A 288,358-nucleotide genomic window follows, 5' to 3' on the forward strand; every position below is an offset into this window, starting at 1 on the left:
GTCTGATTATTCAAGGACCAAACAACATAGGAAAAGGGTAAAGCTGTAAGTAAGAAAGGAGGGCTGAACAAAGCATTAGCTAAAAAGCATGACAAAAGTCTACTAGACTATTAATGATGAAAAGAAAAAAATACGTAAGAAAAGCAAATAGTATAGTAAAAAAAAGTAAGAGCTATAGAGTCATATATGTTGATATTTGAATCCCAATTCTGGTACTTCTCAGCCATGTGATCTTGGGTATGTTATTTCTAAATGCCAATTTCCTTATCTGTAAATGGGAATAAAAATACTTGTCTTATGAGGTTGGATGATGATTTTTTTAAAGATTTTATTTATTTATTCCTGAGAGACACATAGAGAAGCAGAGACACAGATAGAGGGAGAAGCAGATTCCTCACAGGGAGCCTGATGTGGGACTTGATCCCTGGACCAGGATCACGCCTTGAGCCAAAGGCAGACATGTTCAAACGCTGAGCCACCCAGGCGTCCCTGGTTGGATGATGATTAAATTATGTAATTTATCTGGAGATATTAGGGTTTTACTCATAGTTTGAATTTAGCAAATATTTATACTTATTATAAAACAGTGTGATAGAATTTCTCTGAATTATATCTAGGAATAGGTGTTTGTTTCATATGTAGCAATAATGCTTAGAGTTTTGTGCAAAAGGGAAAAACTCATGAGACCCAACTCTTCCTGCAAAAAACTTACTAGTCTTGTAAAAGGTAAATGCAGATAGATGAATGATGGATACAACTTTATTTCTTTTTTTTTTAAAAAAGATTTATCTATTTAGGATAGAGAGAGAGAGAGAGAAAGAGAGAGAGAGAGCCAGAGACACAGGAGGAGGGAGAAGCAGGCTCCATGCCAGGAGCCCGACTCAGGACTTGATCCCGGAACTCCAGGATCAAGCCCTGGGCCAAAGGCAGGCGTCAAACCGCTGAGCCACCCAGGGATCCCCTACCACTTTATTTCAAGTCAGATTGATTGTGTTCAAATTTTGGCTCTGCTAATTACTTGTAGGTGACCTTGAGCAAATTACACTTCCTCTCTGATCCTCACATTCCTCATCTGCAAAGTGAGTATAATAATAGAAATACCTATACCTCATAGCATTGTTATATGATATTAAATAAGATAATGTATGAAAAGCATTTAGTCCTCAGTTTCAGTCTGAAACATCATTACTGTCATATAATTTATTTTTTCATTCAAATTATCAGAGACTCAGTAACTTGGGTTTCTTGATTTCTTAAAAGATTATTTTATTTCAAAGATTTTATTTATTTATTTGAGAGAGAGAGAGGGAGAGAAAGAGAGCACAGGCCAGGGGGAGAGGGAGAGAAAGAAGCAGATTCTGCACTGAACAGGGAGCCCAATGTGGGGCTCCATCCCAGGACCCTAGGATCATGACCTGAGCTGAATGCAGATGCTTATCCAACTGAGCCACCCAACACCCCAAGATTTAATTATTATTATTATTTTTTTTTTTTAGAGAGAGAGAAAGCAAGGGCGGGGAAGGAGCAGAGAGAGAAGGAGAGAAGCAGACTCCCCACAGAGTGGAGTTCCATGCAGGGCTCTCTATCCCATGACCCTGAGATTATGACCTGAGATAAAATCAAGAGTCCCCATAACTCAGCAATTCCTAACTCTAGAGAAATTCTCATACATGTCTGCCCCATGAGGCACAAATGAGGATGTTCCCTGCAGAGGTGTTTGTAATAGGAAAAACTGAAAACAACCTGTTTCTCAATAGGGCATGGATAAATTGTGGTTTATTCATACAATGTAATACTTTACAGCAGCAGTTGACAATGGATAAACCTATAAATGGGCAAATAAGTATTTATATCATTTAATATATATATATTTAATATATCATTTAAAAACAGAATAGTATAATGAAAACATAATGGTATATATATAGTAAATATATATATAAAAATTTATATAGTATATATTATATATATAAATATATATATATATAAAGTATATATATAGTATATAGTATATACTATATATATAAAGTATATATATAGTATATAGTATATACTATATATAAAGTATATATATAGTATATATAGTATATATTATTATATAAATATATATAAATATAAAGTATATATAGTATATATTATATATATACTATATACTATATATATATATATATATATATATATATATAGTAAAAGTACTCAAAGAATGGTTATTTTGAGAGATGGACATGGGGCTTTTACTCTGTTAACATTTTATTTCTTTAACATAAGGGAAAAAGGGAAGGAGGGAGGGAATCGATCCATGTAAAGCAATATAATGAAAATGAAATGTCTAGTGTATAGAGTGTGTAAGTCAGGGTAGTGGTTACACAAGTCTCTTTCAGGTTACTTTCTATTTTTTGTGTATATATATATATATGTTTTCATAATTAAAAATTTAAGAATTCCCACAAACAAAACAAAATCCTATTCACTCTATGTGTCCATTCATTAAATCCACTTTAAGATTTCTTAGACATTGCCTTGCCTTTGAGGATGACACTCCTCTACTCAACACAAGGACCTGTCACTGATGCCATCTAGTGTGACTTGGCCATCTTCTTCACCTTCCTCTCTACTTTTCAAAGTCTAATGTTCACCTTAAAAAAAATCTTGTCACTTACGCTTAGAGTAGCAGTTTAATTTGCTACCTGCCGCCATTTTCTGAACATTAACCTCTTTTCAGTCTCCAACATGAAATGCATTTTCAAAGGATAGAATAGGATTATATGTATACATTTCTGCCTATGGGCTTCAGTGTTGACAATTAAGAGAAGACAGAAAAATATATACAGAAAACAACACACCTGGATATGAAAATAGAGGTAGACAGACGCCATCTTTACAATCCCAGCAATTTGCTCTACCACATGCAAACCTACCTTTAAGATAAGTTAATTCAGCAGCATTGCTGATGCTCAGTAAGTCAGCTCCTTGATTCTGACATGAAATGTAAGCTTCCTTCCAAGAAAGAGTGGCTTGAGTATTAAATTGGTAGCAACTTCCAATCTGCTCATTCTTTTCCCAATTATCTTCACAGCCATTTTCTGTTGATAAAAAGATATGTTAGGGATCATAAAGTAAGGGAATAGTGTTTTATATTACTAAGAATGCTTACCAATACTGCAATTCAATTTCCATACTCTAAGGATACACTAAAATTGAAGCTTATTGTTTGGCTAGACCATATTTTGACTCTTTGGTTACACAAAGAAATTGAAGTCATGGGAAACAAATGACTTTGGCTGATTAAAGCTTCCATTTTCCTATCCTCTACTCTCCTTTTATTCCCTGTCAATTACAATGCCATATTTTAGCCCATGCTGGTCTTCTACCTAAATGTAGGAGTCTTTGAATGTGCTCACATTGTCAAATTCCTGGGCTGATGGAAAACAAAATCACTTGAAAATGGTGGCAGACTGCAGAGGGGTTTGCCTACAGCCTGCAGTGAAACACTGTGTGTATGTACATGTGTGTGTGCAGACATGCTGCTTAAATCCCCAAGATTTAGAATCTAAGTGACTCCCTTACTTTAAAAACTCAGTCTAAACATCTTCTTAATGTTTTAACAGATTATTTAATATATGACCCAAATTAATATTATATAATATTGTAGATGTATATGTAGATATGTGTGGATATGTATACAGACATACATGTTCATTGTATAATGTGCTTATTTTCTTTAACAAATATCTAAAAAGCATGTATAGTTTCAGACAGACTTTTCAAATTATTTCTTAGATGAGTTATACAGGTCTTGACACAAGTGGTTTAAAAATACTCTCTAGAAAAAGAAATGCAATATAGACAATGTCAAGGGTGCCCAAGGCTCCACTCAGGGAGTTTTCCAAAGGGCTTCCCATAACCAGTCTTCTATCACATGCTAGACTTATGGTCTTTCAAGCTGGAAGGGTCCTCTGAGATCATCTTGTCTAATGCTCTCATTTCACAGATGGAAACAAAGATCTAGCAGTGTTTGTGACAGAGCTATAATCAGAACACTAGTCTAAATCTGGTCTTGTTGATCTTCTGAACAGCACACACTGCTTCTTCAGACACATTTGAATGTCCTAAATAGCAACTGAGTTGAATGTGATATTTGGTGAAAACAAAATGGGTGGATTTGTAAGTATATTGCCTAAAATTTCCTTATTACCACTGGGGCCTTATGTCTGTAAATCCAGGAGCTTCCAGTGGGATGGCAGTATGTTTGCTATAAAATACAATCTGCATGGTTTAACAATCCTCAGCTTTGAGAAATTCATAGTCCTGCTTCTTTCCTAAAAATAAGTCTGAGAGGTATATGAATGCTACCATTCTCACCCTCACCACCCAAAGGAAGCTAAAGACATTGAAACTCATGATAGTCAAGGAAGCATGGTAAAGTGGGATAAGTACAGTAGGGAATGAAGGTCAGGGATCCTGGAATCTCCAGGCTCCATACAAATGCAGTCTGACCCTGATAGGCCATGTTATCAATCTGCATCTGGTGCCCCTCACCTGAAAAATGAGGGTTTACACTAGATAACCTCTAAACTCCCTTTCACATTGAAAATTTCTGATCCAGACTATAGCGAGGTTTATATGAAATCAGCACTTAGTTGACCAAACACTGCCTAGTATCAATTGTAGCCGAAGCAAATACTTTTATCTTTCAGTAGGTTCTAGGATCTAAGCCTGTGCGTCTACCCAGAACAGTGATTCTTAAAGTGTGGTCCCCAGACCAGCATCATCAGCATCATCTGGGAACTCACTAAACTCCAAATCTACCAAATTATAATTTCTGGAGGTGGGCCCCAAAATTCTTTTCTTCTAATAAATTTTTCAAGTGATTCTGCTGTAGAACCACTAACTCAAAATAACCTCTTCTAGTTGCTTAGAACTCTTCATTTTGAACTCAGCTTCCTTTAAAGAGGGATCAGTATTAGTAATATCACCAGCTTGGCTACTGGAAAAGGTATGATAGTATAGTTGTTTAAGGCAAGGACTTCAAAACTGGATTTCCTAGATTTGAATCCTAGATATAAAATGTATAGCTAAGTGACCTTAGGCAAGTGTTGTAACTTCCCCCATGCCTCACTTTGCTCATCTGTAAAATGAGCGTAAATAGTGGTACCTACCTTACAGGGTTGTGTGAAGACTGAATGGATTAATATAGTTTGAGTGCTTAGGCTAGTACCTGCCACTTGGCAGGGCCCTATAAGTATTTACTATTATGTAGGTCTGGAGCTTTTCCCTTACTCTTTATTATACATTCTTCCAACCAATTGCTTATTTAAAAATATTTCTGGAGCACTTACCACATGTCAGGTACTATGACCTCATATAACTCTCATATGGCTGGTAAGAAGATATGTCTCAGTTATATACCAGATCATGATGCAAATGTTACTTTGGTCTCTCTCTCTTTCTAAAGAGCAGTGAATTCTTTAGAACGCCCTGCGTAGTTTCCTTCTAGTAAGAAGCTATTAGAAAAAATGCTCTGCCTAATATACCGAAATGGCAGGACGAACAGTGTCACTAATGCTGTCCCAGGGATATAGGTCTCTGTTGTCCCTTACTCTTTGCTTCAGGCCACAAATATACTTAAGTCTCTACCATCATAACAGTTTTTCTTCAACCTATCTACCCCCAAAACACCACCTTTGCTCCATTTCCAATCCATAAAACCTAAGAGGTTTTCTCTCCTTCTGTTCATACTCTAGTCCACTATAACCTGGCTTCCACGACCACTGGTCTTTTGAAACTGCTCTAGTAAAGGTTACTCGTAATTTCCTAACGGCTCATGCCTTTTCTACTTCCTCTTCCTACTCCTTTGTCTTCAATGGCACCATCCTGTCTTGGTTCTTGCTTTGGCCTGCTTCTGAAAGCAAATTCATAGCTACACATTATTTCTCTCTCCTTCTCTCTCCTTAAATATATACTCTTTCTCTGGGATAATATTTGTTGCAGTCATTTTTGAGTTCTCTTAGACCCTTCCTTCTCCCTTTTGCATCACATAAATGGTATCCATTTTCTTTCCATATATAAAGTCTGCTAGTCCATACATACCTGGTTTTAAGCAGATGCCCCACATTTTATCATATTCATAATTTAAGGTGGTTGCACACCATGGCCCACCGTAAGTTTCGTCAAGAATGCACTCATGATGCCAGGTCCCATTAACTAAGAATGGAAATTCACAAGGTCTTCCGTAGGAGTTCCCATCTCTGGTATATACCTCTGTGGTGTGGGGAGGAAGTAGAGGAAAGTTAAAAACTGGTGGCTGTTAAAAACAGTCACTTTCAGTTAATGAATTCCTAAATTTTCTGTAAGGGAAAGATTGCTGTTTTCACTTAAGAGAATATGGTATCTAAGTAGGCTGTAGTGTGAACATTTAGAGCATGGAGCAGACTGCTTAGGTCTGGACTTGAATGCTGGTTCCCCCACTGACCAGCTGTGCAGCTATAGGCAAGCTTTCCAACTTCTACTAGCCTCAGTTCCTATATTTGCAAATAAGGAATATTAGTATCTAACTCACAGGTTTGCTCAAGAAGATTCAATGAGATAATCTATATAAAGCTTCATTTGTTATGGTGTGATGAAGAGCTTAATGATCCCAGCTTGATCAACTGAATACCATGGGTGGCGGAGTACTTCATCAGAAGGGATGCCCTGCCTGAGACTAAATTTATTTATTTATTTATTTATTTTTAATTTTTATTTATTTATGATAGTCACAGAGAGAGAGGCGGAGACATAGGCAGAGGGAGAAGCAGGCTCCATGCACCGGGAGCCCAACGTGGGATTCGATCCCGGGTCTCCAGGATCGCGCCCTGGGCCAAAGGCAGGCGCTAAACCGCTGCGCCACCCAGGGATCCATGAGACTAAATTTATATTCTATTTTCTTTTCTTAGGAAGAGCATGGCCAAGAAAATACCTTGGAATCACTGGCAGAGGTGTGTGTGTGTGTGGACTTTGGAACAACTGTAGTTAGACAGATGGACACACAGCCCCCTTGTTCACAGACTGGTGGTTCTACAAGGAATTGGGGTTGTGGGTTTCAAGGAAGTGGGAGAAAGAACAGCTGGATCTCTGAGAAGGTTCTTGGAGAGGAGCAGAGCATGGCAATTCAGAACATAAAAGAACCAGCTTTAGCTAGGCAGTGATTGGAATAGCTGGTGGCCATCAAGGTAGCAGAACTAGTTTTTCATTTTAATAATTTCCTCTGATACATGGAGAGGAACTGAAAAATTATTCCAACCTCAAGTATGCCTACAAATACTAGCGGAAGTGCTCAATACTTATGTGGGTAACAGTTCTCTTGGAAAGGCATTTTTATACAACAGCTGTGTAATTATTTTGGTCACTTTTTCCCATATCTTTAATTTGTTTAAAACCAAGGTCATTATCAGATCAAATAATGGCTTTAGGTAAAGCATAATAGTCAGATCTTATTACCCTTTATCAGGCTATTAGAATCCATTAAAAAGTCTCACAGATTTGCTTAAAAGTGTGCTTTAAGAGAGTATTTGATTCCACATTCTTTATCATTCTCAAACATTCATTTAACTGAAGTATGAGACTTAATTTAACAGTTTAGAATATATTAAGCAGCAGTACAGCAAAAAGTGAGAATAATCTAGATGCTTTTATTTGCAAATAATCTTTTAAGGAATATTGATTTTGTTTTCCTCTGACATGTAAATGCTTTTGGACAGGATATTTGTTAAAAAATGATTTGACCTTTTATTTCATAGGGAAACTGCTTATTACTTATGTTACATTTTTAAGGATACCAAAGCTCATGACCACTTCTCTTCTTATATAACAGCACTTAAAAGGATTCTCTGAGCACAGTAACTATTACTTGTAGAACCAACAGTTTCTTCCTAAAAAATCTTGTGTTTCAGTTATATGAGGTATTTTCACATACATTTATTTCACTCCTTCTTTACCATAAACCTGTGAGAGTATTAGGGCAAGTATTACACTTTTTTTGTGAAATCCCCATTTTTGCAGTGTAGAGTAAGACATTCAGTAAACTGTAAGTGACAGGGATGAGAACTGGCTCTCTCAATATAGAGTCCTTGACACATTAAGGACAACTTGTGACTTTACTGGCTGCCTTCTCAGGTTTCAAGTTTTGTATCATAGCTCAAAGCTAGGCTTCAATTAAAAAGCTCTCCTATTCACAATATCCTTTGAAGAATGATAGGCATATAACAACAACAACCACATTAGTAGCAGCTAAATTATGCTAACTATTCAATGAAGAGTTTCATTCTCACACATTCTTCACTGCTACTACACCTCTTAAATCCCATGTGTTTCCCTAGAGAGACATGCTTTTTCTGAGAAGAATCTTGTCTGAATGTGTGAATTTATGGTAATAGCACTCTTAAAACAACAGCATATTCTACAATAGGTACAAATTTGTGATTTCAATCACTTACATGGAAAACTACATTAATTTCTTCATGAGGCAAAATAGCTTCTATGGTTAAAGGGGTTGGCAGGCTCCTAAGAGTTGTTCAAAATGTAGACAGTTCAATTTCCTCTCAATTTGCCAAAAAGTCAAAATTTGAAGAGTCAGAGTGAGCTCAAGATATCTTAATGATATAAATGCTTACCTGGATGCTAGGCAAACACAGTTCATTTGTAACATTTATACAACCAAAGTTTTCTCTAAGATAAACACGACTCACAGGACGGGGATTGGAGAGAAAGGCAACCCAGGACACAATGACAAATAATCTTTCTTATATTAGAAGTAAAAAAAAAATCTTATATAGCAAAAACCAAGGTAGATATAAAAAAGCTATATTTGGGGAATTCAGTCATGGTTGAATGGTAGCTTTGCTATAACAAGCTGGATAACCTTGGACTTCAGTCTACTGGCACTCAAGTATCTTATCTTTCTTATCTCTATACAGCTAGGAAAAAGGCAGGGCAGGAACCAATACAAGGAGTCTGAATGAACTGTCCCAGATAAAGTCCTTAACTTAAGACAGTAGTCTCTAATCTAAAAACAGGAAAGGAATGCATAAATATAAAGGAGTAAAACTGCCAGGCCTTAATATGTGATTACATTGGAATGGTGAGAGAGGAAAGCAGGACATTCTAGGGTGACTCGTAGATTTCTGACATGCACAACTGGGACGGTACCAATCACCTGGAAAGGGATGGAGAAGAGGAGGCAGGTTTGACCATGGCTTCTGTGTAAATTAAAACTTGAGATAGGTGGCGATAAGTTGGAACGTGGGTCTTTTCTCAGAAATCTCTAAATTTCTTATTTGAAAATCCAGTATTCCATATATTGGATTTGGTAAAGTCAAGAAACACCTTCTGTCTGTGGGCTCTTGCTGGTAGCACTGTTTAGCTCTCTGTGGGGTGGTAGCCTAGGTGGGTTCTTAAACTTTTTTTTGTGCTACTGATCATTTTGGCAGCTGAGTGAAATGCACAAGTCTCCTTCTCAGGAGAATATTACAAATGCATAAAATAGATTTTAGATTGAAATTCTGGAGACTAAAGGAATTTATAATTACAACTGTATCCCTCAGAAGAATTTGGGGCAGGAGACAGACCCCACCAAGAAAATTATCCTTTCTAGTGTTTGAACGGAACAAATACAATGAAATAAATCCAGTTCAAAAGGCATTTTCCAAAAAAAAAAAAAAAAAAAAAAAAAAAAGGCATTTTCCCTTTCATTCCATGCTCTCTCTTAGCTACCAAGTTAGAGAAAGGCTTTCAAAAAAAAAAAAAAAAGAAAGGCTTTCAAAGTGCAAAATTTAAACTTGCCATTAAGTGGCATCCAGAAAGCAATTGCTTCTTTTTTTTTTTTAGGTTTTATTTAAACTCAAATTAGTTAACATATAGTGTATCATTAGTTTCAGAGGTAGAATTTAGTTTCATCACTTACATATAACACCCAGTGCTCATGATAGCAAATGCCCTCTTTAATGCCCATCACCCATTTACCCCATCCCTCCACCGACCTCCCCCATCAATCCTCAGTTCTTACTCTCTTATGGTTTGCCTCCCACTGTATTTGATCTTCTTTTTCCTTCCCTTCTCCTATGTTCATCTGTTTTGTTTCTTAAATTCCACATATGAGTGAAATCATATGGTAATCTTTCTCTAACTGACTTATTTCACTTAACATAATACATAACATATTACATTCTACCTCCATCCATGTCATTGCAAGTGGCAAGATTCCATTTCTGATGGCTGGGTAATATTCCACTGCATATATAGGAGGAAGCTGGCTAGCAAAAACAGACTTGTTCAACTACTCAAGGATTGAGGATTAAAGAAAAGGAAAACCCTGTCTCTGATTCTCTAACTTAACATTTTCCCCTAAGAATAGAGCCTGACATCTCAGAAATCAGATGCATTTTCAGTAGGAAATAGAAATAGTTACTATAGGAGAGAAATTTGTGCAGGTAACTGGAAGACTAAGGTGCTAAATTTAGCTTAAATGACCTTTGAGAGAAAGGAAAAATCTCTGTAAAGCTAGGTAAATTTACAAAGAGCAAAAGTGAGATAATAGTTGACTTAAATAAGATGATGAAATATATATTTACATATCAACATTTAATGTAATTTAGAGCAACATGATGAAAAAGATTTATTTGGGTGATACCTGATTAAATTTAGAGGTTTAAAAAATAAACCTACTCATTATTTGTTTTTTTTTTTAAAGTAGGCTCCAATGCCCAGCATGGAGCCCAACTCCGGGAGCCCAAGATAGGGCTTAAACTCATGACCCTGAGATCAAGACCTAAGCTGAGATCAAGAGTCGGACACTTAACCAACTGAGCCACCCAGACACCCCAATCAATTCATTCTTTTTAAACTTGGAAATTTGTTATAACCCAGTTTCTAGACCCAGAACAAAGTTTATGATCAGCTTTCTCATATGCAATGTTCATATACAGTTGACCCTCAAATAACATGGGTTTGAACTGCAAGGGCCCACTTATATGTGTTTTCTTTATATATAAATACACTACAGCACTGTAAATGTATTTCCTATTTCTTATAGTATTTTTTTTTGAGAGAGCACACACATGTAGACACACATGTCATGTGCAAGTGGGGACAAGGTGGGCAGAGGAGAGGGAAAGAGGATCTTAAGCAAGTTCCATGTTCAGTGCAGAGCCAGACTTAGGCTTTGATGTCACCACCAAGAGATCATGACCTGAGCCGAAACCAAAAATACAATGCTTAACTGACTGAACCACTCAGGAGCTTCTCCTTTATGATTTTAATATCATTCTCTTCTCTCTAGCTAACCTTATTGTAAGAATGCAGTATGTTATATATACAGCATACAAAATACGTGTTAACCAACTGTTTACGTTGTCAGTAAGCCTTGTAGTTAACAGTAGGCTATTAGTAGTTAACTTTTGGGTGAGTACCCCTAACCTCCATATTGTTCAAGGGCCAATTGTATTTATTTTTTGAAAGCAATTGAAAGCAACTGTATTTATTTTTGAAAGCAAAGTCCACTCTTAAAATCATAAACACAAACATCAAAGTGTGACAGCCATGCCAAAAATAAAAATAAACTCACATGAGGTCTTCAAGTTTTTCCATTACATAAACATCTGTAGGCAAGGAGAGATACATTTCCTTTATTTTTTTCCTTTTTTTTTTTTTAAATTTTATTTATTTATTCATGAGAGACCGAGAGAGAGAGAGAGAGAGAGGCAGAGACAGAGACAGAGGCAGAGGGAGAAGCAGGCTCCCTTTGGGGAGCCACATGTGGGACTCGATCCCAGGTCCCCAGGATCAGGCCCTGGGCTAAAGGTGGCACCAAACTGCTGAGCCACCTGGGCTGCCCTTTTTTTTCTTTTTAACCTTAGAATAGGTTTGATTTCTTTAGGTCATTTGAATTTCATCTTGTATGAAGGATTTCCTGTTACTCTAATGTTTCCTTTCTTTTGCAGTTCAGAATGTAATCATAGGAAATACATATTCTCATGTATCATAGAGATTTCAAACCCCAGGTTTACTACAGAGTGACTGTGTGATCTCTGACAAGGCACCTAACCCCTTCTAGCCTTACCTGTAAAAGGGGAAAACTAGCACCGATCTCACACAGGTAGCTCAATGTTAATGCTCAGTGCCCGGAATTGAACGCTAGCTCCCTTACCAATGCATGACTTTATTTGTAATCAATTGTTCATGTTTAATGTCACATTTACCAAACACAACAGCAAATGACTTAAAGTCCCTCTCCAATACTCACCACGATAAGGCTGGTCACAGAGGTTTTCCTCTGTGCCTCCTTTCTTCCAGACATCAGATGAATTTGTACTTGCTATAGCATGTCCATTCTTCAGAGCCAGTCGGTACTGGGCAGCTCCATACAGAGAGTAGTGCTCACATTTCCACCACAGTGAGGCATTGGAGTTACAGCTGAACATTCTCAAGGAAATTGTGGGTTTGGTAATACCTAGCCCAAGGCACTTCTGGGATTGCAAATGAAAGAGCCGATGCTGGGACACCCACTTCCACAACATGTCCCCACTTCCATCACAGTCCATCGCTACTATCCAGTCATTCAGTGGCTTGATGCACTTGCCCGTGTTTTCACTGACGATGGTGAATGGATCATTGCCTGAGTCAAGATAGTCAAAGAAGACATTTCAGGATTCTGAACTGTGTGGTCAGTGTGCCTTGTCCCCTGCTTGCTGATGAGAGTCTGAGCACCATTGGACTATTCCCACCCTCCACACTCTATCAACTGTAGTGTACTATACAAGGTCAGAGGACAGTGGTAGCCAGGGAGACAGTATAGCATGGGTTAAGAGCATGAGCCAGTCTGCCAGGGTTCATAGTCTGCCTCTGCTACTTATTAGTCATGTCAATCAGGGCAAGTTATTTAACCACTATGCCTCAGTTTTCTCTTTTGTAAAATAGTACTTCATATGGTAGATGTGAGGTCCAAATGAGCTCATTTACGTAAAGCACTTAGAATAATATGTATATTTGTTATTGTTATTCCATGAAATATCTTCCCACACATACTTTATTTAATGATATAAAGAAGCTTTTTAGTTTTCATCTGCCTTAGACAGGTGGTCTAAGGTCAATGAAAAATATCGAGAACCTATTCAGGGCTGCAGTTCAGCTTTGCTTATACTTTAGCTACTATGACAGGGTAAATTTATTACATGGCATTAACATGTCTCAGAGGAGATGGGGAAACTTCTGAGGGGGCAGAAGTAGAATAGTGGGGTAAAGGGATGAGAGGAAATGAAGGTCTGGATTCTGAGGGTAGGAGGGACTCATGGTCAGCTCCACCATCATACTTTCAGGAACTTGATGGGAAGTCTGTGAGGAGGGGCCCAGGGGGCTGCTGACTGTGTGGATCATAAAGGGAGGCTGAGCCTAGGCTCCAGAAATCACCTGAGATACAGAATCCAACACCCAGAAGGTTTGCACAGTGGAAAACTCAGAAGCATCGAGTATAAGCTAGAGGCTAAAGGAGAGACCTTCCCATGAATTAGGGAAGACTTCAGTGACGATAGAAACTGAAGTTCTGTTAACTTGGTAGAATAGGACTTCAGAATAAAATCTAATTTGGTTTTATGAAAATAAAGCAATGCATTGTTTCTTGCACACCTGAGCTTATGGAACAAGATTCACATGTGTTACAACAAATTACAATTGAACAATTTGGCCAGTGCTTTTAGAAAGAAAAGTTTTTTGAAGTTATAGCACAAAAGTTCATGCTGGTGAGAGTAAAACTGAAATATTTTCGACAAATGTAAACAATCATTGTCAATGAACCAAAGGGTTCAGCAGAAGGACCTATAAAACTTTAGTTCCCAAACGGCACTTTCATTTTGATGCCAGCTTCACAAGCACTGATTTTACTAACGCTAAATATCTTTTCTAATAATAATTCACAGGCTTTCAGAGTTAAAAATTCTCATACCAAGGACTTGAGGGGAAATTTCACCATATAAATAGTAACTATAAAATTAAGTCAAGTTTCAGCTTGAACTTGAAATTAAAGAGAATTTTTTTTTTTTGTTTTAAACAGCAGCGGCAACAAGAGAAACAATAGGAACAACCACAAAATCCCGTAAAACATTAAATTACTTCTGCTTTCAAATCTGTATTTTAAAATATCACATAGGGCTGCAGCTAGGTGTCTTTGTCATATCAGCTTCCATCCTTCACTCTTCTTTCTTTGACATTTCTCTGCCACTCTCTACTTTGTGGACACAATTTGGGAGGACAGATAACAAAAAAGGAAAACATATTATCTTAGAAGATTATCACTCACAGTTTCTCCAATGTCCTTCTCCCACACATTTAACATCCACTTAGACCCATGAGGGTCTCTCAAAGTATTCTCTCTCTCCTAAACTATTCTCTCTCACTTCTCCAAAATAAATCTCGCGTTCCAAAGTATCAGGAATTACGCAGAAAAAAAGAAGTCAGCTTCCACAGGAAAGCAGGCATCCACCACCCTTGCTGGAACCTTCCCTTCCCTTGCCCTATGGTCTCATTGTTCTCTTTTCTGGAAACTCTGCTCTATGCCCCTTGGACCCAGATAGGTGAACTAGGCTAGCAGCAGCTTTGCTACCTTTGTGGTTTGAAGTTCTTAGACTTTTCAAATAGCCTTTGCAGAATTCAATATATTAGCTACAGTTCTTAGTATAGTAGAAGCAGTGGAATAAGGATTTAGGGGTCCTAGACTGAAGACCTATCTCAGCTACCAGTTAGCTGGGAGACCTTGGGGAAGTCACTTACTATCCCCAGGGTTTTTGTATCTTCAAATCTAAGATAAAAGCAAGAAAAAAATATATATATATTAGATAGTATATAGTAGTAACATTGTAGCCTTCCACAAGACAAGTTTTCCTAGCCTTGCAGGTTTTACTGGTCTTTGCTAAGTTCATTGTATATTGTTCTTGAACAGATGTCCACAACTTTATTATGTCATGCTAATGCTAGTAGCATTTTAGGTCATTCTAATCCTTTTAGTATCAGGCATGTGGACTTAAGGAACAGTGACACTTCATACTCTTTGGAAGGGAAAGAAAATTAACTCTTTCCCATTTACTATGTGTTTTACTTCTGGGACACCCATAGACTTAACAAGCTTGTAGAAACTCTGGAAGTGTACAGGAAAGGTGTGGAATAGCATGCATAAGCTATGTTAAAAAGGAGTTGCCAAACTTCTTACCTAATTGAAACATCTATGGTCATAAATACTTGCCTTATTCTAAATCTGTCTTTTAACCAAGTCTGTACAATGTTTGACATCTATAGTGGTCACTTAGCACAAATATTAATTATTGATATGATTTAAGGAAACTTGCTATTAGCCTTCATACATAGTGTATGTGTAAGCATTCATAAATAATACATAAGTCTTCTCATGGTGTTTCCCCATATCTTTCCTTACCCTTGGCAGAAGCTGTTCAGTCTGCCTGAGTCTTGCGACCCTATTGGGATGGTGGATTGAAGAGTGGGAAGGATTGAAAACAATTCCTTTTTAAAGAAAATGTGTTAAATAAGGGTATATAAAATATTTCAGGAATGTATTACATTTTGAAAAGGTAATTACAGAGCATGATTGCATCTTGTTCATGTTACCTTATATTGGTCCTAAATGGGAATTTTATTTTATTTTAAAAGATTTTATTTATTTATTCATGAGAGACACACACAGAGAGAAAGGCAGAGAGACAGGCAGAGGAAGAAGCAGGCTCCATGCAGGGAGCCCAACGTGGGACTCGATCCCAGGACTCCAGGATCATGCCCTGGGCTGAAGGTGGTGCTAAACCGCTGGGCCCCTAAAATGGGAATTTTAATATTTACTCCCACATACAATATTTGGGCAAATCTTAAAGGCAGAGGTTGATAAAAAGAAGCATCCCTAGTAGCAAGTTTTATACGCTACATTTTACATAAACATTCTAGTTGTGTCTGAGACGAAATAGTTAAGTAGCATTATCATATACTGAAAATGAATTTTTAGTATGCCATACCCATCAGAGGAAAACTATCTCTTATTGCCTAATCATTAGGTAACTTTTTCTTACCTAAACCAAAGAGCCTTGCACATTCCAAAGAGAAGTTGAACATCAACATTTTATAATCACAGACAAATGGAAAGGGAGATGAAGGCAAAAGGATGAAGATTGCAGCATTTTTAGTTTTAGGGGGGAACTTCTACAGCTCCCAATGTTAAGTATTTTGTGGAGTTGCCACCATGTGCGCCGACTGTACAAGTGGAGTAGAAGAGTCAGAAGTCTGGGTTTGCCAGTTCAAAAACAGGTCTGGAAGTGACCTTGGATCCATGATAGTCTACTAGGAGTCAGAAAGTTTTGGGGTTCAGATTGGGTGGTATGGGCTGGTAAGAACCTCAGGAGTCCCAGAAGGATTGGTTTACTTCAAGCTATTAGCTCCCCAAGGAAGCAAAAAAGTAAACTAAGCAATTGGCATTTCCCCAAAGACACAGAAGAGCTCCTTCAGCAACTGAGCAACCCAGACTATCCGCACAAACCTAGCTGCATACGTGTAACCGAGTACATGCCATTACCAGTATGATGAAGCTGACACACTGCCAAACAAGTTACTCAAATGGCTCGGGTTTCAAAACTCCAGCGCTTCCCTTAATGGGACCACAAGGTCTAGTCTGAGAGTACATGTAAGCTGACCAGAGCAGCTGCTGAGGGTAAGGAAGGATGCAGGAAAACAAATACCTGCCTGGACCTTGTTCAGGGATAATGGAGTTAAGCTGGTGCTCTTTGGTTTGGGTTGATGAGAAAGGCCAGGGATTGGAGAGATTGCAAAAATTAATCCTTAATCTTGAATTCTGTAGGGGAGACAAAACAGCTAAGACTAAACCGGAAGTAGGCAGAGGGAAACCAAGACTTTGGTGACTGAAAGGTTAGTGTGCTTTGACTGTAGTTAGTCGTGGCAGTGAGGTTTTTCTCCGTGGACTGTGGGGCAGGTGGAAGAGAATTCTCACAGCCAGTGAAGGGCTTTGGGGATTCGCACCCCTCAAGCAGCGTGAATCAGGACAGTATTCACTAAAACGCCCTCGATGTAGATGGGGTGATGTCACTCATACCTGGGAAGCTTCTTCCTATCACTCTCTGAGAAAAGTGTCAATCTGGCAGGAAGCCACTTTAGCTGCCAGGAGAAAATAAGAGCCACAAGGAGCCTACCGTTTTCAAAGACTTCCTTGTGCATCTTTTACTTCCTCAATACAGCAAAGTTAACAGAAGAGGTAGGTGGTGATGGCTCACTGACTGCCCACTATGCAGCGCGACTAAGAGTCCTCTGGGGCACCTTCTGCCAAGGCAAAAAGAAAGTAAAAGCAAACCCCGGTTGCTGCGGGGGGCGGGGGGGATGGTGAGGCTGGCACTACCCAGAGCATCAGCGCAGTCTATTCCTGGTCCTGCTTCCGCAGTCAGAGGCAGGAAGGAGGTCTGCGGACAAGTGACCTGCGCTCGAACTTGCAGCCCTGGGCCTCCTGGGGGTGGGGTGGGGGGTCTGGGAGCTGATAAGCCAATTAGAAGAAAGGATCGCTGCTCAAGGCTTTCGGGGAGGGCATCATAACGGAATTACGATCATGGTCACTTTGGAAGACATGGCTTAACCTGACTTCCTTCTGACGTGCACCTTTGGCGAACGCGGAGCAAAGTCGGGGAATCATTAATCATCCTTGGCGCTGTGGGTAGACAGTTCCTCTAGACACGCAGTGGCCCAGGTGACCAAGAGGCGAGGGAGGGGCGAGACGGGCTGGATGGGGTTTGGGGGGTCCTGGGGAGCCCTTTACTCCAGGGAAGCCAGCTTTTAGAGGCGAGAGGACAAGGAAGGGGGGGGACGGGCACAGAAAGGGCTGTGCGCCTTCTCTACGGTGGCCTCTTCTCCCTCAGCACGAAAAAGGCCCTGCCCTCCACGCCCCCCCCGTCCTCCACGCCCCCTCCTGCTTCCCCGCCCCCCTCCACGCTCCCCCTGCCCTCCACGCCCCCCGCCCTCCATGTCCCCCCTCCACGCCCCCTCCGCCTCCCCCCTGCTCTCCACGTACCCCCTCCACGCCCCCTGCCCTCCACGTCCTCCCCCTGCCCTCCCCGCCCCCGCCCTCCACGCTCCTCCATCCCCTCCCCGCTCCCCTGCCCTCCACGCGCCCCCCCGTCCTCCACGCCTCCCCCCTGCACCGGAGAGCCCCGGAGCGCCTTCTCCCCGGCCCTCCCCTTCGGCTCACTCGCTGGGCTCCAGCCCCCTCCCGAGGAAAGCAGAGGGGAAGAGACCCGAAGCGCAGCCCTAACCCGAACCGCGGAAAGTCGGCGGACCCGACGACGTCGAGGGCCCTAGCGGCCGGCAGGCTGGCGCGCCCGCGGTTACCTGTGCGGCCTGAGGGCTCGGCCGGCCGCAAGCACCTGAGGAGGAGCACCAGGAGCTCCGCCGCGCGACGGAGGGTCGCCCAGCGCGTCCCCATCCCGAGCGGGTCCCCAGGCGCACGCGGCACCCACCCTCTCGCGGCGCTCCGCCGGCGCTTTTGCCGCCCGCCTCCCGGGTCCGGCCCCGCCCCCTCCGCCTTCGGCCAATCAGGCGGGGCGGGGCGGGGCCTCGGGGCGGGGCCTCGGGGCGGGGCGCCCGCGAGCCGGGAGTCAGGCTCCGCTCCTGGAGGCGGGAAGCGCGCGCGGAGCGAGAGGGCCGAGTGTCGCGCAGGACCTGGCAACGCCCTGGTGGGCGGGGTGGGTGCAGTCAGGGCTGGGTCCTCCGTAGCGCACCTCCGCGTGGGAGGACGTCTTCACTGCATGACTGCGCTGCAAGGGCACCCACATCCTCTCGTGCCCCAAAGGCGGAAACCTGCGCCCGTAGCGTTGTTGCTGCGGTCAAGCCAGGGGATCCAGGTGTCCCGATTGAGGCTGTGTATCTGGATAGCGCAAAGGCGAGGTAATGGCACGCTGCAGTTTCACCTGCAGTTGTTAAAGAATTAAAAGCAAGAGCCACTCGAGGGACCCTACAATCAATAGTTCCAAAAGATTTAAGCCACATAAGCACCTGACTTTTGCAAGTAAGCTCTTTTCTTAATAACAATCCTGTAGAAATGTGGCGGTCTGCATCACAAACCAGCGGTGTGACAGTGACACTTATCCTGTCCCCGTGGGGTCTGCAACCTCTGTAGCTAGTCTGACCCTAGTTGCCTGGTCGTAGATGTCCTATGTTTTCAAACCCCATAAAGGCACATGATGTGTGCCCAGAGTCGCCTGCATTGCTGTCCCCTGAGCAGCTTCTACCACGAGGGGAGGACATCTAGGCTGCCTTTCTTTCTTTTTTTTTTTAATTTTTATTTATTTATGATAGTCACACACAGAGAGAGAGAGAGAGAGGCAGAGACACAGGCAGAGGGAGAAGCAGGCTCCATGCACCGGGAGCCCGACGTGGGATTCGATCCCGAGTCTCCAGGATCGCGCCGTGGGCCAAAGGCAGGTGCCAAACCGCTGCGCCACCCAGGGATCCCCTAGGCTGCGTTTCTGATTGCAGCCGCCAAGGCTTCACGGTGACTCCCAAATGCGCCTTGGCTCCATCCTCTCCCTGCCGGGGCCTTTCAGCTCAGTGGATACTAAGCACCTGCCACCACAGGGATGGGCACCTCCCAGGGTGAGATGGAAAGACAACATCCCTGCTTGCTCAGTGTTACTGAGGCCGCACACAGTTAACTCGGAGCAGAATGAACGGGGAGACTGGACAAAGCTTCAAGGAAAACAACACCTAAACTGGGCCTCGGGGGGTGCATAAGAATTTGACCGTGCAAAGCTACTTGGAGAAAAATAGTGACGGACCTGCAGGAAAAGTAGTGTCAGGATAGGTCAGTCCAGTAATGCCCGGCCCGCTGAGTCCTGTGTGTGCCTGTGTTGGAAGTAGTCGTGGTAGAGGCTTAAGTGGAAATGACAACAGAGAGGTGAGTTGTGGCTGTTTTGTGATGTGCCTTGAATATAATATCAGCGACATTGATTTGATTCTCTAGAACTTGCCAGTGGAAAGTTCTGAGTAAGACAATCTGCTACTGCTCTGACTCCCTCTGCATTTACACATTTACGGCTGCTTGCCTTGGTGATCCTGCCCAGCTTGGAGCTAGTTCAGGGCAGTGCTCTTATCTTCTCATTTTTACCTTCTTACACTGAGTACCAGAGTAAGCTTTCAATAAACATTAGTTTACCTACTTAATGAACTCCTAGAGCCACCCCCTTAGCATAGGACCTACAAGAGCTCCTGCTTGCATTATGTTGAAATAGTTTCTCAATTGACCTTCCTACCAGTAATTTCCCTTTTAGGCAAAGGAAACACTCTTAAACACTGTTTGGAACATGTCACCTTTCTTCTGCTCACATCCTTTCAGTGCTAACTGGGAATTCAGAGGGATTGTGAACCCCTGAAATTATATATAGATTATGAATACACTTAAAACTTTTTTTTTTTTGAGAAAGAGAAGAAGTCCAAGGTTTTTATGAGAGTCTCAAAGAAACCCATAATACAGAAAGAAAACCTATCTAGGATAAACCAAGCCCTTCTATGATCTGAACTTTTACTTTTAGTCACCTTCCTATGTCACTCCTTGGTTCAAGCCACCTGTCTGAACCTGTCTTGCCTTTTCCTATCTCTGCCCATATATCCATATGAATAAATGGATATATATATATATATATATATATATATAATATATCTAAAATGTCTCTTTTCCCCCCTCTCTTGTCTTAGTTCTACCCTTCCAGTTAAGGCTTTGCTCAAATCTCACATTTTATATAAAATTTCTCTAAGAAAAACCCTGACCCTTGGGGATTCTAAACATCTGGATAATGTTGTACATTCTAGTCACTTGCTGCTTGAGTGATCACCCCTTATTTGCAGTTTTGCTCTCTGTGGTTTCAGTTACCCTCAGTCAACTACAGTGCAGATGATTCTTTTTCTGATATGTGGTCAGAAGGTCAATAGTTAAAACTCTGTCCCTACATCATTCAGCTCATCAGGTAGGCATCTTATAATTTCCCGTCATCACTAGGAGGATGAGTATAGTATAATATTTTGAAAGAGAGAGAAAGAAAAGAGTCACATGACTTTTATTGCAGTATATTGTCATAATCTCTTACCATAACTAATTTATAAATCAAGCTTTATCATGGTTATGTATGTATGTATAGGAAAAACATAGTATATATAGGGGTTGGTCCCATCTATGGTTTCAGGCATCCACTTGGAGGCTTGGAACGTATTTCCCATGGGTAAGGAGGGACTACTCTATTTTTTCTGTAGTTACATGTGCACTGATACTCCATGTAGGTTATATGTTTTAAATAAATATTTACTGGGGATCCCTGTGTGGCTTAGCAGTTTAGCGCCTGCCTTTGGCCCAGGGCGCGGTCCTGGAGTCCTGGGATTGAGTCCCGCGTCAGGCTTCTGGCATGGAGCCTGCTTCTCCCTCCTCCTGTGTCTCTGCCTCTCTCTCTCTCTCTCTCAAGTCTATCATGAATAAATAGATAAATCTTTAAAAAAATAAATATTTATTGCCTATGATGACAATAGAAAGCAGTGTATCCTTCAAGTCTTACCTTGAATGTCACTTCCTTAAAGAAATCTTTCTTGACTCTACAGTCTAGGTCAACCTCCTCTGTGATAGGTTCTCAATGCATCTCACACTTTGTCTTGATAGCACCTAGCATAGCTGGATTAAAGAGTTATGCACTCCCTCACTGGTGGAATGTCTGGCTCCCTTTCCAGGCTGCAGGACCCATGAAGGCAGTGTCTGTTTAGGCACTTCTATGTTCCCAGGACCTGACCCATGATTTGCTGTATGAATGAGTGAATAAATACACAGTAAGTGCCTCATAAAGGATGAATGAATAAATAAATACATGGTAAGTGTCCGGTGCGGGCAACAGGAAGTTTAGGCATTTAAAAAAGGGAGAAGTCAGCTGGGGTGGATGGGTGGGAGGGTCTTCAGGCACTGTGTTGAATGTCCTTGGATGAGTAATGGTCAGTAGATAGGGGTGGTGGGGAGGACACTACATGGACTGAAGCAATGATGTGAGCAAAATAACAGACATCTGCCACTGGCCGGGCGCCAGGCCATGGGGTTGAGCATTTCCGGTGTGCTTTTGTTTTTTTTTTTTTTTTTCATTTTTTTCATTTTTTTATTTTTTAATTTTTATTTATCTATGATAGTCACACAGAGAGAGAGAGAGAGAGAGAGAGGCAGAGACATAGGCAGAGGGAGAAGCAGGCTCCATGCACCGGGAGCCTGACGTGGGATTCGATCCCGGGTCTCCAGGATCGCGCCCTGGGCCAAAGGCAGGCGCGCTAAACCACTGCGCCACCCAGGGATCCCTCCGGTGTGCTTTTGTATCTGATAATCATCCTATGAAGAAACTATTATCATCCTTATTTTACAGATGTGGAAACCGAGGCAACATAGACAAGATTGATATAACTAGGCCAAGGTTAATAGCCATAAATGAGGATACCAAAATGGAAATCTAACTATAGAATGTGAATGAATGTGTGAGAGTGTATTATTTTCTTCCCAGTCACAATTAGGAAGAGGAAACATGAGCTTTTAGATCTTCGAAGTGAAGTTTTTAATTATAAAATGTATCATATCTAAAAAATAGTAGCTAGGCTTTGGGCCTCCTCCTGACCATGTCCACCTTACTTGCACACAGAGGTAACCCCTCCTCAGAGTTGTTTATCATTCCTTCATTTATAGTTTCCCCATAGATGATTCATTCCTTAAATAGTCTATATAATGTTGCAGGTTTTTGAATTTTATGTAAGTGGAATCATTTCAAGTTTTTTTGGGTACTTTTTTGCTCAAAATCATGCCTATGACATTCATCTGTGTATTCATCTGTGTATGTAGCTATAGTTTGCTCATTTTTATGCAATGTTCCAGTATAAGAATAAAGCACACTTTATGCATTCTCTTGCTGGTGGACATTTGAGTAGGTTCCAGCTGGGTAATTTGCTATACTTAGCAATGCTTCTGTGAACGTTATTGTACATGTCTCCTGTATGTGGCTAGATTTTCCTGAGAGTGTGTTCTTAGAAATGGAATTCCTAGAGCATAGGGTATGTTCAACATCATCATCATTATTAGACAATGCCAATGTGCTTTCTAGTTCGCACTCCCAGCAGTATGTACAAACCTTCCCACTGCTGAACATCTTCCATACTTGGCATCAGGGACATCTGGGTGGCTCAGCGGTTGAGCGTCTGCCTTTGGCTAGGGGCGTGATCCTGGAGTCCTAGGATCGAGTTCCACATCGAGCTTCCTGCATGGAGCCTGCTTCTCCCTCTTCCTATGTCTCTGCCTCGCTTTCTCTGTGTCTCTTATGAATAAATAAATAAAATCTTTAAAAAAAATACTTGGCATCTTAACATTTTTGTGGGGAGCAATATGGTATCTCATTATGGTTTTAGGTTGCATTTTTCTGGTTTCTAAAGTAGTTGAATATACTTTCCTATGTTTATTAGTTATTTGTATTTCCTTTTCCAATTTGTGTTCAGGTTGTTTGCCCATTTTCTCTCAGATCCACTTTCTGCCCTCCTCTGCTTTCAATCTTAAGGGCTTGCCCTGAATTCTCAGGTTCCCTTTCGCACTGCCTTCTGGTTAGGTTCAGCCAATGAGAGTTACTGGCAGGAAATGGAGGTTTGGGAGGGGGAGAATCGAAGGTGTTTCTTTCCTCTATGCTTTGGGAGCATGCTGAGCTATGACTGTGTCTCTTCTATGGTTCCAGCTCCTGCCTGGAAGCCCCACTTTTTGTGGTCCAATTCCTACCAGGCAATGGTGCAGTGCTTCCAGCAAGTTTGGGTGGTTCCTTCTCCAAGGTTCTAGCTCCCACAGGGTAGCCTGGGCTCTTACCTGGGTAATACTAGTTCTTCTCTGTTCCTCAGGTATTGGGGGTACTAGTAACTTTTTGTAACTGGTACTTTTTAGATAACCTCACTGGCACTTATTTTTAGGTCTTTCAACATCTACATCTCTGTAACAAGTTATTTCCCTATTTTAAATTTCTTCTATTTACCTAGCATGGATTTTGTTCTCCTTACTGGACCTGGATGATATCGATTCAACATGTGAAAGAACTGTACCTGAGGACAGCATCCAAAACTGAGTGAGATGTGAACAAGAGAAACTACAAATGGAGCATATTCAACTGCATGAGGAGTTGTGGCGTAAAGAAAGCTGGTGTGGGATACATTTAAACTGCAGTTCTGATGATGCCCACAGATGGTCCCAGGTGTAGTAAGGAGGACCCAGGAGGCCCAAGCAAGAGCTTGGTCTAAGAATAAATTTTAAACAATTCCCACAGCACCATGATAATAAAGATCTGCATTTATTCCTGTTATAACTAAACTCATGAGGACTACAATCATGAACATAGACCCCAAAGGGCAAATATAAGGTTGTAATTCATCCATTTAAAAAACAAGAAACAAAATTAAACAACTTTTCTTATCAAAATAAACTGAACTTACCTCATAGACTTTAAACTGTAGAATTCTCAGATGAGGAAATGTTCCATCAGTATGTCTACAGAATATTGACAGGAGGAATTGGAAAGGAGCCAGTGTGGCTGACTCATTCATCTACTCAGCCTAACCTCATGCACAGACACCAAGGAACTATGGAATTACAGACTTCACAGTGAACTTTGGAGTCCATCATGTGCCTTCCCATTATATGGACGAGGAAACTAGAGCTCAGAGGGTTCACTGACCTTTATGGTTATAAGAAGCACAAGAGAGGTTAGATGTGGACCCTGAGACTCATAGGAAATTCTCAAAATGCCAATGAGAACACCTTAGGGCTGGTTACCTGCCTCCAATAGAAGGCGGGGGTGAAATTTAGGTGCGAAGCAATGATGCAAGGGTGGGTCATAGGTTAAGAGGAAACCGGCATTGGTAAGACTTGTATAGTTGGTGGGAGTATGTTGTAAAGATCAGTAATGTTTTTTGGTAGGACTGCAACACCTCAAGCATGATGGGAATTCCCTAGGAAACATTTTTGTTAAAGGTGCATTCTTTGGAAAATAAGAAAATAATTTTAATGGTACAGATGATTTTTCTGGAAGTGGGAAATGTGATGAAGGATTAAGTTTTGCTACTGACATACATTCACTATGTTTTGGCAAAGAGGAGAGAATTAGAGTGATAGGTTTGCTTTTTATTTATGTAATTAGGAGTTCTTTCCTCGGAATAACCAAACCCATTGCTAAAATCTGTTCTAAGAAAACAACAGTTCAAATGATAAATAACCAAAGCCCAGGAGCCCTTGCTCCTCAGGGAAACTGGTCAGGTTTATACGTGATAACAATTATTCTTCTGACTTTAGCAGAAGATAGTGAAGAAATCAGAGTGTAATGTGACTCTCCAATCAAAGCTGATTCATAACTCATGACCACCTAACTTGTTAGTTAAGGGTAAGGTTAAGATACCTTTGTTAAGATTACCTTAGTTAAGGTATTAATGCTGCCTAACCGACTTTTAGAAACACTTAAGAATTGAGAATCCTAAGAAATTTTAGTACTGAGAGGTATGACACTATTTAGTGCTGAGGGGCATTACTGTGTTTACCAATTTTACCATTATTCACCTTTTGTCAACCCATTAATATCTCCACGAAGCAAATGATCCAAATTTTTCCATTCTAGGACTCAGTTCCAACTCTTTGTAGGCTTCCTCCATGGAGCAAAATATGCCTCTTACTTTGCTCATAGGCTAGAGGCCACCTAATGTGAGTTCACCAGGTCTCTATTTTTCCTGTCTGTAACTCATCTTTATCCCAGCTTTGGAGGAAAACCCAGATCCCTTTTTTTAACTTCTGTGTTCCCAACCATATTCTTCCCTTCTCTAGTATTTTTTAGTCTCTCCCTCTCCATGAATCAGAGGAAGAGAGACTCTGAGCATGTTTTAAACTTTTTATTTTTATTTTTTCTATAGAATATAAAAACTACACCCAGAGTAGAGAACATAGTGTAATGAATTTACTGTTCCCATCACCTTCTTCAACATTTATCAATACATGATCAGTCCTGTTTCATCTCTACTCTGACCCACTCTCTACTCCTTTCAGATTATTTTGAAGCATATTTCATTTGTAAACATGTCAGTATGCATTTCTGAAAGATAAGATCTTGTAAAGACATAACCACAGTACATTATCTCACCTAAAAAACAATGACAAGATTTCCTTAATACGGTTAAGTATCTAATTAGTGTTCTCATTTCCCCTATTATCTTGTAAATGATTTTTGTTTTCTTTTTACAATTTGTTTTTGTTTACCGGAGTCTAAATAAGGTATTTACATTGACACTGGTTGAGAGATCTCTTAAGTATCTTTAAATCTCTAGGAACCCTGTCTTTCCATTCCTTATTCTCTTGTATTGTGTGAGAAAAAGCTGACTCATTTGTAGAATTTCTCAGAGTCTGGATTTGGATTACTGCATCACTATTGTGTTAACATGTTCCATTATCCCTCATAACTCTTATACATCAGTATAAAGCTTTATGAGACTCAGATTCAATTTATTTTTGACAGTGCTATTTCATATGTGCCATGCTTTCCTGTCAGGAAGCCCGTAATGTGATTTTTTTCTCATTGTTTGGTGATGTTGTCAGCCATTGATGATCATTACTGTGATCATTAAGAATTAGAAATAGGGATATTCTATCATTTTTGTCTTCATTTATTAGTTGGATGGTTCTTTAAAGAGAAATTTTCCCTTATCAACTAATTGGTTACCCAGACCTACAGATCATACAGGAAACTTAATTCTTCCCTTTATTTATCAGTTTTGAAAGTATAAGGAGGAGGTCCATAACATCCTCTAAAGGCAACCAACCAATGAGATTTTAATTTTTAATTATCATTCATTCGTATTTGATATTTTTCAATCCCTTTCATTTATTATATTTATTGATGCTCCACATGGCCATAGAGTCTTTCATAGTTTCCTCCTGATCTGGAATGAGAAGATGTTTCAGTTTCAGCCTGTACTTTTCCTGCCCCAGATCTGGTGTCAGCCACTTCTCAAAGATGTTTGCTTCCTTTTAGTAGGAAACTTGATACTACAACAACTTGATACTAGAATTACTCTTTCTTAATAGATTGGTCCTCATTTCCATCATGGGTTTTGAAATCAGGCATGTGGACGTGAGTCTTCATCCCACCACTTGCTAGCTGGGTTCATAGGCATGACACTTAATTTGAGCCTCAGTTTACTCATTGAAAAAAAGAATAAGTGGGATGCCTGGATGGCTCAATGGTTGGGCTCATCGGCTTTTGGCTCAGAACGTGATTCTGGGGTACCAGGATTGAATCCTGCATCGGGGTCCCCACAGGGAGTCTGCTTCTCCCTCTGCCTGTGTCTCTGCCTCTCTCTCTCTCTCTCATGAATAAATAAATAAGATCTTTAAAAAAAAAGGAAAAAAGAAGAGATAAAACACTGAGTCTTAAGATTATTGTAAGCCATAAATTCCCTAGCACAAAATAAGCAACCAATAGACAGTAGTTATTAATATTTAATGTTTTCATTAACATGGGTGTGCATGTTATCACATAGAGGGGTCTCAATCTGATCCAATGTTACCTGTTCAACCTTGTCATCCATTAGTTTTACATACCAACCACTAGAAATTAAGTTTTGTTAAAACAAAACAAGGAAGTTTTGTTCAGGTTTTTCCGCCAACCTGGACAGATCTTTCTCTTCTGTGCAAATTTTAACTCTTCAAAGCCTATCCTTTTTGATCTCCTATAGTAGTAGTTCTTATCTTTGGGATTTGGTCATGTGTTTTATATTGTTTCAATAATATTCCCACATATGTATGTCTTTCCTCTAGGAATACTTATTGTTGATGGTAGAGATGCCCTTTTATTTTTTTATTTTGAAATATATACGAAAAATGTGTAAAGCATAAATGTGTAGTATAATAAATTATAAAGTGAATTTCTATGAAACTACCACCTAGGCAAAAAATATATAACATTTCCACAGGCATTGTCTGTGTTCCTTTTTTGTCACACATCCCTTCATCCTCTCTAGAGGCAGCCACTATTTGCACTTTTATGGTTATGTCTTTGCTTTATGTTATGGTTGGATCTTTTACAAATAGACCTCTTAGGGTTGCCTGTTTTTGAACTACATATAGGTGGATTCATGCTCTGTGTATTCTTTTGTATCTGATTTCTTTGCTCAACACTATACTTGTAAGTTCTATTCATATTGTCGTGTGTAGCTGTGTTTTTTCATTTTCGTTGCTGTATATATCTCATAGTATGAACATACTGCAATTTGTTTATGCATTTGATAATTCCATTTTTTGACAAATACAAATAAGGCACTTTGATCATTGTACAAAGATTTTGATGTACAAATGCATGCATTTGTTTTGAGTATATTCTAAGGAGTAGAATTGCTTGGTCACAGGGTATGCATATATCAGGTTTTAACAGATAATGCTGTACTATTTTCTAAAGTTGTTTGGTAAGAAAAAGACCCAGTTGGGTTTTCTGCTTCTCTTCCTAAAGGCAGATCAATGGGAGGCTCTGAAAGAGAAAGAAGCTGAGATTTGCAGGAGTTACTTTAACCTGTGACAGTAAAAAACAGTAATCATAGGAATAAGGTTTTGGAGCTTCCTGTTCCTTGCCTCTTCTTTTGGAAATCCTATTGTTCTCTGAAATATAGTTCAAATAGGCTTTTCCTTGAAGCCAACCCTGATTCCATTAGCTAGAATGAGAATGCTTAATGCTTGATAGGTTTTCCTTTGTATTATAACTATGTGCATACTCATCATCCCCACTAGAGTTGGCACCAAGTCTTAATGGTTTTTATTCCCTACTCTCTGGTACAATTAATTTCAATGCAAAGAAAATAATCTTGTCAGGCAACAATAGATGATAATTCAAAAAACTAAAAAATAAAAACTAAAACCTTCATTTGTTTAGTAAAGAACACTGGGTGTTTTCCTCCTCCCTTTTGTGGGTAGAGCGTGGACCACTGTGTTTTGCTACGTCACCACAAAAAGGTTTGGGTAGGATAATTATGACTATTTCTATTTCCAGTGTCTTCAAAGGTGCTTTGTATGTTTTGTGACTTCATTCATTGTATTGGTGTTTTATAGTGCTACTGTTATATCGTGATGCCTGTGTGTAAGTGGTTATTGAGTTAAAGGGATTTTTAGTGTTTTATTATTCTTACAGTAAAGTAATTTAGTGTGTAAATTACCTACCAGGTTGCTGTATGCAATTTACAGAATGAAAGATAGACACCTAACAATTCAAAAATTAAAAAACAGGATACAACCATAAATAAAGGTGTATCCTTCCTACCTTGTAAATAACTGTAATCGGTCTCTGCCCCATGGGTGGTCAGACTTCCCTGTGAGTTAATAGAAAACTAAGGAAGTACTGTTAAGGTTTTTAAATGTGGTTCAACTCCACATTGCTCTTAGTGGAAAGAGTTGATTTCTGGAGCCTGTGTGTGTGTGTGTTTGTGTGCATGCATGTATATCTGCAGGTGTATTTTCCCTATTCATACTGTATTCCCAGGTTTGTTTCTTTTATCTTTGCTTTTTGTATTTTAACATGCTGCTTTATGATTGCAAATGGCATATCATCATTTCCACATTAGGTATATAAAACACTTTAAGTTCTTCAATTCGACATACACAGTTTGTAATTGTTGCCTTCACTTGTTATTGCCTTACCATATTTATGCCCAGGAGACATTACCCAGATGAATGTGAGTGTATTCTGGCCTGCGCTTCTACTTCTCACACTCAGAGAGGCTGCCATGGCCCATGGCCAAAGCCCCTGTTAAAGGGTATGCACAGGTTATGATCCTGTAACTCTGATCATAGCCGATTAGATCAAAGATAAGCTCCTGCCTCAAAGACAATCAATCTCTAAGTGACTTAGCAGGATATGAAATGGCCTTTTCTGAGTTGAGTTCTCCAGAAGCATGTTCTGGGATGATTTGTATGAAGAAAGACAGACAAGGATGGAATGTCCAGCAAAATCCCACAGAAGATAACTGTTACAATTCTGCAGAGAAGATTGGAGAGAAGTGGTCACATCATAGACAATCCCATTGTCTATGGGATTGGGGTATTTGTCTATGGGGTGAGGGAGGTGGGGTATTTATATTTCCTTACTCATCAATCATTGATTAAGGACTGAGCCTATGATTATGAATTTCCAGGCACTGTCTGCTCTCTATGCATGTGGAAAAAACTGTTTTCCTGCAACCTGAGGGCAGCCCTTTGACAGTGAGAGGGAAGCGTTGGTTGTTGAGATTGAAAGCACTCCAGGACTGAAGTACACTAACATAGCACAGCCATCAGACGGGATCTGTACAGAGCACTGCCAATGGGCCTACAGGCCTAGTGTGAGAGGTTGCTCAACAGGGACTATTATGATTTGTGGAGCTAATTAGAGCCTCTCCTGAAAGATCTGGATATGAGATATACAGAGTTAGCAAAAATTCAACAGGCAGCAGGATCCAGGAGCAAGAAGCAGGAGAGTTGAAAAGAATAGAAACAAAAGTTTACAGAAATCACACTTTTTGTGGGTGGGCCTGTCCTCTGGTTTACTTCAGCTGTACTCTCATTCCCCTGGGGAAGTAGGTGTTTCCTTATTCTATCATTGCTTTTTTTTTAATGGTGGAATACCTTAAATATAAAATAAGGGTAGACATGACTCCCTCTGAAGAAGCAGATGGCCAGATTCTTGGTTTCAGCTACCTTATTATTCTGCTTCCTCTTTTATCTCTTTTCCTCACTTGTCCTTGTTGGGTGAGGTGTGGATTCCACTTGAGACGATTAACTAGATTATTATTGAACTCATCCTTCTGTGATTTTCAATATGAGTTATGGATATCTCTGATGAATTAGTCTAGAAATTAAAGATGTGGTTATAATACTTCTCTACCTCATTGGCATCATGGTGGGCAACAGGTAGTTTTTATAAACTGTGATTTGGCATCAGTCCTTGGACTAGAAATACCTTTGCCTCTCACCTTACACCGAGTCCCAAATTCCCCCATTTCTTATACATTTGAGCTCAGCATATTGAAGTTGTTAAAATAAAAATGTTTTCTGGAAAAAACCCATATCATTTAATAATCTATCTACATTCATATGCTAAAGAATTGCAAAACTGTAGTTCCACAGAACAACTATCTCTCACGATCTAGGATAAATCTTAAGTCTGTCTTACTAATGTGACTTGCTGAAGAAAAAACTTAAACCAGATAAATATTAAATTAGCACAAGAACTACCCACTTAGTGGTATTGAGGTGGGCATTTTCCCCTCTGGCTTGGCAACTTAATTTCTGTATCTGACAGTTTAAGGAAACGTGTAAGTAATAATAGTACTAACTCTTTCTGTAGATAATGATTAGGTATAAATGAGATCAGGAAGGGGAAAATTATTTAAAAAGCCAGTATAACATGTAAAAACAAAAATAATAACTAAAACAAAGCAGTTAATCTTGAAGGTCTGTATACATCGAGTGGAAATCAGAATGGTAGGTAATCTATGTCTTCCCAAACCAAATAGCTGTACTCATGCCATTGCATATACTTTACCTGTACCAAGGCATCATCTTGTAGTTGTAACAATGTCTGGAAAGTATTAGGAGTAATGATGACATGACTACATTAATTTTTTTAAAAAGCAATAATATTCATTAATTAACATTTATTAAGCACCTACTTTTGCCTTACTTTTCTTATGGGGCCAGTAATAGTACCTACTTCATGAAGGTACAGTGAGAATTAAACGAGGGAAGCATTTAGATTAGCACCTGGAATAGTTCTAGTGTGCAATAACTGAAATTTATTATTAAAATTGTTAGGTACTGGGATCCCTGGGTGGCGCAGCAGTTTGGCGTCTGCCTTTGGCCCAGGGCGTGATCCTGGAGACCCGGGATCGAAACCCACGTCGGGCTCCCAGTGCATGGAGCCTGCTTCTCCCTCTGCCTGTGTCTCTGCCTCTCTCTCTCTCACTGTGTGCCTATCATAAATAAAAATAAAAAAAAATTTAAAATTGTTAGGTACTAAATTCACTATTGGAGATATAAAACATGGATAAGATATGGTCCTTCTCTTTAAGGAACTCCAAGCCTAATGGAAAGATGAGACATGTAAAGAAGCATTTATGATTTGGTAGGATTTAGTGCAAGACAGAGACATGTTAATGCCAGGATACTAGCTTAAAAGAGTGAGCAGTTAATTTTGCATGAGTAGGTAATGAAGATTTTCCAGAGTTAGGAGGCCATGGGGTAACATTTGCTACTGGGCACTGATAGAGGCTGTCAAATGAGAGTGGGGTAGGAGGCCCTTCTAGTGGAGAGACACAGTACATTACGTTTGGGACCTGGAGTGCATACCCAGGAATGGGGTAAGGTCTGTCTGCCCCAAAGGAAGCAGCCAAAGGTGATACTAGATGGTAAGGTAGAGCTATGGCAAAAAAGGTTCTGGGCGTAACATTGAGGAACTTGGATTTTATCCTCTCCACAATGCAGACGACTGAAAGGGTTTGATCCAAAACAAAAACATCAAAAAGATATAATCAGATTTACATTTTGGAAAGATGACAAGATGAATCTGGCAGCTGTGGACAAATGCCAAGTTGGTAAGACTGGACGAGCTGTTAGGAAAGTCCAAGCAAGAAACAGGAGGGTGTTAACGAGGACAGTAATGATGGGAACAGAGCGAAGATAAGAGCTAAAGCAGCTAATACAGGGAGACAGAATATAATAAGCTGCTATTGAAAGGGTTAGATATATCACTGTTATTTATGGCACCGTTAGGCCCTCCCAATTATTCTGAAGAAACTTCTCATTTTAATGCCTGTCAATCCATGTACAATTCAGATTCTTTGCATTTCTCTTCAAATTATGTACCGCAGCATAGGGTTTTGTAGTTTCCATCCAAACTCGTCTCCATTTAAATTGTAAATAGTAGAAGAGGAGAATAAGGTCAGCAATAAAGTGGCAATGATTATTATGGCTTAACTTGTGTTTGCTGCAGCTCCTCAACCCCAAAAAGTCTCAGAATGAAGAAGTTAGGGATATAGTCAAGGTAAAAATGGGAAATTCTGGAAGTATAAAGAAAAAAAATGGAATAATAATGGTAATATGTAAGGATTATATTGATATACATTAGTGAATTGCTCTAATACAATATTAGTACTATTTGGAAAGCTGTCAATGTCATCTCATATTTAAACTATTAGGTGCATATTTAAGCTGTGCAAATCACTTGCATTCATTTCATGGCTAATCAATCCAGTCAGAGATTGTTTGCCAAATGGTAATGGGATTTTCTCTAACAGCCAGATACTTAAGTCACTAGATACCAAATTATGGGATAAAAAAAAATCAGGTTTCACATCCCAGATAATTGTTGGCTTAAAACAATATTGTGTTGAGTCCTGGCAAATACCCTCTAACAGCAGATGTCTTTGTTTTGGGCCATTCTGATGATCTCAGTAACTCTAGCATGATAAACTAATGATGCAAATTATTTTTTTCATTTTAATTTTACATTGTTAGATGGAACTATTGGCTTTTAATGTAACGTATTTTCTGTTGCAGCCATCACCTAAATTGGAGAAAGAGAGCAGGTGACATATTTTAGAGTTATTTGGAAGTAGAAAGCAGGAGTTGAAAGAATAAATCAGGGTTCTGAAGTGGGTGACTGGCAAATGATGGTGCCATTTGCTGTGATAAGGAAGAGAGGAGGAGGGGGAAGTTTAAGGGGAAGACAAACTCTGTTTTAGATTTGATGGATTTGAGATATCCATAGCATGGATGTGGAGAAATTTACTAATCCCTTTAGTCTGGAGCTCAGGAGGAAACTGTTTAGGTGACAGAGGTTTTTTGAGAGTTATCAGTGTACAGGGAGTAAAGTTATAGGAATGGTGAACAATGAAGAATTCTACGGATACTAACATGGAAGGTAAAGGACGGGAAGAGGAGAGATGGAGGCATGAAGATTGTCAAGAAGAAGAGGTGGAAGAGGGAAACAATGAAAGAATATTACTTATCGAGACATGGTTTAAATCAGTGGTTTCCAAACCTTTTAAATTATGTATTCAGTCAGTAATTTTTTGAACAATCCCCATGTATATTTACTTATGGATTGTATACATATAATATTTTAGTCTATGTAATATATATTAATAGACCCTGAGATCATGACCTAAAGCTGAAACAAAGAGTCGGACCCTTAACCAACTGAGCTATCCAGGCATTTCAAAGACACATATTTTCTTTTGACTTTTTAAAAGACGCCTTTTGTTTTATTATTATTATTATTATTATTGGTTTTGGGGCATATGAAAATTTATTATTGTCATGTTTTCACCATCAAAACTTATGATCTTGATCTTTCCTTTCTGCCTTTGTACAAGGCCAAAAGAGAGACACTGGCTACTTTGACAATCTTAAAGTGAACTCCAGGAATGTCACCAACAGCATGATCTTTGTGACCAAATACAGCAACCAGAATCTCATAATTTTCCTCAATAGAATTCAAACAACCACTATTGGGTAGAAAGCCTGTGATTCTGGGATCCCTGGGTGGCGCAGCGGTTTGGCGCCTGCCTTTGGCCCAGGGCGCGATCCTGGAGACCCAGGATCGAATCCCACATCGGGCTCCCGGTGCATGGAGCCTGCTTCTCCCTCTGCCTTTGTTTCTGGCTCTCTCTGTCTCTCAGTCTTTCATAAATAAATAAAATCTTTAAAAAAAAAAAAAAAAAAAGAAAGCCTGTGATTCTTTTTGCCATTCTTGATCAGCTGGACCCTGACACCTTCCTAATGGCAGAATTTGGCTGTTTGGCTTCAACTACTACTTTTTCCAGCACAATTCCCTTTGAGTGGGAAGCACCTCCAAAAGGGTTGACCTTCACAGCTGTGCCCAAATGGGCTTTCTTGTACTATTCGTCATGCTACTTCTAACCTGATCCATGGCTGTGGAGCTTCCTGGCAGTACACAGACTGCAACACTTGCCCATCCTGCCTGTGCCACTGGCCTAAGAAAAGAGCTATTAATTTTTAAGTTATCTCTATACTCAATGTGGGGCTCAAACTCACAACCCCTGAATCAAGAGTTGCATGATCTTTTTTTTTTATTTTTTTATTTATTTATTATTTATTTATTTTTTATTGGAGTTCAATTTGCCAACATATAGCACAACACCCAGGGCTCATCCCATCAAGTGCCCCCCTCGGTGCCCGTCACCCAGTCACCCTCCCCCACCTCCCTTTCCACCACCCCTTGTTCGTTTCCCAGAGTTAGGAGTCTCTCATGTTCTGTCTCCCTCTCTGATATTTCCCACTAATTTTCTCTCCTTTCCCCTTTATTCCCTTTCACTATTTTTTATATTCTCCAAATGAATGAGACCATGTAATGTTTGCATGATCTACTGACTGAGCCAGCCAGTTTTGATTCTTAAAAATCTTTTTATTATGGAAAATTTTGAACATACTCAAAAGAATAGGATAATGAACCTTCACATATAAATCATCTAATTTCTACAATTATTAACATAATATTGACATTTTATTTTTGACTTTTTAAGTTTTTATTTAATTCTAATTAGTTAACATACAGTGTTATATTAGTTTTAGGTGTGCAATACAGTGATTCAACAATTCCATACATTATCTGGTGTTCATCATGACAAACACACTCCTTAATCCCCATCACCTATTTAATCCATCCTCCCCACCCACCCCCCTCTAGTAACCATCAGTTTGTTTTTGATAATTAAGAGTCTCTTTTATGATTTCTCTCTCTCTCTTTTCCCCCTTTGCTCATTTGTTTAGTTTCTTAAATTCCACATGTGAGTGAAATCATATGGTATTTATCTTTCTCTGACTGACTTATTTAGCTTAGATTATATTCTCTAGCTCCATCCATGTTGTTGTAAATGGCAAGATTTCATTCGTTTTTATGGCTGAATAATACTCCATTATATATGTGTAAATATATATATGTATATCACATAAAATACATATTTTCCCCCATTTTAATGTCTGTTGATCAGAGTTGAAATGACATCACTGTCCACAAATACATGAACTTAGTCATAACCAATCATGTTGCCATTATTTGTAAGTTTAAATAAATATTTAAGTAAATGTAAAAGTGTTCATGTAATAGATATTAACTGAACGTGTCAATGACAAGAAAGCTGTGTCATATTTAACTGGCAGTTTTCTTTCCATGCATATAGTGCATAGAAAGAAATATGATGTATTTTATAAACAATAGAAGTTGCAATGTTTTCTTCTATCACTTTAGCGAATCATCCTATGTACCCTAGTTTGGAGATTGGGTTTAAATTAAGAGAGAGGGGTCAATTATGTGGAACATTTTATTTTATTTTATTTTATTTATTTATTTTTTTTAATATTTATTTATTTATGATAGTCACAGAGAGAGAAAGAGAGAGAGGCAGAGACACAGGCAGAGGGAGAAGCAGGCTCCATGCACTGGGAGCCCGACGTGGGATTCGATCCCGGGTCTCCAGGATCGCGCCCTGGGCCAAAGGCAGGCGCCAAACCCCTGCGCCACCCAGGGATCCCATGTGGAACATTTTAAACAGATCAAATATTATCTTAAAAAATGGAAAAATTTTCATCACTTTTAACAAGTCACTGGAGACTTTGGTGGGGGTAGTATCAACAGTGGAAGAGGGGCAGCCTGACCACAGAGGTTAAAAGAGTAAGCAACAATGCTTAATGTAAGCATTAAGTTACATTTAATGCACACTCACTATATGCCAGGCATTGAACTAATTAAGTACTCCTCACACAGCCCTGAGAAGTTGTGATTATCTCCAATTTAAGAAAATAATCAGACTTGCAGAATCTAAGTGACTTGTACTAGGTCACACAGTTAAACAAGTGGTCCTAGCAAAATATGAACCCATGTTGAGCATTTTAAAAGCTAAGCTCCTAACTAATATGCTATAATGTCTTCTGGCATGAGGTTAGTTAGTGGAGACTGAATGCAGACAGCTACTCTTCCAGGTAGCCAAATATCTTGCCTCTGGATAAGAGCAGAAAGAAAGGGAAATAAATAGCCAAGTGTAGGGCAAGAATTGAGCATTTTTATACAGTGCAGGAAATGAGGCAGGAAAGAGAATTTGAGGCAATTGGACAAGAGAGATAATAAGGATAACAAAATCCCTAAGGATCTAGAGCATAGGAGGGGAGTCCAGGCTTGAGCAGCAGGAAATTCCTCCTCTACGAAAAGTGGTAAGAACTGGAATCAGGTACAGAAAAGTATGGAGGTTTTGCATAGAAAGGAGGAAGAAGAAGCATGGGAAATTCCAAGTTTACATTATTTATTTTCTCGCTCGGTGGAGTAGGAGACAAGGCCATTGCTTAGAGTGTGTGGAGGGTGGAAAGAAAACAGGTAGACCTCAAAGGACTATTATTAAGCCTTAAGCATTAGCTGTTGGAAGTGGGAGTTGGTATAGTTTTGGAGTTTTACATATAGTTTTTGGAACTTTTCAATTTTACAAAGACTGCAAGAAAGGTGGAGGTTGCTGATAGACTGGAGAAAATCAAGGTATCAGAGTCTTGGAAGTCTCGAGGTTATTCGCTCTGCAGATAGAGGGGTGTAGCAGGATGCTTTAGAAGAGAGCTGGACCCTGGCATTTGAACCTTCACAGCAGGGTCACTTCTCTCCCATCCTTCCAATGACCATCCTTCTGAATGTTCTCCTTTATGGCAGGACTGGAAATTTGAAAAGTACATTTCTCAGACTCCTTGTGGAGTTTCAGTTCAGAACCCTTCTATGAGAGGCCGTGGGTTGAGACTTGCAAAGTAGAAGAAGAGAAGCCATTTTTCTCCAGCTGCAGCTCCAGACAAGTACACGAGCATCTGCAGATGGCAGACATCCGGGCAGCCATGCCAGGATTTCCAAGCATCCTCCTGAGAACCACCTCCTTGGGTGCTGCAGAGGGCTGAGATCCTCAGTGGTGGTTTCTACGGTGTACCCATTTATAAATTTCATGAATTTTAGCAACGTCTTCTCTCTCCTTTGCTTCCCTGGACCTTCAGAGTTTTTTATAATCCTTTTTTTTTTTTTAAATCCCCTTTTACTTGTGCCTAGAGAGCATTCTGTTTTCCTGACACAACCTTGGCTGGTATGTAGCGTCCCCCGCAATTCTTCATTCAAACTGGATTATGAGATTTTCTATGATCATATCAATATTGGTCAGGATTATCATACCTGTTTGTAGGGATTCTCAGCTGCAGGCAACATAAAAAAAGACTATATAGCTAAATTAAAACAAAACAAATTTATTGAAAAGATTTCAAATTGCTAGGAGGTTGGGAGAACCAGGCTCTGGGAATTAATCTAGACAGTGGACGGGAATCATAAAATTATGCTACAGAGTCAAGTGAAGTGACAGGCATTGCAGGACTCAGAGGCAGGTTTGCCTACCTGATTAACCCATGCCCCTCTGCTCCAGATATAAAGGTGGCAGGGAAAATGAGGATCTGGACTTCCAACTAATAGAGTGACAGCTCCGCCTCACAAGATGAAGGGACCTCAAATAAGATTCAGAAGCTGGGAAGCCCCAAAATTGATAAATGTCTTCTCTAATGTCCAAATTTTTGTGTGTGCTATAGTTGAGACTCTTTTGTTTTGTCTGGAAGACCCTCAAAATACTCATTGTCCCTGCTCTGTGTATTTATCCTTTATGGGCCAGTTTCCTCCTTGAAACCTTCCCAGTTGGAAATATCTGTTTCTTGCCCAGAATTCCTATAGCAATTTGTATCCTGTTTGACCTTTTTAAATTCTAACTTGTTTTTATTGATATTTGCAATTAATATTAAAGTTAGGGACACGTGGGTGGCTCAGTGGGTGAGTGTCTGCCTTTGGCTCAGGTCGTGGTCCCGGGGTCCTGGGATCGAGTCCTGTATCAGGCTCCCCGCAGGAAGCCTGCTTCTCCCTCTGCCTGTCTCTGGCTCTCTCTGTGTGTCCCTCGTGAATAAATACATAAAATCTTAAAAAATATTAAAGTTATAGCATATTTAAGGTTGAATGAACATTAGACGTCATTTAATGTGACTAACTCATCAGCTCCTTGAGGATCATTGCTTACCTTATCAATATTGTGTGTCCACCCAGCACAATACTTGCTTAGGGTAGGCACATCATAAATGTGACTTAAAGTAAAGGAACCACACCAAGATTTGCTTGTCCCCATTTCTATTCTCTCTTCTGTCTCCTGCTGCCACCACCTGCTTATCTTTGACCCCAACCCCTCCCACATCCTCTAGGATCTTCTTTCACTTCTTTAATTTCTCTAGAATTTTCAGTCACCCTCTTTACAGGTTTTTGCCCAGTGGCCTGAAATATGCTCATATATCCCCCATTCTACAACAACCTTTCTTGGTTATCTTTCCTTCCATCTCCACGTTTAAACAACAAAAAAAGAATAGTTTATATGTAGCCTTCATGTAGTCACTTCACTCTTGTCGCTCTCTCCTTTTTCTTAAAGTCTGGCTTGTTTTCTCTTAAAGATGACTTCAGTAGCCTGATCCGGGAACTGTTTGCCCGCATCCTCTTTGGCATCCCTGATTGTTTGCCACTGGTGACCACATGACCACTGCTCTTTCTTGTCCTATGACATTATACTCCTGATTCCTCTGCTGACTTTCCTTCCTGGTTGCTCTAGTTAATATTTGCCAGTTTTTGGCTGCTTGGCATCCTGACCTCTGTGTGTTTGGGGTAATCGCTGGGGCAGGGGTGTAGAGGCAGGCAGAAGCAGCCAGTCTGTGGAAGCTCTAACTCTCTCCTTTCCCCTTCCTCCCTCCCTCGCTCCAGCTGCTAGCATGCTGGCTCATGGCCTGTGCCCTGCCAATCAGAGACTCCTGCCTGGAACAGTCAGAAATCATTTATGCAGGTGGAAGTAGCACTAAATGTCTCCTACCCAGAGAAGTGGTGCAGCCTCAGCGCTGCTGAACATGTCCTGCAGGCAGCACTGCCTTGATATTCTCACCAATTACTCTCCTGGCCTGTGTGAGCTTGTCCTGGCTAACAACTGCTGGCCTCATTTGGTTCCTTCTTATTTTCTGGGCATGGTTCCCCTTTCTTGCTGTCTGAGAGCAAACCCATATGCATTAGTAAACTCCTTTCCTGCTTGTGTGAAAGTTAGTTGGTTTCTATGGTTTGCTCTCAAGATCCCTGGCTAGTACATTTTCCTTTCTTCCTCCTCCCACCCCATAAGTGAAGTTTTTCCTCCTGGCTCTTTCCATGTCTGTCTTTTTTTTTTTTTTTTTTTTTATCATCCACACTTTATGTCAAGCTGGCAAGCTCATATACTGCCTGGGTGTCAGTTATCACCTTTATGCCAATTTCTACTAAATCTCTTTCCAGATTCCACTTCTCTCCTGAGCTTTGTTCTAAACTCATGCTTCCAAATGTAATGCATGTCCTGAAGATGCATTAAAATGAACAGGCTCATCAACTTTTACATTGTTACTAAATCCATTATCCTCCAAATTTCTCTCTTTTTTTGCTGAACACCCGAACTTTGGATTTTTCTATCTATGCTATCCCTCACATCCCCAAACAAACAGTACCAAGCTCTTTTTATTTTTTCAGGACCAGTACTTTATATTCTTCTTTTCCTTGATACTCTTTACTTTGGTGTTTCCTGAATAATTGACATATGTTCCCTACTAAGATCCTCTAGTTGTTCTCCTGAATCAACTTGACACGTGTTGTCAGATTAAATTACCTAAAACACAGTTCTGGTTATATTGCCCTCTCTCCTGCCCCTTCATGCACCTTTGTTGCTTCCAAGCTAAAGTGAAAACTCCAGAACCTGACTCTTAACCTACTCACAATCTGATCCTAACCTACATCGTCCCACCCCCTTTAAAGACTCTATTTATTTATTCATAAGAGACGGGGGTGGGGGGGCGGCGGGCAGAGACATAGGAGAGGGAGAAGCAGACTCCCTGTGGGAAGCCTGATGTGGGACTTGATCCCAGGATCCCGGGGTCATGACCTGAGCCAAAGGCAGACACTCAACCACTGAGCCACCTAGGCGTCCCCCTATTTCCCCTTTATTTATGCTCTATGTGGGATTTTTAAAAAAACATTTAATGACCTGTCATCATGTTCCATATTTTCCCACCTTGAAGCCTTGTGTTTTCTTTACATGAAATGTCTTTCTCTATAGCTCAACCCAAGCACCAACTTACGTGCCAAATCAAATGCCATCTCCTCCAGGAAGTCCTCCTCCTGGTACCCATATGAGGTGCTTCTCAACCTTTAATATGCATGTGAATCTCCTGGGCATCTTGTTAGAATGCAGATTCTGATTCATTAAGCCTGGTTAAGGTTGAGGTCTGGGATTTGATGTTTCTAACAAGTTCCTCTTTGATGCGAGAAGCTCCTAGGCCACTCTTGGAGTAACAAGGCCCTGGAGAGAAGCATGTTCTTTCACTAAACCGTAGGACATGATACCAGGGCAAGAACTATATATTATTCACTTACAATATCGTTATCTTTAAAGTACGCATTTTGCCTCCTCAAAGACAAGGCTTGACCCATCATTATTTTGATTAAATACAGTGACTCAATCAATTTATTCTAACTGAATTAAATGTGCTCCTTGTATCATCTCCTTTTCTTTTCTACTTCATAGTTATCCTCACTTCTTAGTTTAATTGGACTTTACATAGGTATATGGGAAGAAGTGAATGCCCTATATGTGACCTGCCATAGGTAAGGATAATCCAGCATGTTTAAGATAATGCCAATTTAATTGTTGGTGTAGATCCATATCTTAAATGCGGACAACTGAATCTACTCTAGCTCAAGCAGAAAAGTAATGTATGAAAGCATAAATAGCTCGCAGAATTGTTGAGAGAGTCAGACTACACAGCCAAGACAGTGCATAAATCGTACCAAAGGATTCCTCAGCCACACCTTTTGGGCATCACATTTGGTAGTTTCCTACATTCTTGAAGGTAGTCCTGGAACCTCAGAAACCACTTCTTCTGAAAGCTGTGCTTCAGCCAGTCTCTCCACAGTGGGCACCATGCAGAACCTGTTTCTTCATATTTGTATTAGTTCCTGATGTGTAACAAATTACCACAAACTGAGGAGCTTACAACAGAAGAAATTTATTCTCTCACAATTCTGGAGCCAGAAGTCTGAATTAACACCACTGGGAGAAACCAGGGAAGGTGCTGGCAGGGTGGTGCTCTGCCAGAGGCTCTAAGGGAGAATTCATTCCCTGTCTCTTGCAAGTTGTGATGACTGCTGGCTTTCCTTGGCTTGTGGCTGCAAAATTCCAGTCTTCAAGACTAGCATCTTCAAATCCCTCTCTGCTCTGTCGTCACATTGTCTTCTCCTCTTTGTGTATGTCAAATTCCTCTGTCATCCTCTTACAAGCATACATATGACTCATGTGTGGCCCTTTTGGATAATGCAGGTTAATCTCCCCATCTCAGTACCTTTAATTTAATTACATCTGCAAGGTCTTTACCATGTACAGCAGCATTTACACGTTTCAGGAACCAGGACCTGATATCTTTGGGGGTCATAATTCAGCCTACCACAATGGTGTTTGCTTCTGACTTGAAGTGTCACTCATGTGCATCTCGTTGGTGGTGTCTAGGTCACATGCCTGCTCCTGAGCTGCAAGAGAGGCTAGGGAGTGAGTCTGTCAGAAAAGGTGTTCAAAGATGGCCAAAATATATGTCAACTATCAACTAAACTAGTCTCTAAGGCTTCATAAAAATGAGCTAATCTTTAAGCTAAGAGAAGCTACTCATTGCTGAATGTTCTGGGCACCAAATTTCAAGCCTTGCATCTGTTGACAAGGAAAATAATCAATTTAGAAAACCATTTTCTTTGATTGGGGGAGGGGGATGGCAAAACAAAATACCAGGTATGGTTTTGGCGCTGTGTTCTTCTTTTGATCATAGGAAAAATCTGCCCTGGAACCCCAAAATGGACAATTCTATTAGATCCAATATTTTATTAAGAATGATATTTGAAAAAAAAAGAATGATATTTGGTTATAATATCATGGTAAATTCCATTTTTTATTGATTCTGATGTATATCACTTGTGCGATGCCGAGCATTTTCCAGTAGATTTATGGCAATAAGGACCCAGGCAATAAAAAGTAGACAACTTCTGTTTCTTCAACTCCCTGAAATTTTGTTTGCAAACAACCTAAAAGGTCCTTCTTGTTCCTCCCTCCTTTTCCCCAGTGCATGTATGTACCTCCATGTCAGCATTTAATCTCTCCAGCTTACCTGTATGCCTGTTAGAAATAATGGTGCCAACTCTTATTTTCCTTATCATTCCGTCAAAAAAAAAATCCAATAAATTATTAGGATGTGCCATGCCTTAATAGTGTTATGATGATGCCAGGCATCTTATACATTGCACAGTATCCAAATTACTGTGTCAGGAACAATAATTCCACATTTTGGGGTGTATTTGTATATAAGAAGAGGAGAGAACCATTAGAAGTTGTTAAGATTAGTGTTTATAGCAGCTTCATAGATGTCAATGTAAATACATCTTGGGCTCTTCTGTGTAAATAATCTTCTGAGAACATTGCTTTTATTGTTGACAGTTTGCTGCAGGTTTCTAAGACACACTTAAAATTCAATTTGTTCCCCTGAGTGTATTTTGTGAATCTGGAAGTATAATGAAAACTTTCTTTTGGAAGGCCCAGAATCAAAGTGATGAAAGAAATTAAAGCTGTGGGGGAAAAGTAATTTCTTTAACCTGTGAGGTTTCCTATTTCTTTGTTAACAGAGATTTTATTCGGGGAGGGAATATAGTGTTAGGATCTGATTGACAGTGATCCCAGATGCCCCAAACACTAGTGGGAAGTTTGGGGCAAATTCTTGACCCTTTCTGGTACTCCGTTTCTCATTCTGAGATGAAAATAATAACTGTGTCACCATCTTGTTTCCCGGCAACAGTTACTTTCCTCTTTCTTAGAGTATGATTGGCATTTTCAGAAAAGTGTATTTTAGTGATTGTTTTTCCCTCGGGTTCTAGAGTGGTTTTGTATATAACAAACATTCACAAAACGTCCATCTCTTATTTGTCCCCAAGCCCCCTGATATGATATGACCTTTTTTGGTGGGGGCGTGGAAGGATGAAGGAGAATTGAAGAGGTTTTGGAAGCTTCACTCTGTGAATTAATACTTCTGCTTCAGCATAATGTTGGTATTTGATCAAACATAAAAAGCTTCAAGCTTTTAATGTCCTGCTGACACCAGTATCAACAAAGCATTGAAGCGGAAGCTTTCTGGTGGCTGATTAGAGGGAGATTTTATTTCACTAGCTTTAAGACTAAGTATACCTTTTAGTAGATCTTTCTCAAGGATAAGCTACATCATGCATTATAAATCAAATTCAAGAGCTTTAATAAAGGACCCTTGATAATTTGGTAATATATTATCACTATGTTTTGGAAAGGCGATAAATGGCTGCTTTTTATAGTGTAATTTAAAATAATAATATGGATTACAGTTGTGTTCAGTCATGAAAGTATAATTTAACAGTTTGGGCTTATAATAACCCTTTTTCCCTTGACAGTGTCCACTCTTATTTTAGCCCAAGAATGGCTTACTTGGGAATGATTTACTATGCTTGCTTTTAGAATTTGGTAGGCTGAACATGTGCTTAATTGGAATTTTATGTTGTTGTCTTGGAAAAGCTTCACACAAAAATGAAATTGAAAGCTGGAGAATAAAGACTGCTAGAGTGTGGGCCACTCCAGTATCAAAAGCATGGCCCATGTTTGCAAGCTTGCTATATCAGGGCCTTCTGGAAAATGGGTGACACATGAGATGTGGAATTGAAGAGAGTTTAATGAAGGAGCTATTTATAAAGGTATGGGAAGGTTAAAGGAAGCAACAAGGAACAGTAAAGCACCCAGGAACTCCATGCAATGGGGAGCCGTTACTACCCGAGGCCTGAAGAAACAAGCTGTTTTGCTGTTCCTGGGTCTGGAAAACACTATTGCTGTGGGAGAGGAGATGAGGCAATGTGGCCTCAGTGGGGGAATGTGGCCACTGTTATGTTACATTAAGCTAAGGGAGAGCCAAAGGGATAAAGATCCAGAACTGTTGTTTTGTTTTTGTTTTTGTTTTTGTTTTTTTAATCTTTGAACTTCCTTTTGGAGTATCCCATTGAACTGGACCCAACAGAAGCTAGAGGGCAAGGAAGTCCAAGTGATACAGGCCGAGGTACATAACAGGGTGAAGACAGGTGGGTTGTGGATTTGGAGGAATATCTAGAACAAGTAGAAGATGAACAAAACTGATGCTAAGAGACTTTGCATTTATATCTGATATGGCTGTAACCTATTAGAATCTACACTCAGTGGTCTTCCAGTTCTCATTCTTTTGCTTTCCAGTAATTACTAATAAAAACGGCTTTTTCAAAGTTTTCTTTTTTTTCCCTGGGGTTATGTGACTTTCAGAGCTGTTTGTTTGATATCTTTAATCAGTTTCGAATGCAGCTTACTAGCTTTTAATAAGAATATATCAGTCTTTGGAAACATGGAACAAAACAGAAACAACCCAATCCTGCTACTATCCCAGGACTGCAGGAGGAAGTCTTGCCATTCATAAGATTCATCCAAAAAAACAAAACAAAACAAAACAAAAAACCAAAAAACAAATGGGTAACTTTGCTTTTAATCATTTGTCAGGCAACCTGTAGAGCTCCTCTGGGGTTCCTAACTCCCCCTCCTCTCCCTCCTACACTCCTTTCCTTTAGCTCTCCATTTTTATTTTATTTTATTTTATTTTATTTTATTTTATTTTATTTTTAAGATTTTATTTATTTATTCATGAGAGAGAGAGAGACAGGCAGAGGGAGAAGCAGGCTCCATGCAGGGATCCCGACCTGGGACTCGATCCCCAGTCTCCAGGATCAGGCCCTGGGCTAAACCACTGAGCCACCTGGGCTCCCCTTATCTCTCCATTTTTAGAGCTCTCCTTGGGGTTCCTTCCCTGTTCCAAAGACTTGTTTGGATTCCAAAGCAGAATTGCAACTATGTCTCACCTTCCAAGGCATCTCAGTTAGCTGAGAAACCTACTTGCCCATGTCTGATTTTATGGCCTAGTAGCATGGCCTCTTCAGTTGTCCCTGTTACCATGCCCTCAACTCCTCTAATCTGCACTTTACTTGTGCTCTGGGGTTAATCAAACCACAGGCAGCACAAACTACTGACAAGAACTGGAAACTGGAATCATGAGATCAGATTCTGAATCCAACTTTGCCACAAATTAGCCATGTATCATTCAGTGGTCATATTGAAGAATGTTTCTTTTATTTTTATTTTTATTTTTCATATTGAAGAATGTTTCTAAGCCCATTTTTGCCATCTAGAAAACAAGATGCATGACATTAATCTGTGATCCCTCAAACACTATGGTGAAATAAATAGAATGAGAAATGGTGGGAAGAGGCCTAGTTGCCATCACAGAAAATGGATGCTAAGTGGAGATGGATTGGACCTTAAATATCACAATTGCATCCCAGGACCTGGTTCTTAATTTTAAGTCACAGAAAGTCACTCTTGTTTGAGACCAGGGAATGTCATGCCTTAGCTCCCTCTAACTAAACACCCACAAAAACCAAGTTAAAGACTATAATGCCAATTTAGGATTGTTATGTCATCCAAGTAAGCACTGTGCATGTGTTCTTCCATCACTGAACCAGGACAAGTCCCTTGGGCCAAGACCCCCTTCCCAATGAGATCACCCTCACTTGAGCACCTCCACAGTGACAATCTGGAACCATCACTGCCCCTACACAATCACACAGGAGACTGAAGTTGCTATCACAATGCCAATGAATTAATTTACAATTAGACATATAGGATGAGTACTTGCAGAATGAGCACCTTCTTTCAGGTGCATGGGAATTTAATTATAACCACAAGCCATTTCTTATATCATAGACAGCCCGTTTCCTAGGACATAATGTATTTAAAATCTGGGAGATCAGACATTTTCTCCATACTAGGCAAACCTACACTGAGGACCCAAATCCTAACTAGAGATTTTGGGCATGGAAATGGAATAAAAGAGGTTATGCTTATAGCAAGGGGTAAAATGATCTTGTAATATACGTCCATCTTACCCAGGGAAGACTTTATACCCCTAAAATTCTTTGGCCATGCCCCAGGAGCCTTACCATTGGAAGTAGAAATACACATTGTCCAATACCCAAATCCCTTTCCCCCCAAAACTGCCCAGGATATCTGTGTGTGAGTCTGCTTCCACACGGGACTGATTCCTCTCCCTACCCCTTTCCTCAGCACCTTCTTGCTTTCTTTCCTCAGACATGTTTAATCAAGTTACAATCTAGACAGGTAACCTGGGAAGCTATATTCTCTCTTGCACGGACTTGCTTATTTATGGTCAGATCCATTCTGTGTGGATTTCAGAATTAAGTTCTGAGGGAAATTCTTACTTTCTGTGTTTGCTGTAAATCTCAAACACTAATCACTGAATAAGCAGCTTATGACTTTGCTGCCATGCTGGGCTAGCCAAGCCCTCTGTGAAATGCGCTGTTCAAGTGGGAGGCAAGGCGGTTGCTCCCACTGGTTCCCTCATAGGCTTAACATGAATTGGTTGTGTTTGTTTCCAAATCTATTTATCCCAAACCAGGTATTGTAATTTTATAGTTTAATTAAATTTAAAAACATAAAACATGAGTTTAAAAAGAAAATTCTTTGGGCACCTGAGTGACTCAGTGGTTGAGCGTCTGCCTTTAGCTCAGGTCGTGATCCCAGGATCCTCAGATTGAGCCCCACATCAGGCTCCCAGCTCGGTGGGGAGCCTGCTTCTCCCTCTGTCTCTGCCTCTGCCTCTGCTCCAGCTTGTGCTTGCCCTCTGTCACTCTTGCAAATAAATAAATAAAATCTTTTTTAAAAAATTGAATATTAATAAGTAAATTTAATGTTACACTTTAATATTAAAGTACATTTGTTAAGAAGTGTACTTCCATGGATGGCAGCCATCATTATTATCCTATTGTTGTTATCACTCATACTGCATACTGCATCACTCTCATCTAACTCAGTTGGGACTCAGGGAATCAAAAATATCAGTTAGAGCAAGGAATCCTAGAAATCAATAGATGCATACTTGGTACAAACATTTTCTTGTCTATTAGAATACATAAACACACATCTTCTCCAGGTCTTTTGATACAGGGACAGTATCATTCATTTTAATATGGCTTCCTGTTGGTCTCATGCATAAAGCACACCCATAGGGTTTTGTCCACAATCTCCAGTTTCCAGTGTCTTTAGTGTGGTGCAAATTCAAAGATAGCTGTAGGCCAATCTGGGTGCAAAGCCCTACATTTTTATAACCTTCTCCAATATTTGTCATTGTCTTAGTCAACAACAGAATTAACTATTCACCTGTATTGAGTCTTCTCAAAGCTTTTAGCTGAGTTTTCATAAAAGAATTTTCTTTTACTTTTTAAAAAGATTTTATTTATTTATTAATGAAAGACACAGAAAGAGAGACAGAGACATAGGCAGAGAGAGAAGCAGTCTTTCTGTGAGGATGCTTAACTGACTGAGCCACCCAGGCACCCCTTAATATGCAATTCAATTACAAATTGTCTTCTAAAGCAATGCATAAACAAGTAGGCCTTCTTGCTCAATATTTCTCTTTTCTTTCTAAACTTCCCTTGGGAAGTCTAAGTTGTAGTATCAACTCCAGGGAGTTTCTACTGTGAGTATCAAAGTCACTGTTCTCTGATCTTTCCCTGTGGCCAGGAGGTACTGCTTCATTAAGATGCAACCTTTGTTGGGCAGTATGTGAGACACTGGTTTCCTTCGCACTTTTAGGTATCATCTTGAGTAAAACAATTTCTTGCCTAATCAGATGAGCTTTTGCTTAAGGACTATGTGAACCTATTGCCTGGGTATACACTATATTCAGAGATGCTCATTCTTTTTAAAAAATTTTAATTCCAGTATAATTAACATACAGCATTGTATTAGTGTCAGGTGCACAATATAGTGATTCAACAATTCTATCCATTATTCAGTACTTATCATGATTAAGTGTACTCTTCTTAATCCCCTTCACCTCTTTCACCCGTTCTTGTACCGACCTCCCTGCTGGTATCCATCAGTTTGTGCTCTATTTAAGAGTCTGTTTTTTTTTTTGTCTGTGTCTTTTTTTCTTTGTTGCTTTGTTTTGTTTCTTAAATTCAACATATGAGTGAAATCATATGGTATTTGTCATTATCTGACGGACTTATTTCAATTAACATTATACTCTTTAGACCTGTCTATATTGTTGGAAATGGCAAGATTTCCATTCTTTTTTATGACTTCTTTATGTTCTTTTCTATGACTAAGTAATATTCCAGTGTGTGTGTGTGTGTGTGTGTGTGTGTGTGTGTACCGCATCTTCTTTATGTATTCATCTATTGGATACTTGGACTATTTCCATAATCTGGCTACTGTAAACAGTACTGCAATAAACATAGCAGTACATATATCTCTTCAATATGCTCATTGTCCTCCACAGAACTGCATTTTGAATCAGGAACTCCAAAGTCCTTGGTGACAGCGAGATAATGCTTCCTTTTCAGTTCTCACTCCTCCCAATCCTTTTTAGTAAGTTTTCCCTGGTTCTACCTTTTGGCTCTGGGTCTTACTCTCTCCTCAAAGTCTGCAGGGGCAAGAGTGCCACTGATTCCTACATCTTTGAATTGGATTTCCATCTCCTACCAACTCTGATCTCTGGGAAGGTAAAAACCAAAGTTTAAATACCTACCTGGGGACATGACCTCATAAGTTAGGGCTAAAGAAGCTCAAGTTAATTTACAAAATGCCATGTGGAAACATTAATAAACTCACAATTATAGGATTAGGGGAGGGGCACGAGATAATATTAATGTAGTCCTTTAATAATTTGCCATATTAAACTCAGAGTATATTTATTTGAAGAATGCCCGGGAAAATATACAATGCTTGAATTTAATGTAAATGAGACACTTAATTGGAGAGACTGAAAAGGGCATTTTATATTAGTTTTTAAAATCAATTTCCATTATTAAATAGAAGCATAGAAACAAACTGAAGATAGTATAGATCAGGATGTCTTTTTATTTTTTTTTGCAAAAAAAGAAGGGTATTGCTACTCATAATTACAAGAAATGGATGACAATATTTTAAATGAGTTAACTTTGGCCCACTATGCTCACTTCATGGTGTGAAGAAAACAGCACTTGAGTGATTTTTTCCTTAATTTGTTCTAAATTATAGTAAAGTGCTCTGCAAGAAGCAAGTGCTTGTGTTAATTAACTCTGAGTAAAGAAGGTCACTGGTATACATGGGACTCATTTTGTGGTTTTTAGTTATGGATTTTCTTCTGCAATTACAATTCTTCATTATGCATTATGTAGCATGTAGATTTTCAATTTTTTATCTAGCATTTCAAATTTAGGCACATTTGTTTATTTCTCTCTTCAAAATTTAAAATGCAGCAACAATAATGGAATTGACTTAAATGGAACATATGGCTTGACATATTTATAAATATACCTAAAATATTGGCCATTTATGTAAGCCTGAATATTACAGCTGAGGTTTTTTTTTTTTTGGTATTTTAAAAAGTTTTAATTCCAGCATAATTAATATACAGTGTTACATTAGTTTCAGGCATACAATATAGTGATTCAGCAATTCTATTCATTACTCAGTTCTCATCAGGATAAGTGTACTCTTGATCACATTCATCCATCCCCCACCCACCTCCCTTCTGGTAACCATTAGTTCCCTATAGTTAAGCAACTGTTTTCTTGGTTTGTTTCTTTTTTCATTGTTTATTTGTTTTGCTTCTTTAATTCCACATGAGTGAAATCACATGGTGTTTATCTTTCTCTGACTGATTTACTTCACTTAGCATTATGTTCTCTAGATCCATCCATGTAGTTGCAAATGGCAAGATTTTTATTCTTTTTTATGGCTGAGTAATATTCCATTGTGTATGTATACCACATCTTCTTTATGCATTCATCTAGTGATGGACACTTAGGTTGTTTCCATAGTTTGGTTATTGTAAATAACGTTGGAATAAACGTAGGGGTTATATAGCTTATTTTTTTTAAAACCACATGCCTTGTAACCATTGTACCTCCAAGTTTTGCAACATAAAGAATGAAAAAGTCTGTGTTTTCAGTCATTTTATATTGAATTGTAAGCATCAGATATAAAACTATCAATGCTGTAAATTCTTGCAAATAATCCAAGAGGCCCTAAGTTTTGTCAGGCTTTTAGGAATCATAAACTGCTAAATCATAGACCAATATTTCTAAAATAGATATTACTTTTAAATATTTATTTCTAATGTTCAATTATAAAAGTTTTAGTTTTTTAGTGTAAGCCATGACTTTTATGTCTATAAATTATAAAAGAGCCATAGTATATTAATTATTTTGTTCATATAACACATGATCTATAGATTTTTAAACTGAATTATTTGTAATTTTTTTTTTACTGAATAGAACTTAATATTTGAATGATTGGTATGATTGGCAATGCATACTTACTTGCCTCCTCCAATCCACTGCTGTAATAGCTTGGAATCACTATAAACAACTTGGCTTTAAATGGATTTAGCCACAGTATAAAGGCAGTAACGTGTACTATTCTTGCAACTCTTTTTTCTGAGGATTCAGAAAAATTAGCTACATCATGACAACTGGATCCACTTTTTCTTCATTGTTAGCCTCAAACTGAAAACTTTTTTCTCAGCTTAAAAAGATATTAAAGAAAGATGTTTTATTTAAAAGTTTCTATTTAATAGGCATCATTTTTCATGTTGAGCCTCCTTCTCTGACAGAATTAATTGGTGTCCTTTTATTTTTTTTCTGATTCTGTTCCTTCTGTTTTTATTTGTACCACATTATATTGAACTTATTATTTACATATTCCTCTGCCCCTGAAGCCCCATGAGAACAGAGACAATTTTATTCATATTTCCAGTACCAGAACCTAGGACTGTCTCTGTGCCATAGTAAGCTCTCAAGAAATGTTTACAGATTAGAACTGCTTATCAATATGTTGAAGTACTTCCTATATATATAATAGTGCTTACTAAGACATGTCAAAGTATGTTGGATTGCCCATTTTAGATTTTTAATTTTTTAGATCAGGGCCATCAAATTTCTCCTCTAAAGGGCCAGATGGTAAGTGGTGTGGATGTGGTGTAGACTTTGTGGGCCATTCGGTTTGTGTCACAACCACTGAGCTCTGCTGTTGCAGACAGGAAGTGGTCATACATGGTGTGAAAATGAAGGAGGATGGCTGTGTTCTGTTAACTTATTTACAAAAACAGGCACCAGATTGGATTTGGTCTTGCTCCTATTTGTCACTGTGTTAAGAAGTGGAGGAAGAGAGAATGGAGAGTCCAACCATGTATTGTAATAATCACTACAGTCCAGTGTCTTATAAATGTTGGCAAGGAGAATTATGATGGACATAACATTTTTGAAATATCTGCCATTAAGACTAAGCCATGAGGTTGTTGTGGATAAGCAGGAGTAAGAGAATGAGAGTCCTAACAAGACAGGATCAGGAAAGAGTGTGGAGAAAAGAGAGCAAAAACAAATAAATGGGGTCGACTGACAGTAAGATGTGTGTCAATCCAAACCTCTGGTAGGAGGGCTGTTAGTCAGATTGAAGAAAAGATGAATTTTGCTTGTTTTTCATTTGGGTCAGGAGAGAAAGAATGTCAAATAGTAGTGGTCCTCAAATGATTGTGTTTGCATATTTCCTAAAAGAATTTTGAAAGAAAAGATATATATCCCTTCACACATTTCCAAGTTGACATCTAAACATTTTTTTAAAGTAGGATGCAATTTTCAGCATATGATAAATAATAGCATTGGAAAAAATTGTCACATCACTCTGTTAATACATCCAATGGAATTTCATATCATAGCAGATTTTTTCACTTTTTATTTTGAATGATTTTAGATTTACAGAAAAGTTGCCAATATTATAGAGAATTGCTGTGTACCATTCAGTCAGTCAGCCTGCTGAACTGGTACATTTCATATAACCATAGTATAATCATCAAAAGTAAGAAATGAATACAAGTATGATACTATATTAATTAAACTATAAATTTCATTTTAATTCAAGTTTTTCCATTATGTCCTTTTTCTGTCCTGGGATCCAATTCAGGATGCTACCATGCATTTAGTTGTCATGTCTTCTTATTTTCCTCTAATCTATGACAGTTCTTTAATCTTTCCTTTTATGACCTGGGTACTTTGGAAGTGGCTAGTTATTTTGTAGAATGTTCCTCAATTTGGATTTGTCTGGTGTTTTTTTTATTATTAAATTAAGATTATTCCTTATTGAAAAAGATGCCAAAGAAGTCACGTGCCCTTAGGAGGACATCATACCAGGGAACACAAGATGCTGATACGGCTGATTATCATGCTTATACTCGCCTTGATCACTTGGTTAGAGTGGTTTTTTTTTTTTACTGTAAAGTTAGTACTTTCCCATTATAATTAGTGACTGTCTTGGGGGTGATACTTTAAGGCTATGCAAATTTCCTGTTTCTCTTCAAACGGTCACCCACTAATTTTAGCACCCACTGCTGGATCTTGCCTATATAAATTATTACTGTTGTGTTTGCCTAATGGTAATTTTTGTTTCTCTCATTTCTTTTACATTTATTAATTATAATTCTCCTGTAGAAAAGAACTGTTGCTTCTTTCTCCTCAGTTTATTTATTCATTCATTCAGTTGTTTATTTTTTAACAATATGGACTTATAGATATTTATTCTATGGGTTATAATACAATACTAGCAATATATATGTATATATATTTAATATATATGTATATATTTTTTTGCTCAAATTGTTCCAATGTTCCAATGTTGGCCACTGAGAGCTCCTTCAGGTTAGTTCCTTGGGCATGACCTCATATTTTCATGAGCATTTTTTAAATTTCTGGGACCACAAGATAATCTACTTTCATCTCACATTTTTCCTGGCCCGGACCTGGAATCAGCCATTTCATGGAACCCTAGTTCCTTTGATTGGAGATACCTTAACAATTTGAATTCCATCATAATCTATTTATTTATTTATTTTTTTTTTTTTTTTAAATTTTTTTTTTTTTAATTTTTTTTTAAATTTTTATTTATTTATGATAGTCACAGAGAGAGAGAGAGAGGCAGAGACATAGGCAGAGGGAGAAGCAGGCTCCATGCACCGGGAGCCTGATGTGGGATTCGATCCTGGGTCTCCAGGATCGCGCCCTGGGCCAAAGGCAGGCGCCAAACCGCTGCGCCACCCAGGGATCCCCATAATCTATTTAAAAATAGAAATACACACAAACTCTTGGCAGTCAGAGATTTTTCTTTGTTTTTCTCCTTAGTCTTGTATTTCCATTCCAATCTGCCCACAGAGTTTTATCTTAATGTAATATATTTTTAATCTTGAAAATATTTTATTCATTACCTTGTCATGTTAGCCTACAGTAAAAAAATACATATACAAATTAAAATTATTTATAAAATTCCCTGCCAACATAGGTTCTAAGTATATACATTTTCTTGTATATTGAACTGTCAGTTTAATTTTTATTAGTACACAATTGGTCAGAACAACATAAATATATTACAACAGTTAATAAATGATTAGAATATATCAAACTAAAATGTTATAGGCAGTGTATCTCTTAATGAAATGGATGGATTACAGATAAAATTAGCTAATAATAATTTAAAATTGCTAGAATGAGTCAGAATTTAGCATGAATTCTATTTTTATTATTATATCAGCTATACATGCTGAGAAACTCTGATGGAGATTGCCGGGCTCTTTGTAGTTGGTTATCCTCTCCTTCCTGAGCACACTGGGAGACCTCTCAGACTTTCTTGCAGGTAAGTTGGACCATGTGACTAGTCTGGCCAATGATATGTGAGTGAAAGTGTCACTTAAGGACCCAGAAACTTAAGATTTCTCTACTTTTTCCTGTTATAGTATCACTGAAAGCCCCATATTCCTGAGGTAGGAACATGCAGACTGGATCTATGAGTTATTGCTTGGATGTGAACTTCCCTGGAGAACCATAAACTATGGAACCATAGTAAGCTTTGCATGACCAAAAAATTTAATTTTTGAGTTTTGTTTTGAACCATTAACATTAGAAGATTTATTTGTTTTCACAGCATGCTCTAACCTATCCTGGCTAATATAAACACTTTCTTCATGTAAATAAATAGATAGGAATGAAAGGGGATTTGTTATAGGGATATAATTTCATTATTTGAATTGTTTTCTCATTTGTGCCCCAAATCACAGTGATTCTACATTTAAAAACACTTTTGTCATTTGTCAGTGGACAATTTGATTATGTCCTTTTGAGTTTTGCTTAAAGCTAAGAACTGGAAACAGTCAAGTTGCAAAAGGATTTGTTACCCAGTCATTAGAGTGATTCACATTGTCAATTTTCTAGAAGTAAAATTAACAGACTTCAGGAAGACTTTTCCAATGACTATTAATTATACCTGTTACTCTTTCACTCATAGGCACCTCTTGTTCTATCTGATATACAAATTTAGGTTGGGAAAAATGATAGATTGATAATATCATTATAGTTTTGTCAATACTATTTTTCTATTAAAATATCTTTATATTAAAAAGTGCTTTAATCATAACACTAGAGTTACCAATTTAGTTTACTCAGTTAATGAAAAATATTCATCATAAAACTTAATAGGTAAGGCCAATCTTCATTGTCAAATCCCTGAGCCAAATAAGACAAATAAATGTTCAGAAAAAAATCTGATTCCATTTTTCAGTTTATTTTTTTTTTATTAATTTTAAAAAGCTTTTATTTATTTATTCATGACAGAGAGAGAGAGAGAGGCAGAGACACAAGCAGAGGGAGAGGGAGAGAAGCAGGCTCCATGCAGGGAGCCTGATGTGGGACTTGATCCCAGGTCTCCAGGATCACGCCCCGGGCTGAAGGCGGCGCCAAACTGCTGTGCCACTGGAGCTGCCCATTTTTCAGTTTAATGAGCATGTTAATACTCAGCGTCACTTAGAAATCTAAGACAGATTAAGCACAGAGCTTTGTCATAAGCTTTTCATCAGGATAAGGTAAGATGTCAGGTTCTTAACAATATCTACACTTCTTTTGCTTTCATCAGAAATTTCTCTACAGAAAAAGCTTCTCTGACAAAAAATTAGGGGCTGCATGAGCTAGAAAGTCTTAAAATAAGAGTAGTTATCATTCTTTTTGTTCCACTGTTTAATGCATATTAACTTAGAATAGCCCAACATGGAATTTCTCACTCATCACTTCATCCTTCACAGAAAAATCTATGAACATAGGGAAAGACATCAGGCTCTACACTGGTTTTAGAATTCCTTTATTAAAAGAATCTTCATTGACATCATGACTTTGAATTTTTTCCCTTTGTTTGGTGGAGAATTTTCCCAAGATAAAGCATCATAGCAAGATTTGGAGTGAAAGCCATGGTTTGTTTTTGTTTACAGTAGTGATGGGCATTTGTACAAGAGAGGTGGAAAAGAAGAATCATCATGACACTCTGATCTCACATGTGTTCTCGCGAAGGTTACTTCTAAGAAAGAATATATATGAAGGTTAAAGTTTCTGGAAACTGAGTTCCTTAAAAATATCCATGTCTCTGTGTCCCTTGAAAATCTTTATGTATCTTCAGAGTATGTGTTCTTAGTATGATGACTCTTAACTTAAAGAATGTATTTCAATAATCAATAGTCTTAATCAAAGATAGATTTCAAGTTAACTTCTGTGAGGCAGAGGTAGGAGACCCATTGGAAGACTCCAAGGCCCTATAAGTTAGAGGTCTTACTATATAGAAGATGCCTGGACCCTTGAATGCAAAGTCCTTTTGCAAACCCATTGTCTATGAGAAATAAACCTTTGCTGTGTTAAGCCACTGAGATTTGGGGACTGTTTGCTACAGGATTTAGTACTCCCTAGTAGAGTAACTGATGGTACTAGATAGGTCTCACTATTGCAGAAGTGAAGTGGCCTTGTGTATAACTGCAGTGTTCAGGTAGAGAATTGAATGGGAGTCATAGCCAATATATTGGGGATAAGGCAGTACCAGGGAGAGCCAGAATGGAGCAAATCAAAGACAATAGACTCTCACCAACTATAGGCTTCAAGCCTATAGCCTAAGGGCCAGCAGAGTTCCCAGGAATAGGGCCAGACAACTACCCTCAGTGGACACAGATAACACACATTTACAGTCACTTATCACTTTCTCCCCCCAGTATTACAAAGACACAAGTTCTCATATATCCAACACCATTTTGAGGAGGAAAAGAAAACTCCAAAAGACTGTTTACCTAAAGAGACCATCTAATCCACCCTTGATAGGAAGAGGAACTTTCTATTGGAGAAGCATTTAAACTGAAAGAAGACTGTTGGAATTGGAAGAGCTCAAGATACTTTTAATTGTAAAATCCAAGATTTAAAAAAAATAAAATAAATAAAATCCAAGATTTTCCATTACTCAGAGTCAGGGATAATAATTGATTTTTTGGAAAGGGGCACATTAATTATGTGTGAATGAGTTTGTGACTCTGATGCCTTTTTGCTTTTCATGCTATAGCTATGGAATCTAGTTCAGATTAAAAATAGATGTGGAAAAAGCTTTTTGAAGTGCGCATATATAAATAAAACATAATATTTCAGTACTTTCTATTTCTTAAATTTAAATAATGAGAAGGAGTGCATGATCTTGTCCATGGGGACAGATTCCCCAGAGATATAGTTCAATACTAAATAGCAAAGTACAGAGCATTGACAAACAGTGCAGTTTCTTTCTGCAAAACCACTTTATTAATGACAGACTTGGTCAAATTGTTATGTGTGACTATTCCACTTCAATATACTTTGACTAGAAGGATAATTGATTAGCAGTTTTTACCAGGTACACTAAAAAGAACAGAACTTTAATTTCACTTGACAGATTGTTAAATTGGGCTTTTATACCCGGTTAGTTCAAGCCAATTATTCTTGTGAGTTATAAATATACAACTGCTGCATAATATAATATCTTTTAAAAAATGAAATATCAAAACTAAAAAAAAAATTGTGGAAGTAGATCATCCTAGTGTGGAAGCTACACAGCAGTAGCAAGGAGCCTCTTTTAGAAGCTGTATTAACTGTTTCAAGCTACAAGGACTCCATGCTCATCAAATTCTATTTCTAATGATGATGGCTTTCCACTTAGAAATTCACTCATACTTTCTCCCAGAGCTCCACCTTGTGACTAGTGGCCACTAATTTCAAGGCAGATGGATGTAATAATGCACACACTAGGGAGGCCTGGAGATTCCCCTGGTTCCTCTCTATCACAAGACCTTGCTTAATTTTCATAACCACCTGGTGTTTTCTACTTATGAATATCTTTACTGGATTGCTCTCACTTTTCTCTCATTAGAAAATAAGTGACATAAAAACAAGAGTTCTCATTAATTTCCTCACCTCAATACACCCAGTTTCTAGAACAGCACTTGGTTCTTAATAGGAATACAATGAACATTTATGTAAACGTGCTGCCAAAGCAAGCACAATGAATATTTATGTAATGAGTAAACTTTAAAATGTTGATTATAAAATCACTTTTCCATATAAGAAATTCGTGAAAGAAAGTCAAATATGCAGTATTTAATTTATGGACAGTGTCATGCTATTATTCATATTTACCAACTGCATTAACTAGTCTGACACAGAGATAGTTCTTAAGAACGACAGTTTATTAAATAGAATACCCCATATAAACTCATTTATATAGCAAAGGTATCTAGGTTATGACTGGAGAGTCATTTATTTACTACTTCTCCATATATCCTCTAGTGTGGTCCTAATGGTACTGTAGTTCAGATCTTCATTTTTTCCCTTTTAAATTCAAATTAAATTTTATATCTTTTAGTTGTCAGGAGAGTTATATATTACTTTATACCTTTAGTTTTAAGAAAGGCCATGAATTTTAACAATAGTATGACTTTAATGAATTCTTTTAAGCTTATCTATATTTTAAAATATCAAACATAGTCATTATTTAGTCATTGAAGGTTTTAGGCCATATTACGTGGTTGCTTATGCAAGTGTACTAACCAAGATCTTTCCTACATAAAGACAGGTAATTTTTCTTTTTTAATTTCAGAAGTCAGAACTAATAAAAATAAATATCAGCTTAAATATTAGTTTAGAGCCTGGAATGTGTGAGTTTTCAGCTTAGAAATTAGTTTCCTAAACTCTGTTTTTAAAATGATTGAATTAAAAAACAAACAAGAAACCTCTCAGAAGTCTTTAACTTTTCATCTTGCATACAAGTATAGAGTTTAAAAGTTTGTTTTGCTTTCTCCCTTTTTTAATGGATTAAGTGTGGGCAAATGTCTGAATAGTTTCAGATTAGTTTGAAAAATCTTTTAAAATTTCAGTAGAAATATATTAATACAAAACCTATTATTCACATTAGTTCAAGAGTCTTCAATAGGGAGTTACCTTTACTAGTTCTTGTTTTCTGACTAGTAACCATTGTATAATTTCCCCATTTTAAGAATAGATCACAGTTTGGGGAAATGAATAAATCAACACCTCTATGATTTGGTTACTGTTCAAAACCAGTAATCAGTTTAAGAATAATTAAAATAATACAATTCACATTATAGTGGCATCTAGTCTGTAAAGGAAAATGCAGGGGAGACTCCACTTAAGTCTTTACTTATCTTTATGGCAGTGGCATTCTCTGAGTTCATTGTTATGGATCATTCTTCTCAAGGTCAGAAATGAGAATATTTTCTTCCAAATGTACTGTACTGAAGTTGTTTGTGGGGTAGTAAGGATTCCCGAACGGTGCAAGTCTACTGAAGATACCTCTATTGTGCTTGTATATGCAGAAGGAAAGGGTGGAAAGTGCCAGGATTACTATCAATGTCAGTGCTACTGCAAGAGGCACCATACTATGACTTGGTCCTAAAAGAAGGTGAAAAAAAGGAAAAGCTCAATGACAACAAGTTAAGATAGATATTGTTACATAGCTACTTTCTATTTTATTATTTCTAAGAGAAATCAAAATGTTTTCTACTGTTCAAACCTACCTTTTCCTGAGTGCTCCTTTACTGCATGAAGACCTAAAACCAAATTAAAAAAAAAAAAAAACTGCGATGAAAATTTTCTTTTAATTCAGCAAAATTATGTTATTATTTAGAGCAGGGCTCAGCAAACTATGGCTCATGGATCAGATCTGGTGCCTGTTTTTATAACCACTGTTTTACTGGAATTCAGCCACACTCATCTGTTTATGTATTGTCTGTGGCTGCTTTCATGCCACAATGGCAGCGTGACAGAGACTATATGGTTCCCAAAGCCTAAAATATTTACTGTCTGGTCCTTTACAAGAAAATTTTGCTGACCCCTGATTTATTGTAATCGTTATTGTTGCTCACAAACACATACACTGCTTTTTTTTTAAGCTGAAAAATTTCCATCCGGTCTCAGCACTGTGCTGCAATAAAAATATGAATAAAATATAGTCCCTGCCTGCACGGAACTAAGTTTTGTTAAGCTCTGAGATGGAGTTTGTCCAGCAATGATAATCTCTTTACTCCATGCGGGGATTTTAAAATCAGCACCTTCTCAACTTTGCAATCTCAAGAATCTTGGGAAATGAATAATAGCTCCTCCATTCAAAAAATTGGAGGGTTCCTGTTTGAGGACTTTCTACTATAGAAATGTATCTCTTTCAAGTAGATTCTAACTCAAAATTTGAAATCTGCTATTTTTGACCTAGATCAGTAAAGATCCAGAAAAATATGTAGAGAATGACTCAGAGGAAGATCAGTAAAGAGTTTGGGAGTGGAGGAAGTGCCTCAGTGTAGTACTTATGCCCTTTCACTCTTGCACACTTAAACATGGGACTATATATTATGTGTGTGTGAAGATACTTTTTAAAGAGAAACTATTAAAAGAATATTTATTGTCTGGATGCATGCAGTGGGCAGATACACAAGAAGCATATAGAGCCAGACAATTTGGGGCATGGTTCTTGATGTGGCCTCAGTTTGGACAAATGCTTTTCTCATCTGTAAAATGGGAATACTGCTGCATTGCTTTTGGAAGTTGCTGTGAGTGATGAAAGAGGTGCCCTCTATATTATAGGAAGCTTTAAAGTCCCGTACACATATGAGGTATTTCTGACTTGTTTTTGAAATGAAATGCTATTGATCACTTGGGTACACTACTTATTAGGCTTAGTCATGTTTTCCACACAGGACTGCTATCCACACTATTGGGAGCTTGAATGTTGGTGATGACACCTATCAGGTTTTTCTCCTTCATTCCTACCCAGTGTGTAATTGGATCACCAAAGCCTGCTGATTCTCTTTTCCTATTTCTACTCTTCCTCATGTTCCTAGTTCCTAGCTCCATCACTCAAATTACAACTGCCTCCCTTGGATTAGTGTGATTCCCCTGCAGGTGTTTATAGAGCACATAGGGGTTCTTTGTCTTCTTCACCATGAAGTTCAGCTCTTTAGACTGGTACTCTCTGCGAATGGATCCTACATTACAGTCCAATTTTATTCCCATCACCACCTAATGTGAATCCTTCACTCTCATCTAAGCTATTCTCAGTTGCTGCCTGTAGTCATACTGGATTTTTGTCTCATATGCCTTCCCTTCTCTATTCTCCTTATCTTTTGGGATTCCAAAACCTTATCTCCTCTCAGAAGCCTTCACCAGCAGTGGAGGCCACACCACTTCCTCCTTCTCTGCAATACTGGCATCTAGAAATGTTGTGATTATTATTAAAAACACATTTCCAGTTAATGATCATTGCTAACATCCTATCTTAGAAATTTCTGTATTGTTTGCAGCTGACTAAAATTTTTCTGGCTTAAATTTCTAAAATTATTATTTCTTTTTATCACCACAAAGCATGCAGTTCAAGATGAAGTTAAAGTATGACTTTTATAATATAATGGCTAGCAACAGAGAATCTCATCCAGTTACCAAGCAAGAATACCTAGGCCTAGATTATATTTCCTGGGACCAAAGATGAACCTTAAAATTTCTGAGTAGCAGTTGCCAGTATAAGGGTTGCTGGGTAACATCGCTACTTCCATTTTTTTTTTTTTTTTTTTTTTAGGTTAAACCGCTTTTTTGCCCATTAACAGCTAGGATGACACAGGAAAGTCATAGGCTTTATAATGATTTTTTCTTCATATCAGAGAAAGACAGAGCTGAAATGTCCTCTGACTTGTTTGATGTTGAACAAGATGATAATGTTAGAATTTATCAGAATACTCCCTGAATACTTGAATTTTCAAAGCTATAAATGTTAAAGGTGGGTCAACATTAGTCAGGGTAGAATCAAAATGAAGAATTACCCTCTGGCTTTACCCACCTGCTTCCATTTTGCATATAAATCCTTTTTTTTCTTGACATGGGGATAACTGCCACACTCCTTCTGAGATCCTCAGGGCAATACACAGATGGGGTTTGACATGGTCCATCTCTGGCTTCCGAATGCCCCAGTTTGACTGGTCTGTGGGAGTTCCATCAAACCACTTTATGGTTTTACCTGTGGAAAAATGCTGACTTACTATGAATTATATGTGTAATTATCAAATATACTAAGACTGGAATGAACCATAAAAGGCAGCTCCTGAATTCAATGAGGCTGTCTTCTTATCTGATGCATGCAATTCAGGGGGTACAGTCATGAATACAACATCAAAAGGTGGGTATTAGTAAACTTGCCCTGTGAATGGCTCTCTGTTTATTATAGATATATTTTTCTGATTTAGTTCATTTAGAATACCATCTTCCTTAATGTAACAGTTTGAATTTTGAAATATTCCCTATCATTATAATCAATTTAAAGGAATCATTTTAAGTCCTAACATCTGTATTATTGCAAAATGGCTCACTTTCTAAAATAACTTTACAGCTAATTTCTTTAAAAAGCAAGCCACTGGTGTACTGAGAGGCGGAGGCAATTATAGAGCCCATCCATGTGCAAGCAATAATAGGGGGACATTGTCAGCAAGTATTTAAAACCAACAATAAAAGTGACTAAAAGTCAGTCACCTTTTATATCACAATGGGCTAGAAATTTTAAACAATGTCTGTGATTGAAACACTCCTTATTAGAGTGGACCCACCCTCCACCTTGGTATATCCCTATAATAAGTTCTCCGTACCAATTAAGAGAATTTTCCTTATAAATACTTTCAATAACCATCAATTACATGGAAGAATAACATGCTGTCATTTGATCACAAACTCTGGTTTTTATGAAAAGCAAATAATTCTGACAGCACAATATATCATCGAAACATTTCTATAATTCTCTTGTGCTTTTATAACATTGAGGAATAATCTGAGTATTTTAAATAAACAGGGTTTTGTTGTCTATGACTAAGTCTGTGAACACAAATTTCCATCCAAGAATCTTCATGATGTGAGAGTAAGATAAGCTTGTTGTTTGCTTGTTTTCATTTTTGGTATTCTGAGATTATTTCAAAGGACACAAGGGTATAGAAAAGTGTTAGCAATATTGTCTTTGGAAGAAATGGCTTTAGGATTCATGCTGTTTTTTCACAGCAAATGTATCCAAGAAGAGCCTTCTGGTTTGCAGATGCCTTTTTCATCAACCTTGACCACCATGTATTTATTTATGCCCTTTCCTCTTCTCTACCCAAATCTTACTTACTGTCACCATCAAACTGAGCATTCAACCAAATCATCTGGACAGAAGAACCAAAAGCAAAAAGCTCTTCTAGGAGAAATGAATTTTCATCCTCATCCTTGATTGTTAAAAGATTAGATCCTATAAAAGAGATAAGCAGTAAATAAACAAGTATTTGTGTTTATGTGAAATACAATTTAAAAAATGTCTCCTATACCAAAATTTGTAAAGCTCAGTCTTTGCAGAGTGAAAATTTCTACTGTAAATTAAATGATTTTTTATTAAAAATTTAAAAGTTATACCACATTTATTAAAAGATACAAGGTTGTACTTAAGAAGTCCAAGCATATAGAATATTCATTTTAGGGAACTTTAAAAATTTATATTCAAATGCATTCAAAAGGAACATTTTCTTGGGAAAGTGTAGTATTCTGAGACATCATCTTAGGTTTTCATATTCTATCCTGGACATCGAATTTCATAGATAAACCAACCCCAAACAAGCAATATTATATTGAATATTTTTTCAATTTTTTTGTTACTCCTAAAGCCACTAAATAATCAGACAAATGAAGAAAACCACATTGTTTACTGAAATGTCAAGAAGGAACGCATTGAAAGCATTTTACCATCACAAAAAGAATTACCTTCTTTTTTGCAAAATTCATGAGCAGCCTCAAAACTCATACTGTCTAGGACTGTAGAAAAACTGTAGCAATTACTTTTGAATTTTATCCAGGGAATTGATGTTTCTGAGCACAACTCTGGATGTCCAAATTGTTTTGTTTCTATGAACAAAAATCAGTTATGATTTTAGGATGGTGACTGGGTTCATTTATTAAGATATACATTGCATTAAGTTCTATGACAGACTAAGATAAATATGTGTAATGAGATTTTCATGATAATACTCTGAAAGAGTGGGTTTACTATAAATGATCATAAAACCAAGATTGTTTTGTAGACTTTCTGGCAGAAATAATCTTTACCTAACATACCAGGAGATATTAATGCACTGCTTCTTAGGTTTAGTTTGGGTGCTGCTTGGGTGAGGGTAGCTGTCTTTTATGTTTGTAATTGGTATCCTAAAGGGTGGAAAAATTTGGGGATGTGATTTGTGGAAATACTGGAAGCTGAATGAAGTAGGCAAGAGGCACTTCCAAATGTACAAAATGTGTTCTGTGCAGTGCTGTATATTATAGTTTTAGTAAATCCTTACTTGCCAATCAACCTATGAGAGAAAAACATGCATTCAGTAAAGTAACATAGCATAACATAATATAATATATAACTAAGGGAAATTTTAGGTGGACTTTGCTTTAAAGGTCAAGCATGAGAGTCAAATCCATGCTGAGATCCTATGTATGTATGGCTGTAGACATGTTACCTATCTTCCTCACACTTCGGTTTCTTTATCTATAAAAAGACAGCTAACAACATCTTTCTTACATGAGAAGTTTATTAAAATTTTTTTAAAGATTTAATTATCTGAGAGAGAATGAGAGAGCAAGATAGAGCATGAGCAGTGGAGAGGGGCAGAGGGAGAGGGAGAAGCAGATTCCCCACTGAGCAGGGAGCCTGATGTGAGGCTAGATCCTGGGACTGTGAGATCATGACCTGAACAAAAGGCAGATGCATAACCAACTGAGCCACTTAGGTGCCCCTAAATTTTTTTCTTCTAAGTAATCTCTGCTTCCAACATGGGATTTAAACTCCTGACTTTGAGATTAAGAGTTGTATGCTCTATTGACTGTGCCCCTACACAATAAATTTAAATGAACGAGTATCTGACACTTCTTAAGCACTCAGTAAATGCAATGCTATTGAAAAGGGAAGGGTAACTTTTATGGTGTTTTAGAAGAATTAGTTTTTCCTTCATACATGCTCTTAATGTAGGTTTCTAGCCTAATTTCCCACCTCTTTACTGGTACCCTGCCATGCAGGCAAATCTCAACATGAGCTTTGCTTTATACATGTCCAATCCTTTTTTCCTTTCATGTCTTTGTACAAACTTTTCTGCTCAGAATGCCTCCCCATGTCCCATCACAGTTGACTATATCCCATCTATTCTTCAAGGCAAGTCTCCACAGTCATGTCCTTCAAGAAGTCTTTCTACTTATGCTCAAGTGGAAATGATGTGTTCTCTTTCTTGCTAACCCCCATGACACTTGCTACTTTTCCATCAGTTGGTAGCCCTGCCTGGTATAATAGCTCATTTGTCTGAACATCACATACCAAACCAGAGGCTTCTTGGGGGCAGATACTTCTTATTACTCTTACTCATAGCTCCTGCTTAGCACAGTGCTTTGCACACAGTAGGCTTCCAGTACATATTTGTTGGGTTGAATAGAATGGAACCTACCAGAAGGTACATGACAAATTGCTCCTTGCAGAAATGACTCGCAGGCTGTGCTGCTCCAGCGTCCACTGGTGTCAGCAAAAACACAGTCACCCAAGATGGAGGACTCATCATCTTTCCAAAAAGTGAAGGAAGATTTGGTTCCATCTGACCAGTCAAAATTAAGACCATTCTGTGGAGGGAAATTGGGCCATTATTTCCTTGCTAGGACTGCTGGTGGCATTACCCAATGCTGTTTGAGCAGCCCTTACTTGACACATACATTTATATTTCCACATCTAGACTTATTTTTCAGGGGGAGGGTCTAGGACAGCTTGTGAATATGGCCTGACAAAAAGAAATATCTATCACAACGGTATCTTTTTTTAGTTTTTGGGAATCCTTGGTTGCTTGCCACTATAATTCCCAGTAAGAGATCAGAGAAAAGTTGATCAATATCTTGTTCTTTACACCAAAACAAATTTCAGATTGATCAAAGATTCACACATAAAATTGAAAACATAAAAGTGCTAAAGAAAACTTGGCTAAATATCTTATCCTCTCGGTGTGGAGAAAATCTTTTCAAGTACGATACAAAATCCAGAGGCCATAATGCAAAATTGACTACAGCAAGTTAAAACATTCTGATATGCAAAAATACAATAAACAACTATAAAATACCATTCTCTCCCATATCCCAATGGCAAGATTAAATTTTGATAAAACCTAGTATTGATAAGGATGTGAAAAAAAAACAACATGTTATCATAGTTGTTGGCACGTAAATCAGTACAAACTTTTGGCAGGCATCATGGCACTATTTCTTAAAAATTTAAAGCGTGCTTAGCAATTTCATTTCTAGGAATTTATTCAACTTGCACAAAGTTGTTTGTTTGTATTACTTGTAGTTGTGAAAAACTGGGAAGAGCCCAAATTTCTATTCAGGGGAGAATGGTAATGGTATATCCCATGTGGTGCTGTCCCAAAGAATGTGTTAGATTTTTATGTGCTGACATGGAAAGCTGTATAAGGTATGTTAAACAAAAAGCAAATTTAAGGACAGCACATGTAATGTGACTTCATTTGTACTTAAAAAAATAAACATATGCATTATGTGTATATATGTGCATATCTAGAAAATTTCTAAATGATGCACCAGAAACTGTTTACAGTGATTATCTTTGGGGAGTAGAACCAGAGGTTGGGGTAGAATAGATTTTACTTTTCACTACTTTGAGCGTATAATACTGTTATTTAAAAAAAAGAGAAAATTAAAAAAAATCTTTCTCTCCAAAATACATCCCAAGACAGAAAACCCATGTGTTAAATTCCAAGGAGGTACTGAATTAAAAACCGCATTTCGGTACACCTGGGTGGCTCAGTGGTTGAGCGTCTGCCTTCAGCCCAGGGAGTGATCCTGGAGTCCCTGGATCGAGTCCCACATCGGGCTCCTCGCAGGGAGCCTGCTTCTCTCTCTGCCTGTGTCTCTGTCTCTCTCTGTCTCTCATGAATAAATAAATAAAAGTAAAAAAAATAATAACCACATTTCTAGGCAGGAAGTACGATCCACTTCTCTTGGGGATTTCTTAAATGCAACGAATTACTCAAATGCAGGTGCTTGAGTTTAAGATGTGTTCCATTGCCCACATGAGGCAGATACTCAGAAATTTTCAGAGAACCTTTGAAGGGCATTAATTCTCAGAAATTAGGCAAGGGGATGTATTCTCTTAAAAGGTGTATGCCTTTAATTTGTAGTCATAGGCTCTTCATGAGGTCGGTCAGTAGTTATTCTATAAACCAATTACTTAAATGTTACATTTACTATTATTTCTGGGAATTTTTTTGTGTTAATTCACTGGCCATACCACTAAGGAGGCAGATTTGAAATTTACTTATTCAGGGAAGTTCCAAGGGATTTAAGATACCTACATCTGCAGTGAACAGTCCAATCCAGTGGGCATGTCCTAGCCGGTTGAGGATAACCGTGAGGAAGGACTGGTGATACTGATCTGTAATGCTGGCCAGTTCTGCTCCATGCATTAGGCAGGTTTTTATTGCTGTATACCAAGTCATATTTGCATTAATTATTTTATAAGTTCTGTTTCCATATTCCAAGGTATCAGGGACTGGATACATATCAGATGTATTTACAGTGTGTCCTGAGGTATCTAGAACAAGAACAACAACAAAAATTAATTTAAAAAAATTATTTTTAGCATCTGATTGAGAAAGGAGGAGGCAAAGCTTAGCCTGGATCCCTGTCATAATGATCCCTACTGTGGTTAGCATCAGAGTTTTCCTTCCCAGAACTATTTTGAAATGAGGATAATACCTGAAAGCATAGGTGATGCTAAAGAATGAGAACACTTAGGAAATTTTTAATGCATGAGTGTTTTTAAAAGTATACACATATAGCTAACCATTTCCAGATTTTCTATTTTTGACTGCACCTTTTTAAACTGACCGCTTTTTGATGGAACTGATCTCCTTAGGCGGATTTTATTCCACTAGCTACACCCAGCCTAACACACTCAGCTCTGGTTGATCTTAATACTAAGGAATATTGACATATATTATGTGGTTATATACTGTGTTGCAAACATAATTTTACAAGCGCATATTCTCAGATGCCACCCTTTATTACATCTGAGATTGCATGATAGTTGCTATCATGTTTAATGTTTACATGTATAAATTCTAAAAAGTTTAAAGATTACATTAATAAACAATTAAAATACACACAGTTCCTTAATGACTTACTATTAATATGTCACCTGTCTGAGTCAAGATTTACAAATTAAAAGGCAAGATTTTCCCAGACATGATCACTGGTGCTTTCTTTCTCATGAGTGACAGATTATATGACAGCCAAGCCCGTGTTTTTACATCCAAGACATTTCCTCTTTAATATGTGCACTTGCCTTTTTGTTCTAACTATAGTATGTATTAGGATAGGCTAAATTTAGGAAACCTAAAACAGAAAAAGTAAGTATTTCTGAACTGTTTGATCCAAAGTGTCTGAGGTATTTCCTTGTTTGTTGGTTTTATTACATTTGGAATGTATTACACTTGAGCATGATGAGGTGTGGGTAGGTCAGAAGACTTGGGAATCAATCCCAGTCCTGACTATATAAGGCTAAATCACCTTGGAAATATAAATAATCCCTCCAAACCTCAAATTTATGTTCTGTAAGAGATGAGTAAGGCCTTCCTTAGTAAGGTGTGTGTAGAATTCAGAGATAACCACATAGGGTACTTACTGAAACTCAGTACTTGGAACATAGTGCCTTGGAACATAGCAGGTGCTCAGTAAATGTAAGTTCTTTATGCCAAGTAAAAATGGCAAAATGGGAATTTGACTTTTACCTGAAAATGTGACCTCAAAATAATAGTAGTGCATATTGTAAAACCAAAGTGAAATTAACCTATTTACCAACTAAATTGTGGTGGAGTACACTTTTATACCTGTTTATTCTTTATTAGAGGTCTGTTTGCCAGCCTGTGTACCAAGCCTAAGGTTATTTTTTTTCAAAACCCAGTACAATACCATAGTAGATTTTTAAAAATAATAATTAGTAAATTAAATTAACTGATATTTTCATATATGTGGCCTAAATACCAATTTAACTATTTTCCCCATTACATTATATATCTGTATTTTCAACATATAAAATTCTCCACGTGTAATTGATTCCATCAAACTTAAGCATAAGTGACTTTGAGCAACATGATTTTGCCACCCACTGACCTGAAAAAGAAAGATATGTTTGAAAACAAGTCCCAAATTGGGGGTCTTGACTTTGTCCTTGTATCCCTGCTACTTAGAAATCTTAGCTTTCAGGCGTTAGACTTTAGGCTCTAAGTCCAATGTAAGCACATATTTATATGGCAAATAAAGAAGTGGATCAGAATTGGAGCACTTAACTATAGGCTACAAGAATTTATGTAGTTATGGGGATCCCTGGGTGGCTCAGTGGTTTAGTGCCTGCCTTCAACCCAGGGCGTGATCCTGGAGTCCTGGGGATCAAGTCCCACATCAGGCTCCCTGCATTGAGCCTGTTCCTCCCTCTGCCTGTGTCTCTGCCTCTCTCTCTCTCTCTCTCTCTGTGTGTGTCTCTCATGAATAAATAAATAAATAAAATATTTTTTTAAAAAAAGAATTTATGTAGTTGAATAATATTTTTTGGAAATAATAGTAGAAACTATCTTTTGTTAATATGCTGGCAACTTGCTAAGCATCGTATATACATAGAGTCTGTGAGATAGTAATTATCCCACTTGACAGACGTGGAAATCAAGTTTGTAGAAGATAAGAAACTTCACTGATAGTTATTTACAGAGGTGGGGAAGGAACCCAGGTGGGGCGTGAACTCCAGTGCCTATGCTCTCAACCACAGCTACTTTATACTATGTCCAAAAGAACATATACATTGTTAGTCCCAAAATTATCGAAGAGAAAATGGTCAGAGAGTAGTATATTTAAAGAAGAGATCAACATCAAGGTCATAAAATAGATCATTGTCTTTAACTGAGAGACTTTGAATATATTATTTACTTTTCCTAAGCCTCAAGGTTCTTATCCGTAAAATGGGAAGACTTTTACCTACTTCCTAGCATTGTTGGGAAGCTTTTATGCCTTATTGCTTATGAAGCCAAGGCACAGTGCCAGGTATATCATAAGTGTGTAAGTTCATGGTATATTGATATTTCTTTCCCTACAAGACTCTGCTCTTCTCATAATACTATTGCTATAACTAGGTATCTTCTTTCAGTTCCTAGTATTATGTTTAAGTTGTAACTGTGAATTAGGAAATAGGGCTTCTGTGGAACTCCGTTTCTGGGGATGGTGATTAGTGCATTAGAGAGTTCACATGCATGCAATGCTAAGAGGTAAAATTCATATTCCACTAAGTATATATACAATAGGCTACGCAGAGTCTTACCCAGCTCCAGAAACAAACTGTGGTGTTCTAAGGTAGCATGGTACAGGGAAGCCTTGCACTTGGTGAAAGCATGAGATATGAGCTGTTTTTAGTTTTATTACTCAAGGTCATTTGCAATACATTTAACCTGATTATCAACCCCTGACCATGTATAAGAGTATGGCTTTTGTATTTCATACCAAAAGTCACTCGGGGTTCTGATCATCAGCTCTAGAAACATGCTACATGCCATATTTAGCCACAGCCACATTTTTATGTTTCCAAGAAAGTAGGAAATATTAGTTTATTTATTTGACTCTTTATACCATTTTCTTAAAGTCTTTTTCATTACCTGAATACACTCATAAACCCAGAACAAAGCAGTAAAGCCATTTGACATGCCCAAAATGGATGCATAAATGTGGTTATTTCTCAAGCGGTCTCTGTAATCTTTAGAACCCCACTAGTCTCTGTAGTCTTTAGAACCCCACTAAAAGGCGTAAATCTCGGGTCGTGGAGATTAAGTGAGTAAATATATGTAAAACTCAAAAAAGCAAGTACCTGGCACTCCTAGCTATGAAAATGACAGTCACAAAGTGTGTAAAACAAATATGGAAGAGAAGAGTGGGGCATAGAGATGAAAGGAATAAAAAAGCAAATATTTCTTACCCTGCATTTTTTCACAAACAAACCCATGACCTTCTTTTCCACAGTCTTCAAAATACCATTTTCCAGTGAAATGAAAATTAGGATTACTTGATAGCAAAGCACAGAGAGGAATATGTTTTTGAACTTCAGTGGTGTTATGACTTGGAATCTTTAAAAAGATACATGTTTTTTTAAAAAAGGGTAACATATAGCATTATTATAACACTGACATTTTTATTAAGGACAATTTAAAAAATTCAAACACTATTATTCCTGTATTTGCATTTAATAAACCTGTTCACAGATCACTTCATAACCTACAAAATAAATACTTGTTGTGATAGTAATTACATTAATGGAACACATGAAAATGATATGTAGTTACATTATTGAAAATTAGTATATTAATAACAGACTAATAAAAATTTATGCTTATAAAGTATACGGAGCAAAAAACAGTTTAATAAGTAAGTATTAAATAGGATCTCTTGCTAAAATGATTTCTAAAAAATAAATCTGAAAACTTACATTTATTACATCAAATGGAGACCAGTTAGAGTATGCCAAAGGCTTTCCATTTAGCCATTTTTCATAATTATCATTTTGTAACCCTATCCACACATTAGTGGTCTGGCCAAAAAGATTCATAGTAATGAAAGCTGAAAAATAGGAATATATTATTAAATTTAATACCATATAAACCATTTGGGTAATCATCAAATTCTATTTATAGCTATGATTTTATTTAAATGACAGCAAAACTTAATTATCTATCAATTGTAGGAATTTGTTACTTTGTTCTTATTAAGGTAATGCAGTCTCTTTCACTTTTGTTTCAGTATAAATTGACAGACATTAGCTGGCTAAACCTGGGATTTCGTCATATCATTAACAAAGCAATTTCCAGTGTTCATTCAATGCCTTTCTAAACAAAAGAGGATTTATCTCCTATACTTAAACTGAAGTATACAACTGCCTAAATATCAGATACAAGTGTACAGGTAAATCTAAAGGGATCTAAAACTGATAACCATGCAATTATAAAAGAATTTACCTCCACGATTGTTTTAGTCATGTTGAAATAAAGATCATAAATATGTTATTTTTTCCACTACTACTAGGGAGACAAGACTACAAAAATCAGCAGTTTATAAGCAATGCAATGCACTAACTTTTACAGATGTCATGATATAAACCTTGTAGGTCAAACTGAAATTTTATGTGTCATCAGAAACATAATACTTAAAATGTGGGTTTAGAAATGTTAGTATTTGGGGGGAACATTGTAATAAATATTTGAATAAGAATGGTTATTTTTGGCTGATTGAAATGTTGAGTACTCTACCTTGCTCCACCTCATTTTCAATGGCAACTAGAGTCCCGCCTTCTTCAACACAGAAATCTTGAGCGGATGTCCAGTTCTTCCAATCACTAGGGTCTTTGGGGATTTTCATCAAAAGGCACTTTTAAAAAATGTCCAAAAAAAACCCATTCATTTCCATATTTTTCAAAATGAATTAAAAACCTCCCAAAGACACTGAGGATCAACCTTTAGAATTCTTTATAATTTTCTGAAGCATAAATGACTAATTTTTTCTTTGAGCTGCTCCAAAAGTATGAAAGTAAAACAGAGGACCAGCTTTTAGGGCAAGTCATTATCTTGCATGCATTTGTATCAGGCAGGAACTGAAGCAAGGATGTGTTTTGTTATGCAGGATATCAGAACAATGTCTTCTGCTCAGTGAAAAATAATATTCTCTTTAAAAAGGAGCCCACCTGATTGCAAAGTGTATAGTGGTAGATTCAACTGTTAAAAATTCTGTAGGTAGAAATTAATAGTTTAGTTCGATTTTATTTACAAATACACTTCCTCACTTTAAGTGAGAGAGGAATACTGGGGAATCCAACCACATCAGGTATTTAAATTCACTGATTACTTTAGTTAGCGATGTGGTTTGTAAGTCAATGAGGAAAAGCCAGAAAAGAAAAAAATGAGCCCAACTGGAAGAGAAACAAGGGAGAGCCAAGGAAACCTAAGAAGGAGAAACAGAAGGGAGGGAGGCCAGTAATGGAACACAAAAAGAAGGCTGTGGAATTTGGCAGTGAAAGCTGATTGTTACTCATGAGAAAATAATGTCTGTGGCATAGCAGGGTTAGTCATTATGCGGTGAGAAATGGAACAGTAACGACTGGACAGGTCAGGTGGGGTTTAGACGTGACCCCCCCTCCCCACCAAAGCTCAGTTAAATTTAAACATATCAATAAGGCCAGGTGGAGTCAGAGGAGAGGGAGAGATAGAAAAGAAAGGCTATAGTGGATTAGGAGAAGTCAGGAGAGACTGTATGCAAAGGATGTTCCATGTGGAATATTTTTCTCAATGACCACAGGGAAACCTAGTCATTGATAGGTTAGATCTCAAGATTTTGCCTCTGAGAAAACTCAGTTACAAGATAATTCTAAGCTAGTGTGGAAGCCTACACTTGAGAGAGCATCCTTCCCTATCCTCCTTTGGAATGACATCTTTCCTCATCCTTTAATTTCTATATTTGTCAACCCCCAACCCTTCCCCACGGTCATCTTAAAAAGCAGAGAGGCTAAGTGTTGCTCTTCTTTGAACACCACAACAAAGAAGGTCCCCAGTAAATATTTATGGAACATAGTAAAAGCCAATAGACTCCTAAATAGTTGTCAAATGACATTCTCGGGCATTCTAGATTTAGTCCAATGGTCCTCAAAGGGGAGTATTCAGTAATGTCTGGAGACATTTTTGGTTGTCACAGCTCAAGGTGGGAGCTTTGCTGTTGGTGGGTAGGGTACAAGGATTCTGCCAAACATTCTATAACGCATAGGTCAATCCCCCCATAACAAAGAATTATCCAGCGCGAAATGTCAATTAGTGCCCAGGTAATTCTTTTTAGAACTTAATCCTGGTCATGTCACTCTTTAGTTTAAAACTACTAGGGAAAAAAAAAAAAAAACTACTAGGGATTTTCAATAAGTAAGTATAAGTAAGTAAGTAAGTTAAATAAATAACAAGTAGGGATTGTCCACTGTTTTTAGAACAAAACCAGAAATCCTAATGTAGCCTGAAGTTGATTTACCAATTAAGAGAGGAAGTACATTTTCAATTCTTCTGGTCCTCTTTGACTTGTTTGCTTCACAAAGAAACAGAATTGGCTTTAAAGGATTTTAATTTTATAACAACTATTCTTTTATCTATTTCCTTTCATTTTGTCTCTTTTCTCTAATTACAAATTCCAAAGAGTGGCACACACTAATTATTAGGCAGTCTTATCATTTAATGTGAATTCACCTTGTGTTCAGATAGTCACTAATGAACCATTTGTAAATACCAATGAACCTCACTGGTTTAGTTAGCTCAATAAATCTTTCCAGAAAACACACACATATGCCCCCCATCACACCCTCCTACTCCCCCTTCCCCCACATTTGTCTCAGCCAAGGTTTACTAGCTTAACTATTTCCCATTACCACAACTTCATTGTTTCTAAAAAAAACCAAACAAACCCAAAAACATATTTACTGGTATAGTTCAAAATGGTGTCATTAGTAATTAAAGCAAAGCAGTACGATGAAGTATAGCACTCTTAATTTTAAATTGTTTATTTACTTACTAATTTGCAAAATGTGATCAAGTTTAATGCCTCTCTTATTATTGCTGTGAATTAAGGATATCCTACTGTATTACAAATGAGTTTTGCATAAAAATTCTTTTTTTGTCTCAAAGTCATTTCCGGCTCAAAATTTGAAAATGGAATTTATGACCTTTCCCCCAAACTTGGTTCTTTTCCAGTGTTCTTACTGATGTTGAAAGTCAGCCATGTATTTATATAAGCCTGAAACCTGGGAGTCTCCTCACCTTCCCACTCCATCCCCTTTTCAATGACATCCCATTTCTCAGAGTGGAGATCCCCATTCTTTCCATTCCTGCCACCTCACAGGCTCTGCCTTCACTACTACTTCTCTCTTGCCTGGACTTTTATAACAGCTTCCCAACCAGTCTTCAAACCTTCCTCATCCTTGCCTTCCTCCAGTCTGTCTTTGCCATTGTAGCATGAATGATTCTGTTAAAAACTCAGTCCTGATCATATCCTTCTTTAGTTAAAACTCTTGAGGAGTTTCCTATTGTTCTTAGGATAAAAACCAGAAACTCTTTTTCATCTCACTTTTCACACTCTTTTCACACTTTTCACACATCTCACTTTCACACTCTATGCTTCCTTTAGTTTCTTTGATAGATCATATTCCCTCTCACCACAGGACCTTAGCACATCCTGTAACCCCTGCTTTTAATGCTTCCTGTCTTTCTGAACACTTCATCCAGGTTCTCCTATTATATGCTTTTAGAGAACCGTGTATCTCCCTTTCATCACACGTGTCACAGTTATAAAGTAGTTATACTCCTGATTGATGACTAATGTTTGTTCCCTCTCTAGTCTGAAAGCTACCAAACAGAAGGGATTATGTTTGTTTTTCCTCACCATCAAATTACCAATGTCCAACATTAAATGAATGAATGAATAAAGTGTTAATAATATGGATACTTTTTTTTGTTGTTTTCTAGAAAAGAAGAGAGTGTTTTTTAAAGGAAAAACTATGTTGTGCATGAAATCAAATTTTGGCTAATCCCAAACTAGATGTACAAAGCAGCCATTAGCACTCAATCGAGATCCTTGTATAAAAATGTGTGAGTAAAGCATAAGAGTTAACCTAATAACCCATAACCATATGCACACTTAGAATTTTTTCTGCCTCCAGCCCTGCTGTGACAGGTATCTTAGATGACTCACTCTTCTAGGGGTTGTCCCAGGTCAGGACTCATATATCATCAAACGCAAAAGAAATAATTTATGAAACATTTAGAAAAGATGTTTAACTTCTGGTATCTCAGTTTTAAAACTCTTAAAGGTGGATAATTAGTCAACCAAATAGGTTTCTTCTTAGAAAAAAAAATTAGCCCTAGGAAATTGACAAACAAGAAGCAAAATTTAGTGGGACATAACATACTGATGCTCATTTAGAACTGTGACATGAATAATGTCTGTCATGGCCACCTCCCAGTTTTCCTCTGTAACTTTGTTAATCAGGGGAGCCATCCCCACGGGGCTCTCCTCCTCTTCATTATCAATACTTCTATTACCAGTTTTTCTAATGATCTGATAAGCCCACTTATTCCAAGGTATAGATGACAGATGAGGCAAATCTCAGAAATATTTCCCTTAAAAAAATAGAGTCAAGGCAAAGGAGTGAGACTCCAAGGGTGGGATTTTAACCATTTCTATGCAAGGGAAGGTGTGATAGGTGGGGACACTTGGAGACCCCTGTAATCTCACTCTGTGAAAGATCATTTTTTTCAGGTGGCCTGCTGTGACAGTATATATTAGTCAAATCCTCTGAACGATTCAAAGACTAAATTGTGCAACTGCTGCATTGCTGGGCAAATATTGGCTGCATATTAGAATAACTGAGGGACCTTTTAAAAAACAACTGGAATGTAGATCTAATGCAGATCAATTAAATCAGAATCTTTAGGATGTCTCCTGCATCTTGACATTTTTAAAAAGCTCACATGGTGATTCTAAATATTTGATCAGGGCTGTGAACCACTAATCTAGCTGCTAGTTATCAATAAAGATTTTTTAAATTTTTGAACTACGCAGGATGTTTTAATCCTGCTCCAATACTGCTTCAGAACACCTTTCTTCCCTCGGGTATGTGTTTGTGCTTTACTCATACCCCTTTCTATTAGTTTCAGAGGAGGCATTCATTTGCTCTCTTGCCCTCAATCCGCTCCACCATCACTGCTCCCAGGCCTCTATACACACACAGTCAGTATGTTTACACAGGATTGAACATGGACTGGAGTTAAGTTGTGCAGATAAAGAAGTTTGGGGAGAGGGTAATAGCTAAGGCCTAAATCAAAAGCAACCATTGAAAATTTTTAAGAATTATTTCTCTAATACCAAGGATTTGATATGCTGCTAACTTCCTTAAAATATCCTCTTTTATACATGAGAGTAATTATGATTAGTAACTAGAACAGTTGTATTCATACTTGGGGTCGCTCACTGTCTGCATTAAAAGTGTGATTTTGAGACAACATAGGCATTCCTCTGTGGCCGTTCTATACAGAAGCACTCCAGGATGCACCTGTTTTAATAGTTGCAAAGTACAAAAATTAACTAAGAAATAGACCACAACTTTAATATAAGAGCTAAAACTCTAAACCTTTTAGAAGAAACATAAGAAGTAAATTTTTATGTCCTTGGTTTGGCTACCTGTTCTTAGATATGGCACCAAAAGCATGAATAACAAAAGAAAAATGAGATAAATTGGATTTCATTAAAATTAAAACTTTTATACATCAAAGGACATTAGAAAAGGCAACCTATGGAATGGGAGAAAACATGTATCTGATAGGAGCTTAACATTTAGAATATATAAAGAACTCTGGCAACTCAACAATAAAAAGGCAAATAACCCAAATAAAACTGGGCAAAGGACTTGAATAAATATTATTCCAAAGATAGTCTATAGATGGCCAATAAGCACATGAGAAAATTAGCCATTAGGGAAATGTAAATCAAACCAGAATTAGATAACACTAGACAGGCACTAGGATGGAAATAATTAAAACTATAGATAATAACCTATGTTGTTAAAGATGTGGAGAAGGGGGCCTGAGTGGCTCAGTCAGTTAAGCATCTGCCTTTGGCTCAGGTTGTGACCCTGGGGTCCTAGGATCGAGCCCTGTGTTGGGCTCCCAGCTCAGTGAGAAGTCTGCTTCTTCCTCTGCCTCTCCCCCTGTTTGTACTCTCTCTCTCTCTCTCAAATAAATAAATAAAATATAAAAAATGTGGAGAAATTGCTAGCATATACTGCTGGTAGGCTTGTAAAATGGTTCAGCCATGTGAAAAACAGTTTACTGGTTCCTCAAAAAGTTAAACATAGAATTGGTATATGATGTAGTAATTCCATTCTTAGGCATATACCCAAATGAAGGGAAAACAGGAACTCCAGAAGATACCTGTATGCCAATGTTCACTGCAGATTTATTTACAATAACCAAAAAAGTGGAAACAACCCAAGTCTATCAACAGATGAATGGAAAAAACAAAATGTGGTGTGGAATATTATTCAGTCATAAGAAGGATGAAGTTCTGATACATGCTGTAATATGGATAAACTTTGAAAACATTATGCAGAGCGAAATAAGCCAGAAACAAAAGGACAAATATTGTGTTAATCCACTTATATGAACTATCTAGACAGGCAAATTCACAGAGACAGGAAATAATTCACCATGGGCTGGAGGGATGGGGAATAGTGGGTAGTTGTTTAATAGTTACAGAGTTTCTGTTTGGGATGATAAGCTTTGGAAATAAAGGGGATGGCTGAACAACATTGTGAATGTAATTAATTCCACTGAATTGTATACTTAAAAATGGTTAAAATGGCATGTTTTATTTTAAATATATTTTACCACAGTAGAATAGCTTAAAAAAGAACTAATTGTCAAAGGTTTTAATTCAAGACTTAGTAATACTCAGTGTTCTACTAAATACTTGCTATGTTTTTTTATATTGAAATGTATAACTGGTAGATTTTAAAGTATGGGGAAATAGGAATCAGAGAGAAAATATTAACTATTAAAAATGTACCTCCATACCATATAAAGTCTTAGAAAACGACTATATTTTAGAAGATATCTCACAGTGCCACTAGATTGTGTCATGGGGCTAAATTGATCTGGTAATCCTTAAATTCTTATATGAAGTGGCAACTACAGGAAAGAGACAAACACTACCAGACTCAAGGTCAGAAAAACTGAGGTTGATTCTCAACCTGACATTTATTTGCTATTAAGTTTCAGGAAAAGCACACAATGTGACTAGTCTTGCTCTTCTCAGATATAAGATGGGATAACAGTTTTGTGCATTTAAAAAATTCAATAAAACTATATATATATAATTACCCAGCAAAAACTCTTGGCCACAAGGTGCAAGAAACTCAAATGTTCATCACTGGGCGAGTGGAAAAACAAAATACGGTATATACATATAATGGAATATTATTCAGTCTCAAAAAGGAAGGAAATTCTGACACATGCTTTAACATGGATAAACTTGGGGGACAATCTGCTTAGTGAAATAAACCAGTCACAAAAGGACAAATAACGTATGATTCCACTTATCCACAGTATCTGAAGTAGTCAAATTAATAGAAACAGAAAGTAGAATGGTGGTTACCAGGGGTTGGGGGAGAGGAAACAAGGGGTTGTTCTTTTTTGGATTTAGGGTTTCAGTTTTATAAGATAAAAAGGATCTGCAGATTCATTTCTTAACAATGTGAATATACTTAACACTATTGCACTATGCACTTAAAAATGGTTAAGATGGTAAATTCCATATTAGGTGAATTTTTACCACAATTAAAAAAATCAGTGCCATATATGTAGTAGGTGCTCAACAAATACAGGTAAAAAATCCAAATGGCCTCATATCACAAATTAACAATGAGATGATCACAAAAAAGCCTCGGTGTCCAACGAAAGATGAATGGATAAAGAAGATGTGGTTTATGTATACAATGGAATATTACTCAGCTATTAGAAATGACAAATACCCACCATTTGCTTCAACGTGGATGGAACTGGAGGGTATTATGCTGAGTGAAGTAAGTCAGTCGGAGAAGGACAAACACTATATGTTCTCATTCATTTGGGGAATATAAATAATAGTGAAAGGGAAAATAAGGGAAGGGAGAAGAAATGTGTGGGAAATATCAGAAAGGGAGACAGAACGTTAAGACTGCTAACTCTGGGAAACGAACTAGGGGTGGTAGAAGGGGAGGAGGGCGGGGGGTGGGAGTGAATGGGTGACGGGCACTGGGTGTTATTCTGTATGTTAGTAAATTGAACACCAATAAAAAAAAGTAAATAAATAAAAAAAAAAAAAGAGAAGGCTCTGCCAAATATAACTGAACATACAGATTGATAACTGGCTGTCCACAATTAAAGAGCAATTTCATATGAACATATTAAATTATGACACAGTTTGGGTTTTTCCATTATCAAAGAATGAAACATTTATAATTTGGGATGCATTTTAATTACTTCCACCTAAGGCCTATAAAGTTATTTCATTATGAAACATAAAGAGTGGAGGGTCTTAATTGGAGGCAGTATCAGAAATAATAAATCTGGTTTACAATATCCCCAATGGCAATTTAAAAAAAAATTTCAATTCTGCATAGAAGCACCAGCTTTATGAGGCTCAAGATGACATTGACTGAGTTATGTTATTAGTGGGTCAATTCACAAGGCGGGCGGAGCTCTATGTCTGCTCCAGGCAGGGAAGACACAAAAGAAGGAGAAGATGGAGTCTGTACCCTCTGCAGTTGACAGCTCATTTGAGGGCAGGGCCTAGTTACACACGCTCGCATGCATCACGCCTAATGAAACAGTCACACGGCACAATGAATGACTGTGTCAATAGCAAAAACTGAGTATACAAATGAAGGGTGATGCCAAGGCTGTTTATTCCAAGAGGTTTGCCCATACATTGAAAACTGAAATCTCTTGAAAGTAGTGACAATAAAATTCCAGGTCCCAATGGACAACTTCTGGTTTTTCAAAGCCACACCTACCGTTTGATTTTGTTCTAAAATAAACATCTACAAAACAGCAACAAAGGCAGCTTTTTGAAAATGAGTTTACCTTATAGTTAAAATATAACCATCCTTTGGGACATGTTCCATGTTGTTTTGGGGTATCTTTCTCTTTTTCTATGACCCAAATCTTCTTTCGCTTACAGATGCCAGGCAAAGAAACTGAACACTCTTCACTAGCCCAGAGTCCTGGAGGAGTAAATGGGTTAGACATGACCTGAAACAATGGAAACTCTTTGTAGGCATTCTTTATCACATTTTTATGACTGCTAATGATTTATCATAGTTTTTTTTAAAATCTAGAAATTGAACTAAACTGGTAATTGTAGAGTTCTCTGGTGACCAGAGCAAACTGAGCAGGGGTACCAAATCAGTAATTCTAATTCAAGAATGTAGAAATTTTGCAAATGCAGAAAAACAAAAACAAAACCAGAAAAAAAAAAAAAAAACCCAAACCCCAACTAATTAAAATACTACAATTGAAATCACAAAACTGATTAAAGTTCTTATAATATTTGGTTTGGTTAACAAAAAAATGTAGACTCATATTTTTGTTTTAGAATATTCAGCTTCGGTATAAAGAGAAAAAAGATTCTAAAACAATAGATCATTTCTAATTTATAATTTTTTAGAAAATATGTAATCTTGAAAAATTAACTCAGTAACTTCTAAGAAAGAAGCACTTTCAACACTGACCCTTAAAAAAACAGGCACACATAGACATGCCCTCGGGAAGATATATCCCAAAGTCCTTAGCCCCCTGGAAAATGTATTTTAATTTAGAAGAGCTATATTTTTCAGAGTAAAGGTTATAGAATGCATTTCATTAGCATTCAAGTTATAAATCCCAGAATAGTGCAAGGATGCGTGTAAATTGCAAAGGCAGTTTCAGTTTTCTAGTGTGAGGGATATAAGCCAAAAAATGTTGGCATTTTGAAGGAGGGGCTAGAATGCTTTTTTTTTTTTTTTTTTTTAAGAATGCTATTTTCAAAGCAGAAAAGCTGCTAGTCTTCCAGAATTACAAAACAGCCTTTCTGTAGGCTGTTGTGACACCTGCTGGCAAGAGAGAGCTGATTAACAACGTGGTTTTTCCTTTCCTTTCTCTGAAAATACCCTTACACCAAGGATTGCTTTCTATGTTTATCCTTTTTCTGATTTGGGGCATAGGTTCCTTATGTTAAGTATTAGGAACATAATTACCTTTTATAGGATATAAAGAGTGGGATGGATATGAGTGGACAGTCAACCCAAATAACACTGTATGTATTTGACGAATTGAATTAAAATTTAAAAACCCATCTTAAAGGGTAAACTGTATTTCTCAAACAGTTTGGAGATCGTTGATGTTTTATGGCGAGAAGCAGTTAATGCCAGGTATTTAAAAAATACTGAATTCAATGAAAATTTTTCTTACATGGAAAAGTGAAGGGATGCCTGGGTGGCTCAGCAGTTGAGATCTGCCTTGGGCTCGGGTGTGATCCCATAATCCTGGGATCAAGTCCCGCATCGGGCTCCCTGCGGGAAGCCTGCTTCTCCCTCTGCCTATGTCTCCACCTCTTTCTCTGTGTCTCTCATGAATACATAAAAATTTTTAAAAATCTTTAAAAAATGGGAAAGTGGAAGTAAATTTCACAGGGTTTAAAAGTTCTGGCCAATTATAAACTGAATATTAAGAAGAGAGTTTAAAAATGGGCCCATATTGAAATTTTTTAGAGAGTAGTATTTGTCAGGCATATTTTTGACCAGTTTCATTGGGTCTATTTCTGGTGCTGTTTTGGTTCTTGAGGGATGACTTCTATGGTTGTAATTCATTTTCAAGAACATGAATGCATGGAATTAACTAACTATAGGAATGGCCATCCTTAAGACTAATGAAACTCAACATATTCAACTAAAAAAAGCAAGCCAGCCAAACAAAACTTTCTCACTGAACTAATGCAATGTAAAGGAGACATTAGCCTTCTGAAAATTATCAGTTTGTATTATAAACCCCAAAATGGATAAATATAATAACCTGTTATAGATGAAATGAAGCCACATCGTTGGCTCTGATTACTCATAGATCCTTCTCTTCTCTTGTCCCAATTCTGGTATATTACGGGTGCTCCATCATTCCAGCTGTAGGTAAATTAAGAATTTTAGGGTCTTCTTTTATTCCATATGTTCAATCTCCAACACCATTCTTGGAGTTCTGGGGTAATTTTTATTAAATTAAAAAGATACTCGGGTCTTTAGTTAGAAAAATGGAAATTTATAAATTAAAGACAATGTTTGAAGCCTATTTAACAAATTGATCACTAAGATCTAGTCCAATCATTCTGCAAATAAAACCTGTCAAACAAAATAAAATGCAAATTGATCTAGGTCCACACCGAAATTCATCATTGGCTCTTTCTTCTCGAAGTCCAATCCACCAATTTACACCATACTTTGATAGCTATTAAAAAAAAAAAAAAGAATATGTCAGCATTTATTCTACTTGTTTTCCCTTTTCAGTATTAAGATTAATGGGGTTGCTGTTAATAGCTTTCTATTCTTCACTATTTTACCCAATTATCTAAAGAAGAGTACACTAAGGCCTAGCATCTTGAGAGAACCTGAAACTATTATTTAAAAATATTCCCTCCTCATTATGAAGGGAAATTAGAATCAACTATTGAAAATCTTTCTTACAACTTTCCCTATGTATTTAAAAGTAAATTTTCTAACTCTCATAATAGAGCTTTACAAAATAATATTGTAAAGTAAAATAAGATGCAGACTCCTTTTTTTGATTAAAAATTTAGTGGTTTATCATCTCAGTGATTTATAGTTCACTGCATAAGTCACTCTGTTTGAAAAACAATTCAAAGCACAAAGACATCAATAGAAAAAAGATTTTGAATTTTTGGCATTAGTCTGATTGTTAAGCTTTTAAACAGTATTAGCACCCTCCCCATTTAAATAGACTCAATGTAGGACAAAGGAATACTACAAAACTACCAGTGTTTAACAACCAGAAAATCATTTTTGCATTTTACTAATTTTGTACCATTATTTATCATACAGATATCAGTACAATAAAGTATGAAATGAAACAGCATGTTCATGCATGTGTGCATGCACACACACATACATTACAGCAGATGTAATGCTGGACTTATGACCCAGGAAATTGAAATTCCCTCTTTAACTATAAAAGAGGAAGAAGCAGTAAGGATTTCCCTAAGACCTCTAAATCAATATACTTTATATGTATGCTGTGTGTGTGAAATGTAACTTAATTTTTAAGCTAAAAATTTGTTAATTTGAAAGCACTGTGTATTTAAATTTGCACTTCATTTCTTCTGTAAAAATTGGAAATACACGTTAAGATATATATTTTTTTCCATATGAATTTTGGGTCATCATACAACAGAACCTAAGAGTTCTCTAACATTTTAATTTATAAACAGGTATTTTTATTCCTTGAATAGTGTGGCTGTCTGCCATATCAGCAATTTGAGAATAATGCAAGATGGAACAACTATAATTTGGGGTCCCTGAGGTGTTATTTCATGGACATGTTCTTACATGCTGAATTTAGATTCCTATTGTCAGGCTTTGGAATGGATCCATTGAGACTGGCTGTGAACTCAGTGGGAGAACCACAACAATTTCATTCAATCTAAAGAGGTCTCATGTGCAACAATAGTGGAAATCATGGCCTGATCATTCACTGCCCCAATTAAGGACCTCTAAAGAGAAATTATAACTACATCTTAAGTGACATATTTATTGCCACCTCAATTATATCATGGTGATCCTCCACATGGCACATTACAACCTGTTGTGATGCAGAATAGAACCACAAGCTAGAAGGATGAGCTAGATGATATCTCAAGTGAAAAATCCATGGTGAAAAATAGATGTTGTAACTTTTAGCTTAGGTATCAAACCACAAAAATAGAAGACTTATTAATATTCTCTCAAATAAAGAAATGTAATATGACTACAGATTTCATAACATCAACCATACTTTGTTATAGTCATTATAGATAGAATCATATGGGAAAAATACTTATAAAAAATAAGATATAGCAATATCCAATATAATTTATGAAGTCATTGATCTATGAATTAATACAAGGAAGAGTAACCTGTCATATCAAAACCATGTTATTTTAAGGGTTAAAACACCATATTTTGGAGGATGACTCATAGCTTTAATATATTTTTGTTAAGAGTATTTAGACATGAAATTATAAAAATAAAAGTAAATTGCAATTTTGAAATGCAAATATTGCACAACACAGTATAGGAATGTTAGCCAAGTGGATTAATTGGGTAGTAGTTCATGTTAAAGAACTCCTAAAGTGCTTATGGCTTTTTATTTTTTGGGCATTAATCTAGCCAACAAGATGGCTTAAAAAAGAAGTACTCAAAAATTCACTCTCATCATGCCTGTGGTATTCTGTTATTCAAGGAGAAAATACTGACTAACCACTTTTCCAAGATAGAAACACTTTGTTTAAAAAAAATCTGCTTCAGATTTTTAAAATTTCATCCAGCTTTCTTTTTCAATAGTTCTTTTACTTCCCAACTAAATGTTATTTTTGTTTTTCACATTTCTGAGTTACTACTCTTTATAGGGAAACTATACAACAGATATGTAATACCAAAAATATTTAATTACTGGGCCACCTGGGTGGCTCAGTGGTTGAGCATCTGCCTTTGGCTTAGGTTGAGATCCCAGGGTCCTGCGATTGAGTCCTGGATCAAACTCCCAGCACAGAGCCTGCTTCTCTCTCTTCTTATGTCTCTGCCACTCTCACTCTTTGTTTCTCATGAATAAATGAATAAAATCTCTAAAAATTATATTTAATTACTATTCTGATTCTTCCTGCATTTATAGGACGAGAGTGCCACAAAAGTGAATTTTATGATCTCTACATATTTAGTTACTCATCCTGGAATAAAATAACTTCTGGACTGACTCATTCTAGTAGGACATTACATAGATATGGAATTTCTTACTGGTGAAGTGAAAATGGTCACTATAAATATCACTACTACCACCACCAAAGAGTGCATAACACAGCCATAGATTATGCGATAATAAGAATTGCTTTGGAAACTTAGAGCTTTCTTCTTTCTAAATTGATACCCTTTCCCTTAGTTCCCTTGTCCCTTTTTCATCTACACATTTTAAACAGTCCAGTAATTTTCTTTTGTAGCACAGCGGGATGTTAGATCAGTCAGCTGCCCGCCCATCATACTGACAAGGCATTCTGTATCAACATGGTCACAGGCTGGGTAACAATTTTGCCATGTAAGACACCACAAGGTTCACCTGGTTTGACATCACAACTAGATCTAGTCCTCAACTAGTATCATGGATGGCACTAGGTATGGCTTCTTAAACAGCTAAACACATGGGTTTTACTATTTCCTTCTTCGGGAGGTATTAACTCTGCCATCCCCACTGGCTTCCCAACCACTAATAATTGGGAGAGTGAATTCAGGGAAAGGTGAAGAGAAGAGACCTGCAGATATTCCTAGGAGACCTAAGCCCTGTTGGAAAGATCAAAGAAGTCTTTTATTGCTCATGCGTGAGACAGAGCTGCTGTTCTACTGCTAGCAGAAGGGTTTTAAATGACTCCGTAAGTCAGATGACCTGGGTTCACTTCCAGATTCCATCACTTAGCTGCTGTGTAAGTAACCAAGTTGCTTCACCTCTTTGGAGTTTTAGCTTCCTCAACTGTAAAATGTCCTAATAATAGACTTCCCACAGAAAGTCCTTGGAAAGATTAAATGGCATTAAATAGTAGTACTTAGCACAGTACCTGCTACGGTTACAATAAGTATTGGCTAAATATCAGTTCCAATTGAGACATGCACTTTGTCATGTCGATGGATGGATTGGTTTTCAGACAATTGATCTGATGTCTTGTTATTGCCACCAGGAGTCTGTTGTCTTGTTAAAGAAATAAATGTATTTTTCTGACATGTGGATGCTTAACATGGATTTGGCTTGAGTGTTCTATTTGTAGGAGAGAAAGGGTGGTAAAATAGCACACAAACCAGTAGTGGGGAATATCTCATTCTTGTGGTTAGTCTTCACTGAGTCTCTGTGGGACCGTGGGGTTGTCACCTAATCCCTCTGTTTTTCAGCTTTTTCCATTACAACTCAGTAATAGCCCTGACCTACCTGTACCTTGCAGGCTGTCTGTGCATCAAATAGGATTATAGAAATGGAAAAGCTCCATGAGCTGTAAGAGAAGACATTTCTCTTACATGCCAAGATGTTTTAAATATAGAGCTTCATTTTAACAATCAACTTACAAATATATGAAAAGATGATAGCTCAAGAAAGGATTCCTGGCGATCATGAAATAATGGTAAAAGGTTTTTTTCTTACTTTCAAAGGTTTCCTAGTAAAAATTCAGAATAAGTTTCTCTCTCTTAGTGTTCCCTTGATAATTTGTACATATTGCTCCCTTTTCACTTACTATTATTTCTAGCTTTTTAAAAACAGAGACTATATCTCATTTTTGTGTTCTTGACATTTTTATGACTTTGACAAATATCACAATGCCTGACACATACCTAATGCTCAATAAATGCTTGTTGGAGAAATACACTGAAAGTGTACACTATTCTTTGGCAGTCTGCTTCATTATTTAACAGGTTTTGCATGCTTTCTCTCCAATTAGCCTAGCTCCTCAAAGATTGCCCAAGTCTTTAACTTAAGTTGAAATGGAAAACCACTCCTTATTTTCTGAATATTGAGTCTTTATAGACTTAAAAGTATTATATTCTTGTAAGTAAAATTCAAAATTTTAAAACAGCCATGTACACACACATACACACACTGTTCAGGTACACTTTGTCCTTCATTTGTGCTTTATTTTCCTCCATGGCATTTATCTATTTATCTTTTCCTAAAATATTATGTAATGCTATGTACTTACATTGATTACGGTCTTTCTTCCCAGACTAGAGTATAAGACCCATGAGGGCAGGAATTTTGGTCTATTTTAATCACTGATAAAGCCCCAGCCCTTAGAAGAGTAGACTGAATAAATAGATATTGAATGATTGAATGAGCCTCACTAAAACAATAAAACTCTACTTACTCATAACTGTTGCTAGTAAAGAATGACAATAGTGAAATGATTGACCAACATGGTAAACTTGTGTTTCCATTATTTTCTCTTAATCCCTATAACAGGAAGACGATCAATTCTCAAAAATACATGGCTTTAAATGAAACTTAAATAAATGTCTGTAGTCAAATTTTAAAAAAATCCCCCCAAAGACAGAAGAAGGAGCTAAGCTCTGAATTTCTCATGGTTAATTGTATTCAAATACCGCTCTTATTTTGCTGTGGATAAATTCTTGTTCATGTGCAGAATGAATTGTGAGAATATCACCACGTAGCCAGACACAAACAAACTCAAAGGAGGGCCATTCTGCAGCATAGGTGTGAAAAAGATACTCAGCATCTTGATAAAAGAGCCAAGGTGCATCTGAAAAACAACAACAACAACAACAACACTGAAAACCAATGCAAATGATGCAAAAGCCATTGACTGATATAATGCAATTTAAATAGGATATACTATAATTTACCCCACAATTGTAATTTAGTCACTTAGCATTAAAAAAAAGTATGTGTGTGTGTGCCATATACATAAATAAGTATGTTTACATACATACAACTAAGTATATAATTTGCTTATTTTCCTTGGTTTATCTCATCTAAGAAAACTTCATTTGTATTGCAAGGTCTGGGATAAATACATATTTTAAATTCACATGTCATGAAAATAGTGTTGTTAGAATATTAACCTTTAATCATTTAAATACTTTTTATTAATTTGATTTTTAATTAGTTCTAGATTGACATAAGAAAAGAGAAGCTCAATTGGAAGACAGTAATAATACAGGAATGGTATATAATGGCATGTAATTAGATATTCAAGAACTGCCAGGAGAGTTCTTACCATACTGGTACCAGGGTGGAATCTTGGGTCTCACATCTGCAAAGTGAAAGCAGACAACCTTGAGTGACCTTTCTTCACAAGTGTACCATCTCTGAATTACTTCAGCTCTAAACACAGTATTTTGTACTTTGCCTTTTAAAATACCACTTAAAAACTAGGTACTTTGTCCTGTTTGAAGTATGGTTGGCTCTCACACTTGAAGAGGAGGCTCAAGAGAGGCCTCTGATCAAAGAAGAAAGGATGTGAACACTTGTCAAGGGCCTACTGTGCATCACACACTACGTTAGGTGCTTTCACCTATTCATTTGACAAATAATTTTGGTTGCTTGTAATGTCACAGTGACATTTCTTCCAGATAGTACTTGAAAAATACCGTATTCCACAATATAGTTGGTTACCCTAATTTCCTATTAACTAACTTAGTGTACTGCCCTGGTGTCACTTTTTTCTCATTCCCCCGTGGGGCATTCTTTGCTGAAGTAGTACAGTTTGGATCGTCATGATGGTTGTTGGTACTGCAGTCCAGGTGTTTAAATTTTAGATTTCTGTAACTCTTCACTTGGAAAAATTCTGTAGATTATTAGAAAGTAAACATATAGTAAAAATCTTATGTTTTTACCTCTTGGAATTTTGCATATCCATTCACGTTTGGAACTGCAGTGTAAGGGTAGCAATGTTTTATTTGCCTTATAAACAGCACAATTTCTTGCATCTTCTCCAAAATAAGTATTGTCTAAAAATGAAGAGACAACCTGCAGCAGATGAAGTTCATTATTTCTTAACGATGATCCCCCACAAAAAGTTTCAAAAGATCAAAACAGGCATCTCTGTAAATAAACCACAGTAGACTTGGAGGAAGCTTAAGAAATGTCTGGATAAGATTGCAATTAAAGGTTGCTTCATATTTGTGAAGAACAAGCTAACGAAACTAACATTTTTCCTTAAAGATGCTTTTTTTTTCTTAAAAGTAGGCAAGCTACTCCTTTCTCCAGAAGGAATAAATCAGAAGCAGGGTTCCTTCTGAACTTGTACTGTTTTCTCACTGGCCACAATAGGCTAGCCCTGGGACCTTGGGCAAACCTCTGGAAGGCTCTGATCTGTTAGATTTGGGTCTCATCTGTGATGTAGATTCTTTTGCATATACCCTGAGATTTTAGTCTTTAGTCACTAAATTTTAAGTTTTCACTAGCTTTTACTGGGAAACCATCCAAAGCTTTCCATGAATGGTCATTTAAGAGGGATATTAATAAAAATTCAATCTTATCAATGATTTAATGGCTACTTGACAGAAAAGTGGATGGACCACAGGTGAAACTGGAGTAAAAATTTGGAAAAAAGAGGATGTTTGAAACATTTATACGCCTCCTCAAACATGTACACAATCATACAACTCACCTAACGTAAAAATACATAAGCTCATATGTATTCAGACCATAGTGTGAGTTTGAACATTTGTTTTGTCCAAGTAGGGAGTGGTGATGAGGAACTCCATGCACTGCTTCATGGGTTTATCTCATTTATGCTGAACCAAATAGTCTACTCCTCTCTATTACTAATGAGATTGTTTTACTAAAACAAAAGGAAACATTCTCAGCCTCTACATACCACACTTCGTTTTCCAGGTGCCATATTGACTGTCATTTATGTAGCAGGTGGAGTCTGCTAAGATCCTTCCACTCGCTGGGCCTCAGTTTATCTGATAGCAAAATGGATGGGGCAGGTGATCTCTAAGGTCTCTTTTTACTCTCTGGTCCTGATACCCTTCTCAGAGACGCAGCACTATTTGTGTGTGTGTGTTTGTGTGTGTGTGTGTATGTTACATGTTTAACTAGCATGTCCTTATTATTTTTGTTTTCCACATACAGATTTCCACAGATCCTTTCCTTACTGCAAATTTTTTTCTAGTGGGGCTAGAGATTGTTCTTTTCTATTGATCTTTACTATTTCAAAGTTAGGCTGATGATATTTTGCCAACAAGAAGACATTATAACATCATGACTTTGGAGGCAGACAACCTGTGTACAAATTCTGGTTCTGTTATGCATTATTTTAGGAAAACTATTTAAGCATTCTAATAACCACTGCACTGAATCATTATAAGGGTGAAATGAGATCATGCAGCAGTGCATTCAACCAGTGGTAAGAATATAATTCGGGCTCAGTAAATAAGAGCTGCATTAAGTGCTCACTGCAGGCTTATGTTAGCCTCCTATTTCACAGGTATAACTGAATAATTTGATTTTGCATGTGCCCTCAGATGGATCTCATTTCAATCTGGGATACAGCTCCCATTTTTTCCCTATCATCTTAAGGAAAATATGAGGATTCCTCATTGCACCTGAAAAAAGAAGTAATAGTGAATTCCTTTTTTCCTTCACAGAGCTTTTTACAAGTATGAGGCTGAAAGAAAAGTAATTTTTTTTTCCTTCTAGATAACTTGCTCTGGTTGAGAAGGAGATGGTGTTTCTAAGGCTGGCATTTCTTTTAGAGATAAACTGAAATGGTTCTTTTCATTGTGATCTGGACAAGGGTCCCACATTCATATAATTAGGTGCCAAGCTAGAGAGGGAAGGTGAAGTAAAGAAAGCCTAATATTATTTTAAACAACAGTTGCTTCTTTCTCAAGACTCTTTACATGGAGAGATAGTTTGGGAGGGGGGTTGGAGATTTTTATTTATTTCCAGGATGAGATCCTATAGCTGGCCTCAAAACTATGTAGCTAGCAAAGGTTTCCCAGGACTTTGCAGAAATAACTCCTATGGTACCAGGATCTGGTGCAGTTTTTATCTGGGTCTGAGTCACAGGAAATATGGTCATTATTTCCAGGTTCCCTTGGTTGGTTTACCAAAGTGTTCCAGGGTCACCTGTTTTGAATTCATTTCCTTTTCTTCAGTTTGGAAAAACTTACAGGAGTCCCATCAGACCACTCCCAAGAGCCAGCATTCAGTGGGTTTCTTTTATTAAATCCAATCCAGAACTGCCTTTCTTCTGTCCTGTGAAAAAACAAAAACTTGGCTCTTCCTACTCAATTCACAACAAAATGTAAAAGGTTCAAGTAATATTTTAAAGTATTTATGTGCACAGGAAACAGCTGATGCTCCTGGCAGGATCGATCAAGTCAATGAACATTTACTGAATGTTTTCTGTATGCAAAATCTGAGCTATGGCTTCCTATTACTCTGGGCTTGTATGGTGTGCTCTTTGATGACATGCAGTTGGGGGAGAAGTGAACTCATATTCAGAACACTATTTTCTCATGTTTATAAGGGATGGCAGCACTTTTCAATCATATAAGAACACACGAAGGCAAGTTGGTAAGAAATTTGGAACATCTTTTCCCTAGAGGACTTTTTACTACTTTACTATACATTTACTACTTTCCTATGCTTTGATTTGTTGCTTTTTGGTCAAATGTTCATGTATTCTTTGAAGGTTAATTACCCACCACACCCTTTAATAAAAGGTACACAGCAGAGTTTGTATTTTGTTTTTTCAGATCCCAACATAATTTCATAGCAAATCAGTCTGAGGCACAGTAAATTAACTTCAGCATTCACCACTGGGTTAGACTTGGCGAGAAGCCCCACAGAGAATCATCTTTCCTCCTATTAGGCGGAGGACAAATACATCAAACCACAGAGTACTCAATAAATCAACCAATAAAGTCTAATTGTACAACGAACCATCTCACTAAGATAATATTCTGAGAATAATTTGGAGAATTAAAGATTTAAAAGATTCAGAAGTCATGACAGATGCTTTATTTTCGTTAGTGCAGTGAAGCAAGCTTATTCTGAAGCGTCCTTTTCTCAGATATGTGAGCTATTTTGCTTGAACAATACAAATGAAAGTAAAATGTGACTTAGAAATCCATGAGATCACTGGGGCCTGGCTGATGACTGCCATGATTACAATTTACAATTTACAAGGTTGTGGAGGGGGAGGATGCTGCCTTAAGGTTAAGCCAGGTACCTTCACATCAATATCACTCTCCTGCCTTAAGAACTTTTTATTCCTTTACTCACTGAATTCAGAGTTCTACATTTTTCCTGATACGTACTGGCTCCTAGATGATGAACTGGCATTAATTTTTCCTCATCAATTTCCTATAATTATATCATTTTTAATAATATAATAAATAATAAGATAGAAATAAAAAAGCAGTGCCATAACAAGGAGAAGCATGTATGCTACTATGAGAACTGGTTTATTTGCTATAATCAAGCATGAGATTGTGTTAAACTCCCTGGCAGTCTTGGTGCAAAGTAATATTATACAGCTTTTGTGATTAAGTGCTAAAGATTAATAATTTGGTAGATGCTTGGCATTAAGTTCTACAAGAAATTTCAAGTGTGAGAACTTATATAAATAGACATAATGATATTTGATCTTACAACAAATTTGGATGCAGTTTGCACATGGTTATTTCATATAGCAAACCTCCCTATACTCGATGTTTTGCAAAGAGCTTAAGTCACGAAGCAAAGTTACAACTTAGAACAATGGAGACTATCCTGCATCCCTTGAATCTGTGGCCCCACACCAGACTGTGGTCCACTTAGTCAGGAAGCTTCTTGAACTTTTCTTCAGTCTCAGAGAATCTGATTTTATCAGAAAGGGAGACAGAACATGAGAGACTCCTAACTCTGGGAAACGAACTAGGGGTGGTGGAAGGGGAGGTGGTTGGCAGGTGGGGGTGACTGGGTGACGGGCACTGAGGGGGCACTTGATGGGATGAGCACTGGGTGTTATTCTATATGTTGGCAAATGGAACACCAATAAAAAATAAAATTTATATAAAAGAATAAAAAATAATAAATTAAAAAAAAAGAGAGAATCTGATTTTAGTATATGTGCTGCCAAAGCGAGCACAGGTTCAGAGAATCTGACTCAGCAGTTCTGGTGTGAGACCAGAGGGCTCTGTGTCAAAATGTGTCCAAGTGAGTGTGAGAATCAGCCAGATTTGGGAAACGTGGTTTTAGGTCAGGATTTCTCACAGGGGCTAGAATTTTCATGGGATGTTGATAAGTGTTCTCAAAAAAAGAGGTTTGTGGTAGAAGAAAATGCTTCCTTCTAGAAGCCTTTACAATGCTAATGCATATGGTAAATTTCCAAGTTTCTGCGTTGTTTTGCAAATAATATTTGACTCTTTTCCCCCAACAGTACTCTATGAGAGTACATTGGGAGATGATTTCAATGGCTCCAACCATTAAGAACATTACTATAGATGCAGGAGATGAATAATTTGATAGATGTTACATATTAATCACTGTTTGGAGTGTCCTAAAGGTGACCTATGGGGAAGCCTAGGATTTTCCCAAAAAAATAGTTTTGGATTTTTTCTGTAATTTAAGCAAGTGTTTCATTGAGACTCCAGATTTCCAGAGCTTGGAGCATAGTACCTGATGTTACATTTGTTTTTATTTAATAAATGTATGGAGCCATTGGATTCATACTGCTTTCTCGGGGGCAGGATTTTGTCTGTCTTGTCTATTGCATTCTCCAACCAGCTAATCATTTAGAAGTACCCCTCCCATAGAAGATATTCCAAAAATGTATGCTAGCTGACAAGAACATATTACAAAAAGAGGCCAATGGATGAGAAGACTCACTAAAAGAGAACATAATGGCTGTCTTCAAATGTTCAAAAATATAATCTACTTGATCTGTATTGCTCTGGCTTACTAGAAATTTGATCTTTGAAACCAGCCTCCAACAATGGAATGGACTTTCTCCCAAATAAGGATCACTCTGAAAGGAATTGTGCAGATAGTAGATGACCACAGTAATATACTGGAAAGAATTTTTACATTGGGTAAAAGGTAGCACAAGCTTTTCTCATTTCTTCAAATTTAAATTGATCTTCTAATTCCATGTAATTCAAGATTCTGTAAACTTATAAGATGGATACCGACAAGTGAATGCCTATTTCCTCAAATGTAAAGTTCGGATGTTGGTTTGGAATGTTTTTTTCAATCAGTGGGATTTTTTTTTTTCAAACAAAATCTTACATGGACTCCTATTATATACAAATAACTAGAAGTAGAGCCGGTGGGAGCTGCTCTGGTGAGTCAGTGATGGAACTAGGACCTCAGCCCACTTGATCTCCTAATCTTGGGGTTCTAGGACTCTCGGGATCGTCAGACAACACTTTGAATATCATGGGGTTAGGTAATTAGAGTTTTCTGGAAAGGCTCTAAAATTCTGACTTGAGATACACAGAAAAGATTTCAAATATCAAAACAACCATCACTTTGTTCTTTGTTTTATAGAATAAGAACTTGGTGTAATATAAATATAAAACTATATGAATAAATTTTTCTTTCACAATTAATGGCTAATTGTGTCGGCTTAAAACAAATTCTTGAGATTTTAAACAAATATTTGGGATACTCATCCCTAATAAGTTATTACTGGGAAACAGAATATTTGATTGCATTTTTTCAAAATTAACAAGTATTTACCTATTAAATTTTGAATGTAAAAGTTCATTCACAAAATTCTCTTCCTCAATATGAGCAAAGCTTGCAAGGTGAGCTCCAAATTCTTCACAAAATGCTTCTGCTTCTCTCCACGTTCTTTTCATTAGGACTTTTTCACTATGAAATACCTGGTTTAGTAGGAGAAAAAAGAAAGTTGACACTATCATGGATAAGGTGAGGCGATTTAATTCTGGACAAGAAAATAACAGTAGTACAATTGTCATTATTCTATATTAAAAGCTTGACCCAGTAGGGAAAAATAACACTTATTGAACTAGGATGTGTCTAATCATCGTAAAACTATTTTCTCATTTTATTCTCACAACAAATTCACGAGGAGGATATAATGAGCTCAGTTTTATAAATAAACTCCTTGAGGACTCTTTTTTCTTCTTCTAAATACCCTGTAACTGACATATACTTGTCCCTTAATAAATGTTTATTAAGAGATGCGGGGAGTCAGGCTAACAGAGGTTACAAATTTCTGGTCAAACAACTACAAATAGGCAAAGCTAGGATTAGATCCAGAAGTCCTTGCTTCAAGAGCCCATGAATTTCTATCCCACCAGATTACCTTCTGACAAGTTAGAATTGGCTGAATGATCATGAATCTGGCTAACCTATAGCTGGAAATGAGAAATGAGACCCGGGACCAGGGCAGGTATATTACTAAGGTCTTTGGGTCTTAGCTGTGCCTAAATTCTCTGTTGTTTCTCAGCTGTCCTCACAGTAGCAGAAAGACATCAGTCAAATGGAGATGTACTTCTGATTTTATTTAGGATCAAGGGTGAAGGTCCACAAATACAGAACTCCAGACCTGAGGCCTCTGTGCACTCCTCAATTTTATCTGCCTGACATTGTGCCAGAGTCTGTAATGCCAGGCAGGCATCCTGCGGCCAGGCTTCACCAGACTCTGATTTGCTGAGACCAGAATGAATAGGTTTCCTGGTCCTGTGGGACACAGCGCAGCCTTTCCATCTTAAAATTATATGCCAAAACTCACCTCCTCTGGGAACTTTTTCTTGAATACTTAAAATTCATCAATCCTAGCACCATGCCCATCAAACACACCACACGTTTGTTGACATGTCCGAGTAATTTGTAATGGAAAAAGCACTGGACTGGGAGCCCTGAGATCAGGCATTTGTTCCAACTCTGTCAATAAATAATTGTGATCTTGGGCAAATCACTTCATCTGGCTGCCTCAGTTTGCTAATTTCTAAGGTTTAACTTATTCCTTTGTGAGGTCACTGTTATCTGATGAATTTGATGTAGGATTGTACATGTGTACATTAAACTGAATGCATTCTTAGATGTTTCATGACAAGAAGATTGTAGATACTGATTTACATCTAGGATCTAAAGCTGATTTGCAAAAAGACATTCCTTCACACAATTTTCACACACACAGACATATATATATACACACACACATATATATCAACTGTATCTATTAATTTGTTCGATCTTCAGGTATCTGTTAAGCTGCAAAAGCTATTTTTAGCAGCATAATGGTGTTATTCCATAATAGAGACTTATTCATTTTCATACAAATGATATGGAATTGTACCATTTCAATACCCAGTGAGCATCTGCCTTGTTCATTTGGGACTATGCAGTCAGAACAGTATTGACTAGGGCCTTGATACCAATCTTCAAGAAGAGGACTTCAGTATTATCAGAGATATGTCAGTCTTTTGACTTAAACTTATTTTGGAATATAACTGAAAAGATAGATACAGCCAATAAATATTAAGTACCTGCTGTGTGCTAGGCACTGGTCTGGAGTAAAGGAATTTGGGATACATGAACAAAACTGAAATAATGTTGGTTCCACTGAGAATGCCTAGGTACCCTTGGCATCACCTTGAAGCAGCTGGCCAAGCCAGGCTCTGATTCCCAGTCCAAATAGCAGGGGTGAAAGGGCCATCTCTCTTCCTGCTCCGTTTTCTCCTGTTTTCCCACTGGTTGCTTACACAGGGACATTGCCTTAAAATGTCTGCAGTCCTTCACTTCCCAGCGACCAGGTGGACTCCTTCCTCGCATGACAACACAGCCACCACTGTACCCTAAAAGCAGAAAACAACATTTTTTAATACCAGAATTACTAGAACATTTTGTTCTTGGAAGACAGGTCTTTAGAGCATTGCACAACTGACATCTCATAAAGAAGCGCCACATAAGAACAAGAAAGATGAAGAAGAATGCTTTCTTAGCAGAACTATCTCATTTCTCTTCCTTTCATCTTTGAAGCAAACAATAGAAGATAAAAAAGTAAGGGAAAAGAGCCCATGAAGATTGGAATTTGGACATTTGAAGCTCAGATGGCAAATGATAGGGAGCTAGGCACTATTCAACCTGGGACTCAAATATCCCCAGTATTCAATCAAGCCTCGAATATTTCAGTCAAATGCCAATATTCCTCTACTTTCAATTATTGAGTTTTTTTTTAACTGCTCAGAGAAAAATTCAGACCATCATTTACTGAGCACTTACTCTGTATACTGTGCTTTGAAACCCCATTGTGAAAAATCAACAATGAAAAATGCATTGTGCTTATCCTCTGAGAAACAGATTTGACAGAGAAAATACATAAATGATGGATTCAAGGCAAGGTACATAACAGAAAGCCAAACTGCAAACCACGGGAGAGTGGAGAGAAATTCCATATGGGGTGAAACTCTGGGGGTGGAATTAGGCAGACATTAAGGAAAAGGGAAAGACCATCTAGTTCTGGATGAAGTTCTGTTCTTTTGTGTATGCTTGAACATATTGGAAAATGAACCATATTTTTCCATAGAAACAATTTCTATGTTAAGATGCTCGTTTGTCATCAAATCTATATAACTCACAGGACAGCTAAAAAATACACCTCAAATATCAGTGAATAGTAGAAAGCAATCCGATTCCAAAAATAGAATAAAAATTAAGTAAGAATGAACCTTTTTTTCTTGAAGCCAAAGTGTTCATTTATCTAAATCAACTTCAACAACAACAACAACAAAATTGTGCACCTATATCTGCATACCAGGCTAGTCGGTATAGTAGCTGCTAGGGATAAAAGGACAAAACAAAACAAAACAAAAATTCTTTATTTTAGTGTGAGGCATAGACACAAAGAATTAATTGCATTGAACATAATGTATAAAGTACTACAGTAAAGGAGAGTCCAGATTTCTTTGGGAGATTCCAGAAGGGGTGATGGAGTCCGCTTCAGGATGTCAGTAAAGGATTTGCAGGAAATGACAGTTGAGCTGAAATTTGAAAGATAAAAAGGAGAAAAGAGTTTTCAAGGGGTGCTTATAAAAAAAGGAAGCAATTATAGATGAACATCTGAAGACTCTGATGACTCTGGACCTAAAGGCACTTTTAAAAACGTAGTCACTTGGTACTAGATATTTGTCTTGCTTAATTTCCTTCACAAGGAATGGCTTCAATTTCTTTTTAGATACAGAGCAACTGGCTTTATCCTTGTCAGCAATGGGTGATTATTTTATGCTCACAGAAAGACTAAGAGATAGTGAGATAGAAGACAGAGGATGATATACAAAGAGCCTCTCCTAAAGGAATGGAAGAGTTTGTGGAAAAAGAGAAGGAATAAGGGAGAAAGAGAACCAGCATTTGTGTCTTCAACAATCCTGAGTTCATGTCCTACCTTAGACACTAGGCATCACGGCCTTCCACAGGAAGCTCACAGTCCTCTGTGTGTGTGTGTGTGTGTGTGTGCTGATGCGTCAAAGAGACCCAGAAAGGTGAAAGTAACCAGTAGAAAACAAGAAAACATGACTAGTATGACTTGTATAGAAGAAAAACAAAGTCAAGAGAGAGAGAGAGTTGGTGTATACACAGACCATCAGTCAGCTCCATTGGCCAGAACAGCTAATTAACAGTGTTAAAGATAAATGAATGAGGGATCCCTGGGTGGCTCAGCGGTTTAGTGCCTGCCTTCGGCCCAGGGCATGATACTGGAGTCCTGGGATCGAGTTGGGCTCCCCGCATGGAGCCTGCTTCTCCCTCTGCCTGTGTTCTGCCTCTCTCTCTCTCTCTGTGTCTCTCATAAATAAGTTAATTAATTAATTAATATCTTAAAAAAAGATGAATGAATGATGGGAGCCACGCAAAGGGCAAACACTATAGCATGTAACTGCAACCTCTCAGGAGGAGATGTTTGCAATCCTGTTCAAGGAAAGAGGAGCTTTGCAATCCTGTTCAATGTAATTTTAGAATGCAGCTCATGATCCAGCAGGGTCATGAACAATAGAGGAGATGCTGCATACTCTGTCATGAGATTCTAATGATTCTAATGAAATCAAAATGTGGAAATCTGCATGGAAGCCCCAAATGTAACAGGCCAATGGAGTTGCTCTAGTTGAAAGAACAAGGCAAACATACACTCCCCCTCAACACCTCCGTCCTTCCTTCCCCAGCAGCCTTTGACTTGGCACCTGAAGTTTGGAGTTCTAGTCTCAGCACAAATATTTAGTGACTCAAAAGCCAAACAGGTAATTAATCACAAGAAACTTTGTCTGAAATGTGAGGATAACAGTCCCTTTTCTTCTCACTGGTTTTCATGAAGATCAAATGGAATAATGTATTTAAAAGCATCCTTAAAGATAGGAAGGACTAAAACCACCCCTAAGATGTTGCTTCTATTCTTATTTTGACTTTTCATTACAAAAGCTGGGATTTTGTGGCAGAAGTTCTTCCTGCATGTTCAAAGAATTTTTAAAAAGCTCAAATCAGCAAGTTTAAAATGTAATATACTTTTTTTTTTTTGTTGGTCTTGCATTTTGTCTTACTTTTTCACATCAGACAATGATTAAATAGCTTTGGTTTTAGATACTATAGATACTCAACTCATCTTCATTAGTGGAGAAGGAGATGTTTGTGATCTGCTATGAAGATGAAGAGTGCTGCAGGAGTGTTATTGGTATTCTAAAGTGGTTAACTTAATGGAACATTTGACCCAAATTTTAAAGTCTCAGCCCCAAAGAAGCAGTAAAGCAGGGTAATAAAGGGAGACTGGGCTAAGGGAGATATAAACCGAATTTATAATCCTATATTGTGGGTGTGCTTGCAAAAGCCAAATAATAAGGTAGGGTATGGGAGACAGTGGAGGGGGCTTTTCTCCTACAGAAATTGTTCTCAAATTCAATAACTCATTTCCCATTGGAGAAGAAAAACTATCATCCTATTCCTCAGTGGTGAATCTCACATTTAAACTGATTTTCTTTACGTGCCCTACCCTCCCTCTATCCCCCTTCACTCTCTCCATCAAACATCAAATATGGATAACTTTAGGTCAATTAAGAAATTCCAATTCACTATTCTAGTCCTTCCCATTTGGCAAAGCCACTAACCATAGAAATTGAGCTGATTTGGAAAGCTTCTATCTATCCTCTCTGGCCAAATACCTGAAAGTAGATGAACGAAATCAATCTGTGGCCTCAGGGTAGGAGGGAACTGTAGCTGGGCCTTCAGAGCCTCTGGACAATTATTTTACTTGAGTATAATTATTTTCCCATCCTGCAATAATCCTTACTTCTTAGGTCCTCTTCCTACCCCTTCCTTCTCTGTCCTTTTTTTCTGCCGCATGGTGAGGGTTTGATGCAGAATTTGAAAACAGATTTGACTGCGTCTACCATGAGACAATGTCAAGGTCCAGAGAGGGCAGGCATACAGTAAAGAGCTGTTGAATGATTGAATCTTCCCCTCAAATTATGTTCCTCCATTTCCATGGAGCTCCCTCTCATTCCCCCTGTTACATTTCTTTTCTGTGTGTGCCCATAGCACTTCCCTCAACATCTACAATCCCATTTTTACTTTGTATGACATGTAACATACATGTGACATTATTTACATGACTATAAAGAGATACGGACATTTCCAAAGAGTGCCCAGAAATGAGAATAAGTTTGCCCTCATTTATGTGGTGATTCGTTTCAGAACTCTGGGAAGCCTTAAACTGGCTCTGCCTATCTATCTGCTGGCTGGAAGGCTTTTCCTTGCTATGCGGAGTCACTTTTAAGAAAAACGGATCTGATGTGCTCTCCTGGGATCCCAATTTCCCTGCCATTGGCAGAAGATTTCTACTGACTTGGTAAGATTGGGGTAAATGCTCTGGAGTTATCCCATATGAGTGAAGCACACCTTTTCTTTTCTTTTTAAGATTTTATTTATTAATGAGAGAGAGAGAGAGGCAGAGACACAGGCAGAGGGAGAAGCCGGCCCCATGCAGGGAGCCCGACGTGGGACTCGATCCCAGGTCTCCAGGATCAGGCCCTGGGCTGAAGGCGGCGCTAAACCGCTGAGCCACTCAGGCTGCCCGAAGCACACCTTTTCTGCAGTAGCATCTAGATTTAGAAACAAAACTTTTGTCACAGAGCCTGACTAATAGATGGATGCAAAATAGTGTAAAATCCATTATACAGTATCTATGAATAATTTAGAAATTTCAGAATTAACTGAAGATTTATGTCATGGAAATTATAATTAATTACTTTTACTGTGACAATTGTCTTATAGTCATGTATTTTAAAAAGAAGTCTTTATCTTTTAGGGATAATGCTGAAATATTTGTGGATGAAACATTATGATGTCTGGGCTTTGCTATGACAAAATATGGGAGAGGGGGAAGTGGGTGAGGGTATAGATGAAACAAGATAGACCATGAGTTCATAATGGATGACACTGGTTATGGATATATGCGGGGTCATTACACCATTCGAGGAATGTAATACAAAGTTGAAAAAAGTGGCAGAACTGCGATTCCACCATAGATGGAATATCTTGATGATATGACATAAGGACAGAGTCTTGGCTAAGTTTTTAAAAAACAGCAGGCTTCCTGTTTGGTGGTCAATTTATATAGTCAGTTTGGACTGGATTAAGATTCTGACATGAGGACCAAGTTAATGGATACTTTCATGACAGGCAGGGGAAAAAATGTGATTTAGGATGGTGTTTCTGCAAACTGCAATTTAAAAGAAAAAAAGAAACACAGAGGTTTTTATATTGCTATTTTCTTCAGAAAAAGATTTACATTTTCATCTTATTCAGAGACAATTTACTCAATGTCAGTCAACACGGGCAGCCAAACTGAGCATCATGATATTATTTTTGCTTCAGGGAGAACAGGAAAAGAGTAGTGCCACTCAAATAAATTATAGCAGAAACTTATGAATGACAAGGAGCTCTGCCTCAGTTTCAGATTTTAGACATCCAAATATGCCCCAAGGAAGGTAAAAATCAAGACTTTGTCTACTCAAAATGTATTAATTTATTTTGACAGGTATAGACATTCCTAACAAAATTCCAAAGTATATTAGAAATGAAACCTGAGCTTTTTTTTTTTTTTTCAGTAATAGTACGACATGGAACTTTACTATTCTCTGCATTTTAATATTATTCATAAATTTGTAGAATGAGTAGGTTGTTTATTGACTAAATTATAATGTTTCTTTTATAGAGCCATGCAAAGTCACTGGTTTCTACTATATATATATATATATATATATATATATATATATATATATATATACCAGTGTTTATACACAAAAATGTAATTTGTGTTAACTTCACTCACCTTGCTGGCATCTTTAAAAAGTATAGTTTAAAATAATAATAAACTATGTATTTTAGAGCATTTCAGATTCATAGCAAAATTGAATGGAAAATACAGTCTTCCCTTATACCTCCTGCCCCATATATGTAAAACCTTCCCCACTATTGATATCCCATACCACAATGGTACATCTGTTAAAATTTAGAGTGACACATCATTATTAACCCCAAATCCATGATTTACATTACATTAGATTTCATTGTTGATGTTATACATGCTATGGTTTGAACAAATGTTTATATATATATATATCACTGTATTACCATATAGAATAGTTTCTTTGCCCCCCAAATCCTCTGTGCTCTGCCTATTTATCCCTACCTCCCCTCCAAACAACTTTTTACAAGTATTCTCTTAACTGTCCCGTAGTTTTGCGTTTGTCAATGGTTGGTATCATGTAGTATGTAGATTTTTCAACTGGCCTTTTTCACTAGTAATATGCATTTAAGTTTCTTCCATTTCTTTTATTTTTATTTTTTAAAAATATTTTATTTATTTATTCTTGAGAGACACACAGAGAGAGGCAGAGACACAGGCAGAGGGAGAAGCAGGCTCTCTGCAGGGAGCCCGACGTGGGACTCGATCCCTGGACTCCAGGATCATGCCCTGGGCTGAAGGCAGGCACTAAACCCCTGAGCCACCCAGGGATCCCCTTTTCCATTTTTTTTTTTTAATGGCCTGGTAGCTCATTTCTTTTTAGCACTGAATAATATTACCTTGTCTGCTATACTATACTTTATCCATTCACCTGCTCAAGGCCATTTTGACTGATTATAAGTTTTGGCAAGTATGAATAAAATTTCTATGAAAATCCATGTGTAGATTTTTATGTGGACATTAGTTTTCAGTTTATTCGGGTAAATACCAAGGAGTATGATTGCTGGGTTATGTGATGGTAAGAGTATGTTTAGTTTTGTAAGAAACTGTCAAACTATCTTTGAAAGTGCTATGCTGTACTATTTTGCATTCCTACTAGCAATGTATGAGTGTCCCTGTTCCATAGTCTCATTGGCATTTGATACTGTCAGTGTTTTGGACTTTGGTCATTCTAATAGTGGTATCTCATCACAATTTACAATTTCCTAGTGATACATGATGTTGAACATAGTTTCATGTGCTCATTTGCCATCTATATATCTTCCTTGTTTAAGCTTTGTCCATTTAAAAAAATATTTAATTTATTTTAGAGAAAGAGTGTGAACAGAGGGAGGGGTAGAAGGAGAGACTGATGCAGTCACCCTGCTGAGTGGGAGGCCTAACTTGGGGCTCAGACTCACGACTCTGAGATCATGACCTGAGCCAAAACCAAGAGTTGGATACTCAGCTGACTGAGCCACCCAGGTACCCCAGGTCTTTTGTCCATTTTTAAATCCTGTCCTTCGTTTCCTTATTGTTGCGTTTAAGGAATTCTTTGCATATTTTGGGTAACAGTCCGTTATCAGATGTAGTATTTGCAAATATTTTCTCTAAGTCTGTGGCTTGAATTCTCATTCTCTTGGCATTGTCTTTCTCAGAGCAGAAGTTTTAAGTTTTAACGAAGATTGTTTTTTCATGAATTGTTCCTTTGGTGTTGTATCTAAAAAGTCATTGCCTGACCCAAGGTCATCTGGGTTTTCTACTATGTTATCTTCTAGGAGTATCATAGCTTTGTGATTCACATTTAGGTCTGTGGTGCATGTCAGTCAATTTCTGGGCTCTCTGTTCTGTTCTGTTGATTTGTCTTTTTTTTCCCCCCTAATACCACACTGTTTTGATTACTTTAGTTTTATAGTAAGTCTTGAAGTAAGATAGTGTTAGTTCTCTGACTTTGTTCTTCTCCATCAATATGGAGTTGGCTATTTTGTCTCTCCATATAAACTTAAAAATCACTTTGTCAATGTCCACAAAGTAGCTTGCTGGGATTTTGACTGGGATAGTACTGAATCTACAGGTCAGTTTGTGAAAAACTGACATTTTCCCAATATTGAGTTTTTCTATACATGAACATGGAATATCTCTCCATTTATTTAGTTCTTCTTTGATTTATTTCATTAAAGTTTATAGTTTTACTCATATAGATTGTTGTATACATTTTCTGTTAGGTTTATATATAAGTGTTATAATATGGAGGGTGCTAATGTAAATGATAATGTTTTTAATTTTAAACTCCACTTGTTCATTGCTATTACATAAGAAAGCAATTGACCTTTGTTCACTAATCTTTTATGCTGCAATCTTGCTATAATCACGTATTAATTAGTTCAAGGGTTTTTTTAATTGATTCTTATTTTCTACATAGACAATCTTATCATCTGTGAACAAAGTTTTATTTCTTTCTTTCCAATCTGTATACCTTTTATTTGCCTTTTTTTTTTTGGTCTTATTGCATTAGTGAGGACTTCTAGTTACAATGTTTAAAAGAAGTGTTGGTGTGTTGGTAGGGAACATTCTTGCCTTTTTCCTGATGTTAGTGGGAAAGCTTTTATTTTTTTCACCATTAAGTATGATATCTGTGGGTTTTGTAGATGTTCTTTATAAAGTTGAGGAAGTTCTCCTGTACTCCGAGTTTGCTAACAGTTTTTAAAACAAATAGGTGTTGGATTTTGTCACTTGTTTTTCTGCACCTATTGATATGATTATGTGACTTTTTAAAATAGCCTATTGATGTGATGGATTACACTAATTAATATTTGAATGTTGAATCATCCTTGTATAACTGAGATAAATCTCACTTGGTTGTGGTGTATAACTGTTTTTTATACTGTTGGATTTAATTTAATTAATATTTCATTGAAGATTTTTGCTACTCTCTTCATGAGAGACATTGGTCTGTAATTTTCTTTTTTTGCAATATCTTTGTCCGATTTTGGTATTAGGGTAATGCTGGACTCTGAATGGGACAGCAAGTATTCTCTCTGCTTCTAACTTCTGGAAAAGATTGTAGAGAATTGGTGTAATTTCTTCCTTAAATGTTTAATGGAATTCACCAGTGAACCCTTGTGGACCTAGTGCTTTCTGTTTTGGAAGTTATGAATTTTTGTTTCAATTTCTTTAATAGCTATAGGCCTACTTCAATAGTCTATTTCTTCTTGTGTGAATTTTGGCTGATTGTACCTTAAGGAACTGGTCAGTTTCATCTAGGTTACCAAATTTGTGGATATAGAGTTGTTCATAATATTTCTTTATTATCCTTTTAATGCCTCTGGGAGCTATAGTGATGCTCCTTCTTTTATTTGTGATATCAGTAATTTGTGTCTTCTCTCTTTTTTTAGTCTGGCTACAGGGTTATCAATTTCATTGATCTTTTGAAAGAACCTAATTCTGGTTTTGTTGATTTTCTTTATTGAATTCCTATTTTCAATTTTATTGATTTCTGCTCTAATTATCATTATTTTCTTTGACTTACTTTGGATTTAATTTTCTCTTCTTTTTCTAGTTTCCTAAAGTAGAAGTTTAGATTATGGATTTTAGATATTTCTTTTTTTCTCATATATGCATTTAGTGCCTTAAATTTTCCCCTAAGCATTACTTTCTCTGCATCTTACAAATTTTGATAAGTTGTATTTTCATTTTCATTTAGTTTAAAAGGTTTTAAAATTCCTCTTGAGATTTCTTCTTTGATCCATGTGTTATTTGGAAATGTATGGTCTAATCTCTAAGTATTTCAGGATCTTTCAACTGTTATTGGTTTCTAGTTTAATTTACTGTAGCCTGAGAGAAGACATTGTATGATTTCTATTCTTTTTTTTTGTATATATTTTTTATTGGAGTTAGATTTGCCAACATATAGCATAACACCCAGTGCTCATCCCATCAAGTGCCTCCCTCTGTGCCCATCACCCAGTCACCCCAACCTCCTGCCCACCTCCCCTTCCACCACCCCCTGTTTGTTTCCCAGAGTTGTTCCCAGGAATCTGGTGTCTCTCAGGTTCTGTACCCTCACTGATATTTCCCACTCATTTTCTCTCCTCTCCCCTTTATTCCCTTTCACTATTTTTTATATTGCCCAAATGAATGAGACCATATAATGTTTCTCCTTTTCCAATTGACTTACTTCACTCAGCGTAATATACCCTCCAGTTCCATCCACACTGAAGCAAATGGTGGGTATTTGTCATTTCTAATGGCTGAGTAATATCCCATTGTATACATAGACCACATCTTTATCCATTCATCTTTCGATGAACACTGAGGCTCCTTCCACAGTTTGGCTATTGTGGACGTTGGTGCTATGAACATTGGGGTGCAGGTGTCCTGCCATTTCACTGCATCTGTCTCTTTGGGGTAAATCCCCAACAGTGCAATTGCTGGGTTGCAGGGCAGTTCTATTTTTAAACTCTTTGAGGAACCTCCACACAGTTTTCCAGAGTCACTGCTCCAGGTCCCATTCCCACCAACAGTGCAAGAGGGTTCCCCTTTCTCTACATCCTCGCCAACATTTGTTGTTTCCTGTCTTGTTAATTGTCCCCACTCTCACTGGTGTGAGGTGGGATCTCATTGTGGTTTTGATTTGTATTTCCCTGATGGCCAGTGATGTGGAACATTTTCTCATGTGCTTGTTGGCCATGTCTATGTCTTCCTCTGTGGGATTTCTGTTCATGTCTTCTGCCCACTTCATGATTGGATTGTTTGTTTCTTTGCTGTTGAGTTTAATAAGTTCTTTATAGATCTTGGATACTAGCCCTTTATCTGATATGTCATTTGCAAATATCTTCTCCCATTCTGTAGGTTGTCTTTTTGTTTTGCTGTTTCCTTTGCTGTGCAGAAACCTTTTATCTTGATTAAGTCCCAATAGTTCATTTTTGCTTTTGTTTCCCTCGCCTTCATAGATGTGTCTTGCAAGAAGTTGCTGTGGCCAAGTTCAAAAAGGGTGTTGCCTGTGTTCTCCTCTAGGACTTTGATGGATTCTTGTCTCATATTTAGATCTTTCATCCATTTTGAGTTTATCTTTGTGCATGGTGTAAGAGAATTCTGCACATGGCTGTCCAATTTTCCCAGCACCATTTATTGAAGAGACTGTCCTCTTTCCAGTGGATAGTCTTTCCTCCTTTGTCGAGTATTAGTTGATCATAGAGTTGAGGGCCCATTTCTGGGTTCTCTATTCTGTTCCATTGATCTATGTGTCTGTTTTTGTGCCAGGACCACACTGTCTTGATGACCACAGCTTTGTAGTACAACCTGAAATCTGGCATTGTGATGCCCCGGCTTTGGTTTTCTTTTTCAATATTCTCCTAGCTATTCGGGGATGATTTCTATTCTTTTAAATTTGTTAAAATGTGTTTTATGGCCAGAATGTGGTCTATCTTAGCAAATATTTCATGTGAGCTTGAGAAGAATGTGTAATTTGATCTTGGTGGATTAGGTAGTCCATAGATATCTGATAGGGGGAGTGTTAAAGTCTCCAATTGTAATAGTAGCTTCATCTATTTCTCCTTGCAGTTCTATCAGCTTTTTTCTCATGTATTTTGACACTCTGCCATTAAGCACATACACATTCAGGGCTGTTATATCTTCTTAGAGTACTGACTCCTTTACCATTACGTAATGTTCATTTTTTTAATCCCCGAAAAATTTCCTTATTCTGAAGTCTGCTGTGTGAAATTAATATAGCTATTACTGCCTTTGTTTGATTAGTATTTGTATAGTGTATCTTTCTCCATCCTTTTAATCTACATGTGTCTTTGTATTTAAAGTGGGTTTCTTGTAGTCAACATATGGTTGGGTCTTATGTTTTGATCTGTTCTGACAATCTCTTTTAATTGATATATTTAGTCATTTGACTAATTATTATTACATGTTTGATTTATGAAAATTATTTTGATAATATTACAATAATATTTATCTTTCCTCAGGGAAGAGCCTGAGGCCCCGTTTCCTCCAGAAACAAATGTAGAGGTAACATATTGCCTATCATTTCTTGGGGTAGCCTGATTGAGACCCACAAGTAAAATAGGGACCAAGGCATCCAAATAGGAACTCATGTTGAGGCAAAAGGGTGTCAAGTCCCGGTTGGTGTCCTGTTCCATAGGGCCTAGTTCTAGTGTAGGTTGTGGCTGGAGCCATTTGCTTCTCTGAAACTGACTAACCTGGTACAGTTTCATGTTTTGGGATCTAGAGCTGAGCTTATGAGAGTGAACTAATAGAGCTCTAACTCTGAAATCTTGGCTAAGTTACCACAGAGGTCCATGGAGGAGACGGATTAATGAAAGTCTTACCTAAGTAATGGGCCTGCATTCCACAGCAGAGTGGCACTGACTGTGGACTGACAGATATGTCCATATGTGCCCATTCAGTGTGCTTTGAAGTATAACAGACTATTCTGGCCTGAGTAAACCCCTGCGATTCTTGGACGATGAGGGGGTTGGGGATGGGGATGGGGAAAAGACTTTAGAAGGAAGAAACTGGACTTCCTGCTAATAAAGGCATATGTGATCTTGAGCAATGAATTTATACCTTGAACCTGTCAAATGTCACACGAATTATACTTTTAAAAATAGCCAGCCATAGGTCACCCCCTGAGAACCTGTGGTAATTGTTTTAATTGATTTAGGCAATAAGAAAACATAAAAGAAGCACCAAAGGAGGTGTATCATGGGGTGGAAGGAATTTTGGTCAAAGAAAACAGGAGGGAGAAGTGGTATTGTAGTCCCCTCTACTCACGAGGCTGACGTGCATTCCAGTGTGTGTACTGCACCGGCTCAGACTTCTGCCCCCATGCCGTCTTCCAAGTGTATTCTCCTGTATCATTTTGATCTTGAAGAGCTATCCAAAAATAACTGTTCTTCGTTTTTACCACACTACTGATCAAACTGGTAATAAAAGCCTGTTCAAACCTTAAAAATGGAAAAAAAGGAATGATTATAGTAAGTTTCTGGGCCATAAAAAAAAGTCATTAAAGCATAATGAAGTGCACAAAATGGCACCAGGGTAAACATTTCTGATGAATTCTTCAGAACATGGAGCAGAAAAATACTCAAAGACCCTGAACATTACTAATACATGCCAAATGTCTGTGCAATTCCCAGAAATAGATGAGTGAGGAAAATTTGAGTCTCAAAGACAAGGCTTAATTCTTTCAAGGAATAGAGTCCAGCTCCAGTTTCAGAGTATAGTTGGTAAAGTCCATAAAGCTAGCAAAATATTCCTTGGCACAACATGTCCCTGTTTTGTAATTAGGCTACAAGCACATACCTTGCCATAATGTTTGTGCGGTGGGGAAGAGGAATGAACATTGCCAACATGGAGTTCACATGCACCCACCCACCATACTTGCCTAGTGAGAATGGAACAGAGATTGGAGTAGCAATTTTATGGCTCCCAAATCAGTTTGTTCACAAGCACATGGAGTCATTGGCTTATTCAAATGTGTTCATATGTGTGCATTCACTGAAGATAATTTTAAAACCCTAGGAACTAAACCAAGGATGTACACCCACTAATATTTTTCCCACACGGCTGAGTGAATTAGTGTTCATTGATTGGTGGCAGTTCTCCTTTCCCAACATGAATGCATCAAAAGTGGAATCTGGAAAATTTGTATATATGCTTCCACATGAATATCTAATAGAAAAATGTGAGGATTAAAATTTAACTGGCGCTGAAATTTTAAACTAAGATGTAAACTACCTTGAAAAATTTATTTTCAACACATCTGAAGTTTTTTTTTTCTTTTTTTTTTTTAGATTTTATTTATTCATTCATGAGAGACACAGAGGGAGGCAGAGACACAGGCAGAGGGAGAAGCAGGCCCCCTGCAGGGAATCCGATGTGGGACTCGATCCCGGGACTCTGGGATCACACCCCTAAGCTGAAGGCAGACGTTCAACCACTGAACCACCCAGGCATCCCACATCTGAAGTTTTGAGGAAACACATTTCAAACAGTGGTGACTTTTGGCCAGAACTGCTGAGTCAGTAAGAAAGGGTAGACCTGATGAGATTACCCAGGAAACCCAGGAAAGCAAATTAGATGTTTTCATCCAATTCTGGAATTTTTTCATTAGCATGCATACTTCAGTTGCTAAGGGAAACAAAAGCAATGGGGTCGTTCAAGAATAGAAGAGTTCCAAAGGAAATGGAAAGAAGAGAGAAAAGAACTAAAATTTTTAACTGCCTTATGAACATCACTACCAATATTTAGCGATCTTAGGCACCCATGATATTCCTCTTTGCGGAGCATATGGATTTTTATTATGCTTTAGTAAATATTTTCTGTACTCTATTAATAATCGAAAGAGCACACATTTGAAACTAGAAAAGTTCTTTTTTAACCAGATTGCAGTGGCAGAGTTTTATGTAAATGTGTTTCAAAAGGAAAGTACATAAAACTAAACATTATCTAGATGCTATTGTAATTTTCCTTATGCTTTCAATGGCATGCTCTCATAACTTAGGATCTGCTTTTCCTTCTCTTCTCTGAGACAGAGTTGCATTGTTATCATGCCCAGCCAGTGCCTTTGATTGCTGTCTTAGGAGGCCAGCAAGGCACTTCATCATGGAGGCTATGGCCAGACCACCGTTACTGTGCTGGTTCAAACCCAGGAGATATTACTGGTTCTTCCATTACCTTGTACTATGGCATTTATTGGATAATGGAGAAAAAACGTTGTCTGTGAACTTGGCTACTGGTGTCACTATTCATAACAACATTTTGGTTTTGTTCCCTGTTGGTTTTAGATTTATTTAGTCTACTCTGATTTGCTATTTTATCACTATTAATGATTGCTTAAAACAATAGACCCCCCCCAAAAAAAAAAACCCCAACAAAAAAACAATAGAAACCTTGTGCTTCTTAAATGGGCAAGTATCTTTTAAGTAGTTGCTTATAACACTCATACATTAGATCCTAAAACCTTCAAATCAGGACTCTAGTTTTCTTGGTACAGTTTAGAAGGTATCATTGTTAATAAAGAAATTCAGGAAATATGTCTTTCTTTTAAATCATATATTCTAAAAACTTAACTTTAGATCATAGCATGCAGCCTTTGGAGTGTCTGTTTCCAACAGATAAAGAAATAAGAGGACATTTTATGTTTGTTACCATTCACTATTTGGTCCCAAACACTTAAAAGTGTTGTGAAAGCTCTTGCTTACAGTAATAGAGCAGATGATCTTTTAAAGTCTTTTTCTTTTTTTTTAAATTTGGACTTTTTGTCTGGTTTCAGTGGATTATATAATTCAAATGTTGCTGTGACATAAGACAAAAAGTAACCATATATACATATTTTTATATTATTATTTGAACCAGAATAACATATTATATCTAAGGAATTCAGTAAAGTAAAAATTGTTATTTTTTAGAAAAACAAATTGCATATGTGTAACTACTTATAAAAAAATCAAATTTTTAGGGAAATCATTCTTAAAATCAGAAAAATAATGTTTTCCAATCAACTCCTTAAAAAAGTTAAGAAGTCAAATGTGCATTTTCAATGTAAATACGAAAAATATATCCTGAATTTCCATCAGTTTGATGAGAAATTGTTATTTATGGTGCTAAACATTACATTTTAATTTTAAAAGTGCAATTTGAAGGCAGCAATACATATTTTTGGGATACATTGACAAATTTTGTCATTTCAAAATAAATTTTACATTTAAAAAATTCACACTTCAAAAGGAGATATTGTGTATTTGAATCTCTAACTGAACATATTTCTTTATCCATTTAGCCAGTGACAAAATGTAGCTGAAAAAAAAATATGTTTCTTGTCTGTGAGTAACACAACACTCAGCAGTGTTTGTATTACCTAAAATGAGAAATAAGAAAAAAAGTAATGAACTGGATGCAGCTTCACTAGAGAGCTTATTTCACTTAAAAAAAAAAAAAAATATATATATATATATAGTAATAGTTTTACATATAGTGATCCACTTAGGAGGTATTCAACTTTGAAATGAATAATTACAATGGGATTTTTTAATAACATAATTGTTAACATTTTTAATACCATATTCAAATAACTGACTCTATTGCTGAATGAATAGTTGGATTCTTCTTATTTTAATACCGTTACAAAAATTAACTGAAAAATCATAAATTTCTTTCTCTTTCTTTTAAATAAAGAATAGAAATAGAATATTAGTAGCTTTAAAATGGGAGACATGCACATGATTATTACTACAAGAAGTTTTTGGTGGCATTCTTCAAGGACCTGAAATATTAAGTTTTTGGCTGTTGTTTATTGCAAAAGACTAGAGGAGAAATAGAGACTTTAAAAAGATACTTAACATACACACAAGAACAAATTCCAAACTGTTAATGTCAGTTACCTTTGTTAACTGTTAATGGGAGAGAAGTGGGATTGGTTGGGAGGGAGGAGGAATGGCAGTGAGAGGGCACTTTCATTTTTTAGTTTATATTCTTCTGGCTTGTTTAAATTTATACCAATCAGAATGTTTTTATTGCATAATTTTAAAGAGGATAACTAAAATATGTTTTTTAAAAGAATCTTAGGAGTGCCTGAGTGGCTCAGTTGGTTCAATGTCTGACTCCTGGTTTCGGCTCAGGTCATGATCTCATGGGTTGCGGGATTGAGCCTCATATTGTCAGGCTCCTCACCCGATGGGGAGTCTGCTTGAAGATTCTTTACCTTTGTCCTTCCCTCAACTTGTGGATGCTCTCTCTAACTGTCTCTCTCAGATCAATAATTCTTTTAAAAAATATATAAAATAAATAAAAATAAAGTTAACTGCATTCTATTATTCTATAGAACTAATAAATACAGCAAAGTTCAAGACGCCAAGTCAGCACACAAAAATCAGTTGCATTTCTATATACTAACAATGAAGAATCTGAAAAGGAAACTACAAAAACAATTTTGTATATAATAGCATCAAAAATTTTAAAAATACTTGGGAATAAGCTTAACTGAGGAGGCAAAAGACTTGTGCATTGAAAACTACAACACGCTGATGAAAGAAATGAAAGAAAACCCAAATAAATGGAGAGAAATCCTATGTTCATAGATTGAAAAACCAATTGTTTAAATATCCATACTACCCAAAGTGATCTACAGATTGAATGCAGTCCATGTTAAAATCCCAATGATGTCTTTTGCAGAAATAGAAAAATCCATCTTAAAATTCATATGGAATTTCAAAGGATCCTGAATAGAAAAAAAAAAAACAAACCCAAACCAAAACAAAACTAAAAGAAAAAGAACAAAGTTGGTCTCACACTTCCTGAATTCAAAGCTTACTGAAAGTACAATAATAAAAAACCGTGTGGAACCAGCATAAAGACAGACATAGATTAATAGAATAGAACAGAGAACCTAGAAATAAACATTTGCAAATAGAGTCAAATGATTTTCCACAAGGGTGCCAAGACCATTCAACAGGAAAAGGACAGTCTTTTCAACAATGATGTTGGGAAAACTGGATATCTACCTGTAGATGAATACAGCTGGACTCTTCTCACTTTATGCCATTTACAAAAATTAACTGAAAATGGATCAAAAACCTAAACACAAGAGCTAAAATTATAACACTCATTTAAAAAAAGGGGAAATTTTCATGACATTTAATGTGGCAATGATTTCTTAGATATGACACCAAAAGCACAGGCAACGAAATAAGAATGGATAAAACAGACTTAATCAAAATTTAAGTCTGTGCATCAAAGGACATCAACAGAGTGAAAAAGCAACTCACAGAATAGAACAATGTATTTGCAAATTATGTCTCTGATAAGGGATTAATATCCAGAATATATAAAGCACTACTACAACTCAACAAAGAATAAACAGTCCAATTAAAAAATGGGTAAACGGGACGCCTGGGTGGCTCAGCGGTTGAGCGGCTATCTTTGGCTCAGGGTGTGATCCCGGGATTCCAGAATTGAGTCCCACATCGGACTCCCTGTGAGGAGCCTGTTTCTCCCTCTGCCTATGTCTCTACCTCTCTTTCTGTCTTTCATGAATAAATAAATAAAATCTTTTTTAAAAAAATAAAAAATGGGTAAAGGATTTGAATAGACATTTCTACAAAGAAGATATACAGATGCCAATTAGCACAAGAAAAGACACTCAATGTCACTAATCATTAGGGTAGTGCAAGTTATAACAACAAAAAAATACTATTTCATACCTATAGGATGGCTATTTTATAAAAACAATATAACAAGTGTTGGCTAAGAGAAATTGGAGAAATTGGAACTCCTGTGCACTGCTGGTGGGAATGTAAAATGGTGCTGCTGATGGCTGTTTCTCAAAAAATTAAAAATAGAATTATCATCCAGAAATTCCACTTCTGGGCATACTACCCAAAAGAATTGAAACCAGGGACTTGAAAGATATTTGTAAGTTCATTTTCACAGGAACATTTTTCACAATAGCTAAAAGGTGGAAGCATCTCATGTCAATTGTATGAATGGATAAACAAAATGTGGTATATACATATTAAGGAATATTATTCAGCCTTAAAAAGGAAGGAAATTCTGGGCAGCCCGGTGGCTCAGAGGTTTAGCACCGCCTTCAGCCCAGGGCGTAATCCTGGACACCCAGGATCGAGTCCTACATCAGGCTCCCTGCATGGAGCCTGCTTCTCCCTCTGCCTGTGTCTCTGCCTCTCTCTCTCTCTGTATCTCTCATGAATAAATAAATACAATCTTAAAAAAAAAGAAGGAAATTCTGACACATGTTACAACATAGATTAACCTAAAGGACATTAAACTAGGTGAAATAAACCAGATACAATAGGACAACTACTGCATGATTCCTCTGTGTTAACTTAGAGCAGTTAAACCTCATAGAGATAGAAAGTAGAATGATGGTTGCCCAAAGCTGGGGCAGAGGGAAATGGGGAATTATTATTTAATGGGTACAGAATTTTAGTTTGGGAAGATGCAAAAGTTATGGAAATGGGTGGTGGTGAAGATTGTGCAATAATACAACTGTACTTAATGCCACTGAACTGTACATTTAATAATGGTTATAATGATACATCGTATATTCTACACATTTTGTATGTATTGTGTATATCACAATAAATAATTAACTTCAAAAGTGTTCAGGGGGAAAAATTGTTTAGGGGGTACGTTGGTTGCAGGAAAATAGCAGAGCTGTAAAAATGCTTGAAAATAATGCACATTTAAACCTAGGAGAAAATATAATATTCTAGGATTTTTTTACTTTTGGCAAAATGCAAAAAATTAAATGTTATTTGGATTATTTTATGCCAAATATTCCATATTGACTGATTCATGATATACATGCATTTATACAATTATCCATGGTAACTCTGGAACTCAAGTTTTGTAGTCATGCCCTATATGGAAGTCAAGTGCCCAGGTATGAAAAAAATTTGTTAAGAGTTAGCAAGAAAATAACCTTCTGATATTCGCAATAAGGGTCTGTTTTCTTCCTCTCTATTCCACAAAGTGTTAAATGTCCTAGACCAGGAGCAGTAGGTTGATAACGAAAGAAATTAGAAATTTGTAGCAGGTGGTTCTAATTGTGCCCATCATATCTGTCCTCAATTGTGCAGAAGACTGGAAAATCAATTAGCAACTGCAAGCTTGGGCACTGATGAGTGACAAGAGTGTCTTAAGTCAAACAGGAAATTGGTAATGGAAGAAAATGATTACCAAGACTGCTAGTGGACACTCCTGGACCTGAGGAGACTTTCCCTCTACTGTCCCACCTTCTCGACAAAAGACACTGTTGAAAAATTTTGTTGTGTGATGTCCCTCAAAGAATGAGGTATAGTGTGGGTCTTTGTTTCTTACCTGATGGAGTCTGAATGAATAAAAATTAAGAATGTGGGGCCGTTCCTTTCCTCAACTTGCATGTCTCTGTTGGAGTCACTGCTTTGGATGTAGACATGTTTGCAGGGCAGTGTACACACGTGGTAACTGTCTGGGAGAGATGCCTCTCTGGGGCTAATGGTTAGAACTGCAGGGGCTTGACTGTTCATTGAGTAGCATACTAGCACAAGGTCACCTGGGTGGGCCTACGGGGTTGTGGATGGAATGCAAACAAATTTAGCTATGCTATAGTTCTGCTTTAGAGCTAGACCATACATTAGTATTGGCTACTGAATACAGTTTATAAAAAATAAATCATTTATAACATATTCTTGTATCCAGTTTTGGAGGAAATGAAACCAGGTAGATAACAGACACTTCCTGTTATTTGTAGGAGGTCTCCAGGATTCTGAGAAAAAGAAGCATTTGAACGCTAACAGATTTCTCCCCTACTTTGGTCACACTGACATTATAGGTTATCTGTAATGTCACTTTGAATTTATCCATTTATTATGTTCTTCCACCTTCTTCACTTGTTTCATATTTCTATGTTCTATCTCCTAAGCTGTTGGCCTGCAAGTGGCACCTGGACAATTACACCATGCCTTTTATTTCTTTTGTACAGCATGCCAGTGTTGAACACAGTGCCTCTCACAATATAGATATTTAATAAATAATTTTCTAATAAATTCTTGACCATTGGTTTTTTGCCTTGTCAGATAGCATATGAAAAGTAATTAACACAGTGCCAGGTATGTGACAGGTACTCAAGGAATATTACACACAAAAAAAGAAAAGAAAGAATAAGACATAAGAGACAGGTGAAACGAATTAGACTTATTTTCTTTAGTGAAAAACATAATTACGTTATAATTAACAAAAGAGCATAGCTCCATTGATCAGGCTCCTGAATAAAGCCCAATGTGGGCTCACTTACTGGAGGACTTCTAACCCAAGGTGTTCTTGAAACCTTTTGGGTGGGTGAGCGAGTTGAAGGTATAGGCTTCCTTTTGCTTGTCAGCTCTTCTGGGAAGAAGGATGATAGAGCCCAAAACAACACTGTGACACATCAAGGGTGGTGCTATTCCTGAAGGAAGGGTCTCCTGAGCACAAAATGTCTCACTAGGCAATTTATTTTGCCAAGTGCTATCAATCCAGTCACGTGTGCATGTGCGTGTGCACATTCTGTGCATGACTTGGAGGAAAGACTGGGAAAGAAGGTAAGAGGTAAGAGCAAGAAAGAAATCCTGACGGCACTGAATGTTGACTTCCTCTGTGGGGAGAGCAGAGAAATCACAATTCCTCCTAGAGGTTAGACCTATGTGTGGAGCGTCTCTAGATAAAACCATAGTGTCAGTTGTCTTGTTTCTCGGTCTTCGGTGGATATTTTTAAAGGCAACAGCCTCAGTAAGAAAGCAAGTGACTAGCTTTGCAGGTATAGGTTCCCATGCAACCACTGAAGGTTCTTCCTTGTTTTCGTCTTCAGCTTGGCTGACTCGGTTTCCCAGCCCTCATTGTTCTGGTATTGATAATGACACTGAAGTCATTTCCACTATTGGTACTTTTATTCCCTATTACAATTCTATAGCATGTGGCAAATTCTGTGGAGTGTCAAAGGGACACAGTTTCTCTGTTAGTGTGGAGAAGACGCCTGTGCAGAGAGAAGTCTACGTTGAAGCCAACTTAGAGCTAAGAAGCAATGGGGAAGCATTTGAAAATCCTCCACAGTTTAGCTATACTTTGTTTTTTAGAAAAGAAAACCCACATCACTCACACACATTACATTAAAAACATACTTGATTTTTAAATAACATACTTCGTTTCCATTACAAGCCTTTAGATAAAATCTAAATACAACTGAATATATTAGCAAAGCTAAATAATTAATAAATCTTTATGGAAAATAAAAGTCATCTTAAATTTTCTCTTTGTTACTCAAAAATTGATTTTGGAATAACGTTGTATGATTTAAATTCATCTCAATCAATAATTTAAATAATTTAATACTCTAATGTACAGTACACTTTAGATTTTGACAAGTTACTGATTACCACTAGATTTTATCATCCCAGGAGCCCTCCTGTCAAAAAAGTACAGTCATGTTTCTGATAGAAAATTTCTACCTTACCTGTTTGTAATGGTCACAAGTGCAGGAGGACAGTGATAACCACTGGAGGCGTGGTCAAAAGTTCTAAGGACAGTGTCGATTTTGTAACAGAATCCACCATGTCTCTCCCATCCCTTAAAAAAAAGGAAATAAAAAATCAAGAACATAATCTGATTCAAACAGCACAATATCGTTTTTGTGTATTCTCATTTACTACTTGCATAACTCTTTTTCTCTGACCCACTCAAAACTCAAAACTTGAATTTTTGTCTTGAAATCTTTGTGTTTTACCTGGTAATGCCATTAGCTACAGCCACTTCTATATTCATTTTATTAATCATTAAAACCTAAAAGTTTCAATGCACCTGAAATCTTAAAGCTCAAACAGATGAAAACAAAGGGGCACTCACTCAAGATCTCTCTTTTTCTCTCTCTCTGCTTCATACAAACGGTTCTTACAGGATGGTGGAATTTAAGAGTGCTGGCTTTGAAGGAAGAATGCACAGGTTTGAGTACTGGCTCTACTCCTGGGCAACTTTATTTAGCCTCTAAATGTCTTAATTTTCTCCTCTGTAAAATGAACATAATAATAATATCTATGGAGTTTGGAGAATCAAAGGGAGACAGTGTAGGCAGTGACCTTAAACATTTATAGATACATATGTATCTAAATGATAGTGCGTATTTTTTTCAACTTTCTTTTGTATTACTTATTTCATGTTATCCCACTAAGATTCACTGAGGTTAGAGACCTGGATAAAGTCAGAAGCTAGTGAACAAGCTGACCTGGGACTCAATTCTGGGCTAATATAATTTTATTTATAAGCTATATATATTTATAAAATATATTTTTTTTTGTAAAAAATTATTCCTAAGTCAACTGGCTATCCTTTGAGAGAGAGAGAGAAAGCAAGCTTTGGCACTTAAAAATGACAAATCAATGTGCAGCTCCATGGCTCCGCCCTGGGAGCAACAAAGGGTGGCTCTGTTCTTTAAAATCATATATTATAGGAGACACGCATTCATTAGTCTTCTATACTTTAACTGAGTTATTTTAGTTCCTTTTCTTCTAGTACTACAAATTCACACCACTTACATCTATCTATTTTTATGTATTCACCAGGGTTTTTTTTTTTTGTATTCGCAACTTTTAAAATACACTTTATTCTGTGTCATGCCAATACTTGCCAGAGTTTGATCAGATATAAAATGATTTCTGCTATGTTTCTTATAAAAGGTCGCAGTCTTGCAGTAAATTAAAGAAAACCTTATTTTAGAACTCAGCTATTTTAGTTCAAAACATATTATTAAATGAGGTGTGGATCACAGGAGTTCCAAATCCAGCCAGCCGGAGTGTGCTCTGAACTCACTCCCTTAACCTCTCCCCATAACCTTACCTATGTGAGTAATTGACAGCTCCAGCCAGAACCCCCTGGATCACTCCAGATGGGGTGGGAGGTTAGACTGCTTTTGTATTTGGAAGGACAGGCAGAGGAAGGCTGACAATTTGACCTTCCTAACAAAGTATTCCTTCTTCATTAGTAGTTTTCAGATCACAGGCTGCTTAGTATAATAAAAAAAAAATCTGAGAACTGAACAGGCTCAAGAAAAGTGGCTGGGGGAGGGATGTGGCTTAGTAATAACCGGAAAAACAAAGGCTCTTTACTACAAGCCTTTGTCCACCCAGTGAAAGTGGGAAGAATAATTGATTGTATTTGTGAGTATCTTTTGTACATGAGGTGCCATTTCACTTTAAATGGTGATGATGACAGTATTGAAACAATTGCTCACATTATACAAACCCCAAAAAATAACTCAGAGGGAAAAAAGTCTTTTTTTTTTTTGCTTTGAAATTATCAAGCAAATTTCCCCTCTTATGTAGTGCCTTTACAATTGCTCACATTATACAAACCCCAAAAAATAACTCAGAGGGAAAAAAGTCTTTTTTTTTTTTTTTGCTTTGAAATTATCAAGCAAATTTCCCCTCTTATGTAGTGCCTTTCATTCCTGTGACTTATTCATTCCGTAGCTGGAAGAGTGTATCTCCCATTAATGTTCACTCGTTTTGCCCAACACTGCCCCCACCACCACAGGCAACTATCAGTTTGTTCTATATATTCATAGGTCTGATTCTGCTTTTTGTTTGTTTATTCATCTGTTTTTTGAGATTCCACATATAAGTCAAATCATATGTATTTGTATTTCTCAGACTTATTTCACTTAGCATTATACTCTGTAGCTCCATTCATGTTATTGCAAATGGCACAATCTCCTCCTTTATTATGGTTGTGTAATGTTCCTCTCTGTGTGTGTTGAGGATGTGTGTGTACACCACATCTTCCTTATCCATTCCTCTATTGATAGACACTTAGGTTGCTTCCATATCGTGGCTATTGTTAATAATGCTGCAATAAAGATAGAGTTGCGTATATCCTTTCACATTAGTATTTTTGCTTTCTTTGGGTAAATATCCAGTAGTAGAATTATTGGATCATATGGTATTTCTATTTTTAATTTTTGTGGAACCTCCATACTATCTTCCACAGTTGGCTGTACCAATTTACATCCCCACCAACAGTGCACGAATGCCCAAGGATTCCTTTTTTTCCACATCTTTACCAACACTTGTTATTTCTTGTGTTGTTGACTTTAGAGATTCTGACAGGTATAAGGTGATATCTCATTGTGGATTTGATTTGCATTTCCCTGATGATGAGCAATGTTAGGATCTTTCCATGTGTTTGTTGGGCACCTGTATGTCTTCTTTGGAAAAATGTCTATTGAAGTCCTCTGCCCATTTTTAATTGGATTATTTGGGGATTTTTTAGGTGTTGAGTTGTACAAGTTCTTTATATATCTTGGATGTTAACTCCTTATTGGATATACCATTTGCAAATATCTCCTCCCATTCAGTAGGTTGCCTTTCCATCTTATTGGTGCTTTCTTTCACTGTGCAAAAGGTTTTTTATTTTGATGTAGTCTAAATAGTATATTTCACATTTTGTTTCCCTTGCCTTAGGAGACATATCTAGGAAAATGTTTCTACCGCCAATGTGAGTGAAATTACTGCCTTTCTTCTCTTCCAGGATGTTTATGGTTTGGGGTCTCACATTTAGGTCTTTAATCTAGTTTGAGTTTATTTTTGTATGTGGTGTGAGAAATATTTTATAAGTTGATTTTGAGTGTACAAACTGTTTAGAGAAGTGCACTGAAGCAGTTAGCTAAAAGGAAGGAAGCTTTTGAAACCATTTTCACGGATTGATACATAAAAGTATAAATGGGAATTTCATCATAAAATTAGAGAACTGGCTCTGACCTCCAAATTTACTCTGAACTTTAAATATTGGTAATGCTAGCCAGAAAAGGGAAGCAGTGTACAAAAGTTTGAATAGAACATCAGTTCTGTTTCTACTGTGTAAGGAGTTAATTTCCTTTTCAACGCAAATACAACATGTTTAGTTGCCTTGAAAACCACAGTAAGACCAATATTTTTTTCAATATTTCTGATCAGATAGGGATTAGATCAGCAATCAACTCTAAGTAATTTGGGAATTGTGCTCATTAGATATAATGTTTGGTAGCGTGTCAGCTACAGCACAGGTGTTATTAACCTAGAGTATGAAGAGTAATTCATATATTTACACATTGACTAATGAATAAAATGCAGTTTCTTGGAGAGATGGGTAGAAGAGAAAATAATTAAAGAATTTCATAAAAAGCCAGGTTTGGGAAAATTTGAAGATGCATACGAATCTCCAATATTTAAACCCAAATTCTTTAGTGTATGTGCATGTGAGAAAGAGAGAGAGAGAGAGTGCATGTGTTGAGAACTTTACTGCAGGACATTGGATGTATTTTAAGAAATTTAGGACATAACTGTCTATCTTTTAATTTTAAACCTGAGATACTACACATTTTTTATTACTTTAAGTACTAAAAATAAATAAGTATGTCAAGTACCAAAAATACTTTTTTACTTAAAATATGGAAGTATTTTTATTATCTCTTTCCCAAATAATAAATATATTGCAAACATGCGCTTCTTGCCATTATTGTATTCTATTCAAATATTTAAGTTTAAGAAGAGTGAAAAGGAAGGCAAGACTCTGAGTGCAAAAGTTCACTCTCCATCAAAGGAATGCATTTCTTTTCACTCTAGCAGTCTTCACTGGAAGACTATGAGAGGGGGGCATCGCATGGCAGTCATTGTTTATACAGATGGATCAGTTATGTTTTTAATTTCAAAAGAAAAGTAGTCAACAACCCTTCACAGTGCTGTAAATCCTTAATATGCCCCTAGTTAATAATTGCTTGGTTTGCTAAAAGCAGCCCAGGGTCAGAAAAAAAAAAGGAAGGAAGGAAGGAAAAGAAGGAAGAGAGATAAAGAGGGAGGGGTAGGAGAGGGAGGAGGGAGCAAAGGCAGGTGTGAGAGGAAGAGAGGTTCACTTTAAATTGCTGTTGCGTAAATTATTCTAGTTATGAAGTCACTATACCTAAACACAATGTTAATAGCACTTACCTTTTGACAGCCTGATTCAGTGTCAGAGAGGACATGGCCTGCTTTCTTACAAATGTAAAAAAGTGTTTCTTCACAGTTTTTAACTTTCCAGCGTCCCTCCTAAGTGGAAAAATGTTACAAGATGAATGAATAAACTTCATTATTGATGCTGATAGGCAACATCAGTTATTTTGAATAAAAATATAATTAATAATAAGTGTTTCAGGATGGGGTAATGAGTCAGGACTTTGTGTTGTCCTTAGAAGGGTTGATGCTCTTTCTACATGGGAGTGGGAGGCCTTGCTCTTTCCAGTGTGCAAACAATTCTAAGACACAATCCCATGTTGGTGGGCAGGAGGGAGGGGCCACTCATGTTTCTTGATAATGTGCCAGGCTTCATGTTGGGTAATTGTCATATATAATCTCAATGTTGCTGTGAAGTAGGCATTATGGTTCCCATTTTATTTTTTATTTTTATTTATTTATTTTTTTATTATTCCCATTTTAAAGGTTAGGTTTAATACTTTGTACAAGATCCTATAGTCAGTAAACTTTGGAACCAGGATTTAATACAGGCTTCGCCTGGATTTATATTAAGCTGCTCTCAATTTTTCTTTTAAAAGGATGGGTTAGAGCGGTGATTCATCAAACTTTACTGTGTACCGGAATTATCTGGAAGGGTTACTAAAGCACAGATGACCAGGCCTCATGATCAGTGTGTCTCATTTAATAGGTCAGGTAGGACCTGAGAATTTGCATTTCTAACAAGCTTCCAATTGATGTTGATGCTTCTGATCTGGGAGCCACATTTTGAGAGCCACTTGGATGAAATCATCCCTGTGACCAAGGAAGAATGCTGCTTCCTCTCTTTAACCACTTCTAAGTATAAAATTGAATGCTTTGCTACTTACATGTATAAACCTGATGCTAGGGAAATGCCTGGAAGCTACCATGAATCACCCTAGATAACATTATAATAGCTGATCTTTGTGTTCAAGCTCCTTCTTTATTACTAATTTTCCAAAGCCTCACTCCATTTCTTCTTTATATGACAGGCAGATACTTTCATGTCGTCTAGTTCTGCAGACGGCTGCTCTAACATCCTACATTAGTAATGATATACAATAACTGCTAACAGATTAAAATTTCATCCTCCCAAAGGATTTGTTATTTTAACACAAATCAGACCTTTAGGCTAAAACCACACAATTCAAATTTTAAATGGTATCTCAGGCAAGCAGGGTTTTAAGGGAACATGAATACTGTATAGGAGGCTGACACCTTCATCTGTAAGAGCAGCTCTGCAACCCTCCCACCATGGAATCTTCCAGCAAACCATCCAGCTAAAGGATAAGGTCAGTCATACTGTAGCTGCTTAAGAACAATAGGATGGATGGATGAATGAATGCATGAATGAAACAGTTCCTAGGATCTCACATTCAAATTAGGCATCACCCAGGCTTAGGTAACTTGTTAATTATAATAATTAAATTCATATTGAGATCTACTTCATGGGAATAAATATTCTTTTTTACGCCTCCACTGTATAAGGAGCTGCTGAGTTTCCAGAAAGGAGTACACAAGAACCACACTTACAACAGCATTGTCCTGATACATCCTATAATATTAATACCTGTCCTTACTCTCTTAAATATAATTTTCTGTCCAAATGTTGGCTCCTGTTGTGTGAAATACCAATGTCTGTCAAATGAAAAAGGAGAGTGATGGTAGGAAATGAAGGTTATCTTAATTATCTCAAAGCCAGTGAACCAATAAAGCATCAAATATTGTAGAATAAACAATGATGGCTTTCAGTGGAGTTAGACCCAAAGACAAACATTTAGAGAGGTCATTGTTTGTCCTTCAAATGTGACTTGGGAACTGCCTCAGCATTTAAATTGTAACTGAGCATACCTACGACAGCCTGAAAGATAAAACAATGAAATGTGCCCTGCAAGTAAGTGCTTAGATAATTTCCAAGTTTCCTTGGCATAGTTACTTTGTCAAGCTACTTAAGTAACATTTAATTGCAGGTTTAAGCTGTACTTGTTATGGTATCTTGGTGGTAAGAAAGAGCGAGAATGTCTACCAAATCCTAATGACTTAAAACTCAACCAGTTAGCTTAGTAGCTATCTGATCAAAGAGATTGAGTCTATTCTCAACATATAATAAATGTTCAAATGGTTTGGGATTAAACTAATTTTGTATAGTCTAATCAGATGTTTTAGATAAATGAAAGACTAGAGCATAGAGATAAATGTGTTGTTAAGACCACTGGGACCATTACCTTCACATGAGGAAAAGAACAAAATTTTCCATTAAGTCACACTTTTCAATGGGGTTACACACATTGTAGAAATCCTTTTGTGTTAACAGGACAGTGAAACTTTAAAACCATCAGTTTCTAGAGTAATTTCCTGACATCTTAGATCTTCCCCTCCCAACTTCACCTGGTGGTCAATGGCACCATCATCCACAAATATGGTGGTTGCTCAAGCCAAACACCTATGCTGCTCTCACCCCACATCTGATCATCTAGCAACAATTTCTATCCTCCAAAGGATCTTTGAATTTCTCTGCTTGTCTCTACATTCGCTACCCAAATTCAACCCTGGAGTAACCTCCAAACTGATTTCTCTGCTTCCATTTTTCCTCTCTCTGATCTACTTTCCACATAGCAACTACAGTTCCTTTTTAAAATGTAAATCCAACCAAGCCCTTTGTCTCTCTGAAGCCTATGCCAGGGCTACAAGCCCCACATTTTTGCATTCCTTCTGCTCCTTCTTGATTGAGTCTCTCTTCCGTTCTACCTTCAAGCCACACCGGCCCCCTTTTTGATTATTAAACATGGCAAGCCTTAGCCATCCTTTGGGTTTTACACTAGCTGCTGTCCCCGTCTGTGGAATGTTCTTTCCTTGCTCCTCAAGAGTTGTCTTTGTTGTTGTTGTTTTAAGTCCCATCTTAAATGTCACCTCTTCAGAGAGCCTTTCCTGACTGCCCTGTCTGAAGTAGCAGACCCAACCCAAGTTTTTCAACTTTGCGTCATGTATTTCTTCAAAGCTACCATCACAACTATAATTACCATGTTTCTCTTGTGTGTACATGTTTACTGCCTAGCATGGAAGCCCCTGGAGGAACAGGGACTGTGTCTATCTTAGTCCCTGCCACAAGCCAAGTCCCTGATGCACATGATCCTCAATACAAGTCCAGCAAAGTGAGCATTAAACAAACAAATCAACTTACAGATTGCTCTGCTGAGACACATTGCTGGCTTCCATTTGGAAAAATTTGGGGCTCAAGTGTGTGCCAATTAGTAAAGGTGACTGAGGAGCCATTAGACCATTCAAAGGAAACTGGAATTTTATTGCTGCTCAAACCAATCCATGTTTCTGATGCATTTTCTGTAAGAGATAAATGTAAATTATAGGAATCCTATTATATGCAAAGGAGATAATGTACCGGGCCTGTTACAAATGATTTCTTCTTTATTCCTTCTTGCAATAAAACCTGCTTAAGCTTGGATATAAAATATGTACTTAGATCTTTTCCTCCTATACCACCCCATCTGCTTGACAAGACCTTGGAAGTGGGACAGTGTGTGAGCTAAAACCAATGCAAGGACAAAGCTTAAAAGCAAGTCAGATTGCTGGGACTCTAATTAGTTCCTGCTACTATATGAAAAGTAGATTTGAACACTATGGTTTTGCTTCTGCCTAGAGAAAGGAAAAATAGGAAGGTTGACTGGATTAGGAAAAGGGCACTTAAAAAAAAAACCCCACCTTTACAATATATTTTTTCTTGCCCCCCCCTTTTTTTTTTTCTGCCATGGGGAAAAAAGGAGCAGAAACTCTTAGAAGCGTTAAAATGGGAGCAATGGGGTTGCTAGAAAAGTAAATAAAGTTTGACAGCCCAGGTAAGGTGAAAAGACCCTAGGAGGCTGAGAGAAATGTTCAAGTGCTCCTATTCAGACAGAGGCAGCCACGGGATTCTTTTAATCTCAAATGCAGGAGGTAAGAAAAAGTGACAGAGAAGGATTTTTGTTTTCATTCTAAACTAAAAACCTAACTTTCAAAAGGTCACCAGAGTAGACTCTGGAGATTTTTTTTCATTAAAAAAAAAAATTTACTTTAACTCCATGATTTCAAGTTTTCCCAGCAGAATTCTATGTCAAATATATAACATAGGGGGAGACCTGCTCTGATGGACAGAAGGTGGGTGGAGGCCTAGGAGCTCAGAACTCCTGAATGTGCACACAGCTTGAAACTACCAAACCAAATAAATTTTCACTGGCTGAAGTTATTAAAATCCAGTTACTTATCTCAGAAATTCCATTATTGTTTGGATTACATGACCACAGCACACTACTGCTATGTAGTGGCCATAAAGCTAAATTGCAGGTTTAAGTTCTTATTATAAGTTCCAGAAATGACCTTTGTCCCTTAAAAAAAAACCCTCTAATATATCTGGCATATGTGAGGTGTTACAAAATTTCTGAGCATATATTTTATAGAAATCTAATGAATTTGCACTCCTGAATATTATTTAGAAACTGGAGATATATGTGCTATAAATAATCACTTTTAAATAGCTTAACTTCTTTTCAACTCCATTAATAAAAATAGTAACTCCATTATAGTTCATGCCTCTTAAATCAGAGACATTTGGCACTCACCATCTCCAAGGAGGGTTACAAAAAACTCCACATCTGCTAATGAAGCAATGTTTATCAATGTGCTGTTATCAGACTGGCAAGAATGCAAAGCTTCATTCCAGGTCCTTTTTTCTTTCTGAAGTTTATAGCAGTTATGACTATGGGGATTCCAGCCAGGTTCACAGTGGGTAGTGTAATATTTCCAAGCATCTTTTTCTTTTTAAACCAACAAAAAACAATGTCATTTTCCACAATTTGTAAAATGTTACTTATTAACCTTAATGTAAATTTTCATCAACATAGGATTACTTTAACAATTTGAAAAACAGACGTAATGAAAAAAAATCCCCACATTAAAAAATGGCACAATTCTGCTTCTTTTCCCTTAGCTCCCTTACTTTACCATACCCTTAGGCTTAGCCACTTTAAGAAAAATGAAAGTTAAAGTCTGATTGTAAGGAATAATTTTTAAAAATAATAATTCAGTTTATTACTTAAAATCTGGAGTTGTTTCTAATTATGCTGGTAATGATCCTTTTAGGTATGGTTATGTTTTTATTTCTACTTTCTGAGTTAAGACATTAATTCCCACAGAAACTGAAAAGACCAATAGACCTTAAAAACAAATAATTGGGCTTCAGGTATTAGGCTGTAATTAGGTAGTATTTAAGTCTTAGTCGCACATAAAAGTTTGTATGTTATTTCGAGGACAAGGATAATAAAAGATACAGAGTGTGATAGGAGATCAATGAAGTAAAGAATTTTATAAAACTCTGTTCTAATTTATATTCAATTTCTAGGGTAACCATAAATAAAACTCAAAACTAGAAGAGAAAGGAAGCATATCTTGTTTATCTAATGCAGATCAACTGAGAATGCAAACTTTTTAAAAAAATAAGCAGACAATATTTTCAATGCTTATGTTATTTTGGTCTTTAGTAAAAACCTAAGTGCATTTGTTAAATTCATGGTGCCTTTGGAATCTATTTACATATATTACATATATTTATTCATATAAAAACTAGCCTTAAATTATGAGTTATTAGCAAAAATATAAAGGAATTTGAGTGCATTGAAAGGACAAGTAAGGAACTCATGAAAACAACTTAGAGGGCAGCCCTGGTGGCTCAGTGGTTTAGTGCTGCCTTTAGTCCAGGGTGTGATCCTGGAGACCCGGGATCGAGTCCCATGTCAGGCTCCCTACATGGAGCCTGCTTCTCCCTCTGCCTGTGTCTCTGCCTCTCTCTCTGCCTCTCATGAATAAATAAATAAATAATAAAAATCTTAAAAAAAAAAGAAAACAACTTAGAGTAAAAACACTTACCAATCACTTCTTGATCAGTGTTGTTTAGGTATTTTTTACATATATAAGGCAAGGTGGATTCACAATCTCTACTCCTCCAGGCACTTGGCAAAAATGAATTAAATGTTCCACAGTGATATTCAACAAATGGCTCAAAATTTATTTCTGAAAATACAGTGTGTGTGTTTAATGTTAGAGGCAAAACCAGTTATTTTAATATATATTGATGTCGCTTTATTTATTCAAATATGATATATTTGATATGTATGTAAATATAGATTTTAGCATCAGGGAGATAGCCCTTCTCTTTGGCATGTAAGGCATATCCTATGTTATATTATATCTATGATTTAATATAGGTTTTAGTCCAGACATGACAAATGATTTCACAAAGATAGCAATAGCCGATTTTTATTGTTTTAAATAAATATTTTGCAATTTGTCACTATTTTATTTTATTTTTTATAATAAATTTAAAAAATTTATTTAAAATTTTAAATAAAATTTTAAGATGTGTTCAATTTGCCAACATACAGAATAACACCCAGTGCTCATCCGGTCAAGTGCCCCCCTCAGTGCCCGTCACCCATTCACCCCCACCCCCGCCCTCCTCCCCTTCCACCACCCCTAGTTCGTTTCCCAGAGTTAGGAGCCTTTATGTTCTGTCTCCCTTTCTGATATTTCCCACACATTTCTTCTCCCTTCCCTTATATTCCCTTTCACTATTATTTATATTCCCCAAATGAATGAGAACATATAATGTTTGTCCTTCTCCGATTGACTTACTTCACTCAGCATAATGTCGCTATTTTAAAACAGCTGACAGGAGTCTTGACTCTAACCCAATCCTCCTGCAACCTTGGCTAAATAGCTTACCTTCTTGACCTCCTTCTTGTCTGGAAAAGCTTGCCTGATGGGAATTCAGGCAAGCTTTAAAAATGTTTACAAACCACTTTTGAAATAACAGGACTTATATACACGTGGGAAATAGCTGCTGTGTAAGGGTGCAGGATATTGTCACCCGTTGAAGGCACATAAAACGCTGTAGGTACCTGGGTTCCAGTTCAGATAGTTGAGTGGTGTTCTATCCGACCACTGCCAGCCAGCATTTTCATCCAGCTGATTCAGACCCATCCACATTTCCACTGCTTCACTGCCCAAGTGCTCTGAAATGAAGAGAAATACAGGGTTGTCAACCCGTGGAAGCAAACAACCCCCTCCCCACAGTGTTACACTTCTTTCTAGTTTTGTTATTCCTGAAGGATGCAGTCATAAATGAACTCCAGTCAATGACAAAAGGTTTTAAGTGCTGCTAAACCCCACTCTGATGCTTCAGAGTAACAAAGTCAGCTTCTGCCGACTTGAGAAACACAGCAGTCTCCTAAAGGCTCACTAACAGCAATTCTTTAGCTGTGAAGTCTTCATCTCAGCATCCAGAAGTGCTACCCCTCAGTGATCATCAATCCTTTCAAGACTGCATATTTGTAAATTTGAGACCATCTGATCTGTGTGAGCTCATGCTCACACATTTAGATGGGGGAGGAGGAAGTGTCCAGAAGTCCACTCCAGAAAGTGCCCCTCTGTCTTCCTTCTCTTGCTATGTGTGCCTGGTGCCATGGTAGCCTTAGCTTGAAAACTAAACTCCAGGTTGCTGAGGCCACCATAGGCTCCAAGCAAATGTAGAACAAGAAGAAGTGATGTTAAATCCGTATAATGTGTATATGTGTGTGCACATAAAATTTTCTGCACTCAAATATTTTTGAAGTATTTCACAGTTAAATAATTGAACAATGGGAAGAAGCTTTTCTTTAGGGATCTGGCAAGGAAGAGAAAAGCAGGGAAGTATTATTGGTGAATGGAGGCAAGTCCTCAAATTTAAGAAGGTATGCTAAATAAAGCAAGCAAGGAGGGGGCTGTCCGGTATGAGAGCCAGTAAGAGTTGTCTGATCAAGAGGAGAAGCATAATCCAAAGGACCAGAGTACCCAGAGGGATCGATAGCAGGCTGGAGCCAGGCTATGTTGCTTCTTTCGACCTGGGTTGGGAGAAAGCTTTCTAGCAGGCTGCCTCCACAGCCCCTGCTCCAAACCCCTAGGTCACAGCTCCTCACATTTTAATTTAGCCCGGTTTTAAAAATAGATGCTATGTATAAACATTTGTATTGTCACGCTTATATTGAAAAATCGTAGAGTTAGGGGAAATTTTTCTTTGATTTTTCTTTTGTTACATGAATTTTTAAAAATTATTCTAGCATAAAGGAAATACAAGAAATAAAAATGAAAAATAAAAGTCAACTCAAAATGTAGAAGGCCAACCAGAGAGAAGTATGTCATGGAAATTAAGGGATGGATATTTTTCCGATTGGATAAAAAGTCTTACACTGTTGTTTAAAGGATGCTTTTTAAGTATTTAAAATAGGGATTTTTATTAATATTGAGGGCAAAATGCAACCTTCTAAACTAAAATGTTAAGAATGTCTCTGGATTTGGAGATTATGGCTCCCCAAAGAGAGAATGAGTTCACCAAAACTGATCATATACAATGCCGAAAAGAAAGCCACGATAATTTCAAAAGAATCTGCACAGTGTATATTATGGTCTACTGTTATATTTCAATTATTTTGATTAAAAAAAATAAAAGCACTGCCTTTAAAATCCCCCCAAATTATTATGAATAAAAATTTAAAAACTGTGTCAGAAACATAGTGAAAGTGACTAATTTGGGGACACTTTCGAATATTGTTATTTAGTCTTTTAATCTACAAAAGGGAGCATTTTCCTTTTCCTCTTATGGTTCATCTGCTTCAGAACCCAATATATTTTGAGCTAGATGCAGGGGCCCTGCCCAATACCCAAGCCCTGACAGTCAAGGCTTATAGATGGGGTGACTATCCCAGTTTGCCAAGAAAACTGACAGTTTATGCTGGTAGTCTCAGAATACTTACTAATTGCACCCTCTTTTACTCTCAAAAGAGTCTCAGTTTGAATGATTGGTTGTATGATCCCCAGATTATAAAGATCATGTATTCCCATAACAAGCCTGGGGCATCCCCTGCGATTGAGCATGTCAGTACAATAGTGGAAAACTGGAAGAACCTACCCCACTTAGGAAAGAAAAAAGGGGCTTTATAATTTCGAGACCACAGAAATCCCTAAACAAAAACAGCAAACCGTTCACAGGTCCCACCCTTGCAAGCTCCTGTGGCATTTATACCAAATCTCTTCCTGATGTCAATTTGATTACTCTCTTCACTAATACTATCTGATTAAATCATATTACAGTTATTGTGATGACAGGAGGTGGCAGGGAAGATGGATTGACAAGATAGAGAAATTTTCACATTTCATATTAGAGCAAGTGCCTAGCGATATTTTCAAATAACCTAATTAAAATACTTAAATAGTAATTATTCTTAGAATTATTTTGAATACTCTCTGTACAGTTGTTTTAACAACACACATAAAAATCACTGGGTAATTTATAATTTGTGTTTAAGGTCACAAAAACACCTATTTAGGTTTACAGCTAAATTGGCTCACAATTCTGTAATAATAAACTCAAACCTCAATTCTTTTGGATATTTCTTGACATTTGTGACAGCTTAGATAATTCCTTATATCATAATTAATGTTCACCAGCGATTAGCAAGAAACTAGACTATTCTCATCATTAAAAAATACCTTGGTCAGAACAGGGTTCTGCCTTTATGAATAGACTTCTGTTTCCCTAAACAATCCCGAAGTCTAACTGTAGAATTTTGGTATTTAAATCAAAGTCTTTGACAGATCTTATTTCTTTCATCGTTATTCAAGTTTGTTGAGGAAGTCCAAACCTTATTAGAAATCCTGACAGTCAAGATAGATAACAATTATAATTCATACATGGTATGCAAAATTTTCTGTAAAAACCATTACAGGCTAATAATGGTACTGGAAATTGGTGTTTTCCTGCAGTAGGACTCACTCAAATCAGGTTTGATCATAATTTCCTACTTTTGCATGTCTCTGGGGAAAGGGGCAAACCTGCACTGTTCAAGCATTTGTTATATTCATTCTGGAAGGTATTAATGATTTTAAAAAGCTTTAAAATGTGCTTTCTCTTCCACTTAGTGAACTTAGTTCCACAGACTTATAGAGAAATAATTGGGGGTCTATGCCCAAAGGTAAGTGCAGGAATAATTAATAATAGCAGCAAATAAATAGAAACAAAATAAATAATTTTATCTATCTATCACTATCTAATTGTGGGAGGTTAAATACATATATTATTCCTAACCTATAATACTATGTCATCATTAAAAATTATGATGCAGACATGGATACGTGTTCATCATATGCTGGTACATGAAGAAGTAAGCATATTATCAAACCGTGTGCATAGTTGTTAAATGGTTAACACACAATGAGTGTTTGTTATGTGTGCCAGGCACTTTTGTAAGGCTTCATCTGCATCATGACATGTAATCCACACGTCCAACAAGTAGCACTGTTATTATTTCCATTTGATAGGAGAGAATTTGAGGCCCAGACAGGTTAGGTCACCCATATAGGTAGCTCTGCTGCAAAGTAGAGGCAGGAGTTAAACTCAAGCTGGTGGTTCTGTGGCCCCTGCTCCTGGCCATTCATGCATTTCTTCAAAAACTATTTTCCATACAAACTATATGCAAGCCGTTACATGTTTTCCCCCCAGAAAAACATGGTTATCTCCGGATTATGGAATTATGGGATATTTTTCTTTCTGTATACTTGAAATTTAAAAAATTATTCTAGAATAAACATGTACTACATGTGCAATATTATTAGAAAAAAAGCATCAGAAACTTTTAATTAGTGACTAACTTGGGCAGCTGGGGTGGCTCAGCGGTTTAGCGCCGCCTTCTGCCCAGGGCCTGATCCTGGAGTACTGGGATCGAGTCCCCCGTCGGGCTCCCTGCATGGAGCCTGCTTCTCCCTCTGCCTGTGTCTCTGCCTCACTCTCTCTCTCTGTCTCTCATGAATGGATAAATAAAAAAAAGAAAAAGAAAAAGAGTGACTTTGTGATACTTTCAAATGTTTCTAAAATTTTTTTTAAAAGCTGTGTGTACCCAACTACAAACACATTTAATCCACAGGGAGAAGTGAGAGGAGAGTTTAGGTGATGGGTAAACACAAGACTTAGCCCATTAGCACAACTATTTTGACATATTATTGTCTTGTCCTGTTAGTTAGCAAGTGTGTGCTTTTGCTTTTCCAACCAAATTTTAAGTTCTTTGTCATCCAAGAGAAGTCCTTTGTATTTGTGCATATTGACTGATAGGTGAGATTTTGTTTAATTAACAAGTAACTTATTTATTCATTAATGGAAGCTGAATAGCTACGATCTCCAGCAGAGCAGGAATTTGTTTTTTTTATTTTATTTTGTTTTATTTTTATTTTTTATTTTTTTTAGGAATTTTTATTTAAGTTTGTAAGTCTCCCAGATCCACCTGCTAGAGCTGCAAATTGTTCTGGGTCCCTTGCTGGGGCCTCAACTTCCTTTCTCCAAGGGAGAGAAAATAAGGAAGATGCCCGCATGCCAGATGGAATGGCCTAGGAGACAGGTCACAATTTTGGGCATGAATTGGCATACTAATAAAAGAAAACATTTTCTAAGGGACTTTTTTTCTTAAGATTTTATTTATTTATTCATTAGAGACAGAAAGAGAGGCAGAGACACAGGCAGAGGGAGAAGCAGGCTGCATGCAGGGAGCCCGACGTGGGATGAGCCACCCAGGTGCCCCGGGGCTTTTTTTTTTTTTCAGAATATATTTTTGCATACCTGAACATAATTGTTAAGTCATTTTAATTGCATTAAGATCAATGTGCGTCATCCACCTACTTACTCCTTATGAAATTTTCTTCGTTCTCATCCGCAATGCTGAGTAAAGCTCCTCCTTGCATCTGGCATGAAGAATGTGCCTCACTCCAGGAAAGAGAGGAAAGCAGGTTGAATTGGTAGCAAATGTGTGAATTGAGATCCTTCTCCCAGACAGCATCACAACCCACCTCTGTGGACGCTGAAAATAAAGTCCATTAAAACATTAATTATAATCTTATTTTATCTATACAACACTGCATTTCTAAAATGAATTTGAGTGGAATGATTCCAACTTCAACCTCTAAAACTTCAATGCCTTATTGATTCTTGATTAGGTCTTTATCATGAAATATGCATTGTTATCCCACTGGCACTTTTTAGTTCAACTCTTTCAAGATATAAAGGAAATTCAAGAAATTATTAATAAAGAAGATGTGATCCTTTCTGGGAAACTAAGAGAAAGCAGTCTTAAAAGAATGAAATAGAAAGGAAATATTTGGGAAAACAACATCTGAGTTCCCTAAAAAGTAGTCATTTAGAACTATATACTGAAAGCTGTGTGAATTTAAATGTTTATTTGAGACACATGCAAATGTTGTTTCAAAAAGTCTTTTCCCCACAAATACCAAAATGCTAGGTGGAATAAAAGGGATACAATTGAAATATGAGTCTATAATGAACACAGGTTTTTAAATAAACACTGAGAACAGGAACACTGATACTCAGTTTAAGATAAGGTTCTTTCAACCCAAAGGAAGAGAATCAAAATGTACTTTTTGTACATTTTGTACAAATACTTACACAAGTACTATGTACTTATAAAACATTACATAGTATGCTTAAAAGTAAATTTTATGAAGTATGAAAAGTGTAACTGAAATTTGAAGTTTATTGAAATAACAGAAACGAAAGACTTAGTTTGGGTAATTTTGCTAAATTTTAAATCAAACTCCAAGGTGAACTAAGCAGCACAGTAATTACCCGAGATCATATTCAGCCAAAGAATTTCGGAATGGAGAAAACATGAAACATGCTGCATCATGAGTGTAGCTGATGGACAGGCAACTTGCTAAAATCTAGAACGGTATTTCCCAAAGTGGGATCCACAGAGTAGTGTATTTCCACGAGCTCTCCAAGAGGAGCTGGGACATAATGCATAAATAACCTCCTCTGGTAAATGCAAAATGTACAATAGCATAGTAAAGGCTCTGAGAAGGTCTGTAGTAAAGAAGCAGCACAATTTTAATTTGGTTATACTTCAGACTTATTTGACAACAAAATGTTTCCTTCCCCATAATACTTAGATGGTTCCCTTGGGAAGGTAGAAAGTTTGTTTTCATGTCTGATCACAATGTGCTTTCCCCAGAACCAAGTTAGTTAACTAGAAATTATTAAACCAAATATAAATCTAAAGTTGTCTATATAGCTTTCTGACTGATCTATGTATACATAGAAGGATCCAAGATTGGAGGAGGGCAGAAGACAAAGCTATCACCAAGTAAAACTGAAGGAAAGGAAAATAAAGAAAGGAGGAATATTTCAGTGATCATCTTGCCCTGGTATCTGAAATTTCCCCATGGAGAATGAATCTTTAGAGATTGTCTTCAGTTAAAATGCTAGGCCATCCTTGAGATGGACAGAACAGTAAGTGTGAACAGACATCCGCTCAGCTCTGTTCATGTGGCGTGACAGTTGAGGCCATGAGACAAGGGGCAGGAGGTGTTTGCAATTCCAGTGTGCATAAAAAGCATTTAGCCAGCTTGTAAAGAAAATGCAGATTCCTTGGTCTTAGTCCTAGAGATTCTGCATTCGTAGGTCTAGGGTAGGATTCAGGAACCTGCATTTTAAATATATTCCTGGGGCAGCCCGGGTGGCTCAGAGGTTTAGCGCTGCCTTCGGCCCAGGGCGTGATCCTGGAGACCTGGGATCGAGTCCCACATCAGGCTCCCTGCATAGAGCCTGCTTCTCCCTCTGCCTGTGTCTCTGCCTCTGTGTGTGTGTGTCTCTCATGAATAAATAAATAAAATCTTTAAAATAAAATAAATAAACATATTCCTGATTCTAATACAGGTGGTTCACAAAACGAACCCATGGAAAACACTGGCTTGGAAGAAAAAATTAAAGCACTTCCCAAGGAGTGCAGGTCTGAGTAGCCCTTTACTATTAGAAGGTAGTAGGATGTCAGCGGGAGAGATGTAGGTAGAAAATCTCAAGAGGGGAAATTGGGGGAGGATGACAGGAAGAGAGATCTGGGAATAGAGTAACTGCCTCTCATCTCCTGCTATAAGGAAAGATCCGATAATAAATCCTTCAGCCCACAGCCATATCATGATAAGAAAAGGTCTGGAGGACGCTTCAATTGCTCTCATTCCCATTTTTGCCAAAAGTTGGTCCTGCTCTTTCAATAGGACATAGATTGAGCTGTGTAAATACAGCTTTTTGCAGTAACCTGCCTGAATTCTGTGCTTTAAACAGTTGAGAGGAGAGGCTTGCCGGTGATCCTGTCTCTGTTGCAAATCACACAGCCCATTTTTGTTAGATTTTGTTTTGGATTATCTCCGCCAATTCCTCTGTTTTTAAAAAGATTTTATTTATTTATCTGAGGGAGAGAGCCACGCATTGAATGGGGGTGGAGGAGAAGCAGACTCTCCGCTGAACAGGGGGTCAGATTCAGGGCTACATCCCAGGATCCCGAGATCATGACCTGAGCTGAAGGCAGCCGATTAACTGACTGAGCCACCCAGGCGCTGCTGTGTCAATTCTTTTTTTTTTTTTTCTAAGATTTTATTTATTTATTCATGAGCGACAGAGAGAGAGAGGCAGAGACACAGGCAGAGGGAGAAGGAGGCTCCATGCAGGGAGTCCGACATGGGACTCGATCCCAGGTCTCCAGGATCACACCCCGGGCTGCAGGCGGTGCTAAACCGCTAGCCACCAGGGCTGCCCTGTGTCAGTTCTTAATGTCAATTCTTAATGTTAATCGAAAGGAAACTTTCAGTCAAACGTTTGCTGCAGGTGCCTATATTCTTCTAACAATTAAGTTCATTTGTCATTTTTGGTTTTAACTAAAATGGAAGAATTTGTACTTCTACTTCTGCAGTAAGATAGAAGTCTCTCTTCTCTAGATGGGCTGCATGCCACTCTATGGATCTTATTTGAAGGTTTTATGGTAACAAATGGGATGAAAGTGCCACTCTGGGCCTGGGCATGGTCGTGTGCTGTCCTGATCTCCCTTCAGGATCAAAGGCCTTAAATAAGGCCTTCTCTAGCTGCCAGCAGACACATCTCATTGTTAAACGTTCTTCAAGGATTGCCTTCACTGAAAAGTCTCTTTGCCCAATATCACTCTCCCTTCCCAAAGGCAGCCTGCAAATCATGATTAATCAGTGCAGGGCTATCGATCCCTCCTTGCACCTCAACTAGGGGTAATTCCAGTATGAGAACTTCTCATACAGTCAGTCTAGGGATCTCCAGGCCTGCATCACCATCCTGCACAATGCCACTTTATCCCCTTCCTCTCCACGTGTTTTGATCCTGAGAGCACACCCCCAAGAGAGCTATGTGTTCATCTCTGCCACAGAGACTGCTTCCCAGGAGCCTGCTTGGCACAGGCTCCCATCTTGGCCTGGGGCATATGCATTTAATATTCTTAGTTCTCTTGCTTCTTCATACATAGTCTCTCTTCCCAAGCCACTGAAAATGTGAGATTGAAGGCTGGCGTCTCAGGTGCATTTAATTATTCCTGAAAAATTCTACTCTAAGGACTAGAATCATATTGTTCTATTTCTTTGCATCTGTGGTTGTCTTTATATTGTTGCTCCTGTAGCAACAAATAAATTGTGAGCTCCTTAAGGGAAGCAACTGTGTCCTATATATCTTTGTATTGCCAACTGTTTGATGAAAGATTACCCAAATCTTTTGCATGATGTTTTAAATAGGTGATTTTTCCCCCTCCCTAAATATATCTCTTTTAATGCACTGAGATTTATTCATGTCAACACTGATTTTATTATGGATTTTGCTGGGATGCAGCCATGCCTCCTCCTCTTTTAACATGGCTGGTTTTTCTTCTCTAGGGATACAGATTTGCCATTGTCCCACATCAACTTTAAAAAAATTTTGAATTCTTAAAAAAAATGAATTCTCATATGGTTAAAGCAAGTCCAAGCTACAAGGTTATTATTTTTCTCTCTCTCTGGCCTCTTATATACTCATCACAGTTATTGGATCTCTGCTCCCTGCAAACTGCTGTGTTGGTAAATCTCATGTAAAAAGAATATCAAGCCAAGTCAGGACTTCTTGCTTTATATTCTTAATGCCTTACACACTTCTTGGGTAGCCCTGATAACAACTGAAATTAAATGATGTATTAATTTTTCTTGTTCATTCTCTGTTTTTCCTGATAAAATATAAATATCAGGAAAGCAGGTACCATGTTCCATCTCTTTCATGCTATTCCCCAAGCTTACCTATCAGCATTTATAGATAATTGGGTAGAGAAGAATATACTATCAAAGGAAACTGAGAAGTGGTGGCCACAAAAGAAAGAGAAAAACTAGTAGATATGGGTCCTAGAAGCCCAAGAAAAGTGATGGTTTCCATTTTGTTGCATGTTGCTAAGTCTTTAAGTAAGTTAAGTGCTGAGTCCATAAATGAGCATGGAGTGCTGTTTAAACAAAGGAACCCAATCATCTGCCTTCTCTGTGCCTGCTCCCAACAGATGAGCACAGAAAAGTCATTCTGATCAGTTGATTATCAACCATCCTGAATACTTTCTGGAAACATTACTAGTTTTCTCTAGTAAGCTTGCTCTCCAACAGCCACAATGCTCATTTCATACCATTCCCATTGTCCAAACTTCTTACTCCTTCTTCCCTCTCCTCAGAGAGAAAGTCCACAGCCTCTGGACCAGTTTCTCCTCCCCGTCATCTAATGAGTCAAACTTTTTGGGCCTGCACCATCCTCTCCCTCTTCTCTTCTATAAAGAAATTGTCCTTACATCTATGAAAGTCCAGTCTGTCCATTTATGATCTGGATCCTACTTCCTTTTGTCTTCTGAAAAGCAGTATAACCAATTGCTTTTACTTTCCTGCGTCTTCAGCCTCTCTCTGTTAGATTATTTCTACATGCATTCAAAGATGACCTAGCATCTCTCTTATTCTTAAAAAATAAGAAACAAAAATACTTCCTCCCTTGGAATCCCTGTTCAAGCCATTGCCTTTTCTCTACCCTCGTTAGTCAAATACTTTTACACACATACTGTCTTCAATTCCTCATCTCCCATTTACTGTTTCAAAAATAACAGTATTATTGAGATATACATAACATGACATGTAACTCACCCATTTAAAGTATATAATTCAATGATTTCTAGTATATCCAAAGAATTGTGCAATTGTCACCACAATCAGGTTTAGAATATTTTCATTACCCAGTACCCATTAGCAGTAATTCTCCATTGCCCCGTCAGTCCCCATCTCCACCCTCAGTCGAAGGCAACCACTAATCTAGTTTCCATCTTTATGGGTTTGCTTATTCTGAGCATTTCATATGAATGGAATTCTACAATATGTGGTCTTTTGTGACTTGCTTCTTTCACTTAGCATAATATTTCTAAGAGTTGTCTATGTTGTAGCATGTACGAGCACTTCCTTTCTTTTTAATGCCCAATAATACCCCACTGCATGGCTATACTGCATGTTATTTATGCTTTTATCAGTTCATAGACATTTAGGTTGTTTCTATTTTTTGGCTTTGTTATTATCTTTTTGGTTGTAGCCATCCTGCTGGTTGTAAAGTGGCATCTCATTGTGTTTTTTGTTTGAATTTCCCTGATGGCTAATGATACTGAGCATCTTCTCATGTGCTTATTGGCCACTTGTAAATCCTCTTTGGAGAAATGTCTGTTCAGACACTTTATCCATTTTTAATTGAGTTGTCTTTTTATTATTGAATTCTAAGAATTCTTTACATATTCTAGAAATAAGGTCTCTTATTAGATATATGAGTTCCAAATATTTTCTTCCATTCCATGGGTTTTCTTTTCACTTTCATGATAGTGTCCAGTGAAGCACAAAAGTTTTTAACTTTGATGAAGTCCAATTTATCTATTTTTTCTTTTGTTGCTTGCATTTTGGTGTCACATCTAAGACTGCATTGCCGTAGTCAAGGCCATATACATTCCCTAAAAGTTTTATAGTCTTCTTTTCCATTTAAGTCTTTGATCTATTTTAAGCTAATTATTTTTTTATGAAGTGAGAGATAGGAGTTCAATTTCATTCTTTTTAATGTGGACATCCGGTTTCCCTTACCCTTTGTTCAAAGGCTATTCTTTCCCCATTAAATTGTCTTGGCTTCCTTGTCCAAAGTCAATTAACCATAAATAAAGATTCACAATTTTATCCAATTTCTTTAAGTTTATTTTTTGGTAATATCTTCACCCAACGTGGGGTTCAAACTCACAACCCTGAGATCAAGAGTTGCGTGCTCTTCTCACTGAGCCACACAGGTGCCCCTATTCAATTTTGACAGGACCACATTGTCTTGATTACTGTAACTTTGCATAAGTTTTGAAGTTGGGAAGTGTAAATCCTCCAACTTTATCCTTTTTCATGATGATTTTGGCTGTCTTGTGCCCTTTGAATTTCCATATGAATTTTAGTACAAGCCTGTCACTTTTTGTAAAGGAGCCAGCTAGAATTTTGATAGAGATTGCAGTAATAGTGCCATCTTAGCCATATTAAGTCTTTTTGGTCCCACGAACATGGAATGTCTTTACATTTATTAGGTCTTCTTTAACTTCCTGCAATTATATTTTGTAGTTTTAAGGATGTAAGTTTTTCACTTCTTTTGTTAAATATTTTCTGAAGTATTTTATTCTTTTAGATGCTACTATAAATGGAATTGTTTTCATAATTTAATTTCTAGATTGTTCATTGCAACTATACTGAAATACAACTTATTTTTGTATATTGATCTTGCATGCTGTGAATGTGTTTCTTAGTTGTAATAGTTTTTTTAGTGGATTCTTTAGAATTTTATGAGTACGAGATCATGTCATGTGCAAACAGAGAGAGTTGTACTTCCTCTTTCCAATCTGGATGCCTTTTATTTCATTTTCTTGCCTACTTTCCCTGATTAGAATCTCCAGTACAATGTTGAATAGAGGTGGTAAGAGTGGATATTCTCATCTTATTCCTGATCATAGAGGGGAAGCATCTAGTCTTTCACCATTATTTATGTTGGTTGTGAACATCTTTTTCATAGATGCTCCCATCAGGTTGAGGAAATTCCCTTCTCTTCCTGGTTTTTGAGTGTTGTTGTTGTTGTTGTTTTTAATCACATGAAGGGAGGTTAAATTCTGTCAAATATTTTTTCTGCATTTATTGAGATAATCATATGGGGTCCTTTATCTTATTGAGATGGGTATTATATTAATTGGCTTTCAGATTTCAAAACACTTTTGCATTCTTGAGAAACGTTCCAGTGGATTATGGTGTACAATTCTTTTTATATGTTGTTGTATTCTGTTTCCCAGGATTTTGTTGAGGATTTTTGCATCTATATTCATGAGAGATAGTAGTGTGTAGTTTTCTTTACTTGTAATGTCTTTGTTTAGTTTCAGTATCAAGGTAATATTGTCCTCACAGAATGAATTGGGAAGTGTTTCTTTCTCTTCTATTTTTTCCATTTGCCCTTTAACCCACTCAATCTAGCAACTAGAGTATATCTTGGTAAGGCCATCAATGACCTCCATGTTGCCAAGTCTAGCGAACACTTAAGTTTCAGATCTTGTCACATCTAGCCCATCAGCAGCATTTGGCAAGTTGAGCTTCCTGTCTTGGCTGATGTACTCTCTTTTCTTGCCTTTACATGCCCGGCTATCTTCTACCTCTTTGGCTGCCTGTTCTCAGTCTCCTTTGCTGGTTCATTCTTCTCTGTTCAAATTAAATGTTGAGATCTTAAGACTTGGCCCCGAGTCCCCTTTCTTTCTATTCTACACATACACATATCTATCCCATTCCTATAAATCCCTTAACTACAACTCTCAAATATATAGAGATCTTTATGTCTAACTGCCTGGTCCACATCTCACATGATTGACTGATATATAACATGTTCCAGTCTGAATGCTTGATTTTCTTTTCCAAATCTGTATCTCCATTAACTTAGCTATGCATATCAGAAACCTGGGGTCTTAATTAACACCTCATTTTCTCCCTTATCCTTTATGTTTGTCCTTACCACCGAGTAGTCCACCTCCTGGTTAAAAATCTACATGTGATTTTTCAGGCCTGACCATAGGCTATCACAAGGCTTTACCTGGTAGACCTCATTATCAGACTTGGTTTACAGCCAGTGCACTGAAGTCTCATAAGGGAGTTTCAGTCAAAGACTCAGGCACATCATATTCTTCACATTCTTAGCTCTGGCTCCTTCATTTCTAAGCCTCTTTTTCTGAGGCCTTGGGATGACATCCTCTTCAGGTACCTGCACTGAGGTTGGGGGATGGAGGAGGGGGAACCTTGAAGACATTTTTATCCACTCTCAGTGCCCAGTCCTTTTCTACTCCTAACTTTTCCCCCTCCCCTTATCCTTGGCCCCAAAGTCCACAAAACTGAGGAGGCTTTTATTTAGGCCTCCCTTGATAGTCCCGTGCTGATCTTTGTGACCTTTGAACAGTGTGCCATTCCATAAGGAAAAATTGAACAAGTGGAGTTGGTGCTTCCCCCCATTTTAGGCTCTTGCTTATATCTCACAGTAAGTGATTGAAAGCTTAGCTTTTTCATTTTAGTCTTGTTGCTTTAATCAGCTACTCAGACACCTGACAGCTCAGCTTCTCTCCAGCTCAACTGTGTTGCTTAGAACCACATCTTATTTAGTCTAATTCCAGTTTGGATCTTCAATACACCCATTCTCCAACCCACTTTCTGCTACCTGACCCAAGTCATCACTATCCTTGATTCAACTATGCTGGGGCCTTATAAATGGTCTTTAGGATTTCCTTTTTGCTCCCCTTCAAGCCATTTGCCATAAAGGAGTTAGAGTGATCCTTAAAAAATTTTTAAAATCATTATCATATCACTGCTTAAGATCCCTCTATAGCTTCCATTTATAGTTAGAATTAGGTAAATCTTTACCTGTAGGACACCTTGAATTATCATGCTTCTGAATGAGTTGGCCTCTGCCAACCTTTCCAAGAGTAGCTTGCTCTTCTCTCCCTCCCTCATCGTCTTTCCTAGATAGCAGTAACCTCTTTCCCTCCTCAAAGCCTCAGACATTTGGAGAGTGGCATGCTGGGGGTGAAGGTGGGGAAGCAGTTACCTTGGGTAGGTGAGAGTATTTAATCATGGACATTGTTTAGATCTCTCAGTGCATGTGCATGGTGAGTCAAAAGTAGATTGACCTGTAGTTGGTTTTATTATTATTTTTTAATTCTATTCAAACAATATATTCCCTTTACCACCTGTACATCTAGTAGTGCTGACCATTCCCATAGTCTTCCCTTCCACTTGCCTCGTTGTACTCTGCTTTACCATGCACTTCTAGGTAGATACTTCATCCTCTCACTTTCCATCTTAATAACTATTATTCATTTCTTGGACTAGAGATTTAAACACAACTTAGAAAAAAGCCTTCCTTGACTTACAAATTTAAGTTAAATTTCTTGCTGATAACACTGGTTTTGGTTTTGTTTATAAATAGCACTTACCAAAAGTTATATATTAACTTAGGTATTATACTTGAATGTGAATTTCATTATGACAGGCACTATGACTTTTATCTTTCACTTTCATGATTATATTCCCAGCAAGTTTGGCACATAGTAGGTGTTCGATACAGATGTATGGGAATGAGTGAATGAAATGGAGATCAAGCATGCATTGTCAAAGAAGTCAAGGAGAGATAGTGGACTGAGTAATGAAAGTCAGATGAAGAAGTATAGATATTTCTTTTGAAAAGTCTGTCTATGGTGGGGTAAAAGGTATGGGTGTTTTCAAGAAGCAGGAGAAGTGGGGATGAAGGTGTTATATTATTTTTAAGGTTTATTTTAAGACTTGAGCAGGTTTCTCTTACACTGTTGGTGGGAATGCAAACAGGTTCAGCCACTCTGGACAACAGTATGGAGGTTCCTCAAAAAGTTAAAAATAGAACTACCCTATGATTCAGCAATCGCACTACTAGGTATTTATCCAAGGGATACAAAAATACTGATTCAAAGATGCTCATGCACCACAATATTTATAGCAACACTATCAACAATAAACAAATTATGGATGTCCATCGATTGTTCAATGAGTAAAGATGTGATATATATATATATATATATATACATATATACACAATATATATATGTATATATATATAATGGAATATTACTAATCCATCAAAAAGAATAAAATCTTGCCTTTTGCAAAGATATAGATGGAGCTAGAATGTATTATGCTAAGCAAAATAAGGTAGCCAAAGACAAATACCACATGATTTCACTCGTTTGGAATTTAAGAAACAAAACAGATGAACATAGGGGAAGGGAAAAAAGAGAGAGGGAATCAAACCATAAGAGACTCTTAACTACAGAGAACAAATTGAGAATTGGTGGAGGGAGGTGCATGGGGGATAGGCTAAATGGGTGATAAGTTTTAAGGAAGGCACTTGTGATGAGCAGTGTGTGTTATACAGAAGTGGTGAATCACTAAATTGTACACCTGAAACCAATTTTACCATATGATAACTAACTAGAATTTAAATAAAAACATACAACTAAACAAAAAGACTAAGCAGGTTTAACTGCTAACGGAGAAGGATCCAGTAGAGCGGTGGGCATTGAAATCATCTAGAAGACTTGTTAAAACAGATTGCAGGACTGCACTTCTAGAATTTCTGATATAGTCATTTGGGGGTGTTGCTGATAATTTGCATTTCTAACAAGCTTTCAGGGAATGCTGATGCTGCTGGAATGGGGATCACACTTTGAGAAACACTGAGAAACAGGTTGGAGAAAGTTGAATGGGAAGCTCTGGAGTCCAAGCAGGAATATCTGTCCTAGGGAGAAGGAGGAACACTATCGTGTAGGATGCAAGAAAAAGATGAACGCAGACCTATGTAGGCTTAAAGGTTAGGGAACAGAAATTGTCAAAACTTCTCCTCTGATGGATCCTGTTTTCATTATAAGTAAGAACTGATGAGAACTAATGAGAATCAGGAAGGAGAATGAGGGGTAGGGTAAGAAGAAGAGGAAGTTAAGGAGGTTGGTATGGTCCTTATAACGAGCAAGAGAGCATCATGACAAGAGAAATAACAGCATTGCAACCAGTGTTGGAGACGTCGGTGAGGTTCACAGTCATACATCTATGTTGATACCAATCTGCTCCGTTACACCATTGAAGTTACTGATAAAAGAAATCGTATCAGCTGAATAAGGTTCAAGGACAATCAGACAATTCCAGCGGTTTATATCTTAAAATCTCTAACTAAACATGACTGTCCAGCTGTGTAAGTAAGACACACAGTTTAGAGGGACTAGCTAGGCAACTAGAGTTGCCTCTAAACAAATCCAGAGAAATTCCTATATATCTCCTTGTTCCTGAAGCTCTAAAGTGACAGGTGCTTTATTTTACCCCTCACTGCCAGTGTGTTATATTTGTAGTAGTACTAAACTTAAGTTTTGCTCACTTATAATCAACTTTTTTTAAAAGGAAGCATCATTTTATAGTGAGATACTAAAAATCTCCATTAAGAAAGATGAGATACAGAGGTACAAATCCTTACCTTATTCCACTCACTCCTTTCTGTCCTATCCACTTGTTGCTACCATGGAAAAGCTATCAGCTTGCTCAGATTTCAGGCTCTGACACATCATTTTGAGTTGTGTTGCTCACTAGGAACCAAAACCAAACAAGAAAGCAAGAAAACTGGAACCATAAGTCAGCACTGTACAAATAGTGCTGGTTGTGGTAAAGGTCAGGAGAATTGGAATCTAGCAGGCTGACAAGCAGAAGAAGCTTCTGAACTACAGGAAGACTGGGGGGGGGGGGTGAAAAGCCCCAAACACCACTATACCCAGGCTTCCACCTGGGAAACCATAATTGAATACAAGAGACAGAGGATGGTAACAGGGTTCTTCACAGAACCTCAGAGAGAATACTGTGGTTTAAAAAAGAAGTCCCTACAAATACCCACCATTTTCTTTGATGTGGATGGAACTGGAGGGTATTATGCTGAGTGAAATAAATCAATCGGAGAAACACAATTATCATATGGTTTCACTCATATGTGGAATATAAAAAATAGTGAAAGGGACTATAAATGAAAGGAGATAAAGTGAGTGGGGAAAAATTGGAGAGGAAGACAAACCATGAGAGACTCCTAACTTTGGGAAACGAACAAAGGGTAGCAGAAGGGGAGGTGGGCAGGGGGCTGGGGTGACTGGGTGACGGGCACTGAGTGGGGCGCGCTTGATGGGATGAGCACTGGGTGTTATACTATATGTTGGCAAATTGAATTTAAATTTAAAAAAATGTCCCTAGGATTAGGGCCATGTGAAATACATGTTAATGTTATTGATATTGGTTTATTTTTATTTTTTTATTTTTAGAGGTTTTATTTACTTGAGAGAAAGAGAGAGTGCACACATGCACACATGAGTAGTGGGGAGGGGATAAACAGACTCCCTGCTGAGCAGGGAGCGGACTGGGGCTCAATCCTAGGACCCTGAGATCATGACCTGAGTAGATGCTTAACTAAATGAGCCACCCAGACGCCCCTATTTATTTATTTGAGAGAGAGAGAGAGAGAGAGAGAGAAGGAGAGCACAAGTGCAAGAGTAGGGGAGGGACAGAGACAGAGCAGAAGTGAGGGAGGGAGGGAGGGGCAGAGTGAGAGGGAGAGAGAGAGAATCCCAAGAAGCCTCTGTGCTGAGCATGGAGCCCAACATGGGCATACTCCCATGACCCCAAGACCATGACCTGAGCCTAAATCAAGAGTCCCATGCTCAACCGACTGAACCTCAGTGCCCCTACTTATTTTAAATAATAACATGTGTGACAGCTGGAAATGGAAAGGGAAGACAATGTAAATAATATGGCATCTGATTCAAGAATCTAAGGAGCATAGGGATTACAAACACAGACACCTACATACAGGAATTCGGATTCAGACAGAGAAGGCTAATGACTAAACAGTTATTAAACAATGAAAGACTTTCACGCTGGCTGATGAATAGCTGCCATCCTGAGCTTCTTGAGTGCCCCTTGCTGTCTCAGTCTCTCTCTCTTTTTAAAAAGATTTTATTTATTTGAGAGAGAGAGAGAGGGAGAGAGAGAGCACGCACAAATGGGAGGGAGAGACAGAGGGAGAGGGAGAAGCAGACCCATTGCTGAGCAGAGAGCCTAACTGAGGCTCCTGCGATCATGACCTGACCTGAAGGTAGATGCTTAACCAACTGAGCCATCCAGCTGCTCCGGCCCCAGTCTCTCCTACATTTCTTCCTTCATCACATCTCCTCACACTCCCAAAGCTGAGGGGTTAAAACTAGCACTGAGCCTTCAGGATTCTTTTTTTTTTTTTTTTTTTTTTCTGCCTTCAGGATTCTTAATCTCTATGTTAAAGTCTCCACTTGGACTGGTCAATAGTCCCTATCATACTAGTTGTTAAGTGTCTTAATATCACTGCTGTATATAGATGTATGTTGCACAGAATTATCTGCATACTGTGAATTGTCTGATGAAGAATTATCTGCAACAGGATCATTTGGGTTACTTGTCAAAAATGCAGATGCTTGGGTCCCACACAATGGACCCACTGCATCTCTGAGAGAAGAGCCAGGATATGTATTTGTAACTATTTTCCAGATGATTCTAGAATATCATATCAAATATAATCTGTATTTTCTAGCATCGAGCAAATCTGTCTGTATTACATCTAGAGGCCAAGTTCTTTGAAGGGAGGGTCCTAATCCTAACACTCTTGGTATTCACCACTATACTAGCTCAGTATAATGATCTACGAGCTTTGATAATGATACACATTGATGGTGATGGCAATGGCTAATCTTGGTGAGTGCTTACGATGTACTAAAAGTACATGTGCCTTAGAGGCATCATCAAATGGGATCTCAGTAATCCAAAAAGGTACTATTATTATCTCCATTTTATGGCAAAGAAACTGAGACTCAAGATCTCATTGTTGAAGGGAAACAGACTCTAATCTTGGTCTGTCTGACTTCAAAGCCTGTATTCTCTCTGATTTGCTTAAGTCATCCTAGTTCTTAGATTAGAGAACAATTCTAAAGATAACCTATAAACCACATTCTTTGAAATTCATCTCTTCAATTTGCTTTTGTTTCAAACTTATTTGTATCATTTTGTCATATATGTGGAGTGGAAGTAGGCAAGAAAGAGGAGATAGTAGAAGCTATATTCTCGGACTTTCCGGGGCCAAGGTTAAGGACATTGAATACAGAAAGTAGAAGATATAGTGGTGCTTGGGTGGCCAGTTAAGCATTTGATTCTTGATTTCAGCTCAGATCATGATCTCAGAGTTGTGAGATTGAGCCTTGTGCTGGGCTCCACTTTGAGCATGGAACTTGCTTAAGATTCTCTCTTTCCCTCTATCCCTCTCCCTCCTCTCTCTCTAAAAAAAGTAGAAGATATATATATATATATATATATATATATATATAATCAATATTTTTCAATATTTAACAGCTATTGGAAAGTTTTTAGCTAAATAAAAATAAAGTCTAACTGAAAAAAGTTAGAAGATTGCAGCTGTCAGATTTTGAGGTTATAGCTAGAAATTGAGCAATAAGAAAAGGGAATCAAGATGAGAACTCACTGTTGAGAAATAATGAGGGCAACTGTAATTTGAGAAAGGTCATCAGCGGACCAGGTGATGCCTAGACTTGACAATGGGCAAGACAAGCAGTCTGGACATAGAGAAATTAAGGCAGCTTATAGGAGGGGGTGGATCGAAAGTTGGAATAAAGAATGAGTTTTATATGCATTCAGGTTTGTTTTGACGTATTTTGCCCGGAAGCTGGGATTAATGAGCACACAGAGTGTTATAATTTCATTCTGGTTAAAGCATACTTATGCACTGAGCTTAATGAAGAATGGCTAATTAACATCTTTTGAACATAAGAGGGAAAAAAGAATATACATCAGAATTGTCTTTTCAAGGCAAAACAAACACAAAATCAAAATCTGGATAAACAGAATCAGGGGACTTATTCAGACTTCAATATGTCAATCCTGGTGCTTTTCTTTAGATACAGATAACTTTCTAATCATGCTTGATTCATTCATGACATATGGGGAAAGCTAGAGCTTATTCTTACTGGGATCTGGGCAAAATCCCCACTTCTCATCTCTTTCATAGCGGCTTGTCGTGGCACACCACAGTAAGTCGTCTTCCCGCCCTTCCTGGGTGCATTCATGATGCCACTGTCGGTTATACTGGAAAGGAAACATGCACGGCATCCCATGGGCATTCCCTTTGATTGTGTACATATCTAGAAGAAAAAAATCAAAGTTAAATAAGAATTATGTCAGCTTTATCTTTGAAAGCTATCATATAGAGAATGCATTTCTTATTGACTGAAAATCTACGATGGCGAAGGCCCTTGCTATACCACAGAGAACCCTCAGGACCTCACTGTCTAGAGTGTGTAGCAGTACAAGGGAAAGTGCTGGCTTCAGAGCACGGGCTGGTAAGTGGCTTGTTTAGATATTTTCTTACCTTTTTTTTACAGTGGTGCCCTGCCACAGTAGCACATGGGTTTGTCAGTGGATGGGAAGGAAAATTAAATGAAGATCGACTTTAAAATACTTTCTGGCCCCCAAATATATCAGGGATCAGCATCTGAACCTCAAGAGTTTTATCAGAATTTATTTTTTAATCGGAATTTATGAATTCATTCATTCAACAGATATTTATTGAGCACTGAATGCGCCCAGCATTGGGGATGTACTGGAGAGCAAACCTGCAAACGTTCCCTTTCATATGGAGCTTCTGTTCCAGTGGGGAGAGACAAAGAGAAAGCAAATATATAAGTAAATGTATAATTCTGGGTAGTGATAAGTGCCACGAAGAAAAACTTAAGTGCCACGAAGAAAAACAAAGCAGGACGGGAAGATAGAACAGCTCTGTGTGTGTTTGAAGGATGGAGGGGCACCATTTTGGAGAGGGTTGCAACGAAGGCATCTCTGAATGAGAACTGGGTGAAGTGAAGGAGCAAGTCTTTGCAAAAGAGTTGTTCTGGTAGGAGGAACAGCAAATGTAAAGGGCCTGTGACAAGAGCCTGCATGGGGTGAATGGGGAAGAGCAAGGAGGTGCAAAAGGAAGTGGCATTGGGGAAATGCTGGCGCATCAGCTCACAGAGGGCCAGCTCTGCCACATTGTGGATTTGGGCCTTGCCCATGAGGGTGGTGAGAAGTCACTAGTGAGTTTTGAATGAGAAAATGACATGATCAGATTTCCATTTTTAAAGACTAACTCAGGGTGCAGTGTGGCAAACCGAACCTACACAGGAGAAGGGAAAATGGGATGACTAGCTAGGAGGCCTCTACAAGAGTCTAGGGGAGAGGAGTGTGAGGGGGTGTCCTGTCAGCTGCTTTCTCAGAGTATTGCAATAATTGGGCATCCTTGGCCTTAATCATGACTCAACGGGGGCTTTCCATGGTGAGGGGGCTCAGGGCCATCCTCCATTAAGTCAACAGGTCCTGGAGCAGACGGGCTGGCTGTGGAGGTTCCCACTCCTTCACCACAGTTGGCAGGGGCTAGACTGAGCACACGCCACATTGCCAGGCCTGGAGGTTTGGGCTGTTTAGGAAATACAGATATTTCAGGGCACATCATCTTATTTCAATACCCTGACTTCTACTCAGTGCGTAAGAATGTGAGTATATGGCTAAAAAATGAATATAAAGCAAAATATTAAGTTCTTCCTTAGAACCATAGACTATTCAGAGTGCTGGCTTGCAGCACTTGCTTATTGTGAGTCCTTGCAAATGGCTTGCTCTTGGCTCTGTCAAGAATTTTACGCCAGTAAAATTCATTTACTGTAGGTACAGAAGAAAGTCTTGCTTTGAATCTTAAGAGTGTCTTGCTCTGTTTCCTAGGACTGGTATAAAGTCCTTAGAAGGGTATGCTCTTGTTAAGGCATAATTCTACAGAGCACCATGAGGTCAGGGGCCACATCTGTCTCATTGGCTTGTGTAAATTAAGTGTCTAGCACTGTACCCAAGAAACAATCAGTGCTCAATAAATATGTGAAGGTTGCATAGATGAATGAATGAAGAGAGCTACAGAGCAAAAATCTAAGAAACAGGTTTGAGGTTTCAGAATTTATGCCATTTTCTTTGTCCTTTTATTTCCTGCTCAAAATGCCAAATATTAAGGAATTATGGAGAAATAAAGCCCTTACTCCTGAAATCATGGTTTCCCATCCCTTGATACATGTCAATTGCTCCTGACAGTAGTCTGTGGTTTATCGTTAAATGCCTTGGGCAGCCCTGGTGGCTCAGCGGTTTAGCACCACCTTCAGCCCAGGGTGTGATCCTGGAGACCTGGGATCGAGTCCCGCATGGGGCTCCCTGCATGGAGCCTGCTTCTCCCTCTGCCTGCATCTTTGAACCTCTCTCTCTCTCTTCTCTGTCTCTCTTTTATAAATAAATAAATAAATAAATAAATAAATAAATAAATAAATAAATAAATACCTTGCCATGAATGACATGGATGCGAGTGAGGAGGCTCTGAGGTGCTCTGTAGTCATGCTCATACATGGGGCTGAGTTTCTACAATAAGGGAAATGGTGGCAGGAGAGGTTCTTCTGTTCACCCTGACCAGTCTTTACTTCAAAGACCTTTTCTTCCCACCTTTATTTTCTTTTTCTCTCCTATCCTTCTAGTCTTTCTTCTCTTTTCCATTGATTCCCAGTTATTTAAGTGTTTTCACCCCTAATACCTTTAAATTCTGAGTTTTGCTTCTTTAGCAGAATTTAGAAAGTTCATTCTAAGACTCCAATAATCCTTTAATAAGAGTCATGTAAGCAACTAAAATGTATTTAGCAGAAGTCCCTTGAGGCTCTAGGTGCTGTCATATAATATAATTTACAAATCTTTACTTTAGGGGTAAACATTCTAAATATATCATTTCATAAATACTTTTACTTAAATTATTTTTTACCTTTGTGCAGATATTCACAAATGCTTCCACCATCTGACAAATAGGAAATCCACTTATGAAGATATTTCCATGAGGCCACAAGCATATTGTTGTCATTCACCTGGACTGTGTACTGGAGAGGGCCTATGATCATGTTCTTGTTACAGTGCCATCTCAAGGAAACGTGAGTGGAATCACACTCATATATGCTTAATGGCTGCTCTGGATTAGATAAATTCAGGCCCAGGCAACCACTGCCTCCTATGTTAAAGAGGTGGTGGTTTGAAACCCATTTCCAAAGCATGTGCTTGTTTGGTGGCTTGCAGTTCTCCAGGGTCAGTACAGATTTGCCTGCTTGAATGCATTTCTTGAGGCTCTCACTCTGGATAAGGAACATTCCTTTATCTGAAACAACAAAATAGAAAACGTGGCATGGAACTTTCATATATCATTAACTAGTGTCATGAGGATCCCAGTGTGCATGCCCATGCTGCCATGTGCTATAATTTATGGTCATTTTGAACGGATCTGTTGATAGTTGATAGATGTATCCACCAGAAGGACTTTATTTGCACAAACGAGAGATTTCTTGGGAAACATAAATGGACTTGTTGGAACTAATGGGAAAGTGACCTAAGACATCCATGGTCATATTGTAGCAAAGGCTGCCTGTGACTCCACAGGGGAGTGGTATTATGGTGAAGGAGCTCACCACAACTGGAGAGAGAACAGGGATTGGTAATAACACCAAGGGCTAAAGGAGAGGGACATTGTGTGCCCAGAAGTTTGGTGACACTTTGATTTTCTTCAAGCAAGTGCCTGAATATTAGAAACATACCAGCTGAATCGAAAAGTCACTTAAATAAAAAGTTCTACCATCAAATTCCTATAGAAAAACAAAAGGGGATATAAGTAAAGTGCTGTTTTGTGTCTTGATACAAGATGCAATGCTGGTGGGGGAAAAAAACTTCTCCATATTCATTCTCTTTGCTGGGTCCATGTGGAATAAAAACATGAGGACATTTGCTGTGGGGATGGCCTCTTCACAAGAGCAGCCTCGTTGGGTTGGACTAGCAGTAGATGAATGCCCAAGACGCTGGTTCAGGCCTGGCACCATTTGTAGATACATGAAAAGTGGTAGAGTGCTATGGCAGTGGCAAAAACCACACAGGCCACAGGAAGATATTGAGAAAGTAGCTTTTGTGACATACCTCTGAGCCTCTAACCCCCTGGAGCCAGAAGAAGAGATCTGAGTGAATTCCCTGTGGAAAAGCTGGTGGGGCTCAGCCAAGGAATGGTGTTAGCTACGTGCCCACTATCTGACTATACCTAGAGTCACTGGTCTGGAAAACATCTGCTATGTGGTTATGAACTTGTCCTCTCACAGGTTTTTCAAAGGTAGAAATCATCTAATTTTTTCAGTCTAAGCACAGAATGTACTGAGGACATTATAGAAGTTCAATAAATACTTAATGTTGATTAAATGTGCTGACAGCTACACAGGCCTGCCTGTATAGGCTCGGAGGCCTAGGGTTCCTGGGTTACTCAGCTCAGAATGTCGGTCAGGTCCAAGAGCTCTTTTGTTTTTTCATTAAGTAGGCTCTCTTATATTTTACCTCCTGTCCATTCTTTTGAAAGCTGAAGGGACATTATCAGCTTTCCTTAAAATGCCTGTGGTTTGGGGCAAGTTGTGTTGTGTGGCCAGGGCATAGAAGTAACAGGCAGAGGCCTTCTAGAGATTTGGAACAGTGCAGAACTAGCCACCTTGTGCGTCAGTGCATGGGGACAATGCTTCATTTTGGTAAAAGTTCTTTGTTTTTTTCAAAGTTAATCAGGCCAAGAACTGATTTACAGTAACCAAAATCACTTAAGACATTGTTAAAAAAAAAGATTGTCAATGTATTAATAAAAGCTATACCTCGTTTAATAATTGATAACCTTATTTATAACCATACATTTGAGGAGTTGAATTAGTTGTCAGAAAATTGCTTTGATCATCATATATCAGAGCAAAAGAGAAGCGAGTGTGTGTTTGGGCGGGGGAAGAGAATGAATGGTTTTAGGGAGATTTCATTTAGATCAGGAAATTTGTTTTCCTAATGAAGACCATGTCTATATGGTTATTAGTAATACTCATTCAAGATCAAATCTACCCCTTGCCAGTGCTGTGTGGACTCTGATAATTAACCTTCTCTCCAACTCTCCTTTTCACCTTTTCATGCTTGGGTAGAACGTTAACCTTAATTTCTGTTGTAACCTACTAATTACTTTCTAGCTAACCCAGAGTTTCATTAATTTTTCACTAAAGGATAATTATTTTACTATAAATGTTCTGTAATTTAGCTTCTATCTCATATACATGTTCAAATATCTCCACCTATTTACTGGCTGGATCTCAGCCCTCTGGGCCTCAGTTTATACACTAAGATGGGTGGACAGACTAGTAGTTGACATCTCTCAAACAGGCAGACTAGTCTGGAACTTTGAGAAATTTTTTTAATCTCAATGAGCCTTGCCTTTCCCTTTTGAAATGGGAGCATGTGTGATACTGACCTCACAGGGATAGCAAGAGTATTGCGTTAAATAACCCATGCAAAGCACATCACCCACCACTTTGGCATAGGAAGACTTCGGCAAATTGATGTTGTTATTATTGTTACTATTATCCTTTTGGCTTCCCAATTCTCGGTCTGCAGAGGCAACTGTAGATCCGATGGAGCACCTGGAGAGTGCTAACTTGAGCGTCCCCAAAGACTCCAGTCATTTTCAGAAAAATTCATCCTTACTTTAGCTTTTGTAGCACACAGTGTGTATAGGCTTTTTAGTTTTAGATAATCCTGAGATCACCTTTTATGGAGTAAAAATACTCTTCGAAAGCCAAAAAACAAATTTCTTGTCTTGTTTGTTCAAATATATATGCAATCATGAATTAAGAGTCTTCATCTGTTCCTCTTTCATGCTCATCTATCTGTAAAGTCTATTCTGCAGCTCTCTTATGAGAAAGAGAAAAATACATGGTGTTGACAAAAGGTGCATGGATGAGTGAATGGATGGTCTATAAATCAACATGGAAATTATATATCACTAAAATTTTGGGTAGATAAGTAATGTTTTTAAGTGTTCAAATTATTAAGTGTTATGAGAAAAGGAGTGTCAGAATCAGAACTTCTAGTTACACCAGTGATCATAAAAATACCTTCCTGAAGCAGAAGATATTAGACAAACTTAATCCCATGCTGCTCACTTTTGGAGTGTTATTATGTTTTCATGCCCAGCTGCCTTTAGAATGTAGCTTTGGAAAAGTTCCTCGGAATGTATCATAAACAAGTAGCTGTGGCTTAACAATAACAATAAATATGCCATCTCCAAAAGAATACTATGCCATACGAAGCTAAAAAATGGCCCAATCCCATTTTCCCATTAAACTATAATAGAATCTGGTCCTGGCACCATTAATCTCTATAAATTCACTGAAGAGAAAACAATTGCTTTCAAATAGACTATGAGGAGACCCAATATAGGTATCAATATTCTGATTATTATTATATGCATATATGGGTTGTCTGTAACAAAAACATAATGTGAAGAAAAGCCACCAATCCTTAGTGTCTATAGTCAGGTTTTAGAAAGGATGAAAATCAAATGTGGGAGGAAGCAAGATTGATTATATATGTCAAGGACATCAGTTCTGCTTGAACACTGATTAAGTGATTAATGAAGTACTGCCAGAATTACTAAATCTCTTTGCAGTAAAATGTTATTATACTTCCCTTCATAATTATAAGTTTAAGAGGAGAAAAGGATTGATTTACTAGAAGTAACTTATAAACTAATTTTTATCCTTTTTTTGGAGAGGGAATAAAATAGAAGATCGTGGTTCTACTTTCTACTTCTGGGTTCTTTTGGGGAGGAGATCATTTTAGATCCACTCTTTGGCCCCACAGGATAACATGCACTTTTCTAAGAAATGGGAGGAGAATTCTTCCTTGATTAAATGTAGGACTTCAGTCAAAGGTAATCCTTTCATGACTGCATGTAGAATATTACTTTATTTCACAAGTATTTGTTGGGTGCTAGCCACGTGGTAGGCACTGTGTAGGATACCAGAGATAGAAAGAGGCATTATTTGGGGCAGCTGGGTGGCTCAGTGGCTTAGCGTCTGCCTTTGACTCAGGTCATGATCCCGGGGTCCTGGGATTGAGTCCCACATCAGGCTCACTATGGGGAGCCTCCTTCTCCCTCTGCTTATATCTCTGCCTCTGTCTCTGTGTCTCTCATGGATAAATAAATAAAACCTCTCTCTCTCTCTCTCTCTCGAGAGAGAGAGATTATTTTCCTAAATATCTGTCCCTTAAAAGTATATCTATTTCTTCTGAAATCATGAGAATCTGGTTAATAAAAAAGAAGGAAGTTCCATCAGTTCCAAAGAAAACATTACAGCTACATTAGAGTATCCCTTAAAGGCAAGTGATGAAAAACAAAAGAAAATAGCCCAGAAGTTGAAACACTTGACTGGATCCTCAACTAGTGTCCTATATGAGATAGACATAGGTCCTTAGTGTCATCGGATCATTCTGAGTGGGGAGAGTGTTGGTGTATGCATGCACTTGTCCACTTTCCAGGGAGGGGACAGAGAACAACGCTGTAAGGAATGAGGTCATTTGGAGGAGACTAACTCTAACCATAAACCTGAACCATAAACTTTAGAACTGGTGGGACTTTAAAGGTTATTTAATTGAGTCATTCTTTTACATTTTTTCCCAAATCCATTTTGTCTTTGAAGTTTAATAGCCACATGTTCAGTGAGGACCATAAAGGTCTTAGTCTAGCTTTATTTACACATGTTAATTTATAACCTATAAAGGAGAAAACAAACTGCTGCAAATTCTTGCCAAACAATTTGAAGTAGGAGAGTTAAAATTTGAAATGATTTTTCAGTCCCTAGTATGGTATGTGTTAGGAACCCTGCAGAAAGGAGGATATGTATGTCATAGTGTTTGCCCTTAAGGAATTGATGCTATCCCTGAGAGCACATCATGAAATGTACAGAAAGAATTATACCTTAATGCTGAAGTATATTTTGGTGTCAGAGGTATAAACAAACACAATGAGGAAGAAGCCGGATCTAGAAGGAGTGATTTGGCCTATCAGAGATATCTCTTGCTTTCTTTCAATCTCTCTCTCTCTCTCTCTCTCTCTCTCTCACACACACACACACACACACACACACACACACATTTTCGTTCAACAGTCCTTTATTAGGGACCTAACATTTGTCACACGTGGAGGTACTTTGGTGAAACTAGCCAAGCAAGATGCCTGTTTTCACTGCAGAGAGAGAGAGAGAGAGAGAGAGAGAGAGAGTTCAGAGTAGTGGAGGAAGTCTATAGTTGCACAGCCAGGGAGTTGGGCAAGGCCGGATTCTGGAGCAAAATCACCAAAGCTCAGAAGTGACAAAAACAATCAGCTTCAGGGTGATGAGAGCCTACCTATAAAAAAGACTTTGGTGGCTGTAGAATGAATACAAAGTTAGAGGTGGTTTGGGGTCATTTTATGAAGAAGTTGAATTTTATTCACAGATATGTCTATTAGTCTTCGGATGAGAGAGAGCTTTAGGAATGAGAGAAGGCATGACTGAGGCTGTGGTGTAGAAGATGAATCAGCATGCTGAACAAAAGCATTTATTGAGCACTGACTGTGTGCCCCGCATTGTTTTAGGTGCTCAGAATATAGGCGTGAGACAAACATCCAAGTTCGAGGCCTGCAGTTCTTCTTTCGGTGGGATGAGATGGTCCACCAGTGGAACTGGAGCACAGTGTGGGGACTATTGCTGTGATCCAGCCAGGGGACAGAAGCTGTCAGTTCAGCTGGTTGTGGTGGGAAAGGAAAGGAGGAGGGAAGAAGGGTGAGACTCCAGTCACTAGGAGAGAATTCAAAGGAGGAAGAAATGACAAGATTTGGTGATTGATGGAATGTGAGGATTCTGGAAAAGGCAGCGGCAATGATCTGTTTTCTGGTTTCAGCTGTGCAGTTGGCTGGTAAATGCCTGCCAATTCCTGTGATACCACGAGGTTGGCATCTAAAGCCTGGGGGCTACTATTACCATCTGATCTGTCTGTCTGAACAGTGCTGGCTGGTGGGAAGTACCTGTAGGACATTTCTCTTGAGGCCCCCACCACTTCGCTTTTGACACCCCTTCTGATCACCTCCACCTATATTGTGAGCACCTAAAACAATGTGGGGCCCACAGTCAGTGCTCCACCTGTCTTCCTGTCTTGTGGTGCCTCCTTCTGCTTTAGACAGCTCTTCTCTTAGAAATGGCTGAAGGTTTGAAGTGGTAAGTGAATAAGGTTTGAAGCTTTAAGACTTCGTTGGGGTTTCTGTACTTTTCACACAAAAACACTTGAAACAAACAATAAAACAACAGTTCCTAAAGAAATGCTCTTTTGATGGTGGGACTTTAGGCAAGCAAAGGGCTTTCTGCTATTCAATAAATTCCATCATGAGGGGGCTCTAATCCAGGCTCTGTGCTCCTCCTCGTTAAAGGGAAGTAGAAGGAAAAGTTCACATACACGGTTCACATCAAGTGCACTGCTTAAGACAAGCTATTAGGAAACTACAGCTTGCCAGATGCAACCCAGTTTCAATCTCCCACCCCATTTCCCTGGGGTTAAAGCTCTTCTGTTCTATCCACCCACACAGCTGGTGCTCAGGCACTCTCTGCCTGTAGTATCTCTTGAGTCTGTTCAGATCCTTTCTGTTCTGACAGGTGCAGTAGTCCCTCCCCCACCCTTATCTGCCATCTTGCTTTCGGCTGTTTCAGTTTACCTGAGGTCAACCACCGTGAAGGCAGCAGATGAACCTCCTTCTGATGTGTCATCAGGTCACATGTGGCCTAATACCATGTTAGAATATCTATGGCCCTCATCTCATGACATAGATATTTTATTATCTCACATCATCACAAGAAGGGTGAGTATAGTACAATGAGTTATTTAGAGAGACACCACATTCACATAGTTTTTATTACAATATATTATAATTGTTTTATTATTTGTTACTCTGGTTAATGTCTTACTGTATCTAAATGATAAATTCAACTTTATCATAAGTATGTATGTATAGGAAAAGCCATAGTCTACATAGGGTTTGGTACCATCTGCGACTTCAGACATCCACTCGGGGTCTGAGAATGTATCCCCTGCGAAAAGAGGGGACTACTCTATTTCAGTTTGGACAAGGAAAGGGTCCAGAAGGTAGTGGGGAGGGCATTTCTCCCCTGTAACCAATCTGAAAGGTGAGCAGCATCCCTCTAGGGATGTATTGGCCTTTTCCAGCTACACAAATTTGGATTTGTCCTGTCCAGTGAACAATGGGTTCAGATCTGATTGTGTTCCTTACTTAGATTACTCTGTAGCAGGAAAGGATGTTGTAAGCCACTGAATCGAGTTCTGTTCATGGCTGAATGGTGCAGAAAATCTGGATTCTTAATACGACTTTCCAAACCAATAAGCAAGGAATTTCTGATGCTTGCAGCATGTGCATTGTACTTGAAAGAACAGTCCCACAGAACAGTGGAAAAGTGTGCCTGCCCCTCCTGGCTCTCTGCATGCATGTTTGCATTTTATCCAAAATCATCTGAGACTTGGTGTTCGTCTCTTAATCTGACAGCACCTACCAAGGCCTGTGGCTACCTCTCATCTGAGACTTGGTGTTCGTCTCTTAATCTGACAGCACCTACCAAGGCCTGTGGCTACCTCTCAATTGTCTTCTATTAATCAACTAAAAGGTAAAGTACATTTTAAAATATCTCCTTATCCCATCCAGAACTTCCATCTCTTTATCTGCCCTAGCACTGTCCTTGATTTTGCGCATTGTTTATTCTCCTGCAGCTTCTGAACCTGGATAATCACCACCTCCACAGGCCCATGGGATCCTTCTCAATAAATCTTTTTACGTGTCCTCTCCCACTTTCTCTCTAATCTTCCCAAATCGCCACTCCCAGTTCCATGGGGCACACAATACTCTTTCTCACATGCCGGGAAACATGAAACCCAGCTAATCAGCTGTACTGGCTCCCGTTTTGTGGGGATTCAAATTACCTGTTCCCAACCCCTGTGTGAAGTGGGTTAACCATTTAGACTGTCCTTGCCACCCCCACTCCCTGCTTACTCGGATTCCCTCCCATCCCTTCCTCTCTGCCATTCTCATCTAGCAGTAGCTGACCCTTGCAGAAAATCTCATCTCTTCTGCAGTTCTTTCCTGGATCTCTGTATCTTACCAATGAATTTTAAAACTGAGTTGAAAACCTTTGTCTTCCTTTTAGCTTTTCGCCTATCCCTCCATCATTTTGTCTTTAGCTTGAAAGTACCTAACAGACGTTGCTGGTATAAAACTCATTATTCACAGAAGTTCTGTTACCCTATAGACTGGGTTGAAAATGTACCATCTCAGTCACCAGGAAGCCTCGCTACAGAGAGCAAGTTACAGCAGGACACAATGAGACAGAACATAAACTTCCCTCACAAATGCCTGCATGTTGAAGCCCTGAGGATATAATTCAAAGACTGGGTCACCAAAACAAACAGAAACAGAAAACAACTCCACCGACAACCACAACAATCTTGGAAATGATGTGACATTATTGAACACAAATGTGTTGACGCTGAGCTCATCCATCTTAGGTGCTTTAAGAATATACTCATTTAAGAAAAATACACATTTACTTAACTGGGAGATAGGGAATAACACAAAAACAAATCAACTTTTAATGGCAGATATAGTGTTAGTCCCTGGACTAGTTTGCTAGGGCTGCAATAACAAAGTCCCACAGACTGAGTGACTTAACAGAAATTTACCGTCCCACGAATCTGAAGGCTAGAAGTAAAAAATCAAGGTGTCAGCAGGATTGGCCCCTTCTGAGCCTGTGAGAAAAGAATCTGTTCCAGGCTCCCTCCTTGGCTTGGCGACGAATGGCTTCCCCCTGGGCGTCTTCATGTTATCTACTCTCTATGCATATCTCTGTGTCCCAATTTCCCCTACTTATAAGGACACCAGTCATCTGATATTAGGGTCCACCCTAATCACCTCATTTTGATTTGACTACCTCCATATAGGTCCTATCTCCATATAAGGTCTCAGTCCCCCAGTCCCTATGGGGGTTAGGAATTCAACATACCAATTTTGAGGGGGTTACAATTCAAACCATATTAGTCCCCATGCTTCTGGTTCAGTCTGGCCACCTACTCTGCAGGGCCCAGAGTAAAATAAAAATGTGGGGCTCTACCTGGGGCAGGGAAGTGAAGGCAATTTCCACTTCCCGTGAGCCCACAAGGGATTGCAACCTCTGTGTCAGAAAGTACTGGACTCACACTCAGTACCTGGACTGGGGATAGGTACAGGATCCCCACTCAGTCCTCACCAAACACGCCTGGTACCGTCAGCCCAGGGTGGGTAGCCGCTGCCCTGTTCTTCCCTGAGATGCCACTGGGCATCCGCTGGCAGACCCTGGGCCTCCTGTCCCCTAACCAGAACACAACCTGGTTGGCACAGTGGATGGAGAGTAGGAATGGGGAGGCAGCAACTTAGAACCCATCCAGGGGATCTGGTTAGGGATGGGTGGGTGACAAAAGTGGGACTGAACTTGAGCTGAAGCTTCTAGCTTCTGGTTCATGTTTTATTGTTCCATGAGACTTCATGCCCAGAGCACAAATTTAGAGATTAAAATTATTGAGAATTCCAAGACTCAAAACCACAGGACATCAAACTCCAAGTGTAATGCCCTGCTGAGCAGGGGACTCTAAGTGTCTTCATTGGCCACATGCCCATGAACCCACCCTGTTCTTACTTGAACAAATCTACACTTTGGAAGAAAGGCTTTGGCAAACTACCGAGCACAGCTTTTAGGACAGAACTGTTTGAAGCTGAACAGTAACTGCCTTGGTTTCTCCATCTGTACAATGGGTGTAATAATAGCACTGGGTTCATAGGTCATAAGGATAACTTCAGTCACTTTGATCACCTTATAAATGTTAATAAAAGAAAAGCAAATCATAACGCTGAACATGGATAGTGTCAAATAAGGCAACAATGTTTTCAGTTAGATAACCACTTTGAATTTCCTCTTATATTTTCATAATTGAAAAGGAGAGTTCTCAATGCCAAAAGCCAGACATAGTAAAAGTTTTTACTAGCATATTTCTTTTTTACATTAACAAGCTTTTTTTGTATTTATTTTATTACTTGGGAGGCTGAGTATGTTTTTAGATTAGCCATTTATCTTTTTTATTTTTATTTTTTCCATTTATCTTTTTTAAAAAAATGTTTTCATTTAAATTCCAGTTAGTTAATATACAGTGCGATATTAGTTTCAAGTGTACAATATAGTGATTCAACACTTCCATACAACACCCAGTGCTCATCACAACCAGTACAGTCCTTAATCCCCGCCACCTATTGCACCCATCCCCCACCCACCTCTCCTCTGGGAACCATCAGTTTGTTCTCTATAGCTAAGAGTCTGTTTCTTTGTCTCCCTCTTTTTTTTTTCCTTTATTCATTTGTTTTGCTTCTTAAATTCCACATACGAGTGAAATCATACAGTATTTGTCTTTCTCTGACTGACTTATTTCACTTAGCATAGCACCATATTTCTTTGAAACTGTAGTAGTCTGGAAGATCTCATAAATTTAAAAATCGTGTGACCACACATCAAAGCAGAAATCTCTTATTTGTTTTGTTTAGCTCTGTATCACAGAACCCAATTTACAGAAATTTTAATAATATTCCTCCATTTTTCTTGAGTGGCTTTATATTTTTCTCTGAATGACCTAATACCATGTTTACAAGGCCTTCTTTTGTTCATTTTTTTTATGAACTATATCTCCTTTCAATCTGAATAATTAAAGAAATATAATTTATGTTCCTAGCTTTGTACTGGAACATCTCCTAAAGGGCTTTCAAGGATAATTTCGAAAAGAAAATGGAGGCAAGGGTCTGTAATGTCTCAACTATATTACTTTGATAGATCATAGGAGGATTTATCACACAGGGATGAGTTTAAGAGGCAAAACAAAGAAATCATTTCTTCAGAAAACTGGAATAAATAAGCAAATTGTTAGGTCAAGGAAGGGGAAATGAAGGGACAACTGAATTCTGTGTGACTCTATTGTTCTGGTCATTGGCTTGGAACCTGCATTGTGTGGTATCAGTTACTGTAACAAACAATAATAGGAAGAATTTAGAAGCTTAATGAGAAAAAGAAAAGCACTAGGAAAACTAGAAGTCTATGCTGACTCTCAAAGGCTCCTGAGGAAAACAGGCAGTCAGAGAAACTGGGATGAGAAAAGTATGAAGTGGAAGAGATTCTGAGACAATGATGAAGATGGGAGAAACAGAGTCAGGTGGTGGGAGTGACTGATGGCCGGGTAGGACAGCTAAACCAGTGTCTGATCAGGCTTTTACTTAAATTCCACATCTCTAGATTAGAGGATGGCTCATTGCCCAGGGGTGTAGGAATTGCCTAGAACAATTTCTTAAAAAATCAATAGCTTTTCTGCTTTAGGAAAAAATTCACTCTTACATGTGGATGTACTGGTAATTGCAGAGAACAAGAGGCTGGCTTCCTTTTCCTCCTGTCACAGAATCAAGTCATATGCTCCCATCAATGAACTATTTTATGAGGTCACAGGCTATGGGGAGTGTCTGTTGTATCCGTACTTGAGTGTCTGGTTCGAATTACCATTTTTCAAGTTCCTATTGGGGCAAGCTCTCTAACCTTCTTCATCAGTAAAGAAGGGTATGTATTAATAGTACCTGCCTCACTGTGGTGAAGGCTCAGTGTGTTAATGTATGTAAAATAGCACAGTGATCATTCTCCAAATGTTAGGCACTATTAGGAGCAGTCAAGGGAGTCATTGTTACCTTTGTATCAGAAATGGAAGCTATGGGGAAATCTCGGGGTCACGGCGTCTGCCCACTGCTGCCTCCAGGTGGTGGCTCTCAGCACCCTCCTTCACAAACCTCTCCCATATGGCACTCAGTCTTCCCTTTCTCAACACTGGGGTGCACCATCCTGAACCTCTTCCTTACATTCACTATGACTTTGATGCCCACAAGCTCCCTGTTGTCTTCTCCACCTCAATGCCTTTAACTTCTGCACAGATGCCCTAATATTCTGGCCCAGTGTTTTCTCCACCACAGGTCATGGCTCATCAATGGGTCATGATACGAATGTAGTGTGTCATAAGCCGTGTTACGAAATGAGGTAGCATGGAACCGAGTCAATGAGTAGCAGCACGTCGTGTTAGGTAATGGTATTTTTTAAATGAAACTTTCGTTTCACATACATATGTCGGTACTGCTATGAATGCTGGGTTCCTCAACTTCCTCTGCTCCAAGGACTTCTTTCACCCATTCCCCACTTCAGTGACCATGCCTGCAACCACACCTTGGACCTGGTCACTACTAAGAATAGTTCCACCTTGTTATTTCCATTGAATAACCACTGCTCCTCCTGTTCTGTCATTTCTCCCGTGTCCTTCACTAAGTTTATTATTTTTAATTCTCTTCTTTTTTAACCCATATTTCTGGAATCTACACTTTCTGCTTCTCAGTATTCCTGCTGTGACTGACTTAGCTCAGGTCATCAATGTCTTTCTTCATGGGCAGTCACTTTAACCTCTCACATGGTCTCTTTGCTGCCTTCCAGAATTACCCTCTTCAAGTCCCAAACTGACCCTGGCATTCTTAAGTTTAAAAGTGTGATCTGGTTCCCTTTTGTCCAAACCCATGAGACTCCTCTCGGCAGTACCCAATTCACGCAACCAGAATTTATTTCCATAAGCAGAGTGCCTCTGACCAAATTCTTCATTCCCTCATCTCTTGCCTGCATCCAAATATAGATCTGTCACAACTGCTTGTCCTGTCACAACTACTTCTCCTGCCACAACCTCGTCCTGGGGATCTCCTCCATCACAGTCTCTGAGGGAGCAGATCCCTGCGTGCACCTCACACCACTCTCACAGCCTACTAGCTATGGGAAGGCTTCTGATTCAGGCTAGAGTGCAGGGACTGGCCAGCATGCTATGACAAGTGTGGCCAGATTCCTCTCCTAGAAGATTGAGCAACTCTACCCACAGAAGCTCTGGGAGCTACACATGAAAGGTCTTGTAGGTTGAAGCAGAAGAAACCAGTCCACAAAAAGTGTACCAAACAGGGACCAGCAGGCAGCCCCTGAGAGCAGGAAACAGAGAAAGTAGTTTTATTTCTGTTTCATTTCAGCCAGTTGTCAGTTCACAGGAGGCCTAGTTGCACAGGAGAGCCTGCCCTTGGGTCCCCCTTGAGATCCTAGTGTCCTTATATCCAGCCTCATGTTTGCCCATGTGACCTTCAGTGGGTCCTCTTTCTTCCATCCAAAAGAGCTCAGACTAGAACTTTCAGCCTATTGCCGAAACACATGATTCTGTGCCTTGGCACACATTCTATGCTTTCCCCCAGGATCCTCTCTCTCCTTTTTCCCACGTGGCGACTACCTACTTATCTTTTGGGAAAATAAATGCGTTTTTGAGTGTGCAGCCCCTCAGGCCAGTCCCTTCTCAGTATGCCTTTAGAACTTTGCTCATACCTTGTTATCTTAACATCTACTGCACCGTTTTGTAATTTTTGTATTTCTATATCTGTCTCTGGACTCTCAGCCTCTTGAGGACATATCCTACTCATATTTTTACCCCCCCCCCCAAATCTGAGAGTGAGTAGCAGATTCTATTAGTTCCTACCCGCACTGCCTACCCTGGAGGTCATTTGCCCGAGACAGTGCTCATATTTTGTGACTGACTCTGTGTCTCCTTGCCTGACAGCGCTCATGCAGGCCAGAGACCGGGAGACTAGTGCCCCAGGAGGAACCCTCCATCGGTGAGGAATGGGGGTTGGTGGATGAATTCCTCTGTTTCCTGCCTCTCAGTGGATCCACGGCATTTTCCACAGTCACTGAGAAGGGCACCTGTGAAATTGAGCCCCTTCCTGGTCTCATTTCCTTATTCCTTCATCGTGTCTTCTAGAATCACCTCCCAAATAAACTACTTGCATTGAAATAAGTACATGTCTCAGAGATTGCTTGTGGGTGAATCCTGAATCCAAACCACGAAGAGAGACAAGGCACATAGTGCTCAACAGATAGTGAATACACAGCAGAGGTCTTCAGCCCCTCACCCTCTTCCTGTTGACACAAGATTTCAAGAGATGACCCTACCCCTCTACCCCAGTTCACTGTCTTCTTCTAGACAGGCCCCCATGGTCATGCACTGTGACCTCAGGCGCATCAGCACCCTCACTTCCCTTTGATCATTCAGAAAAGCCTACCCATAAGTCCATAAGGACTAACACAGCCATGGGCTCCCTCCAGTCCTGCCCCTGGGAAGATAAGTGCTGCTGAGGAAAGTCTCCTATTTTGGGGTAGGTTGGGGCCATTTCATATCATTTTCAGCTCTCAATATAGCTTTAAAATTCTTTTTAAAGAATTTTATTCCTATTCATTTCCTTTAGCAACCTCTACAGAAACTATGTCCACCTTTCCCTAGAGCCCACTCCCATCTTCATCCTCCCACCTGCCCTCCCAGTGTTGGGGGTACTTGAGTGAGTGAAGTTACAAAGTTGCAGCACTTGCTAGAAGAGCTCAGATTCCAGAATCACGGTGAGTCATGTATGATAGCCAACTAGAGGTAGGAGGCACACTGCAGACATGCAGTACTGTGCGGTGCACAGGGCAGTATATGACTGTTAAAGGTCTATCAACCTGTCACAATGGTCTGGATTGGCCAGAGGAAGATGGTGTTGTGGTGATACTGAAACAAAAGGACAACACTTGAGTAAGTACTATTATTCCTTCCATTCTTATATATGAGGAAACTGAGGCACAGAGAGGCAAAGTAACCTGTCCAAGGTGACATAGCCAGTAGAGACACACAGTCTGGCTCATGGACCATGAACTTAACTATTATACGACACTGTATCTACTGATTTTTGAACACAAAATTATTGATGAATGAAAAGTCCCCACGATAGCATCCATCATCTGCCTCCCAAGACCTGGATGTTTATAATATATATCAAATCAACAATACATATGAAACAACTCAGATGAAAAAGTGCTATATGTACAATCTGCCTTGAATTATTACATATCCCTTATTAGTGAATATCAAGCTGAGATGCGTGCATATGTCATCTAGCTGCTCGGTGGAGACCAACCATGGCTAAAAATAAGTCAGCGTGGTTTGGTGCACATGTGGAACACAGCAGTAAACCGAGGCACCCCCAACACATGGTCAGAAACCTGTGTAAAAGCTGTACCTCAGCTCCCATGTTTCAAAGACGGATGTCTGGAGCAGACAATGTCTCAAGTCCCTTCCAATGCTAAGATCTGCTTTTTCCATCGTTGTATAGACAGGAAACACTTGATTTCAAAGCCATCTAGATCATACTTAAAATTTTACCGATGGGGGAATAACAAAAAACAAAACAAAAAAAAACAACAACAAAATTTTACCGATGGGGATGGTGGAAGTCAGGGAGGGGAATCTGTGCAAGGATTGGCACAGTCAACGTCACACAGTTTCCGATGCACACAGCGTGCACATTCAGTGAACACTAGCAACAGCATTTCCTATCTCTCTGCTAACTCTGTCGGGTTTTCAGATTTGCAAACTGTCACTTGGAATGTACAGGAAGTAGCAGACGGTTTTAACTTCAGAGCGTCCTTGACCACTGAGAAGAAGGCACTGATTAGAAATTATCTCCGGCCAGGATTTGGGTCTGCTACATATAGTAGGGATTAGCTCATTAGTGCTAACCCTGGCTCAGAGGGTCACCAGCACATTTTTCTCTGTGTGGCCTGAGTCCAGCTTCCGTCCCAGCGTTGCGGCCCGTTCTAGATCCCCAGCACTCAGGTGCATTTGAAAATGTAAAGGAACAAGCACTGTGTGGTAAACCCCTGGTGGAGATGGATCACACAGGACCATTTCCATTGAATTTACCATGAAGGTTGAGAGGTCTCTCATCTTTGGCCGTTTTAGAGTAAGAATTACTCAACCTGTCCCTGATAAGGCCTGGGGGGGGGGGGGGGGGGCTAGAGAATCTAGACCAGAAAAGATTGCCTCAAAAATGAGCGCACAGTATGTTGAGAAGTAGAACAAAAATGAAGGCGTTGGTCACACCTTGTCTCACTTCTTCTTTCCAAACTCATCCTCCAAGGCAGACAGGACAGGAGCTGCCTGGGGGCTCCTTCTGGTTCATTTACCCGCCGCCCCCCTCCTTCCACAGAGGGTCCTTCCCTCTGGGCCCCCGCCCCTGTGCCTCAGGGGCACCCATGCCGGGTTGTCCCCGTGGGCCCCCGCAGGACAGCCTCTCCTCGCGACTCCTGACACATCTTCTGGGAGTCCCATGCCTACTGGGTGCTGGTTGGACGCTGGGGGGGTGATCTCTGTGGGCACCTGTGCTGCGGGGCGGGGTGGGAACCTGGCTCCCAGGCTCCAAATGCCCCGCAGACCACCTCGTTTCAGCCTGGCCGCATTCCCAGCTCTCGGGGTCAGCCCCAGGGGAGCTAGGGCGGCACCTGCTGCAGCTCCCCGGAGGACCCGTCACCCTCCCGGGGCGATCTTCCCCATCAACAGGTCTCCAGAGCCCACATTTTGAGCGTCACCCAGTCTGTGCCCGGCAGCCTCTCGCAGGGTGCCCCGCGGGTGCGGGTGCGGGTGCGGGGTGCGAATGCGGGTGCAGGGTGCGGGTGCCGGGGTGCGGGGTGCGGGGTGCGGGTGCGGGGTGCGAGTGCGAGTGCGGGTGCAGGGTGCGGGTGCCGGGGTGCGGGGTGCGGAGTGCGAGTGCGGGGTGCGAGTGCGGGTGCAGGGTGCGGGTGCCGGGGTGCGGGGTGCGGAGTGCGAGTGCGGGGTGCGAGTGCGGGTGCGGGGTGCGGGTGCGGGTGCAGGGTGCGGATGCGGGTGCGGGGTGCGAGTGCGGGTGCAGGGTGCGGGTGCCGGGGTGCGGGGTGCGGGGTGCGGGTGCGGGTGCGGAGTGCGGGGTGCGAGTGCGGGTGCGGGGTGCGAGTGCGGGTGCAGGGTGCGGGTGCGGGTGCGGGGTGCGAGTGCGGGTGCAGGGTGCGGGTGCCGGGGTGCAGGGTGAGGGGTGCGGGTGCGGGTGCGGGGTGCGAGTGCGGGTGCGGGGTGCGAGTGCGGGTGCAGGGTGCAGGTGCGGGTGCGGGGTGCGGATGCGGGGTGCGGGGTGTGGGGTGCTGGGGTGCGGGGTGCCGGGTGCGGGTGCGGGATGCGGGTGCGGGGTGCGGATGCGGGTGCGGGGTGCGGGATGCGGGGTGCTGGGTGCGGGTGCGGGGTGTGGGGTGCGGGGTGCCGGGGGTGCCGGGTGCGGGTGCGGGGTGCGGGGCACAAGGCCCGGCGGGCGCAGGAGCGGCGGGTGCGCACGGCCTCCTCGGCGCCCCCGACAGCGGCCGCCCCGAAAGCACGGTCGCCTTAGCCTCCCTCCCCGGGGCCCCCCCGCCCCCGCTGGCGGATCCGGCCCCTCGGGCCCCGGGGGACACTCACCCTGCCACCCGGGCACCGGCTCGGGGCTGAGCGCGGCCACCGCGCCCCGGGCGAGGCTCCGCGGCGCCCCCAGCAGCAGCAGCAGCCGCAGCCACAGCATCGCTAACCACTGGGCTCGCCGGCCCGGGGGGGTCGCAGGGACCCCGCACCCCCGGCGCCTCGCGCCCCACGCCTCGGCCGCCGCGGCTCCGGCCTCCCGCGCCCCGCTCTGTGGTCCCCGCGCCGCGGGCGGACACTCGGGGCTCCGAGCAGCGGGCGGGGACGTCGCGGAGGTTTTCCCCGCCCTGCTCCCTGGGGCTCGGAGGGGGAGGGGGGGGAGGGGGAGGAGGAGGCCGTGGACCGCCGGCGCGTCCCAGAAATTCCTGCCTTTGGGGTGGGGACGGAGGAGGGGTGAGGCCGTCTCGTGCAGGCTCCTCCTGCTTCCAGGCCCTTCTCTTCTTCCCGGGGGAGGCCGAATAGCGGCTGGGGGGGGAGCAAGTTGAGAATCTCCGGGACAGGAAGTGTGACATCTGGGTTTGCAAACCACCCGGATTCTGGAAAACACTGCGGGTTTGGCAGCAAGCAATTTGGGAGTAAACTGAGCTGCTCCGTGAACCCAGACGCTCTGTGAGTTCTCTGGACCTCCCCTCCTCCGGAGTGCGGACCATGGAGACCCGTGGGGTGCACCCGGGTCCTTCCTCCAAGTACCCCGAGGTTCTTCCATTGTTGATCTCCTTTTCTAAAATGCCATCCCCCACTTTCCATCTCCTTGGATCCCCTTCACCCAGCAAAATAGCTGGGTTATCCCACTTCATAGCAGTTGTTCCACTTTACAGCCAAGAAAAGCCATCTCGAAAGGCAAAATTGTTTGCTCCAGGCCACTCCTTAACGTAGCAAAAGTTGCTCCCTAAACTAGTTAGTAGGAAAAACTTAGAATGTAGTTTTTCTAGCTGTTGTCTTTCAAATAACCAGCAGAACACTAGGAACATTTAATATTCATGAGAACAAGCTAACATAAGACCTTTCCTAAATAGGACCTTGGCCTTAATCACTAAAACACTAGAGGGAAAAAGGAGCTTAAAGAAAAAAAAAAATAATAATAATAATAAAAGGAAGGTCGTGGAATCTTGGGGGACCTTTCTCAGCCTTATTGGTCAAGATCAAATTAACATTTATGAGTAACAGCGTCTGCTATAGTCTACATTGCATCTGCCTTCCCCAGTTCATACATTGAAGCCCCAAACCTAGTGTGATTGTATTTGGAGAGAGAGCTTTCAGGAGTTAATCACATTTAATGAAGTCTTAAGGATGAGGTCCTAGACGGGATCAGTGGCCTTGGAAGAAGAGGGAGAGATCTCTCCATTTGCAGTCGTCAAGGAAAGGCCACATAAGAGCACAGCAAGGTGACCATATGCAAGCCAAGAAGAGAGTTCTCATCAAAGATTGAAACTTTGGATCTTGACCTTCGATTTCTAGCCTCCACAGCTGTGAAAAATAAAGTTCTCTTGTTTAAACCACCCAATCTATGATATGCTCTTATGGCAACTCAGCCAGACTAATACACTGTTTTAGCCTGGTTCCCCAGAAAGCAGAACCTGGGATGAGAAGGCTGCCAGGAAATGAGATTGAAGACCAGAGTGAAATAGGGTAGAAGGGAAAGCCATTGCCTTGGCCATTGCAGTAGCAACATGTGTTCAGTCCTGTAGGGCCTCAGAAGACCTTTGAGCAGTCTTTCCTGAGGAAAAGAAGAAAGCGTTTATCTACAGGCTCCTCATTCCTGCTGGCTAAGGTGATCCTAGGATTATTAACTCCTCTGCACATTTCCTTGGCAGTGGTGAGCTTTAAGCATGGTCCCAGGCCTTGGCATCTAAGAGGCCCAGGGGCAGGTAGCAACAGGTGCATGGCACGGCTAGAGGTGAGGTGCTGTCAGATTGCCCCAGAAGGAAGCTGGGGGAAGCCTGTGCAGGGCTGGCTACTGCAGAGGCAGCTGGAGTACGAGGTGAGGCTGAGAGAAGTGAGAGTTTCCAGTGTGTGCACTGAGTCAGCAGTATATCATTAGATGTAGACGTTAGCATCTCTGCCTGAAAACAGGCAGAAAAGGGATGCCTTTAGCATACTGACTATGGAGATTTTAATCATGAAGCATTTCTCCTGTGGCCACGGAATTACATTGTGTACTACGGGAATATCTCCAAAGTAGGTGATTCAGGCACGAGTGGGCAGGTATCTACTACCACAGTCAAGTGCAATCCACATGCATAATCTGGAAGCAAAGTGCAACGCTGATGTCAAGCTTTGATGAAGCGCAGGGCAGGGAGAGTAAAAGGTTGAGAGATTGAGAGGAGCTAGAGTGATTGTGCAGGGGTAGATGTATTCAGAGAGGCACGGGAAGAGGCTGTGCTGGGATGGGAAGAAGTTGTGGGGAAAAATGCAAAGGTTTGAGTGTGAAACGCTTGTATAAGCAACAGCGAGTAGATGGACCTGGCTGGGGCAAAGGGCAGCTATTGGGGCAGAGGGCAGCTGTTGGGGCAAAGGGCAGCTATTGGGGCAAATAAGGTCAGTCACTGGGACATTGAGCCATCTCCCACTGGCTGTGGGATCCAGGTGAGACAGTCACCTGCCCTGGACTTCAGTTGTACCCTCCGTGTAATGAGAAAAGGAGAAAGCCTTCCTTGCCCCAAAACAGAGAACATTCAAAAGTAGCAAAGCTATGAATGTGAGGAGGATAAAAAGGGGAAACAAACCATATTTAATCTAAGAGCAATTAGTGTAATGAAGAGTGGTGATGACAGCTTCCTGGCCTACCGACACCATATTTCTTATTCAACAATTAGAAGACTCAGAAAAGAGCTAGTTTTTCGTCTCTTCCTGAAGTATTGTGGTTTTGAGGTGAAAATCTGTGGCAAAGAGCTTTTTAGCCTTGGAGAAAATTATTCTTTCCCATACCTCGATCTTGTGTGTGTTTTAGATTTATGACACAGGACAGTATCATGGTTAAAAGGAGTGCTCTGCTACTTACCAGCAGGCTACTTAGCCTCCCTTAGCCTCAGTTTCCTTTTGTGTAAAACATAGGTGGCAATATTTGCTTTATAGGGTTGCTGTACTAAATGGGGTAAGTACATACAATGCCTAGCACGGAGTCTGGCGTACCAAGGGTGGTCATTTATGGGAAGGCCAGTCCTGTTGTACTGATGTCTCTTGACTTCAGTCAGGAATGAGGTGGCTAGAGCTCTGTGCCTTCAGGCCTTTGTACATATCTCCATTGCTCAATGTATCCTTTTGAATGAGAATTAGTTATTTGATCATATCTCTCACTTGAATGTGAGTTCCTTGGGGGACTGACTGTATTTTCCTTCTCTGGGACTCTGCAGGGCGGCACAGTTCCTGGTACTTAGTAAATTGTCAAGAAGTTTCTGCTGAATGAGTGAGTGAGTGAGGGGAGGTATGAATGAGGTTAAAGGAATATAGTGTTTGGAGTCATTTGAAACTCAAGAAAAATATTAGAACTTGAATTATGTTGAATGAAAACAGTCGAGAAAATTCAGGGATTTAAAACTCACTTAAGGTATGGGTTATGGTGAGGGTCAAAATTAACAAATATTTTTTTTTGTGCAGGGAATCAGGGTCTTAGCAAGAAAAAGAGGTGAGGCCCTGAATTATAGTGAAGATTTAATGAAAGAGCTATAAAGGTATGGACAGTGTGAACAGAACCAAAACAGAGTGGTGAAGACCGAGTTTCCAGCAAGTGCGGGAAGGGAGTACTCACAGGATCCTTGTGAGAGCTATACCTGTAGACAGGGAACATCCAGCAGCACAGGACAGCAACTACTACCGAACTGAACCTGTCAGAGAGGGAGCTGAGAGTAAATAGTCTGCTCTATCTTCTCCCCCCTCTGATCTTTCTCACCAGACAAACCCAGCCAGAAGTCAGTGGACAAGGGGCCCACCGAAGTCAGCTTCCCAGAGTACAGAGCAAGGTGGAGAACTCTGGACAGTGATTCTGGAGAGCCAAGCAGAAACTACCCAGAGCAAGCCTCTGTCAATCTTTGTCCTGGTGAAGAGGATACAACAAATAATAGGGCATAATGAGTCCTTGCCCATGAACACAAACTTTAGATTCTAGGAAAAGAAACAAACAGGTAACCAAACAATCCTAACAGGATACAATGCTTATCGTGATACAAGGATGTATTTGAAATTCGACAAGTACTTAGAAGGTCCACTCATCGAGGCTTGAAGCTCTGAAAAGGGTTCTAAGAAAAAGTGGCATCTAAACTGGCACTTTAAATACCTAGCTGACCTTGAAAGATACAGTGAAGAATATAAAAATGAAAACCACTACTGGGTTTGCAAATATTTGCAAATTGTATATCTGATAGAGAACTTGTATCTACCACATATAAAGAACCCTCAAATTCAATAATAAGAGAACACACAATCCAAATAACAAATAGGCGAAAGATTTGAACATACACTTCACCCAAGAAGATATTCAGATAGAAAAAGAAATATATGAAATTATTTTCAAGGTCATTAGGCATTAGGGAAATGCAAATTTAAACCACAATGATATACTGCTCTACGCCTATTAGAGTGGTTAAAATTAGAAAGGCTGACCATACTAAGTGTCAGTAAGGATGAGGAGAAACTGGAACTCTTACACACTGCTCATAGCAATGTAAAATGGTGTGATCACTTTGGGAAACAGTTCAGCAGTCTTGAAAAGCTAAAAAAACATATAACTACTTCATTTCCTAGAGCTACTATAACAAGGACCACAACTGAGTGGCTTAGATCAACACGAATTATTCCCTCAGAGTTTTTTATTTTTATGTTTTTAAGATTGATTTATTTGAGAGTGAGAGAGAGGGGTGTTGAGAGGGGGAGGGAGAGGGAGAGAGAGAACCTCCAGCAGACCCCTCACTTGAGTGAGGAGCCTGACGTGGGCCTGGATCCCATGATCCTGAGATCACTACCTGAGCCAAAATCAAGAGTCAGGCATTCAACCGACTGAGCTGCCCAGGCACTACTCTTTCAGTTTTTTTAGACTAGAAGTCCAAAATCAATGTGTTGACAAGGTTGTTTCTTGAGGCTCTGAGGGAGAATCTCTCTCATGTTTCTTTCTGGTAGTTGTTGATGGTCCTCATCATACTTGGCTTGTAGCTGCATCACTCCATCATCCTATTGCCTTCTTCCCTGTCTATCTCTCTGTGTCTTGATATAGACTTCTTGTAAGGACATCTGTCACTGGATTTATAAAATTTTGGAAAATGTAAACCAATCTGTGGTGACAAAAAGCAGAATAGCAGTTGCCTGGAAATGGTAATGGAAATGGGGGGTTAGTGTGAGAGACTTTGCTGAGCTAAGAGACTGGGCAAATGTTTTAGTCAGAAAGAATAGAGGCAAGAGTGGACATAAAGTACTTGAGAAAATTTTGTAGCAGAAATATTGGATATTGAAGTGGGAGGTTCTGGAAACACTGAGGCTAAATGGGAAAACTGGGGCTAGGTCCAAAATCATGCTAATAACCTTTATGCTGAAGCCAATAGGAAGCCATTAAGGGGTTTTGCTGTGACCAGCTTTATGTGTTATATTTTATTGTTTTTAAAAGATTTTATTTATTTATGTGACAGAGAAAGAGAGGGAGAAAGAGAGAGAGAGCGAGCACAAGCAGGAGGAGCAGCAGAGGGAGAGGGAGAAGCAGGCTCCCTGCTAAGCAGGGAGCCTAATGTGGGCCTCCATCCCAGCACCCTGAGATCATGACCTGAGCCAAAGAGAGATGCTTAACCAAGCCACCCAGGTACCCCTATGTGTTACATTTTAGAAAGAACATTTCTGATGTAGAATGGAGAATGGCTTGGACATGAGTGCTTAATAAGGATGAGGAGGCTGTTGCATTGCAAGAGTCTGGACAAAGAGATAGCTCACGATCGGATTAGAAAGGAGACAGTGGCAGATTGGGAGAAGTGAACACATGTTGCAAGATGTTGAGTCACAGCAATCATCAATACCAGGTGTATTAGAAAGAAAGAGGAATTGTCAAGAATGATATCCCTTTGTTGGTATGGCCAATCTGCGGGCTCCATGCACTGAGAAACAAGTTGGGGAAGGAGTAGGATTTCAGTTTACCATATGTTGAGAGGCTTATGGGACATCTAGGTGGAGATGTCCAAGGTGCAGTTGCATATATGTGTTGAGCATAAAATTGGCGGTTATCTGTGGTTGATATAAAGCCATGGGAGTGGATGTGACTGTTGTAGATGGAGAGAGAAGAGAAGACCCCTGAAAAGAATCAGAGGGAACAAAAACATTTAAGGGACAGCTACGGAAGCAGACTGAGAAGGACATGGGTGTCTAGAAGCTGAGGAGGAGTCTTTCAAGGAGAGAACTATCAACAGTTTCATATGCTCTGGAGAGATCATAGGATTCAAGGGCAGAAATTTGCACTGGATTTAGGGACAAGGACGTAAGTTATGACCTTAGGGAGAGTGCTCCTAGTGATTGAAGCCACAAGATGCATTAATGGTTGGGGATGACTAGGATCAGAGCCATCAAGTGTAGACAGTTCTTTCAAGCAGTTCATGGTTGTTGGGAGAAGGAAAAATAGCTGCATAGACTGTGAGAACACACTTGGGAATGAGAGCAGGTGCGGTTGTTATTGTTGTCACTAAGTTAGTTTTTAGGTGAGAGACTTGAGCATGTCTGGATGCTGATGGGAAGGATCCAATAGAGATGTGGAAGTTAAAGATACTTGTTACAGAAAAAGTCAGGGTGAGGTCCCTGAGAAGACAGAAGTTTCTAGAGCAAAAAGTAAAAGGATTCACTTTGGAAAGGAAGGCAGTGCCTCCCTTTACAGCAGGAATGAAGGAAATAATGGTTGCAGATACAGGTGAAGTCTGCACCCGGAGAGTAGAAAGTTCTGTCATTTGCTAGGTTCTAGTTTCTCTGTGAAGTAGCAGGGAAATTCATGTGTTAGGAATGAGAACAGAGCTGGAGTCAGAGAAAGGAGATGAGCCTAGTTCCTATGTCCACGAGAGAGCTGCTGTGGAAATGTAGCTGGAAATCTGCCCATTGCCAGGGTCCCAGATATGGTGAAGAACCATGAATTTATAGTGGATCACGTATTTTCTTAAGGATGCCCAGCAGCCTAGGCACATACAGGGAGAAGGCGGCCACTGGGTGATGTCACCCAATCAAGATGTTACATACAACGGAGTTGAAGATATTGAAGATATTGACAGGAGAAAGGTTGATGATGGTGGTGCATCACACACAGGACTTGGTGTCATGATCACTGATGGGCAAGTGGAAACATGCAGGGGGGAATCTGGGGTCAGATTTTTAGTTTCAGATTCTGGCTTTGTCACTCACTAGTAGTGTGATGGGTCACTTGCATGACCTCTATGTGCCTTAGTTGCCTCATCTGCACAATTAGCATAAAAACAGTACCATCTCGGGATCCCTGGGTGGCGCAGCGGTTTGGCGCCTGCCTTTGACTCAGGGCGCGATCCTGGAGACCCGGGATCGAATCCCACATCGGGCTCCCGGTGCATGGAGCCTGCTTCTCCCTCTGCCTGTGTCTCTGCCTCTCTCTCTCTCACTGTGTGCCTATCATAAATAAATTTAAAAAAAAAATTAAAAAAAAAAAAAAAACAGTACCATCTCACTGGCTTCTTGAAATTACGTGAGTTAATACCCACAAAGTGCTTAGAAAAATGACTGAGACATAGTAAATGCTCAGCAAAGTGGGTTTTATTATTATTATTACTTAAAGCAAATAAAAGATATTTTGGGGCAAACAAAGAATGAGTATGAATTTGGTTTCTTGCTGGGTAGAGAGAAAAGTCATATTCTTGTCCTTCTTTCTTTTTAGTAGCTGTCCTTTATGGGGTGTTTGCTGTGTGCCAGACTTTGCTCCAGGTGTAGTAGTTAAAATGTCATACTGCCTGGGTGAGAATCTTCTCTGTGACTATGCCAAGTCATTGCACCTTACCCAGCCTCCGTTTCCTTTCCGTAAAATGGAGTAATAAGAGTGTCCACTCCATAACATAATACATGGGAAGAACTCATAACCTGGCAAATAGTGAATCCTCATGAAATGTAACTACAATTGTTAGATAATACCCACGACAGTTACATAATGAGGTAGATATTATTGCAGTCACTATATAAGGATGAGGACACTGAAAGAGTTTAAGTGACTTATTGTTACAGCCCTACCCTAAGCTACACATTAACTTCAGGTGACAAGCTATCTCATAAGAGGTAACTGTACTGTAGATAAAAGGGTATGTTGGTTTATATAAGACAGAAGTTTTCTAACCTATTTGATATCTATTTTTTAGGAGACTCCCCCAGCCATTTATTAAAGTCTTCTGAGTGTGTTCAAAATATCACTTTATGTTGTGATTCAGCAACACCATGGTATTTTAACTAATAATACACAAAGTGGTTGGAGTACTAAGGGGAGAAAACAAGTGAAAATTCACTGGGCTAAGGGCCAGTTTCAGGGTGAGTCAATGAATTAGTTTTTTGCCTTCATCCAGGCAGCAATTTATATCAATTTAATTCAATTAACGGCTTTCCAGTGTGTGGTATTTAGCCAGAAAGAAAGTTCCAGTCACGTGGAAGTTTCAGCTGAATCTCGGTCTCGGTTGGTCTGCACAGGGTGTCTGAAACCTGCCCTGTCAGTACAGAGCCTAGTTTGTGCCATGCTCATGCTTTCCTCTACCCTCCGAGTGTAATCTTGGAGAGGATGTGCAGAGGAAGCAGGCAAAAGGGCACACATCCGTTGACAAAGGAGGAGAACCCTCCGGAGAGAATGTTCACTGAAGAGCTTTCTCAAGGCCTGTATCTCTGGTGGCCACCCTGTGAGCTCTTTCTTAGAACTTAAATGGAAAGGCTGAGGAGTGATCAATATTTGTTTGACATCTATTAATCATTTTCTGGTAATTTAGATATTCTATTCCATTTAATTTTCTGCAATCATATGTTTATAATTTCTGTATATGAGATACCTTTTGTAATCACCAACGCTCCTTTTAAACAAGAACAATAACAAAATAGAGGGGTTGCTGCGCCTTTTAATTTCATCTAAAGACTCCCCAGAAAAATTCAGCCAGAATCCGTGAGTGTGTTCTCATCTTGAAGGAGTAGATAGGGGAGAAGGAGGCAGAGAGAGAGAGAGCAAGGTAGGACCGATGGGTTGAAAGTCTTTCTTCCATTATTTCTTAGCTGTGTTACTTTGGTCAAGTTGCATAAATTTGCTAAGTTTTGTGTCTGTGTGTGGGACAATAAACACCTACCTTACAGGATTATTGCAAGATGAGAAATAATGTAAGCCAAATGCCAGGCACAACTGGGCCTCCAGAAATACAACCACAGGCATTGTGAGGTAGGGAAAATGATCCTAATGGATCAGGGGCAAAGAAGTTTCTGGTGTGTTCATACTTATCATGTACACTCATAGGGTTGGAGATTGTCAGGTTTTATTTTTTATTTTATTTTATTTTTTAAGAGAGAGAGAGAGAGAGAGAGAGAGAGAGAGACTATGATAGGGAGACAGAGGGAGAGAGACTCTAAAGTAGGCTCCGCACTCAGCATGGAGTCTGATGTCGGACTCGATCTCATGACCCTGAGATCATGACCTGAATCAAAATCAAGAGTTGGATGCTTAACCAGCTGAGCCACCCAGGTGCCCAACCATCAGGTTTTATTTCTAAGCCAATTTAAAATGCTAAACCTCAGGGTAGAAAAGATAATATAGTTGAGATTAGACAGGAGATATCATGGAGCTATGAAAAGAAACCTGTAGACAGAGATCTTCACCTACCCTTCTTAGGTTTAACTGGTTAAATATTAGACTTCAGGGCAGCTTTCTAAAAAGAAAGTCTGCAAAGCTCAATGAATAGAGAGTGCTAGGATATTGGTAAACCTGTTTGATATTGCTAGTTCTCCTGGGAGTCTTTCAAGGCGTGCTACTTGGCTTTTACTGTTTATCTAGGTTGAAACAGGAATCATAGTGTTCTTAAATATATGAATTTCTATAAAGGTGGAAGGTATGGATGGCTAAATGACCAGGAATCCATGAACATAAGTTATTTTTTGTGCATTACGTTTATAAATCAATCTATAGTTTTGTTCCAACATAATGACTTTATTGGCATTTTGTTACTGGAAAAAAGCAATTTATTAGTCCAAGGCCAGAAACCTAACTAGGACTGAGGGGTTAAATGATATTTTATTTATTTATTTTAAAGATTTTATTTATGTATTCATGATAATACACAGAGAGGAGAGAGAGGGAGAGTCAGAGATGCAGGCAGAGGGAGAAGCAGGCTCCATGAAGGGAGCCTGATATGGGACTCGATCCCAGGACTCCAGGATCACTCCCTGGGCCGAAGGCGGTGCTAAACTGCTGAGCTACCCGGGCTGCCCTAAATAATATTTTAAATACATTTCCTTGTGAATGCACTTACAAAATTATAAAAGGCTTTTGGTGTACTTTTATTGAGATAAAATAGAAAAACAAAAAACTGCACAAATTTAAAATGTACAATTTGAGAATTTTTGACATATCTATATACCAATGAAACCATTATTATAATCAAGGTAGTGAACATATCATCCCTACAAATTTCACCGTGATCCTTGGTGAGCCCTTTTTGCTATTCCTCTTCATCTCAGGCCCCAGTCTGCTATTGATCTGCTTTCTGCTTTCTAGATTAGTTTGCAATTTCCAGAATTTTATATAAATTAAATCATACAGCATTTACTGCTTTTTTGTCTGGCTTCTTTCACTTAGAAGAATTATTTCAAAATACAGCTGTATTGTTGCATGCATTAATAGTTCATTTAAAAAATTGCTGAGTAATATCCCATTGCATGGCTATACGCAATCTGTTTATCCATTTACCTGTTGATGGATATTTGGGTTGTTTCCAATTTCATGCTATTATAAATAAAGTTGCTATGAACATTTGTGTAGAGATCCTCCTGTAGACGTATCTTTTAATTTTTCTTGGTTAAATGCCCATAATTAAAACAACTGGATGATATTGTCATTATATGTTTAACTTTTGAAGAAACTACGAAATTGTTTTCAAGTGGTTGTAACATTTTACATTCCCACCAGTAGTAGGTGAGAGTTTCAGTTTTTCCATATCTTGTTATGGGTTGAATTGTATTCTTCCCCAAAGATCTTGAAGTTCTAACCCTCAGAACTTGTGAACGTGACCTTATTTGGAAATAAGATCTTTGCAGAGAATCAAGTTAAGGTGAAGCTATTATGACTGGTGTCCTTATGAAAAGTGGACATTGGGACACAGAGACAGACACACACACAGGGAAAATAGCATATGAAGAAGAAGGTAGAGACTGAGGTGATGCATCTACAAGCCAAAAAGTACCAAAGATTGCCAGCAAACCACCACAACCAGGAGAGAGGCATGGGATAGATGGTCCCTTATAGCCTCAGAAGGAGCTAACCAACTCTTCCAACATTGATTTTAGCTTTCACAGCTAAATTGCTATTTAGCTATTACTATACTATTAATAATACTATTACTATTAAATTACTATTGTTTAAGCCTCCTAATTTGTGGTACTTTGTTCTGGAAACCCTAGGAAGCTAATATCCTGGCCAACACTTGGGATGGTCAGTCTTTTCAACTTTAGCCATTCTAACAGAGTATAGTAGTATTTCATTGTTATTTAAATTTGCATTTCTTTCTTATACAGCATGGTGGCTATAGTTGATAAATATATGTATCATATGCTTGAAATTTGCTAAGAGTAGATCTTAAACGTTCTTGTCAAAGGAAAAAGTGAAAAGAAAAAATGTAACTGTGAGGTGATGATTATGTTAATTAATTTGGTTATGCTAGTCCTTTCACAATATACACGTATATCAAAACATCATGGGCAGCCCGGGTGGCCCAGCCGTTTAGCGCCACCTTCAGCCCAAGGCCTGATCTGGAGACCCGGGATCGAGTCCCGCGTCGGGCTCCCTGCATGGAGCCTGCTTCTCCCTCTGCCTGTGTCTCTGAGGCCTCTGTGTCTGTCATAAATAAATAAATAAATAGAATCTTTAAAAACAACAACAACAAACACCATGTTGTGCTCTTTAAATAGATATAATTTTCTCAATTATACTTCAACAAAAAAATAAGTAAATTTACTTTCCTGTAATAACTGATGATGTTGAAAATTTTCTCATGTGTGTATCCAGTATCCATATATCTTCTTTGGTGAAGTATCTGTTTAAATCTTTTGTCCATTTAAAAAAATCGATGTGTTATTATAACTCAGTTTTGAGAGTTCTTTATATATTCTGGACACAAATTTCTTATCAGATATATTATTTGCAAATTTACTCTCCCAGTGTGTAGCTCATTTTTTCCCCCTTTTCTTAATATTGTCTTTTGAAGAGCAGATGCTTGGGTTTTGATGAAGTCTACTTTATCAATTTGTTCTTTTTGTGGATCATGCTTTTAAAAAAAAGATTTATTTATTTATTTATTCATGAGAGACACACACACACACACAGAGGCAGAGACATAGGCAGAGGAAGAAGCAGGCTCTATGTAGGGAACCCGACCCGGGACTCCTCCCGGGACTCCAGGATCACGCCTTCGGCTGAAAGCAGACACTAAACTGCTGAGCCACCCAGGGATCCCCTGGATCATGCTTTTGAAATCTAGAAATCTTTGTCTAACTCAGGGTCACAATGATATTCTATGTTTTCTTCTAAGGTAGATTTTAAGATTTTACTTTAAGGTCTGTGGTTCATTTTGTGTAAATATTTGTTTATACTGTAAGGTTTATTTTTCTATGCATGAATATTCAATCTTTCCAGCACATTTATTGAACAGACTATCCTTTCTCCACTAAATTGCCTTTTCACCTTGATCAAAAATGAGTTGTCTATATATGTCAATTTCTAGACTTTTTTGTTCCATTTATTAATTGTTTTTATTTGTACTAGTACCTCCACATTGCAATTATGGTAGTGTTATAGATATTGGTATCAGGTAGTATTAACCCTCCAATTTTGTTCTTTTTCTTTATTTTTTAAGGATTTTTTATTTATTCATGAGAGACACATAAAGAGAGGCAGAGACATAGGCAGAGGGAGAAGCAGGCTCCCTGCAGGGAGCCTAGTGTGGGACTCGATCCCAGGACCTCCGGGTCATGACCTGAGTCAAAGGCAGTCGCTCAACCACTGAGCCACCCAAGTGCTGCTTGTTCTTTTTCAAAGTTATTTTGGCATTCTAGATCTTTTGCATTCTCATTTGTATTTTGAAAATAGTTTGTTAGCTTCTACAAAAATCCTGCTGGGATTTGAATTGAAATTGGATTCAATCTGTAAATCAATTTGGGAGAAAGTCATCATAACATTGTTGAGTCGGGATGCCTGAGTGGCTCAGTGGTTGAGCGTCTGCCTTTGGCTCAGGGCGAGATCCTGGGGTCCTGGGATCGAGTCCCACATTGGGGTCTCCACAGGGAGCCTGTGTCTCCCTCTGCCTGTACCTCTGCCTCACTTTCTGTGTCTCTTATGAATAAATAAATGAAATCTTAAAAAAATAAGAATATTGAGTCTTCTGATCCGTGAATAAGCAATATGTATTCATTTATTTAAAGCTTTAATTTTCTCAATATTTTGTGGCTTTTACATCTTTCATCAGATTTATCTCTGTTTCATATTTTTGATGCTATTGTAAATAGCATTTAAAATTATTTTCAATCTGTAATTTTTGCCAGTTTGTAGAAATACAATTCATTTTTGTATATATTGATCTTGTATCCTGCAGCCTTGCTAAATTCATTTATTCTACTAGCTTTTCATAGGTTCCATAGATTTTTCTGCATAGTGAATAAAGACAGTTTTACTTCTTCCTTTCTAATCTGAATGCCTTTTATTTTATATCTTAGCTGATTGTACTAGTTTGAATCTCCAGTACTAGAGGTATAAGTTGAATAGAAATAGTATGAGTGGAAAGCATCCAGTCTTATGCCATTAAGTATGATCTTAACTATAGGGTTTTCATAGATGTCTTTCATCAGCTTCAGGAGGATCTCTTCTATTTTTAATTTGGTGAGAGGTTTTATTAGAAATGGATATTGCATTTGGTCAAATACTTTTTCTGTATATATGAGATGATCATGATTTTCTTTTAGTTTGTTTATATGGTGGATTATTTCATTGATTTTTGTATATTAAATGAACTCTGCATTACTGGACTAAACCCCATTTAGCTATGACATATTTTCCTTTTATGTATTGGATTTGACTTGCTAGTGTTTTGTTTAGAATTTTTTCTGTGTTCATGAGGAATATCGGCTTTAGTTTTCTTGTAATGTCTTTTCTTTTGATATTAGCTTAATGCTGGCTGCAAAGAATGTATTGGGAAGTATTCCCTTTTCTTCAATTTTCTGGAAGCATTTGTGTAGAATTGGTAGGCAATTTCTTCATTAAGCATTTGATGGAATTTATCTTTGAAGCCATCTGGTCCTGGGCTTTTCTTCGTGGGAAGGTTTTTTTGTTTTGTTTTGTGCTTAGAGTGAGCGAGTGAGTGAGGGGATTGCCAACAGAAAGGGGGAGAGAGAATCTCAAACAGGCTCCAGGTTCAGTGTGGAGCCCAAAGTGGGGCTTGATCTCATGACTCTCAGATCATGAACTGATCTGAAATCAAGAGTCGGTTGTTCAACAAACTGAGCCACCCAGGCACCCCTCATTGTGGGACGGTTTTTAATTACGCTTTCAATTTCCTTCACATATAAGGAAACTCAGATTATCTATTTTTTCAAACAATTGTTTTTGTCTTTCAAGGAATTTGTTCATTTCATATAGGTTTTCAAATTTATAGGCATAAAGTTGTTCATAACATTCCCTTATTTATCCATTTAGTGTCTGTAGACCCTATAGTAATATTACCTATCTCATTCCTGCTACTGATAATTTGTGTTTTTTTTTTAATTTGTGTTTTCTATTTTTCTTTTCCCAATATCTCTAAAGGTTTACCAGTTTTATTTATCTTAAAGAAGCTTTGGGTGTCATTGATTTTCTCTTTTGTTTTTCTGTATTCTATATCATTGATTTCCACTTTGATATTCATTATTTCTTTTCTTCTGCTTTTTTTTTCCCTCTTCTGTTTCTGGTTAAAGTAGAAGCTGAGGTCATTGATTTGTGATTTTTTTTTCTAACATAGTCATTTATTGCTACAAATTTACCCCATGTACTGTTTTAGTGACATCCTACATATTCTGATATATTGTGCTTTTGTTCAGTTTAAAATACTTCCTGATTTTCATTTTGAGTTCTTCTTTGACCCATGGGTTTCTTAGAAGTGTGTCATTTGGTTTCCAAATATTTGCGGATTGACCAGATATCTTTTTGCTATTGATTTCTAATAAAATTCTATTATGGTCAAAGAACATACTTTGTGTGACTTGAGGTTTTCTAAATGTATTGAGATTTGTTTTATGGCCTAGAGTATGGTCTATTTTGCTAAATACTTCATGTGTACTTAAAAAAATAATAGCTTCTGCTGTTGTTGGGTAGAATGTTCTACAACTGTCAATTAGATAAGTTGGGGCTACGTAGGACTCACTTTGTTTGTCTCTTGTGTCTCAGGGATCACTGTCCTTTAATGCCTGATGTCTAGTGTCTTGAAAACCATTGTTTTATGTATTTTGTTTATTTTTGTTGTTGTTACCTGTGGGGGAGTAAATCTGGTTTCTGTTGCTTCATCTTTTTCAGAAACAGAAATCTCATCCATTTTTTAGGGATTTTTAAAAAGCAAATCTAAATTTGACCTCCAAACTCTCTTTTGATGAGTAAAAGGAGGAAGCAGGAAATAAAGATTAGCATGAGGAACTCTAGAAATCTGTGCTATAAAATTTTTTTCAATGGTTTATGACTCTGTTTGGTTTCCCCCAAGGAGTGTTTGTGGTATGTATGTGTGTGTGTAAGTGTGTGCAGTGTTGGTACATGAATGCATTTCATATTTATCTAGAGCACACTTCAGAACCAATGAATAAACTTCAAAAACAAATCAAATCTGGGCAGCCAAATCAGACATAAAATCTTAAAAGCATGTTACTGAAGTCTCTGGGCTAAAATGTTTTAATTGAGGAGAACACTTTAGACCCATACTCTTATACATGATTCTAACACTGGGAATATCAGGTTTTGATCCAATTTCATAGAAAAGATATTTGAAGGACAAGAAGCTACACTAGGCATTCTTACTGAGAAGCTTGGTTAATGGTCTCTGCACTCCACCAGCTGTCCCTCCAGGCAAGGGCACACCTGTGTCCAAAGCTTCCTATTAATTTCTGGGAATATGAGGAAAACAATGACCAGGTCTTTCCTTCACAACTTGCTTTTCCTAGGCTCCATGAAGATCAGTGTTTTCCATTAACACTATCTTTCCTCACACCATACAGTAGAAAATACCATCAATAGTCTTGTGACTTTTTTTAATGGAAATCACGTTCTAGCCCTATTCTAGTTGTCTTCTATCTGTAGATATCCAAATCTTCCTGAATCACTCATTTCAAGATAGTCTCTTGGATTATCTTTACAAGGGGTTGATTATCTCCATTTGTGCTGATTTTTACTGGTTTAATTTCCAAAATAATTTAATTTTCAGCTCTGGGGATGGCACACTTCCTCTTTGTGGGCTGGATAAAGTTATGCCATGCATAAACCCGATCACCAAGACTTTGTGCACCATCCTGCTCACTCCAGTGTGATGAAATACTCTGCCTCCTGGATTTTCCTTGGTCCTTTGCCTTTAATTGTATTCCCTGAGGTGATTGTGTGACTCACCTATGTGAGCTGCAGAAAACCTGTGTGTCTCTTTTTACTAAATCTTTCTGTGTTTTGACTTGCACTTTCTATTCAGGCAAATTCCTGTTTGTTAGTAAAAGCAATTATTTTCAAGAAAGGCTAGGCCCAAAACTGAACTGGTCTTGGCTTGTTAGCTCAAGTTTCTTAAAAAACAAAATCTGAAATCTGTCACTTGTGTTTGTTATTTGTCATAAATAGTTGTGGCCTTATTATTTCCATTAGTCGTCTTAATTTTGCCTGTAGGTCCTCGTGACCTACATCATTCTTCTACTCCTTTCCTTGTTTTCCCATCGCCTTCCTATTTCTAAGAAAAACCTGTAATTTGTTTTGTGGCCTGTCCCTCTGGGAGGACGGACTAGGGAAAGGACTAAGATACTTTACTGTGAAATTATTCTTAGAGCTGAGCAATGACCTCTAAGGGCCACAAATATTAATTTGAGAAGTGTTGCTTTAAGTGATTTTCCATTCATTTATATCCATATCAAATATGTCTATTCTTTGCGTCCCAAACCTGAGTGTCAGCACCCAAGGGATATGAATAAATCTTTTTAACATTTTTTAGTATTATTATTTTTTTTTTAGATGGCGGAAGGGCAGAGGAAGAGGGAGAGAGAGAATCTTAAGCAGGCTCCATGCCCAGTGCGGAGTCTGTCACAGGGCTCGATTTCACAACTGTGAGATCATGACCTGAAATCAAGAGTCAGATGCTTAATAACCAACTGAGCCACCCAGGCGATCCCACATCTTTTTAACATTTAGACTTAAATTTTGTTGGCTGTATTCCTCACCATGATACCTGGAAGTCTTCAGGGACCCCCTTCTGAAGTTTAAACTCACCTCTGGTGTCCGGAAATCCCTGGGGGTGCCTTACATGCCCTATGGCAACTTCTTGGTACTTCTTCTCCATGGCACCACACCCAGGCCCAGAACACTGCTCCACATTCCACCACCTAAGCTGACTGAGCACTTGCCTCCAGGCCCAATCTCCCATCACCCACTATGGTCCTGGCTGCTGCCTGTCTCTAGGTCTCGGTTCAACCTGCAGCCCTGGCAGGTATCTACTCCATTGCTGCCACTCACCTCCACTCGACAGCCTGATGCTCTGCTTTCTGAGCCAATAGAACCCATCTTCCTTTAGTCATTTGCAAGCAATTCCTCTTTTGTGTGTTCCACTCTTTCCAAAGGGGCCCCACAATAGAGTTGCCTTGCCCCAGGAGTTCACAGGTCAGACTTCAGTTTATATGGACTTCTTTTAAGGGCTCATTTAAGAAGCTGTTACTACATTTACCCAGAAACAATATTCTTGTCTTACACTTCAACCCTTATTCTGAGCTAATTCATTGTATCAGAGACCCTTCTATGTTATTCTTTTCATGCACTTCATGGTTCTCCCTTAAAATTTGTCTTCAGTGTACATACATAGACCCCAGCCTTGGATACTCTACTTTTTCCAAGAGGGTGATTATTGGAGGAACTCAGTTAATGAAAAAGAACTAAAATTTACTGAACATTTATTAAGCAAATATGTCAAATTCTTTAATATGTTATTTCATTTAATTCTCACAAGAACCTCAGGAAAATATGAAGAATATATGCAATAATGATACAACACAGAAACAGTTGAGGACAGGAGTGTCTATCAGATTGTTAGCTCTTCCCTGTGAACTTCTCAGCAGGTGAGGTTAAGACACATATATTCACATCCTGTTAAATCTGAGCCTAAATCTGAGCCTAGGATATTAAATGGAAGCTTTGTGTGCGAAGAAACTATAAAAATGATAATGTGTGCTTTCCTGTGTCCATCTGGAACTGGAGCCATTTTCAGAGTTTGGAATGAAACAGAATTATATTGAAGCATGAATTCGTTATCTTTTATTTTTTTTAAAAGATTTTATTTATTTATTCATGAGAGACACAGAGAGAGAGAGGTAGAGACACAGGCAGAGGGAGAAGCAGGCTCCATGCAGGGAGCCCAATGCAGGACTCAATCCCGGGACCCCATGATCACTCCCTGGGCTGAAGGCAGGCGCCAAACCGCTGAGCCACCCAGGAATCCTTGAATTAGTTATCTTTTAAAATGAATAGTAGTTTTGATTAAATCAAACAATGAGTGAACATGATCAAAAAAGCTTCGGAGAAAAACATTGTACATTTTCTTTTTTGCCTCTATGACAAATTCATGTTTTATTTTGCTCAGTGCTTTTAAACTTTTATATAGTTTAATTCTCCAATTCCATCTTCTCAGTAAAAAAGTTTCTAAAAACTGACACATTTCCTGAAATCAATGACATAGACATTTAATACACTGAAACTATGCAAAATACATGTAACAGCTACTTATCTTAATTTTCATGATCCCAGGGCAGGGTTTATGCTATTTATGATCTCTGTGACCCAGTTTTCTCATCTGTAAAATAGGAGGTACTAATAATACCATACCATCTGAATAAGTTAGCATATATAAAGCACTTGGAACAGTAGATGTTACCAATTTTTATTAGCAATGCAAGCTATTAAATGATAGTAAGACACATCTATTAAAATAAGAAACAATAGATACATCTATAAATAGTAATAGATATAAATAAATAATAATAGGTACAAATAAATCTAGTAACATCTACCTATTAAAATAAGAAAGAAATATGTATGTGTATTTATAAATGTACTATATATATAGCTACATATAGTAAAATATGCAAACAAAAAATTGTTCAACAGGAAGATTTTTTAATAACATACGCATACACACACACTTATATTAGGTGTAGCAAAGCAACCTGGATGAAAAAAATTAACCTAGTGACTTTCTCCCCAATTATTGACAAACAATGGAGTTTCATGATGCATCATCTTTCCATGTTGACCTGAAATAGGATTGGGTGCTATGCAACAACCATGAATGTAAATACATTTCAGGCTGAAAAAACAAAACAATTTGAGCAGTAAGTTTCCTTATAAAACATACACCTAGAAATTGCAAAGGCCAGGTTGAAATTTCCAACTGAACTTGAGCTGAGCCTCCATGAGGTTTGTAAAGTCTTGAAGTTGTTAATGACACCGAAGAGCAGGTTTGGGTCCAACCTGTGCCTTTCAGTGCCCAGTGCCTCTCCCAGGGCCTATTCCCAGTGCCCAGTGCCTCTCCCAGGGCCTACCCCCAGGACAGGTTTACAGAATGAAAACCCCTGAGATACTTGTGTTGCTCTCTCTTTGCTGGTTGTGCAGCCAAATGGGAGAGAACAGAGGATGAAGTTTTGATTCATATTTGAATATCTCCAAGGCATGGGGAAGCAGCATTTAACCTTGCTGTGATCCATGAACCAAAGAAATTAATGCCTCGGCCCAAGCTTTAGGACTATGTGGTTGCTGCCCAACCACTGGCTGCAGAAGTCTCATTCAGAACTCTGCTCGTTTAGTACTAGAGTATCCAAGCCCGACTGACTTTTTTTTTAAGATTTTATTTATTTATTCATGAAAGACACACAGAGAGAGGCAGAGTCATAGGCAGAAGGAGAAGCAGTTTTCCCATGAGGAGTCCAATGTGAGACTCGATCCCAAGACCCGTGATCAAGACCTGATCCAAAGGCAGATGCTCAACCACTGAGCCACCCAAGTGCCCCCCACAACAGACCTTTAAAAGAGCCACTGTGAAATCTCAAACTTAACTTGCCTTGCTTTTTAGTTGTGTTGACTTGAGTCTGCTGCAGAGTAATAAAATTTAACAGAAGGGAGAATGTTTATCACATTTCGTTCAGTACCTATTTCTCATTCCCTCTGCATAAGGATTTTTTTTCCCACTTAGATTTCCATAAAACGAAGATGACACAAAATTGTTATGACTCATTAAGATTTAAATAAATTTACTCTTTTGAGAGGTCAGCGTTCTCCTATAGTTAAAGACTGTTATTGGTAGGATAGCTTCTCCAGTACTGGAAGTACCTGAAGGACTGTGGAGAGGTGAAGGAGAGAGCAAATCAGAAGACCGTGGGTTGCTTTGAGCGCTGCCCTTTGCCATTTGGAGGGTTTCACAGGGTGTTTCAGGGCACGATTGTTTCTGATGTTGAAGAGTCTTAAAGGGGAAACCTGAACCAGATTAAAACACGTGACTTCTCAGCCAAAACCCCTACGGAGCTAGGTCTTCCCACTAGGAAACCCCACAGGCGGCCTGAGTCAAGGGAATAGCAGCCTCAGAAGAATGAGTAGATTTAAAATGAACAGCCAATCACCCCCACTCCCATATATCTCATTCTCAGCATCAACCATACATAGTTGCTGCCCCAAAGACTTTTTCTTCCCACTTCCCAAACTTTCCAATCTTTCCTGGCTCTCCCCCAAGCCCAGCCAGGTAAACTTTTGTTTTTTTACTCTCCCTCCCCTGGTTTAGTTAGTGCCTAACTGTTCAGAGCAACTTAGCCTTGCATTCTTTTTTTAAAACTTCTGTCTTATTACCCAGATCCAGTAGGCACTCTGACTTGGGCACAGGAGTTGCTGTGGTCCCCCAGTCCCCAAGGAGTTGGGTGGAAGATGGGGCTTTACGATTAAGGGAACTGTGTGAGTTGGTGCTGGGTTGACTACTGGCTTAGACCTAGGGCACAGATGGGGACAAGTGGATCTGGGATGTGCATACCCCAATATCATATATTCATTTGTTTACTACCTTCTCCCCCACTAGAGAGCATAAGAACTGCTTATTTGGTTCATTTCTGGATCCCTAATCATAAGAACAATGTCTGGCCTTTACTAGGCACTCAGTAATATTGACTGAAGGAATTTATTGGGCATCTACTCTGTAATAAGTGCTGAAAGAGACAGGCACTGCCACCATGTTGCAGATGGAAAAACTAAGGCGAAAAGTGATTCTCGCAATGCTATTAAAAATGGGAACAGTTTCTGAATCTCCAGATATCCAGCTTTCTTCTACAACAAACAGTTTGTTTCAGAGTATAAATACTCTTGACTTACCCTGCCCTTTTGCAAAGAAAGAAAAGGACTTCTTCTCAGCTGGCTCCTTTTGTAAGAAGTGGTTTCTCTCTGCTTAATTTTGGAAAATGAGCATGGCACCATAGAATTTACCAAATGGATGTCCAGCAAAGTAGCACCGTCCAACTATATTGGTTGGCTAGGGCTGTCATAACAAAATATCAGAGTGGAGGGCTCGAGCAATGGAAATGTATTTTCTCACAATTTTGGAGGCCAGAAGGCCCAGATTAAGGTGCTGGCAGGGCTGCTTGCTTCCAAGGCCTTTCTCTTTGGTTTGTAGATGGCTTTCCACTCTCTATGGCATCCCATGGTTGTCCCTTTGTGCACATCTGTGTTCTAATCCCCTCTTCGTATAAGGACACCAATCATATTGGACTAAGACCCAACCTAAAATTGTGTCACCACATTTTAATTTAATTACCTTTTAAAAGACCTTATCTCCTAATTCAATCATATTCTGAGGTACTGAGGGGTTAGAACTCCAGTATGCAAGTAGAATAAGACCATAATTCAGCCCATAACACTAATCCTGATTTTACAATATCCCAGCCTCTTTTAAAAAAACTTGTATGTGGGTATTGTAACCATGCAGCAAACTGCAGCCTGTTCCTTTCTGTCTCCTCCCTTTGGTGGCTACCTCTTTCTGTTCTTCCCTTTGGCCCCAGAATGGGACCAGTGGGGTGGTCAGAGCAGGTCACACAGGGACCCGGAAACCCAAGAAGAGGGTTTTGTACCTAGTAGATGAAAGGAATTATTATCCATCTAAGGTTTATTGTTTAAATTACCATGTTTATTTATGTCAACACAAAATACTGTAAGACAACTTACAAAAAAAAAAAAACATTTATCTTCATGTAATATAACTCTTCAGTGAACAGAAGTAGTACCGTTAATGTTTTGGCCTTTTCAAGGTCCAGCCTTGGGTCAAAACAGTATTCAGAGAAATAGCAGATTCTTCTCTACCTTCCCCCAATATACACACAAAGGAAACTCATATTTTCTAGAATCTCATTCTAGTAATAATAAAAAAATCACATGTAGAGGTGAATACTACTGTTGTGTCACCACTATTGCAACTTCCTTGTTGCTATAGATGTTCCCCAGACCCTGGGCTTCAGTCAGGAGCACAGGGGGTACATCTGCCCTTCAGGTTTCCAAGGTGATTGTTTAGTAATTCTTTTAGGATAGCTGTGTATTCCCCAAGTGTCTGATTTACCTGAGCTGTTTAGAAACCAGAAAAGAAATGTCTCCAAGCAATCAAATCTATACAGATCTGTTCAGTAGAATTGAAGAAACTTATCGTAGGTTCTGTGCCAACTCAATGGATACATTTGAAGCCTCCATTACATAATGAACTATTCACCTAGTGAAAGGTTTCCCATGACAATTTACTCAAAGGTGATGAACACTGCACAAAAGTACAAGACCTCACCTCTGCTCCAGTAGTTTAAATGCTATTTTAGTCTCACGACATTTTCAAACAAATGATAGTTATCACTTAACGAACCAAATCTTTCCATCATTTCACATAGAAAAAAGAGTCAGTCTCATACTGTGGAGAGAAGAAATAGCTCTGGAGCTGGAATATCTGGATTCTGGACCAGTTCTTCTACTCAGTGTCTGAGGCTTAGCTTCCTTACGAACATCAAATAAATGGTAGCACTCTGTGAAGCAGTACTAATAAGAAATAATATTCTATGGAGTCCATCTCTTCAATCAATCTATGGATCCTTAATTATCCACATGTAATTTGCGAGTAAAATCTTACTCTTTAAAGTAAAGATACAATGCATAGTCACCATATGCAGCTGAAATGTGCAAGTGAAGTTATATAAACGGAAACGAATATGAATAGAAAGCCTATTTTTCATGAGATACTGTACTCTTGCTGTGTTTGCTTTAACGCCATTTAAAATGTTATTCTGTTTAACCCATGTTCCTTTTGCATTATTGGAGCTCTTTTTGATTAAACTATCTAACCACTTAAAGTAATTTTTAATAAGAAATTAAAACTTAAAAAAAAAAAGAAATTAAAACTTTCATATGACATTTCCAGGGTTTAGATGGCTATGAAACTAAGTAAAATGGATTGAGAAATATGGGAGCAGTATGGTTTGGAAACTCAGGGTAAGGAGGGAACTTGAGTATAGAAATTTCTTCTTCAGATAATTAAAAATAATCTAGACTAGGTATTTTTGTTTTTACTGGTAACTTTCTAATTTATTTTTTAACTTTATAATGTATAAATTACTTCTTCTTTTTATAAAATACTTGTTTGTGTTCCCAACTTTAGGTACACGCAAATCCACAGAAATTATTAACATTTACTATGTTTGGGACGTCTTTAGAAGAATTGTATCCTCACAGTTGAAGTAAAAGTCAGTATCTCATTTTTCATAGATTTTTAAAATAATGCTCCTTTAGGAAAGGGCAGATTTACTAAAAGTTTAGAATTAATTCAGGAGTGTGATTATTTAATATGAGCATATGGACTTTGTGACTTTGCTGAGACAAAGACTTTAGGTAGCTATATTCCTGCAACAAATGAGATTCTAATTTCAAACATTTTTCAAATGCAAATCAGGCCCCCATGTGTCATTTTGATGATTTTTTGAGGCATTAATGCAACAGAGTTAGTATTCCTCAATGATCCCCAAAGTCACCCCTTTGCTAAGGATATTTCTCTTCCTGATTATTTTGAACCTGCCAACACAGTCTCTAACCTTCATACAGACAATGACTGATCTCCAAATGACCTATTATTATCTTAAAGCAACCTCGTTTTGGAGCAACAAAAAAAGAAAAATTAAATAGTGCATTAACATTTCATATCAGTGAAGCAGACTTTTTCATGCATGAAGTAGTTCTATCCATCTGTGGAAAGGTCCATCTTTTGTTTTTCCCTGTGTTTATAGGTTACATTTTTAAAGGTACTGGTGGAGCCTCTGTATAGTGGATTCGTTCCCTAAAAAAAAAAAAAGAAAGAAAGAAAGAAAGAAAGAAAGAAAGAAAGAAAGAAAGAAAGAAAGAAAGATTCAAATGAAAGTAGATATCTATTATTACATGGTTTTACTATATTTAAATCATTTCTTGTACATTACAAACTAAAGAAGAGAGTCAGGCTCAAGCTTGGAAGCCATTTGAATAATTTTGATTAATGTCATATATCATACTCTTAGCATTTTAAAATTTACACATCTTCATTTAATTTTTTAATACGCAGAACCAGTGCCTTATGTGTATCATAAAAATCTTACCCTGTTTGGAAACACACTAATTTATGGATAGAAAACAAGACTTTGGCTGTTTTACACGCTGCTGTTTTACCAGTGTTGAAAGAAGTGCCTAGCCAACAGCAGGTACTCAGTATTTACTGAATGAATAAATGAACCAATAAGTGCCCCCAACATGAAATATAAAGTAAAAAAAAGTAAGAAAAAAAAAAGAGAGAGAGAGAGAGAAAAGTGAACATGTAGAAACGTACAAAGATGAATGACCTAGTATCTGCCTTTAAGAGATGTGTTACTGGTGAGAGGCACCACACAAGAGCACTGATAATCTTGCTGAAATGAGATCAAAATTCAGGAGAAACACTGAACTGCTTGGGGGAAGTAAGGAAAGGTCCCTAGGACAGTGAACATCTGCTCCAGATGGTAAAACAATTCGGTGGCATTTGCTTACTAGGGAAGAGCAGTGTGTGAGATGCAGAGTTACAGGGCAGTAGCGTGTGGGTCATGGGGCTCAAGAAGAAGGGCAGGTCCCAAGGCAGGTCGGGCAAGAAGGCTTTGCCTTTGGGGCAGTGCAGAGGAGTTGTGCCAGTCTGGGGAATTCAGCTGTGCCCTTCAGGTTGTAGATGCGTTTCCAGGTGCCATCACCAGGACCAGCAGGACCAAGTCTCTGTAGGTGTTTAAAGAAACACCAAGCTTGATCCTCCAATTTCTCTACTTTGGTTGAATTGTTCCAGCCCGGCTCAAGATGCTTGGAGAGAGTGCAGGTTTCTTCTCTCCCACTTTCTGAGGTTGGCCCCACAGGTATTAATATCAGACAGCCTGGGGTCAAACACAGCCTCCACCACATGACCTCATTTAAGCAATTCCGAGTCGTGGTGTCCTCACTCATAGGAGGCATTACCAAGGTGCCTACCTCATCCATGAAATACTTTAGCAAAGACCCCGGCCCATATTGAGTGCTCAATAAACGCTGCCTCTTCTTATTAGTTCTTATTTATACCTCTTCTTCTCATTTGGAATTTCCTTTTTAAGTTTTTGGAGAGGGTTAGAAAGAATTTTTTCTCCTGGAGCTTTCACATTTAATATTTCCAAGCCTATTTCTGCTTGTAAATGAAGTCTAGGTACCACCAATGATCTTCCAAATCACTAAATCTTATATTTGGTCTCCTTATCCCATGAACTGTAGAGATGTCAGCAAGTTCTAGACGTAGACTTCAAAAACACAATTATATTTGCTTTCCTGAAACGTTTCTCACTGTTCTCAGACGAACTGAATAAAACTGAAAAACATTCCCAGGCATCTCCCACTTGTCACCCTTGGATTTGCTGCAGTATCTTTATTTTGAGGAGGAATCACACGTGCACTTGCTATTTCTGTGTGGCCCAGAGCCAGTGGCCTGACCTCTGACTGAGTAACATGTTACCTTTGTTCATGTGCCTTCAGAGAGAGATGCTATCTCAGTAATGAGGCCAAATAGAAAAGAGGCTCCTTGGTGGTAGAGGATAAGTGAAGTGCTTCTTCTAGTGAAGACAACCTGGATAATTCTGAGGACCCTCCAGTCCTGATTTAGTCCTGCTGCCATAGGAACTTGGAACTGGGGGCACCTGGGTAGCTCAGTGGTTGAGTGTCTGCCTTCAGCTCAAGTCGTGATCCCAGGGTGCAGGGATCGAGTCCCTCATCGGGCTCCCTGCTGAGAGCCTCCTGCTGCCTCTGCCTGTGTCTCTGCCTCTCTCTGTGTATCTCTCATGAATAAATAAAATCTTAAAAAAAAAAGAACTTGGAATTTGGAGAGTGAGGGGCAAACTGATGTGGTCTTACGTGTGTGTAGAATCTCATTTGGAAACAAAAATCATGTATGAATGCTATTAAGTTTAAAAGATGATAAGCTATTAAGTTTAAGTTGGTTTCAAAAAAAATAAAGGACTCTGCTAAAGTGGAAAAATGGCAAAAATAAGTGCAGGCTGGAGATGACAAGTGGAGCATTGTTCCGGGGGAAGAGGGAGTCTTAGGGAAGAGAAAAAAATACTCTGAAAGAGTAAATGGAGTTATGAGCAGGGCCAGCTTAGATCTTTGTAGGACCAGGAACTCTTTTGTGGGCCCCATCCCTTATCATGTCAAACATTAAAATGTGGGGCTTCTAGGTGATTCGGTCAGTCTAGCGTCCAACTCGTGGTTTCAGCTCAGGTCAGGATTGTAATATCGAGCCCCGCATTGGGCTCTGCACTCAGCTCAGAGTCTGCTTGAGATTCTCTCCCTTTCTCTCCCTCCCTCCCCCTCTGCCCCTCTCCTCATGCTGTCTCTCTCTCTCTCAAATAAATAAGCAAACATATTAAAATGAGCCCACATTCTGCACTAAGTATAATTTATATGCACTATAAAGGAAGTGACTTAAGTTGCAATTTACTGAACACATGATGTTATTTTGTAGACATTTAGTTGAATGTTAATTTTGATTGGGCAGTTTTCATTCCGTATTTTGAAGCAACTTTATTCAGGTCTACAATATTTGGGAGGTCTCTTGCAAAGCTAGTTGTAGGGCCTGGGCATGCTGATACGGGGTGATGGGTGAAGCAAGACCCTACCGTAGTAGGAGGGTAAGGTGGGATTTTAAAGGTGGAGAAAGAGCGAGTATGTTTTGCTGGGAGGCAGTCCTGTTTCTTGCCCTCAGCTGATAATCTGAACTCAGGAAAAGGTTTTGTTGTCAGGAAAAAGAGTGGCAATGTCTAGTACTGCCTCCTCTAGTGCCATGTGAGTAGCAACTTCTCTACAGAGGATTTCTAGCTGAGACACAGGCTTGGGTCTCCATTTCAGATAGGTCTGAATTCTTTCACTATTTAGACAAGGTTGGGTTTCACCCCAAAATCTGAGGTGACCAGACTGATTTCCCCAGGAGTCTGGGGGGTGCTAATTTAGGCTGCAGATTCTGTAAAGGCAAAGGCACACTTTTGGAGCTTGAAAAGTGGTAATAAGAAAGTTCTCTGTCATGACCCACAGCTCTCTTAATGATTGCCTAACTGCCAAATGCAGGCCTGATTTGCTTAGCACAGTACAAAATCAATCCATGACTGCAAGAAATGTCAGACTGAACATTTTTTGCCTCTAGTTAATGACTTGTCATCCTAGAAAAAATGTCTAATCAAAGATGAATTTAAATATCTTCCCTTTGTGTTTTCATAAAGAATATGGATGGTGAGGTTATTTTTAAAAGTATGATAAAAGGTAACCTTTCTTTATGTCTGTGATGAAATGTTTCAAGAGGCAAGAAACAAAGCGCTTTCTTGTCCTGAGCTCTGTCACCTTTGGAGTCCGATGGAGGCCTATGGGTCAGGAGAGTCAACTACCCCATCAACTCTGGAGGTCCCCTGGGGTTTGAAGACCAGCCAAATTCAGTTCTTCAAGAAGAAACAGGTTTTAGATTTCAAATGGAACCAAAATGAGAACCCCAAAAGGATGTACTGAGTAACATTTTATTTCAATAGGATGTGTTAGTGAAATTTGAATAGAATTATTTGAATTAAACCTCGTTTACATCCAAGTGAATAATTATTACTCAGTTATTATCTAGTCAAGAACATCAAATATTTGTTATTCAAAGAAACTCGATTTAGCAAGGGAATAATATTTTTCATTTATAATTTTATCTGTTTAGTGCATATTTTTGTTCCATTTTAGATGAAGAAACAGTAAAAATTCAGCATTTGAATTTCAGTCATGTTCTACATCCTGAGGGAAAACAATGCATGTTTTAGGGAAATTAACTGTTAATTAAAATGTTATTTTAAAGATATTAATCATTTGTCAGTATTCATGCCTTTGTATGAGAACATTAAAATGTGCTAGTTAGTAGATACACATCACATAATTGTCCAAGTACTTGTTTGCAGGACACCTGCTTATTATTTCTAGAAAGGTCAAGACTGTTCTTGGAAGGGACTGCAATAAGGTTTTCAGCTCCACCATGGACCAATCCTTTGGGAAGTCTCTTAATTTCTCTGAGTCTCAATTTCCTTACATTGAGAATGGGATTATTCCAACTGCTTCACAGGGATGGCATTGTTCAACCAACCATTGCTATGTGTTGTGTTAACTTAACCATATTCTTTTGACTGATTGCCCTTTTTACCATTGCCAAGCATTTGCTTGACAGTTGGTAGAAGTTAAAAACATCTATGACCAGGGGATCAGGTGAAGTTAACTGACCCAACACTTTAGCCTCATAATACTATGTTCTAAGTCACCCAACTAACGTCTCAGGTTACGTTTTACCTGTTAGGAATGGATAAATTATATCCTCATTGCAAATCCAAATTTACTTTCCTAGAGGGCTTTATTTAATTATGAAAAATTCATTCATACACAAAAGAAGAGGAAAGCTGTATAACAAATCTCTATAGACCCATCACTTGGATTCAATGATTATCAAGATTTTGCTGCACTCACTTTACGATTCCCCTCTCTCTTTTGGCTGAATTATTTCAAAGCAAACCAAACCTTCAATTTTCCTTTCACTCCAAAATATGGATATTTTGTAGCAAAGTCATCCTGCCATTATCCTACCTAGTCAAATTAATCATAATTCCTTGCTATCATTCTAATATTTACTCTATATTATCCTTTTTCCAGTTGTCCAAGAAATATATTTTTACAGCTAGACTGTTCAAATCAGGATCAAAACAAGATCCATGCATTGAATTTGCTTGCTGTGTCTAAAGACATTTTTAGCAGGAAGATGAAGTAGATGAAAATTTCATTGTCCATTGCCCTGCACCACATGTTAGAGTTACTTCAAAATAACGGCATAAGATATTGACATCTCTCATCAGGATAAATTTATCCAAAACATAAATTCCATTTGCTTTAAGAAATGAATATTTTACTATATACTTAGAGAAAAAAGTGTTAACATCAATTTATTTGGGCAGATGAACCCAAAGGAGCATTGTGTTTGTCTGTATATTCTCCAGTGAAATCACTGTTTTTAGAATCAGCAATGTAAGATAATTGCTATTAGATAGCTGGGCACACCATTAGGGATAGAAAGATGAAATTAAAACCATGAAATTGTTTCTATGGCCCTCTAGAAATGTAATTATCTGCCCTGTAGAAAAGAAACACAGAAAATTGGAGTCCTGTGTTTGTCTACTGTGAGGAGGAGACACATAAATTATATCTATCGAGTACGCATATTTAAAAGTTGACACTTTTTTGGTATTTTTCAGGTATGTGTTTAAAATTTGTTATTCAGAAGAACAAACTGGATGGTATTTAAAAAGTCTCAATTTGGCACTGTAACCTATTATAAGTAATGAGTAGTTCTATGGAAATTGGCATGAACTGTCATATTAGTCATGAACGTTATTCCGTTGCCTATAACACAACCAGCTTATGGAAGTGTTTAGATATAACACCTATGCTTTATCAAATGGGGTCTGAATGATCCTCCTGATGATGAAGATTAAATGTATTTCCTTGATGTCCCTATACAGCTACACTTCAGAGTAGAGGAAATTCCTACTGCACTGAGAGACACTGTATATGCGATGAGCACTGTCTAGGCCCCAGAAAATGGACAGAGGTTCCTTTGTCCCCAAAGCAGATAATAAATCAAAGCTGTTAGGGACACAGTGAGAGGAGTAGGGAAAGAACATGACATTCTCACTCTCTTTTAGAGCAGAAGAAGACATCCGTCGCTTCCACAAGTCACTTTCTCCCCTGGACAAGGAACAGCCCTTGTGTTTACATACCGTTTGCCACTTGGCCTTTGACCGTTCTGCTTCAAATTTGGCAACTTCTTTACGATCATGAAATGACACCAACAGCTTCCAAATGCACAGCAGGACAACCCCAATGAGAAGAATGGCCAGTGAAACCCCCAACATAATCATGGGAATGTTTGGGGGCTTTGGACAGTCTGTGGAAAAAAAGAAAATTACATTAGGAAGAGGTATATTGGGGTATCTGGGCAGCTCAAACAGTTGAGTGTCTGGCTCTTGGTCTTAGCTCAGGTCTCAATCTCAGGGTCATGAGTTCAAGCCCTGTGTTGGGCTTCAAGCTGGGCATGGAGCCAACTTAAGAAAAAGAAAAGGATGGTGTAATAAATATTGTGATGTAGAGAAAACAGTTCTCATTAAATTTTTCAACCATAGTTTTTCCAGTAGAAGGAAAATAGTAACACGTTTTATTTTGCTGAATTAAAAGAAAAATGAGTTCCTTGTTGAAGGAGATAGTCCTGTATAGTAGAACAAAAGTTGGAGTTTGGTTATTTAAAGCAAATGGATATATACTTGAATGGCTGACTCAAAAAGAGTTGCAATCCCAAGAATGAAAATTAATACACACAGAATATATATATAGGATCATGAAAAAAGACTAGTTTAATTACTAAAAACGATCTCGGGATCCCTGGGTGGCGCAGAGGTTTGGCGCCTGCCTTTGGCCCAGGGCGTGATCCTGGAGACCCGGGATCGAATCCCACATCGGGCTCCCGGTGCATGGAGCCTGCTTCTCCCTCTGCCTGTGTCTCTGCGCCTCTCTCTCTCTCTGTGACTATCATAAATAAATAAAAATTAAAAAAAAAAAACTAAAAACGATCTCTTTTGGGTACATGATAGAATAGAAATGAAATTTGTGAATATGCTCATTTACACACACACACACAATATTAGTTTTTCATGGATTTCCTTGAAACATGAACTGCCCGGGAGATTATATTCAAACTGCTATGAAACCCACCCCTTGAGAAGTTTACTACGTGCTTTGTTTTTTGTTTTGTTTTGTTTTGTTTTAAGCAGATGGAGGACAATGATGGCTTTTAGTTTTATTTAACATGAATGCAGTGCTCTGGTGTCCTGGATAGTTCCTGGACTGGGGTCAGGAGAGGTGGGTTCAATTCCCATCCGATGCACAGTAGCTGTCTGATATACATCAAGTCCCATGATTTCTCTGAGCCCCAGGATCCTTATCCATCAGACAAAGGTGTGGCACTCCAGCATTCCCTTAACTTCCCTGAGGATAAGATTGAGCTCAGGTGCTCATGCTTATTAAACTCCCAGCTTCCTAGATCCCTCCCCAGAGATTCTGATTCAGTGGGTCTTAGATGGAGCCACGGATTTTTTTTATTATTAAAAATATACCAAGTGATGCTTATCTTCAGGGAAGTTTGGGGAACTAGATGTATCGTCCCTTCAACTTGAACATTCTATTATTTTGACTCTATTGATGATATTAATATAATTTCACAATTATACAGTGCTTTCCTTCACTGACAGCAGAATGACTAATAATTCTTGCAATATGCCTGGGAGACGATACATTTCTTAATGAAACATTATAATTAAGCTCTCCCCTTGCTTTCATGAGAAAAAAAAAATCCCACATAAAAATTATCATTAAATATCTGCCTCCCTCTGCAAGAAGTGAGGCAAATCTGTGGTATCTGGGGAGGAAATGAATCATGCTTAGTTTATCCTAACTCTTATTGCTTTTAGATATTTAATAAGGAGAGTTATACACACAGGTCTAGTCATGCTGCTTTCAAGGTAAGAATCTGTAAGTGATCTGAATTTGAGCAGGACTAATGACCGCACAACAGCATGATGCCTGGCTTCACACACTTTTGTTCTTTGGATAAAAAAAAAACCATGTAAGGAGATTATGCAGAAATAAGTAAAAGGAGCTAATGAAATAGTTACTATAGTATGAAGATCTAAAGACTGTTTCCAGCATAGCAAATGAACCATGGTTTCTTCTAAGGTGGTAGCAACAGTCCCGCAAAGAAAGTGGCAGCTCTGTGTCAGGGAGAATATGTGCTGGCTACATCTTTGACTACAAAATGTCTGGGGTGGGGCGTAGCATGTTCTTGCAGGAAGCAAGATGAAGCTTGCTAAGACCCTGCAGCCAGACTGTGAATTAGGAGGACGCTCCAGTAGAGAATAAATAAAGAAGGAACAGGCATGGCCCAGCAGAGATCATTTTTTAAGAACTTAGAGTATTATACGTTGGGAATACGTATTACGTGAGAAATTATGTGTTTCTCAAGAAAAGATTTTGGCCCAAGTACCAGAGCAGGTTATTATACAATAGAAATGTCCACTGTTTATACTCTCTTTGGTATTTCCTGAGATGCTCAGACTGATGGCAGTGGAGAGAAGGTGGGACAAGAGGGCCATCGTCATCACTGTGTGCAGCATTGCCTGTGGAGTCCTGGCCAGTGCCAGCTAGTTCTTTTTTTTTTTTTTAAGATTGTATTTATTTATTAATGAGGGGGAGAGACAGAGAGAGAGAGAGAGAGAGAGAGAGGCAGAGACACAGGCAGAGGGAGAAGCAGGCTCCACACAGGGAGCCCAACGTAGGACTCGATCCCAGGTCTCCAGGATCAGGCCCTGAGCTGAAGGTGGCGCTAAACTGCTGAGCCACCCAGGGATCCCTAGTGCCAGCTAGTTCTAAGGTCCTGGGTCCCCAGGGCTGCCAACCTGCTAGCTCTGTCACACGCAGCTCTTGAGCACAGAAATGTGACTTTCCTGAATTAGGTCGTGTGTATGTGTAAAATACTTATTGATTGTGAAGACTTAGTATAGAAAAGCATCTCAATGGTTTGTGTATTGATTACATGCTAAATGAGAATATTTTGGATAGAATGGATTGAAGAAAACATAACTAAAATCCATTTCACCAGATTTCTACTTTTTAGTGCAGCTACTTGAAAATGTAAAGTTACATATGTGGTTTGCATAACATTTCTATTGGTGCTGATCTAACATATTTTCGGGAGCCCGGTATTTATTATGATCCTGCAGCCAGTGGGAGGCAGTATAGCACAGTAATTAAGAGCTTGAGCTCTAAGCCAGACCTCCTGAATTCCCCAACCAGCACTGGTATTTAATTACTGCAAGACCTAACTAATTTTTTTAACTTCCTTTTTATCTCAATTTCCTTATCTGTAAAATGGAAAGAATAGCAATACTTGCTTTACACGGTTGTTATATGGAGGAGGCTAAAAGAATTAATGCGTGTAAAACATATAGAATGATACCTGGCATATGGCATTAGTAAAGGCTCAATAAATGTGAGCTGCCATTATTATCACAAATTACAACAAATATACTCTTCCTCCTTTTCTATCCTCAAGACTTCAAGGGCTGGAACCTCTATGTTGGGGCCTGTGGGTGTAATATCAACATCCACATCTCTGTTAGGAAGGCTCCTAACTATCATTCCTTGACTGTGGCTCTTATGAATGTGGCTCTTATCTCTGAAAATTCTTCCAGATTTAAGAAAAAAAGATGAGCAAAGCTCTCCCTACATCCACACATACCCTGATGGTGACTGTTCACTTGGTTTCTTTTTAAATTTGTTTGTAGGACTGTGGGTCTCCTTAGCCTTCACCTTCTCCTTTCTACCCTTGCCTCTGACATGCTGTCCTGCAATCCTCTGATCTTAGTGCTGTGAGAGGGTCTACTGATTCTAGGACAGGCTCTGTCCTCGGGGCCCCTCAAAAGCTTGGGGCCTACCTAGGAACATGAATATTTGCCAGGGAGAAGCATCCTTGGAGCTGTCATGTGACTCCTGTTAAGTCTCAGGAAGGTCATTTCCCCCTGACTTTTCCCTACTACAAAAGCACAAGGAGAATAAAAAGCCCTAATAAAAAGTCATCAGGGAGTCTGAGTACTTTCAGAAGGATGGCATGTTTATGTGCCACTTAGATTGTGTGGAAGCACCAAAACAAGCAAGCAAGCAAATGAACAAAAAACAACCAATAGTTCAGTAACAAGGAGGCTCTTATGAAGCAAAGGCATGTTTCTCTCTCATACATACACATACAAAATAAAAATGAAAATAAAAATAACCAGATCCCAAAGCCCCTGAATTAAAAACAATTTTGGAAGTTCATTTTTGTTGTGTGGAACTCATTTTTCCAATGGAATCAATATTAAAAGGACTGGCTTTGATTTCAGAACTCCCTACAGCAGCCCTGGGGACTCAGCGATTTAGTGCCACCTTCGGCCCGGGCGTGATCCTGGAGACCCCGGATCAAGACCCACGTCAGGCTCCCTGCATAGAGCCTGCTTCTCCCTCTGCCTGTCTCTGCCTCTCTCTCTCTCTCTCTCTCTCTGTCTCTCATGAATAAGTAAATAAAATCTTAAAAAAAAAAAAAAAGAGAGAACTCGCTAAAGCTACCACCACAGTCACAAAAACAGAGGGTTGCGGGGTATAGTGCCAAGATTCTGACTTTATAAAACGCATAATGAAGAGGCAGGTTTTTCTGTACTAGGTATTTCTTCCTTGCACAGCAAGATTTGCTTTAAGTTCCCTTAACTAATGGCCTCTATAAACCATTTTTGCATTTCAAAGAAGTCGATTTATATGAGATTTTCAAGAGCAAGTCCCAGGTACATTCTGGCAACCTGAGCTTCAAGACCAAGGTCGCAATCATACCCTGGTAACCTGTATTGTGCTGACTTCTACCTCTCCTCGACCCCCCATTCTGCAATGTGGTAGTTTTCTAATCATGTTTTCTTGGTTGGTTTATAATGTCTTGAACTTACATTTTTGGTTTCTTTGGTTTTTACACTCTTTAGTGATGGCACTTTGATACTCTTGGCTTCAGATTCAGGATTTAATATTTTGTTGGCACATTGATAAGCAAGCACACACAAAAAACACATCTGCCTGTTAGCCTGCCCTTGCTGCTGTTGTCTGGGACAGAACTTAGGCCTCAAGGTTTTGGGGGGAGGAGGCGGAGGTTGCAGGCAGGGTCTGGAGAGATCTGATTTAATGCAGCTGTCATTTCTGCCAGAAAGATTTAGGAACATATCATTAATTGAAGACAGAAAAGGTGAGGCACCTGTGAATAGCTAAGACTGCAGCCAGGGAGGTCTTGAGCCATCTGTAGCAGAGTAGTATTAAAATGCAGAGTCTTGGGCCACACTTCGCACCTGCTGACTCAGGATGCAGGCATTTTAACAAGCTCCCCAGGTGAGTCCGATACTCACTAAAATTTAAAACCTCTCAACAGCAGTACCTTTTCCACTATTCTCTTTTCTACCTACTATAAACTTCTCTCTCCCCTTTACTGAAGATGAGATTTTTATTTGAGAGCTTCCCAAGTGCCAAGCAAACTCCATGAGTTGGTATGGATGAAAACCCACCAAAGCAATGGACTCTTTGACTTCCTGTATGGATTACTTCCTTCTTCACCTGCTGCTTCATGTCTTTTCTGACTCGATGGTCCATTACTGTAGGTTATGAACTGGCACATGTTTTATATACATTATTTTATTTAATCCTTGAGTGAACCCTTAGAAGAAGGTAGTATTATTTTTTTCCATTTTACAGAGGAGGAAATAGACTCAGAGGCAAGTATCTTACAGAATGTCAAGCAGCTATTAAGTAGTAGAATAGCCTTTCCTATGGATATACCTTCTGCTTATATTAGATTTAATCAGTCCACCTTTCTACAAAACATCCACCAGCTTTTGGTACAAATATACTCATCTTGTTGTTATGTGGGCTAAGGAAGAGACATTGAAACACATCAAACCTTTCAACAGGTATGTTTCAATCGTTGGGAAAGTAGAAGCCCTCTATCAAAATTCTGGAAAAGTCTTTCCTGGAAACCTACCCAAAACCTCTTTCTGGTTGTTTCCTCCTCTCCAATGCAGTAGTACCACTTACCGTTGACAATGGAAGGCATACCACCCACCTTTCTCATTGATGCTGTGAATGATGGTTTTCCCTTCATTATCTGTAGTTATTAGGAATGTAATAAGACATTCATTTTCTCCTTGCAGAGAACAGGGAACAGAACTATCCTTTGAAAAATCTGCAGATAAAGGAGTCATTCATTAGATTAAATGAGATTCCAAAAGAGATTAGTTTATTTTTAAAGCAAAGTGGTATTAAGTTTTAATATGCAAATAGGAACTTCAACACTGCAGAATAGAAATAGAAAAGACATAGGATTTTTTCCCACCACCTGAAGTTTTAGTTTCTATTCAGGTTCCAGAAGAACAGTTCCAGGTGTGGTCAATCAGGACTGACCATCTAATGCACTTATCAAACTGATGGGGGCAGGATTTCAATAGTGAAAGTACTTGAAGGCAGGTATACCTTGTTGTTTTGGGAGTAGAATGGCTCTGATTGTGGTAATGAGGGGGCTGTATGTTCCTCTTGGCTGAGAGCATCTGGGAGAAAGCCTAGATTACATTTCAGAAAAAGACTACACAGCCCAAAATGATACTGATACTTCTAAGGGGGCCTTTCCCCAGTCAAGATTGTTGGCCATGTATTGTCACAAAAGTAAATATCAATTAATATCAGGAAATGGACATTGAAGTGTTATGCACTCGGGGACTAATAGGATGAAAGTAAACCCCAGATTAAAAGGAACTCATTTGACAGTTTGCCTCCCATTCAGTATAGACTCTTTGTTAATAAACAAAACAAAACAAAACAAAACAACATAATCCAGTTTTCCTCAAATCTTTTTCAAATAGAAATGTTTTCTTATTGAGCTCATTCAAGAGGCAGAAAATGAATGCCACCAAAGAAACTGAAAATATAGTAAAATAGTCAATCCAAGACATTAATACTATTTATCAGAATTTTTAGTGGTCTGGTACCTCTGCCAAAATTATCTAGCCTTTTTCCAATTAAAAAGAAGCAAACTTGCTTAAAATTCTCCTATCTTCTAAATTGGAGACTTTGTAATGATACTGTTACAAACGCTTTTTTTGGAAACCATTTTTTTTTTCAGAAACCTGTAAATAGAACAACTATTTGCTTTTAACCTAAAATTTTGACATATGATCGAATATTACTGTATTACAACACAGTGGGTCAGAATATTGAAACTGGGACTGTCCCAGATAATCTTGGACATACTCTTGCTAGACCTATACCTTTCCTCATGAGCTTAAAAATAAAACAGTTTTAATAAAACAGAATCTATATGTATTCCTTTGAGTCTAACAAAGAAAAAGTAAATAATATGCTATTTTTTGTTCAACAATGCCATAGCCACAGAAAGAAAAGCATTAAGTTGTTTTTGCATTTAATTTATAAGATAAAAACCTCATGTCAGTGTCTGCGAGAAGAATGTCTGTATTATCTATGAAAAAAGGGACTTGTAAAACATTTAGCATTATGGATAGGATTTCAGATGATAGACTTAAGTGAAGAAATTGCTTTGGAATCCATTAGAGGCTTCTATTTACATAGGAATATTAGGAAATCTAATTCTAAATCATTCTTACCTGGTCATTCCCAAATATTTATGAACATCTAAACCATCTGGGATTTTTTTCAAATAAGGATTCCGGGGGCCATCCTGGGTATCTCATTTGAGAGGGCAGTGGTATGCACAGGAGCTTGTATTTTAGTGAGCTGTTTAACAGTACTTTTAATAAGGTGTCCTGATTATGACATTTGGGACCTCTGGGCAATAGTTGATTAGTGATATTCGTGTTATTTCGTGTGTTATGTCCTGCAATAACATTACATATATAACTCACACTTTGGTATTTTTAGATGGCCTTTACCACATGTCCTCCTACCACTCCAGTGGACTAGGATTCATGAAGTCTTGGAGAATATGCTTTTTCTTGTTAGAGTTTTTTTCCCTCCTTCGTCCTCTCTGCCATGACAGTGCACACCCACCCTGTTCCCCTTAAGTAACTTACTGGAACATTTTATTCTCAGGTAGAAAATATGTAGATAGCTTATAATACTCCTTCCAGTAATACTAATCCTGCTTTTTTATTTTCTTTTAAATAGCTACACTGAAGTACAGAGAGGCTTAATTTACTTCACTGGGATTATTTAAATTTTAATGGAACTGTTAATATGACCTTTGAGTCATGACTTCCTTCTTGCTTTAATTACTTCACCACTCCTTTCCATGATGGTTATGACTCTAGATTTAGCCAGTTTTGTAGTGTTTGGGTATTAAAATGGCATTATTGAATGTGCAATGAAAGGGTCCAGCTTGGGCTGGAGATTTGCATAATTAGCTGCTAAGGTTTTCTTTTGTTGTTCATTAAGAAATGGACCTTTCTTTTTTCCCCTCTTTATGAGTGCCAGCAGTGCTGCCCTAGAATAATAGAGTGAGAATAAGATCTCAGGCATTCCATGAAATAATACTTCAAAAAGGGAGAAATGTGAGAATGGAGGTTGGGAGGCGGGTATCTGGGAAGGTCCAGGAAGGATACAGAAATATAAACCACGCGCCCCACTGAATTATGACAACTATGTGTTTAAGACCTGTGCTCTGGGGATGAGTCAGGAATTCTCAGGCTTTCCCAAGGAAAAGAAACGGGCTCTGTGGTCAAGTAAGTTTGGGAATCCTTCCTCATTCTAATTCCTCCTTTTGCTTCTGAAAATTCACAATGCACACTTAATGTAATGGGCATTTTCCAAGAATCCGGTGAAATAAACAAAAAGCGTAGCTTCCCATGTTCAAAATTTATATGACCATGGGTGCTATTTTCCATTTAACACTTTCAGAACTAGTGTCCCAGAGAACACACTTTGAGTAATGATGCTCTGAGTACATGAATGTTGGGGTAAATAAAAAAATGACCTTCAGGATGAGTAAAGTTTGACCACATGTCTTTAGAAATGCCCACACAAGTCCCCACCGCACATCTGAGGAACATTGTCTTTGGGTGATAGTTATGCTATTTTCCTTTACTCTCCATGTCCTTGTTGGGGGAGAGATGAGCTGATAAAAGACCCGATTCAAGAGCAAATATGTGGTGACAATTTCAAGGTGATGTGATCAATGACATAACTAAGTGGGTGAGTAACTTGAAATAGAACTTATAGAAAGTGTCATTAGAAAAGTGACTTTTTAATTCCTAGGCTGACAAATATATTTTTTCTCTCAAATTCAACAAAGGTTAGTCCTTTAAATGGTATTAGAAATCCAGTTATTATTGTGTTTCTGAGTTAGAAATGGTTGTATTCCCCTATTTTGAAGATAATTTACCCAATTACACAAAAAGAAAAATGCAAATGTTTAAAAAATATTGCTCTCAGATCCAAGCATTTATGATAATCTACTTAGAAAACTGTGTATTTAAATATAGTAACTCTCTGTTCATGACTGACACGTTTCCAAGGTTTACTCCTTTTCCCCACAGCACATTAGATTTCCTATGCTGCCTCTGAATGGAGTTCTAGTAATTTGCAGGGCATTTTCTGCAATTTTTAGCCATTTCTTAGAAACGCTTGGTAAATATCTCAACTGTTTGCCGTGAAATGAAGCTTGAGGATATGCCTTGACTTTGAACTAGTTACTAATGTGGAATAGTCCACAGATGCTACTTTCCTTAGTGCTTTTACCGCATCCTACTTTCAGTATTAGTGTAAGGTACACACCATTTTGTCCAATTTATGTTATTTGGCATATTTATCTTTAGTCACCAGAAAAGTACAGACAAGGGGTTTTACGAGCACTAATCATGCTCCTCCATACGGGGTCATTCAACTGTGCACAGTCAGAAATCTCAATTTTGAAACAATGTAGGTAATTTTCAAAACAATATAAATGCCACTAACTTATTCCACTTCAGAAATGGATTAATTTCTCTATTCTATTTGTTTCTTCAAGATACATATCCTAGAGTGTCATAAATTGTCTTAGTTATTGCGCTTTGCCTGAGATACATCTTGGTCACGTCTCTAATGCATGTGGAGCAGCAATTGCACCTAAGCAGCATGAGAATGCAGAATTTAGGATGATGGAAAGACAAATCCCCCTAGATCATCCCTTTAGGAGGAGCTAGTCATCTTCTTCACAAAGTACTTTTTAAGTGGTCTTCCCAGCTAAAATACAACCTATTTAAATATTTGAGATGACATTTGCCATTAAAAAGAATCTGATTTTAAGTAATTAAATTTTAAAATGACAGGTGAAAGAAAACAAGAGCAGAATTTGCTTAGCAGTTAAAGGTAACAGGTCCTTCTTGTATTTGGGGAGTGAGCAACAGGGAATTAAGGGGGTCGTGTAACACCCGTGTTTGAAAAGTTGGGAGTAAAAGCATATGAAGAGGAGTGGAGGGAGGGCTCCTCTCGGGAAACCCATATTACACTTCACCTTGTCCTATCTTGAAATAAGCCAACCAGATAATAGAGGATGATTTTAGGTTTAGGGGTTAACATTTAGCTATCTTAAAATTTTTCTTCTTTTCTAATTTTAAAAAATATCATTCTGGAGTTCTCTGTAATTGTACTTTTAAGCAAAGGTGAACTTGCCAACAGAGCTGAAGTCAAATAGAATAGCTATGACTTTAAATTGCTTGTATCCCAAATCATCATGTTTTTAGTCTTACATCCCTTCATAAAAACTAACGTTGAACTAATGCCCTGGTTCAAATGAGGTCGAGCTACTGAAAAACCCTTCGCAGCGTTTCTGCCTCTCAGGAACAATGTAAAGGAAAAGAAAGCTTAATAAGACAAAGTATAACCTTCTGCTTCACTGATGGTTGCACCAGCTAGTTTGCATTTGTCAACACATTCTTCTCGGGCCTGGCCATCTGCAGACAGGTGGCATTCAATGCAGCTCCTGTAAACATTATTCAGTAGAGTTTATCAGTTCGTGTTGGTGGAAAACAGATACGCAGCTGGGATATTGCTCTAATGCTTACTGTGATTCATGCTATAGGAGTGTCTCATAGAGGACATTGCCTTTTGTTGCTTTCAGGAAGATATTTGGGTGATGTTCAAGAGGAAATTGCTTTATTCTGATTCCATTTAGTAATCAGTGTTTTGTGAGCCTGTCTTGATAATAGCTACTACCCTCATTTATTTATAATGATTGCTTCTGGTTGGTTAACTGACAAAAAAATCCCAACATCAAGACACACCTATTTTGGTATTTGATTTAGGTTTTTGGTTTTTACATTTTCATAAGAAAGGTTTATGTTCTAAAATATGATTAGTGACTAAACAAAGTTTGAATTTCTTAACAGAAATGGTCTGTTTTTAACAAGAATTCCAAGACTTCATATATGTCATGAATGACTATTCAAGATTCACTAGTCTGTGATTATTTTGAATGAATCTAAGCCTTCTAGGGGTATCTTCAAAAGCTGAGGTTACAGCTTGGATCCTGATTAATGCAGGCTTTTTAATAAACAATCACTACTTACAGAAAAGTGTATTTCTAAGAACATAGCCCTGGAATTAGCTTCTCTAATGATGTCTATACAGCAAAGTAAAACTCAGACTCTAAATTAATCTTGTGCTGAAAAATCACTTTACAATCAGATTCTGTTTGGAGTAACCCAGAACAGCTAAAGTTTTCTTACACATCATCCTGCCTCTCTCTTCCCCAGGCCACACAAATGTATACTCTTTAAAGTTCTGGAAATTTTCTTTCCACACTTGGGCCCCAGGCCTCCCCCAGTCTCAGCCAAAACTGCACTGCCCTAGGCAAGCCTTCCCTAACCCTTACGGGTTAATTCTCTTGCGATTGCAGAGAAAGTCTCTGCATTCCTTTGTGGAAAGGGCTGAGGAGGAGTAATCTATGTGGGAGTGGGGATAGAAATCTTGTCTGGAAATTGCCTTCGCATTGCAAGTATATTGCATTTATCTAGGTTATATATTTACTTAGAGTGGCTTTGCAGGGGGGCTGCTGGACACTGTGGAAACCCTCAAAACCTCTACCTCTTTGTGCATCTCACTGATGTCTGCCCATGCTAGTGTGGTAGCCCTGCCATATAATTCCACAGCACCCTCTGGATCTTTTTCTGTAACTGTCAGCTCAGATACCATTATAATTACTTTAAATGATGTCTGTCTTTCCCACTAGATTCTTAGCACCTGTGATGGCAAGAACTGTAACTGTTTTGGTCATCACTATATGCCCTTGGCCTACCATGATTTCTAGTGAACGGTACGTACTTAACACCTATTTGATAAATGAATGTATGAATGAATAAATGGAAGAATGGACTCATCTCAGAGCTAACATAAACACCAAGGAGATGAACCGATTCCTCAAATTCAAACTACCTTGGTTGTTAACTTCATATTTTATAAACCAGATTTAAATTCCATCAAATTTACGAGAAGATTAAATAGATAAATAATGGAAGAAACATCCTGACAGGACATTTTACATTTAATTCCGTTCAAATAGGTCTAACCGTGTCCCCACACTTCTCTTGCTATATGTCCAGGCCCAGTGACAGAAAAGTTTTGACCCCTGAAAGGTGAGGAACCACTGGGTGAATATTGATTTTTTTACTTTGTTTACACAGGAAATGCAAATGTCACCATGTTGGGTATAGAGTCAATGAAACTACAAACTGCTTGAGCATGCTTGCCCCATAATACTTGATATACTGCAATGTCATAACACAGTTCATTTGGAGACTTGCTTCATTTGACCTAGAAACGTTGCCCCCACTTCCATGAAGAAGTTAGCTACCAGCCAAAGAAATAGTTTTTTACTGGAAAACAAAGGAAAGTTTTGTTGCTGTTATTGTTCATATGGTATAAAAGAAAACACAACACACAATAGCTGTGTAAAATGACAACCAAAGAGAGGTGCCAAAGAGCATGAGTGGTAAAGAAGTGGGAAGAAATGGAAAGTCAAGATCTCCTTTCTGCCTTTTTGCCTCCGTGAGGCTATAGATAGGAGTGAATCAGCAAGGTCAGGCTATAAACTTCTAAATAAGAAAGAAGCTCATCTGTTTCCCCTGAAAAGGCACCAAATGTGGGTGTCATCAGTCTACCTCCAGGGCATTCCTTATGTGCGGCTGCTATTGTAAGTGAAAGGCCATCCGATGTTATCAGTGTGGGACCTCAGCTCAGCTTCCCCAGGCTTGTCTCCAGCAGAAATGTGACATTGTGGTCCGGGATAATCAGGACAAAGAGGCAAGTGAGACACTGCTGACGTTCACAGGTGGGTTTGTGTATATGGGGGGATGCTCAGAGAACAAACCCACCTAAAGCGATAAGCGCCGCTGCGCCCCAGGGAAGTTGTGACATTACCGTTTAGAGTTACAGGGATCGCCACAGGTAGGACAACGTTCACAGGTCGGGCCGGAGGCTCCGGGGTTCGTGCAAACACACTTGCCACAGACGCAGTCCCCTCGCCCGCTGCAAAGCACCCCGTCCTCCGAGCCGCAGGAGTCGGTGCTGGTGGTGCAGTTGCAGTACTCGCCCGCCCAGCCGGGCCTGCACACGCATTCCCCGCAGTCACACACGCCGTTATCTGTAAAACAAACAGATAAATGAATGTATGAATGAATGTATGATGCTTAGGCCCCTGATGCTTAGCGCCGCAGCCACTTCAGATGCAAGTGGGGGGCTGCTTTTCTCTTTGCTTTTAAATACCATCAGAAAGACTGAAGAAGAAAAATGAGGAAAAAAAGTGAACGTGTGAGGAGGAGCGGTGAGTGTAGATATATTTTATGGAAAAACTTTGCTAAGTGTGCATATTTATTGATCTGGTCTCTCTCTCTCTCTTTTTGATCTGGTCTCTTAACTGAAGACCAATCTGATTACCTGGTGTTATATCAGAGACAGCTCATAGCCAGATGAAATGACATAATCCAGAAGCCTATAATAGCAACTTGTGTGTGTGTGTGTGTGTGTGTGTGTGATTCTGTGTATGTGTGTGTATTTAAATTGTTTTCGCAATTTTTTTTGCTTTTAATTAAGGTGTCATAAGATAGAGATGCAACGCAGACCTGGGTAATGCCCCACCTCTACATCATTCAAGCTGAGTGATCATAAAAGCCTCATCTATCAAATAGAGGGAATAAAATCTTACAGTCGCTGTGGTCGGATGAGATAATGTGTAAATCTTCTAGCTTTGCATTCACCAATTAGATGTCCTACAGGCATATAGTGAGTGCTCAACAAATTCATTTATTTAAGAAACTTTAATTGAGCATATATCATGTGCCGAGGATTGCAGTAGGCATGAAGATACAAATTTAAATAAGGTCACTGAGCTTATAGTCTAGAGTAGGAGACAAGCAAATAAACACTGCCAGTAATAAATACACCACAATGTGATAAGTGTTATGCACACAGAGGGAGAGTTTCTAAATTAGACCAGAGATTTGGGGATGTTTCCAGAGGAGATGAAGCTTGAGCTGAATTTGGACAATACAGAGAGAAGGCACAAGAAGGCTACATGCATTTTAAGCCAGGAAGAGAAGCATAGGTAAATGACAGAAGAGCGTGATCGTGTAACCTCCTTAACACCCACAGTAGTTTCATATAGATAGAGCCAAAGGTGCAGATGAGCTGTGGCAGGAGCGCAGGATGGCGAGGGCGGGGTTGGAAAGGTCAACAGAAAGTCAGAAATCACATCATGAAAAGCGTTATGGGCTAAAGAAAGAACCGTTATCCTGAAAGTTATGGAATTTTAAGTAGAGACTTGAACAAATAGATACGTGTCTAGAAATATCCTGGCATCGGTAGAGAAGGTCAAACTAGAGACAGGAGAACTGGTTAGGAGGTTGCTGTAGCAAACGAGGCAAGGAGATCTGAGGTCCTGAACAGCGGCCAGTGGGAAGGAGAGGAAAGGGGGATGAATATTCAGGGAGGGATATGATTGCTGGGGGGGGGGGCCTGGGCTGCTCGGTGGACGGTGCAGCTTGTCACTGACCAGGGATGGAAGCTCTCAGCTCATGCTCACTGACTTAGCCCCAGAGCCTGGCACAGAGTAGGGCTTGATTGTTGAACGAATAGATTGTTCTGAAGCAGATGAAGAAGAGCAGCTTTGGGTGGGGGAGATAACGAGTTCATTTTTGGCTCTGTTGAGTTTTCAGGGGCCTCTGGGACATCTTAGTAGGCGGATATATATATATATATATATATATATATATATATATATATATATATATATACATAGTCCAGAAGGAGAGACAGTGAGGTTTGAGGTTTGGATCCATCAGAGAGAGATGGCAGGCCAAGCTGTTGTGGGTCGAGTCATGTAGAGGAAGCAGAGTGAGAAGAGTTCCAAAGAGCATCAGCACTTAAAATATGATCAGAGAAGGGGGCCTGGGTGGCTCAGTTGGCTAAGCATCTGCCTCCAGCTCAGGTCATGATCCTAGGGTCCTGGGATTGAGCCCCATAACGGGCTCCCTACTTAGCAGACAGTCTGCTTCTCCTTCTCCTCCTGCTCATGCTCTCTCTCTTTCTCTGTCTCTCTCAAATAAATAACTCTTAAAGAAATGTGCAAAAAGAATCTTACCAGGGAGACTGAGAGGTAGGAGAGCAAAGCTGCAGAAGCCTAGGGCAGAGGCAGCTTGAAGGAGGCAGCGCCTGGAAACTTGCTGCAGACATATCTCATCTAACTTATCCTCTAAAATACAATTGCCTTTTGTTTCTTCCTCAGCAGAAAGGGAAACTTATTCTCATGATAGGGATAGACTTCTATATTGAAGTTTATTCAGAAAAATTAATATGATTTATAAATATTGTCAAGTGAAATGTGCATTTCCTTTGAGAATGCCCAAGTGTATCACTGCATGCAAGAATTACTTGGCAGAAATTTAGAAAACTCTTTCAAGAGCTCCTGTCAGAATTTAGCAACCCTTCTTTCTGCGGGCTTTCCAGAACCATCCACCGTATCACCGCTAATTGATATTCACAAGTAACCAATTATAAAGTACCTGTTCATAAAACCACAACCACAAAAACAACAATAAAACCTTCACAACGGCGTCATGTAGAAGCAAGATGATAACCAAAGATCAAGAAAAAAATTGTCAGGCTCTTTTCAAAGGGATAGATCTTTCTGGAATGCCACTGACTGATAAGTATAAGTGTATAATGGCAGAAAGTATTTTCTGTAATGTCATTTGCCTGTTAGTTTCCCGTCTCTTAGCATCAAAATATAAAAGACTAATGGAATTTGGGCAAGGGAATAAATCAATGGAGCCCTATATCTGTGAGTACTTACAGATGGATGAAAGAAGGTACATGAAAAAGAACATTGTGGTAATAGCCCTTCAGAGAAGTGGCACATTGCAGAGCGAATTAGTTGTAAAATAAGTGAGATCTGCATGAGAAGGGAAGCTGTAGAAGCCTCTGTTGCAAACAACAGAGTGTCTGTTCACAAGGCCAGGGACAGTTTTTATCCTTGCACTAAGCAGGATGCCAGGCACATAGTGGGAACTCCAGAACTTTTAGTTAAATTTGAATAATAATACTTCTAGTTAAATTTGAATAATAATACTTGTTATACTTTTAAAACTTTTTTTTTAAGTAGGCTCTACCCCCAGTGTGGAGCCCAACTCGGGGTATGAACTCATGACCCTGAGATCAAGACCTGTGCTGAGATCAAGAGTCGGATGTTGAACTAACGGAGTCACCCAGGTTCCCCTTTATAACCTTTCAAGGAGAAAGTAACTAATAACACAGTGACATTCTTTGCGATGTTGCTACAAACAAAATAGCTTTTGAGAAACAGTAATGATTGAGAATTGTAAAGTACCCTCAAATATGAAGGAGGTTGGCATTAGTGAAGTTTTCTGAGTCCAACTGAAGAAATAACTGTGTTTCCTAAATAGAATCTCTCTAGGGATCACTGTATCTGATACAAAGAGAGGCCCTATTGTCAGACCTTCCAAACTACAATGCACAGATCAAGTCGACTCTTTTTGAGTTCGTTTCCATTTGTGTGCATGGTACCAAATAAAGCGAAAGACCATCCACAAACCAGAAGAACTGTGCTGCTGAGCACAGTTCAGCAATTTACACTGCTCCAGAATTCTTTGATCTAAGATTTAAAGGGTGAAATATCGGTGAGGGTAGGATCGCTATCATAGTATGTTAGATTACAGGTAGAATTTTTCTGAAAGGTAATTTCAAATGTTTTGAGCACATACTTTGCTAAAACATTTCTATTAGAGGTGCAATCTGGGGATCTGCCAAGCATATTCTTTTCTAGACATGGTGACAGCCTCTGGCTTCAGGCTGTGTCCCGCCTACCTCTTACAAGAGAAGAGAACTGATGTGGGTTTAGAAACACACCCATTAAATAAGGAAATAGACCTCCAAGTGAAAGGGGGAGAGAAACGTGTCTCCATCTGGACAGACCCTAAATTTTCCACTCTGTGGGGAGAAGAAAGAAGGCAGAGGCACCTGTTGGTAGCAAGAGCTGCTGCAAAGAAATGAAATGGAGGTGTGCTTCCAAGGGCCTCACACGGCTTTCAAAGAGCTCGGAATTCTCTGAGGCTTCTCTTCTCAGGCCTTTTTTCCTGAAAATCAGTCTCTTTTATATGTTCCTGACACTGGGGTTTGAAAACATAACTCTCTTAGTTTTCTTTAAAGATAATGGCTTTCTGTTTTGAAAAGCTGTCTGGTCACACACTGAGAAAAAGGGAGACACTGGGAGCTTAAACTCAGCGGTTAGTTAATATTCCAGTTGTAACACAAACTTATATCATTTTAAAGAACATGAACGCATTTGCAATTCTTCTGCAGATAGATCATACCTATATATATGGATGTATGTCAAAATGATTCTATAGTAGTCACACTATATGCAATATATCCTTAAATTACAGTGATTCTCCATATGCAAAGGATTTTTTTTTATTTTTTTGTTTTGCAAAGGATTTTAAAACATACATTTTTCTGCTTTCTAAACATTTTCTCCATCTTAAAAAATTCCAAGCAATGCTTCATTCTTACCTTTTCCATAGCCTTCATATGTCCTTATTCATCTTTATTATATCTGGTGTCTAATCTAGTATCTGCCACATAATAGGTGTTTAATAAATATTTGTGGGATGAAGGAAGGCCCGGAAAGTTCATTTCGTATTTCTGTGTCCCTTGTCCTTGGCAATATGCTCCTTAAGCAGCCCAGCTTTTCATTTTTCCAAAGGAACAGGCATTTAAGAGTTGGGTAAGACACCCAGAAGCCTGATGCTGAAAGGTCTGGAGGATAATGGAGTTCAGATTACGTGCAATTTTTTGGAGTCTGGGTAATAACCAAAGAGAAGATATTTCCATTTTTTGCCTACTGAACTCTGAGGGAACTAACAATGGAGATAGAAGTTGCACTGGCAGAGATCTCACCCCAAGAGAACATAAGAGAGAAAATGCAAGAGGAGATCAGTTACCTTAGGTCTAAAGATTAAGCCACTCTCTTGATCAACAACTATTTATTAAGCACCTACTCTACCCGGACAACTGTGGAAGGCACAAAGGATGCAAAGCCCCCTCTTGATACCCGCCCAGTCACAGCATGAGGTGGATTTAGACAACACCTACCTCCACAGAGCAGCCCTTTGTGCCTCACGCAGGAGAAGTCATCACACTGGCAGTAAGGCCCATAAATGTTTCCATAGGGAGACAAGTGGCAGACACACTGGCCACAGTAGCAGTCCCCTCTTCCACTGCACGAGGGGTGATCAGGGGCCTCCTTGCAGGAATCTGTACTCAGCGTGTCCTCCCCACACTCGCAGCGAGGACCCATGTGGCCAGGGTTGCAGGCACACACCCCACACTGGAAGGACCCGTTCCCGTTGTGGCATTTGGAGCTGTTCACCTCCACTTCTTTCTGACAGTCACAGTTGCATTCCGGACTGACAAGTATTTCCAGGGCGTCCCCCAGCCCCACAGGCTTTATGATAATGTGCCTGCTTCTTCTCTCACAGTTCGGTATACTCACAGTCACGTTAAATGAAGCCTGGAAAAAGAAAATACTAATTATCTTCTTCCACCCACCAAAATGCATGGGAGAAAACAAAGTGGCATGGGGATCAGCTTTGCCAAAAGCATTTATTAGGAAATTTTTGAAAATCACTTTTGAAATTCTTGAAAGGAAAATTCCAGCTTCAGTGCAATAAGATAACTTCTTACTTACCTGAACATATTTTCGACAATTGACTGACCCTGTACTTACTGTGTCTCCCACCTTTATGTGAGAGCATTTCTTTTGGTGTGGGAAGAGGGCCCTGTTGTTACAGATAGCTGTGAAGGACAGGTTGAGTCCTTCCGTGTCTCCTAACACTTCCAGTTCCACCTCAGACCGCAGTTCCTTCAGTCGGGACATAAAGAGTTAAAATCACAACCAAAAAATACAACCACAATAAGCTGTGAATCATGTTCATTAAACTACAAATGAATAAAATGAAATTGCATTTAAAAAAAATCACCATACCATCAATTAAGCAAGAAAGCTAGCAAGACATGCACACACACACGCACACACACACATGCACACACATGCACGTACATTTACACACGTCACATTTTATTGAATCTAGGATGCCATCAATTCTAAAACACACCACTATTTTATGACAATGACATTATAACAAAATATCTCAAGATCATTCTGGGCAACATATGAATCAATCCTGTTAGTCTATCATGGCTTTAAAAAATATTTTATCCATTCTGAGGGATTTGACAAATTCTCCAGCCCTGAGTTGCATTGCTTGGCATATAAAAGGCATTTTTTTGCTTGTATCTCAGTAACAAAATTTATTTAATTACAGTCATTCCTCCGACAATGAATATTTGCTTCACTGATACCAAATTTATACTCTGCTGCTCTGTTTTGGTACATTTCTGCATATACAACAATTTTTCATTTCAATATCAAATCATAGTGCAAACTTTTTGAAAATATTTGAAAATGGCAATTAGGCTCAACACCCATAGCACCAATAGTGTATTTAACAAATTGAGGTGACAACAACTTACACACTTAGGGCCGATTTCATACATCTGCAGGCAATGAATACTACATTGTGACTTCTACCCAACATTTGTAAGACACCATTAATCATAAAACATATCCCAATTTAGAGATGTTAAAATGTGGGAGAAACTCTTCCTCAAAATCAATATTGGAATTTATCAACTACCTATTATACAGTTAGAGTCAGATCTGGGGAATGAGTGCAAAAATTTAGGGTGGGATATGAAGATTAAGAGACTGTGTGCAGGGCATGTAGTGTGCAATTTTCAAAAAAGTAGTTAGAGTAGGATTCAATAAGAAGGTGATGTTTTGAGGAAGTGAAGGTTCAGAAAGCATGCAGATATCTGTCAAAAGAGTGTTCCAGAAAAGGGATACAGTCAATGCAAAGGCCCAGAGGCAGAAGCATGTCTGGCATGCTCTGGAAACAGAGTAGCAAAGAGGCCAGAGGCTGTACTGGAACAACTCTCTGTTGAATTAATAAGACGTGAAGTCACAGAGGTAATAGGGTGGAGGAGAACAGATCCGGTAAAGTCCTAGTGGGTGGTTTTAAAGAATGTGATATTTACTTTATGTAAAATGAGAAAACAATTAGGGTTATTTATAGAAGAGTGATATGACTTTACTTAATATTTTTATTTTTATTTTATTTTTTTAAATTTTTATTTATTTATGATAGTCACAGAGAGAGAGAGGCAGAGACATAGGCAGAGGGAGAAGCAAGCTCCATGCACCGAGAGCCCGACGTGGGATTCGATCCCGGGTCTCCAGGATCGCGCCCTGGGCCAAAGGCAGGCGCCAAACCACTGCGCCACCCAGGGATCCCTACTTAATATTTTTAAAGGAAAATTCTAGCTTTCTGTTTTTTTAAAAACAGAATGTAGGAAACCAAAGGTAGAAACGAGAAACAGCATTTAGGAGGCTTTTGCAGTCATTCAGGTGAGTGAAGATGGTGGAGCCAACCAGGATGAAGGCAGTGGAGGAAGTATCTGGATCAAATTCTAAATAATTTTGAAGATAGAACCAGCAAGACTTTCTGATGGGTTAGATGTACAGGAAAACAGAAAGAGGGGAGTCAAGGATCATTACAGGCTTTTTGACCCTAGCAACATGAAGGATGGAATTACTATCAATTGAGAAGGAGAAGTTGATGAAGAATGTTTTAGGAGAGTCCAACGTACGCTCCTGAAATGCCAACTAATTGTATCAACCAACTCCCAGACATCTGTGCTTGGATGTCTCCTAGAAAAGTATATTTAGCGTGGTTGCTGGGTGGCATTGAGGCCCTGTCTGAGGTACATGATCATGAATTTAAAGTGAGTCCGGGGTCAGCCCAGGTGGCTCAGCGGTTTAGCACTGCCTTCAGCCCAGGGTCTGATCCTCTGATCCTGGAGTCCCGGGATCAAGTCCCACATCGGGCTCCCTGCATGGAGCCTGCTTCTCCCTCCACCTGTGTTTCTGCCTCTCTGTCTCTTTGTTTCTCATGAGTAAATAAATAAAATCTTTTAAAAATAAATAAATAAAGTGAGTCCGGTTAGCATGATTGTATGTTTTTCCTTTTCCAGTTCAGCTGTGCAGGACGAATGGACAGTTGGGTTTAAGCAGGATCATGATTGGCCGAGCAACCTTAGTGGAGCCACAAGGGGCATGGGAGCTGAGGATGTGTCTACAGAGTGATCCTAATGGTTGAATTTAAGCTGGGGGCCCAGGCAAAGAGGACACCAAGGGGATGAGGAACTGCAAACAGAGGATAGGATCACTTGAATAAAAGAAGAGAGGGAGGGGATCCCTGGGTGGCTTAGTGGTTTAGCGCCTGCCTTTGGCTCAGGGCGTGATCCTGGAGTCCTGGGATCGAGTCCAATGTCGGGTTCCCTGTGTGGAGCCTGCTTCTCTCTCTGTCTCTCTGTCTCTCATGAATAAATAAATAAAATATTTAAAAAAAAAAAAAAAAAAAGAAGAGCGGGAGAGAGAGGGTAGAACCAATTAGTTGGAGATCCTGATGGGTTGGAAGAAATGCTAGGGGAAGCAGCAGAATGAGCTGAAAAGGCAGGAAGTGGTGAGCAGGGAATGGGTTTCAGAAAGCTGAGATTATAGAGGAGTCTATTAGCAATGACAAAGTTTAAGGTATGACAGAAAAAAGGGGAACAAGATCATTTTAGAAGCAGAGTTCAAGGAAGAGGCCAGGGTACAGGAAGGAATATGTGCAGACTTAGACTGAAACCATCAAGAGTTAAAGCAGGAGTAATATTAGAGACAGTGGCATGGTGAGTCAGGAGCAAAAGGGGAAGTGAGGGATATGACCTGCAAGCCGGTAAATTTGAAATTAGGAATAGTGGATGACATAATCTGACCAAAATAAGGGAAATCTCAGCATTGGTATAATTAGAACATCATATTGCAGATTTTGCCAGGAATATTTTAATGTGAATTTCCCAAAGAAAGGACATAAATGTATATTTGTATATTTCATCAAATCATTCACTCATTTACTGAGCGTCTACTATGAACCAAGCAAAACGAAACAAACCCAGTCACTTCCCTTCGGAGCTTAAATGCTAATAGTGGGGAGCTTACCCTTGGGAGCAATGACATTTCAGCAGCTTTTATTACATGTTTAAGGAAGGAAGAAAATTAGTGAATGATGATCAAATGAATGCACATTTGGTATTTAATAAGGGTTTTTACGCCAGGACACCTGGCTGGCTCAGTGGATGAGCATATGCTTCAGCTCCGGGCATAATCCCAGTGTCTGGTATCAGGCTCCCCATGGGGAGCCTGCTTCTCTCTCTGCCTCTTTCTGTGTGTCTTTCATGAACAAATAAATTAAAATGTAAAAATCTCTAAAAATCATAAGGGTTTTTAATGTCAATATGGTCCTGTAAAATACTGAGCTGAAGTTCATGGTCACTAATCATCAACACAAATTGTCTACCCCTACCCCACTAGAAGTTAGTCAGAAGTGTTTTATCTTTCCCTCAATGTCTTTCCTTTTTATCTTTTTACAGACTAGAAAGAAATCCAGTCAATGGACCACCATGTTTTATTTTATTTTTTGTTTATTTTATTTTTATGGTGGGGAGGGGCAGAGGGAGAGAGAGAATCCCAAGCAGGCTCCACACCCAGTGCAAAGCCAGATGCGGGGCTTAACCTCACAACCCCAAGATCATGACTTGAGCTGAGATCAAGAGTTGGACTCTTAACTGACTGAGCCACCCAGGTGCCCTTGGGTCCTCATATTTTTAAAGTCCTTTTAGAATATATTTAAAAATAACAGAACAGAAAAATAATGTGAACGAGTGCCAAGATCTATTACACACTTCATTCAGTGAATTGTGACTTTATAATAATAACTCCAGAGCAAGATTATATAGTATAAGAATAATAGACACTTCTTTGTATTTTTGGACAGTAAACTAAGAATGTGAGATTCACTTCAAATGTTTGATGCCTTGATTCTACTACCCTGGAAATTATGTGAGTGATTGGAGATCACAAAGTGATGGAGCATCTGGGTGGCTCGGTGTTTGGGCTTCAGCCTTCGGCTCAGGGCGTGATCCCGGGGTCCTGGGATCGAGTCCTGCATTGGGCTCCCCATAGGGAGCCTGCTTCTCCCTCTGCCTGTGTCTCTGCCTCTCTCTCTCTCTCTCTCTCTCTCTGTCTCTCATGAATAAATAAATTTAAAAATCTTAAAAAAAAAAAAATGAACCAGAAACCCTGACAGAGCGAGCAGGAGCATAGAGGGGGCTGGTCAAAGAAGAGGGAGAAATGTTTTTGACATTTACAGTTTTTTAATTTGCTTAATTCCTTTGAAGATGTTAGTGGCCAATGCTTTTGAGAGTGCCGGGTTAAAGAAAATTGAGTGTGTCCTAATGCAGTGGAGGATTGCTGTGTGATTTTATCTGATTCTCCACATTAAAACTTTAATTACCGCATAAGAGGGAGGATGGTTTTTATAGTATTTTGTTGACAAGCTTTCCTGTCTGGAAGAATTTCAAGCATGAGCTAATGTGGTAGTTAATTTTTGATGTGAGCTAAGAAAACTGAAGTTTCTGAGGATATAAGTTAAAAAACAAAAACAAAACCCTCATCCTGTAGTTTTAATGGACACATCTGTTATTTTCTTCTCTGATGAAATATATTTGAGAAGAATTACCTTGCTTTCCTCCCTTAAGGTGAGTTTCAAAATTGATGGGGTGTTGGCAAAAATCACTGGGGAGATCTTTTCAAATTATGTAGCTCTTCCTTTCCTTAAAGTTCTCCTAAGACATCTGTGAGAGGAATCTGGATACGCCTATTTTTAAAAGCTTCCCAGATGATTCTGAAATGTTGCTCAGTTAAGGAACCCTGGCTCAGTATATGCTAAGTATTGGCAAATAGCGCATATAGGTCATTTATCGGTGATTTTAAAACATCCGAAGTTAGAATTTTATTTATTTTTTATTATGTAACTGCTGTTTAGAACAAATGTTAGAGCTTTACTGCTTTATAAAAATTTACTTTTTTTCATTCCTGTCCTTAATTTAGAGCTTCATTTTCATCTTCGTATGTATGCATCCATGTGGGTATTTTTTCTTTGTTAAGTTCAGGCAGAAAAGGGAAATGGTACTTAGGAAATAAAATAAAAAATGAGTCAGTAACTGGTCATCCACTGTTGATTAAGTTATGAAATGGGGACAAAGTAAAAGAATATAGCAACCCTATAGCTATGTATTTTATTTTAAGGAAGGAATGCTGTCCTTAGGTACTAATTTACAAAGTCAAGGCAAAAAAAATTATGTCTCTCTCTCTTTCCCCTCTCTCTTTCTCTCTCTCTCTCTCTCTCTCTATATATATATATATATATGTAAATATCCATAAAAATGAAAAACTCCTTGGTTCTCAAAAGAGTCTACCAAGTGGTGCTTCTGATATGCTTTGGTGTCTTTTTTTTTTTTCACTTTAAGTTATGAAGTAGCCTCATTAAGCCTGTGGAGTTAGTTCTCCACATGGTTCTGCTACTCCCTGGCATTTTAAACTAAATTTTTTTTTCAGGCAGAGAAGAGGGGAGCTTAATTGTAGCGCTCATGGAGCCTTTGCAATAGAATTGAAATTTTACTGGTGACATTATTATAAAAATAACCTCAACTTTAGATCAGGTTATGATTTTTCTACCTTCTCTCTCACCTTTCAAGAAGAGTATCTGCAAATAAGGAGAACAAAATCTATACTTTGGCTGCATTAATGCAGGGAGATTTTCTTTGGATAAGTACTCTCTCTACTAACAAATCCAAGTGCATTTAACTGCCTAAAACACATCTTAGTTTTTGAATACCACATAAATGCAAAAAAAAAAAAAGCCAACTGTAAAATATCATACTTCGTAAGCAGAGATGATCAGCTGGAGAATGTTCCCGGAGTCCTTCTGAAGTAGCCCTACTGTAGCTCCAGGAATGAGTTTTGCATAATTCTGTAAACAAAATAGAATAAGTCAATCTGCTCCCTGTAATCAAGAAACGGTAATGTGGGTTTCAGTCTGCTGGTTGAGCTCACCTCTATTTAACTGGCTGGGGGAAACAGGATCCTGATAATAAACCAGTGTTTCTCCCAAAACTGTAGCCCTGCCTGGTGCTTGTCCTGCACATAAATGGGAAGTGGACTGGCCAGAGTTGCCACTGGGAACATCAAGTGTCTGTGGTTGCCTTAGTCTAGAGTTGTGATTTATATCACAACTGGAGTCAAGTCTCAAATAATAACAGCACTTATATACCATCTTCCATTTGCAGAGCATCCTTTGTCCAAAAAATTCTGAGCATACTACCAGGAGCTATCTTCTTTTTTGTCATTTACAAAAACCCAGGTTCTGCATTGGCCCCTCTCTGCCATCAGATTGCTCTGCAAGTCATTCAGCCCAGAAGTCTTAATCGTCCATTGTTTGGTGGAGAAAATGAGTGAGTTATTTGGATGCTTGCTGTTAACCCCCTTTCCTAGTGGTAACGAGCACTCTTTGAGGGATGTCACCATGTACTGGGGTTGATTAGAATTGATTTCCACTCATCACGATGGAGTCAGTCGGAACCTATCTCTAAACCATCTGCATTCTCCACTTATATCCTTTTCTGAGATGTCATTCCCACTTGCGGAAAACTCACATTAGTTCAGCCACACTTCAGGTATCAAGCATGACCAGAGAATGAGGCACTGCAAAGCAGAAAATTTTCCAGACCGCTGAAAATTACCCCTCCCTTAAGTTCTGTGTTTTAAAACTTATTTTCAAATGAAAGGTTTTCTGAAGTGTATGGCACACATCTCTGTCTTCTTAAATAAAGATTCCCAAGCATACTTGGACCTTTTTTCCTGAAGCAGCAGTCATATGTATCAATATTAACTATAGCTTTATTATCATCAAAGACTTCTAAAATCCATGGGTAGAACACACTCATACCAAGTGGCCCCCAACTGCTATGCTTTTATTTCTTTTATTTGTTTTTTAAATAGTTTCTATCTCCTTGTTATGCTATAAGGTATCACTCACCTACCAATTTTCTCATTAATTCATTTACTGTTGCATTCAATATCTATTAAGCAGGTTTAACATGCTGTGTTATATTAAGAAGAGACAATCACTCTTTTTGGTCAGCTGTGGTCTTCTGAGTTGCTGTGTGTTGAGCAATCAGATGACTGAATTGATTAAAATCGCACATAGAAAGAGAAAGAAGTTTTGAGTGAAGAATTTAGGGCACCTCCTCTAGTTCAAACATCATGATATCCTGTCTTATTCCCAAGAAGATTCAAGTATCTTAGAAGGTATACAAAACCAAGTTAGAATTAATAGGAATTATTGATTAAAATCATGATACTAAATAAATAGATCAGGTCAAGGGGAGCCAAGGAGAGGAACAAATGAAGCCAGGGTGACATTAGAACACCAACACATTCTAGGAGGTCTTAGGCACTTGCTAGAGGTGGGCACCTGGGTTAAGCCTAAGGTTTCTACAACTCTTGTATGGGAAAATGGGTGCTGCTTTTAATTGGTGATTTTTGTAACATTCCACTTATTTCAGTGTTTGTGATCGTGTATAAGTTTGAAATTGATGGAAATTTGGACTCTTAAAAATGTCAGTTGTCACTCTGCCTTGACACTGCACTTTATTATTGAAGGGACCATGGACAGTAATCCAGGTAACATTCCTCCCATTACCCGACGCCCCCCATCATTGTCGGTTGAAGGTGGGCCCCACTATGTTTCCCTGAGTCAGATAGAACTTGTCAAATATGAGGAAGGCACCGGTTCATTGACTTACCTTTTCAAATAAACACATGTCAAAAGAGCCGTGAAGCATGAGACCTGTGGTTAACAGTGAATACTTAAATAGGAACTTGAATTTCACTCAAGTGGAGCTGGAATGTGTGTAAATTTGACTGGTCCCAAAAGAGAAGGCAAAGGGAAACTTAAAAGCTTGACAAAGAAAGGCTTGGATCTTCTCGGAATTTCAAGGCTCTTAGCTTTGCATGAAACTCCTAGCCTTGAAAAATGTCCTGGTTTCTCCAAGGGCAGGTATAAAGGGTACTCTCCACCGGCACTAGTTCAAGTGGCCTCTAAATTTTGGGTTAATTCTTGGTTTACACAGCCAAATCCATCTACTTCCTAAAGCATAATTATGACCCTGCATGTGGTATGACATTTGGCATCTGGCTATTAGGACAAGTAGTTTAACATTAATCGCATTTGCTGATTGCTACTAGAGCGAGGGTATAAAGGAGTTGGCAGCTAGTAGCAGTACCCTGTGATAACACTGACAATTGTGTAGAGGAAAACTATTAATTAATTTCTGGATGCTGATTCCTCCCAAAAGCATTGCAAATAATTAACTAAAAACATGGAAATTTGGCTTCCTGATCTAACACTGTAAAAAATTATACTTTAAATCCTGTAGTATTATGATTACTGTAAATATCATGTGTCAAATGCCTTTCTTTCATTACAGCCCTAAAGTGCTATTATAAATTGTCCTGATTAAACATGTTTAATGTTAGAAAAAGGATGGTTTTGCATGCCTGGATGTGATAAATTATAGCACCGTGACTGTAAAAGATAATTCTTGGATAGTAGATATGGTGAACTCTAAAAACACGATGTTTCATGAGCTGATTAGAAATGCCAGCTCCTTGGGCTTGAATTTCTAGGGCTTGAATTCCCTGTTTTCTGCCCATGGATTATCTTAATTATGGATTTTTCTCCTTCTCCTGCCACCATGCCACCCAGGAGTTCCTGAGGTTGCTTTTCTCACTCGTGTTTGCAAAGTTGGCTTTTTCTGATTGCCTTAGTTTTCTTAACTTCCTTCATCAACCCTATTTGTTTGCTATGTCCCCATCTCAAAAAGATTTCTTATTCATCCAACAGTCTGTATTTGTTCCTTAGAAATTTCCTGCTAGTCAATGAAGGAAGATAAGAAGTGGACAGGGGATCATTTAGTGGGCAGGCAACATAGGATAGAGAGGAAAGTGCCTGAATTCACACCTGCACTCTGGGCTCCTCTCAGGGTATGTCTTCAAGGTCAGTGTCTCTTGGTGTCTTGCTGCTAGAACCAGCTGTCAGGTGTGTTCTCCTGCTTGGTTGAGGGCAGAAAAACATGCAGGTGCATACCTACCACCTCAGCTATCCACGGACAGACTACTGGTTAGCTTTTTTTTTTTTAATTTTTTTTTCCAAAAGAGACACAGACTAAGGACCTTGGCAGATACTTGGCTGCTTTTGGTGCTAGAAGGGACATTCCTGATGTGACCTTCATTTTTGCTTTGACTATACTTCCTGTTGGGTTCACTCATCTCCAGGTTCAGTTTCTGGGACATGGTTTCATATTAACTGTATCCTTACTGGACGTCTTGATTGAGTTTCTGCCTTAAATGGTTACTTTCCTGGATCTTTCTGACCAACTATTGTGACATTCCTGCTGTGGTTTCAAAGACTCTTCACCACTTCTTCACTCAGTAGCCACCATTTTATACAGGCCATGCTACTCATGCCCCTCATCAGAGAGTGGAGAAGTTGACTTGCCATATATCCGCTAGCAGCATTTCAGTAAAGAATTTGTGTAAAACCAACCTGCTGCTTCTCTTTAGGTTCTATGCTTGCTTAACTCTTTCTGCAAAGCCTCATTATTATGAAGGGACTTTATGCTCAACACCGTTTATTTCCAATACTATATATTTTTTTCCAATAATATATTATTAATCAACATCAGTACTTCTGGTCTTAAAATGTATAACTAAGTGTCTTTTGTTTGCTAAAATACATTTAGTAAAAGTTTGGCTTGTATAGATTGAGAACCTAAGATGTTATATAATATGTCCACAAACATTTTCTCTAATATCTCACATATTTCTCTAATATCTCATATATATGCATATCTATGTATATGTATGTGGGGTCATTACCTTGTATATCTTCAATTAGCAGCTCCTATTAGTCCATTTTTTCTCTTTCAGAAACATTAATGGCAGTATAACGCACATGCACAGCATACAGGTAATAAGTATACAGTTCAATGAATATTTTAAAAGTAAACAAGCAAGTGTAATCACACCAAGATGAAGAAATAGAGCATAATCAGCCCCCTGAAACCCTTCCTTGTACTGCTTCCCAGTCATTACCAGACTAAACACTGTTTTGACTTTTATTACTATAGAAGTCAGGAGATACAATGTCATTGCCTTAAGGGTAACAAAAATGTCTTAAGTAGGACACAAAAGCACTACCTATATAAAGGAAAGAGTTGATAAATAGGACTTAACGGTAGGGATTTCTGTTTTGAAATGATGCCTTTAAGAGAGTGAACAGGAGCCCTTAAGTGGGAGAAAATATCTGTAATACATACATCTGATTTGGCACCGGAATACCTAAACAATTCCTACATATCGATAAGGAAAAGACACCTGGAAAAAAAAATGGGTATGCAAGTGGCAAAAGAGTATGGCACAAGTGTTCAACATCATTAATCATTAGAGAAATAGAAATTAAAACCATGACGAGATGCCAGTGTGCACCCACTGGAATGGCTAAAATTTAAAAAAACTGACGATGCTCTCAAGTACTTGCAGGGGGCGTCTACACTGGAACAACTACTTTGGGGAACTGTGGCAGTATCTGCTGATGTTGAACATGAGCCCACCCGATGGTTCACTCCTAGATATAACTGCACAACAGAGACGATCCCACGATGTACGACTGCTCTGAGATAAACAAATGCATAGAGAGGCATTCACTCTTGTTGTCAAGAGGGTGCTTTTGGTAATCAAGATGTCACCTAAATTAAAGAAAGTACAGATAATTCTCAAAGGGTCTTAGATCTTTCAGGTGTTTGGCCATAAGGTATAATCAATTCTTACATTGATTCCTTCTATCTCTATTCCATCCCGTTGGGATGGACCCAACGGAGGTATACATTGGCAAACTCCTCAGCACTCACAGCATAGCCTGCCTCATTCTGAATCTCTCTCCATCCTCAGGAGCTGGTTTCAAGACCAGGTCTTCATGAGTCATTCACCAATTCAAGGGGCCTCACAGTGGGATGGAGAGGTCCTCCCAAGCCTCCAGGTCTCTCCATACATATCCTGCCTTTTGACACTTTTCATCCTCAGAAATCCAAGGCTCCTAGAGTGTCTGTTATTGTGGACATTCTGGGACAGCCTTGGGGAGGTGATGGAAATGCATGGGGTGGAGAGGCCACCTTGCTCTTTAGGTCCTTAGTTCCACATAGTTCTTTGTTTTGGAATGAGCCCACGATGTAGACAGGCCTAAAGGTGCTCAGAACTCGCCTGTAGCCCACCATCATCTGGAAAACACTAATTAGAGCTAACGTTTGTTGTACCTGGCAATCTCATCTCTTTCATTCTTCCCACAAGCTCTTTTGTTTGGGGACCATTATTAACTCTGCTTTATTGCCAAGATATTGAGGCCCAGAGAATGTAGTTAGCTTGCCCGAGGTCATCTAGCCTAGAAAGAGCTGGATTCATCTGGTCTGCTTTGCTCTAGAACCAGATCTGTGAGCCAGGCCATTGACCGTTAAGTGCCTGGCAATGGCTGTTCTGGTCTGGTGATGTCATTGGTGAGCCTGAGAGAAGTTAACAGGTAAGCCTAAGTTAACTGAGTGTTATTAGTTCCAAAGGGCTGCTATAACTAAGTGGCTTAGCCCAACCAAAATTTGTTATCTAACAGTTCTGGAGGCCAGAAGTCTGACATCAAGGTGTCAACAGGGCATGCTCCTTCTGAAACCCATAGAGGAGAGTCTGTCCTTGCTTGTTCCTAGATTCTGGTGGTTGCCGGCAGTCCTTGGTGTTCCTGGGCTTGGAGATGCATCACTCTAGTCTTTACCTCCATCATCACATAATGTTCTCTTTTCCGTGTCTCCATGGGTCTCTTCTCTTCTCATAAGCACACCAGTCACATTGAATTAAGGATCCAACCTGCTCAAGTATGACCTTTTCTTAACTAATTACATCTGCAAGGCCCTATTTTTAAATAACGCCATATTCTGAGGCAGGGGTTAGGACTTCAACATGTCTTTTGTGAGAACACAACTCAACCCACTACACCCTGCTAGAGTTCTTTTGATTTGCTTAACCCTCAAACTCATAGTTTTAGTTGGAGAAGCAAGTGAGAAGCGAGTACCTTGCATGGTCACAGAGCTAATACATGGTAGAAAAAGGTCTTGACTCCAAAGCTAGTGCTTATTCTGCTCCCTCAGGCCCTTGCTGGGCCAGAAACTAGCACAAATGCCAACTGCCATCAAGGGAGAGGCTCATTAGAAAGCTGGGATAGTAATGCCTTGTATTTATATATAGTGGCTTAGAGATTATAGAACATTTTCTTACCTGGAGCAAAAAGAAAGGGAGTGATAGGGTTGTGGCTATAATCACTTTCAAATGGAAAGGCTGCATCTTGAAAGAAACATAGCAAGTAGCAAAAGCATAGAAGCAAATTTTTTTTTTTTTTTGTCCTGGAGGACTGTATTGTGCCATTTATCTGGTCAAAGGAAAACAGCTCTTTGCTGGTGATGCCTTGCTTTTGTCGAGTGGTGTGCTTCTCCCAGAGCTAGGCCGGGCTGGGTTTGCTGAAATAAGTCCTCCTTCTGAAGGCAATCAGAAGGCTCCCTTCCCGTGAGGTCTTTCATTCTTGTGGGGTTTTTTATTCTGCTGGTTCTCTTGTTCATTATCGGTAAATGCAGGGCTCCCAGTATTATGCAAAAGTTTACCCCCAGGCTTGACTGTGTTACTAGGACACCCGAGATTCCAAGAAGAATATGTAATTGTTTCTGGCACAAGGTAGCATGAATGTCTGTCTCTGGGTTGCATGATATCTGCTTTGCCTTCAGGCCTTCAATTGTCAGCATTCCACAGGCAGGCAGGCAGCAAAGGGAGTGTGCTAATTAGATCAGGTGCTTGATCTCGAAGTCTGCACCAGCAATGACTAGCTAGTCGGCTTCGGAACTTTCGAGCACTACCTGTCTTTCTCCCAGTCTGCCCTGGAATGTAATTATCTTGTCAGCCAAGGAGCTGTAGCACACAGCTGAACGAGTGCTGGGCCGCAGTGACAGAGTGATAAGGGAAGACGAATGGACCCACCGTGCATGACTGTTCTGGGACAAACAAATGCATGGAGAGGCATTGGAGGACGGAGACTTCGAGAACAAAGAGGCTACACTGAGTATTTGTTGCTGAGGAGACTTCAGATTGTCCCTTAATAAGATTACCTAGCTTTTCGAGAGGGATTGCAGACCTTTGTTGGCAAATGCAAGTCCCAGAGCTTTAGAAAGCGCTTTTGAAATGGGAAGTGATGTTGGGTTCAGGGGCAGCTTATGTGCTTTGCAGACCAAATGGCAAGTAACAAAACTTTGAAAGATGACTAGTAGGAGCACGATGGAGGGGACCAAAAAAAATAGAGAGCAAGTATATATGGGAGGAATGCTAAGGAGGTCTGAGCCCCTGCTACCACAAGGGGGGTGGGGGGATCAGTAGCAGCAGCAGCATCTAGAAAATTGTGAGAGATGCAAAAACTCATTTTTGATTCTTTGAGGACCTTCCATATGGTTTTTCATAGTGGCCAAATCGATTTACATTTCCACCAATAGTGCGGGAGGGTTCCCTTCTCTCCATATCTTCACCAGCACTTGTTACTTCTTGTCTTTCTGATGACAGCCATTCCAACAGGTGTGAGGTGATGTATCACTGTAGTTTTGATTTCTTTTTTTTTTTTAAGAATAAATTTATTTTTTATTGGTGTTCAATTTGCCAACATACAGAATAACACCCAATGCTCATCCCATCAAGTGCCCCCCTCAGTGCCTGTCACCCAGTCACCCCCACCCCCCGCCCACCTCCCCTTCCACCACCCCTAGTTCGTTTCCCAGAGTTAGGAGTCTTCCATGTTCTGTCTCCCTTTCTGATATTTCCCACTCATTTTTTCTCCTTTCCCCTTTATTCCCTTTCACTATTATTTATATTCCCCAAATGAATGAGACCATATAATGTTTGTCTTTCTCTGATTGACTGATTTCACTCAGCATAATACCCTCCAGGTCCATCCATGTCGAAGCAAATGGTGGGTATTTGTCGTTTCTAATGGCTGAGGAATATTCCATTGTATACATAAACCACATCTTCTTTATCCATTCATCTTTTGATGTGGTTTTGATTTCTATTTCCCTGATGATGAGTGAGGTTGAGCATCTTTTCATGTGCCTGTTGGCCGTCTGCATGTTTTCTTTGGAAAAATGTCTATTCCAGGTGCTCTGCCTTTTTTTTTTTAATTGGATTGTTTAGGGTTTTTTGTTTGTTTGTATTGCTATTGATTTGTATGAATTCTTTCTATATTTTGGATATTAATCCCTTATTGCATATAGGGTAGGTTGCCTTTTCATTTTGTTGATGATTTCTTTTTTTGTGCAGAAGCTTTTTGGTTCGAAGTAGTTCCACCTGTTTAGTTTTGCTTTTGTTTGTTGCCTTTGCTTTTGGAGTCAGATCCAAAAATATCACTGCCAGGACCAATGTCAAGGAGCTTACCACCTATGTTTTCTTCCAGGAGTTTTATGGTTTCAGGTCTTACACTCAAGTCTTGAATCCATTTTGAGTTAATTTTTGTGTGTAGTGGAAAACAGTAGCCTCATTTCATTCTTTTGCATGTGGCAGTCCAGTATTCCCAAAATCCTTTATTGAAGAGACCTTCCCTATTGTATATTGTTGCTTCCTTTGTGGTAGATTAATTATATATATATATGGGTTTATTTCTACCATATAATGCAGCAATTCCACTTCTGGGTGTTTATTCAAGGAAAATGAAAACACTAACTCAAAAAGACATATGCACCTTGATGTTTACTATAGGATTATTTATAATAACCAAGATATGGAAACAACCTAAGTGCCCATCCATAGATTAATGATAAAGAAGATGGCGCATGTGTACACACACATACAGAGTGGAATATTACTTGGCCATAAAAAGGAAGAAAGAAATATTGCATTTGCAACAATATGGATAGACCTTAAGAGCATTATCCTAAGTAAAATAAGCCTGTCAGAGAAAGACACCATATGATTCAATCAAATAATAAAACAAAATAAACAAAAATGTCCAGCTCATAGATACAAAGAACACATGGGTAGTTTCTAGAGGAGAGAGGGGATGGTGGGAGGTTGAGGATGGATGGATGAGGGGAGTCAAAGCCTCAGACCACCTCCTAGACCTGAATCAGAGTTGGTGTTTTAATAAGCTCCCTGAGTGATCAGAGACACCAGAGGAGCTTTAAAAACAAAAACAAGAACACTAATGCTTGGGTCTTAGCCCTAGAGATACTGAATTTTAATCGATCAGATCAGGGTGTAGCCTTGGCATCAGGTTTTTTAGAATGCTCCCTAGGTGATTTTAATGAGTACCAAAGTTTAAGAATATTTGTGTATATCCTTGTTGTCAAATGAATGCTTCCAGGAAGGGCTGTGGCAATTTAGAAAATAAAGTTGCTATGTTTTTAAACCTGTACACCCAGGGGAACCTGGGTGGCTCACTCAGTTAAGCCTCTGACTCTTTGTTTTGGCTTACATCATGACCTCAGTCTTGGGATTGAGCCCTGAGTTGGGCTCCATTCTCAGTGTGGGGTCTGCTTCAGAATCTCCCTCCCCTCTCTGTCCCTCCGCCACTCACACACAGGCTCTCTCTCTCTCTCTCAAATAAATAAATCAAATCTTTAGAAAAAAACCTCTGTATACCCATAATTCATAAGGGACCCTCAGTCGGTCAGTTACCTGTGACATCTATTCTCTAATTAAGAACAAAAGTGGTCTTTTGGAATGCCTGATGCCCATAGAATAACACCATGCTTACTACTCTAGGCCTTCAAGGCTGAGGTATCTAGTTTTAGCCAACCTTTTCCACTCCATCTTCTTCTATCCTGGCTCATATCAGGCTGACTAGCCTTTTTTCAGTCTCTCAAATACATTGAGCACTGAGTCCTTTGCTGTCTCAGGGCCTTTGCATATGCCTTCTCCTCTTGAAAACTCCTCAACCTAAAGGTTGCTGCTCTACAAGCACTTCTTTAAAGGTGTCTTCCCCGAAGATCCTATAGAAGTACGGTCTCACACTCCCCTCTTTCATTTTTTTCTATTGCAACACACTATTCTTTTCCATTTTTTAGTAATATTTCCAAAGTTTTTAGTATAAATGTGTCCCAAATATTGCATGGAACATATTAATACTAAAAAATCTTTTTGTTTCTTTGAAATTCATATTGAATGCTCTGTATTTTTTTTGTGCTAAATCTGGAAATGCTATAGATAAGGTGTATGACTTTTGAATAAGTGAATAGTGTGCCCAAACTATTCAAGCTCAACAAAATATTCTCCTTGAGAATTTTCAGTTTTGAAGATTCGATACTATAAAGGTAACAAAATATTGAGCTATGTTATAATTCATAGTATCCCCTTGTAGCATATTTTTGGCTCTTTCAGGTAAGTAGGCATAAAATTAAAATACATAATACTCCCAAACTTTTCTATGCCTAGGGGCTGTCAGTTTAACTTGTCCCTTATACCTTGATGCCCTATGCAATCTATAGAAGGCTATGTCATGTGGAGAATGCTTGGTTGTAGTTAAATTCCCACATGGTGATCCAAGCAAAGGTGAGCTTCCTTTAAGCATCACTGTAATTCGGGCCAGCCTTGCGGGCATGGACAGAGTGGCCAACTGTAACCGTAAGAAAGTCTTCAGGGGATAAATGAGTAATTGAATTAAATAACAATCCCTGAATTCTGTGAGGCTCTGAGAAAGTATAGAGTAGAGCAATTAGACAGCTTTGAGCACTCTGTGATATCCAGAGGTGCCTTTGAAGAAACTGAGTTTGCTCACAGATGTTAGAGTCCTCATCAAAAGGGCACTTTCAGAGACTAGAAAAAGGACTAGAAATAATTTGTTTGTAATTCCTATTAAGGTCATTACATGAATGTATATAAAAGTAACTAAGTATCATTGGAATATATTAAAAAGTAATCTGGTAGTAAATGTAAAAATATAGTAATTGCAGATGTTCTGGGGCTGCTGGTGGGAGGTGAACAAGTTTTTTTAAATTAATTAATTAATTAATTTATTTATTTAAGAGAGAGTGTGTGTGTGTGCATGCATGAGCAGAGAGGTGCAGATGGGGAGGGAGAGGGTGAGGGAGAAAGAATATGAAGCAGACTCATGCTGAACAGGGGAACCCAATGCAGTGATCCATCCCGTGATCATGAGATCATGACCTGAGCCAAACTTGAGTCAGAAGCTTAATGAACTGAGCCACCCGGGCACCCCGGAGCAAGTTTGTTTTTATTTTAAAGCAGATACCCTACGTACGGCAACCACAGATTTGGAATATTGTAGAATGACCTTGATTTCATCTAATGAGATTCTTGTCAGTAAAAGTGATTGTTTGACATATAACTAAATGCAATTTAATTTTCATGCCTTTATAAGACTGTAAATGTATAAACCCATTAAAAAAATCTGAATATACTTAATATGTACAGTATGATGCCAATTATGTTAAAATATGTAAATGAATGCAAAAAAGAGAAGACTTATTTTAAAATGTCAAGAATGGTTTAGCTGTGTCTGAGTGGTGAGTTTATGAGTGATCTTTATTTTCTTCTTTGTGCTTTTCTGTATCCATCTCCCCCTTCCTCTCTTTTGGGCAAATAACGTATCAATTTTGTCATCAAAAAAAGAGTAATTTAAAGTGTGTGGTGTTTTTTGTTTTTTGTTCTTGGCCACACTCCCACACTGTTGGTAGGAGAATACCTGATACAACCACTTTGGAAAGTAGTTTGGACCCACCTAAGAGTTTTGAAGATGCCATTTCCTTGACTCAAGGACTTCAGTTCTAGACATGTATTGTCAGTGGAGAACAAGTGTGTATGAACGTGCATGGCCGCAACATTTGGAATGCTGCACAACTGGAAGTGATCTGATGTTCTCAGCTGCAGAATGAACACACTACAGTGTAAACACTCAATGGACTATGCATGGCAGTGGAACAGAGTACACCAGAGTTACCCATAACTCTGTGGATGAGCCTCAGAAATGTAACATTGAGCATCACAATATGAATGTACTTAAGGCCACAGAACTGATATCTAAACATGATTAAAATGGTAAATTTTACCTTATGTGTATTTTACCATCATAACCACCCCAAAACATGACTTTAAGTCCAAAAGCAAATTATAGAAATAATATGTACAGGGCGGCCTTGGTGACTCAGCAGTTTAGTGCCGCCTTCGGCCCAGGGCCTGATCCTGGAGACCCGGGATCAGGTCCCATGTCGGGCTCCCTGCATGGAGCCTGCTTCTCCTTCTGCCTGTGTCTCTGCCTCTGTGTGTGTGTGTGTGTGTGTGTGTGTGTCTCATTGATGAATAAATAATCTTTAAAAAAAAAAGAAATAACATGTACAGCACAAAATTAAACCTATAGGCCAAAACTATGAAATTATTTATGGATCTATATATTTTTTAATGGAACAAAAAACCATGGGCATGATAAACACTAGGTTTAGGACATTAGTTACTTCTATGGAAGAAAAGAGGGCGATAGGATTAGAGTTGTACAGGTACCCAGCAGCCAACTGTATCTGGAATGTCTTATTTCTTTAAAAAATTGGAAGCAAAAATGGTGGTGAAATGTTAAGGTTTGAGACAGCTGGGTAGTAGGCATGTGGGTGTCATTACATGACTATCTTTCTGTGTGCTTGAATTGTATCATCGGAAAAAGCCCTATAATCTTTGTTAAACCATGTGTCCCATTTTTCTCCTTTGGTTGGAACTGTAGATGGTTGATTAGCATAGACAGTAGCTGTTAAGGATGTGTTGACCAATGGCATGATGCTCCCTAGCTGTGTGGCCTGTTCTTACCCCCTCAGAACTTAAATAGCCCATAAGACAGTGTCCAAATGTCTCTCTTTTTTCAAGTCTGCACATTTTAAGATTGTTTCTACTCATCTAAATCAACAGTAGCAGTAAAGGACCTTAGATGACGTGTGCACTGGTTTTGAAGGACTTGGCCATTTTTAATTCTATCTCTTCATCTCTTCATCTGTTAGGTTGCTCTGTTCCACCCTGTGGCTCTGTGCTTTTCCTTCTTGACTTTCAAAGCTGGTTACTTTGTTTAAAAGGCTGCTTCTTTGGTCGTCTAGAAGTTAGGAACTGGCATGCTCTTTTACTATAGCAGCCAACGTTCCAGTGGGACTTAACTCCATGATTAAGGCTCATAGTGCCTTGCTTCAAACCCTGGCTTTCACAGGCAATTTGCTTTATTTTGAGTTATTTTATTATTTATTTTATTTATTTATTTGGTTCCATTTTTATTTTTTATTTTATTTGGGTTTATTTTGGTTCACAAAATGGAGTTTAAGTGACAAAATAAGTTAAAATACTTAACTCCAAGCTCCCAACTAATAAGCCCTCAGCAAACCTTCCTTATTATTCTCATGGTCATAGCTGTATAATATATTTTGCTCTCAGTTTCCACTGCTATAAAATGAAGGGCTTAGTCCAGCACTATCATACTGTTAATATCAAAGCTAGTTTTATGATAGGCAATTAATTTGCTGCCCCTTCTAACAAAGACGATGAGTACAAAAAGTAAAACATTGATAGATATGAAAATTCTGACCCCTCAGCAAAACTCTGCCTTGGGATGTCTGTCTAGAACACAGCCTCTAAAATGCCCTCATCCTGTTTTTTTGGCAAATTATTGGTCTACGAGTCTATTAGTGCTCTGTGAGGCTTCTTAAGGCAGTCACTCTTATTCTTCTCTGTAGTCATAAACTGTGACCTGGTCCAAGGGATGTTCTTATGAAATGTTTGATGAGTGAGTGAATAAATGAATGAATGGCAACAGTCAATAGCATATTGGTTGTAATGATATGCTGGACATTCTGGGTGTTGATTAAATCTTGAAACATTTAGGCTTTGTATTGAAATTCCATCCTAGGGGGCATTTGGCTGGCTCAGTTGGAAGAGTATGTGACTCTTGATCTTAGGGTCATGAGTTTGAGCCCCACATTAGGTATAGAGATTACTTAAATAAATAAAACTTTAAAAAAATCCCATCTTATATTTGTCCAAGGGTTGGTCTAATAGGGCATTTCATTAAAACCCTACTTTAAATCTGTACCTTTTTTTTTTTTTTTTTTTTACCTGTGTGTTTCTTTTCTAATTTATGAGTCTATGAGTTCTTTAGAAGAAAAGTACTATGTGTAAACTATACTGGTGACTTTTCATTGTTGTGATTTATTAATTAGTCTGGAAAATGCTTCTAACAACTTTGCCCTGATAATCTGAGGACATGAGTTTTATTTCCAAATCCTCCCTCTCTCAGAGCTCTTTTTATTAATGAGGAAAGTGTAGGCTGGCTCTCCTCAGTCTTTATTCCCAGATACCATCAATTAAAGGGAAATTAAAGTCCTTTTCCATTACACGTGAGTTGAGTAATTTGTTAACTGTGGGGATTTCTCATAATCCAGAAGTTCTCTTTTTATTCCTAGATGATTTTATATTCACTAAAAGCATAAATTTGGAATAGTTCATTACAGGATGGGGTTGATAGGATGAAAAACAACTTTTTAGTCCATACCCTAAAATTAGCTATATTATGGTTAGCTGAACTTTGTGTGTAGATCATTGGAATTCGTGGTGATTTCCCTCCTCCAGGTATAGAGTCATTGACTACTAAAGCTGGAGGTCACCCGGTCTAGTCTTTTTATTTTGTTAAAATTGAAGCCAGAGAAAAAGAGATTTTCATCAGAGCAAAATTGTTTTGATCTTTTCCAATAGCGAACATTATAAAACAAAACAATAATAGAACAGGCTAACATATTGCAAAAGGGTCCAATTTTGTTTTATCTCCCTCTCTAATTCTCTGCTTCCTTTCAACTCTCTTGCTACAGTGAAAAGCTCAAAAGATGAGCAAAAAAGGAAAGGAGGTGAAGTAAAAACTGGGTTATTGATTTCTGAAAAATTGAAACTTGTATATGATAGATAATATTCACATGCCATACAAAAACATCAGGCTCACAGCATGTTGTGGCTACTCTTTATATTTGTTCTTAAATAACAATGATCACCAAATGGAGGTACTTGCTCATTTTATAGCCTACTAAGAAGGCTCTTGAGCTAATCCAACAAGTTGATCCCAAGGGTGATGGCAGAGGGTTCCCTTCTTCTGGTGCTATCTAGGTCCAAGGTGGAAGGAGTGGAGGAAGGGACAGCCAGGGCTGCAGATAATTATAGCAATGGCTCAAGCACACCTCTTATGCATGGGCTCCCTCAACTTTGACAGGTATTTGTCACATGAAACTCCACATTACTATTTAGAAACTTTGACTCAATTTGACTAAAGATGAAAATCTATTGTGTATTGAGAAATGGCCTAAACAGAAAGATGAGCAAAACACACCATTCTCCTCAAAGAGGTAATTTTTGAGGGCTTTTCACCTCCAGAGGCAAGGGCCCTTTGGTGGTATTAAAACCTGCATTGGTCCCCAGTCCTTATGCTTTAAATGCATCGCTATGTCCTGATAACCATGGGGACATCAATTAGTGGTTATAGATGTTGGCAACTAAACTGGAAGTGTCTATTACCAATATGTCTTGTTTACTTCCTAATGTTTCAACATTATGTTGTAAATACGAGATTATCTAACAATTATCATTATTAACTTTACAAAATTCATCTTTTCCAGCCAGATGTAGACATTTTGAAAGATTAGAATATTTTAAAGTCTTGCAACTAATCCCAGGTGATTAGTAATATGATTTGACAATGTAGTTAAGAACAGTAATTTAATTGCTTTTTATCTCAATATCTCACTAGGAAGGAAAGACTAGTCAAATTAGACAATTGGGCTTTAGTAGCCTGATACGATCTTAATGTAAATTAACAGTAAACATTTGAAAACAACAGAGGAGATAAATTTTTTTTCTTAAGCTTGGGTAATTGAATCCTGATTCAAAATGGTGCTTAGCACTAGAATGTAATATACTACCTACTGCTCAGTCTATTATCTATCATTATCTTTTGAACCCTGTAATTGGACAAACAGACATCTATTCATAATAATAAGCTTGTTCAAAATCATCTGTTTGCTGGAGTCTGGGGTGCCCACTGCAGTCATATTGAACTAAAGGCAAAACTGCTCACCTTATCCTTTCCATTGTTTCCACAAAGTACAGCAACACTATGCATCTGGACAGTCCAGAGCATCTTCCCAAAATTATCAAAAACTGAAAACCCAAACCAATTTTTCCTGCATTCCGTGAAGGGGCAACATATATTGTATTTGCTGCAAGAGGGGCTGCCATTGAATCAGAGCCATCCCCTGCCTGGAGAGTACGCGCATAACTATGCTTAATGTAGAACTAGGGCAAGCAAATTGCCTTCTGGAATTTCCATTAGATCCACCCAGTTAGTTGCTTTATTTATCCTATCACTGGTTTTATTTTTCAGTGATACTTTAGTAGTTACGTGCCTTCTATCACAACTATCCAAACATCAGGTTGCATAGAAGTCCTGCTCACACAGGACCCCTTCTAAGAGATTTAAATGGAAAGGCAATACAAGCCATTATTGGTTTATTTTCAGTTTTCCTTATCAATAAAACAAGAAATCAGCATTTTCATGCTGTGTGAAGCCTTCAGGGAAGTGCAATGTCGCCGTCATTATTTTTAGACCAGGCTGCTGCCTGCCCCCACTCATACAGATGGAATGATGAGTCCATCAAAATAAAGATAAAACGATGAAAGAAAGCATCAGAGTCGCAGAGTGGGCTGCTGCCCTGGTCTGCTGTGTGGCTCTCTGACAATGTCCCTTTGAATTTAGTGGAGCCTGGATGGTAGAGACCACAGATCATGACAGAACATAAATTCGCCTCATAATGAGATTAGTAGGCAGGCAAAATAAATGTCCTGCTGTTATGTTAGAGGCAGGCTCTAATCTGGTGTTTTCCTTGGAAATGATCATTTCCTTTGCAACAGGGGACCCATTGGCGTAACTAACTTAAATCCGACAGATTCCGTTTTGCCACGTGGTTATTTTTCATCTTCTACTGTCTTTTTAATAGCAGTTCTGAGGAGGCGTGTAAATGAGTTGTGAGTCTTAAAGACTATTACGGAAGTGAGTTATGGACGACTATGTTCATGATCATCAATACTGTTTCCCAGACTCCCCTTTTAAGAAGACTTCTGTGCAACCCTCCTCCCCCTTCTAAACAGGAACCGGCTGTGGAGGAGGTGTTGTGACCCTCAGGGTCCTCTCACTCTAGCCTTAAGGATCAAAGGCAGAATAGGCTCACTATTGTATTTGGGGTATTTTTTTTTTTAATCTTTACCGCAACTCTACTACTTAAAACCACTGGAAACAAGTATCACATACTAAAGAGCCTTAAAAAAATGCCCAGATCAAGTGAACCCACATGGTCTCTGAGTAGAACAAAGGCCTTGAGTATGCAGCCTGATTGCAAAGGACTTTTTCGGTTTCAGCAGGAGGCAATCTCACCTGGAGTACAATACCCTCCTCTCATTAAAAATGCAAGATAGGATCTCCTCCTGGATCCTTTCTGCAGAACCTGATGCAAGTTCATGGGCTGTACTGTCCTTAGCAGTGAGTGGCATTTAATCAAAGCCTTCTGTGAAATAATCTCAGAGTGTCCTGAGCCCTGTAAAGTCACCAAGAGAATTAAGAGGTCCTTTCAAAGGAATGGGATATCAGACTCTGAACTTGGAAGCATTTGAAGCTTGTGCATAGAAGGTATCATAATTTAATATACCCCTATTTTCTCTACATTTTCTCAGGCCAGCCTGGAGATTCCTTACTTCTCTGTGAAACCACCCATTAGGAATAAATCGTTTGCTACTACCTTGATTCTTCATGGTTTCTGACGTATTGTTTTCTGAGGTTGGAATGAAACCACAGAAACCTGTTATGTTTGTTATGTTTGCATATGCATTTTACATTTAGTTTATGCAGTGATTGATGAACATTAGCTCATCTAATCAAACAGTTCCCTTTCTGCATCTGGTGCTTCCATTCAAAAACTTGAACCGCAAATCCAGCTACTAGGAGGGAGAAAAGATATTTTGGCCCCATTTAACAAGCTTTTTCTTTCAACTTCCTACTTTCCAATGGTCAAAATTGTATCTCTACTTATATATTTTTCTATACATCTGACTTGTAGATGTCTGCAAGTTTCAAGTCAATTCTGCTCCCATCCTGTTAGCCCTCTGCTCGTCAGATGAAACAGTTCAATGGAAGACAGAGTGATTTTTGTTAGGTTCATTGGTATTCTCTTACAACTTATCGTGTCATTCCTTATTTCTTTCTTCCTTGCCTAACCACCACTCTCTATCACACCCCTGGGGTTGTAATTTAAATTGCCATCGGTAACTGAATCCACTTTACCAAATGTCCAGTGTATTTGTCACGTGTTAACGATTTTCTAATGGCATCCCACGCGTTAAACCCTCAGAGTTTCTGTTAAAGTTTCAGGTCAAGTAATCTCCCTGAAGGAATCCCCCAAATGGTGTTTGCTTACCTCATATAAATGAACTTGTTCTTGGGTGACGGCAAAGATTAATAACACGTTATTTTGCACCAGTTTATCAATGAGTTGTCCAATTGTTGGATATTCCTAAAATTGACATAAAGATTTTAAGTAGCATTATAACACAAGTATGTAAAATAAGGAAAGGAACATTTCTTTCAAAGATGTCATACTGAGCTTGGCATTTCAGTTTGGCTCTAAGTAAACAAGTACACGATTAGCATTAGTAATTTCATTGGTTTAATAATTGTTTTCTAAATCTTGTAAATACAATTAATTCCTAAGAGTCAGTCCCTGGCAATGTGGTGTATTATGGTCTGTCACTTCTAAAGAGAACGCTTGGTATTTACTTAAAGACTTATACTGTGTCATATTTTCAAGGGTAGAGACTCATTTCTTCGAAGTGCCACTTGCCAGCAGGCTCAAACTGTAGAGAATGTTGGAGTCAGAGGAGGAGCAGCTAGATGATGACAGATGTGACTGAGATGACTCAGGTAGCTCAGAAACTCCTATTAGAATTGGATGAGGCTGGCTGAGGGCTGAGGAGGGGACAGCCTGCTGAGGAATGACACACTACAGTGCCTGTGTCCATCTGATTTGAGACATTCCTGCACCAGTTTGGGATTTGGTCTTACTGACTTTTTATGTCAGTAATCAATTTTATGGGATCCTGCCGTATCTTTATAGAACAACTGAAAACATATCGTACTTTTTTTTTCATTGACACATTCATTCCCAAGTAATACGAGTTCTTTAAAAAATAGAGAAGGCACAGATGATCAAATTCGAACATGGCCTCCACTTGCCAAAGTTAAAAAATGTGCAGAGCCTTTGGCTATTGTATGACTCCAAATGTGGGTAATGTACAAAGAGGAGACTCAAATGAAAGAGTAGCTTGCAAGCAATTAAACTAAGAATATGTTGATCATGAAGTCAGCTAAAGTGGAGGAATGCTGATAAGTAAGCCTTCCTGTACACTAGTGTGTTCACATATTCTCAGCACTCCGGGAGTATTTCTGCCTAATGTCTTCTTTAGGCCCAAGATTCAATTTGAGGGAAAAGGACAGTTTTGCCTAAAATATTCAGGTAAATGATCCAACTGCATATTTGGCTGTGTAATATGTGCTTGCCATCCAATTTGGATTTTTATTAGTAGAAGAATCCAGATAATATAAATCTTCCAGAGTGTGACATTTTCAGTGGTCTCTGCTTTTTCAACTGCCCAAACACCAAGAATCCTTCACTTTTCAGCCTGAATCCCCCCAATTCTGGTCCCTCCTATCTCCGTGCTCTTGCACTTTCCACTGCTGTGGGTGTGTAGCAAGGATCACACTACGAAGTCCTTCATAGGTGGGTAAATGTGGTTTTCTATTTGATCTAGGTCAGTGGCTTAATTCACACACAAGGTCAGGGACCATGTCCTATTATTTTGTGTCCCTAGGAGCCAAGCCCAGTGTTGAGCACATAGGAATTGTTCAAAGGACTCAGGGAACTATGCTGTAGACAGACATGGAAATAGCCTTTCATGCATTTATAGCAACTTACTAAGCAAAAATGAATTGAACGTTTGATAAGAAGGTCCTACGAAGCAACAAGTAGTGTTTGCTTCTACGATCCTACTTTGTCCAAGATGTCTATTAATGGGACATTTGAATAGTGGCAAGAAAAAGTAATAAGAAAGAGTTTGCATTTCACAATTTCTTGCTACTCAAGGTTAAAAGACAAAATGTGGCTACTCTCATGGATATTGTAATATGGAAAGGCAACTTATGTGATAAAGTTTGAGGACTACTCTCAGTCAAAAGTTAGGGGAAAACACTCATCTTGAAGTTTAGAAATTTAAGTCAAGGAATGGTACCAGGTGATTTATGAACCATTTTTTTAAACTAATTACCATCAGTGTATTAAATATGTGTGTGTGTGTGTGTGTGTGTGTATATATATATATATATATAATCTCACTGAATTATTTTTTTAGAGAATAGTTTTTCCAATCTGATATTAATATTCTGGGTTCTCTTCTCTCTCTCTCTCTCTCTCTCATTTCTATAGCACTGTCATTTTAAGAAGTCACTTAAATTCTCCATGCCATATTTTCCCAACTGTTAAATGGAGATAGTATGACCTTCCTAGGTTGTTGCTTCAAAATTCAATTTTATTTCACACATAGTCAACACCCACTGTCTTCCAGGCACTGTGCTGGAAGGAAATAGAAATAATACACCAGTTCTGGTACTGAGGAATGCATATTAGAGAAAGACAGACAAACATGAGTAAATACATTTCCACATAGTGATGGATGAGAAGACATCTATGTACTAGAGCGAGGGGAGGGATGATCACTTTGAGGCCTAGCAAAGGGCAAAGAGGGCTCTTTGGGAGCAGTCATGATTGAGTTGGGCTTTAATGAATAATTAAGAGTCTCTCAGCAGCCTAGGAGGCAAGGGCATCCCAGACAGAGAGAACAACGCATGCGCGAGCAGGTCCATACAAGGAAAAGAGATACATAGTGTTCTGGTGAGCATCAAATATGATTATGTATATCGAAGACCTCTAAAAATTTTACATCATTTTATATAATTCAAGAGCTTTTTTTTCCCCCTTTGAATGTTGGCAGTGTTTTTAAAATGTTTTCAATGACAAAAATAAGCCAAATGTGAATAAGTATCAGCCAGGCAGTACTTGACAATTGTTCCCTATGGAGCACCATGATGCATAAAAGCATGACATTATTTAGGAGGCCTAACTCCGGGACCCATCATTCACAGAAACACCTAGGTGATGGTTGTTTGGGCCTCCGTTCCTCTTTCTGCAGCTATTTTGAGAATAGAATGAGCTGACTGTACTGCTTTTTACTGACCTTGGGCTCTTTGAAAAATCAGGGAGGTTCTGAGATCATTCAAGCTGTAGTAGCCCCAAACTTCTCACATTAATCCCCACCGCCCACCTGTGCTCCTGTGGGAAGCTCTAAGGGCAATTTGTTAATCTCAAAGCAGAAAATGCACAGTTTTCATCAAAACGTGCCCTATTTTGCTAGAGTTGCAGTGATTATTGCTTCATTTGCCTACTTGCAGCCCTGAAAACAGTGTAGACTGCAGGTTACACACCAAGACAGTTGACATGGAGTATTCATTCTTGTTGTCCAAGTGACAGAGCCCATCGTTAGGAATGACGATGCCTGCCAGTTTGCTGTCCATTCCAAAATGAGAATCGGCATCGCTCACAAAGACCAGGAGATGGAGGGAGTCATTCCGCCAGCCAATTTTTTCCTACAGTGAGAAAGACACATTTGGGTCTTTATGGGATAGAGGCAGGCATTTATTGAGAGTGGATCAATTACGATTGGATATATTCAGATTATATAAACTATATTGCTGATCTATCTATTTTGGCCTTTTTCATCTATTGCAAGTTGATAATTATTAATTTATTAAATAATGTGAAAATCCATGGTATTTGCTTCTTCTTGGATAACACTTTCAGATGACTTATGCTTCAGAAAAAATAGTTCCACTATAATCACTATTCAGTTGATCTTGACTCGTACATAGTTAATTATTTTTACTGTCCAGCTTTCAATTTACCAGAAAAATGAGAGGAGGGAATAAAGGAGGTCTTAGATGATCCCAAATCCAAGCTGAAGCAAAACTAGTAAGAATGCAAGACACAAGGAACTTAAAAGTATGCCTGTTTTATTAAAATGTCACCCAACATTTAGGCACATTTTTCTCTTTCTACTGATAGCACCCCAAAATTATAAATGTAATACAAAGATAAGAATTTCTTATCAAAGTATGACCCCCAGCATATGGCTATTTAAGATGGTCTGTTTGTTTCTTTGCAGAGCTCTCTCCTTTAATTGATATTAGTCCAGGAACTGGTAGGACCAAAGCTCATCCTGGCAGCACTATCCCATCTTATCCCATCTTATTCTTTTCCTTCCTTCCCTAATCCCTTGCCCCTTCCCCAACTTTCAGGACTTTCAGCCCTCTCTATTTCCTGGTATTTTCTAGGAAGAGCTGTCATCTGAAGACAGGGGAATCATTCCCTTCAGTACCTGTCTGATTGTCAAGGAGGAATGGTGTTCCCACATTGTTGTAGGGACAATGAAGCTTCTGATAGTTATTTTGTTGGTTCAAAACAATAGATATCTCATCCTATGTAGAGTTTATACTGATTCAGGGCATTTTTACTTTTTTCATTAATTTCTGCCTGTGATTTTTTTTACTTTGAACATGGTTAACTCAAAACTAATTTAATCAAGGGGCATCTGGGTGCCTCAGTGGTTGAACGCCTGCCTTTGGCTCAGGTCATGATTCTGGGGTCCTGGGATTGAGTCCCACATCAGGCTCCCCAGAGGGAGCCTGCTTCTCCCTCTAGCTGTGTCTCTGCCTCTCTCTGTGTGTCTCTCATGAATAAATAAATAAAATCTTTTAAAACCCCCCACAAACTAATCTAATCTTAATCTTTGAAAATTAATCATACAAGACTATCATTTTAACCAATTTTTCCCAACACTAGTATAATTTTATTAGATTATTTGTTTTTTTTTAATTTTATTGGAGTTCAATTTGCCAACAAATAGCAATAACACCCAGTGCTCATCCTGCCAAGTGCCCCCCTCAGTGCCCATCACCCAGTCACCCCAACCCCCCACCCTTATTAGATTATTTGAATATCAGGCATAAAAAAGTGTCCATTTCAACATGACTGAATTACAAAGTTTTGGAAATTCTGTTTTTTAAGAAATGCAGAAATATGCCAATTAAAGGAAAGATTAAATAAACTAAGCTTTTCAAAGTAGATTTGCTAATAAGAGATGCAATTTGTGTTAGCCCTCAGCATACCTTACACACAGCAGCTTGCATAATTGCATCAAATCCTCCTTCTGGTGTGTCAATATTAGCAGAGATTTTCTGATTCTTCACAATTTCATTGAATCTTTCAGCATCATTCGTCAATGGCAAAATGTGTTTGAATCCAAATGTAGGTAAGCAGAAGTATGGAATACTACTGCAAAAATAAGATGTGAAAATGTTCTTAATGAAATATGATACAACACACAAGTAATGGACCTCGTAGCCTAGCAACTTCATCTTAAATGAAGATGGATTTGCCTCAAGTGCCTGACTCTGGAACTTGGTTATGAGTTTCCCTGTTAAGCTTGTTTCAGCATCTCCCACCCACCCCTTCCAAATTGACCGTATTAGCTACCACTTAGAGCTTACCGTGTGTTTTACTCTGGCTTAAGCTCAGATAACAGATAATCAGGTCAGACTCCCCACTCCTCTATGTGTGTGTGTGTGTGTGTGTGTGTGTGTGTGTGTGTGTGTAATCACTACCTTCTAGTGCTTCTCAACCAAAATCTACCATTAAGTTTCCGTGATGACAACAATTCCTTTGTATTCTGATAGCTTAAGCTGTTATCAAGTATGAGTCACCTTGTAGCAAGATTGAGAGAGATAGCTGTCTTCTTTCTTCTCTGCTCTTTCCTATAGTCCCAGTCCTGCCTGCCAAGGGCTGAAAATCAGAGCAGGGCTCTTGGTTCTGGAACTCAACTCTACTATGACTCTATGACTGAACAGACTCTTGTGGACCTAGCTAGGGATAAAACTACCATTAAAACAGTTGATATAATGGGATAAATGCCACGTTAGGATGAAATCTGCCCCAAAGATACTGCAGTTGAACAGAAAGGGCTGATCATTAATTCAGCCACGTCTTATTCTGGAAGCCAGTTAGTAGTTGTAGATGAGACTTTGGACAACTTACTCGACCCTTCTGAGCTTTGGGTGCTCATTTGTAAGAGAGAGATAACAAGATAGAGCAGATGTCTCAAATATAGTCCTTGGACCAGCAGCATGAGATCACAGGGAACTTGTTATAAATGCAAAATCTGGGGCATTATTCCAGACTTACTGAGAGAAATGTGAGAGTGGGCTCCGTGATACATTCAAATCTTCCTGTTGCATTCTAATGTTTGAGAAACACATGTATGGAAGTATACAGACAAGAAGAGGAGCCCCCAGCGAGGTTGTGCTATGCCACCTGGGGAGAGCTAGAGTGGCTTTCCAGGTTCAAGAGACCGTGTTGCCAGCACCTGAAGAGCTGGAGCATCTTTCAGAGAAAGGCACCTGTTCACCTAGTTCATCTGCCTGAGGTGTAAAGCCAATCTCCTATATTCACAGATTCCATATATGTGAATTTACCTACTCACTAAAATTTAATTTAACCTCCAATTCAATACTTTTTAAGTACTTTCTGAGTCCCTCATGTACACACACAGAATGGCAAAAAATTTGAGTCACCTGATTCGCATGTGCCCAGCTTAAGTGAAACAAGGCTCTGTGTTCTTGCTGTAGCTCTCACGTGATAAACAAGTGTCCTTCTCCTGGTCTATTTGGCATGACTCTTTTTCATTTTTTTGTGCTTTTTGTTGGTGATTTTGCTGTTTAGAATGGCCTTCAAGTGTGGTGCTGAAGTGTTGTCTTTCCAAAGTGCAAGAAGGCTGTGATGGGCCTCCCAGGGAAAATATGTGTGCTAGATAAGCTCTGTTCTGGCATGACCTATATAGTGTTGTTGACTGTGAGTGCAATGCTAACGAATCAACAGTATATATTAAGTTGTCTTTAAACAGAAAAACACAGGAAATAAAGTTAGGTATTGATCAATTGGGGGGAAAAATGGCCAGAGGCTCACATGAGCCTAATCCTGTTTCCCCTAAGAGCAATAGTTTAGCATTGGCTCAGTCAGTGTTTGAGGAGATTTTATAGAGTAAGATTCCCATTATGATGACAATCAGCTATACAAATCAGAATGACTATGGTTCATTCACACTGAGAAATGGAGCTCTGCTGAGACCAAAATGCTGGTGTTGGCAAAGGTAGCTATTTTATTCCTGTAAGTAGACTTTCATGGAAAGTAAATTGTAATCCAAAGTGTCCTCAGGCTTCAGAACAAGGGGAGTTGGAAGACCCCAGCAGTCTGAGATGTCCTAAGATAGCCATCTCCAGAATGGATGCTCTTGGTCATATCTGGCTTTTCCCTCACCTGTGGTTGGCTTTCTCAGCTAACAAAAGTTTGGGAAGCCCTCGTAGCCAACAGGACTGGAAACTCTGGAAAGGCCTGGGCTAAGGCTCCTGGATGGATATGGCCCATACTCGCCTCTGGGATTGCTCTTTCTTGGAATTCCCCTAACCTACCATGAGTAAATCTACAGGCCTGTTCATTCTTTCAGCTCTGTCAAGACACCTGGTCTGGTAGGCCCAGGAGCCAGCCTGTAACTTCTAGGGAACTTTTTGTATTTCCTTTCTGACTCATTATTTTTAACTTTAATCCTCAGAAGGCAATCTTATTCTCTTATTTTTAATATCTTGCATTAGCTTTCACTAAAGCTCTGAAGTGCTGACCATAGATAGTATCTACTTAGTAGGATTGTTGGAAGGCCTAAAGGAGGTAAAATATGCAAAGCACACAGCACAATGAGCTTTTTAGTGCTTACTAAACATTATTGTCACTTTTTATATAAATCACTTTTACAGAGTCAAGCACAGATTTGAGGACAGATTGGATTTGGCCAATGACATCTCTAGAATCATATGTATTTTGTCCTGATTAAAGTAATAAGACATGTTCACTGAAGAAAATTTGAGTTAATATAAAAATATAATTATTTAATTATGGAAAGATTTATGAAATAAATTTTTAATAATAGATTATCAAACTGTGATACATCTCATAATAAAATTTATGTTTTTTTCCTTATATTTTTTCTCTCACAAATAAATAAAATCTTAAAAAATAAAATAAATTAAAAAACAAAAATATACTGGTTGATTAGTTTAAAATGGCATCTTAATTTTTAATTTCCATTTAATTGCTACTAAGACTGCATACTTGTTCATATTTATTGACAGTTTGTACTTCTTCTTTTGCCAATTGCCAGCTTACATCTGCTTATTTTCTTATTGGGATTTTTTTTTTTAAGATTATTAATTTGTTTATTCATGAGAGGCGCAGAGAGAGAGGCAGAGACACAGGCCGAGGGAGAAGCAGGCTCCATGGGGGGAGCCTAATGTGGGACTCAATCCCAAAACCCCGGGATCATAAACCGATGGCAGACACTCAACTGCTGAGCCACCCAGGAGTCCCTTATTGGGATATTTTTTATTTCCTAACTTAATTTTAAGAAACTATTCTCTTAAAAATATTAACCTTTTGGGGTACCTGGCTGGCTCAGTTAAGTGTCTGCCTTCATCTCAGGTCATGACCTCTGGGTCTTGGGATGGAGTCCCAAGTAGGGCTCTCTGCTCAGCAAGAGAGCTCAAGCTCATTGTGCTCAAGCTCATTCTCTCTCATTCAAATAAATAAAATCCTTTTAAAAATATTGACCTTTTGTCTTTATGGTTTGTCTTTTAATTTTGTTTATGCTGTTTTTTAATATAAACCTTAAAACTATTTATATAGTTAAGTGTTCTTCAACCTTCAAAAATGAGATGTATTTTAAAGAATTATATAAGGAAGAGGTTTAATTTTCTTTTCAAATTGTTACCTATTAAATGGCAATGATTTAGCAGTTGTTCTAATTGCTTTGATAGCATTTGAAGTAGTTGTGTGCTGGAAGAAATTGCATTTGATTTAGAATAAAAAGACTGAACAATTATCTATTCTTGCACAAGTTACTTATCACTGCTGGGCCTCAGTATTCTCTTCTGTAAAATGAGACTGAAAATACCTACTTCACAAAGTTCTTTTGAAGGTTACATGAAATAAAAAGTATGTAACTATGTGAGGTGTACCATTGTCCATATAATCCAGCTATTCTCAGAAATTGTTAGTTTAATCTTTTATTTTGGCTGCTTGTTTACACTGTACCAAAATGGCATTTGAGCACCTTCTGAAACCAAAGAACTGACATTCGTACCTTTTTGTAAGAAATTTATACTTTGTTGGTTAGAATTGCTAGGTAGATCCTACCGGACTCTGTGCTTTTGGAAAGTGGAATGAAATGTTAGTTTAATTCAGTAAACAGACTCGTGCGGAGAGACTCATGTAGCTAAAGCAAAGCAGAATGCCAGACTTGGGTCATGCCAGCAAATTTTGAGTGGAGACTCCCCTGTTTTGGTCAGAATCTTTCCTCTAACAGAGGCTCATATTTGGCTGTTACTTTCTTAGCATAGCAATTGAAGGAAGTAGGTACTTATCACCAAATAATTTGATTTTGAGTCCCTAGATAACAATAGATTTGTATTTAAAATGTAGAATAATTATGAAACACAATATACAAAAATATCATTTATATTTTTGTTAGAATCCGAAATAAATATACATAAACTAAGATTACAATGATACATACCAAATGGCTAACATCATCTTTTTGAATGGGATTAGAAATAATTTCCATTTTCCTTTCTTTGTCTGCATTCTCACATGGGATGGTTATTACCTTTGCAATAAGAAACTATTCTGTACATTCAAATATATTTATGTGTGTGTACATGTAAGGAATCTAAGCATTTCATGGTTTTGCTTTCTCTTTTGCAAAACTACAATGAATCCCTTACTGTTGGTGTCATATTAAAAAGCAAACAAAACACAAAACAAAACATAAAATGGAATGATGTTAAAAAAGAAATCTCACACAATGTTTAATGGAGGAAGAAAATTTGACCTTTTTTCTATTAAATTTTTTAAATGTACATTATAACCTACTTACAAATATGAAAATGGAGAAAATATATTTTTGTTACTTTGTCTTAGATAATAGCCTAAGAAAAACTTCTTTAAAAAATGTAAGCCACTTAAGCATTCTTACATGGTGAAATAAAATTTTTTAGTGACTCTACATCCAAGGAAGATAAAGAAGGAAAGCTACTCCAAAAAGCATTAAAGATTAAGTGGGTGCACAGACCCACAAAGGTTCCTGAGACATTTTCAGAGAGGTCTTTAGGTCAAACTATTTCCTAATAATAATAAAAGATTTTATTTGTCTTTTTCATTGTGTTGACATTTGCACTGATGCTGCAAAAGCAATGGTGAGTAAAACTGCTGGCCCCTTAGCATGAGTCAAAGCAGTGGCTTGAAACTAGTGAGTAGTCCTTTTGATTTTTTCCTGACAAATATTTATCATCATAATAAAATTGCTAGTTTCACTTGATTATCCTTGACAAAGCAGTAGGAGTTATTAATTTTATTAAGTTTACACCCTTGAATATATGTTGTTGTTTTTTTTTTAATATTTCTGGGGCACCCAGCTGGCTCAGTTGGTAGAGCATGTGACTCTTGATCTCAGAGTTGTAAATTTGAGCCCCACCTTGGGCATGGAGCTTACATAATAAATAAATAATTTTAAAAAGATTTCTCTGTAACTACATGGGAAGTATTCATCAGCATTTCTGTAGCACACCAAAGTATAATATTTATAGTGGAAAAAAAGTTTTGCAATTGTTTGATCTAAACTGGCCCTTTTTTATAGAACATTTTTGCCAAAAAGAATGTTTGACAACCAAACTATTATTCCAAGTTGTATATTTAGTAGACATGTTCTTAAATATGAGAAAAGCCTATAAGTTCAAGGAAAACAACTGTCAGTATTTGTTGCCAATGATAAAATTTGAGGTAACTAGAAAATTAAAATTTTGGAAAACTTTAATCTGCTACCCATGAGATTAATAGCTTTTCAGTATTTCAAGATTTATATGATAAGATTTATGGTGGATTAACAAGTGTGACTCTTTTGATACTGTGTCATGAACGTGGAAGATCTACACAATTCACTGAAACAATATTTTCCAAATTGCCAAAGTACTATATTACAAAATCACATACATACGTGAAAGAGCCATTCAAAGTGCAAGATAGGGGCACCTGGGTGACTCAGTCAGTTAGGCTTCCAACTCTTGGTTTTCGCTCACGTCCTGATCTCATGGGTCAGGCTCTGTGCTCAGCACAGATTCTGCTTGGGATTCTCTGCTTCTCCCTCTCCTTCTGTCCCTTAACCCCACTCATGTGCACACGTGCACGCTCTCTCTCGATAAACATAAATAAAATCTTTAAAAAAAAAGGTGCAAAACAGACAAATGGCTTTATGAAAAGTCCATTGATATTGTTCATATTCCAGTTGAAACAAACTTTTACCTCTTGTCTAGTTTGAATGTGGTATCAAGGAAAAATGTCCACAGACATTGCAAAAAGATATCAAATGTTTCTCTCTTTTCCAACTATATATCTGTGTGAGGTTTGACTTTCTTCATTGAGTTCAACCAAAACCAAATATTGCAACAGATTAAATGCAGAAGTTATGAGAATGCAGTCATCTTCTATTAAACCAGAAATTTTAAGAGATTTGTAAAAATGTAAAACAGTGCCACTCTTCTCGCTAATTTTTGTTTTGTTGTAACAAATATAATTATTTTTAACAAAGATGTGCTTTTATAGTAATGTGCAGTGTGTTTCTTATAATTACTAAATAAATGAATTATTATTTTAAAATTTTCAGTTTTACTTTCTAATATGCTGAATATTGATAGATATAACCCACATAAACTAAAGCTCTTTGGGGTCTTAATTTTTAAAATATAAGAAAGTCCTGAGATCTAAAAGTGTGAGGGCTCTAGCTTAAAATAACTAGTGATACCAAGAGTTGATGAGAGGAAGAAAATTAATACATGTTTGTTATATTCTGAGCTTGTTCAGTTCTCACAATTATCCTAGGACGTGAATATTATTATCACCATTTATAGATGAAGAGACCAAACTCAAAGAGAGTATGTCCAAGGTTATGATTTAAACCCAGGTCTAAAAACCTCCACACTCTTTCCTTTTACCTCTCATTGCCTTCCTACTAAAGTACATTTTATTCCATAATTATAAGGTTTGGATTGATCAAAGGATTGACTTTTATGTTTGGTATTTGCATTCTTGGTGTGTATATGTCTGGGAGGTGGCATCTGGACAGGGAAAGTGGGAGAATTAAGGTAAGGATGTGATGGGCAAGGGAAAAATAGAATGTTGCAGGAAAGAATTCATTATTTATCATTTTAACTAATGATGCATTTTGCCAATAAGAATAAAAGAAACACTTTTAGAAAATGGAAAAATATTGACCTTCCAGGATCAAATATGTTATCCTCTTGGGGCCCCATTCACCACACCTTGTGCAGTGCTCTGGTCTCCCCAACTTCACTCTGTTGGTGTTGGTAGTAGCTACCATTTATGGAGTACTTCATGGTCAAGCCTACTACCAAATGCTTCATTACCTCACCCAATCCTTACAACCACTTTGTGTGATTGGTATGGTTATTCCAAACTAAAGCTTTGAGAGTGATATAGTTCACTTAAGGTGATGTTATGTGAGTAGATGAATCAGAACTAAATCCACGGCTGACTGCAAAGCCCATGCTCTTAAATCACTGTACTATACTGCATTCCTGCTCTCCAAAGACTTTCAGCTTTTTGAGGGCTGGGTGCAAATCTTTTTCTTCCAGATATCCCCACTCCTAGCACAATGCTTGGTACATAGTTGGAGCACAGCAAATTTTTGTTGAATGAATGAATGAATGAATGAAATGCAGTCAGAGCTATGAAAAGCCAACCTGATTAAAGACAGGGTCTTACTGTTAGATAATCAGCTGCCTGCTTAGCTGAGCCATCTGTTAATTTTGTTTTCTCTGGTAACATTCCTTACTCATTGTTTCCCATTGTCATTATTGTACTTCATATTACTACATCTTATCTGACCTGTGACAGAAAGAATGATTTTAAACAAGCTCCCTGAGGCAGAGGTAGCACTTTGAAATCCTAAATGAAACTACATTACTGGACTCTCTACCAAAGCTTAAAATTCCAGGAGAAAGACACCTAGCATACCAAAGATCTAAATAGCATAGATTTTAAACAGGTACAACATTCTCTATTAAAAAAAAAGAAAGGCCAAAGCATTAGAAATGCTTTTATATTAAACAGTTAGGAGGCTGTTAGAACCAAGTTTATTTCCCCTTACAAGCGAATCAAACAGGGCAGCCCTAGTGGCTCAGCAGTTTAGCGCCACCTTCAGCCCAGGGTGTGATCCTGGAGACCTAGAATCGAGTCCCACGTCCGGCTCCCAGCATGGAGCCTGCTTCTCCCTCTGCCTGTGTCTCTGCCTCTCTCTCTCTCTCTCTGTCTAATAAATAAATAAAATCTTAAAAAAAAAAAAGCGAATTAAACAATTGATAACTAATCATACCTTACTATTTATTATACAACATAAATCCGTTCTCTAGAAATCTGTTCAGTGTTGTTGGAACTGCTAGATGCCACTTAGTATCCATTCTTTTCTTCTTCCCTACTAACAGAATTCTGACTTTATTTGGGGTAGCAAATGCTTCTCTTTGCAGCTAGCAGTGACCATGTAACAAAGTCCTGCCAATGAGATATAAGTAGGTGGGGAAAATTTCTGGCAAAACTCCTTAAATGGAGGAAATAAAGTTCAACAACCATTTAAGATTTAAAGAAATTTTACCAAACAAGGAATAGAAGGGAATGTCCTTGATCTGATAAAAGTAATCCAAAAACCACTAGCTAACAGCATAATCAATGGTGAAATGTTGAAGATTTCCTCCTAAAATTACAAGCAACACAAATGACATCTGTCCACCTCTATTTAAAAACTTTTTTTTTTTTAAGATTTTATTTATTTATTCATGAGAGACACACACACACAGAGAAGCAGAGACACAGACAGAGGGAGGAGCAGGCTCCATGCATGGAGCCCAACGTGGGACTCGATCCCAGGTATCCAGGATCACACCCTGGGCCCAAGGCAGCGCTAAACCACTCAGCCACCCGGGCTGCCCTGTCTACCTCTATTTAAAATGATCCTAACCAGTGCAATAAAGCAAGAAAAAGAATGAAGAGGTATAAATATTGGAAGAGGAAGAAGTTGTTATTCACAAATGACATGATCAAGTACACAGATAATTCTAAGGAATTTATAAAAAAATCAAAGAAGAACTAATGAGAAAATTTATCAAGTTTGCAGAATACAATGCGAGTATGCAAAATCAATTGCATTTCTATATGTTATCAACAAACAAGCAGAAAACACCATTAACAATGGCATTTTTTAAAAAAGTGTAGGAATAAATTAAACAAAGGATGTGTAGGATATTTACCCTGAAAATGACAAACCATTGCTGAGAGAAAGAAGAAAAGAATGAATGGAAATACATGTCATATGCAATGACTGGAACATTCAGTATTTTTAATTCTCTCTAAATTGACCTATGATTTCAATGCAATTCTAATAAAAATCTCAGCATATTTTTTGAAGAAATTAACAATCTGATTCTAAAATTTCTGTGGAAACGTGAAGGATCTAAACTAGCAAAACAAAAGAGGAAGAAAGTTGGAGGATTTACACTTCTGATTTCAAGACTTTTCATAAAATTGCAGTAATAAAGACAGTAAGGCATTGGTGGTTACGTGGGAATATTCAATGGATCAGTGGAACAGGATGAAGTGTCCTGAATTACACTCATACATATGCACTCAATTGCTTATTAACAAAAGTGTAAAGATAATTCAATGGGGAAAAGAAAATCTTGCTTAACAAATAGTACTGGAGCAAATGGATATTTGCATGGAAACAAAAGATGAAAATAAGCCTTTTCTTCATTCCAAATATAAAAACTAATTAGATCATAGACCCAAAGGCAAGAGCTTGAACCATAAAGTTTCTAGGAGAAAATAAGAAGAGTGTTTGGAATATTTGGTAGGCAAAGATTTTTTAGGACAAAAAATACACTAATGATAAAATTAAAAATTGGCAAATCAGACTCCAACAAAATTAGGAACTTTTGCTTGACCAAAGGCATTACTAGAAAAATAAGAATGTAACCCACAACCTGGGAAGAAATATTTATAAAGCACATATTTGACAATTAACTTCTTTCCAGGATGTAAAAGGAACTCACATAATACACTATTAAGAAGAAAACTGAATTTTTAAGAATGGGCAAAAAAATTTGAAAAGATACTTCACAAAATAGGAAATGAGAATGGGAGAAAAACACATGAAAAGATGTTCAACAGCATTTGTTATTAGGGAAATGCAAATTAAAAGTATAATAAGACACATGGCTATTAGAATGGCTAAAATTAGAAAGACTGACAATACTAAGTGTAATCAAGGATTTAGAATGATTGGAACCCTTGCACATTGCTGATGGAAATGTAAAATGGCACATCTACTTTGGATAATATTTTGCTAGTTCTCTTAAAAATTAAAATGACACTTATTATACAATTCAGCAATTCCAATTCTAGGTATCTATCCAAGAGAAATAAAAACATACACACGTGCAAAGATTTATAGGCAGGTAACCATAGCAGCATTCTTCATGATAGCCAAAAAATGGAAAACAATCCAAATGTCCATCAATGAAAGAATGAATAAATGAAATATGGTAAATACATACAGTGAACTATTATTTAAAGCAAAAGGGAACAAACTGCTGATAAACACAAACTTATGGATGAATCTCAGAAACATTATGTTGAACAAAAGAAGCCAGAAACAAAAGGTATATACTATATTATGTCATTTATATAAATCCAAGAATAGGCAAAACCAATCTAAATTACAGAAATCAGAAGGTGGTTACGTCTGGGGGAGTAGAACTGACTATAACATGGCACGAAGGAACTTTCTGAGGTGATGGAAATGTTCTACATCACATTTTAGGTGGTAATTACGTTGGTATATTCAATTGTCAAAACTCATCAAACAACATTTCTGATGTGTGCATCTTGGTACATGTCAATTTTACCTCAAAATAAAAGGTGGGGAGAAAGTGCCCTTTATTGATCCACCCCTCTTTTCCTCTTTCTTTCCTGCCTGGAAGGAAGAAGTGATGAGTAGCATCCCAGAAAACTCCTTGGGCCTTGAAGATAAAACCCAAGAGCCAATGATTGTAGAACAGAAAACAGAAAAAGCCCAGATCCCTGATGTGTGGAGTTGCCATACCCAGCCCTGAATTAACTGCCTTTCTCTAGACCCCCTACATGTGAGAAAGAAAAAAATGCTCCCTTATAAGCCACTATCTCTGATGCTTGCAACCAAACATAGTTCCTAACAGTTACAATCAGTGATGAGTTCCTTTCATGGTCAAATGATTTGGATCGTGTCAGATTCTAGTTGGGAATCACATTGAGATGTTTTTAAATATTATAAAGGTGCTTGTCCTTTAGAGATTGATGCCTTGGGTATATACGAGTATTAAAAGTCAATATACTTTTGGAAAGTCATTGCATATATACTAGATTCATAGTAGTAAGGGGCTTGGTTTTGGATAAACTCAGATTTTGGTACAGATCACTGATTAGTTATTTGGCCTTGGGAAAATTAGTAACCTTGCAGAGCTTCTGTTACTTCCTCTGAGTATAGGTATGAAAAAACCTGTTATTATGAAGATTGAATGAGGTCATGTATGTGAAATCTTTAGCACAGGGTCTGGCACAGAACAAATGGTAGCTCTTTTTAATAGAAGGATATTGAATAACTTATTCTGAACATGACATTCACTATACAGGTGAGTCATCACAAAGCAACTTGCCCTTGACCATCACCTGGATAGTATACGGTTTTAATAGCTAATAATAGTAGATTTTAATAGGGTCCATAATGCTTAATTTCCTACTGAATTGGATAGAGTGAAGGCTGCAAAGTCTGTCTCTGAGCAATAAGAGAAATCCACATTTCCCAAAGTATGTCAGAGGGAGAAGCACAAATTGTTGTTTTGGCACAAGTCATTATAGTAGAGACAGACACTCTGAGAAAGCGTGAGCTACTGTCCAGTAGCCTCAGGAAGTGGTGGTCATTGGGCATAGAAGGTCTCTGAGGGGCTGTGGATGGAGACAGGCCATTGGAACCTACAGTGAAAGACTCACTTCCCTAGTCTGCATAACACAAAGCCAAATTTGCCACATCCTGAAAAAGATGCTATACAGGAAGACAGATGTGAGATGCTGCAAGGACCCAAGAGTAGAACCAAGTATTACAATGAGGTCCACCTTGGTTCCCAAGAGCCCAGGCAACTGAAAGAGCTGTGAAGATCCAACCTGGCAGGAGGAAAATGCTAGGAAGTTAGCTCCTGCCTAATGCGGAGCTCAGAGCAGGGCTATCTCTATAGAAAATCAGTGTTCAAAGATGCCAGAGAATCATTTACTTACCTGCAAGGGTTGGCAATTTCTTCTGGTGTTGTTTTCACAAAAGGGGAGACGGGTTTTTCCACAAAAGAGCCGAAGCCCAGTCTAAAGTTGCTGGTTAATTTAGACATCTCCTTGGAAAGCAGGGAGCCCAGCTCTTTGATTGTATTGAGGTCATCATCCATGGATGCCGAGAGGTCCATGAGGTAATACAAGTCCACCGGGTAATCCTCCGTCTGGCGGACTTGCACTTGCAGAGTCTGTTCACTGCCTGTAAAGCCCCCGCGAGAAAAGCAAATCCATAAAAACACGTTGAGACTTATTTGTGAGTGGCCAATTACTGGGCCACCTGGCTATTCATTTCAGCAAGAGCTTACTGAAGATACTTGGGATTTCATAAACTCTCTGGTAAAGTTTACAAATGAGTGAGCCCAGGAAAATCTTTCAGCAGTGAGTTTAGAGCTACTGAAGGAGGTAAAAGTTAGGATATTTTATATCTCCTTGGGAGAACTAGCATCCACTTAGATGGAAGATAAGCTGAATTTTTTGTATGTGGTTTTAGCAAAAGAGAAGAAAATAAAGAGGAGTTTAAAGCTACATTACAACACTTAAAGAAATGCGAGGTAAGCCTTAAAAACATCTGAGTAATTCAAATGCTTACTATTAGATAAGCTTATTTTAGTAATGCATTTGGAGTGCAAGTGACCGATGTGAATGAAGAAAAGTGTTAGGCCAGCGAGTCTCTATTTCCTCAAGAATGGGAAATCTGAGTCATAATAATCAATGATATGTAATATGGTACAAGATATATTAGCTTAATAATGGCATTAGCATACGTGGCATTAGATTTATCTACACGAGCCAGTGTTCGTGTAAGTCATAACATACCTGGTCTCAATTTAAGAGTCAACTTTTGAGGCGCAATCTGAACAATGTCAGAACTATTTTTCTGTCTGCCTACACTGAGAGGCTTATTTGTAAGTATTTCTACTTGGGAGACGGGGTTTTCGATGAAAGTTAGTTGACATCCTTTAGCTAAAAGAGTTGCTGGGGTATCACACCTTTCTCCAACTCCAGATGGATGGGTAAAATTCTATAAAAAAAAAAAAAAGAGAGAGAGAGAGAGAGAGAGTGAAAGAAAACAAATCTCCATTTATTTATAAGACAAAAAGTTTTTTTGCTTGTTTTACTAGTTAGACATCTTGGGATACTCAGTATATCATATTCCCATGTGCCTGATGTTAATTGTAGGTCTAAAATCAAATTTTAGCAGAATAACCAGAGAATTATGCCAGTAAAATTGAGATTCTCCTTCTAATTATATCCAGTTGAGGGGCACCTGGATGGCTCAGTTGCTTAAGCATGTGCCTTCAGCTCAGGTCATGATCTCAGGGTCCTGGGATTGAGCCCCACATCAGGCTCCCTGCTCGATGGGGAGCCTGCCTCTCCCTTTCCCTTCTCCCCCTCTCTGTCTCACCTGCTCTCTCTCTCTCTCTCTCTCTCTCAAATAAATAAACAAAATCTTAAAAAACATCATATCCAATTGAATTTGTCTAACAGTCTTTCATTTGTTGGTGTTGCTATTTTGTTTTTAAATTCACTTTTTAAAATCTTCTTCTATGCCATTACCAGATCCTGGAAATAATTGGGTTCTAGAGTTAATATCATCCCATGAATTTATCTGTCTGGGTTGACCTGTAGGCTCCTGGACTATCTTAGCTCTCAGCGTGTCTATTACCAATTCTGGTGCAAAAGAGAGCCTTTCTTGTGGGGTCTCATAGGGCAAAAGATTGTGACATCTCCCAATCTAGCTCTCCATTGTGGTTTAATTCATAGATGCATCCTTCTACTGTAGCCTTACTTCACTAAAGTCGAACTCTTGGGGACTTTAAATTCAGTGTCTAAAAGTGTTCTGATTCAAGGTCTTTTAGAATTTTTCTTCAAGATTTGGAAGTGAGGAAGGGAAGCAAAAGAGAACATGGTATAAGAGACTGCTATTCTGTGTATGACTCAGGAGTTTCTCAGGCCCTTTCTGATCCACTTGATAACAGCAGACAATGAGATGAATATTTCCAGGCAGAGATGTGGCCATTATAACCCTGCAGTGTTGACCCATCTTACCTTTACCTGTAGGCAAAGTCAAAGCTGAGGTTCATTGACTATCATGCTTAGAAAGAAGGCAAACAATACCCATAATGTTTTTTCTAATCTCTTGGAATTCTAAGCCACTCTAGCTGTTTTCCCAACTAGAAAAGTTACATTTCTTCTGAAATTGATTTTTTTAAAGATTCATTTATTTATTTTAGAGAGAGAGAGAGAGCATTAGCAGGAGGAGGGGCAGAGGGAGAGAGGAAGAGAGAATCTCAAGCAGACTCCTGGCTGAGCACAAAGCCCAGTGCGGGGCTGGATCCCATCACTATGAGATCATGACTGGAGCTGAAATCACGCATCAGATACTCAACTGACTGGGCTACCCAGGCACCCCTGAAATTGATTTTTTATAATATAATTCATTATCTGTCAGTCAGACCTGTGCATATTTGAAGCCCTAGACTAAGTATAGCAAACACTATAACTTCCCTCCATACATCCAAGGCAAATAGTGGCTTGACAAGGCCTCAGGATGCTTCTCGGCACAATGTGGCTGCTACCACCTATAACCAGTGTTGGCCAATGCATCAAAGGTGTGTTAACCATAGAACCTATTTTTTTAATCTGCTCTAAACAGAAGCCTAATGTAATTTTTGCTTCAGTTGCCTCAACTACTTCTACTGTTAGAGCACATTTAGAATAATCTGGCCTTAATAATTGATGGTGATTTGTGGGGTGCCCAGGTGGCTCAGTCAGTTAATTGTCTGCTTTCAGCTCAGGTCATGATCCTGGGGTCCTGGGATGGAACCCCACATCAGGCTCCCTGCTCAGTAGTGAGTCTGCTTCTCCCTCTCCCTCTGCCACTCCCCACTACTTGTGTATACACGTGCTCTTTCTTTCTCAAATAAATAAAATATTTTTTTAATTGACAGTGATAAAAAAAAATTGACAGTGACTTGGCTAACAAGTATCCTCCACAAGTAAAGCTATCACTAGTAACCTAAGAAGCTCTCTTAAATGAATGCCAGAAAAAATACATTTAAATAAGAATTTTACAGGTAGGCATGTAGTTAGACTGATTTGTTAGGCATGAAACTATACTGTCTTCTTCAGGGAGTCAACATAAAAAGTTAGATGAGTTTTTCCCTCTTCGTATATTCTCAAAACTGCTTTTGATATGTGACCTCCAAAAAAGCATAATTCTTTCACATTTGTGTATGTGGTCCATTAGTCAGGGCAGTAGGTGGGGAGCAAGCTAGGTTTGTGAAAAGTGTGAGGCCTTCCTCCGTGGTACACATTCAACCTGGAATCTGAGTCTGAATAGTTATAGCCTCTTCCTGAGCCAAGTACCCGGGTTTATTCCCCTTTGAGCCTGCTATTCCGTTTTTGCTGAACTTGGCATTGTATGCTTTCGTTTGTGTTCAGATACTCTTTATGAGATTCAGTAGAGAACATTTTTAAATCCAGAAAGAGTTAAGGCAGCTCTTGCTTACCAGGAATCATTTACAGACTGCCTTACAGTGTCACAGGAGGCAGCCACGCAGGCTTCCTTGTTACAAGTGCCCCCCACCCCTTTATATTGCTTTTGCATACTTTTCAGTTTGATCAGATAAGGAATGTCTGTTTGGGGCTTTGTCATCAGTATGGACGGAGTCACCAAGCTCATGAAAGCTTAATTTTTAAAAGAACTGGATACTGTCTGAACAGTAAAGTTTTTCCCCAAACCTAGAAGACTTCTCTTAGAACCTAACAGTGGTTCCCAATGGGTCCTGGTTTCCAGATGGACTACAACTGTGATATTGAAGTCCAATGTATATTTAGCTTCAAAAAATACCATCTCCATGATCTCTGATTACTCAGAACCTTGGCATTTGACATGTAACCAGTTAGAAGTGACTTTAATGTAAGAGGAGGAATCAAGTTAAATAAAGGATCCCGAGTTAGGTATTTTACACAATGATTTGACATTCGTTTACCTCCGCTAGTTGTTTTTGGAAGTAATCGCATGAATGACACTGTGACCCTCTAATGCTTACATTTTTCCTTTCTTAATGTGTTTCCCTCCTATTCCCCACAGAGAGCAGGACACTATTAGACCTACTGCTGGTGGAATCAACACATACACATAACTGAAGTTTCTACAAACACATTGAGGTTGTCTGTTTACCTCCTGAGAACACCAGGCACACTGAGGTCCAATGAGTAAGCAGTCTTCACAGGTTTCTGCACCTCCCATGGCACAGCCACCTGTGTTTAAACCCAGCAAGACACAAGGGGTTCAGCACACTCTCAGGCATTTCATTTACGAGAAAGAAATACAGTTCTTAAAGTTCTTGAACGAAGCAACATCAGAGATGATTTTAACTTTCAAAGATCAGTCCTTAAAATGTTAGCCACTCACTAAAACGTTCATATTTGACATCTGTCACATTGGGAACATGTGTCTTTTTATCCAAAAGTGATCATTCTTTTTTTTTCTTCTTAAAACATAAAAATATCTCAGCATTCAGAAACTTAAGGTCATTCATTATATTTATTATCCTCATTCACTATCACCCATTTTAAGTTTTAAAAACTAGTAACCAGTAAAAAATGCTCCTCTCTGAAACATATGATTTTTTTTATTTTTAAAATAAGTTCTTCTTTCTCAAGCTTTTTTCTCACGAGTGGAAGACCTTGTCAATAGAACAGCTAGAAAAGTTACCAAGATGGTTGTCACTAAGGTATTAAGGAGCCCTATTGTGCAGTAAAGCTGTTTAATTCTCCTCATTAAGATGCCCAAGCAACCTTTGTATTTATTTACCTGAAGCCTAGAGCATTTGCTGTGGGAACAGCCCTGCCTCTGCCTGTAATTTGTTAAAGTGTTCGGTCAATGGCAAAAGAGCAATCGAACAGATCAAATAAAAAAATGACTTCAGATCTAGTTTCTGAACCAAATGACAGGCTTGTCAAGCATACCATGAAAGCGATATATCGGAGAGCTTAGGTCTTACCTTGTACGTGATCATTCCTTCCTAGAAATAGAAAGAACAGGCAAAGCAGTTCAATCCCCATTCGTTTCAGTTCTCGCTGTGCAGACAGATTAAAAAATGAATTACCTTCAGCGTTATAAGACCAAAGCTGAACATCGTTAAAGTCTTTCTTTCTTGAGGTGTAAAATTTTAAAGACTACTTACACTGCTTTGAAAAGAAACTTGAGATGTAAATTTAAAAGTTTTCATTAAGACTGAAATGAAAACAGGCTACCTGGACAGGTAAAGAAGGAAAGCTGTGTTTAAAAGCAACTTCAACATGATTTACTTCCTTGTTCTCCTTATAAGGAAGGCAGGTGTACAATCACCAAGAAGGTGGGGATATTCATTCAGTAGAAATTTTTGTGTAAGTTCTCTTAGTCTTTCTGCACCCTAGAGAAAGTTAATATCTTTAGTAAAATATTGGTCAGTAAAATGTCAAAAGAGGGATGGAAATATAATCTAAAGTTGTTCCTAAAAGAATTTTAATTTAATAGCAACAGTAAAGGTGATAAATAAAATACAAACATAGAAGTTATATGTAAGGAGAGTTTTAAAAATGAGCCAAAGGAAGATACCTGAGATTTCTGTATTCCATTGTTAGATCCTTTGCAGAAAATTGAAATGAACTCTGAAAAATAAAAATCATTTTATAATTAAAATAGAAGGCAGGCTAAGGAAAGCAAAACACTGTGCTCCCTTGCCTTTCAAACCGGGTGAAAGGTATTTTTCCGCGAGTATAGAATTCTTAATTAAAAAGTGATATTGGAAATAAATATAACATATGAAAATGAAATTAGAGCCAGATTATATAATTTCACAACAACAACGATGGAAACAGACACGGTGGTGCCTAGGGTGCGGCATCCCTCTGGATAAGGACCAAGGGCTCTTCTCCCTGTCCCAGCCTCTAGCTCACTGCCTGGCACACAGCAGGTACTTACTTGTTAAAAGGAAGAGTCACCAATTTAAAATAGATACAATCTATGGCTAAATTCATGAGGTTGATTATATATTTTTCTCAATGTATTCAGGAGAGTGTTTGGGGATTTGTAAAACCTGAAAGCAGGTAAGAATCAAATATTCGCTTTGTTACTCTCTAAACTCTCTGACCTTGGACAGGCTTCTTTGTGGCTGGGCATATGTCCTGGGAGATTATCTTTTAAAGGTGTATTTCTAGACAAGCATGCGAATCCTGTGGAGAGAGGAAAAACTAATTATAGACTGCTCAGGTTCTTCTCAGAAAGCTATGTTCAATTTTGAACTCCATCATACACAAGAACATGAAAGAACATGGAAAGAATCCTGGAGAGAGAAACCAGAATTATTAAAGAGCTGAAAGATATGCCTTTTGGGAGAAAAATACAGTTGTATGAAATCAGTGGATTTAGCTTAAAGACAAAAGATTGAGGCACTAATATATCTGTGCCCCTGATATCATCTCCATATTTGTATCTCATATTAGCTGTTATTCATTCATTCATTCATTCATTCATTCAACCGATTCTTATTGTGCATCTATGCTGTGCCAGGTATTGTTCTAGAAGCAGAGGATATGTCAGCGAACAAAGCCAAATTCTTAACTCATGAAGCATATATTCTAAGCTACTGCTTAAAATCAGGTGGTAATAAAAGTGAAGAAAAATGATAAAGCTAGGTAAAAGGAAAGAGGGATAGAGAGGGTGTGTTATTTTACTTAGGATTGCCAGGGATGAGTTCTCTGCTCAGTTGACATCTGAAAGAGCCCTGACTTGGGCAACAAAGTGCAAAAGCCCGGAGCCAGCTTCATGCTCAGCATTTTCAAAGACAGTGAGCAAGGAGGGAGGGGAAGGGTAGCATATGAGGTCAGATTTAGCCGCAGAGGTCAGAGCGTATGTAGTCTTGACCTCGAATTGTATTCTAAATGTGTTTGGAATATCATTGGAAGGTTGACAGCAGAATAATATTATTTAATTTACATTTTAAAAGAAATACTCTGGCTGCCATGGAGGTTAGAATGTATGGGGCAAGATTAGAAGGTAGGAGGCCGATTAGAAATTTATGGCAGTTGTCTAGGACAGATGAGGTGGTTGAGACTAGGATGTTGGTGATGTAGAAGGATAGCAGTGGTCAGATACAGGTTGTAATTTGAAAACAGAATAGGCTTATGGAATATTGGTGTGGATATGGAAGAAAGAAATTTTTGGCTTGAGCAACTGAATATATAATACTCTCTCCTAAGAGGGGTTACCCTGGGGCAAGCTCAGTTTTCATGTGGAGAATGGGACTCAAAAATATGTTATGCTCTAGACTTCTAGAAGAAGTCTAAAGTCTAAAATGGGACGGCTGGGTGGCTCAATGGTTGAGTATCTACCTTCTGCTCAGGTCGTGATCCCGGGATCCCACGTTGGGCTTCCCACGAAGAGCCTGCTACTCCCTCTGCGTATGTCTCTGCTTCTCTCTCTGTTTCTCTCATGAATTAATAAATAAAATCTTAAAAAAAAAAGATTAAAGACTTCTAGAAGATAACTAAGTGAAGATGTCACATAGGCAATATGATATCCGAGTCTGGAAGTAGGGGCAGTGAGGAAGTGCAAATGTAAATTTGGGATCATCAACATGGATTTAAAGATAAGAGGCTGAATGAGATTCCAAGGAAGGGAGTGTAGATAAGGAGGAGGAGCTCTGACAACCGAGCCCTGGGGTCTGCCAATATCTAGAAGTCAGGACGACGAGGGTCCAGTAGAGGAAGCTGCCGTCTGAAGAACACTCCTGGCTGAAAATGAGCCTCTTTATTGGAGACAGTTCCTTTTTTTTTGAAAGTAGAGTAACTTTTTTTTCTTAATTTTTATTTATTTATGATAGTCGCACACACACACAGAGAGAGAGAGAGAGGCAGAGACACAGGAGGAGGGAGAAGCAGGCTCCATGCACCAGGAGCCCGACGTGGGATTCGATCCCGGGTCTCCAGGATCGCGCCCTGGGCCAAAGGCAGGCGCCAAACCGCTGCGCCACCCAGGGATCCCTGGAGACAGTTCTTCAAGTAGCTCTCACATTTCTGCACATCTTGCAAGCAGAGATACGACTGCCTTTGTTCTAGATTCTCTTTTCAAGGAGGTTTGTAAAGTGAACAGCCTTTGAAGGCAGAGATATGGTCTGTCTGTAGGGCTAAGAACACATTACTTACAGTTTTGCAAGACAGAGATCATGTCACCTTCCAGAACAGGAGCAGCATCCTTATTGCCCATTATAAGGGATTCAGTTACCCTAAACCCGGGGCTCCTTTCTTCTAACACAGGACGTCACATACGCAGGTGTCACCTCTTCCTCTTTGTGTCACCTTGTGGGAGTAGACCTTGGGGAACTGGTGGAAGAAAATGCTGTCCCTCTGGTGCCTGCTATTGCTGTGAATTACAGAATCCTTTATCTCTGACCTAGGCTCCTCCTGTATCTATCAGCATCCATGAATCTGTGATGAGCTAACTTGTTAGCCTGCAAGGAAAATCTCAAGCCCTTCACAGTTCTTGACAACTTTCTGCTTGAAATTCACTTTTTTCTATAGGCTGAACATGCAATTGTCAAGTGCCATTTTGGAAGATAAGATCTTACACCGCCACAAGACTGCCTAACGTACCTGAAGTACCCTGGACTGACCAGTGTGGCTGTGGTCACCAAGTTGTCTGTGTGTCAGCTGACCTCTCTGGCAAACCACTGTCAGGTGCTTCGGATGAGCTGGGATCAAGGATGGCTGGCTGCACGACTCTGGATGTGACCACTTCCTAGAAACTTCTAAGGTTCTAGCTGCCACTGAAAATCTCTTCTTCCTGGGAACACAGTCAGACTACCTCTCCCAGCCTGTCTTGCAGTTGAAGGAATTCCAAAGACTAGCTCTTGCCAACAGAGTATGAGTGGGAGCTGTATACACCAGGTCAGGACCATCTTCTTGTCCCTCTGCCAACTGGGTGCAGGCATCAGCAGCTAGGTCCTAGAGGAATTCCAGATGCTCAGTTCGCCCCGTGTTTAAATTGAGGACCCTGGACCATAGCACGTATAGACCTCCCTCCCAGTTCTTAAAATCATAATTGCCTGCTTTATTTATCCTGTCTCCAATTGCAGCCCCTCGATGTCCATGCCCTCCCCTACTTCCAGGCCTTTTCTCATGCCCTAAGTGCTGCACGGAGGCCCCTGCCTTCACCTCATTCCTCTCACTGGCTACCTCAGCTCACCGCCAGTTCTCCGAGGAGACCAGTGCCCACAGGAGGATGTCGTGGTCTCTCCAGGCCTCTTCCTGCAGACTTTCTCCAGGACAACCCTTCTCATCCTGCTTTTAATTGCCTAATACTTGCTTCTTTTGCCCATGAGGCTGGGAGCTCCTTTAAGGCACTTGCTTATTCAACCAGTATTTATTGAATTCTTACTACCTATCAGGCAGGGACTGTGTCTTAGTTGTCTTCATAATCCCAGCCAACAGCATAAGCCTGGTGCTTTGCAGGTAGTCAGTTAATATTCATCAAGTAAACGGATGAGTTTTATGTCTTTATTGTCTAGAAGTTCACCTCCTACAAGCAGGCACTCCATAGATATTGAATAAATCGATAAGTGAATCAATGAATGCTTCTGGAAACTACATAATGCAGTTAGAAGAAGGAAAAGGTGTCCCTTGCTTGGGTCATGAGGACAGCTGAGGAAAAGCTTAAAAGGCAGGGTGAAAAAAATACTTAAGAGGAAATATCAAGCAAAACAATGCTACAAGAAAGCGTCCATCCACTCTTTTCACCTTGGCACCACTCCAAAAATTTGTAACAGACTGCAAGGTATAGAGAAACATTCTTGCTTGCTGAAGATGTGGTGCCTGGTACCTCCTCCTGCAAAGTACCCATCCTCTGTACCCCTGTGAAGGGAGGTACACCAGGTTGGAGGGAACATGATGCGTCAGGAGCGGATTGATCGTCAGGGGAAACTGGCAGCTATGGAGAGGTTCAAGAAGGAAGAGGCCCAAGGCAGAAGAAAGCTATAATGAGCAGATGAGGTGGTGAATCGAGAGTATCATAGTCAAAGTAGCAGAGAAGGGACCCTGAGCCACATGAACAGGGCACCAGAGTCAAGTTGGCAAACTCACTCTGTCAAGAAGAAAGGAGCATGGTCCAGGCTACAGATCCCAAATGCCCTTCCAGATTGAATCTCTCTGAGGCCTGGCTCTTCCTGGGTCTCCCAGAGTCCTGTCTCTTTTAGGGCAATGTGTATCCTTATAACCAGTTCCTATTACTTGTAGGAAGTCAAGGGAGTCTATATTCTTTAAGATCACGAGGTCCTATCATACCACGTACATTTTTTTAAAGGCTGGTCAGACTCACAGATAGAATTATACTGTCCTGATTGCTCACGCCCCCCAGCCTGGGAGCTCTGACTCCCTCCAGGAGTCTGACCTTCTTCAAAGGGTCTGAGTTGGGGGGCCGGTGGACTAATACAGCTCAGGGAATCCCTCCTGCACTCTGTCCTTCAACGAGCCTTTGCTTCTGAGATTTAGCAACGGGCTGTCTTCAGCAGAGCCCTGGCTTCAGGAAGCCATGTGAACCCATCTGACTCACTGTAATTGGCTTGGATCTCTCCTGACATAGCCACTCACCAACATCAGAGAATGTTAGCTGGCGAGCCCCAGGGCACCTCAAAACACTCCTGAGTATCAGAACTGGCTGGTATCCAATTCAAACCCTGGGGAACTAGTGAAGACTGCTGGTTTGGGGGATGGTCTTGCTGTTACCAGCTTTATTTCAAGTACCAATAACAAGTCTACCTCTAGTTGTCTTTCTTTTCTTTTCTTTTTTTTTCTTTTCCTTGTCTTTCTAAGAAAATGTTTCATAGTGAGTAGCTAAAAGAAGAGAGTGGAAATGGATGCTTTGTCTTAGGCTCTGGCCCTGATGTGGCTGTGTGTGTGCTATACTGCAGGGGAGGTCGTTTGCAGCATCGTGTGGCTGACTTATGGATGTGTAGGATTTGGGAAGTACGGATACCTTTGTATCCACTCCAAATATGACACCTCCATACTTTAAGACTTTCCAAAAAATTCTTTTAAAGAAGATATGGGCCAGTCTCCTGTCATCCAAGTGAATAATGCTCACAATATATTAAGTGCTAGAGAAAGTTTTTGTGGCCTAGGCCCTACATTCTAGTCTGGAGTTCACTTTATCTATTGTGGTAACATATACATAACATAAAATTTATCATTGTAACTGTTTTTAAGTGTAAACTGTTGGCATTAAGTATGTCACATTGTTGTGTGACTTTCACCACTGTCCTCCAGAATTTTTATCACCCGAAACTGAAACTTTGTACCCATTCAACAATAACTTCCTGTGTCCCTGGCCCCTGCCAACCACCACTCATTCTTTCTATCTCTATGAATTTGACTATTCGAGGTAACTTGCCATAAATAGAATTATACCATAAAGCCTATTATGTATAGCTTACTTCATTTAGCATAATGTTTATGAGGCTCCCCACATGCTTTAGAATTTCATTTTTCTTTCAGAAATAATATTCCATTGTGTGGATAAAGCACATTTTGTTTGCTCAACTGTTCATGGCCATTTGAGTTGTTTGTACCTTTTGGCTATTGTGAATAATGATGCTGTGTGGACATGGATTTGGGTCTGGAGCTCCCTTTTTGAAGTCTTCATGATGCTCATGATGGGAGGAAGTTGGGTAAAGTGGGAAGAATTTATATTTTGTATGTAGTGAGACCTGGGTTCAAATAGCAGCCCCACTGCATTGTTGAGGATAACATTGATCTCTGAGCACTTCCTAGTCTAAGAGATGGTGATAATATCCACTTTTCAAGATTATGGTGAAGATTAATTATATCATTCTGGGGTGAATCTAGTTGTGAAAGGCCTAAAGATTATATGATTTGGGGTGCCCCCTTTAAGAAAAGGAATGCAGGGGCACTCCTGGGTGGCTCAGTTAGTTAAGGGTCCAACTCTTGATTTTGGCTCAGGTCGTGAGGCTCAGTGCTCAGTGGGGAGTCAGCTTGAGATTCTCTCCCTCCCTCCCCCTCCCCCTCCCCTCGCTCACATGTATGTGCTCTCTCTCTCTCTCTCTCTCTCTCAAATAAATAAATACTCTTAGAAAAAAAGAAACGGAATGCAGAATTGGAAATAAATTAGACATGAAAGTGTCTATTTAGTTAAAATGAGAAGGAAAGAAAAAAAAAACAGGACAAACTATGGAAGACTTGGAAATTCTAGTCCCATTCTTCTTGACATCTCCTTAGGCAGTTCACAGGAAATGCTTCCTGATGGTTATCTGGCTTCCCGTCCTCATTTGGAGCTGCCTGCAGCCCTCAGCTACTCCCAGACACCTGCACAGGTGGGACGTGGGCTGAGCCTTCATCCCTTTAGTGGCCAACTCCACCCTGATTTCTCTCAGGGTTCATGTTTACTGTAGTTACTGTTACATTGAGCTCTTCCCATTTGCCAGGCACAGTTAAACATTTGGCATTATTTTATTGCCTTATTTCATTCTCCTAATACTCCTTTGAGTAGGAACTGTTTTATTTCCATTTACCAGGTGAGGAGACTGAGGCATGAGAAGCTCTGTACACTGCCCAGTGTCACAGAGCTAGCTGCTCAGGCAGCAGAGCCTTGGAGACGGAATGCTCCCTCCAACCTGAGCTTAGCATCCCCAGGCAAGCTGCCTCCCGATAGATAAAAGATGTTCATAGAATCATCAAGCAGCTGTCAGCAAGCAGTGAAATTCTCCAAGGAGCTTTAGACATGTCTGCCTCTCAATCTCTAGACTCTGTGTTCCAGCTCTAGCTCTGTATCCAGCTGTCTCCCTTTCGGTTTATTTTGTTGTTCATCTTGTGGATGATTCACTGCCAAAAATGAGACAGAAATGTGGTCCTGGATCACACAATCCTTTTTTATTCTTTCTCTGATTGAAGTCTGGTACAAATCACTTAAAAAACAAATGAAACAAAGCGTGTTGCCTGCCCCTTTGGGGGAAGGTGACACCGCTTGTAGGAGCCAAGCCTGGCATTGAGTCCAGGAGAGGGCGGTCACAGGCATGTCCTGTAGCCAGGAAATGATTCAGGATTAACTCAGGACTATATTTGGTCCTCCAGATACAGTCGCTCTCCACCCAACCTTGCAGTTAAAGGAAGGTAGTTCTTATGGGCCAAGTCTGATGTACATCTTGTCTGTTAGACCTGCCTGAGAGACTCATTCACTTCAGATTTGGGAAATTATTTTGAAGTCTAAAAGAACTGAGCTCCTTCTGCATTTTAGTTTGTAGAAAAATCCCAAAGATAAGATTTTTCATAAAATATTGGTGAATATGAGTTTATCCTAACTGGACCCAAGAGCTCTCTTTGTGGCCCTATTTTCCTATCTATGAAGGAAATGGTACGTCACGGCAAGAAGTCCATGTGAGCACACAGACTGCAAAGTGATTTGCTCATTCACAGCTTGCAAAACTGCTAAGCATTTGTTTTTCTTTTCTTTTTAAAAGATAATTCAAATGGTCTGACCAGAGGTTAGGATTCCATGGTTTTAAGGAACTATTTTTTTCTGATGAGCACCATGTCTTATTTCTGGGGCTGCAATGGGCAGTGGCATTACTGGTAAAAATTGACTCTGATTCATTCATTCATTCATTCATTCATTCACTTACTCATTCAGCAAATATCTATTTAGATCCTACTGTGTTCCAAGCACTGTTCTGGAAATACAGCATTGATTAAAACTGACAAAGTCTCTCCCTTATGGAGCTTACATTCCTGGGAGAGATGGACAATAAACCCACAAAGATGTCAAGCAGTGATACACGCTAAGAAAAATGAAGAATGGTAAGAGGTCAGAAAATGACTGAGGTGGGCCGGCCAGAGAAGTCTCTGATAAGATGGCACGAGGCAACACCCTGGGGAAGTAAACGAAGGAGACACATGGCTCTCCGAGGAAGATCAAGTATAAGATCCTGGGCAGCAGTACTTGGGAACAGACACGGTGGCTGGTGAGATTGGGTTGGACAAAGTTTGTGAGCACGAGGAGATAATAGGGGACAGACCAGAGGGGCAAAGGGCAGTGGGGAGCTTGTCAGGTGAGCCTTGTAGGCCATGGGCGGGACTCTGGATTTGTATTCTAAGAAAGGAGGGAAGTTTTTATGGGGTTTTGTGGGACATGACATAGCTTATGTTTTGAGAGGTTCACTGTAAGCAGACAAGGATGGAAGCAGGGAGACCTATCAGAGGCTACTTCAGTAGTTGAGGCCAGAGATGATGAAAGTGCAGACAAGGAATGTAGGGAGAAGTGATTAGATTCTGGACATACTTTCACGATACACAGGATTTACAAATGGGATTCATGTAGGGAAGGAGAGAAATCAAGGGCTGAAGGAAGACATCAAGAATAATGGAGGTCTCTACTTGCTAACCCCACCATCATCAATAGGTTTCTCCACATGTCATAGAGATATCAGATAATGTCTGTCCCCAGTAAGAGTCACAGTCAGTTCTAGTTGGCTCTAATAACCTGTGGAGTCATGTGGAATCATAACTGTGCAGAAGGTGTTCTTTGGTAGAACAGGAAGGATCAGAACTATGCAAGCAAGTGTTCCATGGTGAGACTGTCTACACACTTGTATTGTAAACGTTCCTTCAGCTGGTGAAAATCCAATTAGCTGGCATCTCTGTTCTTGAATTCCCCACGACCTGGCATTTGAGGAGCAAAAGAAAGCCTGGAAAATCCCCACGGTCCCACAGTCCTCTCTAGCTGCACAGGTAAACAATTGGGGTGAGTTTCAATAGGAAAAGAATCTACCCTGAGTTTTTAAAAATACATTCCTTGTGAGGCCACTGTAAGAAGGGCATATCTTAATTTTTAAAACTTCTTGCAAAGTGAAAGCATTTCAGACTTCTTTTGACCTTGAAGATGTAATTTATGCAGCTGCAACAGTAGAGAAGATTTTTATTTTCTAAAAAGCTGGGAGAAATGGTCACCAAGGATTATGTTTAAGGATCTCCTTGAGGAGATCCATGGAGGATTTACTTTCACCTCCCATTTTATGGATTTTTCTGATTGTTGCTGATACCTACTCACTGAATCCTACCAGTAAGTTTATGCAAAGTCAAATAGGAAGAGGGATTGAACATCATCAAATGCTCTAACCATTGACAAGACTAACCAATAAATCACTCTAGCAAGGTATTCAAAATGTCATTAACCTGGTAATGTCTCAAGAATTGGAAAAGGAAGGGCCCCTGAGTGGCTCAGTTGGTTAAGCAGCTGCCTTTGGTACAATTCCAGGGTTTTGAAATAGAGCCCCACATTGGACTTCATCTCAACTGAGAGTCTGCTTCTCCTTCTTCCTCCCCCCAACTTCTGCTCTCTCTCAGATAAATAAAATAAAATAAAATAATCTTTTAAAAGAGGAAATGGAAAAGGAGAAAGAAGAAAATCCTTTAGTAGTAATATTGGGACATCATCAAGATAAAAAGCTTTTGCACAGCAAAGGAAACAGTCAACAAAACCAAAAGGCAACCCACAAAATGGGAGAAGATATCAGATAAAGGGCTAGTGTCCAAAATCTATAAAGAACTCAAATTCAACACCCAGAGAGCAAATAATCCAATCAAGAAGCGGGAAGAAGACATGAATGGACATTTCTCCAAAGAAGAAATACAAATGGCCAACAGACACATGGAAAAATGCTCAATATCACTGGTCATCAGGGAAATACAAATCAGAACCACAATGAGATACCACCTCACCCCAGTCAGAATGGCTAAAATTAACAAGTTAGAAAATAACAGGTGTTGGTGAGGATGCAGAGAAAGGGGAACCCTCTTACACTATTGGTGGGAATGCAAGCTGGTGCAGCCACTCTGGAAAACAGTGTGGAGGTTCCTCAAAAAGTTGAAAATAGAACTACCCTGTGACCCAGCAATTGCACCACTGGGTATTTATCACAAAGATGCAAATGTAGTGACACGAGGGAGCACCTGCACTCCAATGTTTATAGCAGCAATGTCCACACTAGCCAAACTATGGAAAGAGCCCAGATGTCCATTGACAGATGAATAGATAAAGAAGATGTGATAGATAGATAGATAGATAGATATAAATATATAATGTATATTGTATACATATACATATATAATATATACATATATACATATAATATACACAAATATACATATATAATATATGTATATATGTATATTTATACAATAAACATTATATATTGTATACATTGTATATATGTATATATATTATATATACAAATATATAATGTATAATGTATAAATAAATATATAAATATACATATATAAATATATAGGACTACTACTCAGCCATCAAAAAAGAAATGAAATCTTCCATTTGCAACGACGTGGATGGAACTAAAGGATATTATGCTAAGGGAAATAAGTCAATCAGAGAAAGACAACTATCATGATCTCACTCATATACGGAATTTAAGAAACAAAACAGAGGATCATAGGGGAAGAGAGCAAAATATGAAACAAGACGAAATCAGAGAGGGAGACGAACCATAAGAGACTCTTAATCATAGGAAACAAACTGAGGGCTGCTGGAGTTGTGGGGGGGATGGGGTAACTGAGTGATGGACATTAAGGAGGGCACGTGTCATAATAAGCACTGGGTGTTATACAAGACTGATGAATCACTGACCTCTACCTCTGAAACCAATAATACATTATATGTTAATTAATTGAATTTAAATAAAAAAATTTTTAAAGGCTTTTTTTTTTTTTTTTTTTTTTTAATTCATGAGAGACACAGGCAGAGGGAGAAGCAGGCTCCATGCAGGGAGCCTGATGCGGGACTCGATTCTGGGACTCCAGGATCACGCCCTGGGCCAAAGACAGGCTCTAACCGCTGAGCCACCCAAGGATCCCCCTAAAAGCTTTAAAAGCAAATTTAGCTGGCATGTGAATTAAAGACGGTATGTTGGATTTTTACACAGCAGAAGCAATGAATCTATATATTGCTGGGCATGATGACTTTCGGACAAAATGTGTCTCCAGTGAGCTGTCAGGCTGAGGGACTTTGAAGAAGAGTGAAAACCTACGCCTCTCCTGCAACCTGTTGTCTCAAAATTACTCTGCGTGAAGCTGTGCTGGCAGATAGTCCCTTCCCTGGTCAGACAGCCGAGGAGAGTATACCAGGGTCTTTACTGATGTCTAGGGTAGCAGAGGGCTCAACAGCAGTTTCAAACATTTTTTCAAGTAGTGAATAATTTTCTTCTCATCAAGGAGTTCAAAGTTTTAAAGTACCAACCAAAACACATATAATGAAAGTTTTTTGATAGAAGAAAATTTGTGTTAGTTGCAAATATTTTGAGAGAGTTTTTGGTTTTTGGCAAATATTTCTATACATTGATAAAATTATGATATCTTGAGCATTAATAGAGTAACGCCCCAAAGCATGGAAAAGGCCATTGTTGGCCCTGGTCTCAGTCCAGACCTTGGTGGATTACTGGATATTTGTTGCACAGAGTAAATTAATTTTGAAATGGCTTAGGGTCTAAACTTTAGGCAGTCAAGGATTAGGAAGACAGGATTTAAATGTTACCCAATAGAATGATTTATTTTTTTGTGCGTCACTGCAGGAAGAGCACTGAATAAAGTATGGACTTCAGATCATAATAATGTATCAATATTATCTTCCAAAATCTGTTCTGAAGAGAGCTGTTAATGCTTGCCTTGATGGTGAAATGTTCCTATGGTTTAGTTAATACGAGGATCAAATCTCCCGTATCAGAAATCACAATGCTCATTACCCTATTAAACACTTTAAGGTGCCCCACAGCGAAGAAAATTGCTTACCTTTGTTTAACAATTTAAAAACCAATTAAACAAAAAAATGATTTGCTTAGGGAAAGTTTTTTTCTTCATGTACTTATTAGCATTCCTAGATCCATTTCCACTAATAGTTTCAGAAATGCTAGAAGAAAGAATGGCGATATTCAAAGTTTTTTGAAATTTTACCTAGGCTGCTGTCAGGGAGACCCAGAATCAAACTTAAAAATTGTAGCCAGATTTCCAGAGAAAATCCAGGTGTGAATTTGCTTCCTGCTGCATTTTGAATGCATCATCTAATTCAAAGACCTTTCAAGATGGGTTTTCCTGGAGAAAATTCTCTTTCTCAGGGGAGTCCAAAGAGCAAGTCCATTTAGATGATAGTTCAGGTAAAGAACATGGGGTTAGTGACAACTCATAAATCTCTAAACTCAGACCCAGGCCTTGGCCTTGGTAATTTAAAGTATTCTTTGTACCGAACGACCTAGTCTGGTTTCCCTTGTGAAACACTGCACGTTACTTCTCTATGACACAGAGGACCCCCGGTATGGCTTGTGTCCACCCTTTGCGGATTTCTTGTTCGTACAGCATTCCATCCTCAAGCTCTCGTCTCCGTACCCATCAGCCTGTCTTGCGTGAAGGTCTAGAAGAGTAGTTCCCTTTAAGACAACAGCATTTTCTTCTTTGGGTAGGAAGCATTGCTTCAGGTGAGAAAGTATGCAACATTTTGTTCCAAACTTGCTGTCCTTCCAACTATCTCAGACCCTTAGGATATGGGGCTTCAGGTGAGGTGGGAATGATATGCTTGAATCTGGTTGTCCTTACTTGACACCATTATTCTCCTAGGAAACCTCACTTCTTACAGTGGTCAGTTTTATGTCATTCTTTAGCAATAAAAACGTTGTTCTTGGGCAGCCCCGGTAGCCCAGCGGTTTAGCGCCACCTTCAGCCTGGGGTGTGATCCCTGGAGCCTGCTTCTCCCTCTGCCTGTGTCTCTGCCTCTCCCTCTTTCTCTCTCTGTGTCTGTCATGAATAAATAAAATAAAATAAAAAATTTTTAAAAATGTTCTTTCATTAGGATGAGAATCTACACAAACATATAAGAAATGAATAATTTGTCTACCCTGTGGGGTGTCAACATAGCAAAGGAAGAGTCCCTATAACTCGGTCTGCTTGATTTTCCAAGAAAAGGGTAAAATGTGATATAGTGCTTTTAAAACATGGAAGCCAGTAACAGATTTTTTTAACACATGAAGACACGTTTCAAAGCTATATTTGCAGGTATTTTTTTTTTCTTGTTCTCAGATAAACAAGCTGGATTGTTCATTTGAACTGCATGCAGGTAGTAGCATGGTTCTCAGAAATCAGTTTCACAATCTAAAAACCAAGAAATACTGAGGTATAAGAGAATGTTTAGTGACTTTATTGGCTTCACCCAGCTTTGGAGTGAGACAAAACTAGACAAGTTTCCTCTATGATATAGCACCATATTAGTTTTGAAAAAAAATATTTAGCCTGTTACATGGAACACAGAAAACATAATTACCATGGTCTTGATACTAATTTTAAAACAATAATAGCAAACAATGGCCCTTACAATGTGCCAGGCACTGTTCTAAATCTTGTTTCACACTCTGAGGTAAGGTACTGATGTTCTCCCATTTTAAAAAACTAATTTAATTTAATTTGATATTTTAGAACAGTTTAGATTGATTAGTTCAGAGGGTTCCCATATGCCTCACACCCAGGCATTCTCTATCAGTAACATCTTAAATTATTATGGATGCATTTGTTACAATAATAAACCCATATTAATACATTATTATAATCTGAAGTCCATATTTTATTCAGATTTACTGAAGTTTTACTTAATGTCCTCTTTCTGTTCAAGAACCACATACAGGAAACCACATCAAACCTGTTGTTATATCTCCTTAGGCTCTTGAGTTCTCCCCATTATATGAAAGAAAAAAAAAAATGTGGCACAGTGAGAGGTAAAATACCTTGCCTGTGGTCTCATAGTTACTAAGTGGAAAAGTTGGCCTCAAACCCGGGCAGTCTGATTCCAGTCATGGGATTAACCCTTGCACTGAATTATTGTTACCCTAATAGGATTATTTCAACTTGAATTACTTAGTTATGTGTCTGGTCAGGCAGCAGAGGGGTAGGCATACCTGACCCAGGTCCTAGCTAGTTAGTGACTGGCCACAGTTGCATGGACAGTTTTCAACAGGAGAGCAATAGTCCCCGATTCTCAGAGCCTTGAGTAGATCCTAGAGGAAACCAGGTAGCTGGAAACAATAGGAATTTATTTCCTCACAGATTTCACAGGGAACCAGAAATCTGATATCAAGGTGTTGGTAGGGTTGACTTCTGGAGGCTTTGAGGGAGAATCCGTTCCACGATTCTCTCCTAGCTTGCGGTAGCTGACAGCACTCCTTGGCCTTCCTTGAGTTAGTGACTCACCGCTCCCACACCTCCTCTGCACGCAGCTTTCTCCTCTGTGTTCTCCTCTGTCTGTATCATCCCCTCTTCTTGTAAGGACACTTGTCATTGATTTAGGGCCCACCAGAATTTGTCCAGGATGATCTCATCCCAAGATCCTTAACTTCTCTGCAAAAGCTCTTTTCCAAATAAGATCACATTCACAGACTCTAAGTAGACCCATCTTCTGGTGCAGCCACCATTTAATGCACTACAGGGGCTGGGAAGGCACGCAGGGTTGTGAGCATTACAAAATTACATATGATACCTGACACATGGTAGGCATACTTTAAAAGTAATAGCCATTTTTATTATTCTTTTGTATAACATGAGGCCCCGACATGCAAGTGTTAAATTGGGTAAAAGTCTCAATTGAAATAAATGCATTCATCTGTGTCTGGTTTACAACCATTACTGACCCTAACAATTGCTTGACATCATGGTTGTCTTAGTTTCTAACACTTGGTCCTGCCAGGAACTTCAAAAGACTGTGTGAGTTCAGCTTTCTTTCTTTCAAGGGGGGAGGGCGGAGGGGGCAGCCTCAATCAACACTTTTAGCTAATGACTCTTGTCAGAAACACAAAAAGACTTTAGGCTTACAAATAATTTCCTCATCAAGAGAATTATGAGCCAGAATCTTGATGAATAAATTTCCTGTCCATTGCCCGTGCTGATAGACATACAGCAGAAAAAAAACAGCTGGGCAGCCTCAGCTGTTTCTCTGCCCTTTGGTTACCCTCTGTGGTCACTGGATGTGGCCGCCCCATTCTGATCTGGATCTTTATCTCAGGGATGGAGTTAAGGCTCACTGCCGAGTTTTCAACACCCATCCCACTTCACCCCCTCTGCTCTGCATTTCTGTTCCACCCACTCCCCACACTGTCTCCTGCGGTCACTTCCTGGCGGCCACAACCCTCTGAGCTGGCTTCAGGAAAATTCCTTCTGCATTTGTCAGAAAGCCGTAGAGTCTCAGAACATTAGGACAGAAAGGACCTTTAGTGAGTCAAGTCCAATCTCCCTCTATCGTCTCTCCAACCCTGTCTTCATACAATCGACCAATACGCACCAAACATCTGCTCTGGGTGACATGATGCTAGGTGCTAGTTACAGTGGTGGGCAAGCTCCGTGGACACCTTCCCAGCATGACAGTGGGGTCACCTTCATACTGCATGAATACGGATCCGTATAATCTCTGATAGTTTATGTTTTACTTAGAAATAATCCTTCAATATACGTGTTCTTAACTGAGGTCTCCCTGCTAACAGAAGTTAAGGGGGGAGGATCTGCGACCTTAAAATGGAAAAAAAAATTTGCACTATTCCCAGATTAAAATTAAACATTTCCTTCCATTATAAATGTAGACAGCAAACCACTGTCATATTAGCAGTACCCGTTAACTCTCAGCAAGAGAAATCACACATATTTTTCATATCACTTTATAGTGGTAGCAGATATGCAAAATGATGTCAAAATGATTATTGTGTCAAAATCATAGTAGCCCTTAGACCTGCTTCTGGGCCTTGGCATGTAAGGTTTTAAAAAAGAGGTGCATGTGTTACTATACCATAAATTTGTTTTTTGGTATTTTAATAACCATGTTTCAATATAATTGGCTTTCTTTCTAATTATATATATTTTAGCTTAGGAATTTAAAAATATTTTTTCTGCAAAGGGATCCTTGGGCTTCATTAAACTGCCAAAGGGGTCCCTGCCATACAGAAAAAGTTCAGAACCCCTAAGTGACGAAAGGCACTAGCTGTGCAGGTTGAAGACTGTTTTTCTAGGCCTTCCAAAATCCACTGAAATTTTCTTCAACCTCTTATCCCTGAAATGAGATTGAAACATCAGATATATAGATGTAGACCACATAATTGTTCCTGGGTCATCCAACTAAAAGTGCAAGTTGGCCCTGTGGAAGGTGAAATGAGCATGATTTGGGGTTTCCAAACTAAGGTCTAGTGTTTGGGAGTTATGTTTTGACTACCATTGATGTTCTTTAGGCCAGTACTTCCAGAGCTCTCTGAATCCCAAAGTTAAGAAAGACTCTGATTTTGGAGGAAGGTCAGAAAGGAGTCCCAACAATGATTCTAGAGTTAAAAATAAAAAGTTCTTAAAGAAAGTTTTATGTAAATGATTAAAGTACTGAGTTATGCATAGGTCATAAATCCAACTTTTATTCAATCCATAGTTTTTTTTACATACTCATTGTAGGCTTGATATCAGTAAACTACCTGTAGTGATTCACAGTTGAATTTCCATATACCAGTTGATGAATTAACATTTTATTTTATTTTATTTTATTTTATTTTATTTTATTTTATTTTATTTTATTTATTTGAGAGAGAGAGAGAGAGCACACGCACACAAGTATGGGGAGGGGCAAAGGAAGAGAGAGAGAATCTCAAACAAATTCTCTACTGAGTTCAGAGCCCGGCATAGGGCTTGATCTAATGACCCTGAGATTGTGACCTAAGCCAAAACCAGAGTTGGTCACTTAATGGAGAAAGCCACTCTGGCATGCCATGATGAATTAACATTTTAAATTAAAGCTGTTGTACATTGCTCCTTCCATGTGGCCCATATTTCCATTTGGGGAGTAGAGCCATCTTCGTTTATTGAAGTTCAGGCAAATTGAGTATTTTATTAAATAAATTTGGTTCATTTTGCTTTTTTCAAATAATTGTATAGGAAGAAAAACTGTTGGTGATTATGTAAAGAAGAAATATAAGCTTGGAAGCCATTAGGTTGGAAACAGCACACATTTAGCCTCACCTGGGTGCTCACTGAACTCTGAATTTACTTATGAAAGAAAAGAGCAAAATGAAAACAACAACAACACACTAGAAGCATAGCACTGAAGACCATGTAAAGTGAAGATGGAATTGGGGGTATAAAGCTTCCTAACTCTCTGGGAACAGGCTCTCCCTCCCCCCCATCTCAAGAAAGTATTGGATTAGCTTTTGTGCCCTCAACTTCCTTTCTTTCTTTCTTTCTTTCTTTCTTTCTTTCTTTCTTTCTTTCTTTCTTTCTTTCTTTCTTTCTTTCTACTTTCTTTCAAGATTTTACTTGTTTATTTGAGAGAGATAGCACTAGAGAGAGAGTGCAAGCACAAGTTGGGGGCAGAGAGACAGAGGGAGAAGCAGGCTCCTCACTGAGCAGGGAGCTCAATCCATGCACGTTTTCATGGAAACAAGACTATCTGCTTTTGGACAAGCAACTTAAAAAATCTATACTTTACTTATCCAGTTCCCTCCCACACTCCCCTGACAAACAACAGCAATAATTTCATGTCAATGATATGATTTCAACCACCCCCTAAAACCTGCCCACCCCCATGCCAGGCTTCTCAGTTGAAAAGTAGATGATTAAAGAGCTCTTTCATCTACTCTAAGTGGTCTTTAACTGCTCTTTCCTCTCCCAGCCCTTTTTCCATCACTCACATATTGCACACTGGCTAAAACACTACTTTTAGAAGTCAACCATCTTTGGTGATACCCCATAACTATAGGATAAAAGCCCCAAACCTTGACCCAGTGTTCAAAGCCTTCCATAACTTTGCCCCAATCTATTGTTATAATTTATACTACGTGACTTTCCTATGAAAACTACTGTTTCTGAAAAACAAGTTTTCCCCAATTTCTCAAAAATCCATTTTTACCAGTTTCTGCTGACATCCTTATCCTTGTTGGAAATACCCACACCCACCCACCGTGTCTGCTTTGATTATGCATATTCTGTGCATCCTTAATTGCCAAACTCCAGTCCAATCTCTTTCCTGATACCTTGGCCACCATGTCTGTCCTCCACAAATTTTATAGTCCTGAATATATTACTCATTTAGGATGTATTAGGAACTATGTTGAAGTGGAGACATTTATCTTTTAAGTTAATTGTATTTTAATCTCCTTTAAATGAGAACTAGCACAATTTCAAACATACAGTAGGCATTCAATAAACCCTGGTTTTGTCATTTACTGGTTTTTTGGGCCCACAACTTGACTTACCTACCTCTTAGTCTTCTCATTTGTAAAATAAGAATAATTGCTACTATGCAAGGTTGTTGTTAATATATATCAAGGGTCTTGCAAAATGGATAATATAATGAGGCATCCCCACCCTAAAATAGATTATCATCTAATTGGAGAAATAGATATAAATTAAAAGAGACAAATCGATGTAGGCAAAGAATAGTAACAAGGGGTTGGTTGGGAGACTTAGTCCCCATCCCCATTCACCCTCTCATCAAATTAGTGACTTTTCCTTTCATTCTTTTCCTGAGTCTCAATTTCCTCGTGCCTAAATTCAGGGGAGGTGGTGTGCGTGGAGTAGAAAATCCCCAATATCTTTTCCCACAGCAATTTACAGTGATTCCAGACACAGAAAATAAAAACAGAGCATAGAGCTGTAATTCTGAATTTTGAACAGTATAAGTAGTGGAGAGGATTTATTCAAGGACATTGTTTTCGAAGATGAAATTTGAGACAACTCTTAAGGAAATTGGAGGACGTAAACTTATTGGAAAAGAGAGTGGCGCACGGACAAGAAGCATGAGCCAGATT

The 288,358-nt window shown here is 38.8% G+C and overlaps 3 protein-coding genes, 1 long non-coding RNA gene and 1 pseudogene across 10 annotated transcripts in view; 1 reads left to right on the forward strand and 4 right to left on the reverse strand.

Annotated features, from left to right (window-relative positions):
* The window catches only part of CD302 (CD302 molecule), a 52,592-nt gene extending 34,026 nt beyond the window's left edge, over positions 1-18,566 (reverse strand). Inside the window, exons 1-4 of the mRNA XM_038585086.1 lie at positions 18,409-18,566; positions 12,278-12,649; positions 6,091-6,261; positions 2,919-3,083 (exon numbers count right to left, since the gene is read on the reverse strand). Of these exons, the coding sequence (XP_038441014.1) occupies positions 2,919-3,083; positions 6,091-6,261; positions 12,278-12,649; positions 18,409-18,502 (802 nt within the window). The 5' untranslated portion in view covers positions 18,503-18,566. The remainder of the gene's footprint in view (positions 1-2,918; positions 3,084-6,090; positions 6,262-12,277; positions 12,650-18,408) is intronic.
* Positions 18,567-34,448: 15,882 nt separating this feature from the next.
* LOC100688480 lies at positions 34,449-35,088 on the reverse strand (annotated as a pseudogene).
* A 21,433-nt stretch (positions 35,089-56,521) lies between these two features.
* Positions 56,522-171,546, reverse strand: PLA2R1 (phospholipase A2 receptor 1). Its single transcript, XM_038584629.1, has 30 exons — positions 171,407-171,546; positions 153,840-154,223; positions 150,991-151,164; positions 135,676-135,849; positions 130,870-130,983; positions 129,839-129,982; positions 128,536-128,730; positions 127,107-127,264; positions 123,884-123,982; positions 119,386-119,498; positions 110,172-110,344; positions 97,775-97,977; positions 95,891-96,036; positions 92,335-92,419; positions 90,046-90,178; positions 89,427-89,462; positions 88,792-88,949; positions 83,832-83,896; positions 83,474-83,577; positions 81,509-81,648; positions 73,115-73,232; positions 72,298-72,428; positions 71,791-71,938; positions 68,129-68,367; positions 66,224-66,392; positions 64,509-64,649; positions 63,886-64,002; positions 62,575-62,751; positions 60,269-60,301; positions 56,522-60,143 (listed from the first exon to the last, which is right to left on the reverse strand). The coding sequence occupies exons 1-30, from the start codon at positions 171,504-171,506 to the stop codon at positions 59,929-59,931; spliced, it is 4,386 nt and encodes a 1,461-aa protein (XP_038440557.1). The 5' UTR covers positions 171,507-171,546; the 3' UTR covers positions 56,522-59,928.
* On the forward strand, positions 165,059-167,911 carry LOC111094230. The gene is made up of 2 exons (XR_005384592.1): positions 165,059-165,244; positions 167,675-167,911. It is a non-coding gene; the product is annotated as an uncharacterized LOC111094230 (long non-coding RNA).
* A 22,442-nt stretch (positions 171,547-193,988) lies between the features above and the next one.
* The window catches only part of ITGB6 (integrin subunit beta 6), a 128,704-nt gene continuing 34,334 nt past the window's right edge, over positions 193,989-288,358 (reverse strand). The window contains exons 2-19 of one of the 7 annotated variants that reach the window (XM_038584632.1): positions 269,633-269,714; positions 269,098-269,150; positions 268,685-268,912; positions 268,502-268,577; positions 267,676-267,755; positions 264,306-264,510; positions 263,442-263,688; positions 251,078-251,240; positions 249,338-249,499; positions 246,222-246,317; positions 227,489-227,578; positions 221,332-221,466; positions 220,698-221,115; positions 215,451-215,673; positions 212,918-213,015; positions 208,153-208,272; positions 202,196-202,362; positions 193,989-196,185 (exon numbers count right to left, since the gene is read on the reverse strand). In XM_038584632.1, coding sequence (XP_038440560.1) covers positions 196,087-196,185; positions 202,196-202,362; positions 208,153-208,272; positions 212,918-213,015; positions 215,451-215,673; positions 220,698-221,115; positions 221,332-221,466; positions 227,489-227,578; positions 246,222-246,317; positions 249,338-249,499; positions 251,078-251,240; positions 263,442-263,688; positions 264,306-264,510; positions 267,676-267,755; positions 268,502-268,577; positions 268,685-268,729 — 2,424 coding nt within the window. In that variant the 5' untranslated portion in view covers positions 268,730-268,912; positions 269,098-269,150; positions 269,633-269,714 and the 3' untranslated portion in view covers positions 193,989-196,086. Of the gene's footprint in view, positions 196,186-202,195; positions 202,363-208,152; positions 208,273-212,917; positions 213,016-215,450; positions 215,674-220,697; positions 221,116-221,331; positions 221,467-227,488; positions 227,579-246,221; positions 246,318-249,337; positions 249,500-251,077; positions 251,244-263,441; positions 263,689-264,305; positions 264,511-267,675; positions 267,756-268,501; positions 268,578-268,684; positions 268,913-269,097; positions 269,151-269,632; positions 269,715-288,358 lie in introns of those variants that run through there. The other 6 variants (XM_038584634.1, XM_038584630.1, XM_038584631.1 and 3 more) reach the window with 6 other exon arrangements.

The sequence above is a fragment of the Canis lupus genome, chromosome 36 (genome assembly GCF_011100685.1).
Source record: "Canis lupus familiaris isolate Mischka breed German Shepherd chromosome 36, alternate assembly UU_Cfam_GSD_1.0, whole genome shotgun sequence".
NCBI lineage: Eukaryota > Metazoa > Chordata > Mammalia > Carnivora > Canidae > Canis > Canis lupus.

Excerpts from the sequence above, each read along its gene's own strand:
- PLA2R1 (XM_038584629.1), bottom strand. The coding sequence starts at position 171,506 with ATGCTGTGGCTGCGGCTGCTGCTGCTGCTGGGGGCGCCGCGGAGCCTC. Across the intron at positions 130,984-135,675 it reads CGAAGAAAATTTCATAAGGA|AGCACTTGGGCAGTGAAGCA; the intron begins GTAAGTAGGTGG and ends TCTTCATTTCAG. Across the intron at positions 90,179-92,334 it reads AGTGGTCTGATGGGACTCCT|GTTGTCTCTTCATTTTTAGA; the intron begins GTAAGTTTTTCC and ends CATCTGCTGCAG.